We start from the raw sequence: 245066 nt of genomic DNA on the forward strand, positions 1-245066 counted from the left end.
AGAAGGCCCTAGAGGCCGCCATACCCCGAGTGGAGTGAGCCTTGGCTCCCAAAGGAAGGGGAAGACCAGAGGACTCATAGGAGACGTTGATAGCCTCGACTATCCAATGACTTAGGGTCTGCTTAGAGGCAGAAAAAAAAACCTTTTTAGGAGGACCGTAGCAAACAAGCAATTGGTCTGATTTTCTCCACAGGGCAGCTCTGTGGACGTATGCATAATTTAGTTTTTCCTGGTCTGGCTCCCGAAAGGGAGGAGGGCAGAAGGCCTACAGTACTATGGGTTGTGGCGTAACAGAGGGAACCTTAGGAACATAACCTGCTCGAGGGTATAAAAATGCTTTGGCCATACCAGGGGCAAAGTCTAGGTAAGTAGGGGCCACCGAAAAAGCCTGAAGATCTCCAACTCTCTTTAGTGAGGTGTAACAGGGCAGTCTTAAGCGTCAGATGTCTATCTGAGATATCCTGTATCGGCTCGAATGGAGCTTTACATAGAGCCTCTAAAACCACAACCAAGCCCCAGGGGGGAACACGGGACCGTACTGGAGGCCTCAGCCTCAGTGCACCACAGAGGAAACGTGTAACTAGGGGGTGTCTACCCACTGACTGATCATTGAAAGGGACATGGTAAGCAGCAATGGCCACCACGTACACCTCTAAGGTGGAGTGAGTTAACCCCGCAGAGAGCCTAGCTTGTAGAAACTCCAGAACTGTACCAACTGGGCAGTTAACAGGGTCAAGCTGGCGATCTCTGCACCATGAGGAGAAGAGTTTCCACCTCAGGGCGTACAGTTTCCTCTTAGAGGAAGCTCTGGATTGGAGGAGGGTATCAACAACCTCGGTTGAGAGACCGGATTCTATGAGCTGTGCCCCCTCAGGGGCCACACCCACAGTTTCCAAAACTGCGGGCGAGGGTGAATTATCTTGCCCTGCGCCTGAGAGAGTAGATCTGTCCTGATCAGAATCTCCCACGGAGAGCCGTCGAGGAGAGAAATCAGATCTGCGCACCATACTCGGCCCGGCCAGAACGGGGCTACTAACAACAGACGGACCCTGTCCCGGCGTTCTCTCGCCAGAACTACCGGTAGCAGAGTGATAGGGGCAAAGAGCGTACAAACGAAGCCTCGGCCAGGTCTGTACCATAGCGTCCAGTCCCAGGGGAGCTGGATGAACTAGAGAGAACCAGAGGGGACATTGCGATGTCTCCTGAGTCGCAAAGAGGTCCACCTAGGCTGTGCCAAACACTCTCCATATCTGCTTCTCAACCTCGGGGTGAAGTTTCCATTCCCTGGGCCTCGGCCCCTGTCTCGACAGTACGTCTGCTCCCACATTCAATTTCCCAGGAATATACACTGCTCTGAGCGAGAGGAATTTGCCCTGGGACCACAGAAGGATCTGGTGTGCCAGCTTGTACAAGGGGCACGAACGCAGACCCCCCTGGTGATTGATGTAAGAGACCTCGCAGTCTTCAAACAACACGAGCGCTTCTTCCTCTCCCTCTCCCTTGTGCATATTAATCAAAATCATTAAACACGATAGAAAAAAGGGCGAAACACCCAAGTTTCACGCGCGCTCGCGCACTCACAGTCTTCAAACTACACGAGCACTGTCTTGCTCTCTCTCTCTCTCTCTCTCTCTCTCTCTCTCGTGCAGCATGTTAACCAAAATCATTAGACACGAAAGAAAAAGGGCGGAACGCCAAAGTTTCACGTGGAGCATTCGGAGATTTTTTTTTCTCCATGACAGGCTGCTGGCTCCCACTGTTAATTTTTATTTTTTGGAAAAGCACTCTCTGTATTAGCTTAAAGCCCTAAAGTTTACATTGGTTACTGTATTCTTTCAATTGCTCTAAACAAGTATTTTGGGTGAACTTTTTTATTGAATGCTAGACATCAAGTTGTTGTTATTTTCATCTGAAAGAAGACCTTTTTTTCAGTAAGCTAGGCCCTATGTGTTCAGTAAGCTTGTTTCAGTAAGCTATGTGTTTTCAAGGCTTCAAGGTTTTATTGAATGCTATCTCTATACAAGTGCAAAGTAATGCATTCTTAGTCAGTCTTTTATTTTGTAATTTTAAGAGCAATAAACATATATTGCAATGTTAAGGAATTCATGTTTTTTTCATTCAGATATGTAAATCAACATGTATAAATTGTTAGTAGTCAATTAATGGAGAGATAATCGAAATCGAATCGGTCTGGAAAAATTAATCGTTAGATTAATCGATGCATCGAAAAAATAATCGCTAGATTAATCGTTTAAAAAATAATCGTTTATCCCAGCCCTAGCACCAACACATGGTGATCCCTCAGGTCTGGGAGGAAATGTTTCAATGCTCGATAGACTGCTAGCATCTCTAGGCAATTGATGTGCCATGTCAGATGGTGACCACTCCACAGACCGCGGGCAGGGTGGCCACTCATGACCGCACCCCAACCGGTGAGGGACGCGTCTGTCACTAGCATTACACGGCGACAAAGAGCTCCCAGCACCGGGCCCTGATTCAAGAACCAAGGTTTCTTTCACATGTCTAAGGCACGAAGACACCGCCGCGTGACCTTGATAGTTCGAAGTGGATTCCCCCTCGGGGAAAAACCCTTTGACTTGAGCCACCACTGCAGGGGTCTCATGTACAGCAGGCCAAAGGGTATTACGTTGGACGCAGCTGCCATCAGACCTAACAATCTCTGAAGCTGTTTGACAGTGAGTGACTGGCCTTCTTTAACTCTCTCGACTGATGTGAGGATCGACTCGACCGAGCAGGAGACAGACATGCCTACATCGTGGTCGAATCCCAGACTACGCCTAGATATGTGGTTCTCTGAACTGGAGAAAGTACACTCTTCTTGGCGTTTAGTCTCAAACCCAGCTCCGCCATATGTGCAAGAACGAACATCTCGATGTCAAACCGCCATCTGCTCTGATTGAGCTAAAATCAACCAATCGTCGATATAATTAAGAATACGGATGCCCTGCATACGGAGGGGTACCAGAGCCGCATCTACACATTTCGTGAACGAGCGGGGTGAGAGTGCAAGGCCGAAGGGTAGTACTCGATATTGATAAGCTTTGCCCCCGAAAGCGAACCTCAGAAATTTCCTTTGTTTTGGAAGGATGGATATATGGAAGTATGCGTATTTGAGATCTATTGTGACAAACCAGTCCTCGGATCTGATTTGAGCTACAACCTGTTTGACAGTGAGCATTTTGAACTTCAGTGGCATAACTGAGCGGTTCAGATGATGTAAGTCTAAGATCGGACGCAACCCCACATCCTTTTTGGAACTATGAAATACCGGCTGTAAAACCCGGATTCCCTGCATTGTGGAGGGACCACCTCGATGGCCTCCTTCCTTAATAGGGTATTCACTTCTTGTTCCATAACCAGAGCCTGCCGGGGGCCGACTATCGTCGGTGTAACCCGTTGAATATTGGTGGTGGATGACCGAACTGCATGCAGTAGCCTTTTTCTACCGTACGCAGGACCCAATGAGATACATTTGGCAGTAGTTTCCACTCTGCTAAATAATCTACTAAGGGAATCAGTCTCACGAGACTGACCTCTGGTGTAAGAGGCCCCCGAAGGGGCGGCAAGTGTCCCAGCTCCGCTACGCTCGCGGACAGAAATAACTGGGAGCAGTGCTCGCTGGACGCCGCTGCGCCCTGAAACTCTGGCAGGGTTGGCAGACCGACCTCCCGAGGGCACTGAGGTGAGACGGGCACCGTATATTGAGGTGGACCGCGCTCTACCCCAGTAGGGGCTGCCCTCTGCATCCCTAAGCCACTGGCGTCAGGATTTCTTTGTCGAGGACTTCCTGGTCTCGATAATTGTTCGAAGGTCTGACTTAGGCCTGGAAGTCCCCGATTCAGAGCGTCGCTGAGGCCCTCGGTCCCGACGTGGGGGAGCACGAGCGGCGACACTTTGCTTTTGTGCCTCTCAAAATGAGGAGCCGGCATGTGGCTTGGGCATCTCCCACCCAGATGCTCTACGAGAGCGACGAGGGAGGAAATTCTGGAACACCACCACCTGCTTTCGTGCCTCCTGGAACCTGTCGACGACAGTATTGACTGTGTCGCCAAACAGGCCAGAAGGCTGAAGCGGGGCGTCCAGGAGGCAGACCCTGTCTCTTTCTTTTATCTCTAACAGGGTCAGCCATAAATGCCTCTCCGTGGCCACTAAGGCTGCCATAGACCATCCAATAGCACGAGCGGTCTCTTTAGTGGTGCGGAGGGACAGATCAGCGGTCCTTCTAAGCTCTTCGACATCGTCTGACTTGATCCCCTCCCCCTCATCGATATCTCCCAGCAGGTCGGCTTGATATGCTTGGAGGACTGCCATAGTATGGAGGCATGCCCCAGCCTGACCTGCTACCACATAACCTTTGCCCACCAGCGTAGATGTCACTTTAAGTGGCTTGGTGGGCAATGTCGGAGCCTTTAGAGACGATGCCGAACCGGGCGACAGATAGCCCGTGAGTGTCTGTTCGACCCGTGGCATCTCTCTATAACCCCGCTCTCCCAGCCCCATCATGTTGCCATGATATAGTGAATCGGGGCCGAAGAGGCCCCGAAGCTGAAGCAAGCCAGGGGCCGAAGCTGAAGCCAGCTGCGCGGCACATGCTTTTATAGCTTCTTGGTTGCTACGTCACCCCGCCCTGTGATGTCACGCCCTTCCATTGGACAGATTGCACACGATATTCAGTGTCGTTCTCGTCAGGGACGTTCCCCAAAGCATTCGACGCAGCTCGAGTTCCTGAAAGGAACCTTTCAGTGAACAGTTCTTAAAAGAAGTGCGAAGAACCTTTTAATCATCTAAAATCCAGTATTAAGAAACTTTTATACATTGAAAAGTTTTTTAAAAGTTATTTGTGGAACCATAAATGCCAATAAAGAAACTTTATTTTTAAGAGTGCAAATTACATTTCATTTGAATTCAATTATTAATGCACACAAGTGTTCTTGGAAGAGGGTTGACGTTATTAAATTGTAGAGGTCTTCAGAGCATTCACGGTTTCTTTGTCAAGCCATTGGCAAGATTTATCTGTCAAAGATGGACAGAAAACAGATGATAAGGTAATTTGCTGGACGTGAGGGCAGAGTTTAGTAGTTTAATGTATCATTACAGGCCCATGGTGGAAGAGGAAAGCCCAGCTGTGGTTATTGAAGATGATCATGTTGTTTTATTAACTGTTAATCCAAGGACTACTTGACGCTTGAAAACGAGAAGGAGAGAAGAGCAATTGGACTACAGTAGGTGTCAGTCAGAGCTCAGATTTTCCCTCTGCTGTCAGGATAATCCCTCATGTTCTCGCTCAGACAAATACTGTCATTTCTAAGAATATTCTAAAGCACTCATAAATAACCAGGTAATCCTTTAGCATACTGACATTTTATATATATATTAGGGGTGTAACGGTACGCAAAAGTCACGGTTCGGTTCATTTTCGGTACAGTAAGGGAAAGAAATGCAAACATTAAACTGCTGTTTGTTTATTACTATAAACTTTCTTTTAACAATTTGTATACACTTTTTTAAAATACTTTTTAATAAAATATATACAACATAAAAAAGAATAAGAAATAAAATACTGCTGCAAAGTTCTCCACTAAATAAAATACTCTCAGTCTCAAACCAATATAATATAATGAAAAATATAAATAAATAACTATGATTACAGTGCAGCATTACCAATCCCAGCTTTGAAAACCTTAGGCCGGTGACACACTGGCATATTGCACCTAGAGCTGTAGTCAAGTCCAGCTTTGTCGAGTCCAAGTCAAGTCCAAGTCCAGGACTAGTCAAGACCGAGTCAAGTCCAAGTCCAAAAGTTTCGAGTCCAAGTCAAGACTGAGTCCAAATGAAAGAAAAAAAGGTCCTCTTCAAGACCACATACTTAACTACTGATAATGTATGTGTTGCGAGAGACATATCTCTCGCATATCTCCTATTCTAAGAAAATAATTTTATATTATTATTTGTAATGTTCAAAAAGCATGTGCAAAGTAAAACCTTGTAGGACAGGGGTCTCCAAACTAGATCCTGGATGGTCAATGTCCTGAAAAGTTTAGCTCCAACTGGCCTTAACACACTAGTGTGTCTAGTAAGAGCTTGATTAGCTGGTTCAAGTGTGTATAATTAGGGTCGAAGCTAACAGGGGCGTTACACAAGATCCCGGGCCCTATGCAAGGCAGTCCTGATGGGCCCCCATGCCCCCCACCCATGAAAATATCCAGGTAAAATTAAATATATTTCAGATTCATACTTTTCAAGGGCCCTCTCTTCCTTTGGGACCCTGGTAATGAGTACTGGTTTTACCCCCAGTCCGACCCTGGGATCTAAACTATAAAGGACACTGGCCCTCTAGAACAGAGTTTGGAGCTGTAAGGTCAAATTATTTTTATGTACTTTATTTTCATTTTATTTACTTAATAATGCTGCTTTAGCTGACAATTTCTGTGGTCAAAAATTAAAATGACTGATGCCTTGGCACAGTGCACACACACATGCAAAGCTCGGGATATGACAAATGCGCGCAGCAAGGCTAGAAGGGATACGTTTGGCTCTACTGGGCATGCGCAAATAAATACAGCGAAATTTTTGTCATACTATACTAGTGCTTGCGTAGACTAGTCGAGCGCTGTCGGAAACAATCAACTACTCCAGCATGCATTAACCATAATGCATACAAAGTGTTTGCAAGTACGACGTGAATTTTAGAATTACAATATTGCGTGGAGCTGTTACTTTCTATTACCTATTACTTTCTATGACCTGATACTTTCTATCTATGTTGAATGTAAAAATTAAATATGTAATATAATAATTAGGGTTGTGCCTGAAGCCGAATACCTTATTCGGAATGGCTCGGATAATGGCTTAAAAAACGAATAACGGACAAGGAATAATTCTGCCTGAATACTCAGCTGAAGCTGACACAGTCTGGTGTTTGCTAGATAACAGTTGAGAAAGGGGATCAGCGCAATATTATACGGAGAGCTCTAAAGTCATGAGTATGAAGTGAATGAATGTAAACTTTATGAGCAAAAAGAGCGCAAATCAAACACCGCATTGTTGTCGCCTCTCTGTGCATCTCTCAGAAATCAGAGCATTGCAAAAGTAATGTTACCTATAATAATACATCATACACGTTATAGTATTTGTATATATTTAAAAGGCAATGATTTAAAGCTTAGGCTATGATGTTATACGAATGAATGGAACAAGCACAGCGCGCTCACCAATCAAACAGCCGCGCTGCACGTCTCAGTCTCTCAAAAACCAAACCAGTTCTCTCTCAAGAGTAGGCTAATAATCATCTTCGATCAGGATACATTTTCTACTTGTCCTACGTGTTTGCATCTTTACCTTTTGCTGGTTTGCACACACACATCTGTGTAGTGAAGTTTACTAAACATTAAGACTCGCTTAAAGTGTTTTGCGTAATGAAAATGTGCGCATTGATTGGATTCAGTCGTTTGTCATGACATCTCTCTGCTTGCATGATACATATTATTTTAGAAATTAATAATTATTTTAGTTTAACACGACATACTTGTTCAGTGATAACTACGAAAAAAAGATAAAAAGTCATAACGGTCTTATCAAGTAACTGTACGACGTTGTATTCGAATGCAGATACGAAAAATGTTGTGATTGTTTTAACATTCATAAACTGTATACAATTGAATGTGCACGTGAGTGGGGCTGTAGTGCCATCTAGTGGTCGCTGTTTCTCTTTGGCTCAGCTACGCGTGGATCGCGAGCTGTGTGTGTGTGGATTGGGAAAGGCTTAAAGGGCGGAACGAAAGTCTCAAAATTCAAATGAATCAAATAGAATCGACTCAGAAGCTCAGAATAGACGCGGATCAATGCACGCGCGTTGCCTGATCCACAAATGCACATTTTGATCCCTACATGCACAAATTATGATAATTTTTAATACAAACTATAACGTTTGTATTCACAAATATGTCTCTATTTGAACAAAATGCTTCACATTCATGTAATTCTTAACTCTGCTGCCATTGGTTTAAAAGCATTTGTTTCAGTGTAGTGACGCACATTCGCAATTATTTCAAATCGTGTACACGTTCATGAATTGCACCGGGCCTTGTTCGTCAGTGGCTGTGTGTGTGTGGGACGTGAAATGCTGAAAACTGCGAAAATGAAGTCTCAAAATCCAAATGAACCGAACAAGATCGACTCAAACTAGCTGTCAATTAATGCATGCGTTTCACCCGATCCACATATGCATGGCCTTATGTGGTCTTAGCTGGTTTTAGCTGGTTTTCTTTACTGAATAAATTGGTTTTAGCTGGTTTAGTATAGAAATTGTTAATAACATGCTAGTTACTTGTTAATCAGACTAGAAACATACATCTAACATGGTTTAAAGTGGTTTTGGCCACTGTCACGCTGGCCTTAGCTGGCCTTAGCTGGTTTTCTTTACTAAATCAACTGGTTTTAGCTAGATTATCATAGAAACATGTTAACAACATGTTAGTAACTTGATAATCAGGTTAGAAACATGCTTTTAACATGGTTTTAAAGTAGTTTTGGCCACTGCCACACTGGTCTTAGCTGGTTTCTATCTGAATCAACTGGTTTTACCTGGATTAGCATTGAAACATGCTAGTCACTTTACTAATCATGCTAGCAACATGCTAGAGACATGCTAGTCATGCATTCTAATGATGCTAAAAACATGCTAGCGACATACTAGCAAAATGCTAATCATGCTAGAAACATGCTAGCAAAACATGCTAATCATGCTGGAAACATGTTAACAACATGCTAATCATGTTAGCAACATGCTACTCATGCTAGAAACATGCTAAAACATGTTAATCATGCTAGGAACATGCTAGTGACATGCTAGCAACATGTTAATCATGCTAGAAACATGCTAATCATGCTAGAAACATGCTAGCAACATACTAGCAACATGCTAATTATGCTAGAAACATGCTAGCAACGTGCTAATCATTTCTTGGCTGATTAGCATATTGCTAGCATGTCACTAGCATGTCGCTATCATGGTTAGCATTGTGCTAGCATGTTTCTAGCATTATTAGCATGTTTTTAACATGTTTCTATCATGATTAACATGTTGTTGTCATGTTTCTAGCATGATTAGCATGTTGCTAGCATCATGCTAATCATGCTAGGAACATGCTAGTAACATGCTAGTGACATGCCAGTCACTTGCTAATCATGCTACAAACATGCTAGCGACATGTTGGTCACTTGCTAATCATGCTAGAAACATGCTAGCAACATGCTAATCATGCTAGAAAAATGTTAACAACATGCTAATCATGCCAGCAACATGCTAGTCACATGATAATCATGCTATAAACATGTTAGCAACATACTAGGAACATGCTAATCATGCTAGAAACATGTTAGCAACATACTAGAAACATGCTAGCAAACATGCTAATCATGCTAACAACTTGCTAATCATGCTAGAGACATGCTAACCGAATGCTAATCATGCTAGAAACATGCTAGCTACATGCTAATCATGCAAGAAAAATGCTAGCGACATGTTAATCATGCTAGGAAAATGCTAGCAACATGCTAATAATGCTACGAAACATGCTAGTAACATGCGAGGGACATGCTAGTCACTTGCTAATCATGCTACAAACATGATAGTGACATGCTAGTAACTTGCTAATCATGCTAGCTACATGCTAGTCACCTGTTAATCATGCTAGCAAACATGCTAGCAACTTTGCTAATCATGCTAATGACATGGTAGTCATTTGCTTTTAATGCTAGCAATATGTTAATCACTTTCTTTTTTAAACTTCTTAACTTTTCAAACTTTTAAATCTTTTTCAACTTTTTAGACTTTTCAAACTTTCTAAATTTTTCAAACTTTCTGGCCAGGCTTTTTCAAGCCAACTTAAAGTTTGACCACAAACGTTACTATCTAGTTTCAATCTGCTAGCATTGCAACAAAAACCTCTTTAGGTGACAGGGTCAATCGGCAGTGTGATGAGCGTCACTCTAGTCTGTGAGAGTGTTGTCTTTTGGAGCAGCGATACTCAAGATCGAGCTTGAACTTTACAGACAATCTCCAGCAGTTGAGCTGAAAATAGACTGCAAGAAAGATTGGCACACATAAAAATGGCTTATTGATTCTTGATCGGCATACAATGACATTCAGTTAATCTATGGACATTTTAAATGCAATTTACTTGAAAATGTCACACTTCTTTTTTCAACTCAAGGAAACCAAATCTATGTGCATATTATGAAAGGATGAGCGTGAATGTATTGGGATAAAAAAATGGAAATCATGAATTAGACTGATGAAAATAACTCACAATGAGGCCAAGCAGCTAAGAAAATCGTGTTAATGCATGCTGTTTAATGTATATTTAATTCACAACCCCTCTATGGAGCCAATCACTAAAGTTTAATGAATGTATTCATGGCATTTGAATAAAGTACCACTTTATTACAAACTCTGACTTTGTCGAGCTTCCGCAAATGAAACCCCTATGTTATCTTTCTAGAGACTGCAGCACATTTTCCAGATATGTGCACACAGAAATGTCTCTCAGGATAGCGTCAGACATTACGAACCATGGGGAAATCGGTACACAGCACTATGTCGTATTATACAGTATAGCGCTTACTTGGATGTCCCAAAAGGATGGCTACTCTGAAAGGGCTCAGTGTATTTGAAGTTGCTATGAAATCCCAGACTGAATTAGAACTCTTTATTCCTAGCAGCATTTCTGGTGAAAAATCACCTCAACAGCGAGGTAAGACCTGCTCATTGACTGATCTGTCACGCTCGCTGACAGAGAAAGACAGGGACATGTGAGAAATACAGTGGTCTTATAGAGCTTTTTTGCTTTCCAAAATGAAGGCCATTCAAACCTGTCATAGCAAAGTGCATTATTATAAGTGAAAATACATGTTATTTTGATACATTTCTTCATCATATGACTACTAGGTCATCTTCAGGTGGAATAAAATATACAACATTATTCATGGTCTTCTCAGGAAGCCCAATTCCGCTGGTGATAACCAAGATTCAGGCATTTTTAGGATAACAAGTGGCTGTCTTAAATTGGTCGTGAACAGCCTCCTTTAAAAAGCATCCCATGATGATGAAGCACTAGTGGGTTGCAGTCAAATTTATGGAAAACAGCTTTGGCCTTCATCTTAGTGATGCAAGTAGGGTTTTTTTTTTTTTAATTTAAATTATTTGTAGGAAATTAAAACCCTTGTTCAAGCAAATGTTTTAAGTGAACACAGACGAAAATGTTGGATTGACATGCACAAGATATTGAGGTGACTCATAGTTGAGTAGGAGATGTAATAATTCTCAATATAGCTGCTCCTATTGTAAAGGCCTGTTAACAACAAGGGATATAACTATAAAGTTTTAATAAACATTTTAATTTTATGAGAATAGGCAAGTTCACACCACAGCTATAGATAAAACAAAAACGCATTATAAAAACATTGACAGCCAATAAGAATCCAATCTACTTTTAGGTTTTATAATAAACTATGTTATTGTGTGTTGGTGTGGATGGTAATATTGTTATTGATACAGTTATCTTTATTAGTTATGGTCCAGGGTGTGCGTAGGGTTAGTAAATGTGCAGTTTTGCTAATTAAAACTTTTACACCTAAAGAAATTAATAGCACTTGTGATAAATTAGAAATGTCATTAAAATGATGTGCAATGCAAAGTTTACTATTTATAGTGCTTTCAGTGCTCTAGGTGCTTTACAACGCATAAACAGACAAAGACACAAATTAACTAACAATCACGCACACATGCACGTTCCACCACATAACCTGCATGTCTTTGGATTGTGTGCATTAAGTGAAACAAACTGGAAAATGTTAATCTGCTAATCTGAAATATGTTATCGAAATATATGTAAGAAGTATATAATTGCGTGTATTTACTTGACAACGATGTACTACAGAATAGTTTTCATTAGCATTTTTTTAAAAGCTTTGTGTAGACAACAGCATTGCCAAACTATCCCCGTTCACATGGATCTATGAAACATAAAAATGCTGTAATATGCCAGTAGCTGGCGATGTAATTTCATAAAGAAACTTGTGCATCCCTATAGACTGCACATGACATCACTGTTTTCACAAATTCACAGATTTTATAGTTTACAAGGAGACAATAACGGCACCGTTTTGAAAACTTGTGAAAACCTGTTTTTTTTTTGTTTTTTTTTATGTGTTTTCAGGCTCCCAAAAATGCCGTTGTGGTGTAAATAATGAATTGCCAAAATGTATAAAAAGATTTCAGTTTTTAGCTAAAAATGGTGGCCCCTTAGTTTTTTTAATTATTATTATTATTACTCACTAGCCCATTTCTCTACACCTATTACATACACAGATCACTCCAACATGTCTGCAATGCAAACTGACTTCCCTTTTATGCGGCTTTACCCATATTTGACTTATGAAATTCAAATATTTGTAAAAATTCTAATTCTTGCATTCTTGATTTTTGTTTGTTTGCTTTTGAGTTTGGCTTCCCTCGGGAAAGAGATTGATGAAATGTCTAACTAAATAAGAGCATATTTTCTAAAATGTTTTACTCCCTTGGGCAGATACGAGCTAAGGTTTAAACACCTTTTTGATGCTCCGTCTTATTTTTTGTGACTGATTTCTGAACCTTTGTTTATATTTAGCAAATTTGAATGACGCATTCCAAAGTCAAGCACATACTGTATACATCAAACAAGCACTGACGTTCAATTTGTCCAGTGCGTACGTTGCGGTCTTATATCTCTCCGGCAAAATTTCTTCTCAAAGACTCACCATGCGAGGGGATTTTGAGCTGCAGACTTACCACTGCCTTGTTTTCTTCATCTATATTTGATGAGGGAGGTGATTGTGGCAAGGGTTGATTCATGGAGCAAACTCCTTGGGGAGCACACATAGAGTCAGAGCCAATGCTGTGCTGGTCTCTACAGAAATATGATTCAATAAATGAGGAAAACCAGTTATATAAGTGGTTACTGTGCTAAATTTGGACGCAAAGTTTTCAGGATTTCTTTTAAAGGTCTTGCTCAAGCAGGAGTTGATTTACTGAGTGCTTAACTGCCATATTTAACAGATGTACTACACATTTAGTACACACATTTTAATTAAAATGTCATATTATTATTCAACAATATTAAGTTCCCTCTGGGAAATGAGCTTTATAATAAAAACCCTCACAAAATGTTGAGACTTCTAAAGGCTTCTTGCCATTTTAGCAAGTCTACATATACAAACGATGCAGTGGAAACCTACAACTGTTACCTTAAAGAGATTTTCAACCTGATTTTACCCATTACATTTAGTTTTGTTGTTATAACTTGATGTCTATAGGTTGGTTCAGTGATGTGGATATTTTTACTTTAATAAAATCAGGTAATTTAAATACAGTTTTTAGGTGACCATTTTCCCCCCAGTGTGTACCACTAAAAACATGACTCAATCATGCTGTCCAAACTATAGGAACTCAAATCATGATCATTGTATAGACATATCAGTCAATGAAAGAGAACCGCAACAATGATAGGTAGTTCAAAACAAACAAACCAAAAAGTTTGAGGGGATGTTTGCATGGTGACATGACGTTTGGCAAACCTGTTGTTTCCGCTACAATGCACCAACACAAAATAAGTATCCTCAGAGTTTCAGTCACTGCGGTGGCTCTGAACCAAACAGCCTACTTAATTATCCCTCAGATTTCTCTTGGGAAATATCATTAATACAGGCTTAATAAAAATGTCCTCAATGATTATTGTGTAAAACTGCATCGTGACTTTGAACACTATGTCCAAACTTTACTTATCAACTTATCTGGAGGGAATACTTTTCCACATTATCTTCTGGGAAAGTTGGCAGTGAAAAATTCAGGAAGTGTCTGTTTTAATTACTAAACATAGTAGACAACATCTCTGAAGCATGCGGGGCTTTTTCTGATAACCACCAGGGAAGCAGTGTGCTTATTGCCTTGAAGACCATCTAAATACATTGAACGTGCAAGTCTGCATTATTTATGGCTCTGTTAAGACCCCTAGTCACAACAGAAATACAAGTGCACATGAACATTCAGTAGTTTGCAACAACCCTTATTAGCTGCCCAGGGGAAAGAAAATACCCGAATGAGATCGAACATTTCATTGGATACTTTTAATGAAGTCTTCCACTTTTCTTTTCTGGTTCTCATCTCATCTGATGCTCATCTCAGGGATCTCAACAATGTCTCAACCTGTGCTCTGATTTCAAAGTCTGCAATCATAAGAGATTTCAGTTTCAACTCAAACATTTCTCAACGAATTCTTCCTAAAGCAAATGATCTGAGCTTGTACCCACATAGATGTCAGGACTTATGTTTAGGAGAAACTTCTGAGAGCAAGATGACAAATAAAACAAACGAGAACTCAGGAATGTCTCTTGAGCTCTGGAAGAGTAAGTTCTGAACAATAAAATAAAAAAACCTAGTGGTTTGAATTGATCATTTATAAAATTAGTACAATTGTGCGTCTTTCCTACTCTAAGAGTCAAAGTGTCACGGTTACTGAGGGAGAGGACCCAGATGCAGAATGAACAAGGGACGTTTATTGACAAATAAGACAAAGCACGATAGGAGGGAGTGGCTTTAACAGTTCAGACAGTAGGAAAGGGCATACAACAGTGGAAGCAGGCAGATGGGGTGGGGGGGGGGGGGATGACCGCCGAGGGGGGCCCTGGGTGACAACCGAGTGCAGGACTGTAGAGGAGGCTGGAAGGGACCAGACCAAAGCACCAGGAACCAAGGGCACTTGGCTATGGAGGTGAAGTCACACACGTCAGACCTCCAGGCAGGGAGAAAACAGCAGGCAAGACAGGAACAGACAGAACTCTCAAAACACTAGACAAGACTTAAGACAACAAGAACAAATAATAATAATAATAATAAAAACAAGGGCAAAAAGTCAGACAAGAATGCTATGACCTAGAAACAAGATAAAAGGGGAACTAGAGAAATAACCAAAGCTAACTAATGAAAGTAAACTAAAAAGGTAAAGAAACAAATACAAAATAAAGTTCTAGAAATAACTGGAAAGACTAACCAAGAAAATAACTCAAAGGGGAAAATAAATACTTGAAAGAAAAAGTCAAACTCACGCGAAATTAAAAATGAGATCCAAACAAAAACAAAAACTAGACTAGAATAAACAGTGAAGAGATCAACCTAAACTAATAAATACCAGACTTAATAAGAGGAAAAACTCTTATTAATATAGATCAGCTAGCAAGCTAAGCAAACACTAACTCACATACAAAACGAACCAGCAACCACATGAGGGAAATGAGCACAAGAAATAGGAAGAAAAAGCACACAAACACAAGGTGAGAACAATCAATTAATTAGCACCAAACAAGGACTAAACAAGGAGGTGTTCTAATGTAAAACAAGGTGGCAGGACGAAAGGAGCACATGGCCAACATAAACAAAGACAAAGCCATGTGGTCCTTCACAGTGAAAACAGAGAAACACTAAACAAAGACAAAATAGACACAGCGGCCAGGGCAGAACCCTGACACAAAGAGCATGACATGAGAAATGACATTGCATCATAGTCACTCCATATATTCAAGTGCGGTCTGAATAGCCTGCACACCTTCCCTTGCGATATACTGGAGAGAGATGCGCCAGACGGGCTCCACAGTTCTGGATCCCAAAATTCAATCACTCAGAATCATTACATCTGAGCTGTCAGTTTACTGGCAGCCGTATTTGTAAGACGTCACTCTTTTGGCCCCAGGGGCACAGTGAGTAAATTATGAAGCTTGGTTATTAAGAGAGGTTCCAACAACCCCCTCTGAGTTCCCATTCCTCATACCTCATGCACGCCTGGACAGGACCCCACGGATGAATTCTCTTAATTGCTCATTAAGTTTTCCAAGAGACAAATCTACTTCTAAAATATTCATTCTTCTGGTGAATCTAAGGCTACATTTACTTGCGACACTGTTCATTATAGCCCAACACTGTTCACTGTATACAGCTTTTGGATGCCTCAAAATATACTGTGTTTATTCATGTTGTGAAGGTTTTTGGCTCCACCAAGAGGACACTGTGATATCTCTGATCATTACAGTCCTGGTTTTGCTTTGAAATAGAGAGCTCATGCATTTTGGGTTTTTTTTTTTCAGATAAATATTTCCCAGGGTAGATTTATTTTGGAAAGTCAATTTCTGTACAAAAGGTCTTTGCTACAAAAAAGCTGCCAAATATTTCAACTGTTAACTCCAAGAAAAAAATAAGTTGTGCTTATAGCTGGGCATATATATATATATATATAAATATAAATATATATATATATATATATATATATATATATATATATATATATATATATATATATATATTATTATTATTTTTGGTCAACATGCAAGATATTATAATTACTCGACTGTAAAATAAAATTCTACATTTAAAAACATGCAACTTGTTGACTCCTGTCTTGATGTTACGGATGACAAATTAAAATAAATAAATAAATAAATCTGTCAATTATATTTATACTAAAGGAATACTGAATGACACGAAAAAAGTTGGTCTATACACATAATATTGCTAATGAATATACTTAAGATATGGCTAGTTTAGTAAAATAGAAGGAAAGTACATCTTTACAAATAAGTTAAATTATATAGGCCTATATATAATTTATTATATGGTGTAGAAATTAGTAGCACCATTATGGAGTTATAGTAGTTTCTAAATGAAGATATTTACTAAATAATAATAATAATAATAATAATAATGAGTAAGCTAATGCATATTTACTACAAACAGCGATTCATGTATTCACAACCAAAATTCATTCAAAGCACGATTTACAGAAGCATAACCAAATTTAGGAAAACAATTCAAAATAAATAAATATAAAGTCAATGACACAAGAACATTTGCATGTTTTAAAATGTATTTATATTTATTTTTATTCCTTTTACTACAGCGGTGCAGGCATGACATCAGAACCCAGAAAACTAATTCGCCACTCCTTCTAGATTCTCCTATGGTGTTTTATAATGGGGTTTTTCAGTTTTCATTAATACATTACCATTCTAGATAATTACATTTTCTTTTGATTGTTCATATCCTTAACCTATGTTGAGGAAATGATATTAGGCTCAAAAAATGCTAGGTGAATCTCAGAATCTCAATTTAAGAGTAGCAAGCTAGTTCAGTGCAAATAGGCTACACAGTAGTAGGCTTGCAAAGACATAATATGACATGACATGTCAAAAGACATCTCGATCCCTGTGTGATAACATTCAACTTCACATCAGTCACTCATGAATATTTAAATGACACTCGGGTCCACCTGGCCATGTGCATGCGAGGAGAGACAAGCGGTTCAGCACTGGTTTGTTATATGTGACAAAAAAACAAACATGATGGACCTGTGTGTGTGCATTCATCACATCACCTACACCCACTCAGATCAATTTGATGCTTGCAGCATATGGTAGATACAGCATGAGTTCTAGACCAGCTCACCGCTTTCAGTCACCCTCTCCATAAAGATGAGCTCATTACTGATTATGATAGTAAGCCTTTAAGACCAAGACATTACAATGGTCCAATTGAACAGTGATTCTATTTGAATAACAAATGAAATTTGCCTTGCCAAACTCCACTAACTAATAATAATGACATTACATGCTATGATGCAGTGGTTTTCTGTCTCCAGAATTATATTAAAGCAATAGCTCATCCAAAAATGAAAATTTGCTAACCCTCAGGACATCGAAGATATTTCTATTTTTGTTCTATTTCTATTTCTATTTGGGTTTGTTTCTTCATCTGAACAGATTTGGAGAAATTTAGCATTACATCACCAATGGATCCTCTGCAGTCAATGGGTGCCATCAGAATGAGAGTCCAAACAGATGATACAAACATCAGTTATCCAAAAGTAATCCACACCACTCCAGTGCATCAGTTAAAAAATCTTGTGAAGTGAAAAGCGGTGTCTGCTATTGTTAAAATTGCTTTCTCTAGTAAAAAAAGGTTGCCTTGTCGGATTCAGGAGAGAAATATGCACGGATCAAACAATATTTCCAAGAGAATACAGCTCCAAATTGATATTTTGGTGGATTTTGATGTGCGATGGCAACAGGATAGGCTTTTTCACTTGAGGAAGCGTTATTATAGATTACAGAAAGGTATTTTACCCAAAAGCAATGCTTACAAGTTAAAACACTTAGCTAGATTTGTTTCTTACAAACATGCAGCTTTTCGCTTCACAAGGAGAGAATTAAAGCAGATATTCAAACAAACTCTACATCTTGGATGGCCTGAGGGCGAGTAAATTTTCATTTTTGGTTTAACTATTCCTTCAAGAGGTTGAAAATCAACCTACGACTATGTGTGACTAATGAATTTCCAAGTTTAAATGCATAAACCATTCCATAAAGTAAACGCAAGCAACAAAAACTGGTATTAAATGTAGATTTTATTAATGAAAATTTGCCAAATATACACCCAATATCATCAGAGTAAATATCAAGTTCATGTATCTATATTCAAAAGTGTTACTTTGTTTAGAGAACAATTAGGTCAGGGTTGAACAGACATTATATCTCCAAATACTACACACTATACAGGTCAGTAAGCATCAGATTTGTTTCAACCACAGTGTTCATTGATCGGTTTCGAGTTTGTTCTCTTTTCCATGACAAATGCCCATTACAACAACTTTAGTTTATTTGATTTTCATGGAAAATCACTATAAAAACAGTTCAGGGCTGTGATTCTGCCCAGGAAACCATGGCTGACATTTAGAATACATTATTAATTTGGAAACCATCTGAATGTGATAACATTTGAGCTGTAGTTTTCAATGCAGAATTCTATCTTTTTGTGTTAATCTCTAAGTTTAGCTAGATACAAAGTTCAAGTCAGGTTTTCAGAAATGGACGTATATTGAGACATCACTGCTAAGCTAACCCAGGCCTGTTATATTTCAGCATATTGAACAGAAAGCGTTAGGACACCAAAGAGATTACATCTTACGGAAAATCAATGCCATGGAAATATTCCTGCCGTTCCAATGAGCAAAAGACCTAGCCAGTGTACAAATGCTGACGGGAGTGTTCAGACTTCATTTTTCCATTTGAGATTCAACAGTTTCATACTTTTAAATAAGATTGATCAATTTATTCCACAGGGAAATATCCAGTCTCACCAAAGGCTCACTAAAGTGCTTTCAGCACCACACATACAGTAATAACCGATCAGGTGCTATATCCAATAATCATTATTATTAAAAAAAATAATAATAATTATATAACAACCAGAAAAAGAAATGACAGATAATTTTTAGTAATTAACAAAAAGCATAAATGTACACAGTATTTTCTCTTATACTTTAAGTGCATAAATAAGATAAAATGATTAATGGACAGCAATTATTGAATTATGCATGTAGACTATATAACAACGTGTCTTTGTCCATAAAGAGGACAAAGATAACCATAAAGGTAGAATGTAAACATGAAATCAGTTCATTTATTTGTGAACAAAAGCATATTATAATGGAGAGCACTATAGTATTCCAGAGCTTGAGTAGACCACTTCAGTTCTTGAGGTCTACTGGAAACCTTTATTACACCAGGAACTGCAAAAAAGACTATTTCTTTTTATTTGATAGGCACACAAAGGCAATTTTTAACTTTGCACGAAGACATATTTCCACAGAGCTATGCTATTCATGCACTTTTTGTCTTTATTGGTCCAAACAGTCCCCAAGTTATGCCACTTTAAAGGTGCATGTGAACAAGAACATTAAATTGTTTTTCGGACACTTGCCGCATTATACTAACTGTGGTCTTTTGGCATTAAATCACAACCAAGCAAATAAAACATAACACAAATTACAAACAAAAGAGATCCATGTGAGATTTAAAAAAGGACACTATTTCCTGATTCAGCTAAACATATTGAGAAGTAAATTAATGTTTGTTATAAATGTAAGCATAAGACCAATTTATTAAAATGCTATGCTTGAGATATGAAAAAGTATGCAACAGACGGGGTTCCCACACAAAAGACCAATGAGATCAACAACAAAATAAAAATAAAAATCCATTTCTGAGATTCAAATGTTTATGATTTTGAGGTTATTCTTATTTGTCCTCATATTGAGTCACATTAAATGTCTTTTTCATGAGTTCCTATCATGTCCTATGCAGTCACTAATACCCGGACACCCAAGGTGAATTGGTAAGTAGTCAGAAGAAAGACTGTATTATTAAAATAACAATTCAAGTTCACTTCATTGATGGAAACTTTGGCATTTGATGTAGACACACCGAAGGGGCTGTACAATAAAAAAAATAAATGATCTCAACTTCATTACTTTCATTGTCGTTTCAGTCATATTGCATCAGTAATCACAGAACATGAACACACAAAGGTTCTTTTCAAATCACAAAAAAAAAAAAAGAGAAAAAAATTCACAATTCAACAGGTTTGAAACAGGCAGGGTCATACTGGCAGTATATGTGAAAGAAATATCAAATATATTTTCCTGCACCTTCACTCCTCAAATTCCTATTTTCAATAACATTGATTTAAAAAAAGAAATCCTGCAATGGCTCTGGAAACACGAACTAATTTGCAATATCTGAGGCATAATATGATGAGAGTGTCTGTTCTTTTGTCGGGATAAATATACAAGCACTATAGATTCATTTACCTGAGTAAGATATCATAAATTATACAAAGCTTTTAAAAGACTAAAGCACACACATTAGACGAAGGATTACAAACATGTTACTCCACTGATGGTGTAGGTAGTGCAGATTAGAGAAAGCCGGGTAGGCGGACATGAAAGTGGCTACAAAATTCATACCTTCAACAGCATTGAACAGTTCCATCACTCCTCCAGAATCTGATGCAGGACCTTCAGTAGGTTTTTCAGGCCATAGATGTAACCCTGGTCGGGAACGTCACTAGGGAAGACATGTGCAAAGTCAATCATTTTTACCTCCACATCATGGACCGTTTCCTGTCCCACTGCGCTCTTGCTCTCCTTCCTGTCCTCTTCCAGTCTTGCCAAGCCGCGGTTGCCGTTGGGCTGCTGTGAGGAGCTCCAAACGCCGTTGTCCTGTTTGGCTTGGTAGTGGCTCTGGGCGCAGCTTTTCTTGTGCAGGGAGTACATCGTAGAGAGGCTCTGATTGATGTTGTTGTTCTGCTCACAGGCCTCGGGTGCGATCTTGCTATCCCGCAGGCTCTGAGAGACAAGACTGGGCGCACAGATGCCCTCGTAGACGAAGAGCAGAGAGCTTGCATAAAAGTTGAACCGACTCTGGCCCTCAAACCACTGAAGGATCTTCTGGACTTTGAGAATGCTGGCAGTGATGGCGTCTTTGCGAAGAATGTCGCCGTTGTAGAAGAACTTGGATAAACCTGCAGTACAATGAGGATGATGTTCATCACTGGAATAAGATGATTTAGGAAACAATCACAGATGTCGTCGAAAGCTTTATACTGTGACAGTTAAATATGAAACTGTTTAAATTTTATATGCAGGCCATGTATCTGGCCCAGTTGACATACCAATGAAAATATGCCTTTACACAAACAAGCAATGGACAAAATGTGAATCAGATCAAAGAAAGGAAAAAAAAACTGTTAGAATTCAACAATTTCTTTGCATCATCACACCTGTGTTCATGTCCTCATGTGACATTACAGTTTTTAGCTAAATGTAAGCAAATGAATACTACTGCTCATTAATATGCACTGTTATACTGGTACATACAGTATACATATAATAACACAAACAAATAAACATATGTAAATTCACAATCGGTAAACAATTTGAAAACTTTTTTTTTTAATGTTATTGAAGTGAGTCTGTTTTGCTTACCAAAGCAGCATTTATTTGATTCACCTTACATTCAAAAATACATTCAATTTTGTGAAAAATTGTTGTAATTAAAAACAACAGTTTTTTTCTACTGGAATAGAAAAATGCTATTCATTCCTATGACGCAAAGCTGAATATTCAGCATAATTACTACAGTCTTTAAAGTCGCATAGTAATTTTGATCAATTATTGATGATCAATTATAAGTAATGGTTACTATCAATGTATGCACCTTAATTTTGTGAAAAAAGTCAAGCTTTTTTTCAGAATTCCTTGATAAATATAAACAGCTAAATTTACTTGAAATATATAGTTTTGTAACATATTAAATGTGTTTAGTTGTTGCTTTTGATCAATTTAATGCATCCTTGCTCAATAAAAGTTTTATTATTATTACTTTAAATTCTACTTAACCCAAGAATTCTAGAAAAAAACATGGATTTTTCTTTTCCTTTTTAAGAGAGAAACCCATTTTCAACATCAACAATTATTTTCAACTAAACAACAACTATTTTCAGCACTGAAAATGAAAATAAATGTTTGAGTAATGGCTGCTGAAAATTTCAGCTTTCCATCAAATAATAAATTACATTTTAAAACATATTAAAAAGAGAAAAGATAATTACATTTAAATATAAAATTGTTACTGTATTTTTGTAGATAAAGATACAGGGCAACAATGGCTAATACCAGCTGCTTGTGACTGCCAAGAACAAGTTCACAAAGTAAAAAGAGAATAACTTTGATATACCCCAAACCAGTTGCATTTTAGAAGACAGAATTTAAATCCAGGAAAGAAGATTGTGCTTGTCAAGGCATTTCAAGGGGTCCTCAAGAGTAAATTTAGCTTGTTTTCCATGTTCCATCTTAGATAAACGCACCAGACACCGTCTGTTTTAAGTAACAGTGTTATGGTGTAAATAGCATGATGCTTTGACCCTGGTCGATCTTACCTTCCTTGATCGTGTCCTTCACGAGACCTCTTCCGTAATGCTGGTCATAGGTGTCAAAGCTGTCTAAGCCAACTTTATACACCTGAAAGACAGCAAGAAACATTTGAAACTCGAGTTGAATATGAATATTCTCTTCAGAGGTCTGGCTCTCCCTCTAGAGGACATGTGAGGTCACTACAGTATCTCCTCTGATTGAATTAACTCTAGTAAGGAAATGAAATTCAAGTTGAACTTCTGGAAAGGGTGATGAGGGAGCCAGTGTAATAATGTACTGTGTAATTTGGGTTTATTTTGAGAGGGGCATTAAGTTCCTTTCTATATCATCCAAATCAACGGCACAATTATGAGTAATGGTTCTGTTTGCTTGGTGTTTATGTAGATCGGCTCTTTTCGTCCATCTGTTTTTCCATACAGGCTGGCAGAGAGCTAAACCCCTGGGACAGCCTGAGACTGAGAATTTACATACCGTCTGCTCCCCATCAATATTTCACCAAGAAACTGGACCTCGCTGCCCTTTCTATGTGCAATTTTAGACAGCTCCTATCCTGAAGACTTCAAATTTCCTTTTTTTTTAACATAGTAAAAGGTCAACCAATCATTTTCCTTAAACTATTGGACTGTGCTTCTTTTACTTCAGCTGCCCTTTGAGCCAGGAGCGGTAAAACAAACATCCTGAAATAAGGAAATAAAGAAATCGGACTCTTAAGCTGCATCAAGTTCAATCAATGGGAAATACACAAAGGATTGACATTTCAAATAAAATAAGAACAGATGTATTGTTTAAACAAATCATATATTCATGCCAAAAGCCTCAATCAATCAAATCAATTCTGTTTATTTCTGTCCTTACAAACAACTTTTCACAAAAAAAATAAATGAACAATTTCCCGAAAAGGTGTAAGCAGAAGCTTTTCTTATTCTGCTTACCCTTTATACATATTTTACAGATGACAGTTTTTTTAGAGTTGATAATACAAGATAAACAAAGCTGCTTATTTTGCTGAACACACACACATACATACATACATGTATATAAATATATACACACACACACACACACACACACACATATGTATATATACACATATACACATTTATATATATATATATTTTTTTTTAGGATTCTTTGATGAATAAAGTTCAAAAGAACAGCCTTTAATTCAAAATCGAATTATTTTCTAACAATATAAATCTTTGCAATCACTTCTCATTAACTTAACACATATTTCAAAAAAATAAAGTATTGAGATTTACTGACCCCAAACTTTTGAACTGCAGTCTATATTAAATAATTGCTCTTCTTTTTAACTTTTTATTCATCAAAGAATTCTGAAAAAAAGTATCACAGGTTCCAACAAATATTAAGCAGCACAACAGTTTCCAGCACTGATAATAAATCAGCATATTAGAATGATTCCTGAAGCATCATGTGACACTGAAGACTGGAGGAATGATGCTGAAAATTTAGCTTTGCATCACAGGAATACATTTGATTTTAATGTATATAAACTTAAATGTTTTGTTCTACAACTTAAACTGCACAAAAAAGTATTGTGTAGAAAAATACATATTATTCGTATCATAGTATTTTCTTTTATTTGTTTTATTAAACATTTCTTCAAAAATGTGTCTTCCGTTATAGGTGTGTGTAATTAACTTTGTAGAGCAAAACATTAAAGTATTGTTAAGTTATGTTTACCACAGATCTCATTTTACTTGAAAAACACCATTATAAAACCCCAATATGAAAATCTCGAGGGAACCTATGGTGAATTAGTCTTTTGAGTTTTGATGTCATCCCTGCAGCACTCTATTAACACAAGCTCCACACAGCTACAATTAATCTCTCTCTTTCTAATAACTACATTAGAGTGCATTATCAGTGGCTCAAGCCTCTATATACAGTAGCTCTAAAATGACATTACGGTATTAGCAATAGAGGCTTGAGATGAGATGCATGAGAAATTAGTCTTAAGCGCGTTTTAGGGACAAAAACCTGGCAAATGTCTTGAAATACATCTGAAGAAAAAAAAAGGTGTTGTAACTGTAGTAAAAGCAGAATAACTGACTCTGGTCCATTGAATTATTAGAAATATAATACACATTATTTGTGCATTACACATTATATTAAAGGGGCGATGCACTGACACATCTTACTTCACTCTTGCAAGCTATATGATAAGGAAGGTTGTACATTAGATATTTAAATCCATGTACAAACAAAGAAAGGCAATTAATATAAAGCCTGTTCTCAGACGACTTGCACATTTCCTCTGAGATAATAAAGAAAGCTCATCCATCACGAGCTGATGATAAAGAGTTAAGAGGTCTCCACCCGTGATTCTCAAGAGAGAAGCGAAAACCCTGAGGATGCTGGGAGAGGCCACAGCGTGATAAGCTCATCCTGTCTGATGGCACAGATATACAAACACATCCTTCTCTCTCCCACTCCCACACACACACACAGGCATTGCTATCATTATATAATGGTTTTTATACTGTACAAAACGTATTTTCGGTAACATTAGGGAACACATTTTCACTATTAACTAAGCATTTTCCCTCAATGACCTCCTTATTTGCTGCTCATTAATAGGGTTAGTAAGGTATTTGTTATTTTTGGGTATGGGGTTGGATTAAGGCATCTAAAATAAGGCATAATATGTGCTTTATAGATACTAATAAACAGCCAATATGCTAGTGATATGCATGCTAATAAGCAACTAGTTAAAAGTGAAAACTGTACCTTAAAATAAAGTGTTACTTTATTTTCTACACCCTTACCCTAAACCAACCCATCACACAAATCGTTCTTTATTTTTAGATTTTCAAAACACTTCATTCGTTTGATTGATAAGCTTGTTTCCTCATGGGGTCCTAAAAAATGTCCCCACAAGGTCAAAATTTACTGAAGTATTGAATAATAGTACACACACACACGTTGCAATATTATTGAAGTCATTTCATACTGTGACAATAATGTCTGAATTATGCTAACCCTACCCCTTCTTTTAAAATGGTTTTAAAAAGGTTTGGAGAAATTACGTTTATTTCTGCTTATTATTTTTATTATTGAAAGGCTGCATTTACTTGAACAAAAATGCAGTAAAAACAGTAATACTATGAAATGATTATTATACTGAAAATAAAACAACTCTTATTATTATCAATATTTGAAAGAGCTTTTACTGCCTGATTTTTGTTTGTGTGTGGGGAAACCATGATACTTTTTGTTTTCCAGGATTCTTTGGTAAATAGACAGTTGACAGTTTATATATATATTTTAACATTATAAATGTATTTACTGTCACCATTTATCATTATAATGCATTCTTGCTAAATAATAATAAAACTTTTTTTTTTATGGTGGTATATCATGGTTTTGACCAAAAAAAAAAAGCTGCAAAAATGAAGGAGGTAGAAAGCAACATGCGACAAAATTCAGCTTTGAATCACAGGAATAAATTATATTTTAAAATGGATTAAAATAGACTTTTATTACATGATAATAAGCATACATAATTAGTACATAACTTTGTTTTAGCAATCTGGTGTTTTTCTTCTAATTTTGAACGAGGGTTTTCTGTTACGGCGTTGTCAGTGAACTGGTAAACCTGGACATATTCTCCAGACCTGTGTGGCAACGTTCCTTCTCTGTTATGATGAGTTAGAATTTGTTGAAGCATCGAAAATACATTTCGGTCCAAAAATAAAAAAATTACACGACAGAAAGCTCTCGGACTAAATCTAAAATATCTTAAACTGTGCTCCGAAGATAAACAGAGGTCTTACGGGTTTGACCCGGTCATTACATTTAAACTATTAAAAAGGAGCCAAGAAAAATCTAAATGGAAAAAACAGAAATTGAAAAAAAAAAAAAAAAAGATGATTTTATAGGGCCCTAATACAGATACAAGCACATGTGCATGACTCTGTATGCTCAATGAAATAACTGACCAATAATACCTTGGTTAAATTACTAGTGGTTAAACGGATCATAGTCTATACAGACTAAGCCCCACGATTCAGCACACAAAAGAAAACTCAATTCGGTACTCGACCATTTTTTCTGTACACACACACACACATAAGCACATTTCAGATGCACAAAAAACTAACTAATTGCCCTTTCTCAACTCATTGCGCTTGAACAGACACTTCGAAAACAAATGCATCAAAATAGCCTCTGCAAATATTCTCCTAAACACTGTCGGTTATGTCTCAGGGGAACATAAACAGAGAAAGAGAGCCTATAAATACCTGCTGCTGTCTGTGTCCTTAAAGGGTTACTCGACTCCAAAATGAAAGTTTTGTCATTAAACCAGCCTCCTGGTTTTCATCCTAAATATCTTTAATTGTGTTCTTAAGATGAACAAAGCTTTAACGGGTTTGGAACAACATGGGGGTAAGTGATTAATGACAAAATATTCATTTTGGGGTGGACTATCCCTTTAATGTTAATCAATGTACCTGAATACAAAATTTATGGTGGGTGCACACCAAAAGTGAAGCTATTTTTTTACATTACGTTACTTGCTCTAGATTACTAGCGGGATGTTTTTCATGTTACTTGCACTAATAAAAACAATCACATGTGCTCTCCTACATAATCTGCTGAAACCGGAGGTGTCAATAAGCTCTTCACTGATTGGTTTTTGTGATATTTTTCAACTCAGAAGACATGATTGAGGCAAATTTTGCACATGTGACAATCACAAATACAATCACATGTATTTGTAACTTTGTTCTGTTGTATTTATCTATGCCTGTAATTTGTGCATTTGTTCACTTGCCTTTAATACTGTTTGAACTTTGTAAGGCCAGTAGTTTTTGCTGTGGCATGGAAGTACTTTAACTAATAAATGTATAGCAAAGTTAATTTGTTTTTTCTCCTGCTGGTCCGAAAAAGATCTGTGACTACACATAATATGATCCGAACCATGAGTTTTGTGATCCTTTGAACTACTATAAATTACATATATATATATACAGGGTGCAATTTGCCGGAGGGGAGAGATGGGTATAAACGGAGGTCGGAGCCAGCTCCAAATGGGTGGGACTTCAGCTCCAAGTGGGCTGTACAAACCTCCAGAGCCTTTTGATTGGTTTATTTAATGTCATGGGGTTAATGCACGCTGCGAATCCCCCCGCCAAAAAAAAAAGTTGTGAAAAAGTGCAGTATCTTGGCGGTTGATGTTTTAGTCTTGACGTAGTTAAATCATGATTACAAGCTCATTGCATTCAAGTTTGAAAATGGGAGGACATTCATGTGCAATTTTACCTTCAAAACTCATATTTACGATTATTCCGAGAGCACGTGAAGACAGCATTAGCAGCAAAGATAAATTACATCTTTATTGTGTCTGTTACCCTTTTGTGCTAAATATTTCTGCAATACATATATAGGATTTACGCTGCAGATTACGGACACTGAAGACCATAAGCAGGTATTGTGACTAACGTTACGTAAAATATGTAGGCCTATGTATTATAACTGCACTGATATTTAAGCGATCAATAACTATTAATAGATTTAGTACAGTGTTCCATAAGAATGAGTCTTAGTTACAACTCCTAACTGATAATGCTTAATAATGCATTGTTTCAAAACCTGCTGTTACTGTATATTTTTAAAATGTTATCTATTTTTACGTGTAACGTTAATCCAAATAATGTAATGCAATTGAAACATTTGGTTTAATTACCAAATTCATTTTTCAATTTAATAATCATAACAGTGGATATATGAGGATAACTGCAGTGTCCACTACCATGCATTACATATCAACAGGTGAATAGAATTAATTTTGTCATTGTAGGAAACACAAACAAACAAAAACATTGTGTAAACTTTGTGTTACAGAAAGTTCAAGTCTGGGTGGCCAAAAGTTACATTTCAGTGACCTGGTTACCGCCTCTCTCTGCAAACACAAAGGATCACTTTCCTGTAAGCTTTTTTTTCTATGCATCAAGATGTGTAATTTATTTTTTCTGAAGATTTTTGACTAATGTGTGTGTGTGGGTGGGTGGGTCTTTGTGTGGATAAATTATGTTCATACTTTAAAGGTGGACATTTGCAACAGCGCTTGTCCCTAAAATTGCTCCAGGGGTATGGTCAGAGACTGTCCTAAATGACAAATGATGGAATTAAAATGACATTACATTCTGTAGACGTCTCACATAAATGTGCATTGTACTTTAGTTAATGTTAACTTGTCAACAGTGAATTATTTTAGGATGTCATTGGACTGAATGTTTAGTGACTAATGACACTTCATTCCAGTAAAAATATAATCCATAGCCTTGGAGTGAAAGCAGCTGCAAAGTGGTCCAGTGCTGATAAAAATCAAGCAGGTTAAAACCTCAGGTTCCTTAAATATCTGTTCTACAGGATAGTTTGGGGTTTTGAATGGTTTTGAAGTCTGATGCTCACCAGGCCTTCATTTATTTGTTCAGAAATGCAGTAGAAACAGTCATATTGTAAATTGTAATAATATTTTACAATAACTCTTTTCTATTTGAGGCAGCAGTGGATCTACCCCAATCATCATAAACGGGCCCCAGTGGAGAGAGTGAGCAGGTTCAAATACCTTCAGATGCCCTGCAAAGAGTAGCTGAGCACATGTCCAGAACATCTCTCCCCTCTCTGCAAGATATCCACACCAGGAGATGTAAATCTAGGGCTGTTAAGATCCTTAAAGACCCCACCCACCCTGGAAATCCACTGTTTCATCTGCTACAGTCAGGCAGACGCTTCTGCAGTCTGATGGCAAAGACGGAGAGGCTCAGGAGGTGTTTCTTCCCTCATGTTATCAGACTACTAAACATGGACATTAAACACACTGCACTTTATAGACTGGTTGTTTAGGGCTACCCAATAACTCTCTGCACACTGCGCTTTTTTGACAACCTAACTATGCAACTCATCCTCACTGCACATTGTTTACATCTCTGCACATCATCTGTGTAGCAGTTTCTGTGTAGCATCTCTACAAATCATCGGTGTAGTAGTTTAATACAGTATATTGTGTATATTTTTAATTTTTTGTATTTAATTATCTCCAAAAAAAAAAAAAACTTTTTATTTTTTTCCTGTTGTTTCATTATTTGTATTTAATTTTCTCTTATTTTTTTGCACAGTCTAAAAAGAGTATGCCAGACCTACATTTGACTGCTTTTTGCATGTCATATATCAAATAAAACTTTAATTTTTAATGGTCTAGAGCGTTACCTGTGATTGAGTTGGTGATAAAAAGGAGATGGGGAAAAGAGTGTCTTAAATTGGACTTTGGTAGCAATAATATTTTCCTCTTAAGTCTTGGAATGTTTTTTTTATTATTATAAATTCTTGTATTACTATTTAGATTTTTTTTCTTTTTTTAAATTAAATGTTTATTTGTAAAATTTACTTCCACGTGTGGCCTTTTGTAATGTTGTTTCACCTAGAGCCAAGGGGGTTGTAACAATCTAAACAATATAATTCTCCCTCAGATTTCAAACTTGCATTAAAGAAAAACATTAACATACAGTAAACATTTTATTGCTCTAAATTACTCATTCATTTTCTTGATACTGATATAATTATAAAATTAATATAATTTAATATACTTGAATGTTTGCAGTTGTCACAAAATTATATAACAACCTCTTGTTAATAAAATTTAAACTACAATGAAAAACAATAAATCTTTTTTTCATTAGTATCGCTACTTTATGCCATCCTCATTCGCGCGCACCCCGGCAATGACGCAATGTGAAATTTCCGCTTAAACTCCGCCCATTTGTAAAGTCCCGCCCACTAGCGGCAAAAGTTCCTCCCACTTGGAGGTTTCCGTGAAGTCCAGCCCACTTGCGGCAAAAGCTCCTCCCACTTGGAGGTCTCCGGGCTGCAGCGATACCTACTTGGGAGGGGATGCGTGGAATTTCCCCCTTTCTGGTCAATGTATCCCTGCCTCTGCTTAATTATTTTTATCCCCGGTGGGGATAAATTTATCCCCCCCTCAAAGTGATCAGTGCTACTACACTAGTGGCGAGACGGATTACAAAACTTATCACGGATCCGTGGTCTGATTAAAGTCAATTTTATTTTAAAATGCGCTACTTTGGCTGGCTCTATGTATTCACCACTCTGCAGACTTGCTCAATGTCCTGCCCACGACGCTATCTGATTGGTTACACCTCACGAGTAATAGCCTATCAACACTTGCGAGACGGTTGAAGCCGGTCCGCTGGGCAGTGGAGTTGCTAACTTGGCGACATTTTGGGCAATCATTATTTAGTCTCTGATGGCGCGTTTCCACCGAGTGGTACGGTACGGTACGGGTTGGGTCGGTACCCTTTTATTTGCGTTTCCACTGCCAAAAGTTGAGAATGGTACCAAAAAGCTGAACCGTACCGTACCACTTTTTGTAATAATATAGGCATCAACAGATTCATGTAAAAGTTTAATGATCTTAAAAAGTAACCTTCATAGTGCTTAATGAATAGACTGTAGTTTACAGTTGGCACAGTTAAAATCTGGTTTCACAGGCAGGGCTTATTGTACTTATTTATTCAGTGTAGGGTTATTTAATCTATAACAATATTGCTTAGCACATAAGACGAAATACATTAATTCATGACATAAAAAAGTTAGCTTAGCTCAAGCTTACCCGCCTGCGCCGTCGTGTTTGTCTTGCCTTGTCTTTACTCGCGCGGTTGTCTGTCTCGTCCCAGCTCCTTAAAATTTCCCAAATTCCCCTGTATTTTTCCTTGCAGCATGTAGCCTTTGCTCAAACAAATATTGTCTCTTCCTTGAGATAAACAGCCACACACCGAGAAGCAAGAATAGGATCTGCTGTATGTCCTCCATTGTTGTTTGCGGTGAACTTTCCTCTTCCCGCGCAATCGAATGACGTCAAGCTACTTTCCGTCATACACCACGCCTATCAAGTGACGTTATCACTACTTTCTGGAATACACCACACCTATCAAGTAAGGGTACTGTTGGCGGTGGAAACGCTAGCCAAATCATGGTTAACAGACCCGACCCGTACTGACCCGTACCGTACCACTCGGTGGAAACGCGCCATGAGACTCTGGTGCTGCCGCACGAGCGCGAGGTCTCTCTTTCCCAGCGCGAGTCTGTCTCTCTGTATCTGCTGTGTTCAGTGAGCGCAGAGAGGAACAGCACTTTCAGTTAAAAAAAAAAACAATATATATATATTCTGTTGCATCTAACTCTGATTTACAAGCAAGTATAGACGATATCAGTCACAGCACAACCACTGACTTTATCGTATGTGTATTTGATTTCATTAGTGCAGATTAATGTTTGAGAGCTGGTTATGTCATCTAAATGGACCGTTTTTCAGTCATTATAATATTCATTCTGTTGTCTGACAACAGAAACATTAAAATATAGTAATAAAAACAGTTTTATTGAGAATTTAATTAAATGGCTAAATTAAATTCCAGGGAGGCAATACAATACAACACACTTACGTCATAAATATGCCAATTAGTGCATGACGTCATCTAGTTCATGTTCTCATGATTTATTTTTATGAATTAAAATTTCAGAACACCCCCTCCCCCCCTCAGTTTTTTTCACAAATCGCACCCTGTATATATGTGTGTGTATATATATATATATATATAGTCGTGGCCAAAAGTTTTGGAATTACATAAATATTAGTTTTCAAAAAGTTTGCTGCTAAACTGCTTTTAGATCTTTGTTTCAGTTGTTTCTGTGATGTACTGAAATATAATTACAAGCACTTCATGCGTTTCAAAGGCTTTTATCGACAATTACATGACATTTATGCAAAGAGTCAGTATTTGCAGTGTTGGCCCTTCTTTTTCAGGACCTCTGCAATTCGACTGGCATGCTCTCAATCAACTTCTGGGCCAAATCCTGACTGATAGCAACCCATTCTTTCATAATCACTTCTTGGAGTTTGTCAGAATTAGTGGGTTTTTGTTTGTCCACCCGCCTCTTGAGGATTGACCACAAGTTCTCAGTGGGATTAAGATCTGGGGAGTTTCCAGGCCATGGACCCAAAATTTCAACATTCTGGTCCCCGAGCCACTTAGTTATCACTTTTGCCTTATGGCACGGTACTCCATCGTGCTGGAAAATGCATTGTTCTTCACCAAACTGTTGTTGGATTGTTGGAAGAAGTTGCTGTTGGAGGGTGTTTTGGTACCATTCTTTATTCATGGCTGTATTTTTGGGCAGAATTGTGAGTGAGCCCATTCCCTTAGATGAGAAGCAACCCCACACATGAATGGTGTCAGGATGCTTTACTGTTAGCATGACACAGGACTGATGGTAGCGCTCACCTTTTCTTCTCCGGACAAGCCTTTTTCCAGATGCCCGAAACAATCGGAAAGGGGCTTCATCGGAGAATATGACTTTGCCCCAGTCCTCAGCAGTTCATTCACTATACTTTCTGCAGAAGATCAATCTGTCCCTGATGTTTTTTTTTGGAGAGAAGTGGCTTCTTTGCTGCCCTTCTTGACACCAGGCCATCTTCCAAAAGTCTTGGCCTCACTGTGCGTACAGATGCGCTCACACCTGCCTGCTGCCATTCCTGAGCAAGCTCTGCACTGGTGGCACTCCGATCCCGCAGCTGAATCCTCTTTAGGAGACCATCCTGGCGCTTGCTGGACTTTCTTGGACACCCTGAAGCCTTCTTTACAAAAATTGAACCTCTTTCCTTGAAGTTCTTGATGATCCTATAAATTGTTGATTTAGGTGCAATCTTAGTAGCCACAATATCCTTGCCTGTGAAGCCATTTTTATGCAACGCAATGATGGCTGCACGCGTTTCTTTGCAGGTCACCATGGTTAACAATGGAAGAACAATGATTTCAAGCATCACCCTCCTTTTAACATGTCAAGTCTGCCATTCTAACCCAATCAGCCTGACATAATGATCTCCAGCCTTGTGCTCGTCAACATTCTCACCTGAGTTAACAAGACGATTACTGAAATGATCTCAGCAGGTCCTTTAATGACAGCAATGAAATGCAGTGGAAAGGTTTTTTTGGGATTAAGTTCATTTTCATGGCAAAGAAGGACTATGCAATTCATCTGATCACTCTTCATAACATTCTGGAGTATATGCAAATTGCTATTATAAAAACTTAAGCAGCAACTTTTCCAATTTCCAATATTTATTTAATTCTCAAAACTTTTGGCCACGACTATATATATATATATATATATATATATATATATATATATATATATATATATATATATATATATTAGGGGGGTAACGGTACGCAAAAATCACAGTTCGGTACATACCTCGGTTTTAAAGTCACGGTTCAGTTCATTTTCAGTACAGTAAGGGAAAGAAATGCAAACATTAAACTGCAGGTTATTACTATAAACTTTTTTTTAACAATTTGTTTACACTTTTAAATACTTTTTAATAAAATATATATAAAATAAAAAAGAATAAGAAATAAAATACTGCTGCAAAGTTATCCACTAAATAAAATACTCTATGTCTCAAACCAATATCATATATTAAAATATAATGAAAAATATAAATAAATAACTATGATTACAGTGCAGCATTACCAATCCCAGCTTGTAGGCCTGCTCCATATTTAATATATATATATATATATATATATATAAATAACTTTTCCAAAGTGTAGAGTGCAGCTTCAGTTTCAGTTTTTAGACCTGCTCAGATTTCGTTATTGCGTTGGACCGATCGGAATTAAGAGCAAAGGTCTGTTTAAATGCCAATGGGAGCTGCGTTTGAATTACAATCATTTTTTTCTTAGTTGTAGTGATGTTCACACGCGCGTGATGCCTTTTGAAAACATTACGCCGGTGACACACTGGCATATTGCACCTGTCAAACATAGTCTATTTTGCCGTCAATACTGTTGACAGTGTCCTTTATCAGTAGGCTTTATATTTATGCTCAACATGAAGTATAGATATTGTTGTCGTGAAGACAAGATCCTGGTCTGTCGGCGGTCTCCCTCTATGTCACCTACAGTAGCAGCAGCATGCCAGCGCCGCGTCAGGCTAGATTCTGGTGTGTACAGACACAGAAAACGCGAAGCAGCCGTCACACAACTGACACGCAGCAGAAACGCCACGCAGCCAGTGTGTCACCGGCCTTAGAATCAGCTTCAGGGCGGGATTTGCGATGAACGCGGAGACCTCCGCCACTTAATATGTTCGTTTGGAAACACGAAAATGTACCTATGTTCCGCATACAAAATATTGCATTCGGTACACACGTGCACCGTACCGAAAGCCCTGTACCGAAACGGTCCGCTACGAATACACGTACCGTTACACCCCTAATATATATATATATATATATATATACTGTATATATATATATATATACTGTATATATATATATATATATATATATACTGTATATATATATATATAAAATTGGAAAAAGGATATTTTAAAATGGTAAAAAAATATCTTTACAATATTACTGTTTTTGTGATCAAACTGTCTTTGATCAAATAAATTTCTTTCATTAAAAATCATTAATATTGAAAATCTTAATTATTTCAAACTTTCGAATGGTAGCGTGTTTGTGTGTGCATACAGTAAATGAACATTTTCATATGTGTATATGACAGCATCTAACACCTCAAACACATTCAAAAATAGAACTTTGTTGAACCTTCCTATTTCCGCACACCAAAAATAACCCCTTATATCTGCATGACTAGGTATGAATGCAAGCAGGGCTGCAACAACTTATCGATAAGAGTAAATAATCAATAAATGTAATAACTGTGCAACAATTCTGACTAAAATAGAATTTTTTTCTTGTGGTCGATTATAACTGTTTAAACAACATTATTATAGCTTATTAACTACAGTGGTCGAGATGATCAAAGATCAAGTGGATTTCTTCAACCACTATTGCAGTAAATGCCTGGTCCAGTTTTATTTTTAACTAGGATTCTTCACAAGTGTTCTTGCATGCTCCATTTGATTATAGGAACCAAATTTCCCTTCCAAGCTATCCAAACACTTTACTCCAGCAGTGTTGACGGCAGTGCTGCTACTGCCTGCTGTGTCAAGAGCTCAGTAAATCTGAGACTCTAGCTCACACAGCACTGTGGCTCTACCACTGAGTTGTACCCCCTTCTGTCTGCTCTAAAGCTGCTGACCGTTAATTAAAACCTCTTAAAACACAATGCTCTGGCACCAGCTGTACCGAAGCTCATCATTAGATAAAATGGCAGGACCTCTGGAAGAGCAAAGCCACATTCAGGATTGAAAGATCAAAAAATATTTTAATTATATGTGCCTTGGAGTTGAGTGGAAGGCGTTATAAGTACTACGCATTTTTCTCTTTGGATAAGAGCATCTGTGTAAACACAAGGGCTACCTGTTTGAGGACAGCAGTGTTTGGGATGTACACAGGAATTAGTGATGATTCAAAAGAGCCGGTAGAGAGTGGAACAACCACCTCTGAACGTGTAAGGTGAGTCCGTGATGACCAGTTTTCTTCTGTAAATATTTACAATGTCGGCAAGTGTATTCAAGCCTTAAAGGGTTAGTTCACCCAAAATTTTGCCCATAAATTACTCGGTCATCCTAGGTGTATATGACTTTCTTCTTTCAGACGAATCCCGTTGGAGTTATATTAAAAATTGTCTAATTAGTGACCGTTGTTTTGTTTTGATCTCTCCCCTGTGCTTTCGCGTTCATCAGCAGTGCATGCGCAACGATGACCTCATGCTTCGTCTGCCTTACAACAATGGTTGCGTTTACAACAGTGAGCGCAAGCTAGATTAAATTGATTATTACCTTTTAAATATGGTTATTTTTCTTACAAAAACGCATCGATTCGCTACAGGAGGACTTTGTTCACCCCCCAGCCCAGAGCTGTGTTACACACTTTTTAATAAGAATGGGCGCTTTTTATTTTATTTCTCTTGGACTGATGCACTGCAACACCCGCTGAGTGCCATTACACATCTTTTAAAGAACAAAGACAATTTTTAACATAACTCTGACTGGATACGTCTCAAAGAGGAAAGTCATATACACCTACTGTAGGATGACTTGAGGTGGAGTAAATTATGGGCCAATTTTCATTTTTGGGTGAACTAACCCTAATCATTAAAAAAGAAAAAGTCAATGCCATGTCAATGCACATGTGTGACCGATTACAAAAATCGGTTGGCAAACGTACAGTACATGCATCCCATTTTGGGGTAGAAAACTTAAATGTTATGCATCACATTAGCGCTTCAGAAATAATTAATAAAATCTGCATTGATTTTAAAGAAGAAAACATACCCTCATTCCCAAAACCAAGATGCCGATCTCCTCCATCAGCGGGTATTTCCTGATCTGCTGTTCCCGTTTCTCCTGTGAAGCGAAAGGGTCATAGCTCTTTTGGCCAATCTTCATGTCCATGATGCATGGCTTCTGAAACCTGCGAGTCACATCCTCTAGCTTGAGGTACAGGTCTGTGGAAGAGAGCGAGCAGACATGCTGACTAAACTCATGCTGTGCAGTAAATCCACCAATCCTTTCATGGCTCCATGCACCCATCCGTGTACCTGTAGGAGCATCAGGTGAGGACCATGTCCCGTAGTACTTGGGAAGCTGCGCTTGGAGGTCTATAAGACAGGGGTCGCAGTGGTCTTCAGAATACACCTGACATAAGATCACACTGTGAAATTTCTGTAATATTGGACAATTTGAATGCATACATCACTTACAAGCCTGAAAATGTACTCAAATTAGTGAAACTTCACAGACAAAAAAGTCCAACAGTGTATTGATCCATGAAGCATAACTCACACAGAACCAAGCAGCTTACTGTGTGTTCACACCACCACCGTCGAGAGCGTCAAAAATCGCTCTGGCAGCCCTGCTCACAATACTGCAGAAAGATCTGTGAGCGCTCCGACGTAGATCGAATGCTTATCTTGTATTTAAAGTGGCCGCAAAGCAAACAAGCTTGTTAAACTTGTGCAGACTAGCCAAAATGAGGGTAACATTATAAGTTAACCTCATTAAATATTGTTGTTTAACAATATTAAAGAGCCTTATAAAAGAGCCTTTACCTAATAATGTATAAAGCACTGTTAAAATACTCTGATGCAAGTAAAAGTCCTGCATTGAAAATGTTACTTAAGTAAATATAATCAAGTATAAACATTATAAGTATAAATCAGTATAAATCAAGGAAATTTGTTTAAAGGTAAACTGGGACTACTGTACTATTATTTATTATATCATTAGATTATCTTTCCTATATCATTACTGCACATCAGCAACTCACCAGGAACATGAACAATCTCAGACACCATGGTCCACGTATCATTATTTTATTTTATTTTTTATGTCCCTGTACACAAACAGGGACACATCATAGATTATTGCAAACCCGCCACAGCAATAATCAACCTATCCTCTATTTTGCTTGATGTGGTTGGAGCTGCGTTTGTGGAATCTTCTCAAGTGGTGGACTTCTATGTTCTGATTGGCTGATTGGTCTAGGTTCAGTTACAGCTGCTCAATGTGGTGAATTTTCGTGACCAACTTGAACAAAAGCTAAATCTGCGCAGGGAACTAATTACAAAAAGGCTATAATATTTTTAATACACAAACAGCATTCAGATTCCAAAAACCTTGCAAACTTTGGCAATTCCAGCTGAACACCACATTGTATTCTCTATAAAAACACTCAAACTATCAAACTATGCTATTTCAGGTTTCCCACTTTGTTGTTTTCTGTGGGTATTGTAAGACAAATTGGTAAATTTTCCAGTGCACACAAACTTGATTAATGAGTGCATTTTTGTTTTTATTAATTTGTATTTTCATGCATTTATATCTTCACTTTTGTAAAAATGCAGTATTACAGAATTTACCCCAGTAAAAAGCCATTTATTTTACAGATTGCAACTATTTTTAATTAATTTGTTTTTTAATTATTTATTTCTAATTAGTTAAGTAAATAATATGTAGAATAATATGTAAAATAAATAAAAATGTAACCGCAGCAATTTCATATCATTCAGCAGCTTTTATTAGCCACCATGCTCTGTAAAGACATCAAAAAAGCCTATACGGGTAACCCTTGTTTTAGTGCAGAGTTTGATTGACAGGTGAGTGGGTGGCCCTTCACTGCAGTCCAGGACATTAGTGTTTGCACTAGAAATACTACACGTTCCCTTGTGTGAGACTAACTACGTGGTTTCAGCGATTATATCACAAAACATTTCAAACTCCATCATAGAGCTGATTACTTGACCAACATGGATCTAATGGGTTTAAGAGTCTTTAACTTCATCAGGAAAGCTAATGGCTCTGCTCTGCTCCAGTCTTCAAAGATCACCAAAAACAACAGATGACAAATAAATACACCGAAAGGAAAATTCTGGGTTCTAAACAAGTAAAAACAAAATTCTGTCATCATTTACACATTATTATTTTGGTTACACATTATTAAGTATAAAAAACAGTTTGAAGAAGAAATATTAAAAAATCTAGTGTACTTGTTTTCTAAAAAAATATATAAATCATTTTGCTTGTAAATGTCTTCTTGTATCCTTTTATTAAGGAAAACAAATTATTTGATATGTTTCCATTGGGCCTGTAAAGCTTTTCAATGCACTCATGCGCACGTCCTCTCTTAGAAAATAAGTAAGTGTTTTCAGAGTTTGAGCGATTATTAAAACGTTGTTATTGTTATAAATATTGCCCCTAGTGCGAACGGGTCTTTACTAATGTAATTCCTGTGGGAGAATTTTCTTCTATGAAATCAATACACTTCTGGTATCCATGCATGCTTTTACAGGACCCTGGGTTATCCGGGTGCAATTAGGTTTATTTTTGATTGTGAAGGATGTGTCACAGTGACCGTGGTGATGGTCAGAACTTAACCTTAACCAGAACATTCTCGTAATGCTCACCATACTGTAGAACTGCATCTCTCTGGGTCCTCTTGGAGGAGGCTGCAGCTGTTTCAGGACCGTACCATCAGGATGTTGCAAGATACCTGTTATTTATTAAAAAAATAAATAAATAAAAAACACAGCCCAGAATCATTACTGTTGACCAAACCCATAAGCACATGCTAACATTTTTTAAATACACATTGATTCATATAGTTGAGTGAATGCTCATATCTATTGAGAGGTTTAAGTGAATGACTGCGAATAGGCTCTTTTGAAGCTGATATGAGGGGATATCACAGCAGTGTGTGTATGACATCACATCACAGGCTGGCCTATATGCTGCAGAGAACTGGGTTGACAGGGCTTAGAGATTACGCTCATAGACTGTGCAGCTCTGGATTTAGGTCAGGCTCCCCCTCTTTAAAAATAGCTATGTTAAAAGCTACACACATCATTGATAAACCAAAGCAAACACGACAAACGTGAATTTATGACAACAAACATGATCAACCAGGGGTAATTTGCAACCACACACTCTATTTAAATAAAGCCTTTATTTAAATCCATACCATTCAACTCTTTAACCTGAAGCAACTCTTCCAGTGATTCACGGTACATGATGTACTACACATTTACACTTCCCTCTTTTCATTACTGTATTGTATCTGGATGTTTTACACTTCGGTTTGTTTGTTATCTCATTATCTTGAATGATTATGCTCAATCAAAAAATGTAAAACTGTGCACATTTATTATGAGAAAGTGTTTATGGGGATCAAATTAAATAATGGAATAAATAAATGAAAATACAGTTTTTTTTTTTTTTTTAAGTTATGGTAATATGCATTAAAAAAAAGTCCTAAAAGTCCTGGAGAGTCCTAAAAATGGACTTTTAAAGATTTGTATGCAAAATAACATTTTGTGTGGCCCAAACAAATGTTTGACAGGCTCTTGTGAGGTTCATCCAAAAAGTATGTTGCAGTAATAAAGAACAATTGTGGACGCAAATGCAAATCAAATCTATGCTGTGTTTTACCGCATTGGTCAAATTCCGTGTAAATTTGCATTACCACTGACTCACTACATGGGTCATACATGTAGAGCTGTTTTTTTTGCAAGTCATGAGACAAATCCAAATTGAGTCAGCAGCACTATACAGACACAAACCGAAACCTATCAGCCCGTTTTTCATTAAATCTGTTGTAGCATCAGGATGATTACTAATCAGAGACCAGGGCTATGTGTCAGTAACTAGAAAATCTGAAATCAATCTCTAAATACCCAATTCTTTGCTTTCACTTTAACAGTGGTTTTTATATGAATACTTAAAGCACCTGATTTTTTTTGTTTTTTTTTATTAGTGTCATTTTTATAGGCTACAAATTCCTCAATACAAAAAAAAAAGAGATTGTAATATGAATTGCTGTTGGATTAAAACACCACACATTCAGGTAAAGTTCAATAGTACAAAAAAAAAAAAATGAAACTACATCCTGTTCTCAGGATGAGTTTTTCCCCCCATAAATTTCCATCATATTTAAGTTGTCTTGATTTTTATATGTGGTATTTATATATATTTATTTATTTAATAAGTGACCCTAGAGCACAAAAGCAGTCTTTAGTCGCTGGGGAATATTTTTAGCAATATCCAAAAAATAAATAAATAAATAAAAATATTGCATGGGTCAAAATGATTGATTTTTCTTTTATGTCAAAAATTATTAGGATATTTAGTTAAGATCATGTTCCATTAAGATATTCTGTAAATTATCTACTGTAAATGTTTCAAAACTTAATTTCTGATTAGTAATATACATTGCTGAGAATTCATTTGGACAACTTCAAAGGTGATTTTTCCTCAGTATTTAATTTTTTTTGCACCCTTACATTCCAAATAGGTGTATCTCAGCCAAATATTGTCCTTTCCTAACAAACCATACATCAATGAAAATCTTTATTTATTCAGATTTCAGATGATGTATAAATCTCAATTTCGAAAAATTGACACTTAAGACTGATTTTGTGGTCCAGGGTCACATCAATTTTTACATATATTGTCTGTTTTCATGTATAAAGTAGCAGTGAGATTTTTTATTTTACATTACTTTTAAATGTTCCTTAATACATGTTTGCTTTTCATTAATAATATTGTGCTCCATAATTGTTTTACTATTTAAATTTTACTGAAGAACATATGAAAGATTGTTTGGTTTATAATGTAATATTTTTCATTTTATTTTTATTGGTACGGTATACATTTTTTTTTCTTTTTCAATCAATGTTTTTTTTGTATCATTCATAATTGTTTTACTGTGTAATTGTTTTTCTAAAAAGCATATGACAAGTTCCATTGTGACAACTTAACCTTGTACATTGTTTCGTAGGTAAAAACGGTATTTTATTAAACAACCGTTTTTGCAGATAAAACTTTAAATTATCTGCATTTACTGTACAAAACGGCCCCAGAGAAATGTTTAATGGGGTAAAAATATTGACTACTAGCCCCGCACACAATATTAAAAGACAGAATTGTATACTGACCCACTTTATCCACGCCATACTTGTGTCCGGCCACCTGATGAGAGAGCGGCACGCAGCCGTTCAGGTGAGCGCCCTGCGCGCCCTCCGGTAAACACGAGCCGCGGGTCGTTACCGGACGCGGGAGCTCCAGCCTCTCCAGCGCCACGGAGTCCATGATGATGCTGTGCTGACACTCACACCGAAGACTTCACTGAAATGGCTCTTTAGTTCTCTCAACTACTGGCCACACACAAATTCACATATTGATCGCACACTCTCTACGCGTCATCATGAAATGTGTGACCGATCGCGTGCCATCAGTCACGGTACCCACGCTCGCAACCATATAACGAGCTTTTCACCTGGGCCACATCCCACTTCCTGACTTCAGAAATGTTTACACTCCTCCCGCAGTAATTGGTACGAGATGCTAGATGCGGAACGAGCGGAGTACAAAGATCGACACGATATTCTGGCGGAGTTAATCATCTCACGAGAACTACAGCTCTGCGAACGCTTCGCTGTTTGTTTCCACCCCTCACACGCACACTCCCGAGAGACGCGCTGCGTGTGATGTCACGACGCACAGCGAGCGGGGACGACACGGAATACGTCGAGCTATTTTTTGATGATTCCCAATTAAACGTCTACATGGGGTATCATTTCGGGAATAGGAAACTATTAGTATCAAAAAACATGAACTCTAACGTTGAAATTATTTCTAAAAACGGAGGGTAGCAGGCTCGCCTTAATTATAAATACTTCCGGGTAATAAAACGAGTAATCTTCAGATACGATAAAAGTAAGTTTAAACGGATTTACGTTCTGTTATGACGACGAACGAGAACGCTGATAAAAACGAAGTTACTAAACAAACATCGAAATGGATAAATATTTTACATAACGATGCGTGTTCTCAGAGAACTGAGCAATTAAGAAAATCCCTCAGGCATAATTTGTGTAATCCCTCTGAAAATATCGTTGTAATTATGGATATATTAGGACTTGTTTATAAACAGCAACCAAATTTATAGCTAAACATTACGTCAGTACCTAAGGGGATATATAAATTAACCTCTACTGAAGTTTTTTTTTTTTTTTTAATCTTCGATTAGGTAGGAAGAATGAAGCAACATTGAGTTTCAGATGGATACATATTATGCTAAATTAATTTTGAAACCAGACACTGAATATTGCAACACTGCATCGGATCTAGTGGAAATCAAGGCTTTTTGTTGAACTGATGGCAACTTATAAAGACAAATAACATTATTGTGTGCAGATATGAGCAGATGTAAATCAACATATCGGAATCATAGATTCACGCTTTTAAACAAATTTTAATGCAAAAGAAAAAAATAGATCCAGTATAGCTGCTCTTAACTATACAATAAAAATATCTAAAAGAAAATTTAATCAACTGAATGAGAGATACAATAAAACTGTTTTCAATTTCTTCATTGCCCTCCTGTAGGGTAACTGTAGTTGTATAACATCATGCCAATCTTAAATAGGATTTATGAAACAAGAAAACAAAGTGCCCAACACCACTGCAGGGAATGACCAAAATGCACAAAACCAATAAAAAGCTTAATTTAATTTTGTGCAGCGCTCAGTCCCCTCCAAAATACTACTTCAGCTATTATTATTGGTAATTTCAGATGGTAAATGTTATCAGTACAATGTGTTTAATAATATAACCTAATCATACTTTTAGATGCTAGAATTTACAGTGATTTGTGACTTAAAAAAATATGTCCATTAAGTCTTCACATTGCATACTTCTGGGTCCATTCTCTTGCTAGTCTGTTGTACCTGGTACAAAAAAAAATAATAATAATAATTATTAGGTCCATAAACAGTCTTAGTCTACCCAGATATTCCAGTCTTACGTAACAAGTACGGTCCATGTCTCTCACACTCATGATGTTCCAAACCTGTTGGATGCTACACAAAAGGTGAATTCCTGAATAATAACCTTGTGCCTCTTGTCAATATAATAAAAGTGAAAATACTGTAGCAAAGTAAAAATACTGTAGTCGGTGCAATAAATTAAAGTCATGTGAAGTCATATGACAGCTTTCTGTAGGAAAAGAGAAAGAATTAGCAAAACTGTTCAATAAAATGATTGATATCTGCACTTTCACTGCTTCATGCATTCATATTGTAGTAGCGACATCCAAGGTGTAAAATAATCATACTTTCTTTTTGATCTTTTCAATGAATCATATAATGTACTTCAAAAAACAGGTCTGAATTCATTCAAGAATTGGACTGATCCTGTTCTCGAGTTCACTGACACTGAGGGATTGTTAACCCAAAAATGAAAATTTTATGTTTATCTGCTTACCCCCAGGGTATTAAGATGTAGGTGACTTTCTTCAGTAAGTGAAAGTGAAAGTGACGTGACATACAGCATAGTGACATAGTATGGTGACCCATACTCAGAATTCGTGCTCTTCATTTAACCCATCCAAAATGCACACACACAGCAGTGAACACACAAATCGTGAACACACACCCGGAGCAGTGGGCAGCCATTTATGCTGCGGCGCCCGGGGAGCAGGTGGGGGTCCGGTGCCTTGCTCAAGGGCACCTAAGTCGTGGTATTAGCTGCCCGAAACTCGAACCCACAACCCTAGGGTTAGGAATCAAACTGTCTAACCATTAGGCCACGACTTCCCCTCACAGTAGAACACAAACTGAGATTTTTAACTGAAACTGTTGCAGTCTGTCAGAGGTATAATAGAGGTAAATGGGAATTATGACTGAAACATACACTAAAAAAAAAAAAACATAAACAAAACCAAATTAAACCCTGCTACACGTGACAATATATATTCATGTGTGAAAAATATCGTTTTGTGCAAGAAACTGAACAGTATTTATATTGTTTTATTTATTTTTTTTACTTCTGATTCACTGCAATGCCTGAACTGTACTGAGCACGTCCTCGACACAGCCTGTGGTGAGGGGTCTACTTCTTGCGTTACAGCGGATCGCAGACTTATTACCCCCAACTTTCTCTCAAGTGGACCACTGACACTATCTACGATCTTAATTAGGAGTGTCAATGGTCCATTTGAGAGATAGGTGGCGGTAATGCACTTATAAGTCTGTGATCCACCATAAAGCAAGAAGTTGACGCCTCACACACCTGCTTGAGAACACGCTCAGGAGAGTTCGAACAATGCGTGAATCAGAGGTTAAAAAAATATATATATATATAAATACTGTTCAGTTTCTTGCACAGACTGATCGTTTTGTGTCTTTACACATAAATGTATTGTCACAAGCCGCAGGGTTTAATTTGGTTTTGTTTGTTTTTATTTTTTAAATTTTTTTTTATTGTACGTTTTATTGTATGATTTGGCATTCACATCCATTATAAAACTGACAGACTGCAACGGTTGGAGTTAAAAAAATCTCAGTTTATGTTCTACTGAAGAAACAAAGTCGCCTACATCTTGGATGCCCCGGGGTTAAGCAGATAAACATAAAATCTTCATTTTGGGGTGAACTATCCCTTTAATGTATGCTACTTGATTCTCAAATAGGTGCTTCCTCATTTCTTCACTCTTCCATCCTCCAGCCCATGACTTTAAAATCGATCTAGGTCAGCCATATAGGAGGATATGTTAATTCTCTAATTGAGCAGGCAAGGAATGAGGAGTGAGGAAGCTTAAAGCGGAGCAAGGATACACAGCTGTATTCTATGTGGAAGTGTTTCTTGATGAAATCCCTGATGCTCATATAAATTCTCCACCCCTTCACATCAGTCACCATCAGTTTTACCACTGCAGTTAAAACAATCTTTACATTTCAATTACACTCAAGTAATATGTAGGGCAAAGTATATGTATTTGAATTGCACATAAAATTTCCATCTATTTGAATTACACAGTTTTAAAACAAAGTAATGCATATTTGTCAGTCATACATAAAACAGATAAGATTTCTGTAATAGTAGTAATGAACTGTGAATGTGTTTTAAATACACTGTAATCAAGCTTATATATTTATCACTAATAAATCTAATTTGTTTTAATCTTATTTAGCTAATTGAATAGCGGTTGTTTCACAGTTAGCTATATTTTAACCATTATTTTCAACTGAATACATTTGTTTTAAATTTGTAAACAGATTTATGTTGAATATAAGCAATATGCATCAATGCATTTTGAAAATATGGTTTTATGATTTAAATGAATGCAAAAAGTCAATAAAATATAGGCCTATGGTTGTCTCGTGACCACGTAGAAGAAATATTATGCCGCACAAAGGACAAATGCAAAAAGGAGCACAGGACGGTCACAAAACTCAGAGACATTTAGAGTTACACACAGGTGTAGTAATGTGCAAACTCTACTGCATGGGATGTTTTAGATAACTAAGAAAGTATATGTGTTCTAGGTTTTTTATTATTTTTTTTTTAAATGTAGCTTACAGATCTCTGTTAAAACAATTGTTTTCTATTCTGTTCTAACAGTTTGCTTCAGCTTGTTTTTACATTATATTATAATTGCATTATATTATAAACATAAAAATAATTGACATCAAAAAGGTCATTAATGAGCAATATCTGCTTATTTTTTTCATATTATATTATAATATATATTACAAAGAATTGAGCTGTTCTGCGTGAGATTGTTTAATAGAATTTCTTGGAAACAGCACTGTTATATATATAATGATGTAACCAAATGATGCACATTTTAGGACAAAACTGAGAAGACTGCCAAGTAAGTTACACTGTCAAGGTCAAATAAAGTATGAAAATCATCGTCAGAATAGTCCATCTGCCATCAGTGTTTCAACTTCAATGTTATGAAGCGACGAGAATACTTTTTGTACGTGAAGAAAACAAAAAATAACAACTTTATACAACAATTCCGTTGTCAACAGTCTCCTCTGTGTCTCTCCACATCACTCAAACTGCCTATGCTCTTCTGTATCAGCCGCGCCACAAGGATGCGCTGTTACTACGTGTATTTATGCTTTGATTTGAAAGAAAACAGTACATCTTGTGGCGCAGCTGATAGAGAGGAGCGCAGGCAGTTTGAGTGATGTAGAGAGACACTGTTGACAAAGGAATTGAATAAAGTTGAATAAAGTTTTTTTTTGTTTTCTTTGAGTACAAAAAGTATTTTCGTCACTTCATAATGTTACAGTTTAAACACTGATGGCAGATGGATATAAAGGTAAATCAGTAGCAAAACTCGAGAGTTTGAAGATCTGATTGTGAGAACTTGTCATATTAATATTTGTATTTGTAAGTTAAAATTTACACTCACAGCTCTGATGTGAAAAGTTGAATCTTTCAATTTGCACACACAGACAATGATCAAAACACCCGTGTTTTGAATTGGAAGTTGTAGATTAATAGTCACAAATGTGTAGAATGACATTCACACAAAGAAAATGACATACACACATGTTTACGACATATTTACTTTTGCACTTTTTGTACTTTTTGTACTTCAGTTTCGCTGCACAACGTCAAGTCGGCACTTACAACCTCTCAGATCTGGAAGTACAAGTTCAAATCCTAGCGCTCTGACTTTTGCTACTCTTTTTGCGCTATTCTGTTGCAAAACTCACTTGTGCACTTGTATATGCAGATGTGAGAGAGCAGAGCTGGGGGGCGGGGCTTTGGTGCGAATGAAGACATTTTATTGGTCGATGCCCGACCAATGAACAACGCCAATTGTTTTCACTGAATATCCTTAGCTTTGACAGGATTTTAAGACACTGCATTCATTTTGCCATTCAGGTATTATCTGGTAGACAAATAATGCAACATATTTTATGTGTATATCCCACTGCATATCACTCTACCAGAGTTGCAATATAATGCTGTTTTTATTATTTTTATGTTTTGTAAAAATAATTTTAACTTCTTCATTGGGTTAAACTCCTAATTTGCTTGTCAGTAATGAACCTTTTTAAATGCAACATTATTATTATTATTTTTTTTTTTTTATATATATAAAAATCGAGTGTTTAATAATGTTTAAATGTACATTAAACAGCAAAACCTAAAAAAATAAGCACTTATGACCAGAAATACTGTTTTGAGCAACTAGTAGAGCTAAATACATGTATTTATTAAACATCAACAAGGCCATCTAGTGTTTAAGCAATGGAATTGCATATGAATATTATCTTTCTGGCCACCAAATGCCTCTAATTTAAAGCGTGCTTCTTTGCACTGGAATTTTAACCTAAATACTACAGTTATTGTAGTATAAATAATAACCATATTAGAAAATGTTATATTTCAAATGGTCATTCATGGATCATAATTATTGCGCATATTATTTAGTACCATGATCTCTTCAAATTAATTAAACAGGACTGAGTTAACATGTAGTACAGTTATTTTATTGGTTAAAAGTTACACTTAATTGTTTAGTCACATTTAACTGCCAAGGAGGAGTATGAGAACATAATGCTGTAACATTTTCCAGTATAAAATGCTATTGTAACACATATCAACGTAGTTATCCATACATAGACAATGCACGTTAAGTGTTACAAATTACTAGTAATCGCTGCAAATATAATAAAACTGCTGTCTGTCCCAATTAAATACATTTCAAGCATATTGACAAAATGTTATGTTTAGTACTATTGATAGCTCCATGAACCACGTGACCGCGTGGCGGTGAGATCAAAGCATGCTCTGGTACAGCGAGTTTACTCTGTAATATGCAGTGAGATATACATATAAAATATGTTGCATTATTTGTCTACTAGACAATACCTGAATGGCAAAATGAATGCAGTGTCTTAAAATCCTGTCAAAGCTAAGGATATTCAGTGAAAACAATTGGCGTTGTTCATTGGTCGGGCATCGACCAATAAAATGTCTTCATTCGCACCAAAGCCCCGCCCCCAGCTCTGCTCTCTCACATCTGCATATACAAGTGCACAAGTGAGTTTTGCAACAGAATAGCGCAAAAAGAGTAGCAAAAGTCAGAGCGCTAGGATTTGAACTTGTACTTCCAGATCTGAGAGGTTGTAAGTGCCGACTTGACGTTGTGCAGCGAAACTGAAGTAAAGTGCAAAAGTAAATATGTCGTAAACGTGTGTATGTCATTTTCTTTGTGTGAATGTCATTCTACACATTTGTAACTATTAATCTACAACTACCAATTCAAAACACGGGTGTTTTGATCATTGTCTGTGTGTGCAAATTGAAAGATTCAACTTTTCACATCAGAGCTGTGAGTGTAAATTTTAACTTACAAATACAAATATTAATATGACAAGTTCTCACATTCAGATCTTCAACCTCTCGAGTTTAGCTACTGATTTACCTCCATAGATGGACTATTCTGATGATGCTTTTCATACTTTTTTGGACCTTAACAGTGTAACTTACTATGGGACAAGACATAAGCCTCCTGGTTTTCATCCAAAATATCTTAAATTGTGTTCTGAAGACAAACGGAGCTTTTACGGGTTTGGAACAACATGAGGGCAAGTGATTAATGACATAATTGTGTGTGCGCTGTACAGGTCTGGTATAAAAATACAGATAAGTTTTGCTTAGCAAAGAAAAAAATATGCCTTACATTAGGTTTATTAGTTTATCTTAAAACTGTGTATTCAAATTTTATATGGAATTCAAATACAGAACATATGAGTTATACAAAAATAATTATGATCAACTATTATTAACTAATAATAATGGTAATGCAATTATTAAAAGTATAAATAAATACATCTAGGCTTAAAAGTGTGTATTTCAACCAGGCATCTTGCTTTATAAATATTTGTTATGAATTTCTTTAATAACCTAACCTCAACAACACAAGTGATTTCTTCAGCGCAGTTGGCAATGCTTTAAAGTGATGATTTAGTGAGCAATAACATTCCAATATACCAAGTATTTTCATTTCCTCCATCCTTATTTTAATTCCTTGCATCCTTTCCACACATCCTAATTGGCAGAAGCTTGGATGCATGGAAATGAAACGAGGATGCGCAATTTAATAAGCAGCACACAATGATCCGAACACTCTGGAGGAGAATATTATCAGTGAATTACTGCTTAAATTTTGGTCTTCTACACACAAAGCTAATGTATGACTTCAGGAGACTTGAAATATAGCACACAGATATGCAGCACTTGACTTGAGCACTTAGTGATAGTTTTATGGTGCTTCTGCATCCCTTTGATGCTTGTTTTCCTTGATTCTAATCAATTGCGGAAGAGCAATCAACAATTGAATTGAGATCTGTCCAGGAATATCATATGGGTTTGGAACAACATGAGGGGAATAAGTGAATTAGGATTTTTTTTAAATGTAATATATTTTTAATAACATAATATAATACTTACTTTTCTTTGTCTGATTTGTAGATATGTGCTATGTCTGGGACTAAAGGGTCATCAGGATTCGGATCACAAAGCAAAGAACATATGGACAAAAGAACTGAAGAGAGATAAAAACAAGTATCACAATCATGAAACCATGAGCAAACTGGAAATTACAAATTCTGTGTTTTCAACTAGAAAGCAAAAAAGATTCAAAATACAATATACCTTTTGAAACTGTTAGAGCTGGAGACCACTGCGACCTCAGGATGTCCAGGCAAATACTTCCATTACTGTTAATGTTGGGATGGTAGATTTTTGTCGTAAACGCTACCTGGTAAATCGAGATGGTGTTAAAATGGTATTTTGAGAAAACATGGCAAGTACACAGAGGTGGGGATCAGTGTCTCTACCTTTGGAGGCTTGAAGGGATAGTCTGTTGGAAAGTGAATTGTGAGAAAGAAGACCCCTCCTTGGTATGGACTGTCACTCTACAAATCAAAAGATATGACACTAGAAATTAGACAAACTTTGTAGGTGTTTAAAAAAGGTTACATCTCAGATTGGCTTCTAACAGAAGATGCTGTTGCTTAGTAACAAATATTAAGTGTGTAAGTGAAGTCACAACTGAAGTTAAGATAGAAAAATATCGTAAAATAGATATAAGAAAAGCAGCTTTCAATTTTATTTGTTTGTTTGAAATATATGAGACATAAACAGTCACAGAAAAAAATATATATAGATTATATACTCTATTTATTTTAATATGTTCAAAGCTGGGACAGTTTGACAACTGTGCCCTATTTTCCCAAAATGATTCCAAAAATCCGACTTTAAAACATCACATTTTGCATGTCTTATTAAGCAAAGCAAACTGCTAAAGGTTAGTGAGGTGAGTACTTACAGGTCCCATTATTGTCGCCTGCCAGTGAAACACTAAAAAATAAAAGAGTCGTATTAAAATTTTTCCAATGTGTCAGATGTTATGTAAAACAACTCAACTAAAAAGACAGACAGTGAACTTACAGTCATCACCAACTGGTCCAGCAGAGCACTGAGCAGGAGGGTCCCTCTGCAAGTCTTGAAGCTCCTGAAACAGAAGGAGAAATTAAAATACATTATTACTCTGTTTTTGCCTTTCTCTATATATTTATTTAGCCATTCTAATGTCAAGTGGCGTATGTGGAAAGCTCCCTAAAATAAAGCCACATGGCTTGGTATTTTGTTGTGCAATAAAAATGGCAATCATAATTAAGTTAGGCTTCAGATACGTTTTGTGGCATCCAAATTGAGTTTGAAAAAAAAAAATTGCCAACATTAAAAGTATGTTGAACAAACGATATTATTTAGTCATAAAGCAGCATACAGTATCACATTTGATATGTGAATTTCTACATGAACTATATTTATTACATATTAGATTGCAGTGGAGATTATATATCAGATTACATTATAAGACTGTTTAAGGATCATAGTTCTGCCCCAAATATAATTCATTCTAATTTTAACCTCTACCAATTCCTATATAAGATTTTAATACAAACACTATGCAATAATAAGATCAATATTAATTTAGAAGACAAGGTATTTCATTCTTAAAATAAACCCATTTTAATAAACGTAGATAATCTGATTGTGTGCCCTCTGGCAAGGACTTTGGGACCTTTAAAGGGTGTTTGACAGCACTGCCGGAGTGCGATACACATCACCGTGTTGCGAAACAGAAACTGTCAAAATGACAAAGTGATGGCGTCATGCTGGAACTTCAGAGAATCAGGTTTGTGCTGCTTTGTGTCAAACACACAACACGACAAACACAATAGCGCCTACCGACCATACACTCATAAACTACACCAAATCAATTGTAGCCCAGGTCCCTCGAAATGTCCCATCAGCTGTGAGGTTTAACAAAGCACACAAAAGTGGCTGAATCCACACAAAGATCGGCCTCAAGAGCATTCTGCGGTCTTTGTTCAGTTCTGGGCCTTCTCGAACACGGAGGAATAGACCACAGAACAGGTTTATTATAAAATCATACATATTTTAAGATCGTTTTCTTAGTGAGGAATGTAATAAACTATAGGTGGAGATGTTAACAAATTACTAACGTTACTTTACACATTATTTGTTTGGTTTTGACGTGTATAGTTGTATCGTTGCTAGCACACACAATACGATAGACGACTGACTGACTGACTGACGTCGTATTATGTTTTGATCTACCAGCTTAATTTACAGTAAAATAAAAACTATATGTATTTGCATTACCTCAAGCAGACAGTCAACAGAGAAAAATCGCGAAGAAACACTGTTAGCTAACGTTAGCTGTGTTATATAGTATATATTCCGTCGACATTTTAGATCTACAACATCCCGAGACAGTTTGACTTGATACAGACTACAGACTAAAAACAAACATAAATGATATTTTATTAATTTGATACAAAAGTGCTATGTTTTATCGGCCATAATCGACATAAACAGCGCTAGCGGATCAACAAAAACTTGGCTAATGTTGGTCGTTTAGGCACCAGGGTCTTACCTTCTGTATTCTCTTTAATGCCATTCTGCTTTACAGTGTACCGCCCCAGATTTACGCGATTATTTAATCTGTCCGATATTATTGCTACGAATGAGCTCAGCAATACTGGGTTTCCCTGAGTAAAAAAAACAAATGTGAGCGGCGAGAAGGAGACAGCTGTAGCTCAGCAAGCTCACACTTCCGGTGCGGGGTTGAGGAAATAAAATAAAAGTCCATGTATATTTGCACCTCCAGAAGAGCTCAAAGAAAAAACGTAAGGATTTAACGTAAGGATAACTTTTATTTTGTTAATGATATTTTAGCTACGTTGGTGGACTGAAGCAACTTAGATTTACTTGATTATTTATCTTCTTTTTATTAAGAAAAACTATCAAATATCAGGCTTTCAGTTAATGTTTGTTTGTACATGTCTCAATCATCATTTCATTCTAAACTATTACATTTTACTAAATGTATAAAACTAATGTTAAATATAGCATGCAGCTGATATGTCAATGTATTTTATGTAAGTAGTCTGTTATAAAATATGATATATCAGAATTTCTTACTTTTTGGCCATATAAATAACAGCAGCATGTTTTGGCTTAGACTGGGTCTTTCCGACTGTGGTCTTTCCCCCAACTTTTATTTTATATAAAATATGTATCAGGCTTTAAAGGGTTTAACCATTTACGTACACGCTTTACCAAATATAACTGAATAGCACAATAATTTCTTGTTAATTTCTTTTACTGTCTATGACAATAACACCGTGCTTCCGCAAAACAATAAACGAACGTAAATAATTTAGTAAATCTACCTATTTCACAAATGTTCATTTAATGCAAGTACTTCAATGAAATTAATTATCCCATAATGCATTTCGCTCAGATGGCAGATGGAATGGCGCCTTTACTAGCAGAGGCGGAACTGTAACTCACAACCATAACATTAACTTCCAGACAGCCTGTGTGGGTTTTGTTCTCACCGTGCGTATTAAATATTTGATTCATATTATTGGGAAGATCATTGCACGTGCATGATGGCTCCGTTCGGCTTGATGTCAGTCGGTGCGAATCTTCTGGCGAAGTCTTTGGCTCTGTTCTCGAGCGCATCTGTTGTTAGGTGAGCATCATGCTTCAAGTTTAAGCTTATTGATGCATGACTTGTTTATTAGTTAATTTATCGTATATAATGTATTGTATTTAAATGCAGCTACAATAGAGACGGATATAGATTCATATTTTCACATTTGAACAGCCATACATATTAAAGTAATATATAGTGACAACGCTGCGTTAGCTCAGTAGCTAAAGTTAAAATGTAAATTTCTTGTAAAGTGTAAGAAGCGTTTTGTGCTGTTTTTACATAATAATACTAATAATATAACACCAGTGACAGTTTTTGTACAGTGACAGTGCTTTGCAATTGTAGGTGTTCATGTGTAGCTCCAGTTTTAAAGAGTTTTAGCACCACAACCGGGGGTCCACCCAAGAGACCCCTGACAGCATACATTACATATGTGAAAGAGATGCATCCCAACATCAGCAGACAAAATCCAGGTATTGGAATAATTCTGGGTTACCGATGTATCCGCTTTAGTTGCAAGGCTACCTTGCATTTCTGATTTGTTTTGAAATAAGATAATGAACAATCTGTTTTGTTCAGGAGTCAAAAATGTGGATATTGTCCGAAAGTTAGCACAGCAGTGGAAAATGCTGACTCCTGAACAGAAGCAGGTACATTCTTGCTTCATATATGTGTGTGTTCATTTGTTTCAGGGTATTTTGTGTAAATATTGTGTAAATTTCAGCTTATATTAAATGTTTACATCTCCATTACTGTATTTTGTGTGTGTGTGTGTGTGTGGATCCCTTTCTAAAATTAAATGATAACTTTGCAAATTTAGTAAAAGAAAAAACTGAAATAAGTACAATGCATAAGGTATTAACTCCGTAATTAGCTGAAGCACCTTTATAGCCTCAAGTCTTTTGGGGGTATGATGCAACAAGCTTTGCACATCTGCCATTCTTCTCCTCCCCTCTTCACCTCTTAAGCTGTGTCCGGTTGGGTGGGGGGCCAGCAGACACTTTCAGGTTTCTCCAGAAATGTTTGATTGGGCTCAAGCTCAGGCTGTGGCTGGGCCTCTCAAGGGCATTCACGGAGTTGTCCGTAAGCCACTCTTGCTGTGTGCTTGGGGTCATTGTCCTGTTGGAAGGGGAACCTTCTGCCCAGTCTGAGGGCCTGAATGCTCTGGACTAGTTTTTCATTTAGGCTATCACTATGTTTTAGTGAACTGAGTTTTCCTTTTAATCTGACAAGTCCCTCAGTCTCTGCCACTGAAAAACACTCCCACCGTTTACTGTGGTACAGCTTACCAGTACTGTGCAGCTGATGAGCAGTGCCTGCTTAGAACTGAGGTTCATCAGACCAGAGAATCTTGTTTCTCACAGTCTGAGAGCCCTTTAGGTGTTTTTTTATTTTTGCAAATTCCAAGCGGGTTTTCTTGGTGACAAGCGGAGTGGTGCCACACCGCCATAAAACCCAGATCAGTGGAGTGTTGCAGTGATATTTGTCGTCCTTCTCTGTGGTTTGGTCTTTACTCTGATGTTTTTTTTTAGCTGTTAGACCTTTTATTAAGGAGTGTGTGACTGTCCAAATCATAGCCATTGGATTGAATTTGCCACAGATGAACTCCACTTGAAGTGTAGTAACATCTACAAGTGATATTGGAATGATCCCGAGCTAAATTTCCCAGAAAATGTAATTTTTTGCTAATTATTTTCAAACTTGCGAAATAAATCACAAAGGTTTATTGTTTTTTTCTCTCTCTCTGCTTTTTGTTGTTGGTTTATAGAGTGTAGACTGATGCGAAAAATAATTCTTAAGTAGTTTAACATAAGGCAACAAAATATTAAGTTAAGAGCCAGTATTTAACAGAATGGAATTGATTTGTGGCATTTTTACCTTGGGCTGTATATATTTCATGGATACATTCAATTAAATTTGGTTATAAATCAGGTACAGAAAGTGTTTATTTTTCATAATACTGCATATTCTCTCTTTATGTATATATGCTATTTATTGTTAGAAATAACACTCAATATCAATAATATATCATTGGCCATTAAAACAAATCTCATTCAGCCACTAATTTGATTTTGATTTCATTGTGCAGCCTTTTCAGGATGCATCTTTGGCATCAAAGGAGCAATATAAGCTTGAGGTGGAGAAATACAAAGCCCAACTGAGTCCTGCACAGACTGCTGCTCTTGCGATAGAAAAACGACAAAAAGTGGCCAAACGAAAAGCATTCAGGAGAAAGAAGGTGAGTTTTGCCTACTATAATAACCCAATAAGACTCTTTACACTGACAAAATGTTATTTTATTCCCTTCTACACTATTTATAGTGTAGAAGGGAATAAAATAACATTTTGTCAAGTTTGTTTTAATTTCTGAGTTCTTTAGAAATTAAGTATTAAGTATTTTGATGACCTTTGAAATAAAGGAATATTGTACTTCTTATTGCAGGAGTTGAACAGTCTTGGCAAGCCCAAACGCCCCAGGAGCGCCTTCAACATCTTCATGTCGGAGCACTTTGAGGAAGCAAAAGGAAATAATATGCAGGTGAAAATGGACTTGTATACAGTATATACAGTTTATACAGACTATTAAAACCAAAACAGATCTTCATACTATGAATTTTAGGTATTTCATACCATGTCTATTGGTTGCAACAACTATTTCATTTTTTTTTTCTTTCCAGACAAAGATGAAGTCGCTAAGAGATGACTGGGAGCGTTTCAGTGCAACACAGAAACAAGTGAGTTTTACCTTGAGCATCTGTAGCTCAAGCTATGGCTCTGTTCCATCACCCAGTGCACTGCCTGCTGTCTTCTAAGGCACCTCATAAACTAGCTAATTTAAAAACACTACATGAGCAGTATCTCTGTGAATCATATAAATAGCACTCACAATTAGGGGTCACCACCAATTAATAAACTTGTGACAACATCGATATTACCAATTACACCTCACATTTGACAAGAACGTGTCTGTTAGCCATGCACAGGATTGCATCATTAGGGCTTTACGTCTTTCCCTTTCTTTGAATGAAACGAATGCTTGAAAATATAGTGGTTAAAATAGTTCATTTTGAATTTGGTTTAAAACACTATTTGCTACCATTCAAACATTCTGTACAATTTTTTCCTTCCTTTTGGAAAGAAATTAAAGCTTTTTCATTCAGCAGTGATGCTTTAAATTTATCAAAGGTGAGAATAAAGACTTTTACCGTTTTGATTTACAAATATTTCTATTAATAAATGCTGTTATCTTGAACATTCTAAATTTTTCCACAAAATTATTAAGCAGCAACTGTTTAACATAAAAAATTTTTTTTGATAAAATTCAGCTTTACCATCAAAGGAACGAATTACATTTATAAATTAAAATAGAAATTGCTGAAATGTTTTCTGAGATTTCCTTCTCTGTGTAGGATACATGTGTTTGCTGCCTCAGATTTTCACTATAATTAGGCATTTTAGAAAAACTGAAAGCTTACTATGTTTTGAAAAAGATTCTTTATCTGACTTCACTGCTTTATTTTCAGATGTACATTCAGCTGGCAGAGGATGACAAAGTCCGTTACAAGAACGAAATAAAATCGTGGGAGGAACACATGATAGAGATTGGAAGGGAAGACCTTGTTCGGAGAAAAGAGAGGAGAGCCATCAAAGCCAATGCCACTAAAGACAGAAAGCAGAAATCCAAAGTAACAGTGCTAAAGGCAAAAGTGCCAAAAAAGAAGACTGAAACAGCAGTGAAAAAGACTGTGAAGAGCGCAAAGAAGTGAGATGATGTGTATGACTCTGTTAGACAGAGTGTGCTGTACAAAGGCCAGTTCCGTCCTCAATAAAAATAAAAAAAAACCTGTGCTTTCCGTTAGTAGAGCTGCATTTATATAGTGTTCAAAGCATGAAGGTTTTAAAACTGTGAAAACCGAGACCTTCATGATGTCTCGTCTTTTCAGGTATTTTTTTTTTTTTTTTTTTTACTCACTGTATCATGTAAACAATTGTTAGGTCCTGACATTTTTATAATGCTACATTGCTTTTAAGTTCCTCATGGATGAAGAATTCTTGAAGGCAAGAAGAATTTCTTGACTGGCTATAAAACTAAGACTGACATCAGTTTTCATTTGCTTCGTAGAATGAGTTTGTATATCATGCTTTAAAAGAGGACAACATGTTTTGTATAATGTCTTTACTTACAAAATAAACAAAAAATTTTTATAAAAGCAACAGGAGGCATTTACAAAAGAATGCTACACAACTTCATTAAGAATTTCAAAAAAGTGCTAAGATTAAAGTTATAGTTCCCCTAATTAAAAATATATAACTGACTTTATTCTGTGTAAAACAAATTCAGGTAATTTCCATTCGACGCCTCAATCACTAAATGTGCAAATGTACATTTAAATACATTATATGGGGGGAAAGCACCTTAAATATTTTTCAAAATTGCTCTTTTATAGCATAAAGGGTGAATAAATGTCCATTTTCAGTTTAGGTGAACTATCCCTTTAAATACAGATAAAGTGGCCTCAGATAAACATTGGAAATTATCTTATAATGCAAGTGTCAACTCTGGACATGAAACTTCACATTTAAAAATGTTACATTTAACAGATATTTACATTATAATTTGTAATATTCTTAAGGGATAAAATCAGGACTTGGAAGCTGAGCTGGGATCAGACGGCAGTTTGGCTTCTAGCAGTAAAGTCTCAAAATCAGGTGAACACACCAGTTTGTGTGTGATGTTTCCCAGCACAGTCATGTCCCCGGTCAGGCCCTCTGACAGACGCACACACACAAGTTGCTGCAGATACAAAAACAATCATATCCCATGAAACACACTTCATGTTAAGAGATCTTCAGTCCATTTGAAGGACACCTCACTCGAAATTATAAAAACATATATACTCATAATAATAATCCCACTCCAGTCCATCAATTAAAAGCTTGAAGAGTAAAAAAAAAGCTGTGTTTGTAAGAAACAAATCCATCATTAAGGTTTTAACTTTAAATACCAGTCTATAAATCCATAATAATTAATAGTCTTGATGGTTTATTACGAACACAATTTTTCACTTCACAAGATGTTAACTGATGGACTAGAGTCGTGTGGTTAACTTGTGGATTATTGTGGTGTTTTTATCAGCTGTTTGGACATACTGACGGCACCCATTCACTGCAGAGGATCCATTGGTTAGCAAGTGATGTAAAGCTCAATTTCTCCAAATCTGTTTCTTCTGAAGAAACAAACTCATCAACATCTTGAATAGCCTGATGTTGAGTAAATTTTCAACCAATTGTAATTTTTGGGTGAACTATTGATTTAATAAATTAAACAGATCCAGTCGACTTCAACATTAGCCGTGCAAAAATATAAACACCTGAATGCAACCATAAAGCCCAAACTCTACTTTCTTCCATGAAATAAAAAAGACATTTTATAATTACACTGATCAATGGATTCAAAAATCAACCAAATTTATTGTAAAAGTGGTCCATATGACACCAATTATATAGTTGTATGAAAACTTTTAAGTTTACTTTAATGGTGATTTGTGATTAATGGTACATTTTGGAGACTAGCAGGGCCAGCTGTCACAATTTCACTATATGTAAAAAAAAAAAAAAAAGATTTTATATATATATATATATTTTAAAGAATAGCAATTAAATAATGGTTATAAACATGCTGAAACTAGATGAAAGCTGAATACTGAAGAATGACACTGTTTACATATTCTTGCATTATGTTTCCAATATATATTTGTTTATTAATATAAACTGATCTTACAGATGTTTTGGTCATTATGTCGAACAACTTTATACTGATGTGTTTTCAGAACTGAAAAGTTTTTTTTTTTTTTTATTCTGCTACATTGCAACTATTAAAAATGACAAATGCATTAACTCACCTGTAGGAAAGAGAAGGCCGCTCCCTCTGAGACATCTAATGTAACGTTTCCCATGACCAGTTGGACTTTACCAGACTTTCTAATTTGCAGTTTTCCAATCAGGCCCTCTGAGAAGTCAGACAGCATAGGTACAGCGGCTTTATCAGGCTGATCCTGAAGAATGATATAAACACAGCATTAAAATCCTTAAGAGGACACTGCAGATGACAATAAATGAATGTGCTTTGAAATCATACTATGAAATTCCAGTGCGAACACACATTCATAAAAAACGTTTCATAAAAAACAGCCGAAAAAGAATTTGGAAAATAATAATGAAAAGTTTAACTTTCAAAAGAGTATCACAATATACAGTAAATATAGGATATGACACCTTATTAAGGCACAGTATGAAATCTTACAAGAGCTTTAATTTGCGATGAGCGCTTGTCTTCGGTCTTGCCATCCTTTCTGGTTTTCTCTAGGCTCGAGGTTTTAGGTTGACCGGGTATGGTATCAGGAAGTTGAATAAACAGTAGTTCTTCCTTATCTGAAACACTCAGCTGATGAAACAGCTCTCCAACCGTTGGCTGCTGCGGGCATGCAAGCGTGCCCCTCACTGGCACAGAGTATGTCTGCTCAGCTCTGGCTGATTTCAGTGCGTTATTAGATGCTGTCTCTTCTTTAACTGCAGAAATATCTTGGATTTAGTTCTTTGTTTACTGTAAACGGAACAAAAACTAGCATCAAAACAAGCCATAAACTGTAACTTACATGAACTAGCTGCATCCATTGACAAAAAGCTGCATGACTGATAGAATGGAAGTCTGATTGGTCTTTGCTTGGGATCATTTTTTAATCCAGGATCATCCAAAAACTGCTCAATTAAAGCAGGAAAAATATTAAAATGCTACTGATTAACTTTCAAGACTCCAAGAAATACGTAAAACGATAAAGGCTCGTTGGGGCTTACATCATCTCGTTTGAGTTTTTGCAAGATTTCATCGTCATCATCCTCAGTATTTTTCTTTTCCTTTTTAAGGCATTTTGTGACAAGTGCAGGATCACAGTCACTCAGGGTAGAGCTGCTCCAGTTACCTGTAAGATCAAAAACAGGCACACAAAAGTGACTTGATGAAATTGTATTTGATATTTAATATTCATTGTACTGCAATGAGTCAGAAGTCCCAATTATTTATTTATGTATTTCTATAGCACTTTTCACAATGCACATATCATGCCTTATAGTAGCATTTTGCAGATCAGATTGAGGAGCAATAATGTTTGATATAAACATCAAGCAGTTGAGATTTGTTATAATTTATATTTTAATAATAATTTATACTATTTGCAAATAAAGTTGGATATACTTATAAATCAAACTTCATATATAGAGCTGTGCGATTAAAAAAAAAAAAAATAACATTGTGACAATATAAACAGCCAAACAGTTGCGATTTTCTATATAGTACAATATTGCTGCATTACGGGAGTTTAATGTATGTACATAGGTAAAAATAAATATGCTTACAGTAGTTGTAAGTTGGCGTTATCATTTTGTTTTACATAGTGATACTGAGGATTATATTGAGAATTTATAATGACTTGATGTAGTGACAAGCCTAATTACTACATTGGGAAGCACATCACCATTAAGGTTAAATGATGCATAAGAATGACAGGGTTAAAACTGCAATCATAACACCCACCCCTCAACAATTTAACAGAGTTAACGGAGTCAGTAACTGAGTGCTTTAAAAATGTGCTTTACCTGGCTTCCTGTAGGTGTCTGCTGGACCCTGCTCAAAGATGGAGTGAGACTGAATTGTCAGAGGCTTTTCTCGCCACCGTCTCTCTCTTTGTCTGTCTTCCTTCTCTCTTCTCTTTTTCTTTGGTGCAGTGTGACACTCCTCCTGTAACCTCCAGAATACAAGTGATTTATACAGTAAAGCCACAAAGAGATATATATATATACTGTGTGTGTAATATATATATATATATATATATATACACACACACACACACATTTTTTTCAGATAAAAGCTGAAGATTAAATGAAAATGAGTCTCTTATTTAAAATCTGGGAGGAAAAAAGGGTTTGAACTACTTATTAAATTTCAGTTAACGGATTAAAAACTGATTCAGCTTTGTGTTTGTAACTTCAATTAAAAATGTTAAATGGGTCTTATGATGTTGCTAAAAAGAACAATTTCGTGTATTTGGTGTAATTAAATGTTTTTATGCGATTTAAGGATAAAAAAAAAAACATGTTATTTTCCATATAATGTACATTATTGTTTCTCCTCTATGCCCCGCCTTTCTGAAATGAGTTTTTTTTTTTTTTTTTTTTACAAAGCTGGTAGGTCTGAAAAGCAAGGTGTGCTCTGATTGGCCAGCTATCCAGTACGTTATGATTGGCTGAATGCTTCAATCGTGTGACAAAAATATTACGCCCGTTACTATACGGTGATGCGTGTCCTGGTCGGAACACCGGCTCGATGTGAAAAAAACAATAAAACCCATTACATCTCCACAACATTGCGCCGGCAGCAACAGCAAGAATCAAAGGTTATGCCTTCTTTCTTTGTGTGAACATTTTGGTAGCGTTATGCAAATCTTCCCACATTGTGATGTAGAAATGTGGGGGCGTGTTTATATGAGGCGTTTTAGGAGGACATGGACGAGTCTTAACTTTTAAAAAGAATATCTCTTTGGGTTTGAGACTATAGTCTCAGCAACTTTACAGATCTTCTTTATGCACCAAGAGTTTGTAACACTCCAAAGAGAAAGGAAAACTTGAAATTGCATCAAATGACCACTTTAAGGAAATATGAACATGGCAAGTATGACAAATAAAGTTTATTACAAGGTTTAAAATACTTACCCATCTTTAGTTTTGCGAATAGAGTGAACATTCGGTACAAAGGTTTTCTGTAGGAAAAAATAAATAAAAACTAATATATATATATATATATATATATATATATATATATATATATATATATATATATATATATATATATATATATATATATATATATATTATACTAAATTATCTACATCAGACAGCCCTCTATCTAAAATTGGAATAGTATTTAAGATGTTGTACTGAAAACATTACAGTAAAATATGTATTATTTTCTATAAAGCTGCTTTTAAACAGTGTGCATTGTGAAAATAACTCCGACTTCATCTAATATCTTTGTGTTTTAAACAAAGTTTAGAACAGCATCTGATATTGAACCATTGACATTAGAAGGTGAAACCTTTCTATAGCCACCCAGAGTCAGATCTCTGGAGCGCAGAGAGGTCAGTCTGCCTGGTGGAGGTGGATTCACTGATACTCGGCCTGGCAGTCCTCGACCCAAAGCAAATGATGGTCTGAAAGAGGCAGATGAGCTGGCTTCTGCATCCACATCTCCATGTTCAGACATCCTGTGAGACCCAGAATCACTTACTGAAAACAACAACTCCTAGTGAGATGCCTTCATAGACATTTGTTTTGGTGATTTCTCAGAGTGGTACAATGGCAAAAAGAGCCTCGGAGAGTTATGGGTGTTATATAAAACAAACGTTCATTCAAACACAATTGCTGCGCGCGGCTCCATTTTGTTAGCAACCTAAGCTATCAAAACAAAGCCTTTAATACCAGTGTATGCCATTTGCACCGGCGGATTTGGAAAAGCGCTGGAATCATGACGGAAATACTTCTGTACCGAATAACATTAATTATAAGTGAAATTAAAGACCGTACGTACTTGAAATTGGTGTAAACACTTTAAATCATATCTGTTAAATTCGTCCAGCTGACAGCTAACGTTACATCCTTGCAGGATCATCATTGGTCACGTGATACGGATTTACCAAAGAATAAACTCACAAAAGAATTATATTTAATTATACATGTATTATATTATATTACTCTCTACTGTTGTTATTTTATCACATTAATGAATAATATATTTTAATGCATAATATTGTAAAATGTTTTTAGTCTATATTCATCTCATATGGTCTTATATTGTCATAATTGTCTTACTATTAAACTAAACTATTTTATTACTTCTATATTATTAATATTGTGTTACATATTTAAACATCCTTTTAATGTTTAATTAATAAATAATTCATACTTTGGCCTATATAATAATAATGTATAGCATTTATATTGTAAAATATGTAAAAATTATTTTTAGACATCTTTTGTGGCTTTATAATTGCCTTGACATTAAACTGTGTGTGTGTGTGTTGGAGCAAAACTCTGCTGGGCTCTGGTCCCCCAGGAATTAAGTCTTAGAACTCTTGTTCTAAGGTGTGCAATTATTTTCAGGGAAACCCACGGCAAACACACACACACACACACGGAAACATACACGAGCACAGAAACGTCTTATCAGCGCTGCTCTGTCGATCAGTAAAATAGTTTAGCTTAACTTAAAAGCTTCTTGATGTTTCGCACTAATAATGGCGCTGTTCTTGAAGATGAGCAGCTGTGGATAAGATGCGTAAGAAAATAATCCTGCTAATAAGTGTGTTTTAAGGACAAGACCTGACGAATGTCTTTATATACAACATGTGAAAAATATGTGAGGTGTGGTAACCGTGGTATAAGCGGTATAATTTATCCGGTCCATTGAGTTTTTAGAAAATAATGCACACCCGAGGTGTAATGGTTAAATAAAATAATAAATCAATTTTTCCATACATATAAATATTTTAATATTATATTGTTTTATATTTTATTTATTTGTAGTAATAAATAGGTACATTTATTTGGAACACATTTTTTAATAAATGAAACGGGGGGGGGGGGGGGGGTTGCAATTGTTGCGGCAAATTATAATTGTAAAAGTAGTTTAGCTTTATTTCATATAGTCTTATACGGTGTCTTAAGCTGTTTATTATTAGTATGAAATCACCACTCATCAGATCAATCATTCTTGAGTAATTCTGCTGTGTTCTCGTGTTGTATGCTACATCTTTTAAAAAAACTTCCCCAGTATTATATTTACCTAGGCTATTATAATAGTAAAAATACAAATATAGGCCTAACGATTATATATTATAATAAAACAGTTCTATAAATAAATCTATCTATAGCTACATAGGTTTTTAAACAAAGCATGCAGTAGTAAACAATATGTTGTCTAGTAGGCAGCTCACTAAGTTTTGTGACAGACCCCTTCTCGCCCTTCCTTTGGCTCATATTGAACAAAGGGCGGCGCTCTGCTTTTGCCTGCCCTCACTTTATACTCGTCGGGTCAGTGTAAGTCACACAGAGCCCGTGGCCGCGATGACTGGCGCTCACTCTCTGCGGGAATGATCTGATCTGACGGCTACGGAGAGTCAGCGGTGCTCTGTGAAAGTCATGGCCGCTCAGTGTGAACCCTTGAGCGAATACTTACAGCAGTCTGACCCGGGCTCCAACAGCGAGCGCAGCGCTGATTCCCCTCTGCCCGTGTCTGAGGATGACTTCAGCGGACCCACTGCACCTCCGGACCCCGAGTGGACCGAAGAGAGGTTTCGAGTGGACCGGAAAAAACTGGAGATCATGTTATTAGGTAAAACTGTTGTTTCCATGACAACAGTTGTCTTTTTTTTTTTTACAGAGTTTAAAGAGTTATAAACCAACACTCTGCAAGTAAAACTTAAATGTTTACTACTCCAATTGTTGGTTATAATTGTAGGCAACTGTTTATCTGAACAAACATAATAGTAATGTAAAATAGACTGCATCTGCAGAGCTATTTGTTTCTCTTCTCCTTTGTTCAACTCCTATGTATAATTCTATAAGTTTTCAGAAACATAAGTTTAAATAAATAGTATAATGAAAATCTTATCAAAATAATCTAGCTAATAAATCCAGACTAAAAGCCAGTAGTTGAGGCTCCATTGCTCAGTTTGCATAGAGAGCTTCCAAATGTTTTGAAGAAAGTTTGTAGTATTGTAGACTAGTATAGTTTGAAATTAGACATAACTACGTGTCATGTAATTTATACATATTTTAAGGACTGATTTATGTGTTTTTCTTATGATATTAGGCGTTTAGTGTAAAATCCCAATTTTGTTTCAATGTGAAGACTGTACTGTAAGACATGAACTGTGTGTGCAGTGAATAACTCAACCAATAGAGGCAGTGTTATTTCTGCTTTTGACATTGGTCTTGAATGTTGTTGTTTTTTTCTCAATTTGTTGAAGTAATTTTAAAACAAATGACAGTGTGGTCAACCGCTTAAGAAAAGTGGAGGATGAGAGTAAATGTAATTAATTTTTGGGTGATGAATTAACACGTTTTCGGCTTACGATTCTGATTGCATGTGATTTTTACTAGCCTAGCAGAGAACGGAGCAAAGAAAAATAGTTTTGTTTTTAAATTAATGGATTTATCAAGTAGTTGATAGAAATCGACAGGGGCCTCTCTGCAAGGATGGTAAAACACTTTGAAGCTCTCTGCTGTAATACTTTGTCCATGTCGGGTCATGCTTTCCATGTTGTTTCATGGTACCCAGAGCCGTATGAGTTCAGAAAGGGACATCATCATCATCCTACACTCACAAAGTCTCTAGGTTCAGTTAACCGCAGCAATCCTTCCTGCTGAGGTCATTCAACATCTCCTCACAGGGTTTTAGAGTGCATTTGGTCAACCTGCTTGCTGAAGGAATGCTATTAGGATTGGGAATTTTCCTAGAAGATGCACAGAGAAGCTTGTGTAAATTTTGAGATTTAATTGCCAGACCAAATAATAGGAATTCAGCATTACACAATTCGATTTAAGATCAGCCATAAAACTAGAGTACAAACATGAAGGGACCTTATGTTATATATCCAAAATAACCATTCTGTGATCCATAGAAGTAGAAAGCACTTTTATTGTAAGAAAAAAAAATTGAATAGACATTCTGGTATATCAGACTTTACCACTTTGTCAATGGATGTATACTTCATTGGCATCATTTATAGTCTTTTTGTTGGAGAAGGATTTGAAAGTTGTTAATCATAAGAGCAGTTCTCACATTTTAAAGTTCCTTGTTCAATCTTCACATTTAATATTTGTGAATGGAGAGAACTGCTCATTTCTGCTTGTTTTCAGCAAAGTTTACATCACAGGTGCTCGCTCAAAAAGCTCTTAGTTCATCAGATATAATGAGAAGAGTTAAGCAACATTCAAGATAAGTTTTCTGAAGCTTATTATATATCTTGGATAGGAACATCTATTAATCATTTCATTTTATAATTATTTTAGCTGGTTCATGTGGAGAAATGGCTCACGGTGTTCTTCTGGAATTCTCAAGAATCAGTAACGAATCGCATAAAGGAGGTCTGAATTTGTTTTTGTTCCAGATGTGTATTAATGATTAAATTTGTGTAGTCTATGTTGAGAAGGAATGTGTTCATACCAAGATGTATTGTGACCCATCTGTTTAATCTTACATTTACTGCACTACAGTGTTGTAGATTCGTTGTATCAAAAGATATACATGCTTCTGTGTGTGTGTGTATATATATATATATATATATATATATATATATATATATATATATATATATATATATATATATATATATATAGGACAATTGGGGCGGGGCAGAGAGCCATGGGAACGGAGCGAGGCCGGTGGAGTGATTGGAAATTAGCGACACCTGCTCGACCCACCGGTCTCGAGTCCCAAGGAGGAGATGGGAGGATATAAAACAGGAGCGACGACAGTGAAGGACGAGAGAGGACCAGGCCCGGGTTTTATTTTATGTTTTGATTTTGTTTGTGCACAGAAGTTGTCCGTGAGGGGCTGTCGCACTGTTTTGTCTTTATTTTATTATTCAAGTCTTCTTTGATTGTCCGCCGGTTCCCGCCTTCTCCTTCCCATGAAAGAATTGTTACAATGTATAGAATTTTTATTTTTTTACATTCGTACTTAAAGCTGCAGTCCATAAATGTTATCTCTTTGTTGCCACCTATGTTTGAGAACCTGCAATTGCAGTTCCTTCCATGCATGGGCTGTGATGCGGTTGTGATCCAAGCGCTCCAAGCAGCAACCTCCCACTCTCTCTTGTGAAACCCATACGGAAGTGACTTAACTGTAATTCATCGACTGGCCGCTTGAGGCTGGCTGCAAAAGGGAGTCAATCCCATAGACTCCCCATGTTAAAATGAAAGTGATGTGACATTCAGCCAAGTATGGTGACCCATACTCAGAATTCTTGCTCTGCATTTAACCCATCCGAAGTGCACACACACAGAGCATTGTACATTCACTCACCCCACCCACAATTCCTGCCGGCCCAAGACTCGAACTCACAACCCTTCAATTGCGAGTCCGACTCTCTAACCATTAGGCCACGACTTCCCCCATGCCAATGCCAAACTTTACAGCAGAAACTGTTTACTGTTTTGAGGTGAATGTGTAGCTCTCAGTTACCGCACCAGTAATGACAGATTCTAGCCTTGTAATATATGTATAATAAGTATATGTATATAAGTCTTGGAATATATGACCCAAACAAGAATTTTCACCATATATTGTCATCTGAACAAGTAACATTAAGTAACAAGTTTGCCATACTTTGCTTCGACCAACTGAGGAAAAAAGCATTACAATACATCGCGCTACCATTGGTGACGTAATCTAACGATCGATTAGCTCATATCACATCAAACCCTGCAAATTATTATTATTGTTATACTTTATTCTCAAATTATTAATGTTAACAACATCACACTGCGTGACTATGAGTCTAGTGTGTATTAGCATGTAACGTTAGATTTCAATTTCTGTACAGTCTAATTTCTAATTTTCCTCATCATTCGAATTTCATATTAAGAAATTATCTTAATCCAAAAAGCAATCTATGCTCCTATCGAAATGGTTGTCTTTAACATACCCATCTTGTGTAAACCTAGACGAGCTGTAATCAGAAGCACATTTAAAACTGGAATATAATTTAATTCACATGTTTCATATAATCTTTCTTGATTAAAATCCGGAATCAAAATATTTTTTTTTGACATTCAATTATTCCAGCTTCTGTGGGAATGGGCTATAATTAAACGATCTGCCACCTGCAGGACCCTCAAATGCGATATCCTAGTAGCTGGGACAACTTCTTTATGTGACATAATGACACAGTGCCATGCTCGAATTTCCCGCAGAAACCTATCTGTACTGCTCAAATTTGAAAACATTATAAATTAACGTATGTGAATCGGGCTAAAGTAAGGCGATAGTTTCAAATACTGGCTGGTTATGTACTTGCTCAAGTATTGATTTTGGATAATTTTTAACAAAATAAAGTTAAGGACTGCAGCTTTAATTGTGCTCGCTCATTTCTCACATTTTTACATTTCAATTGCATTTTAAAACTCACAAGTTAATCATTAAACACTAATAATTTATGTAACATAGTAACTAGTAACATATGAGGCAATTTAAATTTTTCAAGCTCTTGGTGCATGAAGAAGATCTGTAAAGTTGCAAAGACTAAAGTCTCAAACCTGCCTGCTGCCATTCCTGAGCAAACTCTGCACTGGTGGCACTCCGATCCCGCAGCTGAATCCTCTTTAGGAGACGATCCTGGCGCTTGCTGGACTTTCTTGGATGCCCTGAAGCCTTCTTTACAAGAATTGAACCTCTTTCCTTGAAGTTCTTGATGATCCTATAAATTGTTGATTTAGGTGCAATCTTAATAGCTACAATATCCTTGCCTGTGAAGCCATTTTTATGCAACGCAATGATGGCTGCACGCGTTTCTTTGCAGGTCACCATGGTTAACAATGGAAGAACAATGATTTCAAGCATCACCCTCCTTTTAACATGTCAAGTCTGCCATTCTAACCCAATCAGCCTGACATAATGATCTCCAGCCTTGTGCTCGTCAACATTCTCACCTGAGTTAACAAGACGATAACTGAAATGATCTCGGCAGGTCCTTTAATGACAGCAATGAATTGCAGTGGAAAGTTTTTTTTTGGGATTAAGTTAATTTTCATGGCAAAGAAGGACTATGCAATTCATCTGTTCACTCTTCATAACATTCTGGAGTATATGCAAATTGCTATTATAAAAAATTAAGCTGCAACTTTTCCAATTCCCAATATTTATGTAATTCTCAAAACTTTTGGCCACGACTGTACAGTATTTGAATAATGTGTTCTTTGAACATTAAAGCATGTCAGCATATTCTGTTACACCAAATACAAAAAATAATGATCTTTAAAAAAGCATCATATAACCCCTTTAATAACATTGTTAAATGTAATCAAAATGAATATAAATGTGTGGTGATTCCTAAACTATTTTTTTGTTTGTTTGTTTGTTTGTTTGTTTGTTTTATAAAGCCAAAATAGTATTGAATTTTGAATATCATATATCATATATTGGCTATAACCTAAAAATAATTATTGATGCACTGGTATGGGACAGAATTTTAGAATTGGTGCATCCATAATAAAATATGTTGCATTTTAGATGTTTTTGTTAGCTGATGAGGCAATTAAATTAAATTAAATTAAATTAAATTAAATTAAATTAAATTAAATTAAATTAAATTAAATTAAATTAAATTAAATTAAATTAAATTAAATTAAATTAAATTAAATTACCTAAAAGTGTCTATGATGTATCTTTATGATTATTAGAGCATTACATCATTATCTTAGCAACATGCTAATGCCAAACTCTATCGAATCAATTGTGGGAATATAGTGGTCAGTCAGAAACTCATGAGGTTCCTTTCAGTCAAGATTCTGCCTTAGATGGTCACCCACTAGATTTTTATACAGGGGCATAAATGTTAATACTATTTAAATCAGTTAGTCTTTGGTAAAGATAAATAGTAGCTATACAACTGAACTAACTTCCTCTTCATGCATAATTTTTTTTTAAGCTGATTCATATCCTGCTTTATTTGTTCTGAGACCAAATGGCAAAGACACATGGAAACAAGCGAGATGGATTCAGAGTTGGAGCAATCAACCCAATTGTTCAAGCTGTTCTGTAGGAATGCAGTGGTGTCTAGCAGTCACTGACTCAGTATTTTGAAGATTATTTTATATTACAATTTCTTGACTTTCTAGATAGTGTCTGCACAATTTAGTAGTTTTCTGTGTCCAGTCTACATCAAGAGTTTTGGGTTTTTCCAAATTTCCAAAGTCCAGATTGTTTTGCATTATGTCTTAGATAAGACAGAAACGATTTCTCTACCTACATCTTGGCTAGAGATTTGCAAAAGTCCCCCTGCAAAAGAAATGCCTGTACAGGTTTACACGATAGCTCACAGAGTCAATATCTTTGATCAGCATAAGTCAGAGTCAGGCACCGAAGTGAACTAGCAGCTTGTTTGATAGTCCAAACAGGAAGGGATCAAATGGCTTGTTTAACAAGCATAACTCTTATCATAGATGGGGCTGATTCATTCTGGGCATCCCAAATAAAACATTGTTGCTGCCTGGTGATTTTGTAAAGAGCTTCAGTTTTATAGCATGTATATAATGTGGAAATTTTAGGTTAAGTTTGTTTTACCATCACATAAGCATCACATAAAAATCACTTTTTTTTAAGACTTTTGACGATCATTTATTTACTATGTATCCCAGCTTACTAAATTCCTAGTAAACTGAGACACAGAAATGACATTCTATTTATGAAAATACAAAGAGTACATTCTAAAAATGCTTGTGTGTTAAGTGTACTTTGGCTGATTGTGTTCTGGGTATATTTGTGTGCGTGCTTGACCGAGGCCTGGTTTAAAAGTTTATCTTTTTGTTGTCTATTGGATGAAAGTATAGAGACAGGAAGTGAGTCCGCTGAGGAATATGGTTGGGGCTAACTGGATGGAGGCCTAGGGAAACAGTTTTCTCTGTAGCTTTCAGAGGGTAAACGTGGCATTTTCCTCGAGAACCACTGCTGAGGTTAATCGCTTGTGGCCTTGATCTTGAGTTCATATGTTTTAAGCACATCTGACAGACAAAGCAACTCAGTTGGCACATAGTAAGCGTAATACAATGCAAAAGACCAATACAAGGCCAATACATGTTGGAAAGAATGAAAATCAGTCTGTAAAAGGTGGTTGAATCAAGTATATTGGGACCATTCAGAAACCCTGGCTTGTGTTGTTCGGGTCTGAGAGACCCTTGAGAGGTGGTGGGCGGAAGAGTCCCAGTGCTCACAGCGCATAATTCCTCACAGCTGTTGGATAGTCTCTGTTTTTAAAAAATGCTGGCATAAACCAGAGACTTTGTTATGACAAGGAAAAGATCAAGCCATTACACTACAGCTACTAACTCAACTCATCTGAGTTGAAAACCAAATGGTTGTTTTTCAAAGCAGTCAAACCTGTAAATGTGATACATCTTGGATTGTCACGTTATGTTTATAGGCATGCCTGTTGTGTTGAAGAGACAAAAAATGTTCTTTTATGCACTGGCATTGATTGACTTTATATACAAAAATAATCAGTAATTGCATTTCATAGTTTGTGTTTAGGTGATCCTCTTTGTTCATTTAAAACAATTTTGTAGAATCCACCCAATAGTTTCCCGGCAGAATGAGTAATGTCATTGGCATTTTAATCTTAATACAGTTATTGCGCTTAAAAATATGTACAGTTTAAGACATAAGTTATAGGATGGATTATTTCCCAGGATTCCAGGATTTTTGCATGCCTACTGGCTGTGGCTTCCCAGATGTTGGCTTAAACTGCCTGCGGAGTCAAAACATTTTTTTGGTCCAGATGTTGTTAAGAAATAAATTACACATGCAGTATGTTTATGTGTTTATGCAGTGAGAGATATTTTTAATTTAGATATTAAAATTCATACAGTTTTTTATTATTTGTGTTATTTGTCATAATTAAATTCTTAAAAAAATATGTAAAAATTATTGTACTGTCCTATAATAATATAGGATAGTATGGATCCCTCCCCGTTTATGGAATGGCAAGTTCAACATCACATGGAGCATAATGATAATGTGGAAAAAAGAAAGGAAAAAACAAAGTTTTTGAAAGTAATTGTTACGCCACTTGACATTAAAGTTGCACATATCAGAAGAACCGACAAATTATTATTAATATTATATCATGATTCTTTGTCAGTTAGTTTTACTATTTTGCAAGTTATCACATCCAATTTACTTACTCTTTAGACATAACCAACTCAAGTTGTTTTAAACCTGAATGAGTTTCTTTCTTCAATTGAACTTGAGTTATTTTGAAGAATGTGGGTCACCAAAATGTTTTCCTTCTATCAAAGTCAAAGGGGACCAGCAACTGTTCGTTACCCACATTCTTCAAAATATCTTCTTCTGTGTTCAGCAGAAGAAAGAAATTAATACAGGTGTGGGACAACATGAGAGTGAGTAAATAATGACAGAATGAAAATTTTTGGGTGAACTATCCCTTTCATGACAAGCGGCAGCATGTTTAGTACTATTACGCCTGTTTCACTTTGCAAGCGCGAGCAGCGCGTGAGTGTAACTACAGCGTCACGGCAGGTGCACCAGAGTTTTCACACTGGAAGTGTTTGTACATGGTCAGCGGCGCAGCGGCTCCAATACTACATGTTTCTCTACAAGGACAGCTATAGATTTGTTTTTAGAGGTTGGTCAGATATAAACTTGAATGGTTTGAAGTCTTGAAAGTTATAACACGGGAAATCACGTGAGGGAAAACTACTCGTTTCAGTCATACTCAATGTGAATGTGAATTATTTGTTGGATTTTAACTACTCGTTAGGCTAAGTAAGTATCTCAAAATGTATTTATGTAGAGCTGAATAATAAAAAAAGAAATTGGCTATGCGTTTCTAGCCAATCGTAATTTAAATATTAATATTTTTCTTAGAAGCTGTCAATATGATTTATACGATTGTTTTGTGTTTCTGTTCGTCTTGTGTCCTTGTTTGCAATTTGTGCCTTTTGCCTTGTTGTCTGCTTTTGTAACTGAAGACCTGGAAAATATATAATTATTTATTCTATTTTAGCTAGATGTTTAATAAGAATATTATGTTTAAGTCATTATTTGTTTATAGAGATTCATAAAAAAAAATTTAAAGGTTTGTTCTAAACCGAGGTGAACTGAGTGTTCATAATATTTTTATTAGGCTGAATATTGAAGATGTCAATGTTTTATGTGTATTTATTGTGTCTAGGCTATAGCTCCATTTCTGTAACTGTGGAACTGAAAATAAATAAAAGTCGTAAGTTTGTCATGTCAATCGTAAGTGAACACGTGTACAATATTTACAGAAGCTGTAAATAATGTATGAACTTCTTATTTATGTACTCCATTGTAACTTAAGATCCTGAGCAAGACGAATTATTCGTTGTGAGTTTGATTTAGTTGTAAGTTATAATTTGCTTATATGGCAATTAAACAAGTTAAAATGGGTAAATCCTCAATACATATTTTTTATTCTTCATTTTTTTCCCATACAAAACACACTAGACATGTTTATTATGTGCATTTTGTAGCATGTTTTGTGTGAAATCATGTTTATTTTGTCCATTAGAAGTGTGTTGTCACTTTAATTGAGCGTCAGCAGCACAGCAAAAATAGACCCGCTTCACTGCTGCTCATGCGACGCTCCAGGTTGACGCTCACGTGCTGCTCCTGCTGCCGGTTGTGAATGCCCTCATTGCTTAACATGCATGCCGGAAAAAATATGTGCTGCTCACGCTTGCAGTGTGAAACCGGCGTTAGTTTGCTGTTACTTTAAGAGCTGCACGCATCCGTTTTTCTCTCAACTTTAATTACACTTTTGACATTATTAGTGCTATCAGATGTGAAAGATATCAGTCATGTAATCAGATAGTGTTTGAGAGGCTTTTTAGTGTGCGTGAGCTTCAGGTGTATGCGCTCAGAAAAAGCGCATTTCAGAACAGATGCGAATGAAATGTTTAGCCATTTTACTTTTGTGCTTGCGAAGTGGAGTGTCCCATGAGTGTAACACTGAGTAATATTTGATGTGAATGTATGTCATGTTGTACAGTATATTGAGACAAGAGGAGCAAGAGTTGCAACTGGTAGAATGTGTGCTGTATATATATATATATATATATATATATATATATATATATATATATATATATATATTGGGTGGGCTGGGGACTTTCTATCCATCAGTTGTTGGTTGGATGGATGCATTTAGAAAATAGACGAATTGTAAATGTTGCATTATACATGTGCATTTTAAACTTACATTTATTTATTATATGACCCCATAGCAGGGGTCATATAACAAACACTTCTGTGGGCGGATGCTTATCCTAGTAAACGGAGCCAAGAAAGGCAGCTGCAGATAATGGTTTCTCAAAACCCTGCTGGGTCCAGCTTTTGGTGGATAGTGCGTACGTTGATGATATGTACCCTCCATCCACAGATAATCTGGAGAAAGCGTGCATTCTTCCAGACTGACTCACGCTCAGCTGGGACATGTGAATGATGTGCCACAATCTGCAGACAAACTGCAAGCTTTGTTTATCGTTTTTAATGGTTTCCATTAACTCTCTTTACGGGTCAGAGACAAAGGATGTCCGAGATGATGAAAGGAAAAATCTTGTAAAACTTTGTTTGTGCCAGCCAAGTTAGTGGAAGGGTACTCATATAGTCTATTCATGTTGGTTTCACTTTTTTACTTTTTTTTTTTTTTTTTTTTTTGATAATAGGTTTCATTTAAAGTGTCATGCAACATGAGCAGAACCCATTTCTATGGATATTGCCATAATTATTAAGGCAATATTAAAAAAAGATTTTGTACATATCGCCCAACCTTAGTGTATTCAAATATTATTGTTTTTAATCTCTTTTTAAATTATTATTTATTATTATTATTATTTTTAATCAAGTGAGTGGCATGAAAGGGAATCTTGGACACGAGACTATTTTATTTCCTATAATGAAGCACCAATAATTGCAGGATCTTGCATTTTTTCCTTCATCTATGGGAAGCCAAATTATTTTATTTTTTATTCATCTGTGCATTGCTAGATATGACTGAAATGTCACAAACCTCATGTGCTCAGGTCCTCATGTAACACAATGTAATGCAGTCTCTAGAGTCTTTAAAGGGGTGACGGAAATGTTTCGCCCCTTACCATACTGTGATGCCGTCTCCCGGCACGATGAGACAAAAACAGTAAAACCCCTTACTAACGAGGCATTTGTTGCATCCAGTGGGGAGATAATTACTGATAATACTGATTTTTTTTATGCGTCATACCCACATAGATATAAAACCATGTCTGCATTTGTGATTGGAGTCAGTGGCAAATTCTTTCAATATGTGAATGTACTTACAGGCTGTGAGTCAGAGGTTCCAGACTGTCCTTGTGAAGTTGGAATTGACCCACTTTATAGAAACAGCCTTTGTGCACAGAAGCATTGTAGACTACTGGTTCAAGTCCTCCGTAAAATGCACTGAACACATCTAAATATTTGGGTTGAACTGTTCCAGAACAGTGTTGTATATACAACTTAACCACTGATTTCTAGTTGTGTCCTCTTTTGGAAGGCCAAACAAAGTATTTTCGCTTTCACAATGAAATACACAGCATCTCCACAACATGTCGGCAGCGGAAACATTACTACAGCGAGAATCAAAGTTACTCCTTTATATATATATATATATATATATATATATATATATATATATATATATATATATATATATATATATATATATATATATATGTATATATATATATATATATATATATATATATATATATATATATATATATATATATATATATATGTATACAGGTCCTTCTCAAAAAATTAGCATATTGTGATAAACATCATTATTTTCCATACTGTAATGATAAAAATTAAACTTTCATATATTTTAGATTCATTGCACACCAACTGAAATATTTCAGGTCTTTTATTGTTTTAATACTGATGATTTTGGCATACAGCTCATGAAAACCCAAAATTCCTATCTAAAAAAATAAGCATATTTCATCCGACCAATAAAAGAAAAGTGTTTTTAATACAAAAAAAGTCAACCTTCAAATAATTATGTTCAGTTATGCACTCAATACTTGGTCGGGAATCCTTTTGCAGAAATGACTGCTTTAATGCGGCGTGGCATGGAGGCAATCAGCCTGTGGCACTGCTGAGGTGTTATGGAGGCCCAGGATGCTTCGATAGCGGCCTTAAGCTCATCCAGAGTGTTGGGTCTTGCGTCTCTCAACTTTCTCTTCACAATATCCCACAGATTCTCTATGGGGTTCAGGTCAGGAGAGTTGGCAGGCCAATTGAGCACAGTAATACCATGGTCAGTAAACCATTTACCAGTGGTTTTGGCACTGTGAGCAGGTGCCAGGTCGTGCTGAAAAACGAAATCTTCATCTCCATAAAGCTTTCCAGCAGATGGAAGCATGAAGTGCTCCAAAATCTCCTGATAGCTAGCTGCATTGACCCTGCCCTTGATAAAACACAGTGGACCAACACCAGCAGCTGACATGGCACCCCAGACCATCACTGACTGTGGGTATTTGACACTGGACTTCAGGCATTTTGGCATTTCCTTCTCCCCAGTCTTCCTCCAGACTCTGGCACCTTGATTTCCGAATGACATGCAACATTTTTCCAAAAGTCCAGTGCTGCTTCTCTGTAGCCCAGGTCAGGCGCTTCTGCCGCTGTTTCTGGTTCAAAAGTGGCTTGACCTGGGGAATGCGGCACCTGTAGCCCATTTCCTGCACACGCCTGTGCACGGTGGCTCTGAATGTTTCTACTCCAGACTCAGTCCACTGCTTCCGCAGGTCCCCCAAGGTCTGGAATCGGTCCTTCTCCACAATCTTCCTCAGGGTCCGGTCACCTCTTCTCGTTGTGCAGCGTTTTTTGCCACACTTTTTCCTTCCCACAGACTTCCCACTGAGGTGCCTTGATACAGCACTCTGGGGACAGCCTATTCATTCAGAAATTTCTTTCTGTGTCTTACCCTCTTGCTTGAGGGTGTCAATGATGGCCTTCTGGTCAGCAGTCCCATGATTGCGGTTTTGAGTAATGAACCAGGCTGGGAGTTTTTAAAAGCCTCAGGAATCTTTTGCAGGTGTTTAGAGTTAATTAGTTGATTCAGATGATTAGGTTAATAGCTTGTTTAGAGAACCTTTTCATGATATGCTAATTTTTTGAGATAGGAATTTTGGGTTTTCATGAGCTGTATGCCAAAATCATCAGTATTAAAACAATAAAAGACCTGAAATATTTCAGTTGGTGTGCAATGAATCTAAAATATATGAAAGTTTAATTTTTATCATTACATTATGGAAAATAATGAACTTTATCACAATATGCTAATTTTTTCAGAAGGACCTGTATATATAAAATCTTTGATGTGTTTAACTTGCCAATGTAAATGCATTCAAAAACCATCCGACCATTAGTATTCTGCCGACAACAATTCTGAGGTCAGCAAATCCATTTGGAGCCTTGGACCCAGCAGCATCACACATCTGTGCGATTGTTTGGTAGTTTCCAGGCAACAGCGGGCCCTTGTTCCCGCAGAGGTCCATTGAACCAGCATAATGACATATTTAATAGATACACTTTCCATCATAAGCAATTTAAAGTGCACAAATAAGTGTCCCTCTGAAGCGATCTTGTGTCAAGTGCCAATATTCTTAAAGAACTGAATGGGATCTCATTAATTCTTAGTTTATGGGTAACTCCCACCTGTAATTGAACGTATCACCCTTGTTTTTGCAGCCTATTAATTCCAGTGCCTTAAGTAAGATCGGGAGTGCTAACAGTCTAACAACTAACAGTTATGACAGAGCAGGATATAAACGGCAGTATTTTTCCATTTAAGAGTCTACTTGAGACAGAAGCTTTACACTTACATACTAAAATGTAAACTAAAATACTACCACTGGGCTAAGCAAGGAGGTATATTATACTTGGAGCTGTCCATTAGGATTCCCATTCATCTTAATTAATGACAGTAGCTCTTCTGAAAACTGACATGATGAATGATAAGATATTATTTATATGGAGAGTATGGTATAAAAGAGGAGATTTTTATTGGCTCATCATTAAAAGAAGTTCACCTAAAAATTTAAATTTGCTGAAAATGTACTCACCCTCAGGCATTTCAAGATATAGATGAATTTGTTTCTTCATCAGAACAGATTTGGTAAAATTTGGCATTACGTCATTTGCTCACCAATGGATCATCAGCAGTGAATGGGTGCCGTCAGAATGAGTCCAAACAGCTGATAAAAACATCACAATGATCCACAAATAATTCACACCACTCCAGTCCAATTAACATCTTATGAAGTGGTTTTTCAAGTCAGGTTTTCATTCTCTACAATATAATATTGTGGTTCCTAACTTCTCTTGTAGTATTTAAAATGGTTATGGGAATTAATGTCATCGGCCACAAAATGAAAATAATTATTACTTCATTAACATCAGTGGATCAAAATTATTATTACAGGGTCTCTGCGATTACAAAGTCATCCTGTAAATACAAATTTAATATGACCAACAGTAAATAAACATAATTTCTATACATTTATATACTGAAATTATTCTGTTTCTAGATGCACTGCCAGGTATAGTAGTAATGCACCCTAATATAAGCTGACATAAGTGGAGGAAGTGGTGTGAGACATTACATGAAGATTAAGTTCTCTGTAAAGTAAGAACCCATTTCTTATACTGGTGTAGCCTATACAGAGAGGTTAACCACTAACCTTGCATGAGAGGATGTTGGGATTGCTATACTCTTTAACTTTGCACTTTGCTCTGAAGGGAAGAAATCTAGTCACAAAAAAGACATTTAGGTCACAAGTCTGCTTTGGGAAACACAGCCCATCTCGGATAAGAATGAAAGTTTTACCTGCTCCAGCAATTCATAGATATTTATTTTATATTCACTGTATGGGATGATGAACAAAGCCTTGACATTTGTCTGTGGAGCTGAGCATTTTGTTGATTTATTCTTATGTTCCATAAGGCTGTGGCTTAAAGATACTAAATGCCAAGTAAAAATACAAAAAGATATCAGTCTATCAAGCTATCATACCGAAGCTGGCTTGAAGAACAGTGAAGAGCAGTTGCCTGACCTCCCAGGAGTAGTTATCATGAAAAATGTTAAAAAGGGCTGTGTATATACGATATGTATCAGGATACCGGGGTTTGCGGTACGATATGTTGCGATACATTACGATACTGTTAGCAAGGTGATATATTGGGATATTTCTTATTTTAGGAATAGTATATATTGGAAAAGGAAAGCTGTCATTAAGAACACACCACCATATGCAAACCTTAGCAATAAATAAATAATAATTGTTTAACCAGAACACAATGGGATCTGCATTTGCAATAATCAGTCCCTGTAACATTCAGTGTTATTGATACACTTTTTGTGCAGTATGAGAAAAGGGGGAAAAATGTAAGTGCTTGCAGGATCCTTTAATTAAATGTATAATACATATAAAATATATTTTATAAAAAGACCATATATATTTTTAGACCCTGCTTTAAAGGTTCACAGTTTAATTTTACAGTGGTGATATACAATGTCATAACATTTTGATCTGAACAAAAGAATTACATCTACTTTATATCAATGAAAAATAAAGTGCTAACAGGATTTCTAAAGAAAACAAAACAATTGTAAAACAATACAATAAATACAGATGTTGAACCTTTCCACTTGGATTTTCTGCATGGAATCGCCGAAACTGCGACGCAAGCACAGCTCCAACTGCACAAAACACCCCCAATTGAGAGAAAGCTGCAGCCATGGGGCGTCCCTCCCACCTATGGCTGTGCCCTGTGCTAGCCTCTTCACACAGGTGGCTGCAAGCAGCCAGCGCAACAGTCCCATGGTGGACGTTACACTTCTGTGTATGACGGCATACACGGCAAAACACACAAATGACGGCACACTTCAACTTTGTACCAGTTCATGTTTGGGGTAAACATGAACTGGGACAATCCTTTCACCCTTCATTACTAGCAGTGAACCAAATTAATGTTAACATTAGTGGCATGCTCTAATGGTTAGGGGTGGGCGGATCGATCTAAATATAGATAGTATCGATGCCAGCACTGGTATTGGTATCTGATCGATAAAATTGTAATTGAATCAATATTTTAATTTAAATATCTCTCCTCTACGTTCATTATACTTTGCTCGTGTCTTCTATTTCTACAATCCTGATAAAACGCTGCTTTCACATCCTGGCCCACTTTTCCCTCCCAACTCCTCCCCCTCCTGCTGCTCTGCTGTGATTCGTTGTTGTGTCGTCACGTGACTCACTGGAGCTATTTTACGGCACTAAATGATAATACTGCAACTTCTGATACGTGTAAAAAGAGCATTCGATACTTTGGCAACACTACAAACCTATGCAAACACTTAAAACACATGACAAGGAAAATGCTGAGCTACAAAATGCTGTTCTTCAGTAATAATTGTGTGCACTTTATTTCACCTGTTTTTAAAACGAGAAAAAAGGGAGAGATTTTTGTTATTCTTTATTTCTTTTAAAAAAAAAGTCTGTAAAGAATTAATTCTACAGTCTCTAATAACTAATAATTTTGTTGACTTCAATACATTAATAAAAAAAATATTGCCTAAAGAACTGATCATTCATTCACCTCAGAAATAATGACATACTGCTCTCCCCTACACAAGATAATTTTTTTAAGTAACAATTATCGTATTTGTATCGGTCTCGGCAATACTGACCTATATGTATTTGGTACCGGATCGATACTAAATTTTGCAGTATCGCCCACCACTACTAATGGTAGTATTTCCTGTCACTCAGGATTTGTTCAGAGATAAAGACTGCCATCTAGCGGTCGGGAAATAAACTCAAAACGAAAACTGCCTTGAATTTTTTTCATGATTTATTTTCATTTATTTTTTTATATCGATATTCCTTTTTTGAGAATCGATACAGTATCACCATACAAAATATCGCAATACTCACGTGTATTGATATTTTCTTACACCCCTTATGTTAAATGTACCTTTCTTTGGGCAAACTACAATAATCCACAAGAGTGCCTGAAACCCACTTATGTTATTTGTAGTAAAATCACAGTAACACACTGACCTGTGTGGCTTATTTGATTTTATAAAATGGCAATAATAGCTATAGAAAAAAAAATTACACCAGTGATCAGTAAAAACTTTATATTTATTATTATTATTATACCTTGGCAAAGTAATGTAGAATTAAGCTGATGTGCAGTCACGTGTACATTTATTGTGTATTTTACACTGGCTTCCACTGGTGTTTATTTTGTCAAACATGTTATAAATAAATTGTGAAGATGAAATGCGTTAAAGGGATAGTTCACATCAAAAAGAAAATTCTGTCATCATTTACTCATTCTCATGTTGTTCCAAACCTGTGTGATTTTCTTCATTTACTCCTAAAAAAATAAAGCTTCCAAAAGGGGGATTTCACAGTGATGCCGTAGAAGAACCATTTTAGGTTCTTCAAAGAACCTATTAGTGAACATTTCTTTTTTTCTTAGTGTGAAGAGCATTTTAATAATCTAAAGAGTATAAAACCTTTTGTGTAATTGAAAGGTTCCATTGATGTTAAAGGTTCTTCATGGAACCTTGGATGGCAATAAAGAGCCATTATTTTTAACAGTGTTGTGTAATCTGTAGAACATTTTTTGTTATTTGTTTCAAAAGTTTTCCATATTATGGAAGTCAGTGGAGTCTTAGCCTTTCATTAGTAAGACTTTTGACTCTCTGTTCCACAGCTTATTCTGAGACCTGACAATCTGACCAACACTGTGTTCAAAGAATAAATACCACAGACCTGGGAAACTTTGGCAAGACCGATGATTAGTTAGTTAGAAGTGCCCATAATATCAACCCAGTAACTAGTGATGCACTGAGATGACTTTGAACAGAATTTCAGAAACTGAAATTAAAGTTTTCATTTAGCCAGAATCCAAAGCTGAAAATAAAGAGATCAGTAATTAAATGGGTGTAATGAAACTTTTAATGCTGTTGTCAGGTGATACAATGAGTCTCTTCTCATTTTAGCACAACAAATTTTGCACATTGCTACTCTAGCATCATTTTTGGTCATGGTGAAGTGCTGATATGTTTACTTTTTGTTTTTTCGTTAATTTTGTGTACATATATTTGTCACTTCTGTGTTTATGTGTCTGTGTTATGTGGTTTCATTTTCTGTTGCCAAAATGTTTTTGTCTCACTATTTAAAACATTTTGTGATTAAAGACCTGTGAACCAACTCTACCTTAAATGTATGGTCCAAAGTGACTAACACTGCATTCAAGGTATATATTTCACAGTTTCTTGCATTTCTTGGGGATTTGAACCCATGACTTTGCTGTTGTTGGTGCCATGCTCTACTGTTTAAGCTACAGAAATGTGAAAATTTGCAAAGAGCAGTCTGATTGGATTGGATTTTAACAAGTGTTTTCCAGTGTTGTGTGTAATATCAAACAGGCAGAGAACAATCTGTGTGTGTCCAAGAGTGTGAGGGTGAGACTGTCCTTGTCATTGGTACATTGTGGCCACACATCAGATGTTTTGAGCAACATGGAGTTAAATGGTCAAAGTCTGGTCATAATTTTTTGAGAAGGTCATAGTGTCTATGAAGAGTTCCATAAACCTGTTTAGGTTTGTTTCTTTTCCAATCACAGAAAAATGTGTAATTCTGTTTTCTCTCTGAATGTAGTTAACTCTGTAGAGTTCAGTTTGTTCTTAGGGCTTCCTGAGGTTCCTCCACTGGATAGCATGTCTTAGCGGTAAAGCAGGGCTGATTCAGCCGGTGCCTGTGTTTTGAGCAATTTTCAGTCAATCTAACAAAAAAAAACAAACAAAAAAAACTCCCCTCCCTGTAATTCATTGGATATAAATAAACATGTCGCATTCATCTGGATTACAGTAGACACATTTTAAAGCTTGGCCCAACAAGACCATGCCTGCAAAAAAAAAAAAAAAAAAGAAATGAAAAATTGGTTTACATCTATCGACATCTGCATTTTGTGGTTTTGAAGTTCTTAAACAACATCCAAATTTGCCCAACAAGTCATGTCTTTGTTTTTTATTGATTCATTTAAATCATATGTTCTTGGAAAACCAAGCACGCATGTCAGTTTCCTTGTATGATGTGGGTTACATTTTGCATTTTCATATTTAGCAGATGCTTTAAAAACAGAACATCTTATACAGTGTTGTCTGGGAATCAGATTCATCACTTAGCGTTGGAAGTGCCGTGTTCTACGTCAGGGTTTCACAAATGAGTTGATGAAAAGCCTATCATCATATAATCATGATATAGCTATGTGATTATCAAATCAAAGGCTGCCAATTCTGCCAAATTAAAAGCTTGAATATTTGAAAGTTAAACGTTTAAGAATATAACTTTTATATTGCAACTGTAATTATAAAACATTTGAAAAAAAAAAAAAAATACTTGCATGTCATGTGACCATTAGCAAACCATGAACATGCAAATGTGACATGGGGGGGGGGGGTACTTCACTAAATATGTTATGTCTAAGTAGTTAAGCTGACAAAAATCTGATGTTCAAGAAGAACTATAGAAACCCCTAAATGGGGTTGAAACTGAACCCACAGCTTTACCCACTACACCATGCACATTAAAATGATACATGTCATTTAAACCTTCTAAATGTAGTATGCATCACAAAGTGTATTACAATCCTGCATAAAGCTTTAAAAAGCAGAAATGCATAGATTTTTCTATAGAGGTGACTTGCTCCAAATGGACAGTAAAATGTCCCGCGTCCTGCCTAAATTGCAGACATTTTTCCACCTAAGGCCATGTGGAAGAATGTGTTGATATGAATTGCTGATTTTGTCAATACGCCAGCATAAGTGATTCCTGATGTTACGCTTTTTCTGAAATGTCCCATTCTTCTCTGCAGCTGCCACAGAGGGGCGAGTCAACGGAGGTGAGGACTTCTTTCAAAAGGTAAGGAAAACCACATTGCTTTGGCAGGCGCATGCGGCAGTCATGTGTAATTATTTCTGCAATCAGTGCTGCACGATACAACGGTGCAATAGCTTTGTGGTTCTCAAGCCGCAAAATACTATCATTGTGGTAATAGAATAAATACGGGACTTCCATAACTAGCATTGTATGCTCAGTGTGTAATTGCTTAGCCAAATTTGAATCAAATTTATATATTCAGTATCAGTAAAATAGAAAACTGTCAGTTACAAAAAGGCAGGGTCTAAATTCAGTTTTCTATAAAAATGGCTTGTGATTAACAATGTTTTGTAGGAGCTGTTTTATAATATATGGGACACACATGTTGTATTGTGAATATAGTCACTCTGCTTTGTGTTGTGCCTAACAACATTCTTTAAAGAGAAAGAATGAAAGTCAGAATCATGTCACTTGTTCACCATTGAATCCTCTGCAGTGAATGGGTGCTGTCAGAATGATAGTCAAAAACAGCTGCTAAAAACATCACAATAATCCACAAAACTCAATTAATGTCTTGTGAAGCGAAAAGCTTCATGAAACATAAGAAATAAAACCATTGTTAAGGCATTTTAACTTTAAACCATCACTTGATGTGGATTATTGTGATGTTTTTATCTTCTGTTTAGACTCTTATTCTGACGGCACCCATTCACTACAGAGGATCCATTGGTGAGCAAATTATGTGATGGTAAATTTCTCAGATCTGTTCAGATGTTCAGAAGAAACAAACCCATCAACATCTTTGACGACTAAAATAATCAGAAATTAGTCAAATATTAGAATGATTTCTGATGGCTCTTGTGACACTGAAATAGTGATGGCTGCTGAAAATTCAGTTTTGCCATCCAAGGAATAAATTACATTTTAAAATCTATTCATTAGAAAATGGTTACTTAAATTCTAATCATGTCACATTTACTGTTTTTGACTATATTTTTGGTCAAATAAAATGCAGCCTTGGAAAGCATAAGATACTGATTTAAAAGATATTTACACATTTTAGTGTCCCTAAGATTTTGAAAGGTCGTGTACCTGTCACGGTGTGGTGATGGAGAGAAGCCCGTAAACGAGGCAGAGGATGATACAAAGTCTTTAATAATCCACATGGGGTAATCTATAAGGTGAAAGCAGAAAGACACTTACACATTGACGAGACCAGACAACTAAATACTGAACAGATTGCAACTTTTAAGGGGAACTTATAGAGGGTAATTGACAAGACACATCTGAACATAATGACACAATTACCGAGAGACAGAAACTAGTTCACACAGAGAACATGAGGAATGAAAACGCTGCATAATGAGTCCAGGGGCGCGACAGTACCTTTAATGCTTAATTATTACCATATTTAATATAAAAAAAAATTATACTTTTTTTTTTTAAACATTCCAAAATAACATGAGTGAGAAATGTGATATTTTACTTAATTTACGTGGCAGAGCTAAACTCCCCATGTTCAAAATCTGCATGGTAAAATGGCAAAATAACTAGATTGAAATGGATCTCTGCAAAAGTGTACAGGAAGTCTGCAAAAGCGTGAAGTGTGTGATAAATAACATTTACTTTGAGAGCCTAGTCAGTTACTCATGACACAACACCTCTCCCTGAAGGATACTCAAACTCCTGTGTGTTTATGGCCTCGCCAAAACAAGCTCACTTGGCGTATTTGGACTCAGTGGGGTAGAACAGTATTTGTGGCAAACACTAGCTGGACTGATTGGCAGGCTGTGAAGAAATACAGACTGGAGAAGCCAGACAGCTCAGGGCAGGAATTAGAAACAGCACCTGAATCAGAGCATGCTGGCCTTCAAAATAAACACACTTGCAGGCAAGTCTATATTGGTATGAAATACAGTCCATGTCAATGTTCCATTTGTTTTGACCTGTAAGGTGTGGGAAAATAATCAGACCCAGTTAAGAGAGCTTGGAAAGTGCCTGTTCTGGAAGATACGGCTGGCTGCACCATAAGCCTTGGGTAGTTACAGCTGATGCAAAGCTTCAGGAATGCCAGTTACTGCTTTTCAAATAATCAAAACCTATCATGTCACGAACAGTGTGTTAACAATGGCCATTTCTCAAACAACACAATACATGTGGATTTGCAGTCTTATGGACTTTGACCGTGTGTATCCATGAAGTTTACTCCTCCATACACCAATTTTTTATTTTTTTTTGATAATGTACCAACTGTGCATTCAAGTTAGCAATGCTGGAACTGATGGGTTTTGTGTGTGTGTGTGTGTTTGTGTGCGCCGGCACAATCACGATTATAGCTATTTTCACTCAGAAATTGCTAGTACATTTCACGAACAGTTATGAAGGAATGCCATGTAACATATTAAATAAATGGAATAGTTCACCCAGAAAATAATTGCTGAAAATTGACTAACCCCCAGGCCATCCAAGATGTAGATGAGTTTGTTTCTTCATCAGAACAAATTTTGAGAAATTACATAACTTGCTCACCAAAGGGTCCTCTGCAGTGAATGGGTGCCATCAGAATGAGAGTCCAAACAGCTGATAAAAACATCACAATAATCCACAAGTAATCCATTTGATTTATTATTTCTGTTTTTGCTTGTAATCAGTGCTTTATCTGTGCATATTTCTCTCCTGATTCAGAGAAGCATTTTTTATTTTATTTTTTTTCACTGGAGAAAGCAGTATTATGAATTGAGCACTTATATTTTAGCTGGAAGCAATGGTTTGAAGTTAAAAATATCTTGATTAATTTTTTTACTACAAACACAGATTTTCACTTTGTGAGTCAAGTAAAATACTTGTGGATTATGTTTTTATCAGCTGTTTGGACTCTCTTTCTGACGGCACCCATTCACTGCAGAGAATCCATTGTTGAGCAAGTGATCTAAATTCCAGCAAACTCATTTGAATCTTGGATGGCCTGAGGGTGAAAACATTTTCAGCAAATGACATTTTTTTGTGAACTATTGCTCCATCCAGTTTTTATTATCCATCCAGTTTTTCATTTTAGCTTGCAGAAGGTTCACGGATGCCTCTTTTGCAGATACTAGTACTCTAGACGATTACTCGGCTTATGCGGCAAAGAGTAGACGTTGGGATGGGCCCTATATTTTATTAATATTTTATTTCAACTAGGGAACGTTAAAAATGAAGGATATGATAATTCCTCTGTGAAATAACACAGTGTATCTTCTAAGGAACCTTGTAAATGTGATCAAAAGATATGAGTGGTATTTTTCTGCTCACGTCAACATACTTGTGCTATTTAAAAATATGAAATTCAGCCTGCAACCAGAGGCACAAATGAATTAATGAAAAATGACCTTAGAAATTATCTCACAAATGTTGAAAACAACAACAATCCTCCTAAAAGGAGTGTTTCTTAAAAATAGTAGAAAAAAGAACTGTAGGAGTCTTTTCACTGTGAGGAAAATATTTCTGCCGATTCAGCGTCCCACGCCCCAAGAGCATGTCTTTGGTAGAGTGATAACAGCGCGCTGAAATTTTGTGTGTTTTCAATAAAAACATTGCGTTCCTGTCCATCATGGCGGCTGCGTTTTCATGTCTGAGCCATCAGGTATTCCGTGATCCTGCACAATGATGGGATTCAGCCCTTTTTCGTTAGATGTTTCCCCCATGCTGAGAGCCTCGATCAGGTAAAGAAGAAACCTCAGGAAACCTCGCCTCATCTCTCTGAAAGAATGCAGCAATATTAAGAGGTTTTTTAACAGAATTTTGGCTTCTATAGCTACTCATACTGCTATGTAAATAGTCGCTTTGTAGACATTTTTTAACAAAATAATGCATTTATTGCGTCGTGTTTTTTGTTTCAGTACTAAATGAAAGAGTGTTTCATTGATTTAATTTATAAGAGGTGTTTGCCAATACATCACTTTTATATGGAGTCAATTTAACGCCGTATATATACGCAAAAAAAATATGTTTTGCAAAAGAAAATAAAGTTTTGCAAACAAAAATTAAAGTATTTAGGAAAATAAATTTGCTTTTTGCAAAAAAAATTAAGAATTGCAAAACAAAAATGAAACAGCGCGAGAGCAATGATTTTGCAATACATATTTTCCTCCTTAATCAAATTAAACTTGTTAAGGAGAGGAGTGCCATTACTTTTCTATGTAATTAGACTTTTCTATTTAATTTTATTATAGTTTTTTTGACAGCTTTTGAAAATACTAGGGCTGCACAAAAAAAAAAAAATTATAAAAAAAGTTATTTTATATATAATTTTAAAGATATTTTTTATAATAATGTTACATTTTATTAAGTATATTTATATTTTTATTTATTATTATTATTAATAATACTAATTATTATTATTATTATTATTTTTTATTATTATCATTATTATTATTATTATTAATAAATAAAATATTAAAAATATGTATATTGATGTATAAACAAATTCCCAGATTTAATCAGCCCTACAAACAAGCACATTATCACATTTTAATTAATGATCACAATTTTTATCTGAAGAATTGCAATTTATTTTTAATCTTAATCTTGCAGCCCTAGAAAATACTGTAAGTCCCATGTTTAGAGCCTAGAATATCATGATTTATCATGAAATCTTGACTTAAGCCAGTAAGCAATCACATAGAAACCACACATAAAACACTCACAATGGCATAGAAATTTGCTAATGAACAATCAGAAAACCTCCAGCATCCACAACACCTTAGTGTTGTGGTAAAACAGGCTTGCATGATTCAGAAAAAGTAAAAAAAAAATTTGTTTGATTATTTATTTTTAGACAATTAAAATCTATAAATGTTTGTCTGGTATTGCATGATGCCTTTTTTTCATGTTGTATTTTATAAAATAATGGGTTCATTCATAAACTCTTCTTTGTCCCTTCAAACACTCCTAGTTGTTTATAGAATGAGGACAAATTGTACACTGTTGTAAAGTTATTTGTCAATGAACTGATGTGGAATTTTGGGAAGGAAATGAAAAACAGGTGCTGGCTGGAGCAACGACAAAAAGCCTCAACAAGAAGGGTGGGCATAAAAAGTAAACATGCCACTTGTGCCTGTACAAAGACCTGTATTGTATGGTGTGCCATAATTTAATCAATTTCATATTGGGCCTTTAAACAGCTCTGAAATATGAGCTCCCTCGGAGGTACTTTTATTATATTTGAAATTGAAAATTATCCCATGATATAATCACACTCAAGCCATCCTAGTAGGGATGGAACGGTACACAGATGTCACGGTTTGGTACATACCTCGGTTCGGGTTCACAGCTCAATACGATTTTGGTACAACAGGGGAAAAAAAAACAATCTACTATGCTAGGTTTATTTTTATTTATTTTGCACAGACAGTAGTCCAATTGAAATAAATCCAATTGAAATAAATCCACCTATATGTGAAAATACTAAATATTATTACATTATGTTATACATATATAATCTGCGGTACATATACATACAAAGGAAAACATTCTTGAAATATATTTGATTTAGTTTAAACATAAACAATAATAAAACAGTGCAGCACATTAAGTTAGCGAGGACTGGCAGATTTTGTCATGTGCTGCAAATGAGAGCCGTTTATGAGTCTACACGGGTGCTCATCTGGCATTTTGGGTTATAAATTAACTTAATTTTTATACATTTGTTAACATTTAAATACTTTTTGAAGTAGTACACTGCACTTTAAATGCATTCAGTACTTGACAGTTTCATGTGCCTTTAGTATTTATTTACTAGTGTGCACTTACTACTAGTGTCCATTTACTAGGGTATTTACTCTGTTCAGACTTAAGTTTTATTTTAAGCAGATAAAATAAAAAGGGAGTTCATATATCTGAATGCTTGTAGACTATTTACTGATGAAAATGTAGCCATTTGCAGGATTATTAAAAACCGAGGTTGCAAAGAATGCATCGTGATGAATCGTGAAATTAAATTGAATCGAATCATTGACATAATAATCATAATCGAATTGAATCGTGAAACCAGTGCCAATTCACACCCTTACTATACATGAACTACACAGCGATCACCAACATTAAGCATCCAACAACTCTTTATTTAAAAAAATTTTCCCTAAAAGTTTGAGTTAGAATAGTACAAGCAGAAGACTGATTTGATTAGATTTTTCTCTGTTCAGCGACATGAAGTTTGTGTAGCCAAAGTTGTAGCTTTATTTTATGTTGTCAAATAAACTGTGAAAATATCCTGCTTGACGGACCTTATTTCAGGCATTTAACCAAATATTATAATTATTACCAAAAAAAAAATTGACGGGTTTTGGACAACAAAATACAATATACCAGCAGAACTGTAGACTTGAGAAGAATTAATTAAGAAGTCATATAGACGACTTTCATGATGATTCTGTATTTATTTTATTTTTTATTTATTTTTTATTTTGGAGCTTGACAGCCTCTGGTGGCCGTTTAAGTTAATTGCATGGAAAAGAGCAACATGAACATGCTACAAAATGTCTTCTTTTTTTACTTTTACTAATTTGCACCTGTGATTTTCTCAGCCTTACCTGATCCTTCCTGTTTTTGATTTCTTCTCGCTGCTGAAGCCTTGTTTTTGTCTTTGAAAACATTTGGTCCGATTTTCCTCTAAGTCTGAGTTTTGCCTCTTTATTTGACAAGATGTCATGAATTATAGAAAAACAAACATGATTCGTCAGTCGTATGGGATGCCAGTCTCAACGATGCACAGGGTGAGCAACAACATCTCGCACAGTATGCTGAAGCCATGTGCTCATGGAAATACTGAATTGGGATGTTTCCTAGCCCTCCACCAACAATCCCGTTCTCACACAAGTTGTGAGGTAAGCCTCTGTGCGCTGACGTGATGGATCAAACTCCTGGTCCTCAGCGGGTGTTTGTTGCCTCACACAGATATAAGAGAATCTGTTTGCGATAGGGATCATATGGAATTACTCTGCGAGTTTGTAATATTGCCAGACATTTCCCGCACCTCATGATAGATGACTCGACACGCTCTTGCTCACTGTCTGTCTGCCTGATTTCCACTGAGTATAATAATGAAGTGCTCCGGTTGGCTGGATTTCTTTTTTGACCTTCCTACCACACATTTTCCAAAACAAAAGGCAAGGGATTTTCCCAGGCCTGGATCTGGATGTATGTTTGTGTGAGATTGGAATATTATTTATAAGTTCTCGTTAAGTCAAATCGAGAGAGCTGTTTTGAAAGTGATTGTACATTTCCTTTTGTTGGACGAAGTTGTATCCCTTCAAAGGAGCAAAAGGCACATCCTTGATTGGTTAACAGTGCTATGGGCCTCTAGAGACTCCTTTCATCTCAACGAAACTGTGCTGTAAAAATTTCCATTTTGAAATATTCTACATTATGAAGAATGGCTTGCTTTCTTGTTGTGATCCTAAGTTAAGCTATTTGAGTTGTAAAATGTAATGAGTTAATGAGTTGTAGATCAATGTGAGTGTATGGTTGATTAAAAAATATATTAAAAAATATATAAAATATATAAATAAATTCTAAATATAAATGGAACTCTGTGCCACTGAATATTAAATCCTCTGAGCTCATTTTCCTTTGGGATTTGTAATATTGGTCATAAAAGTATGTTTGAGTGAACGAATCACTCACTCATACAGAAACATGATGGTTACATATTGACGGTCATAATATATGATGGAGGTTCAGCCTTCTTATTCCAAATTGACTGTTTTCTATTATGCTGAAGAGTAATGCTTTGCTCAGCCATGCAAGTGACAGATATCTGGCCATCTAGCCATGTGCTTTTTGATCATGGATACCATCAATGAAAATAACAGCCTTGTTCTGTCCAAGTTTCTAAATGACAAATTTTATTGAATGCAATTAACAGTGTAGGTTTCCATTTGATCGTTTGTCTAGATGTCCATGCAGCTTCAAGATTCAGTAATTCATTCAACCTCTTCCTCAGTCTTTATTTGCAGGACTGCAGCTAAAAACTCTGGGAGCCCTAAGTGTGTTTTTTTTTTGTTGTTGTATGCTTGTGTTTAAATGCATGATCCTAAATCAAAAATGCTTAGCACTTTAAAATGTGTTATTTTATCCGGTAAAGGACCTAAACTGTAAGTTTTGAGAAAAACCTGACAAAAGACCTGTTTAAATGTTTCTTATGGGAATGTAAACTATTTTTCAGTATTTAGAGGGGTTAGCCAGTGGTTTCATTGGCATCCGAATCCAGAATGTTAGTGTTTTTCTTCCTCCACCCACATAAAAAATCCCCAGCCGAATTATCTACTGTTTATACTAACACCAATTGCCGTCTGAATCCACATCTCTGAGTTTACAAGAAGGCATTGATTCAAAATGAACTGTTTAAATAATTTTGACCACTGCTAAGCACCGTACGGTAACTGTTGTACTTCACTCTAATTTGCATGCAATAAAAGATATACACTTTTATTACTGAAATACTGGAAAGAATTTACTAGAACAGTATTTCATCACCACTCCACCACAGAGAGTGGGAGAAGAAAAGCACATACACATTTAAAATGGGCCATTATTATGGCAGCAACAGGTATACAATACAATTTTAAAATATGTATTATATGTATTATATTTTATATATATATAAAATATAATATATTTATATATATATATATTTATTTATTTATTTATTTATTATTTATTTTTTAAATGGGATTTAAACCACATTGATCAATTTTGCTCCTATTTTTTCCCCCAAAACATTTTCTGTACTTGTTTAGCAAGGAGACAGTAGTGCCAATGACTATGTTTGCATGCACATCACTATTCCTTAGTTTATTTAGAATTTGGCAATATTCTAATGAGTCATGTAAATGCCACAATCCGATTCCCTGGTTTAAAAAATATATGATTTCCTTAATTCTGATTACAATTCAAATTAGTGATTGTATGACCTATTCCATTTATCGTGTGAGTCATTTTTGAAGGCTAGAAATCCTTATTCCTTATTATTAAATTATTGCGAAAAGTAGTAACATTTTGCATACTGTATAAACATAATATTCAGGATATTGCTGCAACCAGAATATAGGTGTGCATGTAAACATAGTTTATGTCAATTGAGATATTAATTAAGGTGAAATATAAAACATAATATCTGAGGTATCAAGGTAAATTTCACTCATGGAAGAGATTTGAGACTAGTAAATTATAATGAGAGTATTGATGAGAATCCACAAGAGACTGAAGTTATACTGCAAGGTGCAAACGTCACATGAAGCTGTAAACATTCAGTGACTGCTTTGTTGATTATAACAGGATGGGAGCATTCTAGTATTTGTCGTTTTGGTTGCTTTCTCTCTATAATTCATTAAAAGTAGCAATAGTTTGTTTTTCATGCTGCTCAGGGGTCCAGAGTGATCTTGAGTGTTTAGTCACTGTTAATTTACTGATGTAAAACAGCTTAAGGAAATCATCTGGTTTCTTGCCTAAACAGTATATGAGCTTTTGTTTTCAGCGTGATTAAATAAAGCACCCTGGTTTGTTTTTCAACTCTCCAGATGCTTTCTATTTATGGAAGGGAATCTTCAAAGATAGCAGTGTTTGAGGAGATCAAGAAAAACAGGGTCATATTATACAGATCCGGCCTCTGCTGTAGAAGCATGTGATTCTGTAAAAACTGTTTCTTGTTATTTTCCCTGCAAGTCAAATGTCTCTGATGCTGAGTTGGATTTGTATTACGTGTCCCTCTCACTTGTGTAAGTCCACGCTCCCTATGTACCCAAACCTTGATAAAAAACAGGAACAGTGTCACCCCGACCCAGTGGACCAAGCACACTTCAGAGCCTCAGCTGAGTCAATAGAAGGCCAAACATTTTTTTAATGACACTTAAAGTTGTTTATGTGAACTAAGGCCCAAAATGAGTCTGGTCTTTAGGCCCAGAATTCCTTGCCAAACATCTGTGGCACCTGACAGCGGGACTGGGACGGGAAACAGGTGGCAAGCACAGTCTTGCATCATTTTGTCCATTCTCACGGTGGAGCACAGCAGGAGTGTGCTCACACCATAAATATACAGTAATCACATGGTTTAATATATATAGCAAATTCCTTTTAGTGTATACTAGTGATTTACAAGCTTTTCTCAGAGGTCCCATTTTTTTAATGCTTCCAACGCAAGCTTCATCAGATTTCTGTGGACTAAAGTCCAATGATAGGTTAAATTTCAATTTTATGGAAATATGTAACTATATGTTGATCTCAAAAGAAATATTTTGTCTATTTTACTAATCTGCCACATGGCTTTACATTATCTTCCTGTGGGGGTGTCACGATCATTAGATGGAGTGCCCATGAGCTTCAGTAGAGGGCACTCCACTCAGGACCATTCCACCCATCAACCACCAGATGTCACTTGGACACTAGCATCTCTCATACTGTTGCACCACACCCGAACTACATTACCCATGAGTCACTGCATCACAATCACCCTGCCACACCTGCACCTCATCAGCCAATTTCCTTTTCACACCTGCACCTCATTTACACACACACATAAAAGCAGCACACTCACTCTCACTCACTGCGAAGTCTTGTTTAGCCAGTCTGACATTTCAGAGTGTTTTTCCCTGTGTTTGTTATTCCTGTGTTTTGACCTTTGGACTGTGTATTCCGACTCTGATTCTCCGCTGCCTGTCCTGATCTCTGCTTGTTTCTGGTTACGATTCTGGTTGTCCCTGACGCCATTCCTGATCTCTGCCTGTATGACCATTCTGTTTAATAAATGCTGCATATGGATCCGAACGCCTCCGACTCCTTGTTACAGGGGGATTTTCCCATTAAAAATTACTTTGCATAACATGAATTTAATTAGCTTTTTATTATATTTTTAGACATATTTGGCTCAATTTGTGCTTTTGTCATCACCTTAATATTCACATACCAACTTATAAAATGATAGAATAAATCTGAAATGTAATCTTCCTCTAAAAAAAATAATACCCTTGAAAGTGTATCTGTGGGCAACCAGAGTTGAGTTTTAATTCTGGGCTTGTTAAATTAACAACCCACTTAAGAACATTAGGCCCTTTACGGAGGTGTCCTATTACATGTCAAATATTTTGGTTGTGTGAGTTTTCGGGAGCTGTGTGTGGTCTGTTTGAAAACATCTTTCAAGCGGGTACAGCTTTGCCAAAAACCGCATTCACAGACGCGTTTATGCAGTTCATTGTTAGATAGTAGGATGCCAGCCAGAGTTCTGTGAGTAAATGAGCGAATGAGTAATTGATAAAGAACCGTAAAAGAGGAAAATGAGACCTACTTTACAGTGGCACAATAGCATTCAACACACTGTTCCCAAACATAACGTACGGCCTTGTTGTCAGCTGCCTTCTAAAGCAGCATCTGAAATGAAAGCTCATTTTGAACACTGTTGATAGTCAACAAACCCTCACGTATCATGCAAGTAGCACTTCTCACATAAAGATTCGATTTACAATTGATTTTAAGCAGGTTGCTAAGCATGTGGTACTTTGAGCATACAGTTCAAATGCTAGGTCAAAGTTTTAATTGTTTGATGAGTTATTTGTAATCAAGAGTATTTGTAATCAAGATTTCTCTCACTTTGTTCACCATGTTGGATTTAATTTTGCAGTGTATTCTAGGTTTGCATTCTCTATGAAATTTTTTTTATCCAAATCAGATGAATGTGAATGAGGCAACATTTTATTGCGCTGATTTCAGTATGTATTGAGGTAGTTAGGAGATGAACGTACCACCAAAACAAAACCCTACATTATACCTAACCAATAGTGTTAACAAAAGCAAACATGTGATAAAAATATCCATTTGCTGGAGAAACCATGCCATTTTAGCTTGATGCTACAAGTGCAATGCTCTACCAGGTGCGCTACCGAGCAAATTTACTATGTTTGAAAAGCCATACATATGGAACCGTTTATGTGTTGCTGAAGTCATAACACAGTATTGTGCAAGGAACTATGCAGAAATAAGTGTTTATTAGGCTATAGTCTGCCCAAATGTTTAAAGAAATAAAAATGGTTGGTGTTTTACTGCCTCTAGTGTTAATTTTAGCGGGAACTGCTGTGTACATACACAGTAGGTACGTCTTTGGAGTTTTGCAAAAATATATTTAGTCATATATCCAACAATTTTTCAATATTGTGTGATATTGATTTAGAATTTAGCAAAAAGAAGGCATCTTAGGAGGCATAATGCAACTTACTGCCAATCTTTTATAACAGGCTTCACCACTTGTGACAACACAGCTTGTGATCCCTACGGAGGGAGCTTATAGGTTTTGGAACAGAGGCAGCAGTGACATCTGCTAGTGAGAACCCTGGAAAATACCTACTGCCCATAAGTGACATCAGCTTATTTGCTTTGTACTTGGTGAAGACACCTCAGAATCATCTGTAAGACCTCTAGACCCTGTAATTATCCAGGCAGCAACAATCTGAATCAGTGACCCTACAGAACTGTACTGGTCACTGCTTGTATTGCTGGATACAGCTGCACAAAGACTTTCACAATCACTTTACTGGCCCTCATATCCTGTTCAAACTCTCTACCGATGGCTGCGGGCATTTACATGTGCCATTTATAATGATAAAAATTATTAAAAGGGATAGTTTCTGTTTTCCATATATAGTTCCTTGGTTTCCAGATATTTTGATTTATTGCTCTAGATACTTTGATATATTTTGATATAATAAAGGTATTATTTTACTCTTACTGAACAACATATGTGAAAGAGCTATATGGATCATAGCAACATCTTGGGGATTGATGTTATTTGGAGAACAAATTGGTGTTCATAAGGTATTTTCAAATTGATTCCTACTGGATTTATTAACATGTTAACTACATTGCTTATTTAGACCATATTGATGTTGCACAAAGTATTAAGATCTCTGAATTTATTAAGTAAGGAAATCTCTGTGCACAAACTGTTGTTCAAGAAAATAGCTGAAAGTACATTTGAAATGTATAGTTGGGCAATGATAACAATGAACACATTAACATGATTGTCCAGGGTCAGAAAGAGAGTGAGAGTTTGTGATTAAAACCAAATTATGACTATTTTTGATGAAAAAAAAAAAAAACACACACAATAAATGTAATACTGGGAATTGACCTTGACATTTTAACGTGTGTCCTTTTTGCCCCACAGGTCATGGAGGAGACAGATACTCAGATTGCATGGCCTTCCAAACTAAAGATCGGTGCCAAGTCAAAGAAAGGTAAGACCTGGCATCCCACATCTGAAACATGCTTTGATGAAGATGTGAGTGTATATATACTAGTTTCTTAGCTGTGGTGCACTAATTTTAGTCAATCAGAATGAAATCAATTCGATTTGAGATTCTGAAAGTTCTGTTCATATGAACTGTGAACTTTGCAGTCCAATTCACAATTTTTATGTAGATTACATCTATTCTGAACAAGATATCTGTGTATGTGCAATGCCCAGTAGCTGAATTCAAAACTGGAAAAAGCCACTGCAAAAATGTCACCATATCTACTGTAATCCAAATTGACATTTTTTGCCCTGATAATGTGCCTGAAGAGAAATTTGACATACCTATCAGAAAAGCTTTTTAGCAAATATAAAATATGTTCAGGGTACATTTACACAACAACGACTGTACTAAAAAAAAAATTCCTTTGCCTTTTTGAAAAGTTTGTGCACAGATGACAACTTTGTCAAAACGATCCCTGTTCACATGGATTTGTAAAAAAGCTTTATTATGCATTGCCAGGACAGTAGTTGGGGATCTTCACTTTGTAAAGAAACACTATGCGCCAACATACATAACAATGGATTTAACACATAATGCATATGCCTATGATTCCACTGTTTTTTCATAGTTTACACAGAGACAATAATAGTATTGTTTTCAATAACTTGAATTTTGTAGCCTGTTTTTTTGCATGGTCAGGCTTCCAAAATGCATTGTCATGTAAATGAATGACCAAAACGCAACACATTTTCAATTTTTTGTTGAAAACGGTGTTGTGTAAATGGCTCCTCAGTCTTCTCTCCATTAAGAAACATCCATATCAAGTACCTGTATGTGTGTGCAAGCTATTTTGGAATCTGATTAAAAAAGTAGTAAGATTCAAGTGTTTACATAGCTAAAATTTTCATGTTAAACATTATTTATGATTTACACCGCCCCTTCAGTTAGAAATTTTAATTCAGTTAAATCAATCTGATTATAAATGCAAATTTTTTATTGCATGTAAACGTACCTACAGTACTGTTCAGCATTCAACAATCTTGCTCTTGTTTAACTGGAATTTGTCTTATCAAAGTGTTACACAAATGGTGTGGTTGCAAAACAACATTTTAAATATCTTCACATAGTCATCACTGACAGTATCTTGGCTTCAGGGTCAGATGGATCCTTCTAGTAGTATCTCAGCATTGGCTACCCTGATAATGGGGGTCTTTTCTCTAAGTTACCATAAGAAGAGGAAAACTTGCTCTTTGGATTATCAGTTCTGTTTTGGCAATATGTTTGTTTGGAATATCATCTTATTTGCAGTGTTTCAATGGATATGAGAGGTTTGCACTGGGCTGCTTCATTTGTTTGGAAATCTTCAGAAACTTTGGTTCTTCCTTTTTACCATTGTACCTATTAAACTTTGGCACATAACTCAACCTCAACTACTGCTATAGAAAAATTTATTATTTTGCTAAAGAAAATTGAATCTGGAAATGAATGATTAAATCATGTGGCATTTTGAGAAGAGCTGCACTATTGCTTTCCCAAACATTCAGACTTTCAATATTTGAATCTTTCGACTTGGAAAAGTAAGCAACAACCCAGAACAAGCATGCACTGCAAACACAAAGCAGTTTGTGAGAAAATGTAGAAGTCTTGTTTATAGTGGTTTCTCATCTGAAACATTGCTCAAATATTTAATGTAAAAACAAGAGGTTATGACTTATGTGAATTTGCTCTTTTTAATCGATTTTGACAACTAGGGCTGCAACAAACGATTATTTTGATAATTGATTAATCTAATGATTATTACACTGATTAGTCGACTAATCATTGATTATTTAACTGCTTCATCGTTAGACATTTTTTGATTATTCAGCTTTTGCAGTTAACGTTAGTTAAAATATACATATTCTAACAAATAAAGATAATTACTTCCGTCATATTATGTAATTACAATTATACAATAATATATATTTTTTTTATTGTGTTTATTTTGTTATTGAGAGGAAATTGCACAGTATATATTTACATATTTATCCATCCTCAGGTTCGGAACTTCGGATCTGCTCTGTTTGCTCTAAAGTTAAACTGAAGCGCTGTCTTCTTCTCTTGAATTAGATCAGGAGAGCTGAATTCCAGTCTTGCGCTACAGCGCCACACTGGTCAAACCGCATTATTGCAGACACTTACATTAGGTCATATGAGATCAAACGACTACTCAACTACAAAAGTATTTGTTGGCAATTTTTTATTGCCGATGTTGTTGATAATCTCAATTTATCGTTTTATCCCTACTGACTACTTACATTACCATTCAAAAGTTAGTTTGTTGTGCAAGATGTCCTGACACCAGATGTGCTAAATCATGTGACTTATGAAGCACACAAGAACACAAATTTAAAAGCTAATAAATGGAGGAAATTTATAGGATTTGTATTTTGTGGTATCTTTAAAACATGGACGCAAGTATATTATTCATCTGTACTTTAAGCCTCTTGGAAAAAGTGGTGAATATATTTGTAAGGATACTTTCCTCCTCAGACCAATTTTTTATTGTCGACGTTGTTGATAATGTCAACTAATCGTTTCAGCCCTATTGACTACTTACATTACCATTCAAAAGTTAGGCTAAATGCAGCCTTAATGAGGATAAGAGATTTTGGTAACACTTTCTATGAAGCCAAAACATTGCAAAAAAAATTCAATGTTTTATATGGTTACATTTTGATTGATGGTCCCCTTAATCAATCGACTGTAAGCAACTTTCAACTACATGCCAACTAACTCTCATTAGAGTATTAGTATGCTCAAGAATGGTTGAATCTAGTATGGTAGAATAAGATGATTTACTTGCAAAGACACTTATAGTCAGTTTATCTGTTAGCATATACAGTATTTACAGTAGCAGACATAGTAATACTCTAATGACTGCTAGTTGACATGTAGTTGCAGAGTTACTTATCAACAGCTGTCTAAAGGGTACCATCAAAATAATCAAACAAATATTACAATACAAATAGTTCAAAGCAAATGTGTCAAATTACACATTCATCTGATCTTATGGCTGTTTGAGAGAAAAAAAATATATTATTATTATTACTACTTATAAGTGGTCTTTGACCGCTTTAAGTAAAGTAACATCAGAAAAATGGCAAGATATGAGACTTATAATGCATTATTATAACTATGAAAAATATAATCTATTGTAAAAGTGGATGCAATGTGTTCATTGTGTCATAAATCATCATACTCTTAAAAGCTATAACCACAAATAAGTAAATATTATAATATATTAAAACTGTTGTTATGAATATTCATGAGATGATACAACATATTATACGTTTTTTTATAATGCATTATGCATTCATTATAATGCCTTAAGAATACCCTCATAATGTATTATAAATACATTATAAATAAATATTATAAATAAACCAAATTGTTTAATAATAAAGTACAAAGTACCAAAAATACCATATTACATGTATTTTGGACCTGCACGCCATTGTTTTGACATTTACTATGATTTTTTTAAAGTAACAGTATTCTTGGAATTAACTGGTAAACCAAGAAGCAACTGCAGAACCATGGTATTACCATCTGAAACATCACTGTACCATGGTACTACCACAGCACTTAAGGGTACAATTCAACGCTTTCCAAATTATGCACTCCTTTGCGATTGAGCCGACAGCCTTGACTTTGGGTCCACCTCTGAGGCACGTAGAAAGTGATGTGATGGGTGTATGTGATTGTTGAGGAGTAGAAATGTTTATAGTTCAGGGCATTGAATGTGCTAGCCCTAAACTAATCCACTTTATTCAGATATTATTTGACAGAAAATAAGTATGTGAACATATAATTCCACAAGCCCATGACATTATCATGTACTGTATGTGACTTCATAGATTAATCTATTTTTATTGCATCTAGTGTTTGTGTGTGTGTCTGTGTTTATGTGTGTGTGTGTGTGAGTATTAGGGCTGTTCAATTAATTGAAAAAACAATTCGCTTTTGATTCCAACAATTAAGAAAATACAACAATCGAGATAAAACGATTATTGTGCCCCATTCCGATCCCTTTTTAAGCCCTGTGCTTTCGTTCCTCCATAAAAGCCAGATTTCCTGTGCAAATCAGTAAAATCATGTAACGTGGTATTTGTAAAATGGGACGTTCTTGAGACGGAACAGAAGAGAAACACGGACGTACCTAAATGGTCAAATACATGCAAAAAAGTGTTAAAATGCTGCACATGGGGATTATTCATGTATACCTTCATCAGTCATGTAATAAATGAACGTAAAGAATTGAGAATGAAAACACATGTGTAACACTAATTTGGATCCATGCGACTCTTAAAGTGACAGCGGGCTATGTTTTATTTTATGATTGATTATTCATTTCTCTAGGCTATACCACGCCACATGAACCTTTTCATATAAACTGCAATAAATACAAAACAAGAGCCAAACCAAAATGTAAATGAGACATTAATAAAAAATAGTATAGTGAATAATGAAATAATCATACTGCTTGAGACTTGCATAAAAAACATTAAAGCACAGTTTGTTTCATTTGTTTCTTTTTATTCTACTGTATTTGTCGTTTGCTTTTTTTTATTACCGTAATTATTTTCAATAATTTTGAGGACTTTTTGTTTGTTTGATTGAAATTCTTCTGGTCTCTACAATGTAGATGTCATAGCATTCTATTTAAAGGAAATACATAAAGTATTTGATATTTATCACTATCTGTAAATAAATCACTCCTATAATGTTTTGGTCATATGGCCCCCTCATAATCGTGTTAAATAATCGTGATTACAATATTGACCAAAATAATCGTGATTATGATTTTTGCCTTAATCGAGCAGCCCTATCATATATATATATGTGTGTGTGTGTGTGTGTGTGTGTGTGCGCCCACTTTATAAGGTCCACCTGTTCAATTGCTTGGTAACACAAATTCCAAATAAGCCACATGACACATGGCAGCATACAAAATGCATTTAGGCATCTAGATGTGGTGAAGATGACTTGCTGAAGTTCAAACCGAGCATCAGAATGGGGAATAAAGGGGATTTGAGTGACTTGGAATGGTTGTTGGTGCAAGACGGGCTGGTCTGAGTATTTAAAAAACTGCTGATCTACCTGGATTTTCATGCACAACCATCTCTAGGGTTTACAGAGCATGGTTCAAAAAAGAGAAAATATCCAGTGAGCGGCAGTTGTGTGGACGGAAATGCCTTGTTGATGTCAGAGGTCAGAAGAGAATGGGCAGACTGGTTAGAGATGATAGAAAGGCAACAGTAACTCAAATAACCACTCGTTACAACCAAGCTATGCACAATGCCATCTCTGAACTAGGGCTGTCAACGAATATTCTAAATTCGAATATGTATTCGAATAGTTTAAAAAAAACAAATTTCGAAGGTGAAAATTAATATTCAAATAAAAATAAAATGTGGAAAAAAAGGCCCGCGGTAGTAGAGGCGTGGTTGTCCGCTTTGCGAGTGGGCGTGCTAGCGCGCCTGAGGGTTCAGGGACAGGTCACAGCCTCACAGGAGTCGGACTGTCTGGCACAGCGTCACTGCTGAAAGTTGACGCGTCTTCATGGAAGATGCCAGCAAGTGCAGAGCCCAACTCGACCGCAGCAGAGTAAATGAGGTAAAATTGTTGACCCGCGAGATAAAGTTGTATGCAAGCTATTTAAGATACAGTTAGCATACCATTCGAACACTAGCAACATGAGGTCACATCTCAAAAATGTGCACCCAAATGAGCATGGCATAATGTGTGGAACTCCAGCTAAACAGTCACGTCTTGACACTTAACGTTACTTTGCATTGCTCGCTGCAAGCACTTTGTCTGCAACACGACAATAGGCCATAACCGATAAAATAATTTCGTTCATTTGTAAGGACATGAGACCAATCAGTATCGCGGATGGGGCACGCTTCGGGGAGTTCTGTCAAGCAATGGATCCGAGGTTTGATTATTTATCGTTTCATGTCAAGGAAAAGTTCCATGTTTACCACAGCACAGCTCGCTCGGAGCATTCAATGTCAGTTCTATATGCTGTAAAACTTCAATTAATATTAATAATATTTGTTTCAATCACTGAATGAAGCCTGCTATATTTGGGACAACAGTCGCGACCTTAAATTGCTTGCACAAAAATTTGTTTGTTCATTTAAACCATTATGCGCAGAGAACGTGAGGGTGAGAGAGCGTGAGGTCTGCAGTCTTGGCCATTAGTTGATTTCCTTGTTTTTGTGTAGGTAATACGTTGTTATATATGTTTAAACTTAAATAAACTATCCATACAAGTAGTTATGTCTCTTTGTATTATTTTTGCCTGTTATTGACGTAATGCGCGTCATTGACAACATGCGCAACCAGATGTTCGAATAGTTCGAATATTCGTGTATTTTTTAGAGGGAATATTCGAAGGTCAATTTTGAGCAATTTTGACAGCCCTACTCGGAACACACAACACGTCAAACCCTGAAACATATGGGCTACAGCAGCAGAAGACCATATCGGGTGCCGCTCCTGTCAGCTAAGAACAGAAAACGGTGGCTACAGTTTGCACAGGCTCAACAAAATTGGACAATAGAAGACTGGAAAAACGTTGCCTGGTCTGATGAGTCTCGATTTCTGTTGCGACATTCAGATGGCAGGGTCAGAATTTGGTTTAAAGAACAGAAAGCATGGATCCATCCTGCCTTGTCTCAACGGTTCAGGCTGGTGGTGGTGTTGTAATGGTGTGGAGGTAATGGTGTAATGGTGTCTTGGCACACTTTGGGCCCCTTAGTACCAATTGAGAATCGTTTAAACGCCACAGCCTACCTGAGTATTGTTGCTGACCATGTCCATCCCTTTATGACTACAGTGTACCCATCCTCTGATGGCTACTTCCAGCAGGATAATGCACCAATCATCTCAGACTGGTTTCTTGAACATGACAATGAGTTCACTTTACTCAAATGGCCTCCACAGTCACCAGCTCTCAGTCCAGTAGACCAGCTTTGGGATATGGTGGAACCAGAGATTCGCATCATGGATGCACAGCCGACAAATCTGCAGCAACTGCATGATATTATCATGTCAATATGGACCAAAATCAGATTCAACACCTTGTTGAATCTGTGCCACGAAGAATTAAGATAGTTGGTCCAACCTGGTACTGGCAAGGTGTAAAATCATCATACAAGTTCGATGGTCATGTGAAAGGATTTGATAAGTAGATTATTTATTATTAATTGTTGTATTAATTGTATTAATTATTAATTTAAATATTAATTGTACAAGTATTTGTTTAATTCATTAAAACCCTTCATATGCACATAAGTACAAGCCCAACAGGTGTCACAGTGTTTAAATCTCTAAATGATATTTGAAAGCCGTCATGACACGCTGCTAGACATATGACACTGGTTAGGACTTACATTTACAGTACAAACTAAAAACACTGGCACAGGCATACCATAGCAAATTACTGATCACAGTTATTGGCTGTAATTCCACTTTCACTTTTCAGTTATTTGCTAATTTGCAATTGCATACTGTATGTATTGTATTTTGCACATCTGTCCTCTATCTCTCTTTTATTAGTAAATTATGGAGGAAAAACTTCCTAAATGGAAATCTTATTTATAAATCATAGCCATATGTGATGTTTAAAAAAGTAGAACCATTTGAATTCTTTCCATAAAGGAATTTAATTATGATTGAATTGAACAAGTATTAAAAATCAGATATGAAACAGATGAACTTGAACCTGCCAATGTTTTATTACATTGTAGGCAGTTCGGAAATGAAATGAAATGGCGTTAAAAGGTTAATTCTCTATTGCATTCAAAAATAATGTACTAACTAATCTGAACCCAATAAACCTAACCAATAGTGTTAAGAAAAGCAAGTGTGAGATTTAAAATACATTTACTGAAACAACCATGCCATTTTAGCTTGATTCTACAAGTCTTTGAACTATTTTAACGCAAGTGAAATGCTGTAACCGGGTGAGCTACTGAGCAAGTTTACTTCTTCAGAAAATCCACAAATGTAAAGCTGGGTATGTGATACAAACTTCAAAATGTATAGTTTACATATCATGCACTATGGTAAAATCATTTGAGGTTTTCCCAGTGAACCTTTGTTGATTGTCTTTATTCTTTTTACACTATTTTTCACTATAAGCATCATTACTGGAAGCAGCATTTGTGCATTTTATTTGTCTGCCAAAAAATAGATTATTTACAGTTAAATATTTTCATCTGTATGCTAGGCATGTCTCTTGGTGGATGAAAGTGCAAAGTAATTTCAGAGTCTCAACAATTTAATAATGACAGATACTTTGCAGACACATTTACAGGCTCCTAAGAGTCGCTGGAACCCTGAATCATCTGGGATGGGACCAACACCCACAGTTGTGTGCTATTATCTCTCACCTCTATTGGCCAAAGAGCCAGCACAACTAATGCAGTCATCATCGCTTTCGGATGGGCCCTAACTGGAATGCTAGGAACTAGAAATAGCCCTGATACACTGAAAGTGTGTTAAAAGTGGCAATGCAGCGTGCGGTATATTTATATTTGGCTCCTGAGGATGCATTCCATTTCTGCAGAGTCTGAGCTGATGTAGGATTTTCATCTTGGTCTCTGAAATCTCTCTAGGTCTGTTTCACTCATTTGCCATCGTAAAGCTCAGGTTGATACTCCGCAGACCTTGACACAGCATTTTCACAAAAAAGTAACTGTTTTCTATTTTAATTTATTTTACAATGTAATTTATTCCTGATACAAAGCTTAATTTACTTCTTCATTACTCCAGACTACAGAGTCACGTGATCCTTCAAATCACTCTAATATGCTGATTTGCTACTCGAGAAACATTTCTCATAATTATCCATGTTTAAAAAAGTTGTGCTGCTTAATATTTTTGTGGAAACCATGATACTTTTTTTCAGGATTCTTTAATAAACAGCTAGTTTTGTATTATAAATGCCTTTACTGTCACCTTTGATGCATCCTTGCTGAAAAAAGAACTTAATTCCATTGCCAGAATTAAATTACTAATGAAATATAAATTGTGTGGAACATGGATTAATATACCCCAGAATTGTTAATCCTGGGATAAAATGACCCTGGATTAAGAGTTTGTGTAGAAAAGTGTGAGAAGTGATTAGATTTTGGTGATTTTAGTGATTACATTTCCTGGTTTGGCTCTTCCTAAAAAAGCTGCAACGGGGCAGTATCTTTTCAAAAGGTACACCTTTGTACTTTCATTTAATCCTAAAGGGTGCATAAGTACCTTAAAGGTACATATTAGTAGTTTAAAAGTACAAATTCGAACCTAAGTAGTACCTTTTAAAAAGATGCTGCTCAGTGACAGCTTTTGTACCTTTTTTTCTGATAGTGTCGCTATAGCAACAATTATCAGTTTAGCTATGCTTAAATTATTTATTTAAAATGCCCTAAAAATGTGAAAACTCATGTCACACACAAACTTTGAGTGCTTCGCTGCCCCCTCTGTCCGGGCCATACCATCTTTTCACACACAAAGACCCAGCACCTGGCTGACATTTCTGACTCACACTCAGTCCTAGGCCAACTTGGCCAATCCCTCTCAGAGTGCTGTAAATCTCGGACTGCTGTATGTAGAGATTTATAGGAGGACAGGAGAACAGAACTCCCACTGGTCTGCTCTTAAAGGGGGCAGCAGCTGTAAAAACAGTCCGAAACGCTCCGTTCTTCCAGTGCTTATCACCCGGTCCACCGCTCTGTTGCATCACACCAGGCTCTTGTCTCCATGGAGAGCTGCTAGGCTGCTGACGTGCGCAGCCCAGTGTGCTCCTACAGTGGACCGAGGGGGAATTTAAGGTTACTTCCTTTAAATGAACATCTTTGGCTCTTTTGTCAGCAGATTTTGGATTCAATAGAGTCGCCCTCTTGATCCCAAGGAAATAAATTTCTTCCCAGAATGACTTTGTTATAGTGTAAAGAGCAAATGAGACGTTACCATATCTACAGATGTGAGGTAAACTGGAATTGTATGGCTCCAACAGGATTTTACATTCTGATACAAAACGAGTTCTATAAAAAAGTTCCATGAATGTATTCACTAATTTAGAGTTACTGCAATGAACTTTAAATAATACACAGGGAAATTAGTGCTCATGCCTTAGCATTGTTATTTCTCCCACTTACTACAGGTAAATAAAAATTAAGTTTAAGAATATTATGTTTCATTTTTATTTTTGTTAATTATATATTGAACAATACATTTTTCATTGTACTTTAGTTTTAAAATATTAAACTTAGGCATGATTATTTAATTTTGTACAATTTTAATTAAGTAGTTTGTTAATCTCACGAACAATACAATAGATTATTTTGCCTCATTTTTTTTTTATTACAAACATTTTGTATTATTATAATTTGAAATGTATACTTATATTATATAGTAAACCTCTTTCTTTTAATATAATATAATATAATATAATATAATATAATATAATATAATATAATATAATATAATATAATATAATATAATATAATAAAATATAATATACACTGAACAAAATTATAAACACAACACTTTTGTTTTTGCCTCCATTTTTCATGAGCTGAACTCAAAGATCTAAGACTTGTTCTATGTACACAAAAGGCCTATTTCTCTCAAATATTGTTCACAAATCTGTCTAAATCTGTGTTAGTGAGCACTTTTCTTTTGCCGAGATAATCCATCCACCTCACAGGTGTGGCATATCAAGATGCTGATTAGACAGCATGATTATTGCACAGGTGTGCCTTAGGCTGGCCACAATAAAAGGCCACTCTAAAATGTGTAGTTTATTACACAGCACAATGCCACAGATGTCGCAAGTTTTGAGGGAGCGTGCAGTTGACATGCTGACTGCAGGAATGTCCACCAGAGCTGTTGCCCGTGAATTGAATGTTAATCTCTCTACCATAAACCGTCTCCAAAGGTGTTTCAGAGAATTTGCCAGAACATCCAACTGGCCTCACAACCACAGACTACGTGTAAGCACACCAGCCCAGGACCTCCACATCCAGCATCTTAACCTCCAAGATCGTCTGAGACCAGCCACCCAGAGGCTGCTGCAACAATCGGTTTGCATAATCTAAGAATTTCTGCGCAAACTGCCAGAAACCGTCTCAGGGAAGCTCATCTGCATGCTCGTCATCCTTATTGTGTTCTTGACCTGACTGCAGATCGTCATTGTAACTGACTTGAGTGGGCAAATGCTCACATTCAATGGCATCTGGCACTTTGGAGAGGTGTTCTCTTCATAGATGAATCCCGGTTTTCACTGTACAGTGCAGATGGCAGACAGTGTGTATGGTGTCGTGTGGGTGAGCGGTTTGCTGATGTCAGTGTTTTGGATTGAGTGATCCATGGTGGCAGTGGGGTTATGGTATGGGCAGGCATATGTTATGGACAATGAATACAGGTGCATTTTATTAATGACATTTTGAATGCACAGAGATACCGTGAAGCATACTCACTGGACAGGTCACCCATTGAGCATGTTTGGGATGCTCTGGATCGGCGTATACGACAGCATGTTCAAGTTCCTGACAATATCCTTTGGACAGCCATTAAAGAGGAGTGGACCAACATTCCACAGGCCACACTCAACAACCTGATCAACTCTATGCGAAGGAAATGTGTTGCACTGCATGAGGCAAATGGTGGTCACACCAGATATTGACTGGTTTTTCCCGACAAAGGAGAAGTGCTCACTAACACAGATTTAGACAGATTTGTAAACAATATTTGAGAGAAATAGGCCTTTTCTGTACACAGAAAAAAGTCTTAAATCTTTGAGTTCAGCTCATAAAAAATGGGGGCAAAAACAAAAGTGCTGGGTTTATAATTTTGTTCAGTGTAATATAATATTGAAAGGATTTTATAGCTGATACAAAACAAGTTCTTTAAATAGTTGCATAAATGTATTTACTAATTCAGATTTGCAAGAAACTTTAGAAAATAAAATAAATGAAACGACAAAACATCAAGAAGTAAGAGTTCATGCATTAGGACTTTTATTTACTTATTTATTTATTACACCCAAGGTTAATATTGATTTCATTTCATAATACTGCATTTTTACTTTTGTAAATTAAACTACACATACAACAATGTTTTGTGACTTTAAGTGAAAGTGAAAGTCATGACATCTGCCAAGAATGGTAACCCATACTCAGAATTGGTGCTCTTCATTTAATCCATCCAAGTGCACACACACAGCAGTGAGAGGTGAACACACACCCGGAGCAGTGGGCAGCTATAGATCCAGCGCCCGGGGAGCAAGTGGGGGATTAGTGCCTTGTTCAAGGGCACTTCAGCCATGGGTATTGAGGGTGGAAGAGAGCACTGTTCATTCACTCCCCCCCCACCTACAACTCCTGCCAGCACCGAGACTCGAACCTGCAACCTTCTGGTAACTAGTCCAAGTCTCTAACCATTAGGCCACAGCTGCCCCACATTAGTTTTAAAATGTACAATTTTGTTTCATTGTATTGTGTTATTTAATATTGTTTTATTTTGATAATCTCTTCAACAGGACTACTGACTCTTTTGCCTGAAATAAGTTATCATTTATTAAGTATAAGTTATAATCGGAAATATGCTTTATAAGAATAATACAATATAGTATACTATATATATAATCAAGTTTACAAAGATTTTCTTGATGCTTTTATTTGTAAGATGCAAAACACTGCAGGAACCCAAATTATTCTATCCTTTAAAAAATATGACTTATTCCCTAAGTCCCTTAGGTATTTCCCACCTATATAAAAACTGACGCAGTCACCTATGTGTGCTTGAGCTCTTAATGGTGCAGTGAGTACACAGCAGTGTTCTGCTACTTAAGACATTCACAGCTCACGTGTATGTTCTCCGTGACTTTATAGGAACACAACAGCAATAAACATCAAGAGTCACTTGGGAGGCCTCGTTGATGTTTGGAGGGCCACAGGAAAGCCTGAGCCTCTCCATTAAGGTCTCAATATTATCATCAAGCCTTCTTTGGTTGCAGCCCTCACACGAGGAGATGTTATCATGTCTCCATTGCTGCCGCTACATCTGTCTGCTCATTATAGCACAGCAATCCAAAGTATGTAGTAGAAAAACAGAGCAGCTTCATGCTTTTTCTCCACGCAAAAAGGCCTGTGTGACCTAAGAGTCATTTTAAAAATTACTGTCATTTGAAATGGAATTAATTGCTTCCATAATACATTTCTTTCTTTCATGTGAACAGGGATGAATTCAGAGTGCCTGAGTGTATTTTGTTTTTGTTAGCTCACGAACATCTGTTCAGTCACACACAGCAGTAGAGGCCCATAGATTTCTCACTGTTTGTTGTGCAAGATGTCCTGACACCAGATGTGCTAAATCATGTGACTTATGAAGCACAAAAGAACACAAATTTAAAAGCTAATGAATGGAAGAAATTTATAGGACGTGTATTTTGTGGAATCTTAAAAACATGAATGCAAATATATTATTCATCTGTACTTTAAGCCTCTTGGAAAAAGTGGTGAATATATTGGTAAGGATACTTTCCTCCTTAGACTGCCTTAAAGTTTAAAGCAACAGAGTAAGTCTTGAGGCTGCCACCTAGTGGTTAAGCAATCCTAAAAATGTAGTGTAAATGCAGTGGTTATACAGTACATAAAATATACCCACACCTGTAACTACACAACATTTGAATTAATATGGCCATCAATTGCTCAGCCATAAATAATAAAAATATGCTGTTGTGCCTTACATCATTTAACAAGTTAACTACACAGAATAACTACACTATTTTTTTTTTTTTTTAATTATTCAGTTTTGTGATATAGGCCTATTTGGAACATTGACTCCAATATGTCAACAAAATGAAATGACTGTTTTACTACTGTCACATGGTTTTCATGCAGTATATATCATCATACGCCCCAGCTCTAAAGTGAGAGTGACCAATGTATATTTCTCAAACAAACATGTTTCTTTGGATGTAGATGCATTTTCCCTGGACATTTTTTTAATACTAACTGCTATTGCTGTCTTTTACTGCAGCTGTTTTCACTCACAGTGGCAGCACTGCAACAGTTTGCAGGTCTCTCAGCACATGACACAACCCACTGTGGGCATTTCCAAGCTGTCCATATAACACTGCAGCCCCTAAAACAGCATGCTCCATTTAGCTCACGCTACTCTCTGAAAAGACATTTCCCTCTTAAACTCAACTTCCCTACTAATCCAAATGTTAGAAAATATAAAAACAAATCAATGGATCCTAAACCGAATCACCAAATGTCAAGCTTTCTATAGCCAGTGACAGTCCAGCAAATTCTTTCCACATGATTCTGCATGATGAATCATAACTGTAATGAACTGATTTGGTTTATTTAGCTTGTTGGTTGTTTGATTTCTCCACTTTTTCACATTCCCCCGCTGTGTTTGAAATGACTGATTTAGACTCTCAGAGGAATGTGTTTCAACAGATGTGTTTCTCACCACAGTCAGCGCAGTGTAGCGCTTATCAAAGCCAGCTGTGGATGGAGGTGTGTGTCAGCAAAGCATCCTTAGATGAAGCTATATTTAAACACTAGTCAAAAGGTGTGAGCAAACCATGTGAAAGAACATCCCTGATGGGTTTTTCTAGTTGGCTCCTGCTAATTGTTACTATATCTGTACATCATTATTGTATTTCATTGATAGCCATTCAAAAGAAAAAAGAAAAAAAAAGTTTGCATAATACTGCATAAATTCCATTGGGGTGAATGAGAAATCTAACAAATAGCTGTTTTCATATATTATGGACTGATTACAGGTGTTGTAGTATAGTGTGTAAAGCTCTGGGCTAGAACTGCAATCCATTTGGATGCTGGAATTCCACCTATAGGATGGTTTAAATGAGAGTGACCAGACATCTCCATTTTTCTGGTATATATATATATATATATATATATATATTAGGGCTTGCATAGACTAGTCGAGTAGTCGAGTGATCGACTACTTCAACCACTAGTCGGCGCTGTCGGAAACAATCGACTACTCGAGCATGCATTATCCATAATGCGTACAAAGAGTTTGCAAGTACAACGTGAATTTTAGGATTACAATATTATGTATATATAGCTGTTACTTTCTATATCCTTGTCTATTTTGTATGGAAGCACATGGGTAGCGATATTCAATTTGTAATGTAATATGCAAAATGACAATGCAATATGTAAAATGGCAATGCATTTCTGTATTTACATTTACATTTTCCAATACCATTTGTGCAATGTTTGGTGCAAAATGAAAATGAAAATGAATTACAGAAATGATTAGATATGTATAACATGTTCAAGCAAAAACTAGAAATAATTTGCAGGTCTCAGCAGCACGAATTATGTGCCCAGCTACATCTGATTCAAATATTATGCTAATTAACAGTGAGCGGTGCTTGACATGGCGGGAGGGGGTGGACACGTGATCGGCTCGGAATGCATTTTCAATGTGCACATTGAATTTTGCTACATTCATTGCGGGACACTGAATGAAAATGAAATCGTAAGTGTCTTGACTGTGAGTGTTAATGCATTTAAGAAAAATAGCATTTAAAAGATAATTTTGCCACAGTTTTTGCTTGAACATGTTATACATATCTAATAATTTCTGTAATACATTTTCATTTTAATTTTGCAACTTATAAAGCGTTAAAATTAATTTTTCTTTTTACATATTAAAACTGGTGTATGAAATGGCAAATGAAAATTATGTAATTTCATTTTCATTTTCATTTTGCACCAAACGTTGCACAAATGTATTGGAAAATGAAAATGTAAATACAGAAATGCATTGTCATTTTACATATTGCATTGTCATTTTGCATATTACATTGCAAATTGAATATCGCTACCCATGTGCTTCCATAATTTTGTATGTAAAATTAGAATATGTAAATAGGGGTGTGCCTGAAGCCGAATACCTTATTCGGAATGGCTCGGATAATGACTTCAAAAATGAATAACAGACAAGGAATAATTCTGCCTGAATACTCGGCTGAAGCTGGCACAGTCCGGAGTTTGCTAGATAACAGGTGAGCCAGGGGACCAGCGCAATATTATACGGAGAGCTCTAAAGTCACGAGTGTGAAGTAAACTTTATGAGTGAAAAGAGCGCAAATCAAACACAGCATTGCGGTTGTCTCTCCGTGCATCTCTCAGAAATCAGAGCTTGGCAAGGATAATATCACCTTTAATAATACATCAAACACGTTCTATTGTATATTTTCAAAAGGCAATGCTTTAAACCTTAGGCTACGATATGATATGAAAGAATGGATTAAGCACAGCGCTCACAAATCAAACAGCCGCGCTGTGCATCTCAGTCTCTCAAAAACCAGTTCTCAACTTAGATATGGATACATTTTCTACTTGCCCTACGTGTTTGCATCTTTCTCTCTGCTTGCATGATAAATATTATTTTAGAAATGAATAATTATTTTAGTTTAACACGGTATACTTATTCAGTGATAACTCTGAAAAAAAAGATAGCCATAACAGTCTTACTGTTGTACGATGTTGTATCCGAATGCAGATACGAAAAAATTTGTGATTGTTACAGACACAAATACAAATACAAATACTGGCTGTTTCATTAAAAATTTAAATATGTAATTTCATAATAGTTTTGATAATTTATATATGTAATTGTTGCATAAGGCTATGAATTATTAAGCATGTATTGATAAAATTTTTTATTCAATTTAATGTCTTTTCATTTACAGTAGCATGAACCACAAGTAGTCGAGTAACTCGAGTATTTTTTAAATAAAAAATCGACTAGTAGAAATTAGTAGTCGTGCAACCCCTAATATATATATCCATCCACCAACGTGTGATTTGGCTAGTCAACACTACAAAAGACAACCGACATTAGTCAGCTTCAGTGGTGCAGATGGAAAAATGTGTGCCGCATTTATTTTCAATGAAAATGAAGAATATGATAAAGAAAAAAGTTGAAAATGAGGTATCAGGTAGGGTTAGGACAGATGTAGGGTGTCACTGTCTGGTGTGCAAAATAAAGTGCACAACGAAGAAGTATAATCAAGAGTTCTTTTAATAATCCATAGTAGAGAAAGGGCACAACCAAACACGAATCCAAACATCAATAGCAGAAATAGGAAGGAACAATGCAAAACACAGGCTTTAAATATTGATAATGTAATCAAGAAGAACAGAAACAGGTGTGGAGCTAATTAATCAAAGAACATGGAAACTAACTAGGCAGGAAAACAGAAAACTAAACCAAAATAGATCATACATGTGACATAGGGAGGGCTTTGTTGTACCAATAAAGTGGCATCCATTTAATAGTAAAAATGTTATCAGTGTAAATAGAATCTATAGCTATTTGCACTAAGTGTAAACTGGGGGGGTAGTTGTAGACTAGAGTATGACTCCTAACCTTAGGGTTGTGGTTTCGAGTCCGGCAATATCACGAAAGGCACTGAACCCCCAACTGCTCCCCGGGCATAAATGGCATAAACCGTTTCAAACGATTAAGTTCGATTTGGTGAACTGGTTCAAGAAGATCCGGTTACATCGAATGATTCGTTCGCAAACCGGATATCACTAAACTGCAGGGAACGCACTCACAACAGACACGGAAGAGAAGACAATGCTGAATAAAGTTGTAGTTTTTGCTATATTTGGACCAAAATGTATATTTGCGATGCTTCAAAAAATTCTTACTGACCCTCTGATGTCAGATGGACTACTTTGAAGATTTTTTTATTACCTTTCTGGACATGGATAGTAAACCGTACATACATTTTCAATGGAGGGACAGAAAGCTCTCGGATTAAATCTAAAATATCTTAAACTATGTGATGAACGGAGGTCTTACGGGTTTGGAACGACATGAGGGTGAGTTATTAATGACATATTAATAACTGGGGTGACTAACCCTTTAAAGTGCACGTAGAATTGACGTGCTGTTACATTTCTGGAGAGGTGCACATCAGGCTGCGCCATAGGCTATACGTGCTACGCACAATCACTTCGAATCAGAAGTATAAATCAGCCTTCAGTGGGCGGTTCTTGGGTGGAAAACACTGTAAATGGATCAGACATTTGTATAAATGCCATTAGTAAGAAGTATTTTGTGTGACACTAAGCAGATGTTTAATTCATGTTGGCAAGAAGGTTGGGAAAGTGGATTAGTTCAGGGGAATGTTTTTTATTTTTATTTTCAATTCAATTCAATTCAAGTTTATTTGTATAGCGCTTTTTACAATACAAATCGTTACAAAGCAACTTTACAGAAAATTATGTTTCTACAATATTTAGTAGTAGCTAGTAGTTTGTGCACGTTTGACAGGATTTTAGAAAAATAAAAATAATAATAATAATAATACAAGACGTAGTCAGCTAGACGATGAACTATCAATATTATTAATTAATAGTTATTATATGATGCAGTCACACATGTAGCAATAATTGTTAGTTCTGTTTGTTGATTCAAGGTTAGGATCATCTGGGGTCCTCTGAGGGGTCAGCATCATCTCTTCTCAGGTGTTCTGGATCCAGACTGGAGCTTGTGTAAATCCTAGTTACCACGGGATGTAAATCCCGTGGCAAAACATAGAAACAAAATAGAGACATCATTAGCATAGCTGCTGATCCAACAAAGTAAAATTAGTTTAACCCAAGCTAACGAATGAAAATGCACATTTGATCAGATGCAACTACACTCACAATTTAAAAGATACATTATTCGTATGCTTGGCGAAAGAGATGTGTTTTTAATCTAGATTTAAACAGAGAGAGTGTGTCTGAACCCCGAACATTATCAGGAAGGCTATTCCAGAGTTTGGGAGCCAAATGTGAGAAAGCTCTACCTCCTTTAGTGGACTTTGCTATCCTAGGAACTACCAAAAGTCCAGCGTTTTGTGACCTTAGGGTGCGTGATGGGTTGTAGCGTGGTAGAAGGCTAGTTAGGTACGCAGGAGCTAAACCATTTAGGGCCTTATAGGTAAGTAATGATAATTTGTAACTGATACAGAACGTAATAGGTAGCCAGTGCAGAGACTGTAAAATTGGGGTAATATGATCATATTTTCTTGACCTGGTAAGGACTCTAGCTGCTGCATTTTGGACTACCTGTAGCTTGTTTATTGATGAAGCAGGACAACCACCTAGAAGTGCATTACAATAGTCCAGTCTAGAGGTCATGAATGCATGAACTAGCTTTTCTGCATCAGAAACAGATAACATGTTTCGTAGCTTGGCAATGTTTCTAAGATGGAAGAATGCAGTTTTTGTAACGTTGGAAATATGATTTTCAAAAGACAAATTGCTGTCTAATATAACACCCAGATTTTTGACTGTAGAGGAAGTAACAGTACATCCGTCTAGTTGCAGATTGTAATCTACAAGACTCTGTGTAGTGTTTTTTGGTCCAATAATTAATATCTCTGTCTTATCCGAATTTAATTGGAGAAAATTATTTGTCATCCAATCTTTTACATTTTTAACACACTCTGTTAGCTTAGATAATTGGGAAGTTTCATCTGGTCTCGTTGAGATATATAGCTGAGTATCATCAGCATAACAATGGAAGCTAATTCCGTATTTTCTAATAATATTACCAAGGGGCAACATGTATATTGAAAATAGAAGGGGACCTAGGACGGATCCTTGTGGCACTCCATATTTTACTGATGATAAATGAGATGACACCCCATTTAAGTAAACAAAATGGTAGCGATCGGACAGGTAGGATCTAAACCATCTTAGAGCCTGCCCTTGAATACCTGTATAGTTTTGTAATCGATCTATGAGTATGTCATGATCTATGGTGTCGAACACAGCACTAAGATCAAGTAAGACTAGAAATGAGATGCAGCCTTGATCTGACGCAAGAAGCAGGTCATTTGTAATTTTAACAAGTGCAGTTTCTGTGCTATGGTGGGGCCTAAAACCTGACTGAAATTCTTCATACAGATCATTTTTATGCAGGAAGGTGCTCAATTGAGCAGACACAACTTTTTCTAAAATTTTAGACATAAATGGAAGATTTGAAATAGGCCTATAATTTGCCAGTACACTAGGATCTAGTTTTGGTTTCTTAATAAGAGGCTTGATAACCGCCAGCTTGAATGGTTTTGGGACGTGACCTAAAGATAACGACGAGTTAATGATATTGAGAAGCGGTTCTTCGGCTACAGGTAACAATTCTTTCAGTAATTTAGTAAACATGTTGTTGGTTTAGATACAGTGATAAGTTTATTTAGCTCTTCCTGTCCTATTTTTGTAAAGCACTGCAGTTTATCTTTGGGTGCGATGGATGAAACTGAAGTGTTAGACGCTGTAGAATCTACATTCGCTATTGTATTTCTAATGTTATCTATTTTATCAGTGAAGAAATTCATAAAGTCATTACTATTTAACGTTGGTGGAATATTTGAATCAGGTGGCGTCTGGTAATTTGTTAACTTAGCCACTGTGCTAAATAAAAACCTTGGATTGTTTTGGTTATTTTCAATGAGTTTGTGTATTTGCTCTGCCCTAGCAGTTTTTAGAGCCTGTCTATAGCTGGACATACTGTTTTTCCATGCAATTCTAAAAACTTCCAAGTTAGTTTTTCTCCATTTGCGTTCAAGACTACGAGTTACTTTCTTGAGAGAGTGAGTATTACTGTTATACCATGGTACAGTACGTTTTTCTCTAACCTTTTTCAATTTGATGGGGGCAACAGCTTCTAATGTATTAGAGAAAATAGTGCCCGTGTTGTCAGTAATTTCGTCTAATTCTTGTGTATTTTTGGGTACAAATAGCAGTTGAGATAGATCAGGCAGGTTATTTGCGAATCTTTCTTTGGTGGCTGGAACAATAGTTCTGCCCAGACGGTATGGCTGAGACATATAGTTAATATCAGTTATACGCAGCATGCACGATACAAGGAAATGGTCTGTAATATCATCACTTTGGGGTACAATATCTATAGCAGTAAGATCGATTCCATGCGATATAATTAGATCTAGTGTATGATTAAAACGATGAGTGGGCCCGGTGACATTTTGCTTGATTCCAAAGGAGTTTATTAGGTCAGTAAATGCAAGTCCTAATGTATCATTTGCATTATCAACGTGAATATTAAAATCTCTCATGATTAGCGCCTTATCAACTGTAACTAGAAGGTCTGAGAGGAAATCTGCAAATTCTTTTTGGAATTCTGTATACGGCCCTGGTGGTCTATACACAGTAGCCAGAGCAAGAGATACATTAGATTTATTTTGCATGTCTGACAGTGTAACATTTAGCAGAAGTATTTCAAAAGAGTTAAACCTGTATCCTGTTTTCTGGGTAACATTGAGAATATCACTATATATTGTTGCAACACCTCCTCCACGACCAGCCTGACGGGGCTCATGCTTATAACAGTAGTTTGGTGGAGTAGACTCATTTAGACCAAAATAATCATTTGGTTTTAGCCAGGTTTCAGTCAAGCAGAGTACATCAAAACTATTATCTGTGATAATTTCATTTACAATAACTGCTTTGGGTGTGAGTGATCTAATATTTATGAGCCCAAACTTTAAAAATTGTTTTTGTTCATTTACTTTACATTTTTCTGGTTTAATTACGATAAGATTTTTTCTAGATCCTACATTATATTTTGACCTCACTATTCGGGGAACAGACACAGTCTTAATAGTTTTTACAGCGCAAGTACTTTTATCATTTAAGCGGGTGGAACAAAAATCATAATAGTTATCTGAGAATTGTCTTACTAGTCACATGGAGCGAAGTGTCCTGGAGATGTTGTCAGAGAGCAGCTCCGCTCCGATTCTGCTGGGGTGTAATCCATCAGCGCAAAACAGCCTAGGACTCTCCCAGAAAAGATTCCAGTTATTAACAAATAGCAGTTTCTGTTCTTTACACCATGACAACAACCATTCATTTAAAGCAAAAAGTCTACTGAACCTTTCGTGTCCTCGTCGATACGTGGGCAGTGGTCCTGACACGACGATCGTCGCCGCGGGCGTCGTGCTGCGAACCGTCTCGATCAGGCTGCTGAAGTCCCTCTTCAGCGTCTCCGTCTGCCGCAGCGTGGTGTCGTTAACCCCGGCGTGAAGCACGACCGCTCTGGGGCTCTCGTCGGCCTTCAGGATCGCGGGTATCTGCGCAGAAACATCGAGAACACGAGCACCAGGCAAACAATGAGTGTGCACTTTTATTTTTATTTTTGCAGCACAATAAGATAGATGTTTATGGTGCGGAAGTCAATGACAGAATGAGCAAGTGCTGAAATTATATAATTTCTGTCTGGAATTATTTAACCATGAAGCACTGTATGCAGTTTTCTGCCAGCCCTACTTCATGCGAGATATAACTGCTACATAAATCAATGAATATATGAATGATCATATCGATGAACGATTATATTGTTGATGATGATTCATGATGAATATAATAACTAGATTTTTACATTTTCTGAAAGTGTAAATTTTGATTTCCTATGCAGAACAGACTTACTACTGTGAGGAATTTTGGGTGTGTTGTGTTTTTGTTGTTGTTGTTGTTGTTTTACACAACCATTCAAAAGTTTGAGTTTGGTAAGATTTTCAAAAAAATTTTAAAAGAAGTATAATATGCTCACCAAATACAGTAAAAATAGTAATAATGTGGGATTTTATTAGTGTGAAATAACTGTTTTCTATTTAAATATATTTTGAAATGTAATTTATTCCTGTGATGCAAAGATGTACTTTCTGCATCATTACTCCAGTCTTCAGTACGAGATCCTTCTGATATCATTCTAATATACTGATTTGCTGCTCAAAACAATTGTTCTGATTAGTTAGTGGTTTGCTTAAGTACTTTTCCTTTTTTTTTTTTTTTGCTAATGAAAATGCTTTATGTGGGGTAAATAAACCTTATGACATGACTTACACTTATCTATTTTTGTCATTCAGATCCACATATCAAAGTTAGTGGTAAGAGGGACAATGTGAAGGAAGCCAAGGAGAAGATCGTGTCTGTCCTGGACACCAAGGTGAGCATGTCAAGTCATATTGAGTGATTCTTATTTGTTATGTCACTGATGTTTTTTCAAAATGCCTCATTCGTCATCCCTGTCATTCTTGGTTGCTGTAGTAGCTGGATGATTTGGTTTTAGGACAGCTGTGACATTTGAAGCAATGGAATTTAAAGATCCTGAGAGGAAATATGTGGAGCCTGACATCAGGAGCTCTGCATATATTTATAAGGAATGAATCATGACTTAAATCACATTGGGTAAAAGGAAGACAAATGCCATTGCATGATACCATTGGGTGACTGTGAAGCCACTGGGGGTTCAGGAGCAGCTGGCATCTGTGGTATCTGCTTTATCAAAACATTAGAGATTGTTATAGAAATTATATAACTGATTTCAGACTATATCCATTCTTCTGGTAATTTGTGCCAGACATAATGCAGAACATCCACCAACTCCAACTGAAGAGTTTGTTGTAACATCACTATATATTTGTGAGGTAATTCCCTCACATTTTTTATGTGAAATGGGAAATCTATCTGTAGACTTGATTTAATGAAAAACTGACTTGGCTGTAGCTGATGGATCTAATTCAGATTGTTGCAACATTAATGAACCTGCTCAAAGGGACGGGATCTTTTTTCCTGTATTTAAAAGTGAAGCAATTTTGTTCACTTTTAAAATATGTTCAGTGTTTTAATATTGAAAGTGCGAGCAACTTCCTCAGCTCAAAAAACACTGCATTTATTCTAGGCACAATTAGCCACCATGAGCAAACAGGGCATATTTTGAATCAGAGACCAAGCAAATATCACTAAAAGTAAAAAAAATAAAAATTCAGTAAAAAAAAGTAATAATGTGAAATATCTTTACAATTTACAATAATTGTTTTGTATTTGAATATATTTTCAGATGTAATCCCTGTGATGGCAAAACTGAATTTTCAGCAAACATAACTTTATTATTATAAATGTTAAAGTCAATTTTGCTGCTTCATATTTTTGTGATACATTTTTTAAATCAGATACTTCTGATATATATGGGAATGCTATTGGACAAATAATGGCATAGAAACTACACCTTTAAACCGAGATGGCTATGGTACAGCAGTTAATACAATCCGACTCTTTTGTTTCCTCAGAGCAATCGCGTGACTCTAAAGATGGACGTCTCACACACCGAGCATTCACATGTCATTGGCAAAGGGGGGAACAATATCAAGAAGGTGATGGAGGACACGGGCTGTCACATCCATTTCCCTGACTCCAACCGCAACAACCAAGCTGAGAAGAGCAACCAGGTGGGAATCTTACTTACCCAGCTCATTTAAACATGTCCAGAAAAAAAAGAGAAAATATAAGAAACTGCTAAAATTTGTGCATAAACAAAAAATTATGCCTATTTTAGGATCTGTAGAATCCTTAGCAATTCAGCACAATTTTTCAATTACATACCGTGTATGTTTGTTTTACTTTGTTATTATTTTCAGTATGCTGTAATACAGTATTTTTGTATTTTGTATTATCATAAGATAATTGCATAAATGTAACTGCAATAATGAGAATGGGGGTATGATTGATTGATTTCATATAAATCATGATAAATGTCAAAAATCGTTCTAAATGTTCTAAAAAAAAAAACTAAAACTAAATAAATCGGTTGGTAATAAAATAAATATCTTATGCTGCATGTTTTCGATTTAAAACAGTATTACAGATTTAAACAGTAAAAAACTGTGCTTTTGTGTAATATTATTACAATTGAACATAACTGTTTTCTGTTTTATTATAGTGTCAAATGTAATTGTATTCCTGTGATGTCAAAGCTGAATTTTCAGCATCATTACTCCATTCTTCAGTGTCACACGATCCTTCAGAATTCATTCTGATATGCTGATTTGATGCATGATTAAGAAACTTTTACTTATTATTATCAATGTTGAAAACAGTGCTGCTTATTGTCCGGATTATGCTTTTGTAACATTATTTATGTAAGTCCTTCCTGTCATTTTTGATAAATTTTATGCATCCAATAGAAGTATTAATCTCCTTAAAAAAAACTTTAGGATGGAAGAGTATATGCAAAAATAATAATATTATTTAAACTTATAAATTAGATGTATATTTAAAATTACATTCTTGTTATTTTGGGATGAAACATGACTTGGACATGTTCTTGACAGGTTTCTTGAGATATTCACTCATAATTTTCATATCAGGTTCTGGGGGCCTGTTTTGATTTCTTAAATGAGTTTATGTGTAACTGAGATACTGAATGCTTGCATAATGTCTGTAGCCTAAGGGAGAATTAAGACTGAGCCATAATTGGGTGTGAGACGGCTTTTCAGACTTGATGAAGTGGGGAATGTGGAAATTGAATAATGTCATGGCTCTCCCTCAGTGTGGGCTCATGTGTTGGGTTCAGAGTGGCTGGTACTTGCTGACAGGTGAATGAGAGCCAGTCAGGCTAGAATGAAGAAATCTTACCTCCTAGTGGTGCTCACATGATAGCATTTGGCAGACGAGTATTTTTCATTCTTAAGGGATTAGTTCATGCAAAAATGAAAAATAATTTACTCACCCCCAATTCGTTCCAAATGCATTCCTTTGTTGTTGTTTTTTTCCTATGGAAAACAAATGAAAATCAAATAAAAATGTCAGTGGAAGAGCCTGTTTGACTTGTGCAGTATATTCATTCATCATGTCATATGTTAATATTTGTTTTTATTGTTTTAAGTCATACCAAATGATGTACTAAACACCACTTGCTTTACTTCAATGAACATGTGACTTTCTTGTTCCTTTTTCTGCAGGTGTCCATAGCTGGCCAGCCAGGAGGAGTGGAGGCCGCCAGAGCCCGAATTCGGGTAAAAAAATATTTATAATATGATAAAGGCAGAAAGTAGAAGTGGGAGGCTGTTATTTATCTTGAGGAAGTTGACAGCTACAGGGGTTGTTATCATAAATGATTTTTTGGATGAGATAAACACATTCCTCAGCATCCTAGCAGTCATCCTGGCAACACAACAATCAGCATTCATCTTTCTCTGATGTTTCTACAGTAGTTGAGAAAATGCTGCTTGAATCAGAACTGCTGCCCTCTGTTGGAATTGTAGTTTCAATGGCATAAACACCTTCCTTTCACAAAACTGTACATGCAAAAGCCTTTTAATATGATAAAACATGATGAAAAAGAAGGTTGTAAAAAGCATTTGACACTCAAGGTCATGAGTTTTACTTATAAGAGCAACTTTAATTATGGTGGGATGCGAAACACATGGTGCCAACTGAAGCTGGTTTGAAACTGCAGTTCTAGTGATATCTGGCCGGGTGTCACCTGCGTGCTCCTGCTCCATCCAGACTCTCTCCTCGGATTTCACCAGCACACGTGCTTCCTCCTCAGAGAGAACCAAGAAAAACAAGCCAAAACATTCGAGCACAGTGGGCTTCCTAAGTGTTTGCATAAAGACTGAGCCCCAATTAACTCAAGGACATTCTACACAAGAAAGATCATAGATCATGACCCACTTTACTATTGTTTCACAAAGCAATTTGTATAAAATCAGTACCTTTGAAAAACCCAGGCTGCTCCATTTTTCATATCCAAAACATATAACGTTCTGTGGGTGAAATGTACATTTGAGGGAAGGATGTTAGTGGGGCAGCCTCTCTTCCTCATTCGCGTGACCAGAAATGCTGGAAATTCTTCTCTTGACCACCTAACCAACTTTTTCCACTTTTCTCTCTTCAAAAGATCTTCACCCACAGTCATATTGGGCCATTACACCCATGTAAATGGTATAGTGCGAGCCTAATTCTCATACACAATCTCAAGTCAAAAGTTTAGTCTCAGTATCAGACCAACTTGTTGTTTGTTTGCAGATTGCTGCTTTAAATTTTTTGTTGTTGTTATGAAACCTGACAGGTTTTAGTCCTTCCATTAAAAGTGAAGGGAACCACAAGTTAAAATATAGAAAAAGGTTTTTAAAGACGGCTTAAAACAAATCCATTAGAATCAAGCTGTTTAATCTAAGTCTTAGATAAAGTCTAAGTCCAAGATAGGGATGTCTTATGTCAATGAGAAGTTACAGTGTCAACAATAAAGAAAAGAGAAAAATTATATTAACTTTTTTTATTTTAATTTAATTTTTGGTAGTTTTGGTAAATTGTCCATTTTCAAGAAAAGCTTAAATGTAAATGACTTTTTATTTATTTATTATTATTATTATTTTACAAATAAAAATCCTTACATTTTGGGGAATTACATTACATTTTACAACCTGAACTAACCTTGCCTTGTCATAAAAAGTTTTTTTTTTCCTCTAAAAAATAATAATAACATATTATTCCAAACTTAAAGGCATAGTTCACACAAAAATGAAAATGCTTTCATAATTTACACAACGGCTACAGTCAACTGTTTGGAATGACATGAGTGTGAGTAAACAATGACGGTAATTTCTATTTCAAGGAAGTTTTATGAAATAAGGACAATTGTATCACCCTGACATTTTTTACGTTATGGTCCCCTGTAACTATCAAAATGTATTTTAATTCAGAAATTAAAAAACATCATCATAGAAGAGTTGTATTCAACATTAAGCATCATGTCATTGACCCACAAGCAGAGTGCTTGTATTACATGTTTTTGTATGAAACCGCACGTGTTTGGCCATGTCTCAACACACGTTTAAAGTTTAGCCTTGCTTCCTCAGAGGAACTGAGTTCATCTCGCTCTATGGATGCATGTTGTCTATGAAAACAGAAAGCAAATGTAGAAGTTACTGATTCCACAGAAAGTCAAGAGAAGAGCTTAGACTTCTTGTTTGTAAAAGATCGGAATACAGTACTCCAAATTCCTTATTATCAATAAGCTGTCACGTTCGAATTAAGGACAGGAAGCAGTTGCAATAGTGTTGCAAGTAAATGATGTTTATTAGAGAAGTATTGCCAGGCTGGGTTGATGGTGGGTGATGCAGGGACCTCGATGCGCAGGTGGGTGATGGTGAGGTAATGATGATGACTGGTAATTCCAATAGCGACCGAACAGGAACAAGACACAAACGTAGCTGAGCAGATGGAACACAGACAAGAATCACGAAGGGACTTTAAACAACGATCTGACAAACAAGAGACGAAAGACAGGGCATTAAGTAGGCTGGTGGAATGAGCTGCAGCTGCCGCTGAACACCCACTTAAAACAATCAACATGACGTAACATGAGACGAGCAGGAAACGGTGCATTCATGAACCGTGACATAAGCAAAACAAAAGCACAGAAGATTTTTGTTTGGAAAGCTTCGCATAGCCTATGCATAAGCCTTTGCTTAAAAATAAGCACGGTTATGTTTTTAATAGCTGAAAATGAGTAGAACCATTAACAAAGATGAATGGTTGAAATTCCAAAGCTCACTTCATGATGGATACCGTGCTCCCAACTAAAGTTGAACCTTAAAATAAACATATCCTTATCTAAAGGGAGAGTGACTGTCCCAACCACATCTAAAGGGGCAGAGAATGTCTTTCATTTTGGCCCCCGGTACAGAACATGAGGGTTACTGGAGCCCCCGAAGCATATGGGACTGATCAGAGCCACATTTTTAAGGCTTGGCCATTCATTCTGTTTACCAATTCAGTTTGGCAAGGCACTGTTTCCTGGGCTTTTGATGACCCTAAATCACAGTAGAATGATGGGAAATATTTGCTTATTCCGCTTTGTTTCTAAAGACTTCATGGCTTGAAAGTCGGCCAAATGCCCTGCTAGCAGTAACTGTAATTTTTATCAGCATTCATTCAGAGAAAATCATTATGCGCACAACTGATTGTACACTGTGTGCATTTACAGTCAATCTCTTTCTTAGCTGTGGCTATAGTCCCAAAATGCAATCTTGTTCACAGCTAAGCAAGAGTTGATTTTTTGAAGCCTTCAACCAAAAATGAAAATTTACTCACCCTCGGACTATCCTAGGTGTAGATTAGTTTTTTTTCATCAGTTTTGGAGAAATTTAGTATTCCATCACTTGCTCACCGATGGATTCTCTGCAGTGAAGTGGTGCCCTCAGAATGACAGTACAAATTCATCAATGTGTTTTAACTCTAAACCATCACTTTTGGCCAAAATATAAGTCCACAATATCCATAATAATGCTATAAGAAAGCAGCAGGTGTAATGCACACAAGCTGTTCGCTTCGGAGATGAGCGACAACATCATTCTGCTCCATCCAGTTCCTTCAAGTGACTATGAGTTCAACGCACACTTGGAAGCTTATGGTGCTGGCGGTACGGCGCTTCAGGCAGCACTACCCCCCTGTCGTGCTGCAAGTGGCCAGTCCCCTGTGCGCCTCAGCACTAAAAGAGCATTTCCCTGATAGAGCAATTTCTCTAAAAGAGCTTACACGGGTGCATCTTTTTAAAGATGCCGTTTCACCCGTGCGTTTCTGGACGCGGTTGTTACCTGGTGACGGGTGATGGTCACGATTGCTGCCTCACGTGTCTGGGCATTAAGCACGCTGAGGTGGCATTCACGAATGAGTCATGTTCCCATTGCGGGAAGATCTCAGAGCTGCGAGCCAGGCTATGTTTCCTCCAGGGGGGCGGAGCTCCATTGCCTTGATATAGTGCTCGTCCTGGTGGCTGCCAGGTGGAGGCTATTTCGAGCAGTAGCATGGGTGGTTTGAGGATTATAGTGGTGGCAAACCCCTCAGGGAACCAACCCTCCAGGGCCCACCACTCCTCTAGCACCTCCGATCCAATTGAGCAGCCAATGGAATGTGCTGGGCCCTCTTCAAAGAGCGTACCAGCAGTATCCAGCGGGTCTCTTCCCAAATACCAGCTCTCTGAGGAAGATTAGGCTGTGCTGCCGCCCTCCGGGATGGTGGCAATGCCTGAATAGGATCCTGAGATGATAGCTATGCCTTCCTGGGCCGGTAGGTAGGGCTCAATTGGAAATATCCACTGCATCCCGAGCCTTCCAAACTGAATGATTGGTTACTTGGGGTGGCTCGCGCTGGTTTTCAGCACCCCACCATAGTGCCTTTCTTCCTGTACGGTGGTGCAGCAAGGGTGTACATGGGGGTCCCCCCCAGTGGAGTGGCCGGTTGCGATGCAGTTGTGTCCTAATGCCACCTCCACCTGACAGGTCTGTAGGTACTCATCTGGCCTGTCCAGCGATGCTTATACAGCCTGTGGAGAAGCTGCCTCCACCTTACACTCTACGGTGTTACTGGAGGTGCACCAGGCCAAGGCACTGAAGGACTTGCACAAGGGTGGTCACGACCCAGAGGTTCTCAAAGAACTCTGTACTTCTACTGACCTCGCGCTTCGAGCGTTTATGTCACTGCGTGGTCTCTTGGCTGTGTGGTGTCCACTATGGTGGTCCAGGGGTGCCAAAAGTTGCTGTGTCTGGTCGATATGAGGGGTGCCGACAAAGTTTGGTTTCTTAATGCCCCTGTGTCCCAGACCAGCCTCTTCGGTGACCCTCTGCCAATCTGTGGAACCATGTAAGCATTGCACCACACACTCAGACCCCTCTTCGATCAGCTCACAAGCTGCCAGATTTGGGACCCTGCATTCCACCTCTCTGCTCCACTGTGGGTACGGTGGTGGTTCCATTGGTCCTGCTTGCTAGGTTTCTGGGTGCCTGGCTAGTGCTATCCAGCCCGTCTCGCTGGCTTTGTTGGACCATCAGCCTCGGCTATGCGATTCAGTTCACCCGGCGTCCCCCCAAGTCCAGTGGTGTCCACTTCACAATAGTGAGGGCTGCCGATGCTCCGGTCTTGCGGAGCGGAGGTCACGAAGGATTGGGTTTTACAGAACTTAGTTCATTGTACCAAAGAAAGGCGGTGAGTTACGGCCAATCTTGGACCTGCGAATTTTGAACCGGGCCCTTCATCGGTTACTGTTCCTGCTACTGTACTTTCATGTGTCGATCCTTTCATCCCACAGACCATTTCTGAGGTTTTGCGTTAGAAGGACAGGCATATCAGTACAAGGTCCTGTCACACATAAACGCTGGCACAGACGTGCTTATTCGGATGTGGAGCTATGTGGAAAGTTACGAAAAATGCTGTGCAATCAGCCACGCGAAATTAGTTCGTGCGCACTCAAAGCAAACTTCCGGCAACACCGCAATGACTTCATATTTGCCAGAAATATGACAGAAATTAAGTATTTAAGAAAAATAATTTTATTTTAGAGTACAACTAAAAAATTTCACTACTAATATTTAAGTTGTATTTTTTTGTTTACAGACGTTAAAATATGAAATGTCCATAAAAATGTGAAACAGGCTCACTCCAGTGAACTGTAATCTGTGCTGATGTGTTTTGTTGCAGAAAATGCATTCATGATCCTTCCGTGTGTCGGTGAGAACGGAGCACAATCCAACACTTTTTTTTTGAAAAGCAAAAGAAGCAAAGCAGAACTATCTAAAACAGTTTGGAGACGAAAATAATTGTGAAATAGGTAAAAAAAAATAATAATAAACAGATGTGTCTCATTTTAAATAAACAAACAAACAAACAAATATTCAGCAATATCTTCAAAAGATTTCTGATCTTTGGCAAATTTTTCTCTAAACAGAGATGATACGCCAAGGAAATATTGCGAATTTTGTTATGTGGAAATGTTTAAATCTTGTAGTGTTACAATTAATCCTGCGTTTGTGCCCTGCTCACCCTGTACATTTGAAATGCTTTTTACAAACCGTTCCCCGAACGAAAAAAGTGCAGAGTTCAAACGCAAATTTAGCTGCAGCCAAGTGACTTTGTGCGACCCACCTTGTTCCATTCTGTGACCCACAAGTGGGTCGCGACCCACAGTTTGAAAACCCCTGGTCTATACTACTAGGTACTATTACAATATTGACTGGGTTGAATAGAATGGCATTACTAAAAAGAGACTAAAATACCATTTTCATTGACTAAAACTAGACTAAATGTCATCAGTTTTCGTCGACTAAAACTAGACTAGACTAAAAAGACTAAATGTGACTAAAACTAATAAAAACTAAAATGACAGCTTCACACAAATAATAGACTAAAACTAAAATTAAAACAGGCCGCCAAAAACAACACTACTGCCACCTCCTCCTTTGGAGTCGGAAGGTTCTGAGGTCACTTTCCAGCACCATTCATATTCCTGGCCTGCTCAACTGTACAGCCGATAAGCTGTCTTGAGCTACGCTTCCGGGAGAGTGGCGACTCCATCCCTGGATGGTCCAGCTGATTTGGAGACGTTTCAGATCTACTCAGGTAGACATGTTTGCTTCTCCAGAGACCTCTTACTGCCAGTTGTTCTACTGTGGGGCCTTATTGGCCCACTCGGGCCTGGTTCCCTGGACTTGTGCTCCTCGCGACAGCCCCTCCCTGACAGATTCCTCTGAGGAAGGATCTACTGACTCTACGGATCTCCAGACCTCTGGAAACTTTAAGTCTGGTCCCTGGACGGGACGCATAGGTTCTAGGTGACCTACCCCAAGAGGTAGTTGACACCATCACTATGGTAAGAGCACCGTCTACGAGACACTCGTCTTGCCTGTTCGTTGAGTAATGTTCTTCTCATCAGGGGAATGCCGTCTCTAAGCAGCCATCACCCGGGCTTATCAGGCACAGGGTGTGCCCTGCCCATTCAGGTTGCGTGCTCACTCAACTAGAAGTGTTGCATCCTCCTGGACACTGGCTTGTGGCGCCTCCCTGACAGATATCTGTAGAGCTGCAGGCTGGGCAACCCCCAACACGATCGCTAGGTTCCATAGTCTTCGTGTAGAGCTGGTATCCTCCTGTGTTCTCACTTCAAACGGGTAGTGGCACTGAGAAGCCCTAACTTGCTCTAACTTGCTAAAATGTACTGTAGACCCTGTAGAGCTTCTCTGTCCCCTTGGCAGCCAGATGTGGCAGAGCAGAATCCTTAAGAACCGGTAAAAGGCTGGGTTTCATATTCGAGACCTAAGTGGATCCCATATGTGTAAAGTCCACTGTATAGCTTCAGAGCCTGTATTTCCCAGGCAGACTTCTGCCATTTCCAAGAGGGTTACAATCACCTCCAATTTTTCATATGAACCTAAATGGATGTTCATATGTGTATCTGTTTAGACTCTCATTCTGACGGCACCCATTCACTGCAGAGGATTTAAAAAATAAAAATAATACTTTTAGGATTTTACATGTGTGCATTCAATGCAACTCATTTTTTTTACAAGGTTTAATCTGTTCCTGCCCAGGCTCCTGTCTTTTTTTCATAGTTTCCTGTTTACTCTATTCTGTCTCTTTGTATTAAAATGTTTCAAAAGCCTCCCAAGAAAGAAATGGCCATTTGAACCAGATTGGGTCTGTTGGTGGTTTACCCATAATCCTTACCCTGCCACCAGCAGAAATCACAAAATTGATATCCATCTAATAAATATAATTCAATATCGTATACATTAACTGCTGGGTTTTTTGGTCTTTTTTCAGGAGCTGCTCCCACTGGTGTTGATGTTCGAGCTGCCAGTCATAGTGCAGCTGAACCCTGACCCCAGCTCTCCTGCCATCCAGCACATCTCCCAGACATACAACATCTCTGTGGCCTTCAAACAGAGGTCCAGACTCTATGGAGCAACAGGAGTGGTGCGGGGCTCACAGAATAATACTGCAGCCGTGAAGGTGAGACATTCATAAACATGTATATGGGGCAGGTTATGTTGTTTTTTCGTGGGAATTGAACCCACAACCTTTTGCTCTACTAAAGCAATGCTCTACCACTGAGCCACAGGAGGGTTGTGAAAATTTTGTAGTGAAAGTGTTTCTGAAAGTGTTGGTTATTTATATTGTGTAAGGTTTTTGTGGCTATTGTTTTTTTTATATAATTTACATTTGTTTCAGATAGTTCTCTTAAAATTACTAAAACTAGAAACAACAGACTAAAGATAATTCTGCCATGACAAATCTCAGAGGGATTGGCATGGTAAGACTTGCTAGACTTGTAGACTTGCTACTGCCAGTACATCCACAACATATATTGCTTCTGCAAATATAACATGCATTAAATAACCCTATATCATACAGCTGGGGAAGGTGAAGGGTTTTTGAAGCAAGCTGCACTGCTACAGCAAGCTCCAGTCATATATTTCAATGTTGAGCAGCAAGCTCATTGGCTACCAATACAGGAGAGAACCAGTCAGCTGTGCCATGTGATAATCGGACTGCACTATCAGAGTTTCAAACAAACTGTATTTGTCATAGAATAAGACTGTTGGACTACTGAGTGTGTGACGTTGAGATATCTTAGATGGGATACGTGTGAGATTACTAGAGTTTTTTTCTCAGGACAAAAATCTGAGAAGCAGATTGATTTCTATAAGAAAAATATCAGGGTTTCTGAGGGCTTAAAAGTCGTATTTCAAGATTCCACAAAAAGGTCTTAAAAGGGGCATAAGATGTTGCATGCATTGCTAAACATCTTTTTCAGTATTTTATCTTGTTTTCCAGTTCAAATATCTAAACATTCTAAAATGAAGATATATTTACTTGAGATGAAGATATGAGGTCAAAATTGTATTTGTTTGTTTATTTGTTTTTAAACAAGAACAAATATCTGTAAATGGGATATGAAAATGTATTTTCCATTTGAATTCAGTTGTTTTTCCTAAGTCAATTTGTTGTTATTTATTAATTATTATTATTATTAATAATAATATTTCATAAAATGTACCTTCATAGAACCTACAGAAACCCTGAATTTTAAAGGCATATTCCTGTGGGGTGATATGTTTGCAAGCATTTTCATCTCCTAAGGGGAACCTCCTCAGTAGCTCCAGAAAAAATCACAGTAAATCATCCAGCACAAACCTACACAACCTTGGATCTCTGTGTGTCTGTGGTGTTTGCCAGTGGCACTGAACTCTTTATGTTGTGCTAATGACTGCCGACAACACTTTAGACTGAGGGTCTAGTGTGGGAACCTTCTTCCATCTCTGGTCTTGAGGAAGGGCCTAGGGCTGGAGTTGCCCTGTGGGCTGCTGGCTATGCCTGGAATGTGTTAAGAGCTGGAATGAGGATTTATTTGCCAAAACCGCCTATGAACATGGCCAGAAAGGAACCCCATAAGAGCCCCTTTGCCTTTCCTCTCTTCCCCTAGTTTTATGGCGTGCTGAAAGAAACTCCCAGATGTAGGTCATTCCCAGATTTGTATATGCCAGATGGAAAAGCAAGAACATAAAGAGGTTCTTGTTTACTAAAATATGCTCCATTAATGTGAAATAAAGCAAATCTTTTTTTTTGCCTTTTTTTGCCTTTGTAAAGGGCAATTTTTATTTTAACCTTATTATATGTGTGTGTTGTCTTTTATGTCAAGTACCTTTTTATTACAATTACTTCTATCAATAAGAAAACTATAGACAATTACCAATAACATTTTATAAACAAAAGCCATCTTTAGACTGCAAATGGGCACAGAAGCTGCATCTGAAATGGCATTATGTTTGATAAAATCAAACCAAAACATCTTAATAGCATAAAAACAAAACCATGGAAGCTTGTTTCTACCACTAGATTAAAAAAAATAAATAATAAAAAGGTTATTGCAATCTCGCAGTTCTCGCAATTGCAAGAAATGAAGTCAGAATTGCGAGTTATGATTAAATTATGATTAAAATTATGATTAAAAAAAGTAAACTCGCAAATTCTGATATTTTCTTACAGTTGTGAGATTGTAGAGCACAATTCTGATATTATAACTGAGACGTTTCTGAGATGTAAACTTGCAATACCAAGAAAAATTCAGAATTTTTGGCAGAAACAAGCTTCCATAATAGTCTATAAACTAGCAATCGCAATTCTGAGAAAAAAAAGTCTGATTTGCTTTATGTAACTTAAAATTGCGACATATAGAGTGTGAAATGTAAACTCACAATTATAAGAAAAATCTGAATTGCGAGATGTAAACTCACAATTCAGAGAAAGTCCAAATTGAGAGATATAAACTTGCAATTGCAAGAATAAAAAATATTGTGTGAGATAAGAAGCCGAAATCTTTTTTTTTATTTTTTATCCCATGGCAGAAATGGGCTTCCATACAAAACAGTTACTGAAAATGCTGCAGTCAACACTTTTTGTTTGTGACAGTTGTAATAGATTAAGCTTAATTGTGCAGGGGCATTTCTTTGCCTCCTTACCTTGAATTTTGGAGGCAGTTTTGTTCATTAACAGTGGCATTTTTGCCATTTGACCCCGTTAATTTCCAACCCTGGTGTCGCTGCAGAGAGGCACGGCAGTGTTACTGGAGCACCTCGCGGGCAGCTTGGCCAGCTCCATCACAGTCAGCACACAGCTTGACATCGCACCCCAGCACCACCTCTTCATGATGGGCCGCAACGGAAGCAACATCAAGCACATCATGCAGCGCACAGGAGCACAGGTCCACTTCCCAGACCCAAACTGCCCGCAGAAGAAATCCACCGTCTACGTGCAGGGAACCATTGACTCTGTGTGTCTGGCTCGCCAGTACCTGATGGTGAGAGATTTTTTTTGTTCTTTGTTTCTCATCCCACAGCGTTTGTGCTGACATGAATTAAAAAAATTCCACACTTGCAGCGCAGTGACTCATTTTCATTTTACTGTTCTACTCTTGTTTTTCAGTAATAGGGTCAATGACATGATGCTTATTTTGTTTGTCCTAATTTATCAATTTATTATTAAATAAATAAATAAATAAGAAATAGGAATGATATCATAGAAAAGACCCCTGCAGACCCTCACGACTTTGTGTGAAGGTCAATAAATATCTTAAAATATCAGATAATTTGAAATTTTTATGAGAGTTAATAGCAATGCACTGAAATTTTTGCAACCAAAAATATTTGGCCAAAATTTAATTTTCGGTTTCTAACAAAACAATTTTAGAGGGCCAAAGTCATTAATCAAACTAATTTATAGCTTGTAAACAATATCATAAATATTACATAATGTTACATTTACTTTTGAAAAAACATATTTATTATATTTTTTATTTAAATGTCTATGTTTCAACAACTAACAAATGTGTGATTAAAAAGTTTTAATTAATATAATTGTATATATATATATATATATATATATATATATATATATATATATATACAACTTATTTTTATTTTTTATTTATTTTTATTTTTTTAGTGTTGATTTTTAAAGTTGATTATTTTTGGTTTCTTTTTTTAATTTTTACAAAAAATTTCTTCCAGTAAATAGCCATCTAGCAACTGCAAAGTAAACCTTAGCAACAACCCAGAACACCTTAGAATGCATTACGAATGTTGTCAAGCTGAATTTTGCATGAGGCGAGTATGTATTTTCTTCAAAAAATGTAAAGCTTTAGTTTCTCTCTACTCTCATCTAATTTCATCTTCCATCAAGCCATTACAAAAAGCAACTCTGGTTTGTCGAATTATGTGCTGGTCTTTTTTAAATGAATAGTCTTCAACCAACACAGAAGAATATTAAACTGTCAAAGGCAGGGGCACCAGAAGAAAAACCCAATTCTTTTGAGGAACACACAAGTGGAGAGCATTCCCTCACTCTGAAAGCAAAACAATTAGCCCTCCAGCACACTGTGGTCCTCTCTGGAGACAGATATCAGCCCGTCTGACCCTGCAAGTCCTGATTTAAACACTCATCTGGAGGCCGAGGGAAGACACAATACTCAAGAATAATTTATTCACAGTTTTTGGCTCAATTTAGATCCATTAAGGACATTTTTAGCATTCACATTTATGACTGTCATAGCAGGCTTCCCACCACACAAATAGGCTCTAGAACTTTTCCTGCACATGTAGCAGTTTCTTAAATGCCTGCGGAGTTAGCTGTGTCGGGAGAGGAAAAAGAAGGTCAAGGCCCAGTAAAATGAAAGCCTTACGTTTGGAGTATCTGCCGCTGTTTTTCTTTTCAACATGAGAAGTAGGTGATTTATCACTGCTGAATAACTGTAGCTTTGCTGCTTTAGGACATAGGCCAACAGAGTCCTTGAAACACTTAAAGTTCGACTTTATGAATGATTTACAAGGGTGCAGAAAAACTTTGTTCATTTCTTTCTCTCGCTTTCTTCCTTGTGCTTTCTGCAGGGCTGCCTGCCACTGGTGCTGATGTTTGATATCAAAGAGGACATCGAGGTGGAACCGCAGTGCATTACGTCCCTAATGGAACAGCTTGATGTGTTCATTAGTGTCAAACCCAAACCCAAGCAACCTAGCAAGGTTTGCACACTCACAGCCACAAACTCAAAGATATTTACATGAACTAAACCCAACCTTACTGTACATATGCAACATTTATCACATATGGTGGTGGATACTTTTGGATGTCACACTTTTTTTAAATTTCTTAGTGGATGTATAAAGTCAGTTCTCCTCAAGTTCAAAGGGAAATTCACAGAAAAATAATGTAACATTTATAACAAAATATTAAATGTGTGTGTGTGTGTGTGTGTGTGTGTGTGTGTGTGTGTGTGTGTGTGTGTGTGTGTGTGTGTGTGTGTGTGTGTGTGTGTGTGTGTGTGTGTGTGTGTGTGTGTGTGTGTGTGTGTGTGTGTGTAACATAAAATATAATGTAACTAACTTATAAGATAAACCTAAAAAACTGTTATAAGAAACGTGGTAGTGTCAATTTATTTTCACGGTAAATTATGATTCCAAAAACTTATTATATTAAATGTACAGTTAGATATATTACAGTTATATAGTTATTCACCAGATAAATGAAACTTATTGTCAACAAATGTACAAGTTTTTATCATAGCATTTTAGTCTTTTATCATTAAAATTACAATTATTTTTTACAGTGTGCATATATTAAAAAAAATTGTTTTTATATATTTTAAATAAAATGCTGCTCTTTTGAACTTTCTGTTTATCACAGAATCTTGTGTCAGTTTCCACAAAAAAAAAAAAAAAACTAATCGGCATAATGTGACACTGAAGATTTGAGTAATGGAATTACATTTTAAAATAAATTACATTTTAAAATACATTCATATAGAAAAAAAAACAAGTTTTAATGTTTCACAATATTAAAATGTTTACTATATTTCTAATCAAATTAATGGAGCTTTGGTGAGCATAAGAGACTTTCAAAAAAATCTTACTGACCCTAGTAGTCCCAGTAGTCTAATATGAACATTTTTAAGTCTCCAGATTTTTGATGCCCCCATGTATGACACCTTGAATATTCAGATCAAGCATTAAGGCCTAGTTCTTTCAGAGGCTTAAAATTAAGACGCCTAGTCTTGTAAAGTAATTTATGGAATGGATAGGATTTGCGGGTGGTTTACTAGCAGTATGTGGAAAAACTGGGAACGCTTCACATCCTTGGTCATGGTCAAGAGTGAAATCTTATCCTGTGTTTTAGGCCGAATGGCAGCACTGTAAATTATCAGTCTTAGTATAAACCTCTGTTTTTCCATTTCAGTGATTTGTGTTGATGCCTCTGGCTTCTCTTCTTTCACTCTGCTAATAGATTGCTAGTGACTAGTATATACAGTACATGTGCTAAGAAGGAATTACTTTATAAACTCCCAATTGAGAGGCAAATATGAGGACATGTACAGTAAGTATAGCCACAGAAAATCTCCACTCTCAGATACATTTTAGTTCAGCAAGCTCAAACACGTATTCCATGAATTAAAGGGATAGTGATCAATATCATTGATCTTTTGAAATAAAAGAACATGATGTTAAATGAAAACATATACTTTATATACATTTTACTTTAAAACATACTGAAATCAGAAATCAGAATTTACTTCCTATCAAAAAAAAGACCATCTATTGAATCTAAGCAGGAGAAACTCCCAGACAACAAAATAATGATAAAACAACTAATGACTAACAACTAATGATAAAAGTAAAGTGCTGTTTCTTGCTGTGTGAAGCACCTTCTACTCTGCAGATCCTTTAACATCCACAATAAGTGGTCAATAATAATAAGAATAATGATGATTTAACTCCCTTTATAAGGAAACACCAAGTACATTATATTCATAATTATGCGTGGGAAAAATCACTTTGAAACTGACTCCAACAGCATTGTTCATCTGTGTGGTTATCGCTATAGTTTAAATTGAGAACGATTTTTACAACTTTATCATTAAAGTCATAGTCTTTGGTGTGAGCAGGCCTTTACTGTCTAGATGATTACTAATTATTCTATTGTTGTTGAAACAACTTCTGCTGTTGTTATTTTTTGAATGACACCAATCAGACACAGTATTAATAAAATATAGCAACTACTAGTGGATGGGAGCTGATTTCTAAACTGTAAATCTCTTTTGTCTGGGCTGTCAGTCAGTGATAGTGAAGAGTGTGGAGAGGAACGCTCTGAACATGTATGAGGCCAGGCGTTATCTGTTGGGTTTGGAGAGCAGTGGTGTATCAATCCCTACCAACAGCATCACCAGCAGTAACAGCAGCAGTCCTCCATCTGGCCCTGCTCCGCCTCTCAGCTGCCCTGTTGGCCTCGACATCCTGGCCTCTGCCGGCCTCGGCCTCACCAGCCTGGGTAAGAAGAGAATACATTTATTTTCCCATGGCTATTAAAGTACATCTAGTCTTCTAATCAACTTCTAAACATCCTTTTTGTGTGTGTGTGTGAGTGTGTGGACTGAAACTGGAGAACACTTCACAGTATTCAAAAGTAAAAAATGCAGGGATGTGGGAACAATACAAAAAGCAAGGGGGCATTATTATTAGGCATGTAAGTGAGTGCAAAGCATAACAGGATTACCACTTCCACTAACTACGTATGCCATTGCTGGTTCTGCCGACTAAACCAGTTTTCTTAGATTTCTGCATGGTCTTAAATTTGTAGTTTTACTGTACATGAGTTTTGCATTTTTTTTTCTTTGCACCAAAGATGAGTTAAAAGAGTAAAAATTAAGAGTTTCTCCCCCCCCCAAAAAAGTAGGGGGACTAAAATGTGACTAAAAGAATTTAGTCAGGAGTCTAAATCACTAAAATTATGTTAAAATTTGTTTGCAAAATTAACACTACATTAGCTGAACGAGCTTTCAAAAATGAAAATGTGCTACAAATTTACTCACCCTCAGGTCGTTCGAGATGTAGATGGGTTTGTATCTTCATCTGAACAGATTAGGAGAAATGTAGCATTCCATTACTTGCTCACCAATGGATCCTCTGCAGTGAATGGTTGCCGTCATAAAGAGAGTCCAAACAGCTGATAAAAACACCACAATAATCCACACCACTCCAGTCCATCAATGTCTTGTGAAAAGCTGTTGTAAGAAACAAATCAACAGTTTGGACTCTAATTCTGATGGCACCCATTCACTGCTGGATCCATTGCTAAGCAAGTGATGTAATGCTGAATTTTTCAAAAACAAAAAATTCATTTTAGACAGCCTAAGAGTAAGTAAATTTGCTTTAGATTTTCATTTCTGAACTATTTATTTGAGTGTTCAGCATATGTCTTATGTTGAAATTGTGTTTATGGTTTGTTGTCTCATATTTTTTGCCTGACCTGTAGGTCTTCTGGGACCTACAGCAGCCTCCATGACAGGACCTTCCACCAACTCCATTCTCAACGCTCTCAACAGCTCCATCAGCCCATTACAGACATCCACCTCTGGTACACCCATCCCCAATCTCTGGCCCAACTCACTGGCCAGCACTCCAGGTAAGGAGAAGACTGACAGACTTCCTCCACAAACAAACACATTATATGGATTCATCATCTCATATGTTCACACTTAAATTATCTTGAAATAAAACAGCAGTGTACATGAACTTGAAAGGGGATAACTTTGCTCCCCTTTAGTTGTGGTAGGGTCCCAGTCCACTTTACATTCACGTTGTTATTTAAAACCCAGTCTATTTCATTTTATTTTTTAATGTTGAAATTTTATTATATAATAGGAATGCTTCTCTACAGTCTCAGTCCACTTTACATTGACGTTTTTTTTTTTTTTTAGAATTCAGTCCATTATTCTATTACATTGTATTATATATTATATTTAATGTTAGAATTGTATTATACTATAGTAAAAGGTCTTTCAAACTAAACAGTTTTTTTTTCTTAGGTTTCTCATCGCACTTGATGATCCATCCAGCCACCCAGGCCACTCTAACCAGCATCTTGCTGTCAGGGGTGTCAGGCTACACCCAGAACACTCCGTCCCCTCCACCTGGTCTCGCCCCCATAGACGCCCATGTCAACGGAGTATCAGACTGCAGTAAAGCTGTGTCCTCCCTTAGTAGCAAAGTGAGCAAGTATTCTTTCACCATCATGAGATGATATATATTTATGCTAAAAATGTTATAAAATTATGCTAATGTTGTGTATATATATCTCATAGTCTTCTTTGGTATCCTCTTGACCAGAATATTGTGTGCATGTGTGTTGTGTAGCAGCCCAGCACCATGTACAGCAGAATGTCTTCAGCGTCTCTGGCAGATAAAGTTCTGACCGCAGCTCATGGTGACTCTGTACAGGAAGCCAGTCCCCACTGCCCTTCTGAACCGCTGTCCAGCAAATCCTGTCAAGACCAAGGTCTGCATTATCCACAGCTCCTTGTTATATCCTCATTACAAGACGCATTTCTCCACACTGCAAAAATCACTTTCTTGACAAGTATTATTTTTTTTTTCTTAGTTAAAAAAATTCTTAATATAAGATAAAACTTTTCTAATACTTTTCTAATACACTACCATTTTATTTTATTATTTTAATGTTTATCATTTATTCAACAAGGACACATCAAATGGATAAAAGTGACCGTAAAGACATTTATATTGTTAAAAAAAGATTTATATTTCAAATAAATTAGAATAAATGTTCTTTTGAGCTTTCTATTTATCAAAGAATCAGTTAAATCAGTTTAAAAAAGTTATTTAAATCCTAATAATGTTTCACAATATTATTTTTTTACTGTATTTTTGATCAAATAAATATATTTTATTTATTCATTTTATTGTTTTCCTGCAATTATTATTATTTTTTTTTTTATTTACTTTTTGCAACAACTACAAAAATCCTTTGTAGTCAGTCAAGTGTGATGGCATTTTCTGCAAGACTGATCCCTGACATATGTCAGAATTGAGTCATTTTATCTGGTAAATGCCAGCAAGCTTCATGTAAACTGCAATGTCTGTCATGTGAATCAACATTTCATGCATGCCACTTTCCAAGGCCACATTAATTGAAAGATATATTATACTCTCCTTTATTCGAGCCTAATGCAACCAGTGACATTCACCGCTGAATTATGTCAACCATTTGATTAACACTTGAAACAACTCCTCGACCTTCTCTAGATTGAAAGTGAGAATTTATTAACTTTGGTCAGTCTAATTATGGATAAATATAAACTCCATTCCAAATTATTATACCATTCCTTCCTGCTCTCTGAACGGGACATCTGTGGAAATACAAGGCCAAGGTTTCCCATGCTCCAGTGTTGTTAAATCTGTTTGAGTTGGCCTAACATCCATTTAGTCAGATGAGGTGAAGTCAATTCAATCTTGTGCTAGATTCTCTGATGCTGAGTGCTGCAGGAGTCCAATCTCAAACTACTCAACTGAAACGTTCAATATGGGGGCTTGAGGAAAGGATAACACTCTTTCGTCTATGTGTACGTGTGTGTGTTCAGGATCAGATACGTTCGTGGAGGTGGGCATGCCTCGAAGCCCCTCTCACTCGGGAAACAGCAATGAACTGAAGCAGATGTTGGCATCTTGCAAGACGACGTCAGGAAAGAGGCAAGCCCTGGAACTGCTTCAGGGCACCAAGAACTCCCTCCTACAGTATGAACACACACAATCCCTCAACTAGTCGATGTTAGAGTTAGCCACTAATGCAGCATGTGATTAAACATATTTGTTCTATTTATCTGCACTTTTACCCATCTAGTTCAGACTGTCTGTTGTCAGACTCTGACTCCAGTGCCTCGGAGAGTCCGGTGGCTGATAAACGCGCTCCAGGCAGTGAAAGAGCAGCTGAACGGGTCGCTCAGCAGAATTCAGACAGAATCCACCTGCCGCCCCAATCCCCCTTCTCCAACATCCAGGTAGTGAACTCTACTTGTAGAGTTACTTATAAACTCAGTCTACTTCTATTAGTTACTTATAAACTCAGTCAACGTGCTTCCCTTAGTTCCAAAAACAATTATCGAATGAATAGAGCAGCCATCAATATCTCAATTAGCTTTCAGTGTTTCAGTAACATCCCTTATGGAAATAATACACTACCTGTCAAAAGTTTGGAATAATTAAGATTTCTTAATGTTTTTAAAATGAAATCTCTTATCCTCACCAAAGTTGCATTTATTTGATCAAAAACAACAATATTGTGAAATATTATTACAATTTAAAAGAACGGTTTTCTATTTGATTATATTTTAAAATGTATTTTATTCCTGTGAGGCAAAGCTAAATTTTCAGCATCATTACTCCAGTCATCAATGTCACATGATCCTTCAGAAATCATTTTAATATGCTGATTTGCTGCTCAATTATTATCAATAATAACGTCTCAGGTTACGAATGTAACCATGGTTCCCTGAGAGGGAACGAGACACTGCGTCCTCTGAGGGGACACTATGGGGAACACCTCGTCGTGACCCGTGTCTGAAGCATACTTTGAAAAACGCCAACGTGTTGGCCGGCGACAGCCTCTGACGTCACTACCAGCGCGACTATAAATACGCGCCCGTAGGACCCGTCAATATCTTCTTCGTGAAGCTTGCGTCCGAAGCATGGCAGGGAGCTAGAGGACGCAGTGTCTCGTTCCCTCTCAGGGAACCATGGTTACATTCGTAACCTGAGACGTTCCCTTTCAAGGGAACTTCGAACTGCGTCCTCTGAGGGGACACTATGGGGAACAGTATACCCACGCCGCCATGCTGAGGGGAGTGCAGACCAGAATCATGGCAAACACTAAGTACCAACTCTACCGCTTTTCTCTTCACCGGGAGTCGCCCCTGGGACGGTCTGACGGCTGCCTTATGACATTATCCCTTACGGCCAAAGGCCTAAGCTACATACCCAACTTATCCTGTAGGGCCCTGGCCCGGGGTAGAGCTAAAGGCTTGGAATCACAGAGATTCCTTTAAAGGGATACGGCTAAGAGCCTGGCACTTTCCTCTACCAAGTCTTTGCCTGTCACACAGGGGCTACTGCTAGCTTTCGCAAAAACCTGCCGAAAGGGCTGTCCCCACAGCACTCTAGTAGCGGCGCCCTGTTCTAGATAGGTATCCGAGGATACCTAGGTGGAGTGGTGCCCAAGATGAACGGGGCTTAAACCAACTCAAGAAAGGGCACGAAGCAGCAGCGCGAAGCCCTTACCATCTAGGGATTTTAGAAAGAACGCAGAGACTAGCGTGCGAACTTACCACAATGTGGATTTTAGAAAGTGCGCAAAGACTCCCGTGCACACTTACCATAACATGGATTTAAAATACTGTTCTAAGGAGGGGTTCTCGTGGGACTCTGTCAGAGCAGCTCGTAGAAGAATGGCCCGGGAGCAGAGCAATTGGAGGCCTCAGCCCCTGCCTCAGCAGGATGCCTGCTCTCACAGAGCGTCTCAAACAGTATGTGGTACTGGAGCGCTCTGAAGAACCGGGAATCAGTCTCCCAAGAGAGGAAGACTCCGAGCTCCGAGCAGCATGCTCATAGGTGACCCTTTCAGAAAAGGGGAGCGCTGCTGAACTACCCGAGAATTGCCCACACAGCCCCCCCAAGTTGAGGGGGCTTGGGGGTGTACAATAAGTACACACCGGTTGGATGAAGCCCAAGGAAGACCGGGGCGAATCATCCCGAGAAAGGGAACGAAGCGGAGCGCGTAACCCTTACCATACAGGATTTTAGAAAGGGCGCAGAGTCTTGCGTGCACACTTACCACCTTACGTGGATTTCAGAAAGTGCGCAGAGTCTTGCATGCACACTTACCACTTTACGTGGATTTCAGACAGTGCGCAAAGCGTTAACGTGCACACTGACCACCATGTGGATTTGAGAAAGTACACAGGCAAGCGTGTGTACTGAAAGGTTACCTGACAACCACAGTATGTGGGAGCTCACATTCAGAGAGGCCTGTGAAGCCTGCTACCTGATAACCACAATATGTGGGAGTTCACCTACAGAGAGGCCTAGAGAGGCCTACTATCTGTTACCAGATAACCACCTCAGTGGAAACTGAAAGCAATATGGAACTCAACTCCAGGGAGGCCTGGTGAGGCCTACTACCTGACAACCACAAATCGCGGGAGCTCGCTTTTTAGGAAACGCACAGTATGTGGGAGCTAAATCTCCAGGTAGGCCTGGTGAGGCCTACTACCTGGCAACCACAGTATGTGGGAGCTCACCATCAGGGAGGCCTGATGAAGCCTACCACCTGACAGCCACAATATGTGGGAGTCCACCCAGCCCCTCATGTTAAGGGAAGCGATGCTTGAGGTGTATAACAAATACACGCTGGTTGGATGAAGCCCAAGGAACACCGGGGCGAATCATCCCAAGAAAGGGAACGAAGCGGAGCGCGTAACCCTTACCATACAGGATTTGAGAAAGTGCGCAGAGTCTTGCGTGCACACTTACCACTTTACGTGGATTTCAAAAAGTGCGCAGAGTCTTGCGTGCACACTTACCACTTTACGTGGATTTCAGACAGTGCGCAAAGCCTTAACGTGCACACTGACCACCATGTGGATTTGAGAAAGTACACAGGCAAGCGTGTGTACTGAAAGGTTACCTGACAACCACAGTATGTGGGAGCTCACATTCAGAGAGGCCTGTGAAGCCTGCTACCTGATAACCACAATATGTGGGAGTTCACCTACAAAGAGGCCTAGAGAGGCCTACTATCTGTTACCAGATAACCACCTCAGTGGAAACTGAAAGCAATATGGAACTCAACTCCAGGGAGGCCTGGTGAGGCCTACTACCTGACAACCACAAATCGCGGGAGCTCACTTTTTAGGAAACGCACAGTATGTGGGAGCTAAATCTCCAGGGAGGCCTGGTGAGGCCTACTACCTGGCAACCACAGCATGTGGGAGCTCGTATTCAGAGAGACCTGATGAAGCCTACTATCTGAAAACCACAATGTGCTATTTAGTGGAACGCACAATATGTGGGAGCTAAATCTCCAGGGAGGCCTGGTGAGGCCTACTACCTGGCAACCACAGTATGTGGGAGCTCGTCTTCAGAGAGACCTGATGAAGCCTACTATCTGAAAACCACAATGTGCTATTCCGTAGAAACGCATAGTATGTGGGAGCTAAATCTCCAGGGAGGCCTGGTGAGGCCTACTACCTGGCAACCACCGTATGTGGGAGCTCACCATCAGGGAGGCCTGATGAAGCCTACCACCTGATAACCACAGTATGTGGGAGTCCACCCAGCCCCTCATGTTAAGGGAAGCGATGCTTGAGGTGTATAACAAATACACACTGGTTGAATGAAGCCCATGGAACCCAGGGCTAATCATCACAAGAAAGGGAACGAAGCGAAGCGCGTAACCCCTACCGTACAGGATTTTAGAAAGTGCGCAAAGTCATGCGTGCACACTTACCACTTTACGTGGATTTCAGACAGTGCGCAAAGCGTTAACGTGCACACTGACCACTATGTGGTTTTGAGAAAGTACACAGGCAAGCGTGTGTACAGAGAGGTTCCCAAGCATCGCAGAGGCGCTGAATCGTACGGGAGCGGTGAGCTCCAACCCTCTTTTCTAGGCGAGGGGAGCATCACCTGAGGCAGTAAATACAGAGCTTCTTGCCGTAACCACCACCTCCCCGGATGCGCCAAGCGGCCAGGCGGCCCCTCTGGGTGACCTGGCCGGACATCTATGGAATTCCCTGCAGTGCTGTGCCAATTCTTTGGCCACCTAGCTACTGTAAAGGAAACTCACAGAGATTGTTAGTAGACATATAACCACCAGCAACATAAAGTCCATAAACAGGTAGAGCAAGGGTTACGTACTCACCCACCCTCCTGTACTGGAGTCCCGCTGCGGGGCGCCCCCTTCTGGTCCGGACCGTCAGTAAGGCGGTTGCTATGAACATAGAACCAACCAAAACATCATAGGTCCAGAAGGAGACTGTTATGTGAGAGACCGTCCACCTAACCTCGATCAGGTGGAAAGCTGGTGGCTACAGGGGAATTAGGCAGGGGAGGACAAAAAACAGAGGTTAAAAACAGAGGTTAAAAACATCCGGAGCTACTAGGTCATCCTACCGCTCTGACCCGGGCGAGGACGCTGCCTCGTCCGAATCACGTCCCTCAGACCCTGCTTACCGTTCCGTGACCCGCGGTTCCTCTTGCCCCTGCCCTTAGGCGGGGGAGGAGCGCGAGCCGCAACACTAGCCTTCTGCGCCCCTCTACGACCCTCAGATCGAGATGGGCCAGGACCCCTGAGTTGCTCGGGCTCGGACCTGGACCTTCGTGGAATGAAGGATTTAAAGGCCGCTGAGCGCGCCCTTGCCTCCCTGAACTTCCCGACCACCATCTCGACGGAGGTACCAAAAAGCTCAGAAGGCGAGACCGGAGCATCGAGAAGAAACCCCCTTTCTTCCTTCCCGATGTCAGCCAGGTTCACCCACAGATGTCTCTCCGTCACCACCATGGCCGCCATAGACCTGCCCATGGCGGAGGCGGCCTGCTCGGTAGCTCGGAGAGAGAGGTCTGTGGTGCGGCGCAGCTCGGCTACCTGGTCAGGTGAAAGGCCTTCAGGTCCTTCAGCAGGTCAGCCTGGTAGGCCTGGAGCACCGCCATCGTGTGCAGTGAAGCCACAGCCTGACCAGCTGCCGCGTATGACCTGCCATTTAAGCGGGATGTATCTTGGAGGGGCTTAGATGGCAAAGCGGGAGATTTAAGAGAGGACGTTTGCCCCACAGAGAGATAGCAAGCCAGCGTCTCTTCTACAGGGGGCATCCTCTCATAGCCGTTCTCATGCAAGCCCTCGATATTAGCATAGCTCGTATGCTGAAACCGGTGGATGCGAGAGGAAAACGGCCTCTTCCATTCCTTTTCGACTTCTGCATGTAAGTCAGGCAAGAATGGAAGGCTCACCTGGGCTGGAGGGCTATGGTCAGACAAGTACCGCTCAGCGAGGCGACCTCGTGGCGCCATCTTGCTGGCACGCTTCCATGGCAAATCTAATTTTGCCGTGGCGCGATCCATAACCTCTAACAGCTCCTCATACGCGGGACAGGAGGATCGAGAAGGCTCTGCCTCAGCTTCTTCACCACTCTCAGACATCTCCTGCTCTTCCTGGGTAGAACCCAGCAGAGCACTAACTTCAGTGTCAGAATGGGTTAATGATACCACATCTGCCTCCCGAAGTTCGCTCTCGTTCGCCGCCGGAGAGTGTGAAAAGGAAGGTCCCTCTCTACACTCCTCAGCGAGATCCATTTGTGATCCCCACAAGCTCATTCTCCTCCGTGCCTCCAACGGCGGGACCTGAGCCGCGGGATCCAGATGGCTGTCCCTCTTTCCTCGAAAAGAGAGACAAACGAGAGTGGAGCTTTCTCAGAGAGAAACGCTCGCAGTGCACGCAGACCGCCCCCTCAAGGACATCGCGCGCGTGCTCTTCGCCCAAACAAGAGACGCAAAGAGTGTGTGTGTCATCGGGTGTCAGATAACGCTGACACGGATGCACACACTGTCTAAACGCCTTGCTAGTGGAAGCCATGATGAAAACAGTAATAGATCGCTCTTACCGTCTTGGTCGTTTCTCAGATGCACGCTTCAAACAAAACAGCCAACTGAAGACGAAAAAGATATTGACGGGTCCTACGGGCGCGTATTTATAGTCGCGCTGGTAGTGACGTCAGAGGCTGTCGCCGGCCAACACGTTGGCGTTTTTCAAAGTATGCTTCAGACACGGGTCACGACGAGGTGTTCCCCATAGTGTCCCCTCAGAGGACGCAGTTCGAAGTTCCCTTGAAAGGGAACTCATGATAAATCATTTATAATGGTTCTTATTGTTATCAATGCTAAAAACTGTTCTTGCTGCTTAAAATTTTTGTGGGAAACCATGACACTTTTTTTCAAATTTCGTTGATGAGTTTTATTCATAAAATCATAAATTCATTTATTTAATGCGTCCTTGTGAATGGAGATTTTTTTTTTCTTACTTATCCCAAACTTTTGAATGGTAGTGTTTCATTGTTTCCACAAAAATATAATGAAGCAAAAACTCTTTTCAACATTTGATAAAAATAAATGTTTCTTAAGCAGCAGATTATCATTTGAGAATGATTTCTGAAGGATCATGTGACTCTGAAGACTGGAATAATGATGCTGAAAATTCAGCTTTGCATCACAGGAATGAATTATAGTTTAAAATATATTACAATAGCTAACATAAAAAAAGGAATAATATTTAAAAATATTATAGTTTTTACTGTTTTTGATCAAAAATATGCAGCCTTGGTAAGGATTAGAGACTTCTTTCAAAATTATTTATCTATCAAGACAATGCCATGTTTCTGAAACAACAGACTTTTCTGCTCGCCACAATCTAGTAAATGTTTTTGACAAAATGAGGCAATGTTTCCCATTTGCCTTTCTCATTCTATAAACCAAGCTGACAGGAGAAATGAGGGACTTAATTCTTAAATCCTTCCTAACAGTCTAAACATTCTTTGCTTTCTCTCTGTTCACCTCTACAGGCGTTCGACTACGAGCAAAAGAAGTTATTGGCAACCAAAGGTATGTGCTTGACAAATCAAATCACAGTTAAAGCTATATACAGAGCCTTAAAGAGTGTCTCCCACCCATCTTTATTGTTAAAGACAATTCTGCTGGTAGGCTGTTGGGGAATTGGAGACCGGTTGTGTTTAGACCAGTGTGCCAGCAATAAACGAAGCAGGATTACAGTGTCTTCATAGGCTGAATGTCTGGCAGTGAGTAGGGTGTCATTAAAGTCCTGTTTCACATTTACGGTAAATAAACTCTGCCTCATAAAGCTTCTCCACACCTCACGTCCTGTGTCCAGCATTCATAATGTAAACTAAGGACCTGAGAATGAGGAATGTTCCCAGTGTAAACGCTCTTCTTGCCTGCATACTGTAAATAGTTCTTTGTTAATGATTTATTTTGGAACTGAATGGAAATGTGGCACACTGTTTTATTGTAAAACCTCTGGGTTTTGACCGATTTAACACAGTGCAGGGGAATTTGGCATCAAATTCTTGATGAACTAATTATAATTCCTGATTCCTACACCTCACAAAAACCACCAATAACATTCATGTTTCAGTCATACGTTTATTTTGTGGGTATATTAATTATATTAAGCTTTAAGTTGAAGTTTTAGGACTATTTACATATTTTGCACTGTGATATTATTTTCATGACAATTACTTCATAAATCCTCCTCCAACAAAAAATAAATAAATAAATAAAATCATGCTCATTACTGTAATGTGAAAAAAGAATGATATTATTCAAATTATAAATTAAATAACAGATAAATATATATATAATAAAAAAAATTTAATAAATATTTATTCAAATTTTTTGTAGAGTACTTAATTGTATACCATGAAAATATTTTTTATTAAAAATATATATATAAAAATGTAAATTATAATGCATTATGTAATAATATACATATTCCATATATTATTATTATTATTATTATTATTATTATTATTTCTAATATTATTTATATATTATTATTATATTATTTTTAATATATAAATATATAATAAATATAATATAATAAAAAATATGGAATAAAATTTCATTTTTAATTTTTGTAATGTCATTTTATTTAGGGGTGACATTTATTTATTGTGTGTTTCTCTGTTCAGCCATGTTAAAGAAGCCAGTGGTGACGGAGGTCCGTACCCCTACTAACACGTGGAGCGGTCTGGGCTTCTCAAAGTCTATGCCTGCAGAAACTATTAAGGAGTTGCGCAGGGCAAACCACGTATCTTATAAACCCACCATGTCAACTACATATGAGGTAAACTCAAGCGCTCCAGCAGATGGGTTAAGCACATATCTCCTATGTCTTCATCAGATAAAATACTTGTTGTGTTCAGTTTTATTATGTGTGTCTTTTGCTCTGCTTGTAAAGCACTTTGGTCATTCTACATAAATAAACCTTGACCTTGTCCTATGAATTGCTGTATGCTGATTATAGTTCATTCAGTGCATTCAGTGTGTACAAGTGTGTGCAGTGTTCTCACTGGAGATGATTAGCTCTGGCAATGCCTATATGCTTGTTATTATTATTTTGTATTGATGCATCACTGATTTTAGAGGAATAAGCTTAATATGATATGTGTTTTGATATGTGATAAGGGGTCGCCTCTAGCCCTGTCCCGCTCCAACAGTAGAGAGGGGGTGGCGAGTGGCAGTGACTCGGATAACTGGAGGGAAAGGAATGGGAGCGGGCTCCCAGCACACAGCGACTTTCCCTCTCCCATCAGCCCCAAAAGAAAGCAGAACAAAACAGGTGTGCTCTTCAGTCAGCAAGACTGAGCTGTGATATATATATATATATATAATTAATATAAATATGAGTACTGGCAAATCTACTAATAAGCATTTACTATATGGTAGACTACAATTTTATGTAATTTCTATTGAATATTGCATATTATTTGTAATGATGAAGTTGCAATTTAGTACATTTAAAATATATTTACTTTAAATGTAATATTAAACATCACTACATTTAAGATACATTTAAAATGCAATTATTTTACGTCATATACACATCAAAGTGAGTGTTCTGTAAAGTACCACAAAAATACGCAAACAATTATTTAAAATGTACTTAAAAAGTAAAACTTTTATAAAAAAGTGCACTTTTTAAATGTTTAAGTGTGCTCTACTCTAGTACTTAAGTGGCCTTTTATTTCATTAGTATTATAATATCTGCAAGTGTAGTTTTTAAAAATATTAAGTTAACTTCTTTTTCACATAGTTACGAATGCAGTTTGGCCACTCCAGGGTATCTGCGAAGCCTTAAAAATGCTGTTTAGGAAGGCAGCTCACTGGTTTAAGTGTAAAGTTTGGTAACCTGGTAAACACTGTAACCATGTTTTTTTTTTTTTGTAATAGAGCACTACCTAAGCAGCAGCAATTACATGGACTGCATCTCGTCTGTGACGGGAACTAACGGCTGTAATCTCAACACATCCTTCAAAGGATCAGATCTGCCTGAGCTCTTCAGTAAACTTGGCCTCGGGAAATATACAGACGTCTTCCAACAGCAGGAGGTACAGACGGAGCTGCCGATATCTTCTCTATTAGCGTTGCTTTTTGAAATGAGGACACGTATATGACTTTTAGATGATTTCTGTCACTGGGAGGTTGTTTTTATGTCTTATGTCTTTCAGCGCTTGACCTATTTTGGCTGCACATATTTTCGTGCGCAGAACACGTGTTGAAAATGTACTTTAAATCTGTTAAACAACACAGTCTTTGGCAAAATAGGCTTTTATGAAGCAACATGAAATACTGGAGTGAACAGCTAACTCATTTTTTGAATTTCTCAGATTGACCTTCAGACGTTCCTCACACTGACTGATCAGGACCTGAAAGAGCTCGGCATTACTACATTCGGAGCCCGCAGGAAAATGCTGCTGGCCATCTCAGGTCCGTTCCCTTCCAAACTACTAGGGTTAACACAATAGCGTTATATAGGTGCCTCAATCAATCAAATTGATGTATTAATGACATTTTTCTGTAGTAAATGATGATTAATTACACCTAACATTACAATTTATTTATAATCATAATTATAGTTTGCCACTAAATCGCCAAATGTATGTTGAAAAAATATAAAGACTGTATATTTTAAATATTTTCCTAGTTTGAAATATGAATAGAGTCAAGTATCACCGATACCAAAACTCATACTGATGCATCCACATAGATTTTAATCAATTTCTATGAAAAAAAGAGTAAATATAGCCATAAAACATTACAGTAAAATTTGTGAAATCATTTAAAAAAAAAAAAAAATTATAATGTTTAATTTACATGAACTTAAAGGGATACTCCACCCCAAAATGAAAATGTTTTCATTAATCACTTACCCCCATGTTCTTTTAAACCCATAAAAGCTTCGTCTTCGGAAAACAATTTAAGATATTTTGGATGAAAACCGGGAGGCTTGTGACTGTCCCATAGACTGCCAAGTAAATTACACTGTCGAGGTCCAGAAAAGTATGAAAGACATCTTCAAAATAGTCCATCGGCCATCAGTGGTTCAACCGTAACATAATGAAGTGACGAGAATACTTTTTGTACACGAAGAAACAAAAATAACAACTTTATTCAACAATTCTTCTCCTCTGTCTCTACCTACATCACCATAGCACCATTCTGGAGAAACTGAGCAATACGCAGGTGGCGTATGCTATACTGTGTCAGCCACGCCACAAGGATACATTTTACTACGTATATTTACACTTTGTTTTGAAAGAAAGAGTGTAAGTCGCCTGCGTATGCCACCTGCGTGCTGCTCAGATTCTCCAAAATGGCGATGTCTGATGATGTCTTTCATACTTTTCTGAATCTTGACAGTGTGTTTTACTTGGCAGTATATAGGACAGTCACAAGCCTTCCGGTTTTCATACAAAATATTTTAAATTGTGTTCCGAAGACGAACAAAGCTTTTATGGGTTTGGAACGACATGGGGTAAGTGATTAATGACAAAATTTTCATTTTGGGGTGAAGTATCCCTTTAAAACAATCTTTACATATACCCATTATAATAAATGTCCCATTTAGCTGTGCCATTAATAGAGTGTGTTTTATATATTAAAATAGTTATGTTTCTGTCTTGAAATCACGTCTTTCTCCCAATTTTTCCCCACCAAGTTTATTTTGTGCCTTCATTTTCTTAATAAGAATTTTAATAGCTAAAACTATTTGTTGAAATATGTTATGCGAGCAAGTATTTACACTTATTTCTGCAATTACTCCAGTGTGTCTTAATCACTGAGACAAGCATCTTGCTGACAGGATCAAAAAAAGGCAGCCAGATTTATTATTATTATTATTTACTTAAGTTAACAAAGGACATTAAATCTGGCATGTCATTTTCAATTTTTTCTTCATTATTTTTCTATATTTTCCAAGTTCCTTTTTTTATTTTATTTACTTGGCAATTATATACCAAGAAGTTAATTGAACTGTTCGTGTGCACAACTGCATTACCTTAAGCACCTTCCACAGAAATGGGATTATCGGAAAACGTCTCGGGTTACTTGACTGAAACCCTGTTCCCTGAAAAAGCGGGAACGAGATGCTGCGCTGAGAACATTCTTTGTTCGACCGGTTGTGAAGCATGTGTGTCAAACACGCCAAGAATTGGCTTAAATAACCTCGGCAGGGGACGTCACTGATAACGTGCACCTACAGGTTATAAATAGACGTGAAACGGAAACATCCTCAGGTTACCCCTTTGTCGGAAGAGACGTCCGGACACGTCGACAGTGCGGCATTGAGGCGCAGCATCTCGTTCCCGCTTTTTCAGTGAACAGGGTTACAGGCAAGTAACCCGAGACGTTCCCTATCAAAAGCTACTCTCGATGCTGCGCTCCAAGGTTGTGTAGTGAGTGCGAACAAACATCGAAGAGGTCTCAGACATGACTCTGGGATGTGGACTCAAGGGCATGCGAGCCCGGAGTAGCATCGACATCCAAACTATAGAATCTGACAAATGTGTGCGGAAAGGACCTACCTGCCGCATCACACACTTGCTGCAAGGGCGCACCTCTTGCTCAAGCCATTGAAGATGCAACCCAACTGGTTGAATTGGCACTAACTCCTAGAGGCGAAGTTTGACCACGCGCCTCGTAGGCTAGGGCAATAGCAACCCTCACCCAAAACTGTGAAACTGTTTGCCTGGTGGCAGCCGCACCCCTGACTGCGGCCCCCATGGCATATGAAAAGCTGCTTTGACTTACGCCACTGGCTAGTGCGGTGGAAGTAAATCTAAAGAGCACATACTGGACACAGTAAGTGAAGTCTTTTCTGCTCCAGTGTTGTAAATGGCGGAGGACAGAAGTCTTTGGAAATGAGTTGGACGGACATCCAAACTATAGAACCTGACAAATGTGTGCGGAGAGGACCAACCTGCCGCATCACACACTTGAGCAGGAGCATCCCTCACCCAATGTGAAACTGTTTGCCTGGAGGCAGCCCCCCCCGGTTGCGGCACCCATGGCATATGAAAAGCTGCTCTGACTTACGCCACTGGCTAGTGCGGTGGACGTAAGTCTGAAGAGCACGTACTGGATACAGTAAGGAACATTCAGAAGACAATTAGGGTGAGGATGCAAAATAGCTTTGACTTGCCAGGGGAAAAATCGGAACAGGGTGGCTGGACTGACATAGCCTGTAAATCCCCAGTTCTCCTTAGAGAGGTAATGGCCATAAGAAAAACCATCTTTAAAGTCAGAAGCCTGGCAGGCGCTGATTCTAATGGTTCGAAAGGAGTTCCTGCCAGCCCTTCGAGCACTACGGCTAAATCTCCTGAAGGGGCCATAGCTCTAGTGGGTGCCTCAACCTATGAGCCCCATGAATGAAGCGGGCGACTAGAGGGTGCTTCCCCACAGAAACCCAGTCAATCAAAACATGGCAAGCCAAACTAGGGGCCATGTAAGTTTTGAGAGTACTAGGGCATGTGCCTGAGGACAATTTCTCTTGCAGGAACTCCAGTACTGAAACAATTTGGCAGTGAGCTGGGTCTGCATGGTGTGTCATGCACCAGCCCTCAAAAACACTCCATATGAGGGCATAAGTTCTTCTAGTGGAGGGAGTCCTAGCACTTGGAATAATCTCTATTACTGTGGCTGGAAGGCCAGCATCTTTAGTTGGTCCCCCTCAGGGGCCAGACGTGAAGGTTCCAGAGGTCAGGCCGGGGATGAAGTACTGTCCCTAGTGCCTGAGAGAAGATCTCTCCTGACTGGAATCGCCCATGGCGAGCCATCGAGGAGGGATATTAGATCTGAGAACCAAACTCCGGTTGGCCAAAGGGGCGCTATCAGTAAGAGGCGAGACCCCTATCGACGGACCTTGGCCAGGACTCCCGGGAGCAGAGCAATCTGAGGAAAGGTCCAGACCCAGGGGAGCTGGATGAGTCAGAGAGATGTAGAGGGGACATTGTGCCATCTCCTGTGAAGCACAGAGGTCCACTTCTGCTACTTGAAATCTTTCCCAGATTTGACTGACTACTTAGGGGTGGAGTTTCCATTTCCCTTGTTTCACAGCTTGTCTGGACAGCAAGTCTGCTCTCACATTCATATGCCCAGGAATGTAAATCGCCCTGAGGGACAGGTACTTGTCCTGTGCCCAGAGCAGAACCTGGTGCGCTAACTCGTTCGAGCGGCGCGACTGCAGTCCGCCCTGGCGATTTATGTAAGAGACTACAGATGTGTTGTCCACCCGCATTAGGACATGGTAGCCTCTCAACTGCTGGAGGAAGTATTTCAGGGCCAATAATACAGTTCGAGGCAATTCATGTGCCAATTCGAGAAGATGACCTCTCCAGATCTCTTGGGCTGGACAGCCAACTAAGGCCGCTCCCCAGCCCATGAGGGAAGCGTCTGTCATTAACATCTTGCGATGACAACAAGGACCTAGAGTGGGACCCAAAGTCAAAAACCGGGGGCTGAACCACATAGATAGGGTACGAAGCCCCTGGCGCATAACCCTTATTTGCCACTGGGGATTGGCCCTTGGATGAAATGATGTGATGTGCGGGAGGCCCAAAGGTATCACCGTGGATGCAGCTGCCATGAGACCTAAAACCTTCTGAAAGTGATGAACAGTGACTTTCTGGCCTAGCTTGATGTTCTTTAGGGTGTTTAGAATGGATTCGACGCATGCAAGAGACAGCTGTGCCTGCATTGTGATCGAATCCCATACCACACCCAAATACGTTGTCCTCTGAGCCGGAGAGAGAACGCTTTTCTTGCCGTTGAGTCTCAACCCCAGAGATTCGAGATGAGCTAGGACGACATGCTGATGTCGAAGCACAAGCTCTTGAAACTGGGTCAGATTCAGCCAGTCGTTTATATACATTTTAAATGAGGATGCCCTGGAGTCGTAGAGGAGCCAGAGCTGCATCCATGAATTTCATGTAAGTGCGGGATAATAAAGCTAGGCCGAATGGAAGAACCTGATACTGGTAAGCTTCGCCCCCGAAAGCAAACCTCAGGAACCTCCTGAGTTGTGGCAATATTTCAAAATGAAAATACACGTCCATTAGATCTATGATTGGACGCAGCCCCCCGTCTTTCTTGGGAATCAAGAAATACCGACTGTAAAAGCCTGACTCTCTGTCTGGCAGGGGAACACATCCGGCACGTGCCGGTTTCACAGAGGTGGAGACCACACTGTTGAACGCAGAAGACGATGTGCAAACTGAATCCTGTAGTCCTTCACTACAGTTCTTTCAACTCATGGGGAGATATTTGGCAGTACCTTCCACGCTGCCAGCTTCTCCAAAAGGGGCACTAATTGTGACACTTTGTTTGTTGTGGGGGGGGGGGGTGGTAAGATGTCTGGTGTCCTGAAACGTGGCAGGAAGCAACAGAGCATGTATCATTTCACTGGAGGCCACTGCCCCCCGAAACACCGGTGGTGGCAGAGGTTGTTCAGTGATCCCCTAAGGGTGCCAGGGAGGAGCCTTACACTTCTGATGGAATTTTCCAGGGCCCTCCCTGAGGAGACACACCCTTTGTCCTGGGCACAGCTTGAGGCCCTTGCTTTGATCGTGATGACCGTACTTTAGTCTAGCTCCATCTGCGGCTGCCAAGTGTTACAAGCTGCTCCCCAGTCTTATGAGGGGGCGCACAACTACTTTGAACCACACTCTCTCTTTGAACCTCCTACCCCAGAGGAGCTGGATTGGGTCGGGACTGTTTATTTATTTATTTTTTGACAGCCCCGACACTTGAGCACAGTGAGTGAGAAAATATTAAAAGTCTCCTCCTGGCACTCAGATTTATTTATTTTTTTATTTTTTAGATCAGCCAGATACGCCTGCAGAACCTATGGTGTGCAGGGCAGCACTAGTCTGACCCACAGCATGAAATGCGTTCCATCCAAGTGTAGATGCTGCTACAGTATGTGGCTTGGCAGGGAACAATTGCTGTCTTTTCGTATATATATTTTATATATTTTTTTTTTTATTCATCATCATCATCGTCATCATTTTCATCATCATTTATTTATATTTTTATTTAAATGATGTTGCTCCAGTAGGGGAGAGATAGAAGCTAGCGTCTCTCTCACCTATGAAATCATAATGTACAAAATCTAATTTTAAGGCTTTAATCTGGTCACTGCATGAGTCACCACCTAGTAACTCCTCATGTGTTTATAATCGCGAGAGGAGCGCTAGGAGAGAGCACTCTTAATGTCCATTTTAACAGAAGCTAGAGCTACAGCAGCCTCTAGGGATGGGTATCGTTAAGGTTTTAACGGTATTACTACTCTTACCGATACTGCTTAACGGTCCGGTACTTTAACGGTATTCTTATCAGTACTTTGTGTTGTGTTGTCGTTGTTGTTTTTTTTTTTTTAGAAGTTGAGAACAGAATTAACATTTCTTTATTTTTTATGTAAAATTAATAAAACTATTATTTGTAGTGCAAGAAACAGCCATGTTTGAACAAATAGCTATTATACAAAAAACAAATGATGTAAAACAAATGAAATAAAGTATATTTCTCTGCTAAAGAACATACAGTGGTACCAAGCAACACGGGTGGGGCATGTACAGTCGTGGCCAAAAGTTTTGAGAATTACATAAATATTGGAAATGTTGCTGCTTAAGTTTTTATAATAGCTATTTGCATATACCCCAGAATGTTATGAAGAGTGATCAGATGAATTGCATAGTCCTTCTTTGCCATGAAAATTAACTTAATCCCAAAAAAACCTTTCCACTGCATTTCATTGCTGTCATTAAAGGACCTGCTGAGATCATTTCAGTAATCGTCTTGTTAACTCAGGTGAGAATGTTGACGAGCACAAGGCTGGAGATCATTATGTCAGGCTGATTGGGTTAGAATGGCAGACTTGACATGTTAAAAGGAGGGTGATGCTTGAAATCATTGTTCTTCCATTGTTAACCATGGTGACCTGCAAAGAAACGCGTGCAGCCATCATTGCGTTGCATAAAAATGGCTTCACAGGCAAGGATATTGTGGCTACTAAGATTGCACCTAAATCAACAGTTTATAGGATCATCAAGAACTTCAAGGAAAGAGGTTCAATTCTTGTAAAGAAGGCTTCAGGGCGTCCAAGAAAGTCCAGCAAGCGCCAGGATTGTCTCCTAAAGAGGATTCAGCTGCGGGATCGGAGTGCCACCAGTGCAGAGCTTGCTCAGGAATGGCAGCAGGCAGGTGTGAGCGCATCTGCACGCACAGTGAGGCGAAGACTTTTGGACGATGGCCTGGTGTCAAGAAGGGCAGCAAAGAAGCCACTTCTCTCCAAAAAAAAAAACATCAGGGACAGATTGATCTTCTGCAGAAAGTATAGTGAATGGACTGCTGAGGACTGGGGCAAAGTCATATTCTCCGATGAAGCCCCTTTCCGATTGTTTGGGGCATCTGGAAAAAGGCTTGTCCGGAAAAGAAAAGGTGAGCGCTACCATCAGTCCTGTGTCATGCCAACAGTAATTCATGTGTGGGGTTGCTTCTCATCCAAGGGAGTGGGCTCACTCACAATTCTGCCCAAAAACACAGCCATGAATAAAGAATAGTACCAAAACACCTTCCAACAGCAACTTCTTCCAACAATCCAACAACAGTTTGGTGAAGAACAATGCATTTTCCAGCACGATGGAGCACCGTGCCATAAGGCAAAAGTGATAACTTAGTGGCTCGGGGACCAGAATGTTGAAATTTTGGGTCCATGGCCTGGAAACTCCCCAGATCTTAATCCCATTGAGAACTTGTGGTCAATCCTCCAGAGGCGGGTGGACAAACAAAAACCCACTAATTCTGACAAACTCCAAGAAGTGATTATGAAAGAATGGGTTGCTATCAGTCAGGTTTTGGCCCAGAAGTTGATTGAGAGCATGCCCAGTCGAATTGCAGAGATCCTGAAAAAGAAGGGCCAACACTGCAAATACTGACTCTTTGCATAAATGTCATGTAATTGTCGATAAAAGCCTTTGAAACGTATGAAGTGCTTGTAATTATATTTCAGTACATCACAGAAACAACTGAAAAAAAGATCTAAAAGCAGTTTAGCAGCAAACTTTTTGAAAACTAATATTTATGTAATTCTCAAAACTTTTGGCCACGACTGTAGGTAGGCTGCAAAAGGACTCTTTAGCCAATTTTTGAAGAAAGATTAACATATTTGCAAACCAGGGAGATTTTACATTTATTTTAAATGACGTGAACAACATTGATTCAACATGATTTTAGCATACATACCTGCACAAAATGCACTTTTGAAAGATGCTTTGACAGATTGCTTGTGTTTCTGCCATTACATGCAAAAATTATGTTGCACTTTGGAACGTTTTGCGCTCTCCGCCATTGTCACTCTTTGTATTAAGTGGGAGTTTTCGTACTGTTATGCGTGTGTGTGTGTGTGTGTGCGCGCCGCGCTCGTTCTTGTTGTGTGTGTGTGACTGACAGATAGCCTCCGCGGCGCGCATGAGAGATCTCGCAGATCTCACAGACAAACGTCTTAATATGATCTCACATTAGAAATGTTTGGTGAGTTAAAATGTGCACGATAACATTAAGCAAAAATACATAGTATACAATAAGGTCTCTGAAGACAAAGAAATCTGAGGATGTTTCCATTTCACGTCTATTTATAACCTGCAGGTGCACGTTATCAGTGACGTCACCTGCCGAGGTTATTTAAGCCAATTCTTGGCGTGTTTGACATACAGTACAGTACATGCTTCACAACCGGCCGAACAAAGAATGTTCTCATTAGCGCTATTGAGCGCAGCATCGAGAGTAGCTTTTGATAGGGAACAGCCACCTGTTAATCAGACACCCCTCAGGTACCAAACTGAGTCAATACTTACTGCAGAAAGACTGGTCTTGTAACATTTCTTTAAGAAAGTTTAATATCAACTTGATACCAACCAAAAGAACAATAACCGTGATAGCAGATGGACACAACATGCCATGCAAGATTTGCCTTTTTAATAGCTTTGAGTAATTTGGACAGCTGCAGCGTTTGGGATTATGATTATGATTTATTGAGGTGTCAGAGATGAAATTGGATTTGGCTTTCCACTTACATAACCAGCCAGGGTTGACTGACTGTCCACATGACAGAAAGTGGAAGTGACAACTTGGCCATTAGACATCTCAAACATCTGCAATACATTTCGACCACCCACTGCTCGATAACCATAATGAATTCCTGCAGTTTGGCAAGGATATTTACTAAAACAAAAACAAAAACATTGTTCCTGTTTTATCAGAACTGGTTGGAGAATAAAACACAATGCCTGAGATTGAGGTAGACCTTTCACTGTTAAAAATGAATTTTGGCGGGGATGGGTTTCTAAAGAGTAGAGGTATGAGGAAGACAGGAAATGACCGCAGGACTGTGTTTATGTCTCTGACTGACCTCAGTCACAATTTACTGTAAACTGGGCTGATGCAAGTTCGGCCCCAGAGAGAGAAATGTCCTCCTCTGGAAGATTTGAATTGTCAATGCCACCTAAACTGAGACTGAGCTGTCAAAAATCTAGTGAGCTGTCAACATAGGCAGCATTTTAAGGCAGTATACCTTATTTAGACCAAGACACACTGCGGGAGAATGCAACAAGCGGAGTAAAAAAAATCCTAATGAGATGAGAAAAATTCTTTACTGAAATGTATTGATTTAAAAATAAAAATATAAAAAATGCATTGATATACCCAATATTTGTATTGTATTGTGTATTCTTATGTTGTATCACCTTCCCAGATAGCACATGTACGTCTGCAAGATATCTGTTAAAGATCGCTTCGTCTGGAAAGCATCTGCTGTGTACAAACATCTGATAGACGTCTTTAAGATCTCAGTTTTACATACACTCTAAATCATAAGTATCTTAAAGACATCTTCTAAATGTCCATTTGACATCTGATAGGAAATGTCCTAAAGATGTATTGCAGGTGAGCAAACATTAAAAAATACGTCTTGCAGATGTAAATGCTGACGTCAAATGTGATGTACGTGTGCAATCAGGGTAAGCAACATGCACATTTTTGTCCAACTTCTATTATTCTAACACATTTTTTTTTCATCATGATAAGATCGAAAAATTAACACAACTTTTATTACTTTTTAAAGCCTAAATACAATACCAGAGGTAAAAAGCTAAATGTAGGCTATAAATGTTCTACACCACCGTCACATGACTTTAATGTAATTACCATTAAGCTTAAAACAACTCCTTTATTCATTTAAAACCAAAACCATTAAGACATTTCCCCTGAATGTTTGAGTTTGAATAGTTTGCAAGGGCGTGATTAAAAAAAAACAGTGAGACTGTAAAAGTCGACTAGTGAGTAGATGAGTTTGGCATGATAACTTTATGTCCCTGACAACCTCACGGACATAAAAACAAAAAAGTAACAACAACAAAAAAAGGTACAAAGGTTCCATATTATACAAATGTTTTGACCTTTTAATTCGCAATATGGAAGAAGAGATCTTTCACTACTTCCACTTTACTGTGATGTTAACATGAATGTATGCATAATTTAAGTCCACTTTTTATTTTGACAGAGCTGAACAAGAACCGAAGAAAGCTCTTTGAGCCGCCCAACATCCGTTCATCATTCCTAGAAGGGGGCGCCAGCGGTCGACTGCCACGCCAGTTCCACACAGACATTGCCAGTGTGAGTGGGCGCTGGTGAGCCCATGCCAATGCTTCATTGGACAGCCTGAAACTGCACAAATTCCCATTCCTAACTCCAACCTGATATAATACAGTACTGGACCAAAACCCGGACCTTCTGAAACTGTGCCAACTAAACAAAGTCCATGGATCAGAGGTTAAGGGTCAAAGAACTGTTGAATATTATATGCAGTATGGTACATTATGCAATATGGTACTCATGTTACAATTAAGGATCTCCTGCACTGTGCTTGTATATGGAGCAGGCATATTTTATTTATATGCTCAGCTTAGGCTTCAACATACTAATTCTTTGCACTTTAAAAAAAAATGCAAAATACTTTGTCCAATACTTCGATTTGCCTGACTAGACGTGCATGGATTTTATTTAAAGCACTTAAATGGATATCAAGCCAAAGTGTTCTGCACAAAATATCCATAAGGGAAGCTTATTTCATTCCACGGCTACATCACAGTGAAATCACTAGCCTGTTGTTATTACTTATGGATCTTAGTCAGAGCGGAAGGCATATTACATTTGACACAAATGAAGTGGACCTTAGGTCTATCCCTCACAGGCTTGTTTTCATTCAGGTCAAATGAAAACAAGTCTACCCTAAGTTCCACAGTTCATTTTCTATCTATTATTTCTAAAACCTGAAATGGTTTACTGTTGAAGGGAAAATGAAAAATGAACATTCTTTTAGTGTATGGCTTTAGTTCTTCTATGGTACTCAAAAGAAGATATTTAGAATGTTTCAGCTGCATGTTTAGCACAAACGGACCGAGGGGGAAGCCTAACCACAACCCCCCATCCCCCACCTTGGCGGGCCCCGTTCCCTACCTCGCATAGGCCCCGTGTCAGCTAAGGATGGCCATACTACTGTCAGTACTAGCTTTCTCAATAGTGCCTCAGTTTAGCCACTGACAGAAGTGCAAATTACACCAGCTCTGTTTCAACCACCTTTGTGAATGCCACAGACCACAAATCTTCACAGACCTCACTCCCCAAACCCAGCTTTTTGTAAAGCCTTGGAATTCCTGGATCATGGCTTTTTTCTTTTGCACGCGACCAAAATCTGTGCTGCTTTCTTGAGCTCTAGACTTCCTTCGCCCTCTAAAGCGTTTTGTTTACTTCTCTTTTCTCCATCTTCTCTATCCATTCTAACGTTAATCCAACATGCTCATCATATTCTTCAGATATTTCCAAAGCATTTTTTTTTCTTTGTTTAATTCTGACTATATCTGAAGCTGTGAATGTTGCCAGATGTACAGTACACCGGAGGATTGAAACCACCAAGTGCCTTTTGTCTTGCACTGACAACTTTTCCAAAGCAATCAAAGACTCACATTTCACTGCTGGTTATGTATGCTATATATAATTTGGTATGTGACAAATAAAACTCTTGAATCTTGACTATCGATCTCTCAAAGGTACACATTTTACTAGGAAGTACCACTTACAAAGTAATCTTGCAGTGCATTGCTTTATCTTTACATGTACGTTATATATTTTGTATTTTCATTTAGCTCTTGAGTATGTTGAATTTGTACCTGACGTGATAGAGGTACTCTTTGAGTTTGTATTGTGTGTATTGTCTTATTATGAGTGTTTTTAGCAGTTTGCTTTGATAATTTACAGACGGATCAATTTGTGTAATGGTTTGTATTGTTTGTTTGTTTTTAATCAAATTGAGATGACAAATGAGTGAAACAATAGCTCTTGGTGTTGCCTAAAAATATTAATAGTAATAATAAAAATGCAACAGACTATGCAAAGGATCGCTTTGCCATTTTAGGTTTAAATGTTTCCGTTTAAGCACATACTGTACGCATTTATTGGTTGTCTCTTGTTTTTTAAAGCAAATGAATTTTATAGACTTTGTTTTCAGTAAATGGCTTGATATATCTTAGATTAGTGCCTTTTATATGCATTAAATGCCTCTTTAGTGAGAGACCAATTGTAATTCATTTGTAGAATTGTTTTGTTCTCTCCCTAAGCTGGAAAAATAAGGGGAAAACGACGTCTTAATATTCTGACATGGTCTTCACATGGCCAGCACATATTTGAGTATTTTTGGCCAAAGTCAAATGCATAACCCTTTAGGGTTATGAGGTTACATCATGTGCACAAATATACAAAGCAGTGAAGTAAAAACTGGATATTAAAGCACATTAACCAGTATTGTTCTTTCAAATGTATGTTAATTGGCCAGTGCTTTGGGAATGACTTTTGAAATCTGTGAGCGTGGCGCAGATTTTGTAATATACTCCATTGTAATGTTCTATGATGATGTATTTGTATAATTGCCATAAAAGTGGTATCACTGAATGTTCTTTATAAGTTGAAGGTGTTATGAAAGAATAAAGCATATGCAAACCTTGTCCATCTTATGTACTGTATTGATGACATGAGAGGGTAAATCAATTTTTGGACGTGGCATATGGTTGCTTTGTGTATTTAAAATTGCATAATTTTTCCATAATGATTCATTTCCCTCATTAGTGACATGAACTTCTGTTAATGTCTGACTAAACTAGATGTAATTGCAGTAGAGAGGAAAGACTAGTGTTAATGTGCTTTGAGATGAAACGCACCCAGTCAGAGTTTATGAGGCTCTGATTACTTTATGTCCCAAATATTGTAGTGATCACAGTGAAATCCTTTGCTTAAACAAACACACACAGAGAGAGACTTTTGGCAAATGGATGTTCTTTTTAAGGTTTTTTCTCTATTTTTTTTTTTTCGCAAGCAGATATGAATCTGTAAGGAACAGAATAAAGAATTATAGTCTGAAAACTGGGTGTAACTGTTCTGCTATTTTGCTAGATTGTGTTTTTTCTGGATTATCTCTGAATGTACTGTTAGCCAGGCCTGGACTGAAGATGGAACAGGACAGCTTGTGGCTAGAAAAAAGAGGAAAACATTTTCATTTTCCTCTGGCAAGCTTGCATTCCAGCTTTTGAAGCTTGCCACATTGTCTAGATTGTGGATACAATGTGAAGAGAGTGTCCAAGGGTTACTGAGAGGATGGAATGTGTTTATTTCACCACAACAAAAATAAATAACATGAGAATGAACTCTGCAAAATCCATACATCTTATCATAAACTGATACAAACATGAATGAAAGGGAGTTATTTATTCATTAAGATAGAATGTGTGTACTCTCATAAGCTGAACCAAAAGAGCTTTATCCATAGACAGAACATCGTGTCAATGTATATTCTTTTGAGAAGGTTATAAGTCTTATGCACCACTTTAGAATTTTTACATTTGTTATTTTCATGTAATTTAATCTATTATTCATGATTATTAATTCACATTGTGTTTATAACATTTGCATATTATACATAGGAGTGAGAAGAGTTACACCTCAGAGTATAAGAGTTTTATGTGGGTTTCACTAAATGTAGAATAAACAATTTTTTATTATTGTTGTGTTATTTTATTTAAAGCATAAAATCTCTATATTTCTGTAAGTTTTAGTGAGTTTTACAATGTAGATGCTTTACTGTAGTTTGTTCTCCAACAGGGGGCGCCAGCCGTGAGTTTAAACTACTGGTCCGCAATATTTCGCATTATTAATCATCTGCATCTGACAGTAAGTTTTACTTTTTGGCCAGTTACTGTCAGAACTTATTCTGATGGCGTTATTGCATTTATATTTTCTTTCTGTCACATGAAATTAGCAAACATTGTTTAAAAACAGCAACCCACATTTGTAAGAATAATGGATTACCTCAGAGCAGACATAATATTTTCATTATATTATAGCCTATATGAACAAGATATAACTGGATCACATTCATGATCTTTTCACATGCCAGGGTGCTTTGCCTCTGTTTTGCATTTTGCTCATGCTCCTTATTTACATTCAGAAGCCTCAGTGCATCTCTTACCAGCATAACAATCATTAGTAGATTTAAACATCAGTAGAGGACCATTTCACCTCGTCTGACACTGACCTTCATGTTTTGACTGAAGATAGGTCGTATGAGGTGATCTGATCTGTTTATGGGATGTACAATCACCGTGAAGTATTTCCCATTATGTAACGAACCCCAAACTGCTGTCTCTCAGACACAAGCAAACCTGGACAAAACAGAAAGAAGAAAATCCTACTGTAGATTATGGAAGATCAACACCAGTAAGCTGTATTTTTCTGAGCATTAAAATCTTCTCCTGATTAATTTTGCCAAACAATGCAGAATTTAAATGTCCGTAAAATAATTTATAATCAGCTGTGCTTTACTCTAGTCATTACAACCGGTGGCAATACAAACAAATCATGTCAAGCTTTGTGAAGGTAATTTTCTATTAGGAAACAGGAAAATCTACCATCAAAGATACAGTGTGTCATTCAAGTGGTTTCAGTTATATGGAGGACTGGGCTACAGTGGGCTACAGTAAAGGTTCCCAATGTGACAACTTACCCAGCTTAGTGTTATTTTAGTATTATAGTTGTCTGAAAAAAAATATCGAGTTAACATTTATTTTAAGTAATGAATGCTTTTTTTTTTTTTTGGTTTTAGCTTACTATACCAGCCCTGTGCCAAATGAAATAAATGTTGACAACATATATACAAAATCGATAAATATAAAAGATTCTCTTCTAGTTCTATTCAAATAAGCTAGTAAAAACTGATTATATGAACTTATATGAGCACAAAATATTCAAAACATTCTCATATCATGCTGTGTCATGCAATGTCAAATCCATGCCAGCTTGAAGTTTGGAATCCCAAACTATAAGAAATACGAAGCAATTCTTATTACATGAGCAATGCACTTAAAGAGAAGGGTCTAAAGTACAGCATGTTGTGTTTTTGTATGGAAAAAGAATGACTGGGTCATCTTGGATGCATTACACCCCATGATTAAAATATGAATCACAAACCCATGGCGTATGTCAGCATGCTTTGAGAGTGTAGCCTCCATCACTGTAAGTGCTAGCATGCTTCAGCAAAAGCCCTCAGCCCATTTGCTGCTGTGTAATTGTACAGCAGGAAAGAGTAGGTCAGAAACGAATGTGTGTCCTCTGTCTGAGGCGGCACAACCCCTCACTGCAGCACATTACCATTACAGCCCTGCTACATAATCACTCCCCTTCATCATAGTCAGCGTGAGTATGTGTGTGCGCAAAACACATTTCAACTTCTCTGATCACGAATACATTGCTGTAATACATCCAGGCTGTTTTGTTACTGTATCTGGCTCTGTCGCTCCATGTGATGGTTTCTTTCTTATGCATAATAAAGTCTTGCCATCTGCCACCTTCCCCTCACATTTGGCAGTAAATAAAGATACTGCATTGTGAATACACTACAAGATAGTAAGCCTTACCATGTGACCAGAAGTAAAACATTAGGATATAGGGCTGATAGGAATGATTGGTGGCCTGGGGTCGGTGTGAAAGTCTAGCTGGAACGCTGTAAAGCCCGACATATGAAATTGAACCCAGACAAAATAATAATAATAATAAGAAGAAGAAGAAGAAGAAGAAGAAGAAGAAGAAGAAGAAGAAGAAGAAGAAGAAGAAGAAGAAACTTAAGAATATGGAGCTCCTGCCTGAGAAGGATGAAAACCCACCAAACCCAAACTTTGTAAAAGTGCATTTTGGTGGATTTGCTGATGTTTATATGGCCAAAAAGTAAGATGAAATTATTACTGATAGCTAGTATATCAATGAGATCTTTAATACAGACTATTTACATAAAATGCATAAATATTAGTTGTCATTCTAATTTTTTTTTTTTTTTATCTAACAGTAATATGTGGTAAGATGGTCTTTAAATGCTTTGGATTATGCTCTGGGGTTTTAATAGTGAGAGGCAAAACATTTGCATCGCAAATAAACTACCAAGCAGTTTACCATGTCAGAAAAGCTATACATATGGAGCTTGTAATGTGATATTAGTTCAAATAATGTTCAACATTAGTTCACACTAATTATGCACTATGTTCAAAGGTTTTTTTCCCAGTTAACAGGAAACATTCTCACAACTTTGAAACCTTCTGGAAGCTATGAACAAACGTTCTTCCTGTAATGTTAACAGCATGTTTGTTCTGAGTTAGCAAAAAACGAATTATAAAATGGAATTTTACCTTCAATGAACATTCAGATATAGTGTTTTCTTAACTTAATGGGAACATTAGCAAAACAATCTTAGACTACTTTTTCTAGCTTAGTTGAGGTCATAACTATGGAAGCCTGTTTCCACGACCAAACACACAATTTTCAAAAAGGTTATTGGAACTATTTATCTTGCAATTCAGACTTTTTTTCACAGAATTGGGAGATATAAACTCGCAATTGCAAGTTATAAATTAAGAATTGCTAGATATAAAGTCAAAATTCTCAGAATTGCATAATAAAAAAATCACAAGTGCGAGTTATAAAGTCAGAATTGAGAGATATAAAGTCACAATTGCAAGATTAAAAACTCACAATTCTGACTTTTATAATAAACTTTAATAAATTCTGACTTCTTTCTCACAATTGCAAGTGTATATCTTGCAATTCTGACTTTATTTTCTCACAATTCTGACTTTAACACGAGAATTAAAGTCCAATTTGTTGTGGGGGGGGGGGTGGGGATGGGGGACTGATATGTTTGATACAATTTTGAGGAAAAAAAAGTCAGATTTTTGAGATACAAAGTCGCAATTACCTTTTTTATTTTTTTTATTCAGTGGCATAAATGAGTTTTCATACAAAACAGACCTGTGCAAGAAGCTGTATGACAAAAATATGTATATTAATTGAAAACCTGCCCCGTAATCATAATTTGTTTGAAAATAAATACAATTTGTTGGTGTTTTATTGCTGCTGATGTTAATTCAGCTGGTTTTTGGAGTTTTGCCAAAATGTAGAGGCACATTTTTTTCAATCCGCCTGTGTTGCAACATCAGCACTTCTAGAATACAGAGAGCTGTGTTGTGCAATGTAAAATGTGTCTTTTTTTCTGACTAAGTAAATGTATTTCTGAAAATAAAATGCATATTTTTTTTCATGATGTAACCTTTAAATTTGAGAATGGACAAACAGAGGCTGAGATATTTATGGAGGGATGCTCAGAGGGGGATGGGTTTGTTGGGTTTCCATAGGCTGCTGCAGGATAATGGGGGAGGAGGATTTTACCGGCAGATTTTTAATGGTTAGCAGGGTGAGGGTACTGGATTATCTGCCCTCTTAGGGGTTGAAGACAACTCTACTGTATCTCCAGCTGCTTTACATCACGACACACTGTTCCTGCTTAAGATGGCACTAGAAATGCAAGTTAAGATGTGCTTTTTTCGTCGTATCCCAGACTTATGCCATTGGTTGAGCCAAAGTTTCTTCAGGATGCTCAATCAGACAGAGATGTTCTGAAAGCACCAGAGACATTGTTACCCTTTTCAGATTAATCAACCTACAATTTACTGAGAGTTTCCTCTTCAATAGTGAACTGAGATTACACACTTAAGATTTAACTAATCTGGAAAAAGTTCCAAACCCATGCAATTTTTCAAGCTGTATTAGTGGAACATGACTTAGCTATACATCACTCTGCAAACTTGAAGGCAAATATTTGAAAAGGTTCACAACATGGATTTTTCAAAATTATTTTAATATGTTTCCTGTTAATATGTTTCACATATCTAATCTGGATTCAGCGCCTATGCCTGAAATGATTCATTTTTAAAGCGGCGGCTCCTTTGTCACTTTGTCATAATGAGAACATTTGGATGCTCCCAGTTAGTGTTATTGAAAGAGAACTGAACTGACGATGACATCACTGAATCAACAATGAACTGACTTCATCTGATAATTAAACTGACTTTTTTTTTTCTATTGTCACCATGCATTGTAAGCACACATTTTTTCCTGTTTAACACTGTAAAGCTGCTTTGTCACAATCTTTATTATATAAAGCGCTATATAAATAAATGTGACTTGACCTGTCTTGACATGCACCTTCATTTTATTATAATAAAACCATAAATGTGATACCTTTTGTTATTCAGAGAGAATTATATGAGAGAGAGAGAGAGATCCAGCAGTTTATCCTCTCCTTTACTAGATTCAAATTTATTTAGTTGACAAAGTGTACCGGAATACCCATTGGACAATAAGAAAGCAGACAGACTGCAATCTTGTTACATAACAAAACATTTAATTCACTTTTGATTCACCGTTAATCCGTTCTGTGTTCACCATGTGCCCATGAGCATTATAAACACTTTGTTCATAAGATAACACTTTAGATAATACTTTCAGTATTAGATTCCAGCTTGAGATTATGTTACATACATGGCTTGAGGCATCAGGGGTGAGTAGATGATGAAAGATTTTTAATTTTTGGGTGAAATATCCCTTTAATGTACTGTATAACACAATGTTCTGGGTGAGCAAACTTAAGCTGACATCAACTGTGAAATGTTGCCAATTACTGTAGAAACAATTCCCACATCTCTCAATTTGTAGAAAAACATGCCCTATGCAGTTAGGCCTATTCACCACAAGAACAAATAATTATGTTTCAAGCTGAGAAGAAAATGTGAGAAATACTGTATGCAAAAATAAATTAATTGAAATAATATTTAGTCTCATGTATCAAGCATTCATATTGACAGTCCTAAGAAAGGTGTAGAGTACATTTTGTTAATCAGCACCATCTTTTGTACAAGAGTGAATTTGATTTCCATTTAGCCTGATAAATACACTGTTAAAAATGTATTGTATTTCTACAGGAAACTCCTGGTAACTAATTGCCGTGAATTTACAGCAAGTAATATACAAGAAATATACTGTTGATTTAATACAATAAAATTCTGTGTTTATACAGCAGTGTTGCTGTGATTACAGTATCATTGATACAATAAAATGTTGTATTTTGTATTGTTGTCGTACAATCCTCAACAGTGGTGACAATCCCGAAAAACAAAATTGCAGCAATGCATGCTGGGAGCCATGAACATGTTTTGTATGCTGGCATGAAACATGTCACCATTGTTGTGTTTCATACGCCAAATTTTGATGTCTGTGAGTGTATAAATAACCTAAAACATGTTTTAAACATAAAACTAGCAAAGACAATATTTATACACTGTTAAACGTCGGTGTACGATCCACAACAGTGTTTCAAATTATTTATTTTTATATCAGATGGGTCACTTAAACCACTTTAGTGCAGTCAGTAGGTTGCTATTAAAACAGACTTGTTAATCTGCTTTATATATGCAGAAATGTTTTCTAAAAAAAAAACTGCAACTGCTGCAGAAAAAAATATTGCAGCAAAAGTTGAGGGTCAAGAGCACAACTGAAGCAAACCCTGATCTCTATGATGGTGATCTCAAAAAAAAAAAAAAAACATTTTCAATAAGACATCAACATCTTAACCTCTGTGAATTCTCAATAAGAACTTCTGTAGATGCATGACAGAAATAAATTCATTCTGGTTAGTATTACTATAAGTGAAGCTGGTGATGCTGTTTGTGGAGTTGTGGCTGAAGAAAGTTGTAGTTTGTGTTCTTATTTCTCTTTCTTTCTTGCTTGTTCACAGCAGGTGTTTGAATGACAGAGAATGTTGCAGGAACATTTTACTAACCTTAAAATAACATTGTACTAATATACTTATAATCTTTATGTTAGAAAGAATATGAAAGTACTAGTTTTAATGCTATCCCACAATGCTTTGTGGTGCCTGTAAAACAATGCTTCTACAGTGTAGTTACAATAACATTACAGGAATGTCCATCAATTTCCCATCATGCATTTGCATTTACAATAAAAACCATGAATACAATGTATTGTTGTAAAATCTATTGTAAAATTACATCAATTGCTAACAGTGAGTCATTTTGGTTTGGGTGTAAATTATAGTAAAACTTAAAAGTTACACATTTTAAATGAGACTTTTTATCTCAGACTTTTCTGTCTCTGCAAGATACAAACTCAGATTTTTTTCTCGCAATTTCAAGTGTACATCTCACAAAAACTGACTTATTTCTACTTATTTATGTATTGCATTTTGCATTACAGTAGAACAGGTCGCTGCTCTTTGCCCTTGACTGTGCGTGTCGCAGCAGAGATCAGCTCCGATGGAGCGGCCGTGACGATGTGCTGACGTGGCTCTCATCAGCAGCACACTGTGGAAACCCGTGGGAGACAGAGAGAGCACGGAGTGAAGATCTGTCCTGCGGCACTGCAGTCACTCTCAACAGCGGAATATCAGTCATTTAGAGGCTCAATGATGGAGGTTCCACGCGTGGGACACAGTGTCAGCAGCCCCACGAGCCCGTGCGAGGACATGATGAAGAATCTCAGTCTGGAAGCCATTCAGCTTTGTGAGAGAGAAGGTAAGAAGTGTTACTTTTCCTAAAAATTATCTATTTGTCCTCTGACAGGTGAAGTGGAGGAGCAGTGCCATTGCGTTTGAGATTTGAAGACGGGGAAATGTTTAAATGCATGCAAAATTCTAAATGCAAATGCATTTAAAGCATGCTTTAAAAGATCCTCTCGCATTTTCTGGAGCTGGAATTTCACTTGGAAATATATGCACGCAAAAGCAATCACGCAACTCACGTGCTGAATAGCAGTTTCGTCTTTTTGAAAAACGTGAAAATTGACGGCGCGTGCATGAAAGTGCATGAGAGTGAGGATGCTTAGTTATTTTTCTTCAAAAAGCATTGAATTGAGCTTTCTAGATAATGAAGGGTTTTTATAATTCATGCACCACCATAAGACTCACATGCTGTGATTCATAGTAAAACGACGTTTTCATGAATAAATCACACCATTCCGTATCAATTAAATGCGTTTAAGACGCATGTATGCACACTTAGGTGCATTTTATTATTTTCCTTTGGGTCACAGAAAGAGGTGCATGCTCTCCGAGCATTAATATTCCATTCACTTGAATGCTTGTTTCAATACGATGCTCGCGTAACGTTCAGCACCATGGACACGGTCATTGCGCGCGCACCATAATGAAACAATACCGGATTGCAGCTGCATGCATCTGAGGATATACGACCAGTGAGCAGTTTACTCTCTTGCTCACATAGTAAAGAAAGCAAAACGTTTATTCGATCCACACTCTAAATATGCTGAATCATCTGGGGGAGACTGTATTGCCCATTGTCTTATGCGCATTTGTAGCTACTAAATTCATGATTAATGGTTATGTACAGGATTTATGGGTGTATCCAAGTGCGTGCGTTTCAAGGCATTCTTAGCCATTGATTTTCTAGAGAAAGCTCTCTTGTCTCGTGCAGCTCTGGAACAGAGGATCATAATATTAAAAATACAAAGCATATCAAAGAATAGAAACATATAGCCTACTATGTTTTTTCCTTGTGTATCATAATGGCAGAATATTTAGTACTTCATAAGTATATGCTTTTTGGCCAAGCCAATTAATTGTCTGATATCTAGACCTTTTTACATTTTTTTGCATACAGTAAGTTGACAGCTATAACTGACAGATGTGTGTTGCAATCTAGTGACAGTTTTCAGTTTCAAATGATGTTTAGTATATTTTGAGTAAATATGTTAAAGCAAATGTAAAAGTGAATAATGAAATAGCTGTGTGTTGATTTCTGTGGACTATATCAGAGCTAAAGCAAAGAACATGCTTTGTGTGAGCTGAACGAAATTTCCTTCGAGCTCTGATTTGTATTCTATACCAGTACTGTGCAGAGGAACTCAAAGTCCCTTCAGCCATGCTGTCACAAGACAGAGAGAGAGACAAAAAAGAGAGAGAGAACGTTCTTATTGACACGGTCCGTGCAGTGTAGCATCGAAGCTGTCACAATCCTCAGAGTGATAGACATACAACTCTATTGATTTAGATTCTATTGTTTTAATGTTCTTATATGGACAGCGACAGATAAAGACAAGCTTTTGAAAAGTGCTGTAAATACTTTGTCCATTCATATTGCTTTTTAACTGAATAGATATTATTTGGATGCTTCTGTTTGCACTAGACATGTTAAACACACGCAGAGAATCACAAAATCTTACTGGTTAATAGATCTTGGCTAATAATTTGCACAGATTTGGGCCAAGAAGGAACAAGACAGAGATATGATGAACATGACTGAGTCACAATGAATACATTCTTTTCCTGACCCATCTGTCCTCTGAGTTTTATACATCTATTTTATACATATTTTAATCACACATTATCACTGAAATAATAATAATATAATAATCAAAGTAATAACCAATGATTTCTCTGTCAGCATATTTTATGGCAGTTATATTATTCTAAATATAAATATAAGTATAAATGAGGATTTAATGTTACAGGTTTGAATATCAGCAAAAAGAATGTACAAAAATTAGCTGACAAATATTATTTACGACAGCAAGAAAAGTCAATTAAAATACTGCTCAATGAGTCATATAAAATATTATTTTCTGTATTGGTTTTTCATAGATGTTTTATCTGTATTTTTATTTTCCTCTGACATTTACAATTATTTTTTTGGTTTATGCCATTAAAAACAAAGTCAGTGAAAAAACTATTTAAATCTCATTTAAAGCCAATTTAGATAAAATTTTGAATTTTGTTGTCTATTCAATCCAAGAATTCAATGTAAATGAATCAATATGAAAATTTGCTAAAAAAAAAAAATTATATTTATTTTGTATTGCTCATAAAGAAATGTGAATCTATCAATGTAAATAAGGCCAGTGTCCTGTTAATTTAATAATTGAGACTCAAATATCATCATTTACAGAGAATGAGAATGGCACCTGTGTTGATCTTCTAGTACAGCGGTTCTCAATTCCAGTCCTTGTGACCCCCTCCTCTGCACATTTTGCATGTTTCTCTTTGTTAACACACCTGATTCAAATAGCAGCTCGTTAGAAGTGAGCTCCATGCATGAACTGTGTTCCGACTGTGTGACATGGTCTCTACACAGTGTTCTTTGCTCTCTACCCTAAGCAGGGGAAATCTGTTGAAGTTTACTTCACTTTGGAACATTCATTTACGGATTTGCGCTGCACAACGTCTTCACACACGGACAAGTGTGACATCATATACCTCTGTAAATAAATACAATTTAAATGTGATGTCCACTTCACAGGGCACTTACGTTCGAATAGAACAAACGTCTGAAGAGATGAGAGAGACATACAAAATTTGCAGAGCAGGGGGTCCCAATGACTGGAATTAAGAACCGCTGTTCTAGTAAATGCTTGGTGCTAATATGGTAAGTACATCCCTTACTAAGATTCATGAGGAATGAGTCCATATTTCCATTATATATTCACTGTGAAACTGCAGATGCACTCAAAGCAAGCATTTGCTTCTAAAGCACAGAATACTCTACAGACATGCAACTATTTGTGAAAAGATAAAAAATGGATGAGCTGGACCTGTGCTTTGGGACTCCTTGATAAGCATGCATTAAAGGCAATGTTTCTTCCCCCTCCGGGCAGGCCTCAGATGGGGAGTCCTTTGTGTAAGGGCCTACAGGAGCCTGACAGTGCTAACTCACTACCCCTGTCTGAATATACAGCTTAGGCCAGCTGTGTATGGGGGGACTGGCTCCAAAACAGGGGCCACCATCTGCCAAGCCCGCCTGCTAGTGAAAGAAACGATTTAAAATGGCCATCAATTTGCTAATTGTGTCCGCTGTGCACATATAACACTGCAAAATGACAACAAAACAGACATGGATCAGATGAATAATGGAGCTGATTCATGATTATTAGCCTATTCTCAGCTGAACATGCTTCTAGAGACAGTCATGCTGTTTGAATAAGTGAGATTTGGGGCAAAGAGTGTTAGCTGAGAGTAAACTCTTTTGGGTTAAATCTAAATACATTTTCTATGTACATTAAACAGTTAACCAAAGAGGTTTAGCAAATTGAATGGATGTTAAGTGCAACTTAAAAACAGAAAACACTTAAATATGTATTTTTTTTAAATAGCCAATAGACTTTGCTTCAAAGGGTAGTTTACCCAAAAATTTAAATTCTGTCATTATGTATTCACACTGATGTTGTTCTAATGACATATGGTCTTGTTTGTTTTTCATACCACCAAAGAAAAAAAACGTATAGGTATAAAGACTGTAACGCCACGCCAGCAGAGGGAGCCCTCACCGGAGTATTGACTGTTCACCACTCCCTCTGCTTCTACAGTCATTTCCTTTTTGGGACTATTTAACATGTGCTAGCATGTCACTTCACTGCGAAGTATTGCCAGTTAACCTGCCTTACCGAGTGTTTTCCTTGTGAGTATTCTGACTGCCTGTTTGATCACGAGTCTGCCTGTTATCTCGTTCACGTCTCTTGGATTGCCCCTTTGGATAAATTGCTTGATTGGAATGATGTTTGTGTTTGACCTGTTCGCCTGCCTCCTCGTCTCTGCCTACTGGATAATCCCTGTGTATGTTGAAAGATCGGACTGCCCTTACGGTATTGACACATTGCCTGGTATCACGACTCTGATTGTACGATCTTCCTTTAATAAACTCCTGCAAATGGATTCACATTATGCCTCAGCCTCTTCGTTACAGAATACTTCGCCTTAACTGAATCCAGCGGAAGTTTCTAACATGCAATCGGCGTTCGCTTATCAAAGTGAAGTCTTAAAGGGGTACCAAGATCAGTTGAGTAAACTTCAAGCAGTCAGTGAGCACTTGACGAGCTACATCCAGTCACTTCCAGCAACCACGCCTAGAGCGGTGAGTTTCGCACTACCAGATAAATTCGATGGGTCTGCTGATAGATGTCGAGGCTTTGTTCTTCAAGTAAAGATTTATTTCGACAATCAGGAGGACAAGTTTAATTCTGACGAAAAGAAATGTGCTGTCATGATGTCCCTGTTGTCTGGGAAGGCGATTGACTGGGCTGCAGCTGTTTGGGATACTGACATGAGATTCAGACGATCCTTAGACTATTTCCTGCAACAACTTCAAGAAGTGTTTGAATATCCCGCAGGGGGCAAGGCTATATCAGCTCAACTTCTACAAATGTCGCAAGGAAACAGAACAGCCGCCGAGTACGGCATCTTGTTTCACACCCTCGCTGCTCAGAGTGGGTGGAATGACGTTTCCCTGAAAGCCATATTCCAGAGAAGCCTTAACACGGATCTCCAGGCAGAGCTCGTATGTAAAGGAGAGAATTCATCGTTTACTGACTTCGTCAGGCTTGCAATTAGGATGGATAATTTGATGAGACAGACTCCGCGAGGAAAGTATATGAAGGAAATACCGCCTGTTACCACGACTGTAAATAAAACTATAACACCCGAAGAACCCATGCAAGTCAACTATACCAAACTTTCTGAAAGTGAACGAGCACGGCGATGCCATCTCCGTCTCTGTTTCTACTGCGGTGAACCGGGCCATCATTGCCATCACTGTAAAAAAAAAAAGTTGCGTCAACTTAAAAAAATAAGGCAACTTATCGCAAGCACTTTTTTGAGTAAACTTAACAAAGAGGACCAAAGTCCACCCAACTTAAAATAATAACTTAATATCACAAGTTGTCACAACATAAATAGTCATGTTAACCTAAAAAATATCAGAACAAAATTATATTTTTTGTTTACCGAACACAAGGCCTATTATCTGATGCTTTTGTCCAAAGCGACTTACAATTGCTATATACATCAGAGGTCGCACACCTCTGGAGCAACTAGGGGTTAAGTGTCTTGCTCAGGGATACATTGGTGTCTCACAGTGGATTCGAACCCGGGTCTCTCACACCAAAGGCATGTGTCTTATCCACTGCGCCAACACCAACATCTATAAAGTTTGTGTCCAAAGCACAAGGACATACCAAGTCTTGTATATTAACTTCTTTACTCAATGCATTTTACACTGAACTCAACACATGGTACATAATGCATGTTAAATAAATCCAGTGTTAATTATACCTTAATACGTTAGCAGTCTTGTGCCATGAAGTCACATGTATTTAACATTTTTGTTTATTTTTAAAGGAACTATTACGTGAAAATTACTATATTGCATATTATAACATCAACCTAATCCACTGGGCAAAGTTACGTCCATTGGATGTCTTTTTATGTCTTCTGTACGTCCGATATAGACGTTCACAGATCCTCCTTACAAGGTTCTGTGACTTTATTTCTGTCAGAAATCTAGAGAAGCTCTTATTGAGAATTAACAGAGGTTTAAATGTTGATACTTGATTCATTTGAAGTCACCATTGTGGTGGAAAGTGTTTGGTTTAGTTGTGATCTTGGTCCAGTTACTTCTTGTATTAGCGTGTCTCTTGCTGCTATAATGGTGTATTTTAAAATACTGTTTTTGTGATGAAGAAAGACAAAATTAAATGAGCTCAGGTGTTATCAGCTCTTTGTTGGTGATGAGAAAGTCATCACATAATAAGTATTTGAGATCAGTAAATAAGTTTTGTTTGATATTTTTAAACAGGCACCAAGAGCAAAATACAAATTTTGAAGATGGACAAAATGAATGTGTTTGAAATATTTTGAGTAAAAGGATCAAGTACTCACACACACAGACTTCTAGATTTAGCATATGCATCACAACAACGGTGACAAACAAAAGAGCTCCATAGCACAAACTCATCCTTATTTTCCAGCCTTTTTTGTTCTGATTGTCACCATTGACGTGATGCATATCCAAAATCTTGATGTCTGTTTGAGACGACATGACCGGTTTTCTAAAATTAAAAAATTATTTTATCTACAAGGTTTCTATCCATAAAATTAAATCCATAGTTGCAACAATACATTAATATCTTATTTTGCTATAATTGGTCACCATTGAAAGCAAGATGTGTAGTTTACTCTTGATCTCAACTCTCTCTGCCACAAAATCAGCGTTTTAAAAAACACCGTTACAGCAGCAAGAGACAAGCTGACACAAGAAGTAACTGGACCAAGATCCCAACTAAACCAAACACTTTCCACCACAATGGTGACTTCAAATGAATCAAGTTTCAACATTTAAACCTCTGTTAATTCTCAATAAGAGCTTCTCTAGATGTCTGACAGAAATAAAGTCAAAGAACCTTGTAAGGAGGATCTGTGAATATCTACAGGTCCTTCTCAAAAAATTAGCATATTGTGATAAAGTTCATTATTTTCCATAATGTAATGATAAAAATTAAACTTTCATATATTTTAGATTCATTGCACACCAACTGAAATATTTCAGGTCTTTTATTGTTTTAATACTGATGATTTTGGCATACAGCTCATGAAAACCCAAAATGCCCGTCTCAAACTATTTGCATATTTCATCCGACCAATAAAAGAAAAGTGTTTTTAATACAAAAAAGTCAACCTTCAAATAATTATGTTCAGTTATGCACTCAATACTTGGTCGGGAATCCTTTTGCAGAAATGACTGCTTTAATGCGGCGTGGCATGGAGGCAATCAGCCTGTGGCACTGCTGAGGTGTTATGGAGGCCCAGGATGCTTCGATAGCGGCCTTAAGCTCATCCAGAGTGTTGGGTCTTGCGTCTCTCAACTTTCTCTTCACAATATCCCACAGATTCTCTATGGGGTTCAGGTCAGGAGAGTTGGCAGGCCAATTGAGCACAGTTATACTACCATGGTCAGTAAACCATTTACCAGTGGTTTTGGCACTGTGAGCAGGTGCCAGGTCGTGCCAAAAAAGAAATCTTCATCTCCATAAAGCTTTTCAGCAGATGGAAGCATGAAGTGCTCCAAAATCTCCTGATAGCTAGCTGCATTGACCCTGCCCTTGATAAAACACAGTGGACCAACACCAGCAGCTGACATGGCACCACAGACCATCACTGACTGTGGGTACTTGACACTGGACTTCAGGCATTTTGGCATTTCCTTCTCCCCAGTCTTCCTCCAGACTCTGGCACCTTGATTTCCGAATGACATGCAAAATTTTTCCAAAAGTCCAGTGCTGCTTCTCTGTAGCCCAGGTCAGGCGCTTCTGCCGCTGTTTCTGGTTCAAAAGTGGCTTGACCTGGGGAATGCGGCACCTGTAGCCCATTTCCTGCACACACCTGTGCACGGTGGCTCTGGATGTTTCTACTCCAGACTCAGTCCACTGCTTCCGCAGGTCCCCCAAGGTCTGGAACCGGTCCTTCTCCACAATCTTCCTCAGGGTCCGGTCACCTCTTCTCGTTGTGCAGCGTTTTTTGCCACACTTTTTCCTTCCCACAGACTTCCCACTGAGGTGCCTTGATACAGCACTCTGGGAACAGCCTGTTCGTTCAGAAATTTCTTTCTGTGTCTTACCCTCTTGCTTGAGGGTGTCAATGATGGCCTTCTGGTCAGCAGTCTTACCCATTATTGCGGTTTTGAGTAATGAACCAGGCTGGGAGTTTTTAAAAGCCTCAGGAATCTTTTGCAGGTGTTTAGAGTTAATTAGTTGATTCAGATGATTAGGTTAATAGCTTGTTTAGAGAACCTTTTCATGATATGCTAATTTTTTGAGATAGGAATTTTGGGTTTTCATGAGCTGTATGCCAAAATCATCAGTATTAAAACAATAAAAGACCTGAAATATTTCAGTTTGTGTGCAATGAATCTAAAATATATGAAAGTTTAATTTTTATCATTACATTATGGAAAATAATTAACTTTATCACAATATGCTAATTGTTTTAGAAGGACCTGTATATTGGACGTACAGAAGACATAAAAAAACATAAAAAAAAGACATCATAAAAACATTCTGTCTCCTCAGTGGACGTCTTTTCAACATCTTTCAACTTTGCCCAGTGGATTAGGTTGGTGTTAAAATATGCAATATAATAATTTTCAAATAATATTTCCTTTAAAAACAAACAAAAATGTTAAATACATGTGACTTCATGCCACAAGACTGCTAACGTATTAAGGTATAATTAACACTGGATTTATTTAACATGCATTATGTACCATGTGTTGAGTTTAGTCTAAAATGCATTGAGTAAAGAAGTTAATATACAAGACTTGGTATGTCCTTGTGCCTTGGACACAAACTTTCAATAATAAAAAAAGTTATTTGACCTGTGTTATGGTCTTTTATTTATTTAGACTATTTGAATAATATAAAAAATTGTGTATGCTTATAGATGGTGGTGTTGGCGCAGTGGATAAGACACATGCCCTAAGTGTGAGAGACCAGGGTTCAAATCCACTGTGAGACACCAATGTGTCCCTGAGCAAGACACTTAACCTCTAGTTGATCCAGAGGCGTGCGACCTCTGACATATATAGCAATTGTAGCTTTGTACAAAAGCATCAGATAAATGTAATAGGCCTTGTGTTCAATAAACAAAAAAAATTTGTTATGATATTGTTTAGGTTAACATGACTATTTATGTTGTGACAACTTGTGATATTAAGTTATTATTTTAAGTTGGGTGGACTTTAGTCCCCGTTTGTTAAGTCTACTCAAAAAAGTGCTTGCGATAAGTTGCCTTATTTTTTTAAGTTGACGCAATTTTTTTTTTTTTTTTTTTACAGTGCAGAGATGTCCACACAAGGCCCTGAAACCCATTCTGGTAAATATGGAACACTTATCTATACCTAATAATCAATCCTTCAAACTTCCCCTTACCTTGAAAACTGAAGAGCTATCCATCTCATTAACAGCAATGATCAATTCCGGAGCTGCATTAAATCTCATTCATGAAGATATCGTCACGAAGTATAACTTACCCGTCCAACCATGTAACCCACCCATCAAGATCAAAGCCATCAACGACACAGCAATCGGAACTGGAATAACTCAACAAACTAAGACACTTACCTTGCAAGTGGGGTTATTTCACCAGGAGTCCATATCTTTCTATGTCGTTAACTCTCCTAAACATGAAGTCATCCTCGGATTCCCATGGCTGTCCATTCACGACCCCGTCCTGTCCTGCCCTCAGGGTGAGTTGACCAAGTGGTCAGCCTTTTGTGAAAATCACTGTTTCTCGTCAGTTCCCCAACCTTGCTGTATCACCAGTGTTGAAAGTCCCTCGAGTACCAAGACTGTAATCATTCCCCCCTGTTATGATGACCTAGCAGAGGTCTTTAGTAAAACTAAGGCAACACAGCTACCACCTCATCGTCCATGGGACTGTAGTATTGATTTACTCCATGCCATGCCTCCCAAGAGTCGTGTGTATCCCTTGTCTCGTACAGAATCCCAAGCCATGGAGGATTATATTGAGGAGGCCCTGAGTTCAGGACTCATCCGACCTTCCACTTCTCCAGCTGCAGCAGGGTTCTTCTTTGTGGAGAAAAAGGACGGAGGACTCAGGCCCTGTATTGATTATCGGGGATTAAACAATGTCACAATAAAGTTCCGCTACGTTTTGCCATTGTTCCCTTCAGCTCTGGAACAACTCCGCGAAGCAAGGATTTACACCAAATTGGACCTACGAAGTGCATACAACCTTATTCGCATCAAAGAGGGTGACGAGTGGAAGACTGCCTTCCTCGCCACTAGGGGGCACTGTGAGTATCAGGTCATGCCGTATGGACTTGCCAACGCACCCGCTGTATTCCAGTCCTTTATAAATTAAATATTCTGTGACTTGCTGAACCAGTATGTAATTGCCTACATTGATGACATTGTCATCTACTCCAAGTCTGAAGCAGAACACGTTGACCATGTCAAGACCATCCTCACTCGGCTCCAGAAGAATCACCTGTACGTCAAAGCAGAGAAATGTGAGTTTCACGTCAAGCAGACCTGGGTTATCATATTAGTCATCAGGGTGTTAAGATGGACGAAGCCAAGGTCAAGGCAGTAACGGAATGGCCCCAACCTTCCTCTATCAAGGAACTTCAGAGATTCCTGGGATTTGCTAACTTCTACAGAAGGTTCATTAGAAATTACAGCATGGTTGCAGAACCACTGACATCACTCCTCAAGGGTAAACCTTCCAAACTCAGGAGGAGTGAGGAAGCTACCCAAGCATTCAAACTCTTAAAAGATAAATTCACCACGGCTCCTATCTTCAAGCACCCTGACCCCAACTTACCATTAATCTTGGAAGTAGATGCCTCGGACTCAGGCATTGGAGCCGTACTCTCCCAGCGCCATGGACAACCGGGTAAACTGTACCCTTGTGCATTCTTTTCCAGAAGGTTAAAGGCAGCTGAACAAAACTATGATGTGGGGAATAAGGAACTCCTGTCTATGGAAGCAGCAATAGAGCAATGGAGGCACTGGCTCGAGGGAACAGGCCTAACCCCTTTCCAGTGTGTCCTCGGATACCAACCCCCTATGTTCCCGTGGTCTGGCGAACCATCATCAGTCCCCGCTGTGGATGACTGGATTCGTCGGAGCGAGAGGGTGTGGGACAGTGCTCACATCTGCCTACAACGAGCTGTCAGAGTACAGGAACTCCAGGCTAACAAGCGACGTCGCCCACATCCATCCTATCAACCAGGACAAAGGGTCTGGCACTCAACACGGGATCTCAAGTTGCGGCTACCAAGCAGGAAGCTCAGCCCAAGGTACGCTGGCCCTTTCAAAATTCTACGAAGAATCAATGAAGTCACGTACCAATTAGAGCTTCCTGCTAACTACCGTATCTCTCCCTCCTTCCATGTCTCACTGCTTAAACCGGTCCACACGGATGCTGACCCCAATCATGAGGCTCAAGAGCCACCACCGCCACTGGACATTGATGGAGTACCGGCCTACACGGTAAAGGAATTACTGGACTCGAGAAGGAGAGGGGGTCAGCTTCAATATTTTGTGGACTGGGAGGGCTATGGACCTGAGGAGAGGTCATGGCTAGCCGCCAGCGACATTCTGGATCCGTCTCTCACGGAGGACTTCCAACGAGCCAGACCAGATCGACCAGTGCCACGACCACGGGGACGGCTGCGCCGAGTGCCAGGAGGCACTCCTAGGGAGGGCGATTCTGAAACACCACGACAGCAGAGGGAGCCCTCACCGGAGTATTGACTGTTCACCACTCCCTCTGCTTCTACAGTCATTTCCTGTTTGGGACTATTTAACATGTGCTAGCATGTCACATCACTGCGAAGTATTGCCAGTTAACCTGCCTTACCGAGCGTTTTCCTTGTGAGTATTCTGACTGCCTGTTTGATCACGATTCTGCCTGTTATCTCGTTCACGTCTCTTGGATTGCCCCTTTGGATATATTGCTTGATTGGACTGATGTTTGTGTTTGACCTGTTCGCCTGCCTACTCGTCTCTGCCTACTGGATAACCCCTGCGTATGTTGAAAGATCGGACTGCCCTTACAGTATTGACACATTGCCTGGTAACACGACTCTGATTGTACGATCTTCCTTTAATAAACTCCTGCAAATGGATTCACATTCTGCCTCAGCCTCTTCGTTACAAAGACCTATAAATATGATTTATAAAATATAAAGACGGCTAAATATATATATATATATATATATATATATATATATATATATATATATATATATATATATATATATATATATATATATACTGTATATACTTTTTTTTGTTGCATTAAACCAAAACAGAAGACAAAAACTCATAAAACTCCATTTATGATGTTTAAACTCCTAATAAAAGCTCAACACCATGGCCTTCAGCTCCAACTTTGTATGTTTTTCCATCACCTCAAGCTCAAATATCACACCAAAAGAAACACCATGCCAGGCTTGCTTTTCTCAGATCACATCTCTCTCTGTGATGTTATATCACTGCTGTCACAGTTTCACACAGTGTATGTGTATGTGCTTTTCACAACTTCTGTCTAAAAACCAGAGTGTTAATACAGTTACATGTCACATTGCTGCTCTATTAAGAGATTCAGTCATGTGAGTATTCACTCTCGCTCTAAATGCTCCTTAGACAAGCTCACCGTTCACTCATGGATAAAGACTGAACATTAACTCTCCTCATCTGTATACTCTCATTTGTGATGAGGTTTGCATAATTCTTGCTAATTTGTGTGTTGTTTGAATGTTTTGCAGGACTGGTTTTGCTTCAGGAGCAAGATTTTTAATTTGACATCAAGCAGTGAAACAAGACAGAACCAAAATTGTTTATCGTACAAAACTAACATATCTACCTAACAATATCTAACATAATAACATGACTTGAAAAAACAAACATACAGACAATTGTTTAAATGCATAAATAACAAGAGAAGTGAAAAATGTGATTTAGCAGACTAACACCAAGGTCATAAATTTAATTTCCAATCATAAGTAAATCCATGAACTGATGAAAAAATAATGCCTATTTTGAGTGTAATGTACAGTAAGTTGCTTTGGATAAAAGCATCTACAAAATGCATAACAAAATGCATGTATACAAATTAGTCATATCCATTATGACATATTGGATTAATGATGTATTTGCTCCAGAATACAGCAGAGTTTGGCTAGTCAATAACAAAAGATTATGGGAGTGCTTTCTTCTTGCTTTTTTTAATTTACATTTTTAACAATACATAAATCCTGTTTGCATGACTATACTGTATGTATTTTATTATTTGCATATTGCATGCTTTTTCCCTGCTGTCTGCAGACCATTTTCATTCATATGATGTCTCAGATTAGAAACAAAAACAGATTAGCAGTTTAGTAAATACTGAAAAAATGAACGTCCCTGATGATCTCTAAAAAGGAAATGATGACAGGATTTAAATTTTTGGGTGAACTGTCCCTTTAACTGTCAGTGCAGTATACTGTCATAAAGAAAGTTGGTTGGAAACAAACTGCAAGGATTACAACGAATACCCCATGGGGACTAGACTGTTTAATATGATTATGTTATTATAAAAAACAAACAGTGGGGCTTAGTGAAATAAACTAGGTCAGCCAATACAGCTGTGCCAGTGTAGAAACTTTGTGCCACATCATTTCTGTTTACTTTCACTTTAATTGATTGGGTGGGGTGTTTCAATTAATGGCAGAAGTAAGTAGGATATAGGGCAGTGTGTCATACCTGAGATAGATGCATCATTAGTAAGGTTTGCAGTAGTGAGAATGAATGGATTACTGTGTGAGGTGGAAAGACGGCCGCTTGTCGAACTGTTGCTTCCTGTGAGCAATGTCTAGTGCATCACAGAGTTCACTTGACTGTTTCATCTCACTTCGAAATCGTTCTGGTCTTAGTAAGTTGTTATGAAGACAAGTCACGGCTGCTTATCCACCTGTCCTGGTGTCTGATGACTACCGCTACACTCTACGGCTTCAAGTTTTTCTTTAAAAGAATTTATTTATGCTAGAGCGGCCACCACTGTTATGCAGTTTATTCTGGAGTTGGCAAACAGAAAAGAGAATAGGTGACTTCATATTTAAATACAAAGTTAGATGAGATAACACAGATTGCTTTATGTAGCCTGATCAGTAATGAAACTAAAAAACTAAAATAAAAAACAGTTAAGCACAATGCTATTACAACCCGAATTCCGGAAAAGTTGGGACGTTTTTTAAATTTTAATAAAATGAAAACTAAAAGACTTTCAAATCACATGAGCCAATATTTTATTCACAATAGAACATAGATAACATAGCAAATGTTTAAACTGAGAAAGTTTACAATTTTATGCACAAAATGAGCTCATTTCAATTTTGATTTCTGCTACAGGTCTCAAAATAGTTGGGACGGGGCATGTTTACCATGATGTAGCATCTCCTTTTATTTTCAAAACAGTTTGAAGACGTCTGGGCATTGAGGCTATGAGTTGCTGGAGTTTTGCTGTTGGAATTTGGTCCCATTCTTGCCTTATATAGATTTCCAGCTGCTGAAGAGTTTGTGGTCGTCTTTGACGTATTTTTCGTTTAATGATGCGCCAAATGTTCTCTATAGGTGAAAGATCTGGATTGCAGACAGGCCAGGTTAGCACCCGGACTCTTCTACGACGAAGCCATGCTGTTGTTATAGCTGCAGTATGTGGTTTTGCATTGTCCTGCTGAAATAAACAAGGCCTTCCCTGAAATAGACGTTGTTTGGAGGGAAGCATATGTTGCTCTAAAACCTTTATATACCTTTCAGCATTCACAGAGCCTTCCAAAACATGCAAGCTGCCCATACCGTATGCACTTATGCACCCCCATACCATCAGAGATGCTGGCTTTTGAACTGAACGCTGATAACATGCTGGAAGGTCTCCTTCCTCTTTAGCCCGGAGGACACAGTGTCCGTGATTTCCAACAAGAATGTCAAATTTGGACTCGTCTGACCATAAAATACTATTCCACTTTGAAATAGTCCATTTTAAATGAGCCTTGGCCCACAGGACACGACGGCGCTTCTGGACCATGTTCACATATGGCTTCCTTTTTGCATGATAGAGCTTTAGTTGGCATCTGCTGATGGCACGGCGGATTGTGTTTACCGACAGTGGTTTCTGAAAGTATTCCTGGGCCCATTTAGTAATGTCATTGACACAATCATGCCGATGAGTGATGCAGTGTCGTCTGAGAGCCCGAAGACCACGGGCATCCAATAAAGGTCTCCGGCCTTGTCCCTTACGCACAGAGATTTCTCCAGTTTCTCTGAATCTTTTGATGATGTTATGCACTGTAGATGATGAGATTTGCAAAGCCTTTGCAATTTGACGTTGAGGAACATTGTTTTTAAAGTTTTCCACAATTTTTTTACGCAGTCTTTCACAGATTGGAGAGCCTCTGCCCATCTTTACTTCTGAGAGACTCTGCTTCTCTAAGACAAAGCTTTTATAGCTAATCATGTTACAGACCTGATATCAATTAACTTAATTAATCACTAGATGTTCTCCCAGCTAAATCTTTTCAAAACTGCTTGCTTTTTTAGCCATTTGTTGCCCCCATGCCAACTTTTTTGAGACCTGTAGCAGGCATTAAATTTTAAATGAGCTAATTAATTGGATAAAAGTGTAAAACTTCTCAATTTAAACATTTGCAAAGTTATCTATGTTCTATTGTGAATAAAATATTGGCTCATGTGATTTGAAATTCCTTTAGTTTTCATTTTATTAAAATTTAAAAAACGTCCCAACTTTTCCGGAATTCGGGTTGTATAAAAAGTATGATATATCACTCTACAGAAACAGACACCAGGTTTAACCTTGAACAAAGATACATTTAGAGTGAAAGGGACCATTCAGAAATGTTTTATGTTTCACAATGCTAACCGAATGTCTGACCAAATAAACCTCTGATTTATCTGTGTTTTCTCAGGTATCATCTCAGGTATCTTTTCTCAAGTCATTTCAGGTATTGATAGATAATGAAGATTTATTTTGCTGTGCTAATCATCATAGCCTTTATTACTTTTTAGAATATTATAAAATAAGAATCAGTTCACAGAAAGAAGATTTGGTGAGAATTACATGATTCTCCTAGGAGGAGTATGCATTAATTCATGGCCCTATTTTTCCAAAAAAAACAATTTCTAAGCATGATAGCTGCCTTACCTTCAAGTTTGACACGTTGCTATTGTATATGGTAACAGCATTTAAAATATCAAGAATCCCTTTGCAGCTTTACATCTGCCGTGTTTTGACATTAAGTTTGAAAAAAACTGAGAAAGACTCATTTAAAATTTTTTAAAATGACACTTTCTGCTGCCATTTGGTGGTTCTATAACTTTGACTCATAATAGTCACATATACAGTACTGTGTAAAAGTATTAGGCCACTGGTAGCTTTGCAGGTTTCTTGAAGCATTTTGGAGACTTTGCCACAGTTCTTCTGGATTTAGTCTTTCTCAGTTTTATCTGTTTCTCCATGGCATTCCAGACAGACTGATGAAGATGAGATCAGATCTCTGTGAAGAGCACTGGCTGCAGTCAGACTCCTTGTGCAAACAAAAATATCACTGGATTATTATGATTAATGGCAAAAATAATGTTTGGAAATGTAAACTGATATTTACTACTGACACACTTCAGAAATATAGTGCGATTTGATTAGTTATATGCAATTTAGACTTACATTTAAATTTACACAACACATTGACTGAGAGGCTAGAGACAGACAGAGTATACATATAGTGACACATTAATAGATACATAGATATAAATATATATAGACAGCTAGATTAATAGAAAGATACATATATAGATAGATTACAGATACATATATAAATACATATATTATAGATAGATACATATATAGATAGATTATAGATACATATATAAATACATATATTATCGATAGATACATATATAGATACATAGATCGATTCATATATAGATAGATAGATTTGGATAGATAGATAAAATGGAAGCTCCCCAGAAGAGATGCCGTACATCTGTGGTGTGGGAGCATTTCCATTTAGAAACCCCATATAAAGTGAGATGTGTGTATTGTGATCGGCAGCTAGCCTACTGCAACAATACATCATCCATGATGCGCCATTTGAGGAGCACTCATCCTGCCATTTTGCAGGGTGCAGAGGAAGGCATTCCCCCTGTACCTAGGCCTGCTACTGACACTGCTGGTCCATCTAAGCAAGGTATGCATTGTTTGGGATATAATTATAATTGAAATATAATTACAACCTTTTGGGACACTGTTTATAAAGTTTATAAGTTATATAAAGCACTGATTATAAACACTGGAAGGTTTCCAAATAATGAACCAGTAGGCTATACTTTTAATAGATGTGCACTAATTGAAGCTGTATTTTTCCAATGTATTTGTCTGAAAGTATGTTTTGTCTTCTCTTTTAAAAGTCAGACAGAGGGAATTGGATGAGGCTCTTATAAACATGGTGGTGAAGGATCTGCAGCCCTTCACCATCGTGGACGATGAGGGATTCAGGGCATTTGTGAACAAGCTTGATCCAAGCTATGTCCTCCCATCCCGGAAGGTGCTTAAAATAATGGTCAGCGAAAAGTACAACAAAGCCAAGGAGAAGACAATGGAGGACCTACCAAAGGCCGAATTTGTTAGCCTTACAGCTGACATGTGGTCCTCCATTAATATGGATGGATATCTTGCTGTGACTTGCCATTACATAACAACAGAGGCAAAAATGGCAACTGTTGTACTGGGTGTAAGGAGGTTTTACCAAACCCACACAGCCCAGCATCTCATGGAGGCTAAAGCCTTGCTAATGGCTGAGTGGGGAACAACCTCCAAAGTTCAGTGCATGGTGACTGACAATGCATCTAACATGATCCTAAGTGCCCAGCTACTCCACCTTCGCCATGTCCCATGTTTTGCTCATACTTTAAATTTGATTGTGAAAAAGGCACTAGATCAAACCCCAGTCATCAATGAAATACGCCAGAAGGCCAGAAAGATAGTGGGGTTGTTCAGATCCAGCTGCAAAGCAAAGGACAAGCTTGTGGAGATGCAGAGCTTGATGGGAAGACCAACTCTGAAACTGATACAGGAGGTTGACACGAGATGGAACAGCACATTTGACATGCTACAGTGCTTGTATGACCAACGTGAACCAGTGGCTGCTGCACTTTCCAACTTAAACAATGATACTGCTCCCCTGACAAGTATTGATTATGACATTATTGAACAATCATTGTCAATACTGCAACCATTCAAACTCGCAACAACAGAGATGTCAGAGGAAAAGAGAGTGTCTGCTTCAAAGCTTATACCACTGTACAGGATGTTGCAGCACAAGCTTGCACAGAAAAAAGGAAATGCAACGCAGGAATCAACTGTTCAATTAGGTAGGCCACAATGACCATACTACCCATGTGATTGGCCATAACTGTCATATTATTGTCATTATTATAAATATGTGTTTCTCCTGTTTTGGCTCATAGGCTCACATCTGCAAGAAGGTCTGCACTCCAGATGTGGAGGTTATGAGAGTTTTAGAGCCTTGGCACTGGCTACACTGCTGGACCCAAGGTTCAAAAATGTGGCATTTGGAAATGCTGCCAAAGCCCAGGAAGCTGAAAAGCATATCACACTGGAGTGTGCTTCACTGATGCGTTCAAACACAAATCCTGGTGAGCAGTTTCAGTCTGTGTTATGTTATGTAATCTGAATCATGTAATATAATATATCCTTCATATATGCCGTCAGTTTAGGATTTGTTACTAATTGCTGTTTTCATTTTTATTCAGACCCAGAAATGTCAACATCACACCCATCATCATCATCACCATCACCATCAACACCAGTAGAAACACAGGACAGTTTATGGGAACTTTTTGATACTCGCATCCATCAAACCAAGATGATACACAATGCTACAGCTGATGCCACAGTGGAAGTGTAAAAATACATCAACGATGCGTATTTGCCCAGAACTCATGATCCACTAACTTACTGGAAAGAGAGAGCAGTAATCTTTCCTCATTTGTATGTCCTTGCAAAAAAATATCTTTGTATGCCAGCAACAAGTGTCCCTTGTGAGAGGATTTTTTCAAAGGCTGGAGAAATTATCTGTAAAAAAGAAGTAGGCTAAGTCCTTCCACAGCAGATAAATTAATATTTTTGAATAAAAATCTCTAAAAAAGTGAGACATTGTGGCTTGATTTCTTTTATTAATATTCATTTTTCATGACCAAAATAACATTATGCACAGTGAGGAGCCTATAGGTTACAAGCTTCACATATTAGAACATTATAATAATAAAAAAACAACACATTTTTTTAATGGCTCGTCAAGGTTGTTTCAGATCAACCCCTGCAAGTGACCACTGGGTGTCACCGTTGAGACGGGTGTCGGATTGATTCGAAGCCTCGAAACAATATGGCACATTTGGTTCAACTGTTTCATTGGTTCACGAGGCCTCGATTTTGCAATCACTAACTGTATGTGATCAGCCTCATACAACAAAGTGCTGAAGTTTGATTAAAATCAGACAATGTATGCAAAAGTTATTAGACACATTCTGTTTTTCATTTCTCACCATAATTCATTGACTCGCCACAGGCAAACCATTCACGATATTAAACATCCATTGGCAATTTTGTATCCCCTGTGTCTTGAGGTAATGTTGACCAAGTTTGGTGGCCATTGGATGAAAAATAGGAATATTGCAAATTCCAATGTGCACTTCTCACAAAACCCTGGATAGCCAAATTTCTGTTGGGCGTAAAGCTGTCTGTCAGTACAAAAGTATCATGGAATCACCTGCCTCACCAGCTAAACCAGCCTCCTACACCCGTTCACAATCACCTGATTACTTATCACGGACACCTGAATCCACTTACCACACCATTCAAATGCACACTCACCACAGTCGCTTGTCAGTTGGTTTCAAGGTTACAAGCTTCTTAAGTGGATCCCTTGTCAGCCTGTCGAGCCTCTGCTAGCTATTGAAGGACTAGAAGTTTCAGCTCAGATAAGACTGTTTTCTTTGCTTCCATTGATCACTTCAGTTTTGATTCTCCTAAGTTGGAAGCTTCTTCTCAGTTCCCCTAATAAACTCACCTGCTTGTTTGAGTCTGTCTGTTGCCTCTTTGACCAGTTGTTGCAAAGTTGTTCGGCCACATGAGGTCTATATGTGTAAATGGCACATTTTAGCTTAAAGTCAAATCAAAATGGTTACCTAATCTGCAGTGCACTTCAGTGAAGAAGCTGAAAGTGAAGAGCTGAAAACAAATTCAGCAACAAAAAAAGACTAAAAACATTTTTTACAATCTATTTGATATGGCATATTGGCAAGGCATTAGTCCAAGATCTTATATTATTCAATAAATGTGATGTTCCTATAAATATCCTGAAACACTGACCGACGGCATTACATCAGAGTCCCATCAGAAAACCGCACAGCAGAGACACAAGTATATCCTACAAGAGTTATTTATGATTCAGTGGCCTAATCAAAACCGTTGTGACAGATGCGTCCACAAATTTACTGCTTGTCATCTTTCTTATGATGCTTATGCTTTGGTCTAAAGGCACAGAAGAAATCAGCCCTTCTAACAGAATGATCCATTTCCTCTGAGACCAGTACAGTGGTAATAATCTTCAGGAGTGTTTCAAGCTGTGCATCATTAAGCATTTTGCTTAACTACCATTGCTTAAGATCCTTTGATTTTTGACAGTTTTGAGAAAATGTGACTTCATGCATTAAACTCAAGGGAAGACAGGCTGCATTTGATGCTGTCTGTACGGTTTCTGCTTGCCTGAGGTCAGAATGTCCTACTGTGTCTCAAGTGTCCAGCTAACAAAACCTGCATGGTCAAACAAAGTAATAAAAATCATGAAATAAAGTTGTAGTTGCCATGAGAATTGGCAATTTAAAACAGATTGGAACTTGTGGGTGGTTGCCAGTGTATTGCTTTCCTGTTGCGAAGTGATTTTAATGTGTTTTAGCATGTTGCCTTGCCATTGTTAAGGGGTCTTGGTCAGTAAAACAGTCATATTGTGAAATATTATTACAATTTAAAAGATCTATTTTAATATATATTTAAAAGTTTTGGTTTTTTCCCTAATATGGCAAAGCTGAATTTTAAGCTTCATTACTCAAGTCTTCAGTGTCACATGATCCTTCAGAAATCATTTCTTAATGTTATCAATGTTGAAAAGAAACCATGATATATTTTTGCCAGGATTCTTTGATTAATACCAAATTTAAAAGAACAGTTTTTATTTGGAATAGAAGTCACTTGTAACCTTACAAATGTATTTACAAGCCTTTACAAACAATTCAATCTAATATTTATTTGCTAGGAATTTTAGGAGAAAGATGTGAGATGTTTTTTTCTGGAAATTTAGCTAAGAACCTCATTAAAGTCATTATTTATAGTGCAGAGGTTTGCGTTTTAGCATTTTTCATTTACACTGCAATGTCTTCCACTGTACAATTAGCACTTTTATTTTTCCATCTCTGTTTTCGTGTCAGCACCCGTCAACACCTCCTTAACTAAAATAAACAATGTGTCATTTAATTTGCACTGTAAGACAGCTCTGAGGATCCTATCTCTGCAGCATCACTCCCCTCAGATTCAACAAATTAAATGAAAAGCTGGTCTATTTATAGTCTTGGGACCAAGGACTGATGAAACTTTAATGCGCTGCCTCAGACACAAGAGTGGTCCAGTAATACCCGCACCCTGGAGATGTTAAAATCTATCATCCTTGCATCTTCAGCTGGAATTCAAGAAGGAGAGGTTACGGTATATAAACATGAACAGCCAGTGGGCTGTGAGGGAAAGCTCTGTGTGTGATTTATTAAAGGGAAGTGGTGGACATAGCTTTAAGACATCACCCATGAGGCCACAGCATTTCATAAACCATGGGATATTATGGTAAATTCCCAGTGTCAGTGCTTGGTATTCATGACTACACAAATAGATGGCCAGTGTTACGTCCTCTGGACTTACTTATCTATCTTTGTGGTGATGTGTTTGTATTGTGCAGCTTCCCTTCTCTCTCTCTCTCTATCTTCCTTCTCTGCAGTGTTGATTGGATGCAGCTGCAGGTGATTATGGGGAGGATGGAGAATATTAAGGCCGAGCTCGTGTTTGGATACACAGTTCGTGGACCCTTGAAATTGTTAAGTGAACAGTTTCTTTCTAAAGAGCTTCCTCATGTACCAATCCTTGAACATGTGAGTACGTTGCGTGAACAACTCCATGGTGCTTGGAAAGTTGCTAAACAGCATCTTGCTGAGTTTCAAGTTAAGATGAAGTTAAACACGATAGAACAAGTGTTGTTCGTGACTTTCAGGCAGGTGACTCAGTGCTTGCGCTTTTGCCTGTGCCTAATTCTCCCATGCATGCTCGTTTTGCCGGTCCATATAAAATTGAGAAAAAACTGAGCCATACTAACTACGCAGTTTTAACTCCAGATCGAAGACGCAAAAGTAGAGTTTGTCATGTGAATAGGTTACAAGCATAGGTTGCCAGAGATGTGCTGGAAGTTAATCCTTCTGCTGAAATTGTGACTACTGTGAATGTTGTTGAACCATCTCTCATTGGTGCATTAGAGACAGGGTAGGTAATTGGCAAGGAAGTTCAAGCCTCTTGTGGGAGATTGTTGCCACCTTGCCATCTCACCTTTCGTATTTGTCTAAGAATCAGCGTGATAATGTTATTGAACTGATTCACAAACATTCTATGTTGTTCAGTGATGTTCCTTCGCAGACAAACGTGTTAATGCACGATGTTGAAGTGGGTCAAAGTACGCCGATCAAGCAGCACCTATATCGAGTTAATCGACATAAATGTCAAGCAATGAAAGATGAAGTCAAGTATTTAGTGAGTACTGTAATGGTTTCGCTATACCCAGTCAGAGTCCATGGAGCTCGCCCTGTCTACTTGTGCCAAAGTCTGATGGCTCGTTTCGATTCTGCACGGATTTTCACAGAATAAATTGCCTTACTAAGGCACATTCCTTTCCTCTTCCTAGGATGGAGGACTGTGTTGATCGTGAGGGTTCCTCACGCTATGTCACTAAACTTGACCTTTTAAAAGGATATTGGCAGGTGCCGTTAACACCGCGAGCTTCTGAAATTTCTGTGGTTGTTACACCTGACGCGTTCATGCAGTACACGGTCATGGCTTTCGGGATGCGCAATGCACCTGCCACATTCCAATGGTTGATGCATCTTGTGTTGTCAGCAGTGTTGGGGAGTAACTAGTTACATGTAACGGCGTTACGTAATTTAATTACAAAATTATTGTAACTGTAATTAGTTACAGTTACTAAGAAAAAATGAGTAATTAAATTACAGTTACTTATGAAATTTTTAACGATTACAAAGGGGATTACATTTGAATATTTACACACATCCACATACAGATTTAACTGATTTATTTCCCAAATTGCACTGACTATTCTGAGACATACCGCCCTAATAATTTCCGGGATGCGGAAATACAGTCTGGTTCGTAGAATCCAGTCATAAAAACGGAATGCCTAACGCGGACGGAATATGCCACATTTTGGATGACTAAATCAAAAGTAGGTCAGTACACTTGAATCAAAACATGACTTGGACTAGTGTCTGTGAATATAAAGCCCCAAAAATGCAATATATGACTTGCACATTCTGTGTGGCTGTGGAAATCAGGCGCGGACTGGACACCGGGAGAACCGGGACAATTCCCGGAGTCCTGGCAGCCGATTTTGCCCCACTATTTAATATCATTATTGTATAATTGCCTGCCGAATGTACTAAAGCGATCATTTGCGAATCCGCCATTTGATAATTAAATCTCTAATAAGTCATGAAGTGTTAGTTGTGACTCGCGCGCTCTCCGCGCCTCCGCCAAACGGTTTGGATCAGACTCAGAGTAATCAATGAGAGAGAGAGAGAGAGAGAGAGCGACTGAGAGAGAGAGAGAGACTGGAGCAGTGGACAGCTGGAGCAGAGAAGCAGAACTCCTGTTCAGGGTTTCAGGTCAGTTTCATCTGTAAAGATGCTTTTTTGTCTTTGTTTTTTTATTTATTTAATCAAGCAGCAGCACGTTGCTCATCAGTCATCACTCAAAATACTATATAAAGGACATCATTATTATCTGTTGTAATGTTACAGTAGGAATTTAGCTGAAAAAAAATCCGATTTTTTTAATAGGTTTAGGGGGAGCAACGACCGACAACAACACAACCCTTACGAAAATTTACATTTTAATATTTAACTATAAATCAAGAGAAAATGGTTACTATTGGTTAACTGTGGTAACCAAAAATGTAAAATTATTTTACAAATGTATTTATTTAAAAATAAATACAAATCCATTTGCAAAAAAAAAAAATTATTTTACTTTTATATAGGCTAATAAAAGCATGTTTAACTTTTGTAAGGGAAAAACATGACTCGTGTACAGTATTAGGATTTTTCTATAAAGATATTGTAGTATTGTAGAGTATTGTATTGTAAAGTATAGTTTTGTTCAATCTTCAATCTTGAGTATTAAAGTCATGAGAGAGATGGATAACAGGGCAAAATAAAGAGACTGAAGAGAAAAATGGAAGTGAAGGTGCAGTTCAGGAGAGAACTTTTAATTATTTTTCATGTCCCCAAATTAAAGATTTAAACCTTTTTTTATGTCAGGTCCATACAAAAAATAGTTTTGTCCATGAATTTGTTTGTATGAGTTTGAATTTTCCAGTCTGAGTTTTTTTCCTAGTCCGCCCCTCCTGTAAATTAATGGCAAAGTCATGGTTTCATTTACTACACATATATAGGCCTACTGAAGCCCGCAGTGTTTTCAACCTCTGCCTTCTCAATATAGGAGTACACGAGCACATAAACATAATTTCTAGAACTGCTCTGTGTCACTTCATGTGCATTTTACTTATTTTGAGAAAACTATCATCATATACAAAGAGACAGCAGTTTCAAAAAAACACCAATGTTTCAGGAGTTTATTACACAGAATACGTCACATGCTTATTAGATAACTGTATTTAAGTTGATGTATATGCTTTTATTTATTATTCTTTAATTTTCACAAATTTATAAAAGTAATCAAAAAGTACTCAAAAGTAATTAGTTACTTTACTTTAATAAAGTAATTGAAAAAGTTACACTACTATTACATTTTAAACAAGGTAACTTGTAATCTGTAACCTATTACATTTCCAAAGTAACCTTCCCAACACTGGTTGTCAGATGTGCAAAACTTTGAAGTCTATTTAGATGACGTGGTAATATATTCCCTGATGTGGGAGGATCATTTATGCACCCTGGTTTCAGTCATGGAACGATTGGCTAAAGTATCTTTGACACTTAATCTCAGTAAATGTGAGTTTGCTAAGGCGGTATTGACTTACCTTGGTAAATTGGTCGGACAAGGTCAGGTTAAACCGGTTAAGGCTAAGATTGAAGCCATTGTGAAATTCCCTTCACCTACTAATAAACGCGAATTGGGGCGTTTTCTGGGAATGACCGGTTACTACAGAGGTTTCTGTCGGAATTTTGCCTCTGTAGTTGCACCCCTTACTGACTTGCTGAGTACGGAACGTAAATTTGTGTGGAATAAAACTTGTGAAACTGCTTTTTGCTCTGCTAAAGATCTACTATGCAATGCTCCAGTTCTCCAAGCTCCGAATTTTGCAGTTTCTTTCAGTCTGCAGGTGGATGCGAGTGCTAATTGCGCTGGCGCGGTGCTGATACAAGCTGATGATGCTGGCATCGAACATCCAGTGAGCTATTTCTCTAAGAAGTTCAACAGGTGTCAAAGGAACTATAGCACCATAGAGAAGGAGGCTCTAGCTCTTTTATTGGCTATTCAGCATTTTGAAGTGTACTTAAGCTCCGGTGATCACATAGTGGTGTACACAGACCACAACCCTCTGATATTTTTAGCTCACATGTCTAACACTAACCAATGCCTTATGAGATGGGCACTCTTTTTGCAAGAGTTTAACATCCGTTATAAGAAGGGTACAGAGAATATTGTAGCCGATGCACTGTCTCGGGTTTCTACTGATGATGGTTAAATTGCCTGTCGAAAACTGCATGGTTTGTTTTTTATGTACACTTGTTCTTTTTACTACAAATCGGGTTTTGTAGTTAAGGGTGGGGGTGTTACGTCCTCTGGACTTACTTATCTATCTTTGTGGTGATATGTTTGTATTGTGCAGTTTCCCTTTTCTCTCTCTCTCTATCCTCCTCTCCGCAGTGTTGATTGGATGCAGCTGCAGGTGATTATGGGGAGGATGGAGCATGCTTAAAAGCTGAGGAGGTGTTCAGTCAGTGTGTTGTGTTATCATGTAGTCATCCAATCATCATAGATTTTGCTTGGCATGTTTTATAATCCACCCATCAGGCTTTCCTCTAGCAATAACCAGCACCACATATATAATGACAAAGGATTTAAATGTTAATCCATATGCATTTATTTGAGGATGATAGTGATGCCGTTTTACTTTGGCTTTGGATTTCATCCACAAGTGTTTCATGAAAGGCTCTGTTCCTGCATCATGTTTCCTGTTTATTATTCATTAGGATGAATGCAACAAAGCACTCCCTCTCTTTCCTCATGCTCCAGAGCGGTGGAGGGCTGCTTAGAGACTTTTTTCAGCTCAAAGAGGTTGTTGTGGGACTCGTGGAGTGGCCAACTAGAGAATGTTGAGGATGAAGATGCCCATTGTCTGTGGTCTCATGCATTCTCTCTGTCCATTGTTGTCTAGTCATGTGAGGATATCAGTGGATGTTGTCATTGTGAGGCCTTATTTTGTTAGAGGAAAAGTCCTTATATGTATCCTTACACAGTATGGACAAAAGTATTGGGACACCTGACTAGTACACCAATAGGAACTTTAAAGACATTGTATTGAGTTGATATTGGATGAGAAGTCTTTCTCACAATCTCCATTCCAGTTTATTTAAAAGGTGCTTGATGGGGTTGAGGGCAGGGCTTTGTGTAGGCCAATCAAGTTCTTCCACACCAAACTCTTCCAACAATTTCTTAATGGGCCTCGCTTTGTGCACTGGGGCACAGTCATGATGGAATAGAAATGATGAAACAGTTCGGGGGCCTTCCCCAAACTGTTCCCGCAAAGTTGAAAGCATAGCATTGTCCAAAATGTAAGGGGACTAGCACAACCCCCTGAAATACAGCCCCTACCATTATGCCTCCTCCGCCAAACTTTACATTTTGCACAATGCAGTAAAGAGGTAACATTCACCTGATATTTGCCAAAAACTGACTCGCAAATCAGACTGCCAAACAGAAGTGTAATTCATCACTTCACATAACTGGTTTCCACTGCTCCAGAATCCAGTGGCACTATGCTTTACTTTACACCACTCCATCCTACACTTAACATTGCACCACTTGAGGCTTGCACCAGTTGCTCGGGCAATGGAAACTCCTGTCGCAAAGTTTTTGTGCTGATATTAAAGCCAGTGGAAGTTTGAGCTCTGAAATCAGCAGAGCATTGGTAACTTTTATTCACCATGCACTATGCGCCTCTCAGTGGCCAGCTTGACAGCTTAATGTATTTTTTTGCTTCATTGCTGGTGTTTCTAAGCCCTTCTTTCTAATAATATCACTTACAATTGACTGTAAACTGTGAAAAATTGCTAGGAATTTAGAGGATTTGAGAATATTGTTTTACAATAAATTACTGTAGTCAGAAATTTGCTGTGAAATCAATGCAAGCTGTTATTTTCTTACAAATCGCTGTGAATGAACATCAGTATGAGGCTAACGTCACAGTAATTTACTGCTCTTGTTTTGCTGTGAATTCACTTTATAAAGTTGTCTTTAAATGTGCCACTGTGAGAAATGTAGTTATGTACTACTGTAATTTTTTGAAGTCGCCATAATGGTGATTAGTGATCATTATTTGTTTGGGATCTTGGTCCTAGTATGTTCATACTTTAATTTCTGATCTAGTCATTTCATGTTTGAAATTGCAGACTGCATGGCTAGGTGCTTGATATTATACATCTGTGATGATGGGTCTGATTAACTCACCTGAATTCAATAATTAAGAGCTGTGTTCCAGTACTTTTGTCTATATAATGCGTCTATCTATCTATCCTCTCCCTGTCTCTTCACCTAGAACACTCTAGCAACCAGCAAGCCAAGATCTATGTATCTTCAAGCTACACGTCTCTTCAAATTATGCAATCTAACTTGAGACTTCAAACCTTTAAAGTAACAATCTGTAACTGTGAAAATGTCAGTGTCACATTTCCAGAACAGAGCGATTCTTCTTTCCTATTTCCCCAATAGACAAATAATCTCCAAAACACTGACATCCGTTATAAGAATGATGTCATCTTTTGGAAATATGACAGACAGTGCAAAGGGTATGGTGAAGTGACGGATGCAAAACTTCAAAGGATATTTGGATACTTTCCTAATGGGAGCGGGTGAACAGAATACCCACCTGAGAGACAACCCAGATATCTCTCTCTCTCTCTCTTTTACTCCCTCCATCACTCCTCGCTCTGAAATTTCAGTCCAACAGTGACACACGGTCAGTTACTAAGTCCAGCTGATGACATAATCCAGGCTCCTCCTATGGGAGTGTGCTAGGCTTGTAAAACAAACACTAAAGCTGCTCTAAACCAATGGCGTGCACTTTAGGCTCAGGGTGCATTGGAGACAGTACACTGGGACTGGACAGCAGACCATGTCCCCTGAAGGAGTCCATGAGAGCACAGTATTTGTCCAGCTGGTAGTTGCAATGGGTTTTTTTTGTCCTCAGTTATAATCTCCTGCAGGCTTAGGCTTTTGCATCACCAGTTGTTTTTCTATTCAGTTGTGAACAAATATTACCTGGAACCAGACGCAGAGAGCGGATGAAAGACAGAGTGAGTATTTGTGCTCATTAGTGAAACAGATGCTATGACCTTGTGACCGATATATAATGAGTCGGTATTAATGAAAGGATAATGCTTCGATGCTTTGGTATATTTCTGCTATTGCTTTTTCAGAAATGCAATCACTGGGCCCTTTTTGTTAATGAATTACTGATGCTATCTTCAAAAGGAGAGGGTAGTTTATTTTACAGCCATTAAATCCAGCAGAGGATATTATTGATAATGGAAAGACATTCCTAGTATATAGTGACTGAGGATATGTTAAATTGGTCTCCTGTGCATGTCTGTATGTCCGGATCTTTGATGATAATTCTACATGACAAGTCATTAGTGCTGCTTGAGTTGTCATTCACTATTGTGTGCTTATGTGCTATTATACATACTGTAAACATATATAATGCCAGTAAAAGCATTTGGACAAACGAAATGAAATTATTTCTTTAAAGTCTTTTGGTTTAACTATTTATGCTTAAATGCTTATTTTTGTATACAAATAAAAAATCTGCCTAATATAAATTATATATATATATATACAAAGTATTAGTAATACATAGTAAATAATAATGTAATAATAATAATTATTATTATTATTATTAATATATATATATATATATATATATATATATATATATATATATATATATATATTAATAATAATAATAATTATTATTATTATTACATTATTATTTACTATGTATTACTAATACTTTGTATATTAATATAATAATAAAAATGAAAAATATTATTTCTATGTGCCATCTGTAAGTTTTTGGCATGCTCAGAAAGATGTGTCGTTGTCCTGGCTTTTTGTCCATTAAGCCTGAGATTACACCCCCCATAGAATCTAAATTGTGAGCAGTTTGGCATTTTGATCCTCTTACGGCTTTTTAGGTGTAATTTGAGTTACAGCATGCCACAACGGTGTCCTTGCAATAATGTTGTTGGATAAACGGCACTGATTGCATTTTTATATGCAGCATTGCTTCTTGGTACTTTAAAAATCTCATAACAAGGTCACGTCAGCGGTGGAATTATTTTGTGAATGGTGACTTAAAGTATGATTTTTAATGAATACAGATCTGCATAGAGCTTTTTATTTATGTTACAAAACATGTCAACAACATGACATTTTCCCCCTTAATAATAATAATAATAATAATAATAACAACTATAAAAAATATATAAAAAATATATTTTATGAATAAAAATATTGATTTCTTTCATAAACATAAAAAAAATTCAAAAACATTTTGTAGTGATTCCACTTTGTACGTATCATAGTATCTTTTGTTGCATTGTTCTTCATTACTTAATCATTGTATTAGTTACTGTAAAATAATCAAAATGCTGCATTTAATTTAAAGAGATTCATAAAAATGAAAATGATGTAATGGAAAATATACTCATAATGGTCCTAAAATAGTCTATTGCAAATGGTTGTGCTGATTATGACCATTATTAATTTTCCTGATGAATAGAAAAAAAGAAAGAAAAAAAAACATTTATTCAAAATAAATATTTTGTAACATAACATTATAAATCATCCATCCACATTATAAATCAATTTCCTTTAAAACAATTTAGAATTTTATTTTGAGTTTGTTTTTATGAATGTGAATGACTTAATCGCATTAGCTGTGTGGGTTTGTGTTAGAAGACCTGTGCTGCTCTACATTTAACATCTCACAGCTACTTGATACTGGAAACCAATAGCAGACCAAACCAATCGCAGTAATTACACTAAACAAGTAGACTCCCTCATTCTCTTGTCTCACAGACCCTCTGGTTGTTAATTAAAACACTTGTGATATGGAACTACCACGTAACAAGTTCTTTATTTTGTACTTCAAAGTAACAAAGTGTTCCACAAGTGATTCTCAGCAGAGATAATAGTGTACCAGTGAGACAGTACTGGGTGTCAGAGCGCTCCTCCCTAACGTAGGCGATCTCTTGTTATCCTCAGTCTTTATTCTGAGAACTCATAGTGCAGGCGAGAGATAAAACAAGAACTGATTCAGCGCTGGGAGCTACAGTAAGGGGCAGCTTATGAATCATTCATTCAGCCTCTCTCTGGTGGCTGAGAGGAGCTCGTTCATCTATAATGCTCCATCTGAAGTGACACAGGAGGACGCCTCCCTGATGGTGCTTCTCCAGCTCTAACTCGACTGCCTTCATCTCTCTTTCAAACCGGTTTTAGCTGACTGGGCAGGTAATGCGTCTTTGTGGTTTTCTCTTTTCTCTCTTTCTTTGAAGTTCATTCATTCAATCGTGTCTCCCTATAGAGCTGGAGTGAATGGACGGGCCACCTTGGCGCCAGGACAGAGAGAGTTTAGGGTTAGTGCTTGAATAGCTAAGCCTCCTCAGTTCAAAGGCCCAGTATAAGAGACACATTTTTAGGGAAAGTATTAGGTCTTATTTTGAACAAATAGTCAATGAAAGAATGTGCTTAGCCTTCGGAAAATGGTGATCATCAAATTTGGGAGGTCTAACTCTATTACTAAATTTCTTTCAAATACTTTCGAGTAATTTTTTGTATCTCTGCTAATGAAATGTATCATTTAGTGGGGGCTATTTTGGGACCAGCTGTTGGTTTGTAGTTGTTGTTAGATTTCACATAAAAATATTATATATTTTATTTATTAAACGTATGTTTGATAATTTTATCTTACAATAACTGTGGTTGACCTAGTTGAATTCATGCTTTCACCATGCTGTAGAAAGAGTCCAAAATGATGACACTTCCTTCATGGGTGTCAAAATTATAAAGGATGCTAAATGAAAAAAAATACAGTTCATACAGTAACAAGGTTCAAGGCAAAATGTGGGACACAGAAATTATGTTTAATAATTACACATATTTCTCATTCATTGAGTTCTACAAATACTATAGTTAAACTATGTTCACTTCACCATGGTTTATTGTCATAAGGGACTGCCAGTAATAGGCTGTTGCATGCATAAAATGCAACCTTTTTATTCGGAGAGTGTATGATTTATATTAACAATACAGAATAGAACATGAGCAATATGAACTTTTAACATTCATATTTAAATAAATGTACTGCACAAACTAGGGTACAATTTCCATAGGTTTATTGTGAAATAACTCAATTAAATAGTCTATGTTTTTTCAGCATTGTTCTGGGCTGCCTTTTCCAAAAAACATAAATGGTTTCTTATTCTAGGCTACTCTTGGGAAACGCAGCTCTATTTAATTGCAGAAATGAGTGAACGCTCTGTAATTGATTGATTCTGCCTTGCAACATTTGCGTGTGTTCAGATGAGCAGGAAAATCCCTTCCACACAACTATTTGCTAACATAGCTTGTTCGTCCAATTTAAGGCATATTGTAGGCATTATTTTTTGTTTAATAAACAAAATCACTGTTAAATAAAAACAGCTTAGTATTGATATTTTTTATCTGAGTATCGATACTTTCGAAACTTGCATCAGTATCGATATATCGATACTTCAGGATTGATTCGCCCATCCCTAAATCACATCAGAAACAGCAGCATGTGAGATATCTTTGTAGATTTGTCATTATACATTAATATTACTCTCAGATACCTTTTATACAACAATTTCAAGTGAAATATGAAATGTATATCTAGTAGAGCTACTGGGAAAGTATAGCATAGTTAAATATGTAATGTGTTAGATGCTCCAGGTAAATTAAATATGTTTTGCTTCTAAGTATAACTGTAATGTAAAAAAAAAAAGAAAAAAAAAAAAAGAGATGGGAACTAAGCATTTTAAATATGCATTAATTCTTTTCTTATTTTATCTGATTAAATTTCAACTGTTTACTTGTATTGTGCTTGGTTTTATCTTGCAACACTGGAGAAAATAATAAAATAAAAGATAAAATAATAATATCAGATTATTGTATAGTCACTTTGCTTTTCAATATGCAGGAATGGATGATATTGTCAATATTTTTTCCCATATAGAGACTGTGATGTTATGCTGTGTGCTAGTTTTCATTCAAGGCTGTAAGCTGTTTTGCTGATTCGACCTTCACCAGGTCTCAATGATGATTGTGTTGTCTTCTGATTTATTTCAGAGCTGAAAGGTGGATCTGATTGTGTAGTGTGTTGATTACATGATAAAAAGCCACACATAAAAATATGGTGATTGCAATTCGTAGTGCAATTTACGATTTGTCGTCTGGAAGTCCACTAAATTTAAAAGCACAAATCAACCAGAGAATTGCAAATCCAGTTGAGCAGCTGATGATTAAACTAATCATAACACAAAGTGTCAGAGATCAGACTTTATTTATATGGCAGACAAGAAAACAGCAGTAAAAATATGAATAGACTCTGAAGGAGGAACCTGAGATCTTGAATTGGGCTCTTTTAAATTTTCCACCTAGCAACTACCCAGAATACACTAGCAAAGTCATACCAACCATCTTGAAAGCCTTAAAATTATGGTGGCAAGTATTACACAAACAAGAACCAAAAAATATCCTTGCTTATCGGAATCTGGTTGAACGTTACTCTGCACCAACTGAATTCTACAGTGCACTTCCATCAACACTCATCATGGATTAAATGACCGAGTTTTCTAAAAGTGCTTCATTGCTTTGCCTTGTGGCACATCTTGCAAGTCAATCGTGATTGTGTTTGATAGCAATCCTTCATGCAGAAGTTCAGTATTGACCTGGATGAAAGTTAGACCCTCATTTGCTAAATCACTGCTACAATTACACATTTCAAGACTCTGTAGCATTACAAGTGCTGTTTTCTTTCTTGTGTTAACATGAACATTGACTACTTGTTTGTATAAAGCGGAGGGACATTCTCATTCTAGAGAGCATTTGATTGGTCAGAAATTTATAGAAACCCCCAAGTGCATGATGAGTCATCAACATAATTGCATATTTTTATCGAAACATCTTTGTGTTACAGTTATGAAATCTCAAATGTTTTTCTTTTTTCAAATGCAAAAGTGTTGTCAATACTGGAAATTAATAAATACATACAATGTGTTAGACGCACAAGATAAATTAATTATGAAATGCTTCTTATTTCTAAGTATAACTCATTACTCATCTAATGGCATGTAAAAAAAAATCTAATAATGGTATAAAACATTCATTATTAATTATATTATTAATATTTCATCAGATTAAGCTGCTAGTTCATCATTTTGCATGCAGTAATGCAGTGTCAGAATAAATGTCAAACTCAACGATGACTTGCTGCTTGCTAGGAAGGTGGTATTTGGGGGAGGGACATGCTTATTCTAGAGAGCATTTGATTGTACAGAAATTTTGACACAGCCCTAAGTACATGATGAGTCTTCAATGTTTTTGTTCCATCAGAAGAGAAATACTACATTTTAAATATCTGTATCTTGCAAAAGACAGTTTTATCCACATTTAGGTTGACAAAGTAAGGCAAACCGCATCTTCCTTAAAGAGTTTCTTCAGACTTTCTGTTCCCTCTCCCAACATCTCTATCTGTCTCTCAGGAAATAAGTCCCTGGATAGTGGCATTGCCGAGATGGAGGATCTTCCTGTTCCCCAGAACATCAAAATCAGCAACATCACATGCGACTCCTTTAAGATCTGCTGGGATATGGACTCCAGGTCTAAGGAACGGATCACACACTACTTCATCGACCTCAACAAGAAAGAAAACAAGAATGCCAACAAGTTCAAACACAAGGTGTGTGAACATAGCAGCTCTATATTCACTCCTTCTTACACATCCTGATCTGACCTGGTGTAGGCAAAAGCTGATCTTCGGTAATGTTCTCAGGTTCATGTGTTTGCAGAAAGAGAACTGCAGGTACATCTAATCTCATTTATTATCTGTTTCCTCTAGGACGTCCCCACTAAATTGGTAGCGAAAGCAGTCCCTTTGCCCATGACTGTGCGAGGACACTGGTTCCTGAGTCCACGCACTGAATACACTGTGGCCGTTCAGACCGCATCCAAACAGGGTGATGGCGACTACGCCGTGTCAGAATGGAGCGAGATCATTGAATTCTGTACAGGCGGTGAGAACATTTTAAAGCAGGGTTTCCCAAATGGGGAAAAGCTAGCATTAAAGGGATAATTAATCTGTTTGTTTACCTGCTTACTCCCAGGGCATCCAAGATGTAGGTGACTTTGTTTTTTTTCAGTAGAACACAAACCAAGATTTTAGGCTCAAACCGTTGCAGTCTAACAGTCTTATAATGTAAGATCAGCCGTGATTCCCATCCACTTATATTATAAAACTGATAGACTGCAACAGTTTGAGCTAAAAATCTTGGTTTGTGTTCTACTGAAGAAACAGTCACCTACATCTTAGACACTGTTGGGCAAGTTACTCTGAAAATGTAATCAACTTTAAAAAACTTCTTTTAAAAGTAATCACATTACTGTTATGATTATTTCAAAAGTAATTAGTAATTAGTTACATTACTTGTTACATTACTTTTTTCTCCATTAAATTTATGAAATCACAGCATAGGCTACACGCTTCTAATAAATATTTGTTATTACAGCATCAACATTCACAGAACAGTTATTTTTAACTGAAGCAAGAGGCTGCTGCATGCATGGTTTGGATGGCAGAATGCCAGCAAATAGCGCTGCTTTTTATAACCTCTAAAAGACATCTCAGTTCATCGCAATATCACAAATCTCTGTTCTAACACAATAAACATAGGCATGATGAATCTTTCATAATGTCTACAATTCATGTATTATAATGAGGATTTGTGAGCATGCAAATTTCAGCACTGCATTGCTCAACGCTGCAAACGTGTGTTATAGCCTAAATAGAAACTTTGCATATACGCTTGCAGTAACGTATAGAGACCTCGGCTTGTAACTATACTCTAATGACTATTTCCAAAATTATAACGCGTCTGATGTGCTGCATGAAGCACTGCACTGTTCAGTACACGTGTAAGTAGCTTAGAGTTTTCAGCATCACAGAGCAGCTCAGTTCACAGTTAATGCAGCAAACTCCAAACTGAAAGTGTGGAATTATATAAATATTAGTGATGAACACATAAAAATAAATATTGTAGCTACAATGTGTAGCGTAAAATAAAATGATTAACACTAGTGGGAATGTAATGCAGACTGAGACACTATCACAACTAAAACATTTATAATAAAACATTTACAAAAAAATATATATTTTATTTATTTGCTTGCATGTCACATGACCATTAGCCAATATAGAGTAGTGTGAATTGCAAATGTGTCATTAAATTATTGAATTATATTGACTTAAAATCTCAGGGTAAAGTGATTTGGTGGGAAAAAAAGTTGTTTGAAGTATTACTTATATGACCTCCATGGACCCATTTAGGTTGTTATAGGCTCATATTGACCCTCTCTGATTCATTTTATTTCTTTATTTTGTATATACAGATTATTCCACTGTTCATCTCACACAGTTGATGGAGAAAGCAGAGGTCATCGCTGGCAGAATGCTACGGTTCTTAGTCTTTTATCGAAACCAACACAAAGAGTACTTTGACCATGCAAGGTTTGTTTCTACAGGGATCACGACACTAAATTATTAAAGGAACGGTCAGCTTTATTTCCAAACCTCTATGACACCATTCTTCTGTGGAACACAAAAAGTACAATTCTGAAGAATTTCCCTGCTGTTCTCTGTACAATAAATGTGGCAGAGGTCTGTATGAAAATTACATTTGATGACACATAATTTCATAATTAAAAAATGGTGAATTGATGTTCTTAAAAATCACCCTATGTGCTCCACAGAAGAAAGTCACACAGATTTAGAACAACATGCAACAATCTTGTTTGCAAACAATGGAAACAAGAAGCAACTATCTACTGTAAATTGGCAATTTTTTTTATTTCATATGAATATTCATTCTCATCTTATTAGAAAATCCCCAAATCCTGAAGGTTTTATATTTTAATTAAAATGTTCTTTCAATTGTGAATTATCTTTTTTTCGATCTTAGATTTAAATGTCTTCTCTATTCAACTAATACTGTCCTGTATAGTATAATTTGATGAAAACAGCCATAACATCAGTCTTTACAGTAGAAATGAATAAAATGTAAATAAGCGGCACCGTGGAATCAAATTAAATCCAACTGAAAAGGCTCACAGGAGTGTGCGAGTGTTTGGGGGGGCTTTTATTTCCCTTTAGAAATCATATTTTTTAATATCCCTCTAGTTTATGCATCTGAATGTAACACTTCATCTTACTTCAGTGAGATTTAAAGAATTCATTGCCTTGCTTTATTTCAAAGTAATTAAATTCGGTTTCCCATCAGTGAGTGAAAGTCTATTGTTGTAGTACTTACCTCATGTGAGACTCAAAGATTAATTCCACACTGACTTGATTAGATATCTGTATTATACCTCATGTGTTTCAGATAGTGGTTCAACCTGTTTATATCATTTCAGCTTTAATAACCACATTAACAATAAAGATCAGGTCTAAACTCTGTGGTGATAGTAAGAAGGAAACAGACAGAAAAAGCAAGTTTTTGCAAGATAATTGAGAAATCTTAGAAACTAAGTCAGAATTGTGAGATAAAAAGGTCACAGTTTCCTTTTTAATTTTTTTATTCTGTGATGAAAACCGGCTTACAGAGATTTTTCACACCAAAAAAAGAAAGAAAATGTTGTCATCATTTACTCACCGTAACGTTCTGAACCTATATGATACTGTTTTTCTAAGAAAAAAACAAGATGAGGCATTTAGCAGAATGTTCACACTGCTCTTTTACATGTAATAAAAATGTATGGAAACTGTTATCAAGGTCCAAAAAGGACAAAAACGCATCATATCAATACCATGATATTGGTCCTTGAGATTCATATTCTTTTTTCCAAGTCTTCAGAAACCATTAGATAGCTTTGCTATTACTTTTCCAGTTTCCATTTTAAAGAATTAGCTGTTATGTGTTCTCCGGCTACAAAAATTTGTATTGATTTGAGGTAAGTCAATGTCAGTGAAGTTAAGTGCAAATGAATTCTTGTAGTACCACTGAACATCACCTCTATGAACCCATTTGTCACACTGTAATTTTTCTGGTTGCAGGGAGGCCCAAAACAACAAGATGTTGCTGTCAGTGAAGGACAACAGCGGCAGCCACGGTTCGCCTATCAGCGGGAAGCTCGAGGGCATCTTCTTCAGCTGCAACACTGAATTCAACACGGGCAAACCACCACAGGACTCACCGTATGGCCGTTACCGCTTCCAGCTACCAGCCGAGGAGCTCTTCAGTCCCAAGACAAACCTGTATTTTGCCGACTTCTACTGCATGTACATGGCCTATCACTACGTCGTTCTGGTGATTGCTCCAAAGGGCTCGTCTGGAGATGAGTTCTGCAAGCAGCGCCTACCAGCACTGGATATCGCCAACAACCGCTTTTTGACGTGCTCGGAGGATGAAGACGGCCGGCTGGTGTTCCACCACGCACAGGACCTTATCCTGGAGGTCATCTACACCGACCCCGTGGATCTGAGTCTGGGCACGGTAGCTGAGATCAGCGGCCAACAGCTCATGAGCCTCTCCACAGTCAACGCCAAGAAGGATCCCAGCTGTAAGACCTGCAACATCAGCGTGGGACGCTAACCTACGAATCGGAACTCTTCTGCTGCCTTGAACAGCAGAGAAAATAGCCTTCTCCTTTAGCCGTCCTCCTTACCCATTATCAAACTTATCCATAATTCCTGCTGGTGTCTGTAAGGCTCCTCGGCAGCATGTGTCTCACAGCTTTTGACAAAATGCTCTTTTTCGTTTACTAGTTTATGGATCTCGACCCGGGGTTGGGTTAGATATGTCGTGCTCCTATTTTGGTATTGGGATGTTGACTTAATCACCCCTGTCAATCAAACTGCTTCTTTAATCCTACTGGCTGTTAGACCTTCCTGTTAGAACGCCGCATTGTAACAGTTTACCAAAGTTTACACAAATTTAACACCAGATTCTCATCAAGTCACTGAAGTCGGTGAATCGAGACAACCGATCTTATAAGGCATTATGAATGTGGTGATATCAAGTGAGATATCTCAAAAAATATGTGATTGGACGTATCTGTAGCATGACTGCAAACATTTTTGGAAACGTTGACATTATCATAACTGTTCTTCGGCAGTGTTTCATGTTCTCCATTCTAACCCATCCAGTATACTGTGATTTAACATATAATAAATGTGATACGACATGTAGATAGAAAAATATTTATACTTTAACGGTGAATAGAAAATGGACAGAACCAGAAGTGCACAATACAGAGGATCTTGTTGATTGAAAAGAAAAGGTTCACGATAAAGCAAATATATAGATAATTATATATATATATATATATATATATATATATATATATATATATATATATATATATATATATAATTATATATATATATATATATACACATGTTACTGTATAAACCAATGTAGAATTACGTGCACAATAGCTAACATTCAAAAGCTACATTTGTCATTGTGGATGTGTACAGCAAATAAATTCTGGGGCGACGATAACATGACAGAATAACCACACCTGATTGTTGCACAATTCAACAGTTTACGCTGGTTGGCATGCAAAGACACTACACAAAGATTGTAATAGTTCATTGCAGTAGATCCGTCGGAAAGGAAAGATATTGAGTGTTTCGTTTCCAGAGAGTAGCTACTTGAGCAGAATTGCACTTAAAGTGCACATCCGCTTCTCATGAACATATCTCCTGCTTTGGGCTTCAGTATTGTTTTTAGTGTACGACGTTATTGGACAGTATTCATATTAACCACTGGTTTAATGTTTAATTTGTATAGGAGGAAAACTGTGCTCTGTGATAGCCACGTACCATACTTTAACACGTTTTTGAACAAAATAGATCTTTAAAAATACTTTTAAATTCTGGGAAGTATGTCTCATTTTGTGCTCCCTTTTTCATGTGAGAGACAAATATATGAGAAATAAACATGGTTGCTGCTGTGATCATATGTTAGTGAACTCACTGAAATTTGCATAAAACCCTTATTTTAAGTGCTCTGCGTTGTTTTCTATCTAGAGCTTTGCATTATTTGACAGGCTAGAGATCATGTCTAGCCCCAGAGAATCACGGATCCTCATTAGTGTGCATAATGTCACCATGTTCCTAATTAGAATCATAAACTAGCTTCAAACAAGAGCAAGAAAACGTGAAAAGTGCATATGATTCGACTTTGGTTAAAAAAAAAAAATCCCTTCAAAAATAAAGTGCCATATTCCATAAACATAGATGAATACTCTATATTTCCCTTTGCCCTTTGACATCTGAATGAGGTTTGTATTGATCTGTCTTGCTCTGTACACAACACAGAGATCGCACATGTTTGCGTTTATGAGATAGTAGCCACCGAAAGGCTTTGATCGGTTCGGCCCAACCCATTGAGTCTAGGACTTCCAATGTGGTCAGAAATGATATTAAAGTGCATTTAGCATCATAATGGCACAATTATGTCAAATGTAAAAACACAATTTGGTCCAAACATTGGGTTCGATACTAAAAGGAAGAAAGAATTCTCAGATACTCTAAGTGGTTTCCTGTTTGCTGAGCAATACTTCCAGTAAGCGTAATTTGGCTTTGAGACTCTTGTACTCCTGGTACACCTCAGCCATGGGGATTCGGTCATCTTTTTGAGTGGATCTTCATTATTTTGGTGGAAAGGGAAAGAAAAAAACAGATAACTCATGAAACGGATGACTCCACTACCATTAAAACACACATTTAACCCTTGAGTTGCCTTACTGAAGCAGTTTTGTACATCAGTGGATAGCAGATAAGTGGAAATGTATTTTATTTAAAAAAACTAAATCCATATATTGTGTATAGAAACACTGTTTTTTTTCTCCTTGTGGTATTACTTTGTATATCATTGATTCGATGTGCTAATTGTTAACTATTTTTATCGTTATTTTCCTTTTTCCTTCCTGTCCATGTTCAAAAAGACAGAAGTAACAAAATACCATTAAAATATGTTAATGTAATGCATCTGTGTTTTACCTTCCCATCTGTCTGAAGAACTGCTCTTCAAACTCTCTGATGGCTTTACGTCGTCTCTTCTTCTCGGCTCGAGTCTCACGCAAACACTCCAGCAACTCAGACCTGCAATTAGACAGTTTGCAAAATACAGTTTCTAAAAAGGAATATCTCACCCTACAATTTATCACTAGGAAACATTTGCACACCCATGTCATCGCAAATCAGTAAGGTTTTATTTTTGACACAACAGAATATATATTGCAGGATGTCCAGAGGTCTCTATCACAGGGTTGCCAATTCTGCTGTTTTCGTGAAGAATTTTAACCTTTTAGTGTTCCTGTAGCTCAAGTGGTAGAGCATTGTGTTAACAAGAGCAAGATTGGGGGTCTGCATCCCAGGAAACAAATGTTAGGAAAAAATTGTTAGCTTGAATGTATGTGTAATTTAGTGAATGTGCAATGTAAGTCGCTTTGGATAAAAGCGTCTGCTAAATGCATACATTAAATTTTTATTCTATCAATGATAAAACTGTGCTAGAAGATGAGATGCTGTAAGGAGATTTTTGTAAGAGAAAGGTACTGGAAGGGAGCCTATGTGAGGATGTTTCTATGGTAACTGCCAGGTCTCTCCAAAAATGATTCTAGGAAAGTCAACAGAAAAGTCTATGGAAGCTTTCAATCTTAAAGTAAGATGTTTTATTTACAAAAATTGCGATGCACATTTTTTAACCACTATACAGTAATTTTCAAGCGGAAATTGTTTTATGCATAAAGGTGCTGTTTGGTTTGAAATTTTATTTTTAACCCGTGACTATAAAATATGTATTTTAAAAATGTAGTCATCTGGCAACCCTACTCTACCATGCAACAAAAATAAATGGGAAATAGGGCTGTTATAAAGTATCATAAAAGTGGTATATATAACTTGACTTGTCATTTACATTCCAAGGCTTTAGCTTTGTGCTAAACAGAAAAATTCAAATATGCCTTGCTTTAGTTCTCAAATCTCTCTTTTGCACAATCAATTCAAACGTCACGTCCCTATGCAACATATTTGAAATGACTGTGAATAACGACTTAAATCTCTATTCCTCAAACAAAATATGACTTGAAGTATTGAACACTAATCATATTCCATAATAGCCAATGATGGAAAACAGGGCATTAGACATTCTGCTAAAATCCTCCTTTTGTTTCTTCATACCTTTGGAACAATTACCTGTCATTAATTTAAAAATACTCAATCATTATTATTCACAATTCAGCTTGGGGATCGATTCTGACTATTAACTAACTATTAACTATGACTCTTGCCTCAATAAACTCCTGATTTGCAGCTTATTAATAGTAGTTGTTAAGTTTAGGTATGGGGGTGGATTAAGGGATCTAATATACGCTCAAGCATAATAAGACACTAATATGTGCTTTATAAGTACTAATTAACAGCCAATATGCTAATAATATGTATGATACCAAGCACTTACTTAATGGTGAGGACTGGCCCCTAAACTAAAGTGTAACCTTTTTATTTTTTGAATTGCATGTGATGTTCCTCAGTGACTAAGCTTTGAGTACCTGGAGGCCTCGTGGAGGTTGGACATGGTTATGACCGATTGTCTCACTGTCTTGATCTCATCCAGCGGAGACACAAAGGCCGGGTCGCTGTCTCCCTCCTCCTCCCCACAGCCGCTTTTATCAGTGAGGTACATGGGTGGGGGGGTGTACCGAACGGAGTCATCATCTGAGCCTTCTTCTTCTTCCTGTGAGCCATTCAAAACAAACATATAGAATCTTACTCTAAAACAATAATGATAAATGTACTGTAAAACTGGTATTCTGTTTTTGCCATGACTCCAGTCTTCAATGTCACATGATCCTTCAGAATTCATTTTAATATGCTGATTTGCTGCCTAATTATTATTGGTTCTCAATCATTAATAATGGTTCTTATCATTATCAGTGTTGTAAAAAAAAATTATGGAAATCATGATATATTTATTCTTCGGGATTGTTCAATGAATGGACAGTTCGGTGAACAGCATTTATTTGAAATAGAAATGTTTTGTAACATTATAAATGTCTTTACTGTTACTTCTGATACATTTAATGCGTCCTTATTTACCATAATATTAGTGTGTCAGTTTCCACAAAACCAACGAGCAGTAAAAACTAAATGATGATAATAAGAGATGTTTCCTAAGCAGTAAATCAACATATTAGAATGATTTCTGTCACAGAAGACTGAAGTAATGATGCTGAAAATTCAGCTTTGCATCACAGGAATAAATTGTGTATTTTGTGTATTTGTACTGTATATACAATAACACTTACTATAGTTGTAATAGTGGGAGTCGCACACAAGAGATGTTTCACCATCTGGTATCTATCATAGAGAGGTTTCACCAAGTTTTTTTCTTGTTTGGTGCCCTATGGGGTTAATATCACATTCAAATAAACATTTGTTCAAATATTAATGCTTTAATCCTAATCCGTATCTAATTAACTAGAACGTTTCTGTGTTTAAATGTGAAAAACCTCTTACAGGGCGGCCATGTAAGCTCTCAAAATACAGCAGACATTTTTGCAGAGTGATCTTCTCTAGAGCCATCTGTCTTTGGGTCATCTCCTGTGGACACAAGAGCGCGTGTTGAGTTAATCACCGCGAACCCTGGCCGCACAAGCACACAATCAAATCCCCAGCCACCCGAACAGAATGCAATCCGCAGATGGCCTCACCTTCATGTTGTCTGGGAGGCCGAGGACCTGGCGTTTCTCCCGCAGTCGTTTCAGGACTGTGTCCACCGTCTCCTCCAGAGCGGGCTTGTGCTGCTGCTCTGGCGCCTCCTGCTGGCCGGCACTGAACCTGCAAATATCTGTGGAATGGTTGTTCTCACGTTTTCGGGATTCCTCAAATGACAGTCTAAGTTTCAAATCTGGGGAAACGGATGAACAAGTTCATTAGTTTGATTCTGAAGTGAACTGTATTATAATAAATGGAGAGAAAGACAGGAAGTGGAATTTATTGCATTCAAAGCAATTCAACGGTCACACAGTAGAGGAATTTCACCAGTCCAACATTTGTTTCAGAATTTGGAGTAATAATGTTACTTTAAGTTTCACTATTGATTAAATATATTTTTCTACATTAAATGCTGCTTAAATAGTAACACAACCATCAAAACTTCCTCAAAACATTAATTTTGACAGACAGCACCACAAAATGTCTGCACTGTTTTCAGATAAAAATGAACATACATATTATCATGTTTATATATAATATATAATATATGATATAATATATGATTATATGAATATAATATATGATTTTATATATATATATATATATATATATATACACTCACCTAAAGGATTATAAGGAACACCTGTTCAATTTCTCATTAATGCAATTATCTAATCAACCAATCACATGACAGTTGCTCCAATGCATTTAGGGGTGTGGTCCTGGTCAAGACAATCTCCTGAACTCCAAACTGAATGTCAGAATGGGAAAGAAAGGTGATTTAGGCAATTTTGAATGTGGCATGGTTGTTGGTGCCAGACGGGCCGGTCTGAGTATTTCACAATCTGCTCAATTACTGGGATTTTCACGCACAACCATTTCTAGGGTTTACAAAGAATGGTGTGAAAAGGGAAAAACATCCAGTATGCAGCAGTCCTGTGGGCGAAAATGCCTTGTTGATGCTAGAGGTCAGAGGAGAATGGGCCGACTGATTCAAGCTGATAGAAGAGCAACTTTGACTGAAATAACCACACGTTACAACCGAGGTATGCAGCAAAGCATTTGTGAAGCCACAACAGGCACAACCTTGAGGCGTATGGGCTACAACAGCAGAAGACCCCACTGGGTACCACTCATCTCCACTACAAATAGGAAAAAGAGGCTACAATTTGCATGAGCTCACCAAAATTGGACAGTTGAAGACCGGAAAAATGTTGCCTGGTCTGATGAGTCTCGATTTCTGTTGAGACATTCAGATGGTAGAGACAGAATTTGGCGTAAACAGAATGAGAACATGGATCCGTCATGCCTTGTTACCACTGTGCAGGCTGGTGGTGGTGTAATGGTGTGGGGGATGTTTTCTTGGCACACTTTAGGACCCTTAGTGCGAATTGGGCATCGTTGAAATGCCACGGCCCACCTGAGCATTGTTTCTGACCATGTCCATCCCTTTATGACCACCATGTACCCATCCTCCGATGGCTACTTCCAGCAGGATAATGCACCATGTCACAAAGCTCGAATAATTTCAAATTGGCTTCTTGAACATGACAATGAGTTCACTGTACTAAAATGACCCCCACAGTCACAAGATCTCAACCCAATAGAGCATCTTTGGGATGTGGTGGAACGGGGGCTTCTTGCCCTGGATGTGCATCCCACAAATCTCCATCAACTGCAAGATGCTATCCGATCAATATGGGCCAACATTTCTAAAGAATGCTTTCAGCACCTTGTTGAATCAGTGCCACGTAGAATTAAGGCAGTTCTGAAGGCGAAAGGGGGTCAAACACATTATTAGTATGGTGTTCCTAATAATCCTTTAGGTGAGTGTATATATATATATATATATATATACATATATATATATATATATATATATATATATATATATATGTGTGTGTGTGTGTGTGTGTGTGTGTGTGTGTGTGTGTGTGTGTGATGTTTTATTTTTATATTTAGAAATAACATTAAACATTATTAACGTTATATATATATATAGAGAGAGAGAGAGAGATTTTTTTAACTAAGACTGAAAAAAATTTATCTACTGATTATGTATTTATGCTTGACTTTGTTTTAAAGATAAGGAAAATCAGAACATAGGTTCACAAACACTAAATAAAATGCATAAGAATGTCCCGAGAGCCATGGAGCAAATAATCGTATGAAATTGTTTTAAACAGTAAAATAGGCCAATGAATCACTTTACGTTTTTTTTTTTTTTTTTAATCTTACCTTTGAGTTGTTTGCGAGAACTGGCTAGTTCACTCATGAGCTTGAACATCTCTGGGTTGGCTGATTTATCATTATGTGAAGGCTGTTGGTGAGAACAGACACAAACTCAATTCAGGAGCTATGAATTCTTATCTGGAATCATAATTAGCACATTCTCCTATATCATGAAACGAAATCACACAGCACAGTAGTACTATACTTCTCCAGTAGAGTGCACTAAACAATAAGGTTAAATGTTGAACTGAATCTCGAATTGTCCATGATATATATCCAGCATTTTTTTATTACTCTGACCTTATACTTCATTTCTTGCTCAAAGCGCTCCTCAAACTTGCGTATTTTCCTCTTGAGTGTTTGGATGTGTTTGGTGAGGAGTGGGATGGAAGAAGCTTCCTTGGCATCTCCAGAAACCTCTGTTCTAACAGCTCCACGAGCCCTAAATAGAAGAGAACACACATATGAACACACTCATACAACTACAATGATCATATAGACTAGGCTACATTAATCTGATTAATAAAACCAAAATGCAGGTTTGATAGTAATGCAGATTTTCTGTTGTGAGAACCAATGTTTGAGAATTCTATACAAATACAAGTATTTGTAGACTACGGTTCAAGCGCAAGGTTGGGGGTTCGATTCCCCAGGAACACATGATAGGTTAAAATTGATAGCCTGAATGCACAGTAAGTCACTTTGGATAAAAGTGTCTGCTAAATGCATAAATTTAATTTAAATTTTTTATTTAAAAAAAAACATACTGTCACTTTTGATCAAATTAAAATAATTAATGCTGAATCACATTCATATATATATACACACACACACACACACACACATATATATATATATATGTATATATATACATCATTTGTGTCATCCTGCGGTTGTTGTTTTTTTTTTACATAAAATCAGTTAAACTCAAATTAATTTTCTAAGTAGCCATGCAATCCTGTTTGTCCTCTCCGTTTTATTTTACTATATTTATTTACCCTACAGTATAGGTCTATTAGTACTACTAACTACTAGTGCAGACCTAGTGAGTCAGGGGAAAACATCATAAACATAAAAAAAGAGGAACACTGGGAAATAATTTTGGAAAAGTCATTGTCTATTTCCCATCACAAACACACACACACACACACACAGTTTAAGCTGTCACAGATGTCTGTTTTCATCACTACAGCATTAGTCAGCAGGAAACTCATGTTAATAATGAGAAATGGAAATCAGGTTAAAAAAGTGGGTCACTGTGTTACAAGTTACAGCTGGGTGATTCTGTGACTTGCTCTCCAGGAAAGGAGAAAGGAGGTATATTGACTGAACAGGCCAACCAAAAGAGCTGTGTGTGTGTGTGTGTGTGTGTGTGTGTGTGTGTGTGTGTGTGTGTGTGTGTGTGTGTGTGTGTGTGTGTGTGTGTGTGTGTGTGTGTGTGTGTGTGTGTGTGTGTGTGTGCGCATGTTAGGGGGAAAATGTCCCCACAATGATGGTAATATCTAAAATCCTTGACCTTGTGGGGACTTTTTTTGGCCCCCATATTTTTTGAAAATAGGTTTAGTAGTAAACCTAGTAGTGTAGTGTACTGTAGTGTTAGTAGTGTTCCTGTAGCTCAGTTGGTAGAGCAATGCCATATCAAGCGCAATGATGGGGGTTCTATTCCCCGGGAACACATGATAGGTTAAAATTGATAGCCTGAATGCACTGTACATACATGTGTTCGTACATGATGAGATGCTGTGCGCAGGGTGGAGACGGGGCAGATTCAGGGTCTGTGTTGAAGCGTTGGCTCTGGCTGAGGCTGGAGCAGCGTGGGGAGGGCAGGGGGCTGTTGTCGTCCGTGATGTGCTGGATGAGTCGACTGGGCCCCGGGCTCTGCTGGAGATCACTGCTACAGTCACCCTCTGCCAGCCTACAGTCTGAACACACACAGAGAGATCAGAGTCCTGCGCTGGGATGAAAGCAGTGTGTCCTACTGTTGCTAACCTTCAGATTATAATTCAAACCAAGCACTTCATCTGGAAAAGACATAAGATCTTCTCACAGTTGCCTGATATCCAATCCGACCCATTTCAAATACTAGACTACAAGTAAAATTCTCTGAAGACAATGTGAGTGGTGCTTGCTGTGCAAAACCTGCTAGCATGATTCCAGAGCATTGTGTGAGATATTGTGTGCTTAATTGTTCCTGTGGCTCAATTGGTAGAGCATTGCATTAACAGTGCAAGGTTGTGGGTTCGATTCTCAGGGAACACATGTTATGTATAAACTGTTAGCATGAACAAAGTAAGTTGCTTTGGATAAAAGTGTCTGCTAAATGCATTGATTTAATAAATTTTTTATGTACTGTGTTATTTGGTGAGTGATTGCCAGAGAGTTTATATGTGGTTTCTAAGATGCTATGGACTGTCGCTCAGGAGTTGCTATGCAGGTGCATATTAGTTTTGAGTGATATTGTGTTGCTATGCAGTTTCAAAGGTGTGCTAGGGAATTGCTTTGTGCTTAGTAATGTCTTCTGAGTGGAATGTGTTGCTGTAGATTTGCTACTGTAGGTTGTTGTGGGTGGTTGCCAGGAAGTTTATAACTTGTTGCTAAGATGTTCTGAGTGGTTGTTATTGTGTTTCTGTGTGATTTCAACTGTGTTTTGGGGTGCTAGGGAGTTGAAATGCAGTTGCTAATGTTATTTTTATGTCACTTTGCAGTTGCTGGGATGTTGTGGGTGGTTGCTAGGGTGTTTAAATTTTATGCAGTTGCCAAGATGTTCTGAATGGGTTGTTACAGTGTTGCTATGCAGTTGCTATGTATGTGTTATGGGCTGTTGCCAGGGTGTTGCTGTGTGGTTGCTTAATTGTCCTGAGGGGTTGTTAATGCATTCATATAAAGTTTCTAGGGTGTGCTTCAGTCAGCTCTCTAATTCACTAGTAAGTACACTACCAAGGCAGTGAGCCATTCCTAAGGCTGATTCAATATCAATGAACTGTTTCTAGTGCTCTGAAATGTTTGTTCCTTAAAAATGACCATAATAACCAGATACATTAGTGACACATAAACCCTATGATATTCTGATTTTTTAGATAAAGCTTGAGGCTCTACTGCAGTGGTTCCCAACCTTTTTCAACTCGCGGCCCACACAACCACACACGTTTGCGCGGCCCACTTCAAAAAAATTAACTGACCCCGCTATCGTTGGGTTAATAACTGTATTTATTGAATGAACTATGGCTGTGCGATATGGACAAAAAAATAAAAAATAAACTATTGCGATTTCTTTGATCAATTTTGCGATTGTGACAAACACCGATATGCTTTTACAGTCATAAATGCATTCAGGATTAATTTGAAACATATTTCCAAAAGAAAACCAATTAGAGCTTTATCAAAAAGTTGTAACGTCTCTAGAACAGACATAAGTCAAAATTATTACTATAGTAAAGATGTAACAAAAATGTATAGACTTATGGCAAAAAAAAAATCCTGTGTACAGGGACTTTTTTTTTTTTTTTGCCATGCATTGTTCATAGAGCTCATTAACTTTAGCGGTGCCTCAGGTGTTTGCAGTGTGTATACAGTATGTGTACGCGGTCAGCAGCGAGAGCGCATAAATATAACGCGAAAGCACATTAAAATAATGCACGAGCACATATCTCTCCGTTCACACGCATATTTCCTTTGCTCTATCACAAAACCAGACGTGCTTGCTCAGATACACGCTGCTCTGCGCGGAGAGAGTGTGCGCACTTAAAACGTGTCTCCTCTCACTTAAACTGCGTCCTGTGCGCTCACAATTCTCTCTATGCTCATGTGTTCGATATTTTCGCACGTTTTTATTTCTAGCCTTTTACCGCGTGCAGTGTGAACGATCTGATCCGTTAACATGGGCTCGGAAAAAAGGCGCATCACAGACAGAGTGTGAACCTGGAGTTATGCATATGCCCAGTCTCTTCTGTTCTCGCGCTAGGCGCAATGCATTCTGATTGGATCGGATAGCATACTACGGGAGGTCAGGGCCGTGGAAAATCGTGCTATAAAGCGATTTAGAAATCGCGCACGCTCAAATCGTGATTTTATGACGATTTCTTTTAATCGCACAGCCCTAGAATGGACTGGAAATTAACAGAAAATAATTGGCGGCCCACCTGCAATACCACCGGACCACAGGTTGAAAACCACTGCTCTACTGTATATGACTTTCAACCTCTTTTTACAGTAGTTGTCTACAATGAGAAAATTATAAATCTGATTGGTTAGAAATGTAATAGTACATCTGTCCTCAACAAGATGCATGATTTGAGGTATCATTTCATAGCATGAAAGTTTAAAACTTACCATTAGGGGATTGTTCACTTCACTAACACTACAACACTACAACAGTAATAGTGAAGCTTGTCTAAGCAAACACCACCAATAATGTATAAAATGCCAATGACATAATTATCAACCCTAGTATATAAGATAAACTAACTTTATAAAAAGAGAAAAATATGAGATCATTTAATAACATTTTGGGGATATGACATTTCAATGACTTAAAACAATAAAGTTTTGGTGCATGATTAATAAAGCAAATTCAACGTTCAAACTGACTCAAGCGAACTTCATCATGCCACACTTTTCAAAAAAGAACAATAGCAGACACAAATGAAAGCAAAGATGCAAAGAGACAGCGGAAATGAACAGCGTGAACAAATGACAAAATGCTCAGCTTCACACACACACACACACATACACACACACACACACACAAACACACCTGAGTCACTCTCTGACCCACTGAAGACAATGCAAACACTGAGGCATACAGAAAATTGTTTCGGCAAAAACTGAAGACTGAACTATTGATGCTGTAAATTTAGTTTTGCATCACAGTAATAAATAACATTTTGAAATATACTCAAATATAAAACAGTTATTTTAAATTGTAATAATATTTCACAATATTACTGTTTTACTGTATTTTTTATTAAATTAATGCAGTCTAGATAAGCATAAGTAACTTCTTTCTAAAACGTTCAAAAACCTCTTTTGAACAGTAGTAAATAAATGTCACTTTATTAGATGACATTGCATACTTAATAAGAACATTACTGTATGGTTGTAAAAATCACTTGAACGTGTGAGGGTACTCTGCAAGGACACCTGTGTGAACCTGAGAACTGACTTCATACAGCTGCTAAAAATCACCAGCTGATTACCAGAAGAGTGAAGTTAGCTCTAAAAAAAGAGAGAGAGAGAAAAGCTCCAGCATTATTCTTTTAGACTTTAGGGCAGAGAAAAAAAGTATGTAGTGAAAAGATGTATGTAAGAGGTAGTGCATAAAGAATCTCGCCAAACTGTGGGATGGATACGTGTGCTTGTGAGTTGAAGTCGTGCTGTGAGGAGGTGCCTGCGATCTCAGTGCCTGCGTTATTAATAGATGCCAGTGTGAAGCGGCTCGGCCAATTGACGCACATGTGCCCAAAAAACAAGAGCCATCTTCTTTACAAAACCCATAAACAAATAAACCCATCCCTCCCATCAGTCGTATTACTCGGTCAGTGGTTTTTCATATCAACAGACCACATTCATTCATTCATTCATCCATACAACGTAGCAGCCCACCATTCAGTTTGACCATCAGGCACTCACATGCTGCCCATAAAGCACTGCTGGTTCTCTTACCTGGTGTGCTGCGCTCTTCCCCAACACCATTGCATGAAGGAATCGGGATTTCATCTTTGAATCCCAGGCTAGGTGGACTGTCTTCAGGAGATGTGTCTGAAGAAGGGCTGGTGTCTCCCTCCAGAGCCTGGAGCTTCAGCAAAGAGCCCTGCAGGCAGAAGCAGAACATGCCAGCTTCAGCTTACGGAGCGTAAGAGGAAGGTCGTTCTGCACGCGTCGAGTGGAGAAGAAGGATGCCACTGCAGTCTCACACGCCCCTCTGTTCTGCCTCCATTAGCCTTGCTCACGATACACGCGGGTGTGTGTCCGAGGGTGTGTGTACGTGCACGAGTGAGGCTTGTAATCACGTCCCTCTCTGCTGCAGTTCTTTATCTGGCATGGATTATTCATGCCACTCTTTTAGTAGCGAAGAAGGAGCACGAGAGGGAGAGAGAGAGAGAGAAAAGAAGGGGGGTCTTCTGGCGTCAGCAAGCCCCTTAGCAGACTGGCTGAAGCTGGTTCCTCTGATAGGAGAACAGGTGTGGTTGGAGGGAGAGGGGCGGCGAGTGCATACAGACGGATGCGTGGGATACGTGGAGGAGGGAGGCGAGGGGGGGGGGGGGGTTCTTCCCGCATCTGGAGGTGTGTGTGTTGGTGGGGGGGGGGGGGGGGGGTTCTCAGTGAAAGTATTGAAATCATGGCCCCTCCCAGCATCCATTCATAAAATAGAAAACGCAGCTGCAAGCAGCAGAGTCATGCAGCTCCATGATGTTACGGATGCATCTACACATGTATACTGAAATGGGCTGTCTGTGTTTGTCAAAGGTATTGATATGCAAGGGCATTTTTATCTTTTTGAGGACAGATTTAGCTTCTAATGTATAAACACCGTGCCCATTAATACTCTTAAAAATAAAGGTTAAATAAATAAAGGTTCATTAGAAGATCCAATTTGGGTTTTGTAAAGAACCCTTTAATGAACAGTTTTTAAGATTCCATGACTGTTAAAGTCACTTCATGGAACCACAGATACCAGCGAAAAATCTTTATTTCTATGGAATAAAATGAATACTAATACTACTGCTACTTCTACTTCTACTACTACTACTACTAATAATAATAATAATAAGAGTGTAGGGGAAAATGGTTCACCGTTCACTGAAAGGTTCATGGGGGAACCCAAATTTTTTTTTTCTATTCCATCGCTGCAAAAACACCTTTCGGAACCATTATTTTTAATATAGAAGTGTGGTCAAAATCCATGATTAGATACTATGAAATAGATTTTAATCCTCACATTTTAAATATCTGGGGCATATTTGCCCTGAGCCCTCCCATCTTTCAGCTCTCATCTTTCCTCATCTCACAGTTCATCTGTCAGTATCGTGTGCTCACTGTAAATGCAAGTCTGTGGGTTGAGACATCGATGCACTGCTCCTCTCACAGAGGATGAGTCATTCCTCTCTCTTGCCCTCCCCTTTCCTCTCCTCCATCTATCTTTTCCCTGCTCATGCCCTCTTTTCCGGGGGGAATAGATTGCGTGGTTGTGTGGAAAGGGTAACGCCCCCTTAAGCACCACTGACGCTCAAACTGACAGTGTTGGTGTGTGTGTTTGAGAAAGAAGGACTTATGTAAAGATCAAGCATGCTGATATCACGCACTGACCAATAAAAATATCTTAATCAAAAGAACAATGTCGCTGCACTGCTATCAGAAATCTAAATGGACATCACTGACGTAATCTGATGTTTTACCTGAGCATCCTAATACAGCCCAACAAGCAGCAATTTTTTCAGTGTCCTTAGAATTTTTTCTCATTCCTTTTTTCCATAGAAATTAAAAATTCAACAATAAAGAGTTTAATAAAAAAAAAAGCCTTTAATAATAGCAAAACATTTATAACTCTAATTTCAGAAAATACTGGAAAATCTGACAAAGAGTGTACAGTATGTTGACAACATAATGGTGGCAACTGTTTAAAGTCCTATTTTTAATCAAATTACGTAATGTAGTTGTTAATTAAATTAATCAAAACTAATGATTTATATGAATAAAGAAACCTGAAGACAATTTAATATATACATTATTGTATCAGATGAGTAGAGCATTGGAAAATCAATGGAAAATGTACCTCAAAATGTGCTCAATATTAGTATTGTGATTTTGCAGTTGTAATATAAAATTATATATATATATATATATATATATATATATATATATATATATATATATATATATATATATATACAGTACAGACCAAAAGTTTGGAAACATTACTATTTTTAATGTTTTTGAAAGAAGTTTCTTCTGCTCATCTAGCCTGCATTTATTTGATCAAAAATACAGAAAAAACTGAAATATTGTGAAATATTATTACAACTTAAAATAATAGTTTCCTATTTGAATATACTTTAAATAAAATAATTTATTCCTGTGATGCAAAGCTGAATTTTCAGCATCATTACTCCAGCCTTCAGTGTCACATGTAACATCCAGTCTATCACATGATCATTTAGAAATCATTCTAATATTCTGATTTATTATGAGTGTTGGAAACAGTTCTGCTGTCTAATATATTTGATGAATAAAAGGTTATAAAGAACTGCATTTATTAAAAAAAAAAAAATTTACTATTACTTTTTATCAATTTAACACATCCTTGCTGAATAAAAGTATTGATTTTATTTTTTTTTAAAAAGGAAGAAAAAATTTAAAATTACTGACCAGTAGTGTATATTGTTATTACAAAATATTTATATTTTAAAAACATAGCTTCTTTTTTTTAGTTACTTTTTATTCATCAAAGTATCCTAAAAAAGTATCACATGTTCTGAAAAAATATTAAGCAGCAGAACTGTTCCCAACTTTGATAATGAATCATCATATTAGAATGATTTCTAAAGGATCATGTGATAATGATCCTAAAAATTCAGCTTTGCATCACAGAAATAAATGATAATTTAAAGTATAATACATTTAAAAACAATTATTTTAAATTGTAATATTATATCACAATATTACATTTTTTTCTGTATTTTTGATCAAATAAATGCAGGCTTGATGAGCAGAAGAAACTTCTTTTAAAAACATTAAAAATAGTAATGTTTCCAAACTTTTGGTCTGTACAGTACTCTGTACTGTATATATATATATATACACACAATTATTATTTTTAAATATTTTATTTATTTGAATTTATAGTTACAATATAAATATTTATTATTTTGTTATCTAATCTATTTTTATTTAATAATAAATAATATAAATAATTTAATACAATTATTTATGTGTATATTTACTATAATTATCAATATCATTTTATAGCTATATTGATAAATACAATTTTTTTTTTTTTTGCCGAACTGTGCAGACTACAATAAGCACATCAAATTCTGATTTTTTTTTTATTTTTATTTTTTTATGGCAATTTAATCTCAATTATTACTTACAATTTTATAATTCCCTCACATGTTAAAGTTTCTGTGCAGCGATTCTGTGATTGGTGGATCTCTCTTCAGGATTATGGATAGTGTAAATATTCAAAAGATTTCTGACAATTTAATAGGATATCATTATTAAATGTTGTATTCACATTGAAACATATATTACAGTTTTTTACAATCACTTTGTTACTATTTTCAGAACCTTGATGTCATTTTTCACAACTCTAGACACAAAACTCACAACCAATGATCAAAATGCAAATTTTTCAAAACTCTAACCCTTTTCTCAATTGCTTGGATACAATACACATAAAACTTAGATCATTTGTTCATTCAACAAAAATCACCTGTTCAATATGACACAACTTAACATCAAAGTGCAACTATTTCAAAAGGCAATTCACACATTACATTTCAAATGAGTGTCTATTCATTTCCTTACAATGATCTAACTATCAATTGATACAACTGCTCAAAATGATAAGTAACTGTTGCATTACTCTTAGTATGGAAACACACAAACAATCTTACATGTTTACTGTAAATCATGAACGTTTCAAGATAACGAGATTCATTGTCACCAATTAGCGCGGAGCATGAACCAATTAGACTACAATATCCATGGATGTAGCCTAATATTTTATCATAATGCTTCATCAGACATTGTGTCTATGGCCCCAAATACTGTACCACCTTTTCAGACTATTTACAGTATTGACAGTAGTTTTGTGACCAGGCCAAATAGTGGAGGCAGAGGCAGAATTCTAACTTACCAACAAGAGCAGGCTGTGGTTGATTTGGTTCGGGCCAGAAATGATATTCGCCTTACAGAAATTCGACAGCATATCTTGAACAATGAAGACATGTTCAACAATGTGGGATCCATAAGTTTGCCGACTATTGCACGCATACTGAAAAGGCACCAGGTATCTATAAAACAACTATACCGTGTGCCTTTCGAAAGAAATGCAGACAGAGTGAAGCAAATGAGGACTGAGTATGTTCAGGTAAGTTCAGTTTCAAGATGGCTGTTGTAAAAACATTCCCAAAAACTCTACATTGTACAGTAATCTCTAAATCTCTTTCTAAAATGTACTTTTAGAGGGTGATGGAGCTGGATGCAGATGATGACCATCACAAATTCATATATTTGGATGAGGCAGGTTTTAATCTGGTCAAGACAAGGAGGAGAGGTCGGAATTTCATTGGCCAGCGGGAAACCATCCAAGTACCTGGACAACGTGCGGCTAACATTACCATGTGTGCGGCTATATCAGAAGATGGTGTGGTGGGTTTCAATTTCATAGCTAATTATTTTAGCTTTGTTTCAAATAAACCTATGTTGTAATTGTACAGTACTGTAGTGTTTTGCATCAATATATTACAAACTTTGTTCAATGATTCCACTGTGTCTGTAGTATTCTCTCTACTACTGCAGTACTTTTACAGAGATGTATTTACTGTACATGTAGTACCATAATGAAACCTGTATCACCTATTTTGTTCTACAATATTTAATGATTGTACGAACAATGACACAGTGAAACTATCGGTTGCTTGTGTGTGGGTGATCTATAGTTATGTTTCAATAGTATTTCACAGTAAAGTTGTGTTTTGAACCAATGATTGTGCGAGTGCAAGATTTCTTTAAAGATGTGAATGCGCAAGGCAGTGTTTTGAACATTAGACAGCCTGTGTTACAAGTGATAACCGTTTTGAGTTTTGTGTCTAGAGTTGTGAAAAATGACATCAAGGTTCTGAAAATAGTAGCAAAGTGACTGTAAAAAACTGTATTGCTAAGTGGAGAATATGAGTTGTGCCTCTTATACAATGTGATTTATATGAAACCTGACTAATGTCTGACTGTGTGTGTGTGTGTGTGTGTGTGTGTGTGTGTGTGTGTGTGTGTGTGTGTGTGCGCATTCAGGGTTTGATTTTGTCTGTGGCGTCAGTGGTGACCTGATGGTGTTCCTTGCCATTTGTCATGTAAACTCAGAATGACATCACAGGAGAGTGGGCGGCCTAGATGTTTCTCTGTGAGGACAACAGGAACAACACTCATGGACCATTCACTGGACTAAAAGCACTGACAGATGCCCACAACCTATGAGCCATTATATAAATTAATCGTTGTACCTCTGCATATGATTGTGGTACAAGGAATTCATAAAAGAGGTGATAAGGTTTAGATGGGGGTGTATTTGTAACCTGCACTGAAATATGTTTCCGCCATCACCACATCTTTCAATATTGGCAGCTGACCATATTCTTTATGACTGAAACTTTATGAATCGTTTTGAATGTGTCTTCAAAATAAATAAACATTTATGCATTCTTAATATAGTACTGTTCATTGTCACTTAGCATGTAAAAATAAAAACATTTAAAACTGACAAAACAACCTAGATTTCAACACATAAATGGAGGGAACTGAAAAAAATATACTTGTCATTTTTCTCAAACATCACGATGAATGAGAACTTTAAACTGTAGAAGGGCCACAAAAACAACACAAGTATCATTAAAGTACTTCATATGACTTGTGTGCGTTCCATGTATTCTGGTGACATGATATTTAAGTCATTATTCACTGATAAATTAAGGGAGTTGCTGTTGGGCTTGCATTCACATGCCGGTCCTGTCGATGCCGCATGGAATATTTCTGAAGAAGTAATTTGGCCTTCTGTTCCGAAAAGGAAAGTAAGGAAGAAACATGGGAATCGAGGTGGAGCTCGACATAGACTAAAGAGGGCTCAAAGATTTACTGCCTGGAATACTTTTAGGGAATGTACACTCGCTTTGCCATAAATTGGATGAATTACAAGCCAATGTGAGTTCCATGCATGAATACAGAAGCAGGCATATGATGCCATGCACTGAAACATGGTTGGATGATTCAGATAGCACTTTATGGATCTGTTTGGGGACTGAGGGGTGGCGTTGGAACAGTGGATAAGACACATGCCTTTGGTGTGAGAGACCCAGGTTCGAATCCACTGTGAGACACCAATGTGTCCCTGAGCGAGACACTTAACCCGGAGGCGTGCGACCTCTGACATATATAGCAATTGTAAGTCGCTTTGGATAAAAGCGTCAGCTAAATGAATAAATGTAAATGTCTGGACAGAGACAGAGATACAACAGGGAAAGAATGCGGAAGAGGTGTGTGTTTATATTAAGGAAAGTTGGTGTAATACAGCAATAGTAATTCAGATTTTGAAGTCAGATGCCCTGGATAAACAGGATTATATATCTCCAGGTGCACCTAAATTAGGTGTTTTTAACCATTTTATTATGGATAAATATCTAAAGGGCTATTATCAATATGTTACATGCGCTGAGAAAGTTTTGGATAGATGTTATGTCCTGATTTCAGGAGCTTACAGGTCTCTGTCACTACCTCCTCTTGGTTCATCTGATCTTAATATAATCTTGCTTTCTTCTGAGTACATTGCTGTTTACGAAGGATTTAATTACAAAGTATACAGAATATGAAGAAGAGAGCACAGTATGGAAATGAGGTCTTATCGGACACAATAAACATTTCTATAGGTTCACCACAAGATTGTGTCCTTACTCCTATTCTTTTATTATTCTACTCAAATGAAAGCCAGAGTTTGCAGGACAACAGTTATTTGGTAAAATTTGCTAATTATACTGTGCTTCTGTCCTTGCTTTCATATTCAGACCAGGAATATGGTTCGGTTTTGTATGATTTTATTTTGTGGCGTAATAGGATGAAATCAGATCTGAAAGTATCAAAAACTAAAAAAGAGATGATCACCAATATTAGTAAGAAAACACTTGCACCTCAACAGGTGGTCATTAATATCACACAGGTGGATGTGGAATAGAAGGAAGGAAGTATTTAGGAATCATTATTGAGAACAGGTTGAAGTTTACGTCACACCAAAGATTGTTTGTGCTGAGGAAGGATGTACAGAGCGTTACTCACAGTTCTTTTTATAATGCATTTGTTAAAAGTATAAAGTATTTGACATCAGACGAAATGCAATATAACCCATTAGTCATATGGACTAGTGTAATGACATTTTTAGTGTTTCTTTTTGTCAGTTTAATCTTTGACAGCCCTAGTACTCATTCACTTATCATCATAAGAAAATCTACCTTTCGTGTGATACAGGTTTTGAATGACATGAGGGGGAGTAAATGAATTGTCATCTTTAGCTGAGTGTATGCTTGAAGAGATAAAGATTACATTTGAAGGAAATTAAAATAATAGCTTTATGACATTTAAAGTTAAGATATGCATTGATGATGTGCTGTTTTAGATGGAACTCTCAGAGTGTTTTACCTCGGGCGTTTCAGGTTTGTCTTCCTCTGTCAGTAAGAATGTGAATCTACAAGAGAAGAAAGAAGACCTGGTAAGGTGGTAGTAGCAGGTCTGAGAAACATAATATAACCTGTATTATATTTTCTTCATTTTACTATCAATTATATTTTCATGTGGCTTTGAAAAACTTTTGACTTGATACATTCATCTTTCTTTCAGCACTGGTATGTTGAGTCTTACCTTATATTAGGTGAGGTAACACAGAACCGGTTCCTGCGATCAACACGCACAGCTCCCACAATCCCGCGCAAACCTGGATCTCTGTCTTCACACACAGCCTCCATTTCCCACAAAAAAAAACTGGACAGAGAGATATAATCAGATCAGAAGATGTCCATTATATTTTTGAGCAGGTTTCATTTGAACTGATGTTAAAATTCATGGCCGTCATCAATTGTCTAAAGACATATTTTCATAATCTCCAAGAAGCACAACCACAAAAAGCAACACACTTTGAGAATTCTGTGCATGTGTAAGTGGATTCATGATCAGCCTGCCGATGTGGGAAAATCCGCAGATTTCCTCCTTGGAATTCTCCTCACATCTCAGGACTCTCACATGAGGACTGGAAAGGAACCACATCACAGAACATACTCCTGTCACATAAACCTCAGTACAGGCACACACCTTAAAAGCACATCCATCCAAAAGATTGTGAATAATTCATGTAATTAATACTGTAAGTCTCCACAGAGTGAATCTACTACAAACTAATTAACTTCACCAGGTCTATTGAAACATGATATTGAGGCATACCTTCAATAATGCATCAAACACATGATTGATTAGTGCTCTTGTATATTTGATTTTGTCACATGCTTTGTTTGGTGTTAGCAATGAAGAAAAATCATTAATGGGATCTGAATTGTTGCTCCTAGATGGCAATGAGATTAAACCGAGAGCAGGTTTCCCAACACTCAGATTTTTGTTTCCAAAGAATCAAAACAGTCGGGGATCTCAAAATGAACTCAAACATTTCTCATGAGATTACTAATAAAGACCAAGTTATCCAAACTTACAGTTTGAGCCTATTTTTATTTCTCATGTAAATTTCTTATAAAAGACATAAAAGACCTAACGTTATCATAATTGTTTTATCTAATGGCTCAATAAACTCTTACATTAAAAAAAAATGTAAGAAAAAAAAAATGTTTTGATGGGGTTGGGGGGAGGGGGAGGGGTTGGGGTGCAATAGTTTCATGTCAGCTTTTACTTAATAAAAAAGTTTTTCATATTGTATACATCTAGCTTTTATGGACGATATATTATGATATGAATATGGAGCTCATACTCATCCATGAGAAGGAAAAAACACATACTTATTATTCAGAAGCCCATACTGAGCAAAAGTATGCAATTTGGTGCAGTTGTTGATATTTATATGACCAGAAATTAAGATGGAATTCTGACAGCTTGTAATGTAAATTAATGAAATTTTTGAATGAAATGAAACTATACAGCAGACTATATACAACAACAACAACAACAACAAAATGCATATGAATATCAGTTGTCATTCTCTATCTCCCAATAATGCATCTTAATAAGAGGATATTTTAATGCACAGTTTTATATTTTAAGTTCTGTGGTTTAAGTTCTGTGGTTTTGCAATCCCACACAATAAGGACTGAGAGATAAAGAAATAAAAGTTCTTCAATAACCCAATGTATCACATTTGATAACATGATTTAAAAAAAAAAGAAAAGTAAACCTACATTCGTTCAGTCCAGTTCATCTTGAAACATTACTAACAATATAAAATATTTTTACATTCACTTCATAAAAATCATATACATTTCACAACAAACAAAAAAATATCACAACCTTAAGGTGGACATTTTTAGAAGTATAAGGCTAAAACCCTAAAAGGCTGTTTTACTTGCATAAAACTATATAAACTATCAATCAGACAAACAGAAGGCATGTAATAGATTGTTTACAACATGTTGATACTTTACAGGTATTATTGTCTATGTATTATTTTAATACATAGACATTTATGTATTAAATATGATACAGTAGGCTTATAGGGGTAAGACTTCTAAGCTAAGAAAGAGCAACCTCTGAGCAATTGGTTTTTCCTCTGGGAAAGGTCTTACCTCAGTGAAGGATGACTGATTTCAGCATCACTGGATTGATCACTTGGTGCTGTTGTTTGTGAAATCCCAACAGATTGCCTAGGAGCACTTTTATTTGCATGGTGCGGATGTCCCAGGCTCGACTTGGCAGGCAGTGAAAAATATCTACAAAAACTGGTCTTGATCAGTCCCAAACAGCCCGCATGTGTGTGTGTGTGTGTGTGTGAGAGAGAGAGAGAGAGAGAGAGAGAGAGAGGACAAGCTTGATATGGTGTGATGTGTTTGGACAGATCTGGTGCACTAGGACTCACGTGTAGAGATGGTGGTGACCCATGCCTACTGGCAGAATCAGGGTAGCTATACTGCGGGACTGTCCTGACCAGGTCCTGTGGAACAGGAAGAAACGTGTGAGTGTGCGACCAGCCAAGCAAGAGGCTAAACTCTGAGAGCTCAAACAGTCAACAACAACATCAGAAATTCACTTTTCAGGGATAATATTATTATACGAATTAGCCACCAATTGGCCAAAACGAGATGGAGAATGAATTGTGCTTGCTGAGAGTGTTGTTTATTTGCGGATACTATCTGCATGGTTTTAGCACAACTGAATCGATTTCCTGAAGAAAGAAGGCAAATCAGCACAAACATGCCTACTTTTTTGTTCTTGTTTAAAGCATTAAAAAAAATCAGTTTAAGCTTGAAACACAGAGAAATAAAATATTGCAAGACATATTCTCTGAAAACAAGAGAATATCATTCAAAGTTGTGTATGATTTTTTTATGTTTTTGAAAGTCTCTTATGCTCATCAAGCAGTGCTTAAGTTTCAGTTGAAGTTAAGTATAATGTCACTCATAAAGTCTGCATGTATTTGATCAGTAAAAAATACAGCAAAAACAGTAAAACATCTGTTTTCTCTTTTTTTCTAATTTAATATTCTTAAACAAGTCACAACTCTTTTGTCCCCAACATTTTAAATGAAGACCACATTTCTCAGTAACTTGGTTATTCAGAAGAATCAAGGGTTGAATTATTGAAGATATGTACATTAAGGAAAGGGTGGGAGGAGTGAAGATGCTAAATCTAGTTTTAAAAAGCAGTGAAACAACATGGTGCTGTGCTGAACATAATCAACCCTTGCTCTGTGATGTGAAAATAACCATCTGTTACTTTATTTCAAGTGAACAAGACCAAATACCTTGACATTAAATGTACAGAGACTAAGAGTCTGGGAGAATATAAATGGATGATATGTTTGCAGCACTTTTCATTTCTCTAAAAATAGGCAAAATTCTGAGTGAGAAAGAATGTTCAAATATGAGTTCTACCAGAAATTGCTTGGAGTGTGGAAAGTCTCTATATTAGATCAGATTATAGGCTGCGCGAGTTATTACATTTTGACAGATGATAACGAATACACATATTTTCCTTAAGAATAAAGTGCAAAAAAAAAAAAAAGGTATCCATATAAGAATGCATATGTATCTATAAGGCCACAATGGCTATTCTTAAACAGCAGCGCAATTCATTTACAAGTGTGTTTAATAAACAATACTTTGTCTGTTTTGCTCCGCCACCAAAGAAGCCACAGCAGAGGTGTGTCGGCACTGGATGATTAGACAAATCATTGTTATGAATTAATTAATTTCTATGTAAATGCACATTTCTTTTAGAAATTGATATAATAGATTAATATACTCTGAACTCATGCAAACCAAAAATAAGTAGATCCTTATCATTTAACCTTGACTGACAGCTAACTCATCCTCGCTCTCATCATATGGAAGAGCTAATTCTGCACTCTTCGTATTGCACTTTCTGTAAAATATTGCTGTATTCATTTTTTGAAAATGTTTTATTTAGACATAAATACAACTATATTGCAATAATCATTTCAAATAAATAAATAACTGCAATCATATTATTGATGCTACTATCTATAAAAATTATAGATAGAGGGTTGATATTTTTGTGGAAACCATAATGCATTTTTTCAGTGTATATTTGTCTACCTCTACCAAACTCATTTCTAGACTTAAGGCATAAACCTACAGATCAAAAAGTGTTTGAGATCATAAGAAACAACAATTCAGTCAAGCATGTCCAAACTTTTCATGTCTATGTAAACGTAAACCTTCTATTTTGAGGACGCACTTATAGTACTCTCCAGAGATCCTTTAAGGGTCTTTAATGGCCTAACAGAAGAAACATGCTCATTTTGGTGCATTTTAATGTGCAGTCATCACCAGCAGGCCAGATTAGTTCTGCCGAGTGGATATAATGAATTAATAATGTATGGCTGGACGAACAGAAAGACAGAACGAGAGAGATTGCCCCGCTTATAGTGAAGAGAGTGTCTGGTCTGACAAAAGAATAAGGTCATGGAAAACAGCTGGCAGACCAAAGCAAAGTAAGTGACAGAAAGGCCCCAAGAAAAAAAAAAGGAAAAAAAAAAAAAAGATGGCTTCATATACTGGATATTTAGGTTAGAAGTTAATCTAAAAAAAAAGGTCAAGATTTGCCTGGTTAAAACAGTCCAGTGAGCCCCTGCTGGTAGATGCTGTAACTGCATAATATAACTGTATTGAATTAAAAGCTATTAAAATTATCTGTATATTCTGACAAAAACATTTTGGCAAGCATATTCATTCGTAATACCACAGTAAACTACACTGAAAAAAAAATAGGTGAAAATGTTATTACACAAAATTAGTAAATGTCATAATTACAAATAAACAACAAGTAACACTGAAGTAGAAAGACTGAAATTGTAATTTTTTTATAAAATATACTCCAATAATCTGTGTTTTTACAGCTTCAACAAATAATTTTTTTTATAAATAACATTATACGACACTAAGTTCTAGTCATTAAACTGGACTTATCACCTTTTGTATTCATTAGGTTTTTTTTTTTTTTTTTTGTGAGATTCTATGCAGGATAAATGTTTATGCCAGTAGGTGGCGATAAGTGACTGTGTTTTTTAATGAGTATGGAGGTTGCAGACCTGTTACAGTGCTGAATTATTGCACTGGACGTTGATGAATGCCACTGTCTGTGATGCATAAAGAGTTTGCACACACAAAACAATGTGCTCATACCCATGGAAATATAATACCCCCATGAAAAATGAAATGTCCAGTACTGGAGAGCTTCCCATAGGCATTCATAAACCATTGGGATTCCTCAGTCTCACTGTTTGATGTATTATTATACATTATTATACAAGACTATTTGTATAAATCTGGTTAGACTGTATGCAATTTGGGAATACAGAGTGACTCAGCTAATGGATATTTTGTCAATGGGCAAAAGCCAGAAATAGTGCTGTTAAATTCATTTACTGTAGAGATTATTGATTTTTTAGACTAAGATGTGTTAGTCTATACAATTAGTTCCAATCTGTTCCTTTTATTGTAATTAATTTACATGATCTGGCCTTTATCTAGGCTAAATGCAACAAGGAGTCCAAGAAAGACTTGAAGTTCTGTAAAAGCTAAAATACACTACATTAGTCTAGATTTTTGCTTTGATTTGCAGTCTGGATGAGTGGATTTTAGATGCCGAAAGAGAGCCACTGTGCAGTTTTGGGGAGTATATGAGTTGATAGATTTTCTAGTTTAAGACTATAATTCTATCCATTTGGAGGATATCAAACATGTTTGATAGTTTGAGCTGACCTTAGAATACTTATTGGCCATGTACACTGCAGCTAAATTTGGTTCAGCTCCTTTAGTGCTTTAGCCTGTTCTCACAGTTAGTATTTTACGGGAGTGACATTGACAAGTGAATTGATTCCCGAAAAATGCAGGTAGTGACAACCACTTCCATAAATTCTATGCAGTGTGCACAGAAAGGAACTAAATTATTAGTTGTTAATGATATTTAAACATTAGAGTTGCGTTTTGTTTTTTGTTTTATGTAAGTGCGGTGTATGGAGCCCCGTACAAATAAATAAATTGTGCGCACAATTTACTAATTCGTTCCCTCAATGTACTGAAACCATAGACTGTATAAAAACATTGACGTAGCGCCCGTGACGTCACCCATAGACTCCTGAAGAGCGTTTTTGAAGCTTAAAGTGTGCAGAGTTGGCCGTCGCCATCTTGACTTTCCCGGGCAATCGAAAATGGGCAAAAAGGCCAAGCGTGTACGTCTGCAGACTGCAAGAGAGGGGCATAACTTGAAAGAGGCGTAAATTGAAGTAGGAGGCATAACTTGAAGTTGTCGAAATCTCACAGAATTATGCGAGATGTCAAAACGATAAGTTGTTGGCAATATGGCTGCACAGAGTATAATATTGATTACGTTTTTTAAGGGAAGTAGGGGTTTTAGGCAGGACTTGATGCATAAGGTGTGTGTAGATATTAATGTTAGGGGACAATGTGAGTGATGTGTACATTTAGTAGGAAAACCTATTATCTGATCCACACTCTGGGACAGAAGAGGGTGGTATTGCACCAATAAGCTGGATGCCAACCGCCGTTAAACTGGAAAGAAGACGAATATGACAGCTTGCTGTGAGTTACAATGGTGAGAATATATTTTTTCACAAAATAATTATTTAAATTTAAGAGTACAAGTTATTTTCATACAGTGGTATGATTTTGGAGTTAATAATCTATCAAAAAACTAAGGTGTAAAGTCAGCAACATATAAGCAAAAGGTGTAAAGACGCTATCCTCCGGTTTCACAGACAAGACTAATTGAGCTATGGCCTGATCCTGGCTTAATCTAAACCCTCCTTGAATCGCATTAATGCTTCATACACAAATACGCATTCAGGCTGTAGAGTAAGTACTATTTTATCGCTCGTTAAATTAGTTCTTATTGAAATTAAGTGCCTAATTAAAGGTTATGCGGCTTCAAACGCAGCCCGACAAAATCTCGTCTTGACATCTCGCGTGGTTCTGTGTGATTTGGAAAACTTCAAGTTACGCCTCTTTCGTCAAGTTACGCCCACTTCAAGTTATGCACGTCTTGCAGTCTATCCTTCTCCAAAAAGGCAGGAGCTGGTTGTTTAAACCACGCCCACCTAGCGCGACGCCAGTCAACAGCGGCAATACACCTGTCACTCAAAGTGGCCATGCCCTTAATTTAGCAGAACTTTAAGGCTTAATATAATTTAAACTTATGAGTTATAAAAAAATTCACCCACCTCACAGTTGTCATAATGGGCACAATAAGCTATATAGACCAAAATCATTTTTTGCACCAGGATGTTTTTTTCTGCTGTAATGTGGGCATTTTAACATGGGATTGACTCCCTTTTGCAGCCAGCCTCAAGCGGCCAGTCGATGAATAACAGTTTTAGTAACTTCCTTGTTGGCTTCACAAGAGAGAGCGGGAGGTTGCCACTCAACTAAAAAGTGCACATGATTACTATTGCGTTCCCTCAATTTGCTAAATCATGCGCACGATTTAGCAAATCGAGGGAACGAATTAGTAAATTGTGCGCACAATTTATAAGTCGAGTGAACGAAATAGTAAATCGAGGGAACGCAATAGTAATCGTGTGCACGTTGTAGAACATTGAGGGAATGAATTGGTAAATCGTGCACACGATTTAGCCTAATATTTTTTTCCTGCATTTCATGTGCGGGGCTCCATAGCAGTGAAAGAAATCACATGGTAAATTTTTTACTCATAAGGGTTGCCAGATCTTGAATATAAGCCACATACCAAAATAGCAATTTGCACCTGACTACTTCATTAACCCATAAATGGATCACTTTATTAACCCAGCCCAAGCAACAAGCCCAACGAACCTTAATAAGCATTGCTTATAATTAGTGGACATGGCAACCCTTCAAGAGCACTGTCTGTGACGTAGCTTTCCAGACATAAACAAGACACCATGGATCTGTTGCAGGTGGTTTAGTTAAAATCACCGAACAGTCTCTGATCACTGTTATAAAGCCAGACTAAATAATGGGCTAAAGTATCAAATTAAACCACTGTCTTTTTTTTATTTTATTATTTATTATTTTTTTATTGTGTACATTTTTGTTTAAATTTGAGAAAAGAAAAAACTATCTGGGCATCATACAGTACACTAAATGACTGAGTATCACACAGACTTTCAAACCTTCCAAACACAACAAATTTACACATGTACTTCATGGCCAGTGTCAAAAATGTGTTTTAAAATCCATTTAAAATGTAAAACATTTATAAATATCAGAATATCTGTGCAAAATCATGTAGTATATTCCAACCTCAGAAGAGTCATTTTCAAGAACAATTTCATAAAAATACTTTCCTCTTGAATCTGACTAAACTAATCTGATTTGCACCTGACTTGGGGATTGTTAAATCTAGAAAAAAGAATAGTTTGTATCATAAAAACAAAGTTCTGTCCATTGTTTGTTTAATCTCCGAGAACAGCATTTGTGTGCATTTAGAACTGAAGACTAATGCAGAATATTTTTAAGTTCATCAAACATGGCAATCTAAATAGCACACCAGTGGAGATCACCAGCATCCGTTTCAGCTGTTAACATTGTAACCAACTGCACAGTTATTGTGATACAGTTTGCAGGTACATCTTCATAAGCCAAGAATATTCCAATGTGTATGATGTTCTGTCTAATTTAAATAAACACTATTAAAAAGGCTTGCCATTCTCAAATCAGCCTCAGCCTCAGGGTTTATCTGTCGCTCCACCGGAAAAGGTCCTATATACTTAGGCCTTCGTTTTCTGCAGCGTTGTCTTAACCGGATGTCCCGTGTTGAGAGCCAAACCAGCTGTCCAGGTTGATATGTGGGATTTAGCCTTCAGTGAGTATCGGCAAAGCGTTGATGACAATTTATGGCCTGCTGGAGAAGGTCTGGTTCCATACCCTCTCACTGTTCTGGAACCAGGTGTTAACTGCAAGGACCTCAGATGGCTCACCGGACCAGGGAAACAGAGGAGGTTGGTAGCCTAAAACACATTGAAAAGGGGTCAGGTTGGTGGATAACCGTCGGAGTGAATTTTGTGCATATTCTGCCTAGACTAAGTAACGGTTCTAGAGGTTTTGGTTTTGATGACAAAAGGTTCGATGGAAGCGACTGACATCTTGAATTTTGCGTTCTGTCTTCCCATTTTTTTGGGGGTGATACCCGGAAGTGAGACTTACAGTGAAATTGAGTAGCACGAATAACGACCGCCATACCCTTGAGATAAACTGGGGTCCTCAATCCGACACGATGTCCTCCGGAATTCCAAAGTTACGAAACACATGCTCAAATAGGAGCTCTGCGGTCTCGAAGGCTGTGGGTAAAGCTCTCAAGGGAATTAATTTGGATGCTTTAGAAAATCTGTCTATGGCTACAAGTATACATGTTTAACCATTTGAAATGGGGAGGTCAGTGACGAAATCCACCCCGGTGTGGAACCAAGGGGCGATGTGGAACCGACAAGGGGATCAATTTCCCAGTGGGTAGTTGTCACAGGACTTTTGTCATGGCACAAAGGGCACACCCCCAGATGAATTCCTGGATGTCGTCTTGCATTCCTGGCCACCAGTATTTGCGTTGTAATGAAGCGAGAGTTTTATTTACCCCGGGGTGACCTGTTCCTACGGAGGAGTGTGCATGGAAGATGAGGGGTCTACGGTGACCTTCGTATACATACACTTTCCCAGGTGGGCATGCAGGTGAGATGGGCTGGTGTTGTGATTGTTCACAGAGCATTTCATCTAGGTCCCACTGGATGGGGTTAACAAATAACCTGGTGGGCAAGACGGGCTCTGGTTCTTCAGGGATCTCCACGAGGGTGTGGAGGTGGGACAGAGTATCAGCTCTCGTATTCTTAGATCCTGGATGGTAAGCTATCTGGAAATGGAACCTGGTAAAGAATAAGGCCCACCTGGCCTGGCAAGGATTGAGTCTTTTGGCCTCCTTCAGATATTGGAGATTCTTGTGATCTGTTAGCACGAGAAATGGTTGTCTGGCCCCCTCCAACCAGTGTCTCCACTCTTCAAGGGCAAGCTTTACCGGAAGGAGCTCTCGGTTGCCAAAATCGTAGTTTCTCTCTGCTGGGGACAATTTCTTGGAGAAAAAGGCGCATGGAATACTCTCGGAATACTGGGACAGGATGGCGCTGACACCAGTTGTGGAGGCGTCCACTTCCACAATTAACTTTTTCTCTGGGTCTGGGTGTTGAAGTAATGGAGCTTTCGTGAATGCGGTCTTTAAGGTTTGGAAGGCCTGCTCGGCTTCAGGGTTCCACTGAAGGGTCTTTGGTTTCCCTTTTACAAATAAGGAAAACTCTCTGAGACGTTGAAGCACTAGGGAGACATAATACTGGTGATCCTTTTCATTGGGAGAGTAAATGAGTATGTCGTCTATGTAAACCAGTGTTAATTTCGTTAACGAAGACAACGACGGAAAATATTCGTTAACGAACATTTTTTATGTGACTAAGACGAGACGTTGACGAGCTAAAAATAATATCTGATGGCGAAATTATGATGAAATGTATGCCACATCTTCGTTAACTAGAGACTGGATTATAATGTTATTTGAGGACTAATGGACATTCAAAATGCACCCTATAGGCTATTGCCCTTCAAAATGTGCATCCCTGTCATTGGATTGCGATCGGATAAGGGCAGTTTGCATATCTATTCTCAGTGTGGCAGCCGCAGTGGATGGATAGACTAATAAAACGCGAACTAGCGATCTGAAACAATGGTCTCAGCACCCGAAGGGGTAGGGATGAGGTGACCAGACATCCCATTTTTCCCGGGAGTCACAATTCGTTGTCGATTAACTTAAAGTTAGTGAAGGCGGGAAAGGTGTAATCACGCTGATAGAAGTGTTCTCTCTCTCTCTCGCGCACGCACTTTCCGTTCCCTCAGTTCTTACATACAGCGCGTGATCAGTTCTCAGCGCTCAAATACACACTCAGCAGTCCAAATGTTTATCGTGTGTTAAGTATCTCACGGAAATACAGTTATGGATTAAGTGAAGGTGAACAGGTTGGTAAAAATTGAACATGTGTCAGTATTTCATGCATGCCTTACGTCTTAAAGGGACAGCATTCCAAATTAAATACCTATCTGTCATTAATGTTAACCAACAAAAGATGTTAAATAAATGTATACTTGTTAAGTAAAACCTACAGTATCTGAAAAATCAGTTTAATTTGTATCTCTATTGAATTTGTCTTATTGTGCTTCTTTAAATTTTATATATATATATATATATATATATATATATATATATATAATATTTTTTATAAATTGCTCCTTTTTCACTTAAAGGGATAGTTCACCCAAAAATGAAAACTGTCATAATTTATTCAAGGTTTTCCAAATTCATTCCTTGATTAAAATTTCTCATAAGCTTAATTGAGTTGCTCTAAACAGAGAAGACTACATATAAAAACTACATATAAAATAGCTACCAAAATAAATTTCGGTAACTACAGTTTGGCTGACTAAAAGTAGTGACTAAAAGTTGGCAAAAATGCAATGACTTTTCATCGACTAAATGACTAAAATGTGACTAAGACTATTAAGCATTTTTGTCTCAAGACTAAGACTAAGACTAAGTCAAAAATGCCTGCCAAAATTAACACTGATGTGAACAAGAGCTTAACGGTTCAGGTACTCACGAAGGACTTCATCCACGAAGCTTTGGAATACCGAGGGGGCGTTTACTAGACAAAACGCCATTACCAAGTATTCGTAGTGCCCAGCGGGGGTGATGAAAGCCGTTTTCCACTCGTCTCCCTTCCGAATTCTGACCAGGTTGTATGCGCTCCATAAGTCTAGTTTGGTGAAGATACGGGCATCCCGGAGCTGTTCCAGAGAGGATGGGATTAAGGGAAGTGGATAGCTGAATTTTATGGTTATCTTATTTAAAGCCCTGTAGTCGATACACGGTCGTAACCCTCCATCTTTCTTTGGGACGAAGAAGAAACTAGCAGCAGCTGGGGAAGTGGACAGTCGGATGTACCCCTGTTTCAAGGCTTCTTCTACGTATTCCTTCATGGCGTTTTGTTCCGGGATGGACAAGTAGTAAATTCAACCCTTGGGAATGGTCTCTCCAGGGACTAGGTCGATAGCACAATCTCAGGGGCGATGTGGTGGAAGCTTGGACGCTGCTAGGGGGTTGAAAACATCTGCAAAAGAGGCATTACAAGATGGGACATTGACAGATAGATTCTCTTTGGGACTCTCTATCGACATGGAATTTACTGACATAGAGACAGGATGGTCATCGACGGATGGTGTGGAATATGCTCCTTGAGTGACATGGCAGTTACAATCCCACTTTAGAATTTTCCCCATAGTCCAATCTATTGTAGGCTGATGTTGGATCAGCCAAGGGCGGCCTAAAATCAGTTCATCTCGACTATTAGTGAGAATGAATGGGATGAATTGTTCTTGGTGGTTATGCTCAACACAGAGGGTGATAGGTGCTATCTGTGATGTCACGTATCCTTTATTTATAATCTCGCCTGTCACCGCATAGATGGAGTATGGTTTTGGAGTTTGGGTCCTGTGAAATGAAATTAAAATTTTCCCCGTTCCGGAGTCAACAATGGCGGTAGCTTCAACATCAAGACCTCTAAACCTCAGATTTACACATATGGTTAGTGGGATTGATACAGAAGATTGAGGAAGGACCGAACTCACCACTAACTGTGGGGGACGAGATGGACAGGTGCATATAAAGTGCTCCTCACTTCCGCAGTATAGACACAGTTTGAGCTCTCGCTGACGATTTCGCTCCTCTGGGGATAAACGTTGGGAATCTACTTGCATCTTTTCCGGCTGTGGCTCAGGGTTTTTCTCAGGCACGTTTCGGCGAGGAGCGGTATTTGTGGTGTGTGCATCCTGATAGCAAGACTGGGATCTCAGGTGAACTCGGAGAGCTTGTTGCATGAATTTCTCTAACCCCACATTGTCATCATACATGGCGAGTTGGAGTCAGAGTGCAGGGTTTAGTCCTCGTCGATACACTGTCAGAAGAGCTTTTTCATTCCATCCACTCGCTGCAGCCAAAGTACGAAATTCAGTTCTTTTTACCTTGTCACAGGTTTAAGAGTTCATCGCTGACCGAAGAATCTCCCACAGGGCGTCAAAACACTTCCTTGAAATGGCCGATGAAATTCTGTAAGGAGGAGGTGATTGTGGATTCCTGAAACCACAGAGCTTCGGCCCATCTCAGTGCTGGTCAGGACAGTTGTTGTATTATAAATTAGATTTTTGATCTCCGTAGGGTAGTGGTGTGCGTGTTGCTCAAGTTCGAGTGAACTTAATAAAATTGTAATAAAAACCCATTGCAATCTTCCTCCCGACCGGAGAAGGACGCTGGTCGTGAGACTGAACTTGCCATATACACCAACTTGGAAGCGGG

General features: G+C 37.5%; 7 protein-coding genes and 1 long non-coding RNA gene across 12 annotated transcripts; 4 read left to right on the forward strand and 4 right to left on the reverse strand.

The window, feature by feature from the left end:
• Window positions 1-19534: 19534 nt before the first annotated feature.
• On the reverse strand, window positions 19535-42886 carry LOC132121269 (inositol polyphosphate multikinase-like). The gene is made up of 6 exons (XM_059530500.1): window positions 42332-42886; window positions 39806-39891; window positions 37442-37538; window positions 37176-37348; window positions 22880-22961; window positions 19535-21463 (listed from the first exon to the last, which is right to left on the reverse strand). Exons 1-6 carry the CDS (start codon window positions 42483-42485, stop codon window positions 20931-20933), a joined length of 1125 nt encoding a protein of 374 aa, XP_059386483.1. The 5' UTR covers window positions 42486-42886; the 3' UTR covers window positions 19535-20930.
• On the forward strand, window positions 28048-30287 carry LOC132121261 (uncharacterized). Its single transcript, XR_009426259.1, has 3 exons — window positions 28048-28326; window positions 28743-28826; window positions 29407-30287. It is a non-coding gene; the product is annotated as an uncharacterized LOC132121261 (long non-coding RNA).
• Window positions 42887-43630: 744 nt separating the features above from the next.
• Window positions 43631-53386, reverse strand: ube2d1b (ubiquitin-conjugating enzyme E2D 1b). Its single transcript, XM_059530487.1, has 7 exons — window positions 53179-53386; window positions 51663-51726; window positions 51541-51572; window positions 51050-51127; window positions 50865-50970; window positions 50661-50754; window positions 43631-44125 (listed from the first exon to the last, which is right to left on the reverse strand). Exons 1-7 carry the CDS (start codon window positions 53200-53202, stop codon window positions 44080-44082), a joined length of 444 nt encoding a protein of 147 aa, XP_059386470.1. The 5' UTR covers window positions 53203-53386; the 3' UTR covers window positions 43631-44079.
• A 648-nt stretch (window positions 53387-54034) lies between these two features.
• LOC132121265 (transcription factor A, mitochondrial-like) lies at window positions 54035-58219 on the forward strand. The gene is made up of 7 exons (XM_059530493.1): window positions 54035-54282; window positions 54592-54719; window positions 54826-54896; window positions 56336-56485; window positions 56690-56785; window positions 56925-56981; window positions 57771-58219. Exons 1-7 carry the CDS (start codon window positions 54197-54199, stop codon window positions 58011-58013), a joined length of 831 nt encoding a protein of 276 aa, XP_059386476.1. The 5' UTR covers window positions 54035-54196; the 3' UTR covers window positions 58014-58219.
• Window positions 58220-58408: 189 nt separating this feature from the next.
• On the reverse strand, window positions 58409-65657 carry LOC132121264 (DNA-directed RNA polymerase III subunit RPC4-like). Of its 3 annotated transcripts, none has more exons than XM_059530492.1 (9): window positions 65534-65657; window positions 63395-63563; window positions 63013-63059; window positions 61900-62048; window positions 61102-61226; window positions 60903-61005; window positions 60551-60816; window positions 60150-60302; window positions 58409-59041 (listed from the first exon to the last, which is right to left on the reverse strand). In XM_059530492.1, the coding sequence occupies exons 2-9, from the start codon at window positions 63560-63562 to the stop codon at window positions 58889-58891; spliced, it is 1164 nt and encodes a 387-aa protein (XP_059386475.1). In that variant the 5' UTR covers window position 63563; window positions 65534-65657; the 3' UTR covers window positions 58409-58888. The 3 variants fall into 3 exon arrangements, with proteins under 3 accessions (XP_059386475.1, XP_059386473.1, XP_059386474.1); XM_059530490.1 differs by lacking the exon at window positions 65534-65657 and adding an exon at window positions 63887-63988; XM_059530491.1 differs by lacking the exon at window positions 65534-65657 and adding an exon at window positions 63887-63978 and having other exon boundaries at window positions 63395-63585.
• LOC132121263 (protein bicaudal C homolog 1-like) lies at window positions 65321-163037 on the forward strand. The gene is made up of 21 exons (XM_059530489.1): window positions 65321-65689; window positions 85037-85083; window positions 98231-98300; window positions 121288-121367; window positions 122491-122649; window positions 124162-124215; window positions 131801-131989; window positions 134586-134837; window positions 136423-136554; window positions 138640-138853; window positions 139838-139987; window positions 140391-140572; window positions 140719-140860; window positions 141960-142113; window positions 142220-142376; window positions 148983-149022; window positions 150129-150283; window positions 150625-150778; window positions 151390-151547; window positions 151827-151926; window positions 162053-163037. Exons 1-21 carry the CDS (start codon window positions 65497-65499, stop codon window positions 162181-162183), a joined length of 2913 nt encoding a protein of 970 aa, XP_059386472.1. The 5' UTR covers window positions 65321-65496; the 3' UTR covers window positions 162184-163037.
• A 9144-nt stretch (window positions 163038-172181) lies between these two features.
• LOC132121266 (phytanoyl-CoA hydroxylase-interacting protein-like) lies at window positions 172182-211566 on the forward strand. Of its 2 annotated transcripts, none has more exons than XM_059530494.1 (5): window positions 172182-172508; window positions 206731-206927; window positions 207087-207261; window positions 208634-208751; window positions 210294-211566. In XM_059530494.1, exons 1-5 carry the CDS (start codon window positions 172400-172402, stop codon window positions 210829-210831), a joined length of 1137 nt encoding a protein of 378 aa, XP_059386477.1. In that variant the 5' UTR covers window positions 172182-172399; the 3' UTR covers window positions 210832-211566. The 2 variants fall into 2 exon arrangements, with proteins under 2 accessions (XP_059386477.1, XP_059386478.1); XM_059530495.1 differs by lacking the exon at window positions 172182-172508 and adding an exon at window positions 201001-201240.
• Window positions 211567-211644: 78 nt separating this feature from the next.
• Window positions 211645-232258, reverse strand: LOC132121267 (protein FAM13C-like). Of its 2 annotated transcripts, XM_059530496.1 has the most exons (12): window positions 231816-232258; window positions 231597-231642; window positions 223860-224007; window positions 219928-220120; window positions 218499-218640; window positions 218205-218286; window positions 215963-216159; window positions 215769-215852; window positions 215558-215653; window positions 214802-214986; window positions 213249-213350; window positions 211645-212891 (listed from the first exon to the last, which is right to left on the reverse strand). In XM_059530496.1, the coding sequence occupies exons 1-12, from the start codon at window positions 231917-231919 to the stop codon at window positions 212777-212779; spliced, it is 1494 nt and encodes a 497-aa protein (XP_059386479.1). In that variant the 5' UTR covers window positions 231920-232258; the 3' UTR covers window positions 211645-212776. The 2 variants fall into 2 exon arrangements, with proteins under 2 accessions (XP_059386479.1, XP_059386481.1); XM_059530498.1 differs by lacking the exons at window positions 231597-231642; window positions 231816-232258 and having other exon boundaries at window positions 223860-224329.
• Window positions 232259-245066: the final 12808 nt, after the last annotated feature.

Source organism: Carassius carassius, chromosome 39 (assembly GCF_963082965.1).
Source record: "Carassius carassius chromosome 39, fCarCar2.1, whole genome shotgun sequence".
Lineage (NCBI taxonomy): Eukaryota > Metazoa > Chordata > Actinopteri > Cypriniformes > Cyprinidae > Carassius > Carassius carassius.

Coding starts and splice junctions, on each gene's coding strand:
- LOC132121269 (XM_059530500.1), bottom strand. CDS start 42,485: ATGGACTCCGTGGCGCTGGAGAGGCTGGAGCTCCCGCGTCCGGTAACG. Junction 39,892..42,331: donor GTATGGCGTGGATAAAGTGG/GTCAGTATACAA, acceptor AATAAATAACAG/GTATCTTGCAACATCCTGAT. Junction 37,349..37,441: donor CTCACCTGATGCTCCTACAG/GTACACGGATGG, acceptor TCTCTTCCACAG/ACCTGTACCTCAAGCTAGAG.
- ube2d1b (XM_059530487.1), bottom strand. CDS start 53,202: ATGGCATTAAAGAGAATACAGAAG. Junction 51,727..53,178: donor CATTAAAGAGAATACAGAAG/GTAAGACCCTGG, acceptor CTTCTGTTTCAG/GAGCTTCAAGACTTGCAGAG. Junction 50,971..51,049: donor ATCCCTTCAAGCCTCCAAAG/GTAGAGACACTG, acceptor TCGATTTACCAG/GTAGCGTTTACGACAAAAAT.
- LOC132121265 (XM_059530493.1), top strand. CDS start 54,197: ATGATGGCTCCGTTCGGCTTGATGTCAGTCGGTGCGAATCTTCTGGCG. Junction 54,720..54,825: donor CATCAGCAGACAAAATCCAG/GTATTGGAATAA, acceptor TGTTTTGTTCAG/GAGTCAAAAATGTGGATATT. Junction 54,897..56,335: donor TGACTCCTGAACAGAAGCAG/GTACATTCTTGC, acceptor TTCATTGTGCAG/CCTTTTCAGGATGCATCTTT.
- LOC132121264 (XM_059530492.1), bottom strand. CDS start 63,562: ATGTCTGAACATGGAGATGTGGATGCAGAAGCCAGCTCATCTGCCTCT. Junction 61,227..61,899: donor AGACACCTACAGGAAGCCAG/GTAAAGCACATT, acceptor TTGATCTTACAG/GTAACTGGAGCAGCTCTACC. Junction 59,042..60,149: donor CGGCCTTCTCTTTCCTACAG/GTGAGTTAATGC, acceptor TTGTATCTGCAG/CAACTTGTGTGTGTGCGTCT.
- LOC132121263 (XM_059530489.1), top strand. CDS start 65,497: ATGGCCGCTCAGTGTGAACCCTTGAGCGAATACTTACAGCAGTCTGAC. Junction 131,990..134,585: donor ATAATACTGCAGCCGTGAAG/GTGAGACATTCA, acceptor GTGTCGCTGCAG/AGAGGCACGGCAGTGTTACT. Junction 150,779..151,389: donor AAGAAAGCAGAACAAAACAG/GTGTGCTCTTCA, acceptor TTTTTGTAATAG/AGCACTACCTAAGCAGCAGC.
- LOC132121266 (XM_059530494.1), top strand. CDS start 172,400: ATGATGGAGGTTCCACGCGTGGGACACAGTGTCAGCAGCCCCACGAGC. Junction 206,928..207,086: donor CCAACAAGTTCAAACACAAG/GTGTGTGAACAT, acceptor TGTTTCCTCTAG/GACGTCCCCACTAAATTGGT. Junction 208,752..210,293: donor GAGTACTTTGACCATGCAAG/GTTTGTTTCTAC, acceptor TTCTGGTTGCAG/GGAGGCCCAAAACAACAAGA.
- LOC132121267 (XM_059530496.1), bottom strand. CDS start 231,919: ATGGAGGCTGTGTGTGAAGACAGAGATCCAGGTTTGCGCGGGATTGTG. Junction 218,641..219,927: donor TGCGCACAGCATCTCATCAT/GTACGAACACAT, acceptor TCTTCTATTTAG/GGCTCGTGGAGCTGTTAGAA. Junction 213,351..214,801: donor AACCTCCACGAGGCCTCCAG/GTACTCAAAGCT, acceptor GTCTAATTGCAG/GTCTGAGTTGCTGGAGTGTT.